A 279,850-nucleotide genomic window follows, 5' to 3' on the forward strand; every position below is an offset into this window, starting at 1 on the left:
TTAAACAGCAAATCCAAAATGAACCAATTGAATCAGGTTTCATAGTAGTGCAGGAGAACCTTGTATCTGTCTGTTGTATTGAAATTTTTATTGATGTAATTACAGATGCAGGCACACAGAGGTCTAAGGAACAGTACGAGATCCCTGTACCGGCCTCCCCCACCCTGTTTCCCCCACCGGTAACATCTGCAAAGTCACAGCACAGGGGGTCCCCGTGTACAATCTGCCCGTCTCACTCCCATTTCCCCTTGCCTGGTGCTCATCAGTGTGCGTGGGGGACAGTTTCGTCCCCTGTGTAGCTTCATGCATCCACACCACAGTCAAAACACAGGATGTCCCCGTCATCACAGCCACCCCATTTTTGCCCTCTTACAGCTCCTACACCTGCGCACCACTTCCTGGTCCCAACTCCCGGCAACCGCTGTTCCCCCTTTCTAAAATTTTGTCATTTAAAAAATGTAACCGGAGTGGAATCACACAGTCTGTAACCTTTTGGAATTGGCTTTTCTCATTTAGTGTAATTCCCTGGACAGACAACCGGTTGTCACGTGCGTCAGTGGTTCATCCGCTGTTGTGGCAGAGCCGTAAATAGTCGGTGAGCCAGAGTGTATTCCACCACTCTCCCGCTGACGGACTGGAGGGCTGTTCTCAGCTTTTGTCTACTGTAGATAAAGCTGGTGTGAACCTTTGCTTTTCTGTGGACATAAACTTTCATTTCTTTGGGTAAATGCCCAAGAGTGCCACTGCTGGGTTGTACAGTAGGTAGTGGCATTAGTTTTACAAGGGACTGCAAGACTGCTTTCCAGAGGGGCTGCACAGTCTCCCCTCCCGCCAGCACTGTGTGAGGGATCCAGTTTCTCCACATCCTCACCAGCATTTGGTGTTGCCACTTTTTTATTTTGGCCATTCTGATAGGTGTGAGGTGCTCTCTCATTGCGTTTGTAATTTGCCTTTTCCTAGTGGCTGGTGATGTTCAACCCTTTCCATGTGCTTGTTTGCTGTTCATGTATCCTTGTTGGTGAAATATCTCCTCATATCTTTTGTCCGTTTTCGAATTGGATTCTGTGTTGTTTTTCCATTGCATTGAGAGTTCTTTATATATTCTAGGACCTAGTCCTTGGTAGGAGGCATGGTCTGTGACATGCCAGTTTTAATATAGAAGAGATAGGTCCCTTGTCAATCCAAACTGCATGGCCGTAGAGATGTGCCTACCTCCACATCACTCCGTTCTCTCTGAGCTGCAGGCGTGTTGCTCCTGGATGACCCAGCACAGGGCCCAGGTTACCACCTGTTACGTTACCACCGAGCCCCCTGTGCTGCTAGACAACCCGAGGTGAGTTCCCGGTGTGCTGTTGGCGGGACGTGTAGATACAAAGCCCCCATCCTGTTCCCTGTTTTTAACTCTGTTAACTTGAGTCACTTTTCTTTTTTTAAGTAATTGGTTTTTATTATAAGAAAATACTTCCTCCTGACAAAAATTTCAAACGGAAGTGAAGGGAGTAGAGTAGAAATGAATGTCTCCTCCCCACTCTGTCCTCCATCCCACCACCTCCGGGCTCCCTGCCAATGCCCAGGCCTATTCCCACTACAACTGTGACGTTTTGGGTGTTCCTTTTAGATCTTTTCTCATCACATAAAAGCATATCCGTGTGTGTAATCCTGCGCTTCTGAGAACTGAGCGACACCAGCTTTGTTTCAGAGGCGCTTCCACACTTGTAGTGACAGGTCCTCGTCATTCTTTACTGCCCAGCTGCCTCCTGGGTCCAATTCTTGATCTGGGTGTGAACCTCTTTCTTTTTCACTTGAAAGCTCTCTTTACATCCTCAGGAAAGTGTCCCTGGGCCTTCTAGGTTGCAGATATTTCCCGCAGTTATTCATTCATTCATTCATTCATTCATTCATTCATGTCAGCATTTATTGAAGTTTGTTGGTGGGTGGAAGGGGGTGGATGCAGCAGACCCTTCGAGAGGGAAGCCCTGCCCTCAGGGTGTGTGCATTGCACCCGGGGGCCTGGTGATGGCTAAGTGTGCCTCCACGCCGTCCGCTCACCCACCACACAGCATCTGAGCCTCTGGCTACCTGTGGGGCCGTGCCCACGTTGACATCTGAGCAGATGTGCCCCTCCTCAGACTCCAGAGCTGCTTGGAGTGTGCCCTGGGCCAGCAGGCAAGGCCTACCCACAGCCCTGGCTTCCAGAAGCTCCCCTTTCTGCTGTGTTTTCCCAGCCCTAGGGCTGGTAGCTGCTGTCTGCAGACGTGAATCCCTTCTTACTCCTTCAGCCATCTAAACCTGTCTGGCCAGTTCCCTGTATCACATCCCTTTGTTTGGAACGCCTGAGGGTATGTCAGCCTTCCTGGCAGTGCCCTGTGCCATGAGAAAAGTCAGTCCGGAGGGGGACAGGGAGTGAGGGGGGGCATGGGAGGTGGCAGTCTTCCACAGGGTGATGGGGAGAGGCCTCCCCCAAAGCGGGTGGGATTTCCAGGAGACCAGCGTTCCAGGAGGAGGGAAGAGCTAACGCAAAGGCTGTGAGACGGGAGTGTGTTTGGTGCTCAAGGTGCCACAACAAAGCTGGGTGAGTGAGCAAGGGAGGAAGCGGGAAGCCTGCAGGTCGCCAGCCACGCCCTCAGTGGTGAGCCCTGGCCGGGGGGCGGGAGGAGCCACAGCCTGCGTCTAGCCAGGCCCCGGGGAGCGGCTTGACCCACTGGACTTGGCATGAGGGGGAAGTGAACCTGTTCCGCATCACTGCAGCGGGAGAGCGGGCTTTGTCACCGCTGCAGAAAGGAGCCCATCCCGGCGAACACGGGGTGAGGTCAGGGTGGGGAGGAGCGGCCGGGTCCCCCAAAGCCATGTGGTCCTGCCGGCCGGCGGCTTGTGCCCGACTCTGAGCAAGGCGTCTGTCTTCTGTGCATCATTTGGCTTTGACTTTTTTGTTTTTGAAAGGAAAGTTTTAATCTTGATGAGATAAAATTATCTTTTCCTTAGCAGCTTCTGGGTGTTTTACCTCCTGCTTAGAAAAGCCTTTTCCTGCATGTTCTTTTGGTAGTTTCATGGATTTTTTTTGCATTTAACACTTTTGTGCCTCTGATGTTGACTTCTGTGTGGTGAGGTAGTGATGTCTGATTAATCCTAAGTGGCTCTCCCGATTGGCTCGTTTCCAGCCCTTAGAACCTCCCTGCGGAATCCTCAGGGGACAGACACTGGGCGGGGCGTGAGCGGGGCTCAAGGGGAGGCGGGCGCAGCAGGTCCCGGGGGCAGGGAGGCAGCTGTAAGCGTTGACGCATTACAGGACCAGGTCCCAGAGCTTCCGTCAGCCCCCTCAGGGTCACAGCTGTGCGGTGCCGCCGAGCGCACCCTGGCGTGGACGCGTGGCTTCCCGGGCGGCCTCCGCGGGCGGGCGTGCAGCCCCCGTGCCACGGCAGCCCTCCCGTGCCAGCACTTGGTAAGCAGAAATGTGGCCAAATAGCCTGCGCTGCCTCCCGAGAACAAGTGACTTATTTTACTGTCCTTTTTGAACACTTGAGGCCTCCCAAGGAGCTGTTTGGTTCGGGAATGCTGCAAGAAAGCCAAAGAACACGTGGGGCGTGCTGGCCGGAGCCCGCAGGAGGCCAGCTGTGCCCCGCTGGGGGCAACCCACCCCGGGCCTGCTCCCGGGCACGCGGGAAGAGGGACACGGTTCGAGTCCAAGAAAACCAAGAGAACTGGTTTCTCTGCCTCTGGAAATAGGTGGGCACGTCAGGCAGCATGAAGGGCCTGCAGTGGTGGCCTCGGGAGTCCGGCCACAGGGCCTGTGAGGGACAGAACACGCAGTCACCGGGGCTGTGCCGCCCAGAGGACGGCCACTTGACCTGCGGGTCCGGTGTTCGCCATCCAGGCCCGGCCACCAGCAACCTGAAGCAGGAGGATTCCTGAGGGAAGCCCACTGGAGGGCCACTGATCCCCTGGAAGGCGGTGGACAACTGGGCAGCGAGCCTTCTCCGCCTCCCAGTGTGAGCCCTGCCCAGCGAGGGCCCCGTCCCGTCTTCGTGGCAACCCCAGCTCGGGGTGCGGGTGGGGAGGCGGTTGTCTACCGTAGGGCCTCCTGCCTCGGCACGCTGGGAGCGTGATTCTTCGCTGCGGGGCTGTCTAGTGCCCAGTAGGAGGTTCGGCAGCATCTCTGGCCTCTCCCCTCTAGTTGGATGTAGGACCCCCAGCCCCCAACCCTACTGGGACAGCCAACATTGTCCCCAGACATCCCCCTGTGCCCTGGCTGAGTAAAACCACCCTTGGTTGAGAATCACCGTTCTAATCCAACACTCCCCTGATGGGGAGGAAGAAACTGAGGCACGGAGAAGTTAAGGCTTTCGCCCAGAGTAACACAGTCCATGGCGGCGTTGCTGGGGCTCCGCCTCTGGTCCTGGGCTCCAGCTGGTGCTCAGCCCATTGCAGATGCGGCAGCAGATGTGCTGAGCATGATTTTAATGAAAGGTGCAACTCAGATTCCCTAAGGCCCAGTTCTCCCGTGGAGGTCACCGAGATCACTCAGGCAGCACAGACATGAGTCTCCTTGGCTGTTTAAAGAGCCGAGTGCTTTTGGACTCCAGGCCCCGGCGTGAACTCTCTCCCACCCAATCATGCCGCTGAGAACACAGCCTTCCAGATCAGGAGCCTGGACATTCTGGCCAGACAGCAAAGGGCTCACCTCCAAATAACGCCAGCATCCGTATTAGCTATTTGCTTAGCTGCATGGTGGTATCTTCTCTATCATCAGCGTCAGTAAATGCTTATCACAAACTCTGAGTGCATGACGCACCCGTGAAACAAGCGGCTGCAGGCTACTCAGTACTTCAGATCACATGTTAAAGTGTGTTCTGGGGAAAGGCCTGGGAAAGGACCCCCAATAAGAATCTTGTAATCCCAGATTTCCCTCATGATCACTTTTCCCAATTTTCTGTTTAATAAATGAAATTAGACAGTGTGGACTTTTCTTCAACACGAACATGTTTATTTGGAGGTAGGGATAGAAGGGGCTGTGTGTGTGTTGGGTGGGGGTTTTTGGGGTAAGATATACCCCAAGGATGGAGCTCATCTGTACTAGAGCAGAGTGCATAAATGTATTCATGCATTGCTTCTAACCCTACAGTCGGCAGCCCTGGGGCACAGTATGAAGGCTGGAGGGAAATGCACATGGATGAGCAGAACAGAACACTGGCTCTATGTTCAGCCATTCTCTTGCCTCCCTGGGACTGTGTCTGGCAGAGCCAGGCCGGGGGTTCTTATTTCATCCCGGCACCCCCCAGAGCCCTGTGACCTGTGTCTTGACTGCAGCATTACTACAAGCTGTGCTGGTGTCTGCAGACCAAGACTCCGGCAGCCTGGTGTGGCCAATTTCCCAGACAGGAGCCAGTGAGGACATGGGGTCCCGGTCCTTCACTCTGCTGTTGACTAATGGCATGCCACTGGGAAGCTGTCAGACCTCTTTAAATCTCAAAAGGGTTATTCTCTGGCTGACATGAACTTGCACACCTGGTATGCTCAGCACTAAGCCTGGCACACGCATAGGAAGTGTCCCATAAATATTAGCTGCTGTGGTGAGCCAGGTAATGATGATGACTCAAGGCTGAGTCAAGGCCCTACCTTGCAGTCATATACTTAGGGGTCAGTTCCTTCCTTGGGGGTCATCACAACTGACCCCAAACTTCCAAGGCTCTTGGCAGCAGCCAGGACTCCAGAGCTACCCCCCTAACCCAGCCCCAGCCCCTCCCGAGCTGGGTGTTGTCAGAGGCTATCAGCCAGGAGGTCTGTTTGGTCTTGGGGGGAGGTCAGAGAGATGGGGAGCCAGACACTGGATGGGGCCCTTACCCTGGCTGTGCCCACCACTGGTCCTGAGGCTGTGATGCTGGACAGGCCACAGGATGCGGAAGCAGCCCCCAACCCCTCACGGCCTGGCAGAGAGGGGCTCCTCAGGCAAGGGGCTCAGGCCACCTTGAGGGGCACCTGGTATTTGAGAGACAAGCTTATGAACACAGTAACAATGTAAAAGTCTGCACTCTCTGGTCTCTACTGCTGAATTACGTTAGATCATTAAAAATATCAACAAACAGACCAGCACTGCTTCCTGCAGACACTGCCCTTGATTTGGGATTTCATACAATGCCTTGGGCATTTCCAAAGGGCCAGCTCCAGACTCCATCCCTCCATCAGGAGAATCCCTGGGAGATGGCCTCCACGTGAAGCCAGTGCTGCTAACTGACGTGATCATGCTACTTCTGTCCTGAAGTCTGGGTTCAGGGATGGCTGGCACAGGGCCAGCTCGCTGTGCCTCCTTTTTGTGGACAAGGACTGCTGGGCACACTGTAGCACAAGGTCCTGGGAGGACCACCAGCCTGGAAGCTTCTAACCCAGGGACCTTTCTTTCTCAGGGGCAACCGTTGTGGGTGCTTTTCCAGCCTTTTGGGAACTAACTTTGAGGGTAAACAAGTACACCTTCAACAAAAGTGGCTCAGAAGGTGCCTGTGGTTCACGTCACTGCCCCAAAAATCCTCCGAGCCCCAAATGATGGCTTCTTTCTAGAAACAGGGCACATCCCTCTGATGAGACAAGAGGTGAGTCAGGGATGACCAGAATCCCCCTGGTAGGGCGGCGGACTGGTCTGTAGGGTCTTGTGGTTCAAGGAATACCTTGAACTTGGCCAGAAGCCTCAGCAGGTGGATGGCAGCCTACCCTTGCGGCGGGGACAGTAAACGGATAGAGGGAGCAGAGGTCTGGGGGCGGGGAGCTTTTGTCCAAGGGGCCTCTCCAGTTCCAGAACCCTCTGGGCTTCTCCAAGGTCTGGGGCCCTCTCTGTGCCATTCCAGGTCATCTGCTCCAGAGCAGCTCTCATGGGGGATGCATGAATCTGGAGAAAGTGCCCCACTGGGGGCCTCAAGGGCTTTTGTCCTCTGACTAGCACATGTCCTCCAACACCCGTGTGGAGTTTCCGACAGTCACTACCCTTACAAAAGAGCCATAAATTGCTCTTTACTGTTGCCACCATAAATTTATCATGTGTGATGTGTACCCTCAAGCCTGCATCCTCCATGTGATCTGTACTTGATTTTTATTAAGTTAAAAAACCTTTATAATGAACAATTTCAAGCATATGGGAAAATACAGAGAGCACATTATGAGTGCCTACATGCCCATCATTTTATTTAATAGTTGCTACCATTTGCCATATTTTCTTTGCCTGTTTTTTTTTTTTAATGAGTTTAAAGTAAATTACCATCTTTGTAACATTTCCACATTAACTATTTGGGTATTCATATCCTCAAACAAAGAACATTTCCCGGCTTAATACAATGCTGTTATCACAGCTAACAAAATTTGCGATGCCATTTGACACCCAGATATTCAAATCTGTCTAGTTATCCCCCACATGTCTTTTACAGCTGACTTGTTCACACCAGGATCCAACTAAGGATGGTGTCTTGCACTGGGTGGTTAAGTCTCTTACGTCACTTGTCGTGTAGAATAAGACCAGCCTTTGCTTTGGTTTTTATGATGTTGACTGTGGCAGAGACCGGGTGGGTGCCTTGCAGAGTGTCCAACCTCCAGGACTTGTCTGATTGCCTCCTTGCTGCCACTTGCTTTGTCACTCCACATGCCTATGAGTTGGAAGTTAGATCTGAACAAGGTGTGATTAGAGGATTGGACTCCTTGGCAGGAGGCAGGACTGTATTAATAGGTGATGTGTAGCATCAGAATGCACGTTGTGCCTGGTGGTTCCACTCTTGGGATCTAAGACTGGTCCCTCGGCTTGGGGGTGAGATCTGGACCTCTCCGCTGTGACTGCCATGTCCCACCTCTTGGGAGCCATCACGTGATCTGTGGGGGACACCTTGGCACAGGGTGAATATCCAGTTCCCTGCCAGTCTGTCACCAGTCTCCACTGATGACCCTTGCTTGAGTTGATTGGGTTCACACTCAAGGTCACAAAATAGTGATCTTCTAATTGATCGCTCCTTCCACAATTATTGCCTGGCATTCTTCTAGAAGAAGGATTTTCCTCATCAGATGGGTCATTTTGTTGTCATTAATACTGTTCCTACTGCAATGGCAATGTTGATACTTAATTTGTCCCCCTTATATCTTATTTTCCGATTAAAGAGTTGGTGATTTTCTTGATTATCTTTATTAGCATTAGTTTTGCCCATGTTTTCAGGATCAGGTTTGTAAGTTCATCTTGAGTAGGTGTTTCTTTCTCTCCAATCTCCCCCTCTAATCCCCCCCTGCCATTTTCTAGCTGCCTCTGCTTGGCCTTCTGGTGGCCTCACTCCAGAACAATTAAGTCATTTGTTGTTGGCTCAAAGTGTCCATCTCCTAGGGGGACAAGGGGGACCCAGTTGCTGAGTCTCTGGGTGTTATGGCTCAGAAGCTATGGTTGCTGCCTCCTATTCCTCCAGACACACATCTGGGAGCCCTGCCCGAGCTCCAGTCCCTGCCTCCTTCAGGATTTGTTACATAGAGATGAGTATCTCATTTCTTATTATGGTTATGTCTTTTAAGTTTTTCTTTTTATAGTTTATCCACCTTTGCTATATGAAATGACTTGAAATATGAACTTAAAGTACCTTTTTTTAAGCTTTAAATATTTTCCTTTTATTGGGATTCCATTAAAAATAGAAAACTAGTATAAATTTTGAGTTTCCTGGAATGCAGTGGGTTTGAAGGTTAATTTTTAAAAATAAAACCTCATCAAGCTGACCCCAGTGTGAGCTCAGCAGAACATATTTTTCTCCATAGTGGTGGCCTCTGCTAGCTGCATGTAGGCAACAACCATAAGCTACTGTTCCCATTTAAAACATTTCCTGGAAGATGAATTGTGTCAGTTTCTCTCTGGGAAGCCTCTTTTCTAATTGAACTTAGTTGTTAATTTTTGATAAACTATTTTATTGGATAATAACATTGACACAGCAAAGTGTACAAATTATAAGCATGCAGCATGACTATCATCTGCATGTGAACATACCTGTATAGCCTCCACCCAATCATGAGCAAACTTGTAGCATGGAGGAGGTCATAATCTCTATTGCACAGGTAATAAAATGAAATATCAGAGAGGTTAAGTGTTTTTTCCTGAGGTTCCCAGCTGGGAAGAGACATAACAGGGAGGGCATAGACAGGGCTCCATGTTCAGGGAACAGCTCTGGGAGGTTGATGAGGCTAGGGGGGTGGGGGGCTGGAAAAGTGGGCAGTGCCAGCAGGGAGCAGAGAAATGACTGAACAAGAAACACTGGAGTCAGAGGGGACCCGGGAAGGGTGGGGGTGGCAGGTTGGGGGGCTCTGAGCCTGAGGCCCTAGTGCCAGTGCCTGACTGCTGTGGGCACAGCCTTTTACTTCCCCAGGCTTTGGGATTTCACAGTCCAGTTTTGTTTGTGTTTTTAGTTGGGAGATTTTAAGTGAGATGAAATGGCTATGTTTTAATTTTGTCAAAAACACTTTAGAAGATACATACTACTTGCTGTTAGCATTGTTTTGTTTTTTTTAAGAATCTTTACATATGTAGGAAGGGAGAATTTCAGAATAAAAACCGGTCCTTTGAACATCTTCAGCTTTACAAGAACATAACACAAAGCAAAACAAAGCTCCCTGCCTTTCTTATCATCCTCAGCTGTTTCATTTCCTTCTGAGGAATGAGTTGTCACAGGCTGGTCCCAGTCCCCAGCCTGGTGTTTGGGAAACTTGAATGGGTGGATGGTCAAAGCTATCTTCCAGGACTACTAGTCTAGGTCGGCTGAGGCCACAGGTGTTCCAGAACTGGCACATAAAAACACAGGGTGCCCATCTTACTCCATGGGGGATGGACAGTGACTGCAATGGGGTGTGGGGGGGACTTGATAATATGGGTGAATGTAGTGGCCACAATGTTGCTCATGTGAAACCTTCATGAGATTGTTTATCAATGATACCTTAAAAAAAAAAAAACACAGGATGCCCAGTTAAATTCTAATTTCACAAAAACAGTAAATATTTTTTTCGGTATATGTCCCAAATACTACATGGGACATACTTACACTACAAAAACCAGCTGTTGCTTATCTGAAGTTCAGATCTACCTGGGCGTCAGTGTTTTATTTGGCAGCGCTGCTGAGAGACACTTTCAGAATACGTGGGGCTGAGCGGAGTGTGCCAAGGGGCTGAGGGGCCTTGACCGCGTGTCTCTGCAACTCCTGCTCTACGCCCCTCAGCCCTGTGCACCTGCAGCCCCCGAGGGCTGCCAGCCAGTTTCCCAACACTTCCACCGGCCTGTCTGGCAGGCTCTATGCTTATTTATGTTTTTAATGAAAGCAAATTAAGATTCACTTACCCCAGAGAACAGTACAGCGGTCGCCCTTGTGATATGTCGAGGAGACACCTAGCTTTCCCTCAGCCGGGCGCATCCTGTGGGGGCTTGGATACCGCAGGCCGGCTCCCACAGGCGGCTTTTCATGCCATCATCAATCTTCACCAGGCCTGCTGTGCAGGGCCAGCCGGAGAGAGGCTCGAGGGGTCCGTGAGGGGAGGCCGGCTCCCTCCCTCATGCATGCGCCATCCTCCTGGGGGGGCGCGGGGGTGCCTCCTTGAGCCAGCAGCTCACTAAACGATCTGCTCCGAACAGCCGCGCAGCCCGGGACGCTTGAGGCCCAGAGGGTTACGACGTGCAGAAGAGAATGGCGCGGATGCCTGGCAGCCCTGGGATTTCAGCCCGGACCCCTGGCTTCCCCCAACAGGCCAATGGTCTCAGCAAAGGGAGAATTTAAAAAGCTTCACCCCCAGATTCTGTTGGATGGAATGGGCCTGGTGGGCAGCCGGGAAGCTCCCTGGGAGATGGCAGCGGACAGAGGCGACTCTAGCTTCTCCTCTGGCTGCTCAGGGGAAATGTCCTGTGGGAGGAGGAGTCCCCCCAGAGGAGGAAGAGGAATCCCCGCTAGTTGCAGAGGCTGCCTTAGAGTCCTTGGGCAGGGGTGCTGGGGGTGGGGATGGCACAGCGAGGGCCCGGAGGTGGGATGTGCTCACTGGGGAGGGAAGGGAGGGCTAAGGGGAAGGGAAGACCCATGGCGGGGTGCCCAGGGCTCTCCTGGTGATGCTTCTGAGGGATCAAAGGCACCGGGAGAACGTCAGCAGGGATGCGTGTCGCTTCCCCCCCAGGCCCCACAGAAGGCTCACTCTGCTCCTCCTCCTGGCGACAGCAGAGGGACAGAGGCGTGGGCCGGCCAGCAGGCAGTGAGGGGGGCAAGGGGGAGCAGGCCCCCGGGCGGTAGAGCTGGGCAGGCACGGAGGGTGTGACCAGCCCTGGCTGAGGTCTGTCCCTACCCCACCTGCCTGAATGCCCTGTACATGGTTTCCCAAAGGACGTCCCGTGGGACTGCTAGGGGCCTTGTGACAGAGAGTTCTGGAGTCAGGTAAGTCTGGAGGTGCTCGCACTTTAACCCTTGTTGGAGACTCTCAGCATCCGCCAGGACAGTCAAGGCTCTGAGAAGTCCCACCACCCAGCAGCCTCGTCAGTTCTGTTTAATGTGAGTGTTGCCGCTGTGTGACCTCAGAGCCCTCTTCCCTGGATGACAATGAAAGCTACGACCCTTACGGATTATGGCCTGGAAACAGGCAGTAGCTACATAAGGATGGTGGCTGCTGGGGGCGAGGGTGGGGCACTGGGTGATTCCCTAAAGAAGTAGGGGAAGTTGGGGTGGGGGTGTCATTAGGCTCTGCGATGCCCCTTCCTCAGGCTGCTGGGGATGGAGGGAAGCACCTTCTCCGAGGAAACACTTCCCGCGAATCCAGGATGTCTCCAGGGAGGCTGAGCCAGTGTTTGAGGCCTGACCTGGGGAAGCGAGGGAGCTCTGATTTCAAGATTTGGGGCCAGCCTGACTTGCGGGGTCTCGAGCGAAGCCCAGGCCTCTGTGGCCCTCAGGTAATGCCAGTCCCAGAGCCCTGCTTCACGGGGAGGGGCATCCTAGTACGTCCCCAGGTAGCCTCGGACTCTGAGTCATATATTCTGTATAATGTGGTCTTACACGAAAACTGCCCATCCGAAGTGACCCATCTGAAGTGAAGGGTTAAAGATGCTTTGACGATTGGCAGGCCACACTGCCCAAATCTAGAAAAAAAAGCTTGCTTTAGGTCCTAATAACGATGAGCTGAGTTATAAAAGATTTCAAGATAAAACAAAAAGGCTTTTAAAATATGCCAACATAGACCTCAAAAAAGGTGTCTGTGGGTAAAAATAATACTCTCCACTGATGTGTTCCTGTCCATATATGTGTACACAGTGTATTTATTTTTTTCAGATTATGAGAGCAATATATGTTTATTATGGAAAACACAGAAAAATGCAATAAAGCAAACGCCCACAGTCCCATGACTAACAGGCAGCCGCTGTTAGCATTTGGTGTGTTACGTTCCTATAGTTTTATGTTGTTCTTTTGTTATATAATTTATGTTTCTGTTTTCTACAGAAGTAAAATCTTTCTGTGCATATAGGCCTTGCAGCCTTCATTTTAAAAATAATAATTTTGTTAGGTGAAATCCACAAAACATTAAATAACCACTTTAAAGCCATTCACTTAGTGCTTTCACCACCACCCCTTCCTGGTTCCAGAACATTCCCGGAAGTCTTCCTTTTGCCCTCCTCACAGTGGAGTGTACTCTTACCCCAATAGGAGAACTCTTATTTATTTAACTCTTAACCTGTGGTTGAGTACTAGCTTGTTTTAGATCCCCTGGCACTGTTGATACTGTTGATAAGGCGGCTGTCTCTCTTCCCCACGGCAGGGTCTGGCTGTCACGTCCCCTCCCACAGCGCGGTTCCCACGCTACCCAGGAGTTCTGTTTACAGCTGAGACCCCGCCTCTGATGCTAAACCGTGTATACCACCACCCACCTGGTCGCTCTCCTTGGATGTTTTGAAGCCTCCTTGACATGACATGCCGGAACCCCAGCCTGTCCCGTTCTTTCCTGTTTCAGCAAGGGTACTACCTGCTGTCCCACTGTGCCTGACAGAATCCCACGCTGTCCCTGACACCTCCTGCCTTCTTGGTCTCCTGTGCAGCCCATCCCCAGGTTCAGGGGATTTTCCCTCTGGAATTGCTCTCAGACACTGGGGATTTCTCTCTTCACATTTCCCCATCACCCCATCATGATCCTGGCCACCATATCCCCTTGCCTGAAATGTTGTTTATTCTCCCAGCTGGACTCTGGTCCCCTCTTGTCACTCCTCAGTTCATCTAGAGCCACATTTTAAAAATGCAGTGGGCACGTCAGCCCCACTCCTCCCCCTCAGAACCTTTCCAGGACTTCCTGTTCCTTTTAGGATAAAGATCTGAGTCCTTGATGTGCCTGTAGGTCTGGTTCCTGTACCATCTCTCCAGCTTCTCTGGCTCCAGACTGCTGGGTTCTTCCCCAGTTCCTTGGAGGGACCATAATTCCTTTCTCCACAGGGTCTTTGCACAAGCTGCTCTCTGCCTGTAACCTCTTTTGCCCTCTGTTTCCTGTGGTTAATCCTTGCTCATCTTCCTAATCTCAGCCCAGTCTCCCCTTCTGTTAGGAAGCCCAGACTGGATGGGAACCTTTCTGTGTACTCTCCCAGTGCAGCCTTCTCACAGGATTATTTGGTTAGTGTCTCTTTTCCCTATCAAACTATACCCTTTAGAAGGCATGAATCATAACGAGTAATCAAGAAATATATGTTGAGTCAGCCAATGAAAAAGAAAATGCAATTACTGGACCAAAGCGTTTGGGCATCAAAAAAAACCTTGATATACATTGCCAAAGTGTTTCTGGAAAGGTGGGAGCAGCGTATACTCCCACACTGCATATGAGAGTGTCAGCGTAGCCACACCTTTACCATAAATTCTACACATGCAGCAAGGTCTCAGTCATCTGGCAAGTTCAAGCCTGGGGACGGCACAAGCCAGAGAACAGTCAGCGGCAGAGGTGCTGAGCCAAGCAGCGGGGTGAGCATCTGTCTGGGCAGAGCTGCAGAGGCAAAGGTGGCCACACACCCAGTGACCAGCCCCGTCTCAGGCTGGAAGTCAGGAGCAATCCCCCCTGGTTGGCCTGTCAAAGCCAAGTCTGACCGTTCAGCCCTGGAAACCACCTGGCACAATGGCCAGAGAACGGACTAGAAAGAAGTTGACAGAAGAGAGAAAAAAAAGGTGAGCAGAGGCTGAAGAGCTCTGAAATGGAGGGAGACGGCAGAGGCAGTGGCTGGAGCAGGAAGCCTCAGGTGTGCCGACGATGTGAGCAGGTGCGGTATGGGGAGCTCGAAGCCTCGTCTGCCCACATTTCCACTGCCTGGACTGGAAAGACTCAAAGACCAGGGCTGCTGACCAGATCCTCACTCTGGGATCCCAAGTGGTAGGATGCTTCTGAGATGCCCCAGCTCTTGCCTTGTGGTGTTCATGGGCTGTCACTTCCATGATCAGGTTATGAGACTGTAATTTCCATTTTGCCAGCAGATTGCCTTCCTTGCTAGCTTCGATGGATGAGTTGCTATATGGGGAGTCCCGTGTGGCAAGGAACTCAGTTTGAACTGGTTAAAACTGGAGCCTTGAGTCTGAGAGCCTTCGAGTTGCTGAATTCTGCCAACAGCCACGTGAGCTTGGACGTGTACCCCTCCCCAGTCAAGCCTTCAGATGAGGTCCAGCCTCAGCCAACACCTCAACTATAGTCTGTGATGCACTCAGAAGCCGAGAACCCTGCTAAGCCACGCCCAGATTCCAGACCCACAGAAACTGTGATGATAGACATGTGTCATTTTAAGTTACTAAGTTTGTAGTAATTTGTTATGCAGCAGCAGAAAGCTATAGCACTCCACATGTGCCTTGGCGTCCTCACAGTATGGAGGTGTGGGATGGTCACTTACTGAGTGGCTCAAGGCTCCATGTTCAAGGGTTACAATCAAACAACAGCCCTCCCAGAGTCAAAGGGAGGGGACACAGGGAAGAATGCCAAGGTCACGCTGTGGAAGGGCACCAGCGATGGGAGATACCGTTGTGGCCATTTCTGGGAAATACTCTCTGACACAACCACCCTCGGGCCACAGTGGCTCACGTCCCTCCCACACGCGGAATGTGCTCACCGTGCTGCCGAGCCCCGGAGCCGCATCCATCACAGGCTGGGCTCAGAGGCAGGTGCAGGTCGTCATCCCCATCACTTCTGCTGCCGATGCGGTTCTCGGGAGGGGCGCCCTGGTCCTGTGCCCCGGGGTTGTTCTCTGGGCCTGTTGGCTCTGTCCTCTGAGTCATACTTCCTTTTTCTTAAGAAAACAGAGTTTCAACTGAGTGGCTTTCTCATCCTGCTTCCTTCTTCTCAAAGGTCGAGAGTCCAAAAGCTTCTTTTTCATTTCATCCCATTTAGTCCAAAACCTAATTCCTTTAAAAACTTGGGGGCCACCTATATGTTAATTCAAAATCCACTCCATGGGAATAAAAACCTTACCCACATAATGTTTTCTTTTTAAATTAACAGACTTTCTTTTTTAGAGCAGTTTTAGGTTTCCAGAGGAATTGAGGCAGAGAGTGCAGAGTTCCCGTAGGCTCCATCACCCCCACCCCATTTCTCCTCTTATTAACAGGATGGGTTAGTGTGGTTCAGTTGTTACACTTGGTGAACCGATATTGATATATCATTATTAACTAAAGCCCAAAGTTTACACCAGAGGTCACTCTTTGTGGTGTACATCCTGGGGGTCTGGACCAATGTGTGTCAGGGATCCACCATTACAATTTCATACAGAGTAGTTCACTGCCCTCAGAATCCCCTGTGCTCTGCCACCCCCTCCCTGGAAGCCACTGACTCACTGTCTCTGCAGTTTCGCCTCTGACAGGATGTCGTGTAGCTGGAATCACAGGGTGGGATTCAGCCTTTCAGGTTAGCTTCTTTCACTGAGCACCCCAGAACCTTCTGAGATGAGCCCTCCTCTACCTCATGGGAAGATGCCGGGGAGAAGCCCCCTGAGATTGCAGCAGGCCTCCTGTCTAACAGAGGGGCTGCAAGGCATGCGCTTGAACCTCAGAGTGCCTTTGTCTGAAAGAGTTCATGAGGCACCTCTGAGTTTTTCTCTGAGGTCTTTACAAAGGGACTGAGGTCCCATCCGGACTTCTTTGTTCTGAAGCCCTTTCTTTGTGAATGCTTTGCTGGCTGAAGATTCTCTCCTGGCCCTTTACATTCCCTCTCAATCCCACTTGAATGTGCAGTAGTTTGCTCGGAGTTCCTCTCTCTCCTTTTTCATCTGATTGCAGGCAGAGCTAGGCACGCCTTTAACATTCTGCTCAGAAAACCCTTCAGCGAAGCCATCAGTTTGCTAGCGACACTTGAAGTCCATTCTCGATGCTACTGCAGGTAACAGTTTTGCCAAACTTTCTGCCACCACGTAACGGAGGTGTCCTTTCTTCCTGCATCCAGTGGCATTTTCTTTACTTTCCTTCAAGCTCTTACCAACTTTCTCCAAGGCTGTCAGGCTCTGTCCACTGCCTGCTACCAAAGCCAGTGCCACATGCTTTAGGTTCTGGTGACAGTTAGGCACTTAATATACATACTTTCCTATCATTACACCCACCCTGCAAGCTATGTGAGGTATTGTAATCCCCATTTATAGGAGTGGAACCTGAGACTCAGAGAAAGTATATGATGTGTCACAAACCACATAGTTAGCAAGGGAGGGAGCTCAGTGTTGAAAGCAGTTTTTAAAAATTGGAGAGCACAGCTGCCTGGAGGCATTCAGGGAAGGATCAAAAGCAGTATATGAATCAATAGCTGCTAAAGATGTCATTTAAGATGATCTTGAGCCATGAGGAAGTTTGGTGTACTCTACTCACTAAGGCAGGTGATTACACCACACATTTTAGAGAGTTGTCCATAAAAAAATTAGAGTAAAAATTTTGTGCTTAAACAATTAACCTTCATGCATCTGGAAAATACACTTGGAGAGAACATCTCATTGCCCCTCTTTTCTGCCCTCTCTCTTATCCTTTCTTCAGAGTTTTGGGGATGCTCAATGTCCAGTATCATTACAACGCTGGTGTTTCTGGCTCCTGAGTGCCCAGGTGTGTGTGAACTGTGACCCACGGGCAGAAATGGGAGCATGAGAGAGGGACTAACCAAACTCAGAGAACACTTAAGGGTTCTCCATGACTCCTTGGGGATGCGTGTGCCCCAGTGCTCTTCTGACTTGAGCTAAGCCAACAGTGTGCCCATTAGACAGATTCTGGAGAGGCAGCTGGGCTTTGGGAACCACAGGCAGGCATCAGCATCAGAGAAGTGTTATCATGCATCCCACCAGAACCAGAACAGAGCTAAGCTTTCCGGCTAGGCCTGAGCAAAATTTGCCCTTGCTAGTGTAGTGGCTAATGGGAGTGAGTGCAGGGATGGTGGCTATCCCAGAATCCAGGGCCAGTTGTTCTCTGTCCTGCCCTTCCCAGGCCTGGGATGCTCCCCTGCGACACTGCCTGTTCTCCCGCAGCCTCCAATCCCCAGAGAAGGAGTGGAGGTTGGCCCACGTGGAGACCCCGAGTCCCCTCTGGCCTATTCAGCTCTAACCAGGGACTGGGGGAAGATCACATGGTTAGGCTGCTCCCTCTGCAGGGCTGCAGCTGGACAGATTTCTTAAGGGGCGCAGTGGGGACAGACAAACCACTGAGCCACATGTGCCCCAAATCTCATTTATACAAGTTTATGGCGGGAAATGAAAATGTTTCTTGGACCAAGGAAGGTAAAGCAGAGGGAAGAGGGAAGCAAGTACCCTAGTGGCGTTAGTTATGCTTCAGCTGTGTGATATTTGGACAGCAGGCCGGCAGCGCGGCGCCTTCCTTCCGGCCTGTGCGGGTCTGGACCCTCAGCTCGCACCCCTGGAAGGGCAGGCGCGGCTCTCCGCGCTCCGCGCTCCATGCGCCTGCGGTTCGGCCACGCCCTTCCCGCTGCCGGGAACGTCCTGCCCGCCCAGGATCTGGGCAACCAGGCCAATTCCTACTCATTCTTTCGCGCCTTGTTTTGGCACCACCTCAATACAATACTGACATCACCCTCTAGATAGAACTCACCGCTGTCTCCTCTGTATGTTAAAATAAAAGTTTTATTATGGAAAATTTTGTAAGGATGCCAAAATAGGGAGAATCCTTCTGCACGATTTTGCTGGGAGTGTACGCTCTCGTTACGGCCTGTGCTACCTGAGTCGGAGAAACGCATGCTCCTGCGTCTGCTCTTCTACCCCGCGACCCTGCGCCGCGCACAGTACCTGGCGCGGAGCAGATATTCAGTGTTTCCCGGGTGGCACGGAAATCGGCTGGCCCACCGCACCCACTTTACAGATGAGGTAGCCGAGCCCCAGCTCATCAGAGGGGTTGATGCGGTCTGCCGTTTGGTTACCAGGAGAGAAGCGGGACGCTGCGTTCACCTCTCCTGCCCTGCTCTACCAGGTGGGCACCGGGCTCCGAGCCTGCGCCTGTGCGCGATGTGCCCCCGCGCGGCCGCGCCCCGCGCCGCCTCCAGCTCCCGCCGCCACCTGGCGCGCCACGCCCCGCCCCGCCCCGCGCGGACTCCGACCCGGAAAGCGGCCGCAACGCCCCGGAGCGAACCATCCGCGCCGCAGGTGGGGCCGCTGGCGCGCGGGGTCTCGACGGCGACCGTCACCCGGATGACCTGCGTCGGAGCGACAGTGCAGGGGCCGCGGGGCCGCGCCAGGGCCGAGGGGGAGCGAGCGCAGCTCGGGGCGCAGGGGCGCGCCCTGCCGGGCCGGGTGTCGCTGTGCGCCGGCCCGCGGGGGCTCCGCCAGGTGTAGCGCGGGGCGGGGCGGGGCGGGGAGGGGCGGGCCGGCGCCCCTCCCCCCGGCCGGGATTAGCGCCCTGGGAGCGCGCGCCCCGCGGCCGCGCCGCACACTCTTCTGGAGCGGCGCCGCGGTGGCACCATGAAGAAGTCGTCCTCAGGTGGGCGCCGCGCCCGGCGCGGGGAGGGGCGGTGTCCCGGGACAAGCGTCTCTTACCTGTGCCGAGGCAGTTGCGGGCGGTGGAGGCTCCCGGGAGCCAAGCGAGTCCCCGAGGGGGACACCCGCTGGCCGCTGGACTCCCCGGGACCGGACTTGGCGCTCCGCTTGGCTCCAAGTCGCCTCTCCGAGGCCTCGGGGCCCGTGCGCCGTCCGGGACCACCGGTGCTCTCTGACCCCTGCACGGCTAGGCCCGCTTCCGACTCTGGCCGAGGACCCCTGCTCCTGTCAGTCACCGCTCGTTTGGGTGTCTTGAAGGGCTGTGGGGTCCGCTGCCCTGGGCTGGCCTTCGTCCGCCCTGTGCGCCCTCCTAGCCCCTTGCACCCTCGCTTGAATCGCGGACTTTGCGGACCAGCCGGTCGGGGTGCTGCCAGTCCTCGAGTGCGTGTGGGTGCGTAGGGGGGCTGGGTGGAGAATGACCCGGGGTTCAGCCTCCAGGGCTGGTGGTCCAGGCCGCAGCATCCGACTTCAGAGGAGCTCCTGTTACTCCTCTGCCAGCGGAGCCCGGGACGTTGCCAAACGGAAGCACCCGGCAGCGCCCGTGCGCGGTCAGAGAGCCCGGCGTGTGCTGGCGCCCCGCCTCCCCCAGCGCGGCCGAGGTGACCCAGGCGCAGGAGGCCTGACCGGCCCCCACCCGAGCTCAGGACCCCGGTAAAAGCGTCCCTCCTCGGCCCTCTGAAGCTCCCCTTCACGGGGGGGCAAACCGGCCACAAGCCTGGAAGGGCAGGTTGCGGGTAATCGCCGTCTCCGTTCTTCTCCTTTGTAGTTGCCCAAGAGGGTCTGGGCTCCTTTGTCCTCCAACGTCCCCCTCTGCTCTCCCCGAAAACCTTCCCTTTAAGTTCTTCCCCTTAATCTACCTAGACGGGAAGTTTTCTGCCAATGACTCATGAATTAATTTTTATTGATAAGAGGACAGAATCGTGGGACTTAGTTGGAGCTGAAGAGGTTTTGTGGGCCCTCTTTGGGCATCCCCCTGCCTTCGGGCCATTGTTCGGTTTCCTCCTGCTGCCCACATTTAGGAGACAAACTGAGTACTAAGGAATGACTTATCTCAAAGAGGGTTACTCAGAATTTCCCCTAAAATAGCCTCCAGGTCCGTGGCTGAGTATTTCAGCTTTCGCCCCCTTCTTGTGAACATGGCTCTCTATCTAGATGCCCTGAACACAGCTCTGCCCAGGAGCGTGGGCGCGTTGATGTAATGGTGGGGGAGGAGGGGGCGTCCAGGTGGCATATGCTGGGGTTTGGCGCTTGGCCTCCCTCCCCCAACATGCTCCAAATACTTGAGATGGTTGTGGGCATGGCCGCCTGTGCAGCCCTCGTGGGGGGATCCTAGCCCAGTGCTGCCCGGGGACAGCTGTTTGCCCTCCTCTCTGGCTCCTTGCACCTCACCTCCACCGGTGGGTCTGCACAGTGGGGGTGACCGGGGTCCTCCCCACTCATAGGTCCTTGTCCTGCGGGGACCTTGTCCTGGGGGATCAAGCCTCTGAAGCAGGCTTGATCTCCCCTCTTCATGTCTTCTGCTTCCACCAGGTAAATTAAAAAAATAAAAGGATGAAGCTTTTTGCAGTAAGTGGAAGTAGAGTTTATGGGGTGTGTAGAGTTTATGGGGTGGGTAGGAACCACGCTTGCAGAGGCAGCCTCCAAGCTCCTGTGTTTACCCCAAGGGGTGGGGCCCTGGAAGACGAGCCCGGAGGGTTTGGACCACTTCCAGTCCGTTGCCCTCCTGGCAGCGGCCCAAGGAGTGCTGGGTCACTGGGCCCTGTTTGGTGCACTCCAGTTCCCTCTGTGCCCCTGTTCTGAGTAGGGGCGCTTTGCAGGAGTCTAACTGACCCCCACTTAGCATCAGTGCCACAGAATTAAGGAAAGCAGTAAACAGTGGTGTTAAAAATTTTGCAGGGTTGGAAGTCCCAGGACAACCAGGAAGGCTTTTATTTTTCACCTGAACTGAGTGGGAGGATTTTGCTTCTGGATCTATTTATGGGCTCAAAACTAAATGGAATGAGTATAATGTCTTCAGTACAGCTGGGCTGAAAACTCGTTAGTCTTTGAAAAGGAGACAATTTTTAAAGTATCTTGTGGGGGATCCGAGTGCCTTGGGTCCCTGCATTCAGTGAACACGGTGTGTGTCGGCATGCGCAGCCAGGGCCAGGGGCACAGAGGTGATTATACGTGGTCCCAGCCTGCAGGAAGCCTGCATTCTCGCTGGGTGCAGCTCCCTAACGCTCCACCTGAGATGCACGGGGCCATGATGAATGAGAAATTTTGAGTAGGCAGAGAATAAAAATGGTCTTTGCAGGTGGGGAGCAAAGCAAAGGCCCAGATGGTGGCTGCAGGGTCCCCGGTGAGTGCTTGGCGGCCGGCTCTGTCTGGCAGCTCCCAGACCACTCCAGGCTTTTCCTGGACCCCTCACCTGTTGCTCCAACAGGACAGAGCTGGTGGTAGTGTGGCCAATGGTGAATGGTGTGGGTTCCTGGAATTAAATCCTAGGCTGGCACCTCTTTGCGGTGGGGCAGGTACTTGATCCCACATGTCTCATTTGCCTCAGTTGTTTAACAGGGATGGTGCTAATTTGTTGTGAAGCTCAAATGAGTTCATACTCAAAAGACTTGAAAATGCCTGATCTGTAATTTGGTTGCTGCTGTCGTCTTTGTTCTTAACAGTAGGAGGGACGGGGTGGCCGTGCATTACTGCCTTTGCCACGATGCCTGGGAGCTGCCGGCATCCTGGTGCCTCCACTGGTTTGGAGGTCAGGAGTGTGGGCCAGGCTTCTCCTCCAGCCCTTGGCCTTGGAGCGGGCTGCACTATGAACCGTCTGACCTCTGGTGTTCAGAATCTGGGGCGTCTCATTGCACAACCAGCTGTATGGAGCTTGCCTTTCAGTGTCCCTGGCTCCCCTGGGAATAACCATCGTGATAGCTTCTTCCTCTGCTCTGCCCCAGCCCCTGCATGCCCTCCCGCGCCCGCTCCTGCTGCCTCTTGTCTCCTCACGTCCAAGCCCGTTTACACTGGCTCATTCAGGGGGCCTGGGTGGGAAGAGCCACCTTGTGCAGTTAGTTTGTGGCTCCGTAGGACTCGTGCGCAGGGTTGTGGGCCTTGTGGACCCCCCAAGGCCCCCTGTCATGAGTGAATTGGCTGAGCCTGAGTCCAGGGGCCAGCCCTCTTCCCGGCCTGTTGCAGAGGTGGGGAGGTGTGCTCAGGCATGGGCAACCTGCCTGCCGGCCCTCCCAGCTCACCCCGGACTAGCCGCCTGCTGTCAGCATCTCCCAGCCTGCCTCCTGGAGGGATTGCAAGAGCCCAGAGCAATGTACCCGAGTCTGAGGCAGCCCACCTTCTTCCTGGAATGCTCGTGTGACTATGTCAAGCGTGGACAGGTGCAAAGGCGACATGGGATCATCATTTGGGAGCAGAGGTCTGGAGTCCATGACCAGGAGGAAGTAGGGACCGATGATGAGCTTGGAGCTCCCAGGTGGCCGCCACCAGAGGTCATTTCTCCGGAAGCCCCTGGGATGCCAATAGCAGGAACTCCTCCTCCCCACACCACTCCTGGGCCAGCCCTCCACTGGGACTCAGCCCTACGTGGGTGGGACCTGGGCTGGGAGCTTGTTTCTGCACAGCGTTTGTCCATGGGCAGTGTTGCGTGGGCTCTGCAGTTTGCTTAAGATGTACTGGATAAGGAAGGCCCAGCACGCAGCAGCACGAGGCCTGGCCCTGGCCGAGGAATGGGTGCCAGTTCCTGGGTGGATCCTGCTGTGGCCTTGGGGGAGGGGGGCTGGGGGAGAGAGGCCCCAGGGAAGTGAGCATTTGTGTGGGGAGGGAGGTGACACACTGGATTCATTCAGCTCTGTTTGTTGAAGTTATCTTGGAACACCCATCTCTAGGCATTGCCAAGGGATTTGGGGGGATCAGTGGGTGTGAATGGCCAGGTTAAGTCTCCTGGGGACCTGCAGGGAGCACAAAGGATCACAGCCCCCACTGTGCTCAGGGGTGCGTTCTCCTGCAGAGACCTGGGCCAGAGAGTCCCAATAGCACCTGCTAGAGGTCACCTGTGCAGAAGCTCTGACAGAAGGGAGCCTGTCCTGGTGGGTGCAGGGCCCTGGTGGGGGTGGGGAGTACTGAGGTCAGGCCCTGGACTGTGGGGCATCCAGGCCTATATGACCCTGAACTTCCCAGGAGGCACTGAAGGGTCCCCTGGGCTGGCAGGCTTTGGCCCCTGCCTCTTCCCTGCTGGGACAGCTGCGTGGGGGGTCTCAGGAGACCTGGTGCTGGCAGGCTTTGCTGCAGCAGCCCGGCTGAGCTGTGGGATGTCTGTGTCCCCAGGTTCCTGGCCTGGTTTGACTTTCCCTGTTGGTTTAGTCATTTGTTCCAGAAGCGTCCGCTGGGTATCGCTGAGTGCGGGGCTCCAAGCATCCTTGCTGTGTCCTGGTGGCTCTCTGCACAGCTGTGGAAGGGCGGCCTGGCCTTGGGGCTGCAAGGCTGAGTGTGGGACTCTGCTCCCAGCCCAGTTTCTCTGCCTTACCTCCCTGTTGCCGCCCTGGGCCCTGCTCTGTTTGCGGCCCATGTGAAGGGGACATTGAGCTGCTGGCAGAGGGTGGCAGCTCCCAGGAGTCCTGCTGTCAGTGGCTTTGTGGAGGCTTTGCAACAACTCAGCTTTGTTCTGGGCCTAATCTGACCTGGTTCTCCAGAGCGTGACTGCTGGCGGGGGGCCTGCAAGACTCCAGGATGGGGGATGGGCAGTGGAGTGGGATGGGGTGGATGGCAGCAGGGTGAGTAAGACATCCGGGTTTTGGAGTGGCCCTGGGCCCAGGCTGCCTGCTGCCTGGCCCAGGCTGTCTGACCCCAGTCAGGAACGCACGTCACCGGGCATCCTGCAAGTGAAGCTGGCCCTGCAGCAGCCCTTTGTGTTGGGGGATAGGAGCCCCGTATGCCACTCTGGCCTGTGTGTGGGGGTGCTAGCTTCCCAAGGGCCCCTTGAAGTGCTGGGTGAGGCATGGAGGGCCAGAAAGCTTCTGTGTCACTGGCTGACTCCCCTGAAGAGTGGTGTCCCCCGGCCTCCCTGGCCTGGGATTTCAGAGGCAGGACCAAGGGGGGATGATGGGTGGGGGTCCATTGCCCTCTTCCTGGCTCCTGGGGAGGCCCTGCTCCTGGGTAGCTGAAGGGACGTGCTGTGAAGCCTAGGCTGTGGTTGGACCCCCCTTATCTCCCAAGGCTGCACCTGAACCAGGAGGCTGGTAAGGGGACCCCCTTAGCTCCCAAGGCTGTATCTAAACCAGGGGGCTGGTCACAGCAGCCATGGGAGTCCCTGATAGCTGTGTCTGGGCCCCTTGTCCCAGCTGGGCCCAGCATGTTGGGGCAGTGGCTGCCCATGCTGGAGATCGCTCCAGTGGGCACGGTTACCAGGAAGGGCTGGGCAGGGGCAAGCTGACATGCTGCCTCCGGGCTAGTCGTGATCTGCATCCTGGGGTTTTCACAGCCTTGCCATGAACTGTGCCTCCAATTTTCCACCCAGGATTGGATCCCAGCAGGAGAATAATGCTCCTGTAACCCAAGCCACTTGCAAGTGGGTTAAATCCACCCTTTGCCATTTATCAGCCTGTTAAGGACTGGGTTCATTCGGCAGGATATGGTGAGTGGCTTGCAAAACTCACTAATAAATATGTGACTTTGGCTCTATAGCCTCTGGGTCAGATGTGTGTGTTGAGGGCAGGTGTTGGGTTATTGCTCAGAGGAGATCCAGTGTAGACACTGGGGACACTGAGTGGGGGGACAACAGTGACTGTGCACCACAGTGGCCTTGTGGGGCCGAGAGGAGGAGGCAGTAGATCTTGTCGATACTGCCGTCTCGCTGCCTCTGGCGTCAGGGGCCCGAGGTGCGGCAGTGCCCCCACCTGGGGCCTGAGCCATTCTCAGCGCAGGGCCTTCCTGGTAGCTGGGGGCTGACACTTCAGCTGTCAGACCTTATATTTTTTACTTAAGGAGAGCTTTCTAGAATACAACGTGAATCTATTCCTCCTCTTATGCTTTTCTTTGGTTATTCACTACTTGTTCCAAACAACGTGAACAGGAAATTAAAGGACACATGCTCCAATCCCTCAGCCACGACGTTGCCTTTGGGCTCCCTGGGCGCCTGCCTGCACATGTACAGGCGTATACAATGTGTTTCATAGAGCCGCATAGTCCTCGCAGAAACCATATTTGAATCTACTCTTTTCACTTGAAATCAGATCTCATGCAGGGAGTCCAGAATTAGAACCATGAGGGTTCTTCAGAGTGGATCTCCCCTTATTTACTTGGCTGTCCTCCTACGGCTGCCAACATTGCCCCCCTCCCTGATGGTGTGGCTCCGTGACCCTGAATGCAGGGTTCCATGCTGAGCTGAAGATGTTAGGGCAGCCATGCTCACAGCTGGGGGACATGGGCTGGTTGGATACTGGAGATTTCCCCAGGTAATAGCTTTAATAGAATATCACCCTTGGTGACTCCGTTTTCCATCATTCCTGGGATTGCCCCTAAACCAGACAAGTGTTCTTGCCACAGCCTTTTATGAAGAAGTTTGATGAACAGAAAATGCCATTTGTCCTGATTATCAGTCTGCTTAGAGCCACTGAGAAGTCTCAGGGTTTACTTGTTGTTTAAAAGATGAGCCCCAGATTCATTTGTTGAAGCTCCCAGGGTGATGTGGGGGCTTTGGGAGCATTAGGTTTAGATAAAGCCATGAGGGTGAGACCCCATAGTGGGATGAGCATCCTTGTCAGGAGAGGAAGAGGCCAGAGTTCTGCCCCTACTCGACACGTGAGGAGGAGAAAGAGAGAAAGACGTCAGCCCCTTGCTTACAGTCCTCGATTCCCCTCGCTGACGGCTGTGGGATTCTGTGACCCTGGGAGGCGCCTGCCTCCTGGGCCCAGGCTGAAGGCCCTCGTCCGGGAGTTGGGCTGGTTGCCCCGGGTGACTAGCTACCTCTTCTGCTGCATGGTTGCCTGAGCAGCTATTTCTCCTGGTCCCCAGGCTCCACAGGGTGGTGGGCCATGCTGTGTGCCTGGCTGGCTGCTGTTTTGCTTCTCTCGCAGCCCCTTTTGTCCACCCTCCTGGGGCCCCTGCACCCCTCGTCCCTGACCCCTGCCACCCTCTGCTGTATTGTGTTACAACCTGACAACCCTCTAAAGGTTGAGTGAAACATGTCTACCTCTTGGGCAACTTGGGGGCCCTTAAGCAGCGGGGCTTAGTGCCAGTGAGGCCTTCCTCTGCATTTTGGGGCATCTTCCCACTACTCCTTTTTGCTGTAGTCAATGCTTTCTGCTTGCTAACCATTCTCCATATTATCTGTGACGTTCCCCCTGGTCCGCTGGCCTTTGTTAATCTGCTCATCTTTCTCGCGTGTGTAGTGGGGTCTAACCAGGAAACCACTTTCAGATTTAGAATAGAATGACTCAGATGGAGGGAATTTGTAGTACAGATTGTCAGAATAGTGGAAAAGCCAAATCAGGAACTGGGAGGCATCAGGGGCAGATCATGTTGTGTGGTGTTTGTACAATTCTGTAAAGGGATGAAGGTGATTCTTTTATTTAGATTGAGAAAAGAAAGAACAACAAATTATACATTTTAAACAGCTGGCAAATACCATAAGCATCATAACATCCAGAAAAATACTGGTGTTTTTTATCAGTCAACTACTTGTCCAATCTCCAAAGTAATTTTTGCCTTACACTTATTTTGACTCCATACTCTGGTTAAGTTTTTCATATGATGACTTTGTGGTATCATTTTCTTTTGGGAGAATAGAAACTTCATCTTCCTGGTTAATTAAAATATACTTTTTACTCTTGATAGTTGGGATGCATAAAAAGATAGGACTTCACAAAGAGGCGCTGCTACACTTTTTGCTCTCCAAAAACAAGAATTCTGATAAATTCTATTTTATGTGATTCCCAAAAAGGAAGGAATAGAAAAGTATGGGGCATTTATAAAGCATGTAAAGTGCAGTCATGTCCAGACTAAAAGGACGGGTCATCACATACTATATGATATGTGATATTGCATGTGTTTCCAACCAGAGATGCTTTCTGTTTGGCCTTGACATTAGGAGAATTGAATTCCCTGCTTATAACTTTATGTCTGGTGGTTGGAAGAATTTTCCATAGACCAGCTTCTGGCTCTGTATGTTTTCAAATCTTGCTTCTCCCCCCACTGCCCACATTTTTCTTGCCTCAGGTTCTGCAAAACATGTTGATATCTTATCCCTTCAGGTTCAGCACAGCAGACAGATTTGGAACAGTAAGTGGAAGGGGCGCAGCGGACTTCTACCTGGGTGGCTAGCAACCACTGAACCGTACGGGGAAATGACCGTGGACTGTGTGAATATAACACAACTCCAGACTGAGTACCTTTCCAGTTCAACTTCTTAGCTGGAGCTCCCAAATGCCTTCTGCAGGAGAAAGTGTGATGGGCAGGAACTGAGAGTGGATACAGAGAGAGATCTTAACTGATTCTGGAGTTAAGATATTTTCCATTTTGCAAATTTTACAAAAAGTTTGACCATGCAAATGTTTGCTGGGGTCCCCCTTGGTACATTGACAGGCACGCACGTGAGCCAAGGGCCCTGAAGCTTGAGGTTCCTTAGCTTTGGGAGACAACCACAAGCAGCAGCAGGAAGCCACCCCCAGCGCCCAGATCAGGTCAGGGGGAGCATGTCGTGTTCCTGGAGTCCAGGGATCAGGGTCACCTGATAGGAGCCATGACAAACATGGGGACAAAGGTGGATGAGCTGTCAGGAGCTCAGCTACAGAAGAGATAGATGAAACCTGCTGCTGGAAAAACCTCCCGCCACAGAGGGGCCACCACCCAGTCCCCCTGCTCCTGCTTTCCAGCTCCTCGCCAGCGCCATTGGCTGACCCAGACAAAAGCCAAACCTGGAGCCCCGGAAACCTCAGCCTGCAGAGGGCAGCTGTTTACCTCTCAGAGGGAGCCTGGGAGGGCTGAGGAATGAAGGGATATACTTATGCTTCAAAGCTATCCAGTGTTTATCTGAAATCAGCATTTATGGAGGGTCTGTTTTTTATAGGGGTGGGACTCAGAGTCCAGACACCCAGCTGGTGAGCCTTCGAGAGAAGGGCTCTGGGTCAGGGCTGGTGCTCCAATGGGCTTGGCCGTTTTGGTGATGAGTAGTGGGGGAGCTGGACAGAGCAGAGCCTTCCTGACCAGTGAGCGCCATTGAGAGAGGCCAGGTCCCTTTTGGGCACACTGTTCCCTGCCTCTTTGAACAGTGCCTGGTGTGAAGCAGATGATGCTGAATAATATTCTCGAATCTGCATTTTTTAGGTGCAGAAATAGGCTCAGAGACGCTAACCATTTGCCCAAAGATGCAGTCTGTACTGTCAGGGGGTTCTCCCCGTCTGCACACAGCACTCTCGCCAGGCCTCGGCACTGCCCAGGGGCCTTCTCTTCCTGCCCTGCAGCTGGACCCCAGCCCTAACCCTGATGGGCAGAAGCCAAGGGAACTGCCCCAGAATAGCAGCTGCCTTTGCGTTGACACTTGGTAGCTGGGCAGACGGTGGGCTGGGAGAGCCCCCACTTGTCAGGGGGATGGCAGGTCAGGTTGGGAGTCAGAGATGGGGTCAGGACCCCTGGCTTCAAGGCCTGAGGCTTGCTGAAAGCATTGCTTTCTGCAGTATTTGGCTTTTTGTAGGAGCACTTTCCCAAAAGCAAAAGTCTCATCACCGTGTGGTCAAACAGGTTGAGGTCTGCTGTAATCCACAGTGCCAGCTGTGAGCCTGGAGGGAGGGGAAAGGCTGCCCTGCGCTGGGGGGCACCTATTCAGTGCATACCCAACTGGCAGCAAAGGCCAAGAGCAGAGTGTAGGAGAAGAGGGGGAGGCTTATCTCCTTATCTCAGGTCCCTCTGAAGATAAGCCTGGAATTTGACTCTTTGCTCCCACCTGAAACCCTTGACTTTGATCCGGCCCCTCACAGCCTTTGTGAGCATCTGAGCAGAGGAAGAAGGGGGTTAAGACGTGTGTCCTGGGGCCCCCCTCCATCCCAGGCTCTCAAGGCGAAGGGGCAATAAAGGGAGGTAGGTGGTGCCGCCAAGGTTGCTGGACTTCCCATGCTTTCCTGAGGGACTTTCTCATGAGTTTGATGAAAAATTTGAGCATTGAGTCTTTTCTGTAGATACGTTCTTGTCACTGTTGAAAATGGCTGTTTGTGCAGGAATTTCACAGTGCCTTTTCCTGCCCAGCTCCCTTTTGAGAAAACAGGGACTTTCTGACTGGAGGAAGGACTGTCTGGGCCTCATTATTGTTGGCACAAGAGCAGCAGGGCTCGTGTGTGTGTGCATGTGCATGTGTGCGTGCACGTGTTTGTGTGTGCATGTCTGTGTGTGTGTGTGGCAGCCGCCGTGACCATGTGTGGGGACAGTGGCTCTGTGCCTCTCTGAGAAAGGGGCGTGCATTTGTTCTAGTCATTAAAATAATGAGAAAGGACAAATGGTTGAAAGGGAAAAATACAAGGCCTTCCGACCGACTGTATCCTTCTGCCTCCTATCCAGGCTCCTTAGATTGTGAGCACAGGGGAACCCCAGGGGACAGGCACCCGGGCTCCTAGTCGGGTGGGCCAGCAAGGCCAGTCTGCAAGGCCGCTGTGCCAAGGGAGCTGCATCTGGCAGGGGCAGGGGTGGAGTTTACCCCAAATAGTTTTTGCCGCCTGGAGGTGGGCTCTGCCACAGGCTGTGCCCGCGGCTCCATGCCCCGGATGCTGGCTGCATAAGGAAAGTGCCTCCCAGGGCCCCCTCCGCATGCCCAGGATGGCCCTCTGTCGCTGAAGCACCAGCAGCCCCGCCTCTCTGGCTGCTCCTTTCCTCTGCGTGTTCCTTGTTCGGGGCCCTGGCCAACAGCAAGGCCCCACCAACTTCCTTCTACTGTCTTTTGACTCATCTAATTTCAAGCATGTTTTTAATCTCACGGCCTTGACATATTCAACTTTACTGGTGTTTGTCACTGGCCTGGACTTCACGAACATTTACAAAACGGCCTTTGCTGTGGCCTAGGAGTTTCTGGGGCAGCCAGGGCTGGGAGAGCACTGCGATTCTGAGCATCCCAAGCTGTATGTTCTCTGGATCTGGGAAACTGCCCTGCTATTTCCGCCACCTGGGGGGCCTGGGATGGGGGGTGATTGACTTCCGTTAATTGGGACGGAGTTAAGTGGAACTCCTGGCAGCCTTTCCTGGGGTAGCAGTGCCCCCACTGAAACATACCAGGTGCCTTAGTTGTAACTTACGTTTTGTTAAAATGCATCAGCATAGGGCAGCCAAACTTTGTTAATTCCTAATTATAGATCTCTGGGTCCTGGCTGGCATCTGTGGCTGGTGAATAATAATAATCAATAATAATAATAATAAATGGGCAAATAATGGGAATATTACCACTATTGCGTGTTTGTTTTGTGCCGTGCGCTGCGCTAAGTGCCAAAATGTGTGACCTCGTTTAATCTCAGTCACATATGAGCAGGCGCCACCCTGTCCTCACCCCACAGGTGCGAAGCTGAGACTCAGAAAGGGGAGGTCATTTCCCGGGGCTGCAGCTGGGAGTCTGGATTCGAACCCTGTTCAGCCCGACCCAGGCTTTGGCCTCTGAGCACTCAAGTAATTCGGTCTGGGATGGCGCCAGACAGCTGGATTTCAAACCATCTCCTCCCTTCCCGAATATGTTTTATTTTAAAATCACATAAAAATAACTCAGTTCTCAACTGGAACGACCGAGCGTTTCGATGTCTGGGAGGTTTTCCGGCTACCTTTTTTCTGGACTCAGACTCGGTAACTAGGTCGGAGGAACCAGACTTTGGGGCTCCTGGCCTGGGGTCCCCCCAGGCCGTGGGGGCGGCACTGCGGGAGCTTGTTGGGGAGCCTCCCACCGGGCCACCTCCCTCCTCAGAAACAGCAAGCCTGGCATCTCTGTGCCAGGGACGGCCTGTTTTGAGAAGTAGGAAAAATAAACAGTGTAAATAAAATAACTCTAGCCGAGAAATCTGGGACAGAGCTCTTTTCTTCGTTACCGTCCCTCCACCCCACCCGCCTTTGGGGAGAAGTGAGCCCAGAACAGTCTTTGGGGACCAGAGCCTGAGGACAGGGGGTGGGTGTGAACTTGAACGGATCCTCCTCATTTTCCCCTTCGCCCTGGGGCACGGGTGGGTGTCCGGTGGGCCCAGGGGGAGTCGCTTCCAGAAGTGACTCAGTCCTCAGGAATGCGTTCCCGGTCCTCGGTGCCTCACCCCACGCTCTTTCCCTCTTGGGGACTTGTGGGATTTACCGGCTCAGCTGTGGCTCACTGGTGCCACTCTCAGCCCAGCAGCTGGGCCTCTAAGTAGCTTCCAGTGTGCGTGTGTGTATTTGGGGAGGGGTCAGGCGATGACAGGTCACATCGTTTGCAGGGCTGCGCCCCGTGTGTGGAGGGGGTCCCAGCCAGCGTGGAGGCGAGGCGGGCTGGCGCCGGGCTGCCCAGACTGACTCCTCTGCCCCCTCAGCAGCCTCGGGATCAGTGCCAGCCTCCCACCCCTCCCCTCCTGGCGCTGGGCCGCCCACCGGAGCCACTTGGGGCCCACCCTCTCCTGGTCTTAAGGGGCCTGTCAGTTCTGGGAGCCAGATGCCACAGGGTGAGGCCGAGGTCCAGCCTCTCTGTCCAGCAGGGCTGGCCCGGAATCCCTGGACCTCTGCGGCAGGCTGGTTTCACTGCTCAGCAGGTGAGCAGACACTTCATCAGAGGCAGGCACTCCCCGCTCTGCCGTGTGAGGTCACCGTACTAGCCAGGGTTCTCCAGAGAAACAGAGCCAGTGGGACAGAGGGGGATTCATCCTGAGGAATCAGCTTATGTAATTATGAGGCTGAGGAATCCTGCTGGCCACCGTCGGGGTGCCGGAGCCCGGGAGCCGGTGCTGAGGCTCAGTCCACGTCCAGAGCCTAAGAGCTGGGAGCCGACGGTGCGAATCCCAGTCCTGGGAGAGCCGATGTTCCAGCCGGGCAGGGCGGGTCCTCGCTCCCGCACCCAGTGATGCGGTCAGGTTGACAGATGGCCAGCCATCGTGGTCACCAGCATGGCTGGGGCGGGGCTGGTGGCTCTGTAGCGAATCTGACTTCCGAGCCTCACTTCTCTCCTCTGAAGCGGGGGCGATGGCATCTGCCTTGTTGACTTGTCAGGTCGGGTGGATGGATTGGGCATAAAGCTCGCGGCTGTTGTGGAGACTCGGTGAGGGGCGTGGCTGTGACTGCACAGCCCCCACCGGCCCCTCAGGGCTCAGCGTGGCCCGCCCTGTCTCCTTGCCACCCAGCCAGCCACTCCTCGGGCGGAGCTCATGCCACACACATCCCTTGCAGTATTGTTCACATGGTGGGTGGGTTCAACTAATTTGGGGACCATCTTGGGGTCCTCCCTGGCCTGGAAAGAAGCCAGGCCTGGTAGCAGGTATCTGTCAATACCAGACCCTCAAGGATGGACTGTGCCCCTTCTGTTGTCATTGCCAAGTCCAGTATAGGAGGCTGCCTGTGTCCCCCAAGGGCTGGATGTGAAGCCAGGTCTGTAAGTCCCCAGCTTGGGATCTGGAACCTTTAGAAGCAGCACTGATGACATTTGCTCCCCGCTGGTCTTAGCGGAGGAGTGGGTTTGTGGAGTGAGTGACTGTTACAGGGGCATCTCTGGAGGACTACAGGAAAGGAGCTGACATCTCTGACCGAGCACTCTGGGTGGGTATTAGAAGTCGGAGGCTGCAGGCAGGTGTCTGCAGGAAGGCCTTTGCTCGCCAACTTGGGGTAGCCCTGCAGTTCTTCAAGGGATGGCCTGGTTGCCCAGGCAGCTCCACCCAGAGCACCGTGATCTGGCAGCGACTGGTGGCCACTTGCAGCTCCCGTGGCTACCCATCCTGCCAGCCTCTTGGGTTTGCTTGGCTTAGCACATCGGCAAATCTCCTCAAGTTGGGACGTGTCTGCCATAAGCCACTCCGAGGAGCACGTGCTGGGCCAAGGGGTGTGTGCAGGGAGGGAGCCCGTGTAGCACGAGGCTGAGTTAGTCCAGGACTCTTCTTATTCCCTCTTGGAGACTGGGGGAGAGAACAGCTCGCACTCCTGCCTTCCAAATCCGGCCTGCTCTGCCCAGCCCCAGGAACAAAGGGGATTGGGTCAGGGATGCCAGTGCAGGGCAACCCTGATTCACTAGACAGGTGGACGTGGTTATGCCAGGGGGCTGGCTGGAGCTTGACTTCATGCCAGGACCTCTCTCCATCCCAAAGAGTCATTCATGGTGGTGTGGCACACTTGAGCCAAGCCCAGATTTTGGAGTTTGATGGACTTGAGTTTATTCTGGGCTCAAGTCCTGGTAGCTCTGTGATCTCAGGCAAATTACACAACCCCACTGGGATTCAGCTCCTTTATCTGCAAAGTGGTGTTACTACCATGAGGTTAGGTGGAAAATGTGTGTATAGGGTTTGACCCAGTGCACAGCCAGCAGCCAGTGGCCAGCAGCCAGATGCCAGTAGCTATCACTGCAGGTGTTACTAGGTGTGACCTGGGAGGATGAGGGCCTCTGGCCCCACAGGGACTGGTTTCTGGTTCTGGAGCCCCTGGAAAGAGCTGAAGTGAGGGTATTAGGCATCCCCCAGCAGCCTTGTGTGACCTTCGCCCTCTGCCTTTGTCTTTAGGAGTCACCCGGACCTCCAGTAGCCGTCTCCGGAGGCTTGGCGACCTTCCTGGCCCAGGTAAGTGACTTGGTCATCCTTGGCCCCTTGCTCTTCTGGTCCAGGCCCTGGATCCCACTGGCCTTCTCAGGTGAGGGGGCCATTTCCCTGTTGTCCAGGGAGACACTGCCTTTGACGGCTCCAGCGCAGGGGACTTTCTGGCCTGCTGCCCACAGCTCTGCCAGAGGCGAGCCTCGGTGGTGGGAAACCCCCCTCTCCAGGGGTGGGCACCCGGCAAAGGAGAGGGCCTGGGAGTGCCAGACAAAGGGGAGTGGGCAGGGCGGTGCTGCAGGGTGGCCCCGGTTGAGGTGCTCACGAGGAGGGTGCCCTGGGGCGGCTCTGCACCCATTCAGTCCATGATCCACATCGCCAGCTCCCTGAGGCCCTGCTCAGGGAGGTGCTTCTGTGACAGCACATTTGGCACATGTTGTCAAGTAGGTGGGTCCCAGAGGTTGTCTGGAGATGGTCTTACTGCTCTTCTGTGGGTGCTTGTCTGGTAGCCGCTTTTTCAAGGACACTGGGGCCCAGAGACGAAGGGGCTCGACGATCCTAGAGCCCACATCCCACCTTCTAGACTGGCCTGTCCAGGAGAACTTCCTGTGACAGTGGAAATGTCCCACGTCTGCTCTGTCCAGTACGGTGGGCCCTAGTCACACGTGCCTGTTAATCGCCTCGTGTATACATTGTTTGGTTTATTTTATTCATTCATTTGCACAGAATTATGTAATTTATTTAAAATTAATTTCTACTTACTATCTACATGTGGGCAGTAGCTATGAAATGAGAGAGTTCTAGATCATGCTGGCTACCTAGGAATCCTGAATTCTGTACCCAAATGTTCCTGTGCCTACTTGTGGGGCCATTAAATCTCTCCTCATGTGTGTCTCCAGAGGTGTCACCCACCAGGGGCTGGGCACCCTCGGGGTCCATGGGGTGGCCGAAGGGTGTTTCTGTGCAGGGAGTGGGACTTGCAGTAGGGGTGATGGGAGATGGCGTGTGGATGTGCAGGTTGTGATGTCCACATGAGTGTGGACGAGGCCCCTTGTGGTGCAGGACGGGCTGGGTATGGGAAAGAAGGGTGGCGCCTGGCTGGAGGCCTGCAGGGTGGCGGAATGATTCACATCTGTGGTTAAGCAGAGCTCCACCCCCACAGCCAAGCAGGCTGCTAACCACTGGACTGCCCAGCTGCCGCTGTGGTTCTGGGGGACGGTCCTGGGGCCCCCTGCCTCTGCAGCTGGCCTGCTGCTCCATCTCCCTCCCTTTCTGCAGTTGGGCTGGGTCTAGGGGCTTTGCCCTGTGCCTTCTTGGACAGAGGCCCCTTTGCTTGGGGGTGAGGTCTCAGGAGGTTGGTGCCCTGGACTGCGTGGACATAGCCTCTCCTGGCCAATGCTTCCCTGAGCTCAGACAGGCCAGTTCTGTGCCGTCAGCACTTGGCAGCTGTGACCATGGCTCAACTTGGAAACCTAAGGCATAATTTGCCAAAGCCCAAAGCTGCAAGCTGGTGTTCTGGGTTTTGCATGAGATGGCCTGCTGACACACGAAATCCTCTCCCTGCGGGTCTCTGTGGGCTCTGGCCTGAGATGCCCTTTCCTTGGCTTCCTGGCTCCAGCTCTTATCCCTGGCTCTGTGCGGCTCGGCCCAGGCAGGGTTCTTTCCTGGACCCAGCCTCTCAGGCCCCATTCCCTCTGACCCTTGCAGAGTCGTCCTCTGGAACTGCCACTCCCCACCCTTGCTGGACCGCCTCGTCCCACACTCTTCTGCCTCATCTCCTGTGTCTACAACCCTGCGCCTCTCCCCCCTGACAGAGGCAATGGGGCCACGTCGCAGGCCCTCTCCTCCTTGGGTTTAGGTTCTTCATGCTGGTCCTCATTTGAGCTTAGGACTGGTCATGCCGGGCACATCTGTGCTGTGTGCTGGGCATCTGCAAGCAGAATGCATCTTGTCCTGTGCAGCCTCGTTGTGCGTCCAAAGGGAGTCGGCTGCTGTCTTTGCTTTTACATGCAATGTGGTGGTTTTGAGATCTATCTACGTAGGGCCACATAGCTTAGCTCATGTATCCTGACGACAGGCAAGGTCACCCGTGTGGAGGCCGAATCATCTACCCCTTGGCCTGCTGCTGCAGGACCATGGAAGGCTTCCTCTGTTGTGAGCATCCTCATGTGTCCTGTTCACACGCATGTTTCCCTAGGCAGGCCGCCTGGGTTCTGGGGGTGCCTATGCTCAGCCCTCCCAAGTGACCTTCTGGTTTGTTCCCACACTTGCCCACTTTCGCAGACCCCTGTCTCTGGCCGACCTTTGCCTGGGTCCCAAGTGCTTCCTTACTGCCTGCAGCCCAGCCCGACCCAGCCTGCTGGTCCTCCCAGCTGGGATCCCTGGAGCCTTCTCCTTCTGCCCTGACATCTAGGTATCCCGCTTCATACCTCAAACTGATAGCCTCATCCCCAGCCCAGCCTCATCCCTTCTGTAGTGGGTTGACCAATGTCCCCCCAAATTCATGCTTGTCCAGAAGCCCAGAAGGTGGCCTGACTTGGAAATAGGCCTTTTACCGCCATGATTGGTTAAGGGCCTCGAGATGCAGACTTACTGGAGTAGGGTGGGCCCTAAACCCAGTGGTGGGGTCCTTACAAGAAGAGGCGAGACAGGGACACACAGGGAGAGGCTACGGGGAGATGGAGCAGACATTGAGTGACACCCCGAGCCCCTGAGCACTGGCAGTGACCTGAGGCTGGAAGGGGCCAGGAGGGATTTTCCCCTGAGCTTCTGAAGGGACCACGGCCCTGCTGACACTGGACTTCTGCCTGGAGAATCGTGGGAGAATGTGTTTCCCTGTCACAGCCGCCCATGTCACACAGCGTGTGGTGAGTTGTGACCGCAGCCCCAGGATGCACTTCCCACCTGGTTGTTGTGGGCCGGTAACCCTCCAGCCACAGAAGAGTCTCCCTAAAATGCTGCTTATCGAGGATGAGTCTCTGCCCTTATGGGGTCACCTGACTAGGGTCCAGCATGAGCCTGGCTGGCTTTCCCGCAGCTCCTGCTGCACCCCACTTCTCTCTGTCCCGCTCGTGCACCCCTTAGGGAAGGCTTCCCTGCTCTAGGCCCAGCCGGGGCCCCGCCCAACAAGTTCTCAGCCCGATGTGGACACTCAGCGGTACTTATTTTCTAACCGTCAACGTTGACAGTAAGCACCGGAAGGGTGGGGCCTGTTGAGCTGGTTCCCCACTATTTCTCCAGGGCACTGCAGCAAGCCGCCTGGCACAGAATAGCTGCTCAGTAAATGTGTTGAATGGCTGTGTGGGCTGAAGGGAGGGCATGGGCCTCTGTGGCAGGAGCTGGTTGAGGAAGGGACCACTAGGTCTCTGCTGCCTCCCGACCGTGCTCCTGAGCTCCCATGGGCGTGCCTAGCTTGGCACTTCCTCTCCCACCCCATGACCCTGCTTCCCTTTGCTCCTCATGCATCTCAGCCTTGCCATTTACCCGCATTCTCCAGCAAGGAGTCTCAGTGTCATCGGTGTCCTCTGCCTCCGCAGCACCCCCAGGTCAGCAGGCTCCCAGGATCTTGTCAACTCACCTTTCCCCCAGATGGCCCTTGTCAGAGCTGCCCCTGGTGCCTCTCCTCATCCCCCCCCCCCACCGGGGGCTCCTCCCTGACCAGCTGACATCCAGTGGGCATTTACTGAGACCTGTGTGTGTGCCAGGATCTGGGCCACAGGCTGCAGCCTCATGATCATTCACAGCAGACCCGGCCGTGGTCTTGGTTCCCTCCACCCTGCAGTGGGAACTGCAAACCCAAGGGCAATGGTCGTCATGCGCCCCAGCCTGGCCCAGGCCTCCCTGCTGCTCCTGGCACTCTGGCCTCAGAGGGTCACAGCCCCAGAGCCCTTCCTCACCTTTGAAGGCAGCTGTGACCCGGCCTGTAAGCCTCCTTTCTCAGGTCAGCCTCGGGGATTTCTGCGTCCTCCCCACCCAGAGGCCTGTGGGCTCTTAGGGCACAGAGAAGGCAGGCAGTAAATGCTGCTGAATTGGAGCTTGATAGGAGAAGCTTAGGGGAATCGACCAAAGCACGTAGAAATACCTGCCTTCTTTTGCCTTGGCCGAAGAGTAACTTTCCTCCCTGTTTGCCTTCCGGGGAAGAAATTTGTGGAGAACGAGCATCTCCAGGAAGGAGGAAAGGGGAAAGCAAGACGCATCTGCCAGGGCAGCTGGCAGGCGCGCGTGGCTGCCCACCTGCTGATTGCTGAACACACTGAGCGCCCAGCTCCCCGGCACCTCCGCGTGCGCTCAGCGGCTGCCCCGACATGGTGAATGTGGCAGATACAGAACACGTGCATCATGGCAGAAAGTTCTTCTGGGCGGTGCTGGCCTGGGTAATCTACACACTGGGTCCTCAAATTCATTGTTCATCCAGCAAGGACGTAATTGGGCCCCCACAGAGCAGGCAGAATGGGGGGCTCCCAGCGGGAAGTGAAAGGTACCGGGTTTTCAGGGCATTTCAGTATTCTGGGGGGGAAATTCAAACCCTGGGGCCCCGGGGAAGACTCCACCAAGGACCTGGGCCTTCTTGCTCTGCACAGGCATCTGGGGGCCTCTGCGTGGAATGAAGCGCCAGCTCCTGGCTCCGGCCGGGCTGCAGCCTGGGACGGACGGCTGAGCGTGAGGGCCGTTAGCGGTGGACTTTGGCCCGGCCTGGGCTGCTTCTCTCCATTGTCTTGGTTTTCTTCCACGCTGACCTGGAAGAACTCCCAAAGCAACAGGCCAGCCCAGGCTGTTAGCACCGGTAAACCCTTCAACAGTCCCAAGGGCAGGGAGTCGCTGGACTGTATTTATTTAGGAACAGTCAAAACTTGAGGCACAATAAAAGTGGAGAGAAGATTCCAGAGAGGAACGCAACCGGCCCCAGGCCCGGAATCTGTCTTGCTCTGGGAGGCTGCAGGCGGCCAGACTGGGGCTGGTCCTGGAGGGTCTCGGCTGGCTGCCCATCTGCTGGCAGGTACAGTAGCAGTGGCTGCAGGAGGGTCAGCCGGAGGGGGTCATGGATGCAGCTCTTTATTTTTAGCTCAGGGAAGCAGACATCAGTGGCTGAGTCTGGGGATGAGCAGGAAATAAATGGAAAAGCCATTTTTAGGGTGAGAGGTGCAGCTCAGAGCTCGTTAGGGAGGTTTCACAGGTGCCCGCGTGAGAAGAGGGGCAGGGAGAGGTGGTGGGAAGCCAAGCCCAGAGCCACGGAGAGGGTCCTTTCAGCCCGATTCCTCTTCCCCCAGGTCCTCAGAGGCTCTGCCAGAGCACGCAGTGGGGGCAAGGCTGCGTCCATCTGTCAGCCTTCCTGAGGCCCCTGCCGCCAAGTCAGAGTCCCCCGGAATGCCTGCTCCCTGTCTTGTTCCCTTTCTGCATGCCTGGGCCAGCCTGGGCCCCTGGCCTGGTGGCAGGAGGCCAGGGCACCCTGGGACCAGTCTCCTCTTACTTTTAAGACGCAGATGCATATTTGAGGGAGGGGACACCGCTGTGCCTTTAAAGTCAAAGCCTGGCCACTTCCTCCTTGCCCTGCACAGAGCTTGTCACTGGCGATGGTGACATGGAGAGGAGGAGGCCGTGTGCAGGCCATGGGTACAGGTCTGTGAGGAGGAAGGGCAGAGGCACCGCCTTGAGAACTGTCTGGAAGGGGCTGCTGAGCAGCAGTGCGCAGCCGGGATGGGGGCAGGCTGGGGGGCCGGGAGCTAGGGCTTGCTGGCTGGCACAGCATTTCCCAGAGCTGTGGTGGGGGGAGCGGGGAATCCTGCCTTCGATGGACAGTGTGCATTGCCCTGGTGTGGGGCATGCTGAGTTGAAGGAAACCAGCCACCTCACTGGGATGGCTCGCTGCGCTGCTATGCTGATGTGCCCAGTGAATCTGAGACAAAGGTAAGGTTTCCTTAGCCGTGGAGCCCTGTTAGGTTCTGGAGGGCAAGCCACACGGGGACTCACTGTGGGGTGTGGGTCTGGCCTGCCCCGGCAAGTCGCCCCCTGAGTGGGGAGTGCTGGCGACGAGGTGGGGCTCCACGAGCAGTGGAGGCCTGGCTGTCCCCTCCCTCCACTGCCTGGCTCCCCCCACCCCGGCGCCTGGCCGCTCAGCCGGCCCATGACTAACTCAGGCCTCCTCAGAGCCAGTCAGGGCTGCCAGGTTTTCGGTTTCAGATTATTCTCTGCTTGGGCCAGAATGCTTGGATTCGTAGGCATGGTGGGGGAACGGACCCCGCGCCAAACTGCTAGGGAAGGTGGGGGGCGGCTGAGGGTCTAAGCTGTGCTCAGCAGATGCACTGGCCGCAGCAGTGACATGCACAGCCTGGGAAGGCGGCACCTGCAGGAGGTGCCCACCTGGCCCCCCTGCATTTCCACCAGCTGGCCTGAGCCTGCCCACTGCAGCCGGAGAGGGTGCTGGGGTCCCACGTGGCTTTAAAGGGGTTTCTTCTTTATACCTTTTCTGTAGTTTCTAAATGAAATAAAATGAATATATATTAACATTTATAATCAGAAAAACCAGTAAGAATTTTTTTTTTAATTTGAAAGGATATTAAACAAATCAAAAGCCTCCATGATTCCCATTGTTCTAACTCAGCAATCATTAGCGGTCGGCTGACTGTGATGTTTTAGGATGAACCATCATTACCAGTGAGCGTTATGCAGTGAATGTTAGCTCTTCAGTCTGTGGTGTCTGTGTGAGTGTCCTGGTGCTGCCGTAACAAATTTCTACAGACTGGGGAGGCTTACAACAACCGAGATTTATTTGCTCACAGTTCTGGAGGCCAGAAGTCTGCGATCGTGGTGTCGGCAGGGCTGTGCTCTCCCCAAAGGATCCAGAGAGAATCTATTCCTTGCCTCTGGCAGCTTCCAGGGGCTGCCAGCAATCCTTGGCTTGTGGCTGCATCACCCCAGTCTTTAGGGGCAGCATCTTCCCATCCCCTTCTCTGTGTGCATGTCGCATCTGCCTGTCTCTTCTGAGAGGACGTGATGGCATTTGGGGCACCCCATAATCTAGGGTAGTTGCTCTATCTCAAGATCCTTCACTTAATCTCCCATCTATATTAACTCTCCACATAAGGTCCCATTTACAGGTTCCAGGGATTAGGATATACCTTTGGGGGCCATTATTCAGCCTGCTACCATGCCTGAAAGTCCCTGGGACTCCCTTTGGTTGAGACACTGTCCCCACTTTTCTTCACCATGCAGAGCCACCTTTGGGGCATCCCTCTAGGCTCTACTGGGAGTGGAGGAGAGGTGGTTGTTATTTGGTGTCTCCCAGAAGGCTGGAAATTGCCCCTGACCCTAGAAGATGCACTTGCTACCTGGGAAACTGTATTTGGGGTCCTGTCCTGGGCAGGAGGGGATGGAGACTTTGACCATGCCATCCAGCAGAGAGCTGTGCACGGGCCTCTGTGGCAACATGTATCTCACGTGGTAGCATGGGACCACAAACTCAGGGGCCACTGGGGGCCCAACAAATAATGAAAATAAATACGGGGGCTGTGAGGACCAGAGTAAACTGGAAAATGCAGTTTCATGTAAAGGGGGCAGTGGCCTCCAGACCAACCCCACGTGGCTGGGTTGGAAGGCTCACCCTGTGTGACCACAGGCCTTTCCTTTTCCAAGAGAAGTGGAAAATCTGGGGTTCTTAGCGGAATAGCCTGAGTGTTCAACGTTGGCATGAACACACATTTTCTTTAAACGGGGCCAGGCAGGCAGAACCCATTTCATCATCTCAGCTTGAGGAACTCCGATTTCAGCCCTTGAGTAGAAAGAAGCTCAAAGAGCAGAGGGATGCCCTCCAGTCCCGGGCTGCCAGCCCAGGCCCTCTAGCCCTGCCTCTGGCCTGGTGCTGGCTGGGGCCCCGTGGGTTACGGGGTGAGCAGCCTCCAGAAACCCCAGGGGGAGGCAGGAAACAGCCCCGAACCCGGAGCCCCGTGGGCCCCATGTCCCCTCCCAGAGAAGCGCCGAGTCCAGGGGAACCAGTGGTAAGGAGCCGGGGCTCCCTCCCTGGGGACAGCTGGGGACTCACTGACTCATGAGTGTGGGGTAGTAATCTTCCAGGAAGCCTCCATCCCGCTCTCCCTCTCGGTTTGGGTGGGGACGGCCAGCTGCCTCTGCCGCCACAGGCTGTCGGGACGCCGGGCGTCTGCAGGGGTGACTTTGCCGGTTCGTCCGGGCAGGTGCTCCTCGGCTGCCTGTCCCCCTTCCAGCCAGGTTGGGGCCGGGGAGCAGGGCTGGGTGCTGGAGGCAGGCAAGGCAGGACCAGGCTTTGCAGACTCTCAAGCCAAAGGAAACTAGCATCGCGGCCGGGGGAAAATGAAAGACTTTGGAAGTCGCCAGGAATTTGACTCTGAGCTGGTTTCCAAGAGGCTAAGTTAAGCGTCTCCAAGTGGATATTACAAAGGAGCAGCCAGCCGGCAGAGGGGCTGGAGGGGGTGGAGAGAAGGCGCCGGAAGCCGCACGCCGCACCTCTGAAGCCACCGCGCACAAAGCCCAGACGGCCTGGGCGCCGGAGGACCAGGCCACGCGCGCCCCCTTGGCCTCTTTTTCCTTCTCTCTGGCTCCCCTTTCCCTCCCGATTCAAAAAGACGATGCTGCTTCAGCTTGGAGCACAAACATATGATCAGCACATGGAAATGTGGTAATTTGGATGCATTCGTGATTGCAACAGATTGAAGAAATTAGACCAGACAAAGAGTGTTTTTGGAGGAGGAGGAAGAGGCAGAGAGGGAGGGCGTCGGGGGTGAGAAAGGGGAGGACGCCTCTGGAGAGGGGGTCGCCAGACTCCCGCCTGCTGCTAAATATCCCGTAGTGATGGAGAGAGACCGGATCACAGGTAGGCCCCCTCCCACTGCTGCCCCCCAACTTAGGCTGTGTTTGTGCCTTGGGAAGTGAGCGGCCAGAGGTCACTTTTACTCATCCTTGTGGACGTACTTCTTTTCCTTTTGACTGTTCTGAGGTGGTGGGACGTAGCGTTCCGAAGCTGGGCTTCTTGAAGTCTGGCTTTTATGCAAACTCTGCCCTCCTGCCCCAACTCTTCCTCTTGCTGTTTGCTGTCCGTTCCCAGTGTACCACTTCTGCATCTTAGGACAACTGTGAATGCTGAGCCTGTTGGCACTGGACACCAGGAAAGGGGGGGACCGTGTCCCGTGCGCGGGTCAGCGGCGGCCCTGGGGATGCTAGTTGGTGGTTTGTTTGTTTGCCGTGTGGTTTGTTTCCTCGTTGCCTTCATCTCCTCGCTGGAACAGCATTTTGGTGCCTTCCCGGGAGTTGATTACAGGGCTGGGAGCTCCTGGTGCTCAGATGAGACATGCAAACGCGTGTGTGCGTGCATGTGTGTGCACACACAGCAGAGAGAGCTTGTCCTGTTCTGCCTGCAGCTTGGGAGATTAACTGGGGCGAATCCCAATTGGGGGTGGGGGTCATTTGGGCCCTGTACTCACCTAGAAGCCCTGCAACCTGGAGGGCGTACTGAGGACCATCCGTGGTTACCAAGGGCTGTTTTAGGACAGAAAGGTGAGCAGATGCAGGCTCTGCTCAGATTCTGGAGCAGAATCACAGTTTAATTCATCTGGCTGTCACGTCAGGGAAGGCATGATGGCAGACACTGGGTCTGGGGCTGGAGGGGCCTTACTACTCTCTGGATCAGTCCACACCCCCTGTGGGGTCCAGCTTCTCAGAGACATTCCAGGGGGCCATTCATGTTGGCAGCCCCGGGAGTGGGCACAGGGCTGCGGGCTGGGCGAGATTCAGCAAAAGAGGAGGAAGGAGGTGCCCTGAAGCCATCCCAGCTGAAGACCCACTTCCCCAGGACAGACTGCCTCTGTCCCTTCAGCTGGGCATGGCCCACTGTGTCCAGGCCAGCGTCTGACGTCGCCTGAGTCATCCCTGTTCAGTGTGGTGCGGGCCACGGACGGCGCGCCCCACATGCCAGGTGCGGGGTTACTGCAGGTCTCAGGCACCCTAGGGCATCAGTCTCTGGGCTTCAAGTGTCCTGAGTGGACCCCAGGGCCTTAGTGAGTCTAAGAATGTCACCCCACAGGTACCATTGGCCCTGGTCTGTTGTTTGCCATTGTGTGTGCTGTGGGGGTGGGGAGCCCCAAGAGACCAGAGAGGAGGAAGGCCGTCTCAGGAGGGAGGCCTTGCTGCTCCAGGGGCCGGTCAGATCCTGGTGTGACAGCCACCAGGAGGGGAGCTGCTGGGCATGGGCCTGTGTGTGTACTCGTGTGCCACTGGGCACGCACCAATGCACCCAGCAGACTGGCCACAGGAGCCTGGTGGGAGGCAAGGCCGCCTGTGCTTGGGCTCAGTGGCCCAGATCCTCTGCAGGTAGATGGGTGCAGTCGGCAAGCCCTGTTCTCAGGCTGGCAGGGGCTGTAGGTCAGGGGGCGCTGAGCAGGCCTGTGTGGGGCCTGTGGGGACGAGGCCTCCACCAGCCTGGCTGGCAGGGCCTTGGGATCCTGGGGTCTGGCCTTCATTTTACAGGTGACCAAGCCAAGGCCAGCTGGGTGGCCACCAGGGGACACAAGCCAGGGAGGGGGATTCTGGGGAAGTGAAGGCAGCATCCTGGAACCTCCTGGGATAACTGAAGCCCAGTTGCTTCTCATGAACTGAACAAAACTGCCTTTGAGAGTCAGCTCTGCACCTTCAGGTCAACTGTGCTAAGTGCCACTGCCCTCAGCTGAGGATGGGACAGTGGCAGATGTTGTGGGGACCTTCTCTCAGGATGTCCTGGAGGAAAACCCCTCCTCAGAGGAAGAACTGGTACTTTCTATGAAATCCTCATTTGGATGCATTTTCATTAAAAATACTTCTTTTCAAAACTCAGAAACTGGTTACAGATGTGAATGAAAATTAAAGTCCCTGAGCGTTTTTCCTGATGCATCTCTCAGACCTGGTCAGATCTTAACGTTGGTCTTTAATTGTGACTCAGCTCTTACTCAGCCCTCGGAGGGCTGAGTTCCATCCTGCCCCTGCTGACTTACACACGTCCCTCTGCGGCCCGGGCCTCAGTGTCCTAACCTATAAGGTGAGGGAGTTGGCCCAGCCTGGCCCAAGGCAGCGTCCCCCACCCCAGTGGACTTCTGAGCCTACTGTGGGGTCCCTCCTTATCGGCAGGCACCCTGTGTCTCCTGTAAGGCCAGGTGGCATGACAACTGCCTCGGTCCCTAGCCGAGCACCAGCAGAGGGGGGGTGGGGGCCAGGATGAGTGTGTGGACCGGGGCCTGCCGGCTGATGCCCAACCTGCCCATTTCCAGACCTGGTGGCTGCTGCACATGCACCACTGGGCTGGCGGGGAGGGAGTGAGGCCTGCCACCCTCAGGGCAGGGGGACTGGGGCAGGTATGGGTGGCCTGAGGGACCCTTAGATCTGCTGTCTCCTTTTTCTGGAGTGCAGCCCCTGCCTGTCTCGTGGGCCTGAGGGCCCCGAGTCCTCCTCGGTGGCCAGGCACCCTCCTGCCCTCCCAGGGGCTGTGGCATTCCCTGGGAAGATGCCGGAGGCTCGTCAGAAGGGCGAGAATGAGTCAGGAGCAGTGACTGGCTGCTGAGACAGAAGGCTGCTCCTTCCAGCCAAGGGTCGGGGTTTTTTTCTTGTTCTGGACTGGCTTTGTGGCTTTTACAAATTAAACAGTTTTATCTTGTTCCAAGTGCTTGTATTTCAGCAGAGGGAGAATCTCCAAGAAGGGACTTTCCACTGGGGAGCTGCTACTCAGCTCAGCGGGGCCGCGGGGAGGGTGGGAACGGCCACGAGGTTACTTGTACGCAGGGAGTGCGGACATCTCCGTGCCTGGTCAGGAACGCTGATGGGGGTCCTAGGGGGCTGGCTGCACGGTCACAGGCTGTCTGCTCTGCCTCTGGGCGTCTGACCGGCGCAGTGAGGTACACAGTGCTCACCCAGGAGAGGGCTGGCACTCTGCTCTTATTAGGGGGGTCCCCTGTCATGGGAGGGCAGGGAGCTGGACACCCCCATGGGGGTAGCTCCTCAGTCCTCACCTGTCCCCATGTGTCTCTGCGTCCCTGGCACCGCTCGCCCATCCTGGACCAGTGCTGCAGGTCTCATGCTTCCTGGGCCTGCTTTGCTCTCTCGGGTTTACTTTCCTGTCTCGCAGCTGAAAGGCAGGGCCCTCATGGCCCTGTAAGAACCCTTCTTCCAAATAGGGCCACATACACATGCATGTTTTTTTGGTGGGGGGAACATTCAACCCTCTCCTGTCCCCACGTGTCCTGCACATGATGATTCCCGTCCCAGGCTCCTCACTGGCCCACTCTGGACCTTGTGGTGTGGGCGTTAGCCTTGTCCACTGGGTCACTTACCCCAGGTGAGGGGTGGAGTTCCAGCAGCTGCCTAGGCGCCTGCCCCTCTCGCCGGCCGAGCACCTTCCCGCTGGGAGCTCTCCCCCACTCCCGATGGTGCCCAGCTGGGGGTGGGGGTGAGGCGGGCAGGCACTGGGGCAGAGGGGACCCAGGACGCAGGTGTGGTACCTGGTCAGTGTGCCTGATTAGGCTTTTGCCTGGTGTGCGTGATGTTTTTGAGCCCAAAATAGGTCTGTCCAAACTTTCTCTGATTAGAGACTAGAGGATTATTTCTATGTAAAGTCCTACTAAGAAATGACATGAACATCACATTGTTATGTATTGAAGAACTTCCTTAAATAACCGCACAGCCTGAAACCGAGACTGTCCTGAGCCGTTTGGGAGTGGTCAGCACAGCCATTCCGTACTGCCAGGGCCTGGGGTGCTCGGGGCTTTGTTCTGGACTCAGGACTCTTTTTTTTAAATGTGGTAAAATATCTACAACATAAAATTTGCCATTTTAACGGTTTTTAGGGGTGCAGTTCAGTGGCGTTAAGTACATTCACATAGCTATGCACCAATCCATCCATCTGCAGAACTCATCTTCCCGAAGTGAAATACTGTCCCTATTAAACACCAAGCCCCCATCCTCCCAGCCCCTAGCAGCCACCAGCCTGCTGTCTGTCTCTATGATGCTGTCACCTCCAGGGACCTTATATAGGTGGACTCATTGCAGGATTTGTCCTTTTGCGTCAGCTTATCTCCTTAGTATAATGACTTCAAAGTTTATCTATGTGTAGCAGGTGTCAGAGATTCCTTCCCACTGAAGGCAGAATGATATTCTGTTATATGGATAGACCACATTTTTTTAATTCATTGTTCTGTGGATAGATATTTGGGTTGTTCCCATCTTTTGGCTATTCTTAACGTTGGTCTTTAATTGTGACTCAGCTCTTAATCAGCCCTGGGAGGGCTGAGTTCCATCCTGCCCCTGCTGACTTATACAAGTTATGGACATGGATGTGCAGGTATCTGCCCGAGACCCTGCTTTCAAATCTTTTTCAAAACTTTTGGGTACATAATCCAGGAGTAGAACTTCTGGATCACATGGAAATTCTATGTTTGATTTTTGGGGAGAACCCTCCATCCTGCTTTCCATAGGAGCTGCACCATTTTACTTTCCCACCAGCAGGGCACAAGTGTTCCAGTTGCCCCACATCCTTGCCAATACACATTATTTCCTGGGCTTTTTTGGGTGGTAGCCATCCTAATGAGTGTGGCATCTCATTTTAGTTTTGATTTGCATTTCTCTTATGATCAGTAGTGTCGAGCATCTTTTCCTGGGCTTGTTGACATCTGAATGTTTTCTCTGGAGGAATGTTTATTCAAGTCCTTTGCCCATTTTTTTATTGGGTTGTTTTTTGCTGTTGAGTGGTAGGAATTCTTTATATACTCTGGATATTAGTCCCCTGTCTGATACATCATTTGTTAATATTTTCTCTCATTTTGTGAGTTGCGTTTTCATACTGTCAGTGGTGTCTTTTGATGCACAGAAGTCTTTAATTTTGATGAAGTCCAATTCATCTGTTCCTCCTTTTACTGCTGGTGCTTTTAGTGTCACACCCAGTCCCAGTGTCTCAAAGCCTTTCCCCTGCGCTGTTTTCTGAGAGCTTTACGGTTTCAGCCCTTGCATTTGGGCCTTTAATCCACTTGGAGTTAGGCTTTGTATATGGTGTGAGGAGAGGCTCCATCTTCATGTCCTGGGCTCTTGATTCAGTCCTTTTCTTTCCCCACACACACCAGGCTTGCTTTGCAGCATGGCGGCGGGTGGGGAAATCCCGGGCTGGGCCGGGCCTTGGTGTTCTCCCTTGGGCCAGCCAGGGAGCCTCAGCTCTGGCCCAGGACACGGGTAGGCGTGTGCTCTGCCAAGAGCAGCCCAGGCCTGGCGCCTTCTGGGCTGTCAGTGGAGGCCAGCGCGGGGTCTCCTGGGGCCTGCTGTGCAGGTGTGCCCCCTGCTCTGGGTGGCCCCCTGCCTGGCCTGCATGTGAGACTGCCTGCATCAGGGCATGGGGCTCAGTGTCTCGGCCTCCTCGGGAAGCCTTCTTCGCCGCCACTCCTTTGCTCCGCCATCTGCCTTCCACTCGGGGCTGGTCACCCATGCTGTCTCCCCTTCTGATGCAGGCGCAAACCTCTGTCCTGAAGCTGTCGCCCAGACCTCTCTGCCCTGAGTTCCTCTGGCACTAGCCCTCCTCTGCCACCCGCACACAGATCCTGCTGGCGGCTGGGCAGTGAATCAGTGCCCCTGGGCTGGGCCTGGAAACACGCAAGCGGTGGGGCGGGACCTAAAGGAGAGTCTGGGAAGATTCCCTCTTACCCAGCAGCCTGAATTTGGAGACCTGTTTGGGCCCCAGGCCCCAGCACAGGACAGAGAGCCACACAGGTTTCGGCTCTGGAGATCCCTCCCTGCCTTTAGACCTTCTGATCCACCCTCCCCCCTTTTTTTTTTTTTACAAAGGAGGAAACTATGACTTGAGCAAAGCTGAATAAACAAGGCAACACACCCTTTGGAAATTAGTGCAGAGGCACCAGCTCTGAGGCTTTGCTGTGAGAACTTAACAGCGCTTCGGGGCTGGGCTGATCTGCGGGAGCAGATGGATGGGCTGGGGCTGCATGACTCCCCGGGGTGGAACCTGCACGCCCGGTGCCCGTTTCTCCGTACTTGCCTAAGTCCTCCTCCCCTAGCTGGTGTGGACATCAGTGACCTCTGCTGTATCCTGTATTTTGAGTCCACCTCCTGTCCTTACATCTCTGGGTTCCAGTTGGAGGACCTTTAGACTCAGGTTGCACCAGTTCATTTAGCAAATACTTGTTCAGGTCCTACTATGTGCAGGCATTTGCCCAGGTTCTTGGCCTGCAGGGAGGAACGAAGAATGTACAGTCCCTGCTCCCTTGGGACTTACAGTCTGAGCTAGATGTCAGCAGCCAGCTGATAAACACAGCAATAGGGGATTTTAGAGGAGGGCTGCCAAGGAACCAAGAGCAAGTGGCCTGGTTGTTACCAGGTGCGTGTGTATACGCGTACATTTTGGAGGGAATTAAGGGATGCCCTCACTCAGGAGGTGATACTGACTGAAACTTCATGACTGGACCAGCGGAAGAGCTGTCAGGCAGAGAGAACAGCAAGTGAAAAGGCTCTGAGGTTGGATCATGGCTGGACTCGTCAGAGAGGGGGCCAAGCCGGAGACCAGTGAGGTGGGCGGGGCCAGGTCGTGCTGGGCTGTGGAGGCCCTGGTGGGGGCTTGTTTTTTCCCTCCCTGTGATGGGTGCCATGTGGAGAGCGGGCAGGACCTGAATGCCCTGTGGCTGCTGGGAGCCGCCTGTGGCAGGTGGGGACGGGAGGCAGGAAGGCCTGGAGAGAAGGGCACTGCGGTTGTCCTTTGCAGTTGGGGCGGGGGGCCTCTGTGGTTGCTGGGTGGGCCTGGGTGGTTGAAGAGGCCGCTGGAGGCACTGACGTGGCGGCCAGCCCTGCCCTGCGGCTGCTGTCTCTAGGAGAGAGCGCTTGTGGCTTCTGGGCCAGGAGACCGCTGGCTGCGGCGTGTTGCATGCTTGGCTGAGGGTGCCGCGGGGGCGAGGGCGAGGCAGCCTGGGTCCTGGGAAGGGGACTCTTGGAGTGGGCAGCCTCCAGGAAGAAAGGCAGGCACTGGGGGAGGAAGCACCACTGTGGGCCTTGTTCCTTCATGTCTCAGGGGTCCCAAGTCCCCGGGCAGGGTCACCGCAGGCCCAGTGTGACACATGTGCTGCGGGGGGCTGACGCCCCTGGTGCTGGTGTGGCCTCAGCCGCTTGCCCCTGGCCCCAGGGTTGCCGGGGGCATTCTTGGAGTCGGCCCTTGGCAGCCGGTCCCGGAATTTCCTTCTGCTCTCCTGGAGGGCTGGGTGGAACATGGGGACAGAAGAGACTTAAGAGCCTCTCTAACAGGACAGTAGTTGCCACCCCACACGGGGGACGTTTTAGTCAAGGCCCTCTTGCTACTTGCAGATGTTCCTTGACCACCCGCAGGGTGCCTGGTGGGTGGCACAGGCATGACGGTGGAGCACAGAAGGCTAACCCCAGGACCTGAGGCCTCACCTGTCCGTGGCTTTGCCTCAGGCCCATGTCCCACCCTGGCCCCTGCTGCCGCTGGTGATTATGCTGGGCGGCCCTCGGTCCAGACTTTGCTCCCCACTGTCCGGCCAGCCCGGCCCTGGCTGGCTTGTCCCTCCATCCTCACAGCGGGTCCTGGCGGGGTCCAGGTGCACTCTCAGGAGGCACATTCCATCCATGGGTGCAGGGCTGTCAGCTGTGCCCACTGTGGGAGATGTCATGGGCTATTGTTATCCCATAATAACGAAAGAAATAGAGCTTTGGAATGATTGATGCCACCATCTTTCCAAGCCCAAGGATCTTCAAAGCGTCCTGCCCCTGATGGCACCGTGTCTGAGGACGAGGGAAGGGGCTGGGGTGAGGGGCGTCTGGGGCTGTGCCTCTGTGAGGTGCGTTGGAGGGTGGGGGTGCGCGGAAGAACGGCCCGCAGAGAGCGTCCGGCGGAAAGGGGGAGGAGTGGATGGGCAGGCCTGGGTTCCGAGACATGCATCTTCCAGGCATGGTGCCCCCAGGTTTTCTGCAGGGAGGGGCTCGCCCAGCCTGAGGAAGGGGCAAGGGCGCCTCCCAGCCTTTGGGAGAGGCGTTCAGGTGCAGAAAGCCTTTCGTCCAGGAGGTGGCGGTGCAAGCCCTCAAAAGCGCAGCCCCTACCAGATGTCCATTTCGCCTGGGTCTATGGGAAGAGGCTTCCCCTGGTGTTACTTCCGGAGGCCACTCGCTGCAGGAGAGGGAGGCAGCAGGTGGAGAGACTGAGCAGTACCGTCATTAGGGAATACACCTTCTCTGGCACTGGGTGGGCAGCGCTGGAGTGGGCACCAAGGCCTCCATGCAAAACCGGGTGACACAAGTCAGGTCTGGGGACTTTGGGCTTCAGGGGAGGGACCTCTTATACTTCTTTCTTCATCCCTGTTTTTGGTTGGTATGTCTCAGTCCCTTTTAATGTTTTCCAACTTTTTACCAAAAAGTTTCAAACACATATCAAAAATGAAAGAACTACAGCACAAACACCCATGCGTCCACCTAGATCTGCCACGTGCATGTCATCCTGTTGCTCCCTCGCACATCCTACCCCTCCATCCACCAACAAGCTGTGTGATTTTTGGATGTATTTCAAAATAAGTTGCTGCTATGGGTACACATTACTCCGTAAACACTTCATCTTACATTTCCTTAACTAGAGTCCAGCATTTGCTTACAATTCTTTTTCTTCCTTTGACGTATGTGCCATGAAAGGCACAGGTCTGAAGTGCGCTGTTCTCTGAATCTGGACACATGGTCCTCAGCTATCTCACTCCTATCAGAATCCAGAACATCGCCATCAACCCCGCATACCCTTTCCCTGTCAATTTCTGCCTCCACCTCTCCAGGAGCAACCAACATGCTGATTTTTTCCAGAATAGATTAATTTTGCCAGCATGAACTCTTTAAGCTTTATCCATGTTGCTGCAGGTACTGGTTTGTTCCATTTTCCTGAGTTGTGTGCATTTCATGAACATTCCGTGTTTTTTTTTTAGCCTCTCTGTTTATGGGCCCCGGCTGTTTCCATATGGGGACTTTTATGAATAAATCCGCTATGAGAATTCTTGCAAAAGTTTTTTGTGGACATATGCTTCCATTTCTCTTCTGTAAATACCACAAAGTAGAATCACTGGGCCAGAGGGTAGGTATGTGTTTAATTTTATAAGAAACTGCCAGATCTTTTCCCAAAGTGGCTGTACCTTACACGCCCACCAGCAATGTAAGAACATTCCTGTTGCTCCACATCCTTGCCAACATTTGGTGCTGTCACTCTTTTACAATTTAGTCATTTTGGTGGGTGTGTAGCTGTATCTCATTATGGCTTCAGTTTTACATTTGCCCGATGACTCATGCTATTGAGCACATTTTCATATGCTTATTGGCTATTCATATATTTTTTTGTGTGAAAAGTCTTTTCAAATCTATGGCCCATTTTAAAATTGGGTTGTTTTACTTTTTCTTATTCTTTCTGGACTCTGGTCTTTTGTGAGATGTATGTATTGCAGTTTTTTTCTTCTGGTCTGTGGTTTGCCTATTCATTTCTTGATGATATCTTTTTATGAGCAAAAGTTTGTGATTTTAACTTTGATGAAATCTAATTTAACAAATTTCTCTCTTTGTGATTATCACTTTCTGTGTTCTTTATTTGAAAGTTTTGCCTATCCCCAAGTGGTAAATATTTTCAGTGTTTTCTTCCAAAAGTATTTTTCAGTGTTTTCTTCTAGAAGCTTTATAGTTATAGCTTTTGTTAAGTTTGAAACCATCCTGAATTAATTTTTTTTTTCTAGGTATCTAGATGTTCTAGCACCATCTGTTGAAAAGACATTCTTACTCCATTGAGTTACTTTGGTGCCTTTGTTGAAAATCAGTTGACTTTGTATGGTGGTTCTATTTCAGGACTCTATCGTTTTATTGATATTTTGTCTATTCTTTTGTTAGTACCACATTGTCTTGTTTAATGTGGCTTTATGATAAGCCTTGAAATATGATCTCCCAATATATCAAAAGCATTGCTCTGGATATTCTCAGTCCTTCAAATTTCTTCATAAATTTTAGAAGCAGAGAGTCAACATGTATAAAAATGCTGTGTGTTTTTTGATTGAGATTGCACTGACTCTATAGGTCAATTTAGGGAGAATTGACATTTTAATAACAATGAGTCTTCTAGTCTTCTAAACATGCTATATGTCTCTATTTGTAAAGGTCTTTTCTTTTTGTGTTTCCCTTATTTCTCTAATCTTACTTCCTTCTCTCTGATCTTGCTATCTTTAATTTCTTTTTCTTGCCTTATTGCACTAGCTAAAACTGCCAGAACAATATTGAATAAAAGTGGTGAGTGAGTGGACATTCTTGCCTTGTGCTAGAACTTATAATGATAACTTTAGATTTTCAACATGTGCACTTTTTCAGACTGAGAGAATTCCCTTCTATCTCTAATTTGCTGGATTTTTTTTTAACATAAATGGGTGTTGACTTTGATAAATACTTTTTCTGTATCTATTGATCATTTTTTTCTCCTTTATTCTATTAATAGGGTGAATTACAATGATTGATTTTTTAAATATTAAACCAAGCCTGCATTCCTGAAATAAGTCCAACTTGGTTATGATATATAATCTTCTTTACATATTGCTAGATTTGATTTGCCTAGTTTTTTGTTAAGGATATTTTATGCAGATTCATGAGGGATATTAGTATAATATTTATATTTTAGTTTGTTTTGAAAATGTCTTTGTCAGGGTTATTTTGGCCTGATTCAGTGCTCCCTCCTCTCCATTTTCTGTAAAACTGTGTGTAAGGTTGATGTTATTTCTTCCTTAAATTCTTGATAGGAGTCACCATGGAAGCCATTTGTCTCTAGAGTTTTCTTCTTAGAAAGTTTTAAAATTATGAATTAAGTATTTGTATTAAATTAATTTAATGTCAAGGTTTTACTTCCTTTTGTGTCAATTTTTGGTAGATTGAATTTTGAAGGAATTTGTTCATTTCATATAAATTGTTGAATTTATTCATATAAAGTTGTTCATAATATTCCTTTATTACACTTTGATGTCTATAGGCTCTTAAGGATAACTCTTCATTCTTGATATTGGTAATTTATGGTTTTTTTCCTCATCAGTCTAGCTATGAGTTTATTGATCTATGATCTTTTTAAAGAACCAACTTTTGACTTTATTTTGTTTCTATTTTCCATTTCCTTGATTTCTGCCCTTATCTTCATTACTTCCTTCCTTCTACTTACTTTGGTGTATCAATTAGGCCCAGACAGGAAGCAGAAACCACACCAGTAATTTGAACAGCAAAGTACAAAATAAAGAATTATTAATTGGTAAAGGTGGTTAACTACCAAGTGGATAAAAGAGAGCTCTGGGGAGCACAGAGACAACAGATACTAGCAGCAGCTACTTTAGAAGGAAACACAGGGAAAAGCTTTGTGACATTGGATTTGGCAATGATTTCTTGGGTATGATATCAAAAGCACAGGCAACAAGAGAAAAAAAACATAATTGGGCTTCATCAAAATTAAAAGCTTTTGTGCATCAAAGGACACTAGCAACAGAGTACAAAGGCAATCCACGGAATGGGAGAAAACGTTTGCAAATTGTATATCAAATAAGGATTAATATCCAAAATATATAAAGAACTCGTACAACTCAGCAACGACAACAAAAACAAGCCAACCCAATTAAAAAATGGGCAAAAGGCTTGCATAGACATTTCTCCAAAGAAGACATACAGCAGGATGCCAACAAGCCCAGGAAAAGATTCTCAACATCACTAATTGTAAGAGAAATGCAAACCAGAATGGTAATGAGATTCCACTTCCCTCCCATTAGGATGGTATCTCCAAAAAAACCGAAAACGTGTTGGTAAGATGTGTGGAGCAACTGGAGCCCTTGTGCCCTGCCGGTGGGAATGTAAAATGGAAAGCAGGATGGCGGGCTGTCAATTAAGCATAGAACTACTATGTGATCCAGCTGTTCCACTTCTATTACATACTCCAAAGAATTGAAAGCAGAGTGTCTTGAGCAGATAGGTGTGCGCATTCACTGAAAACAGTGGTGACCGGGGCCTGGGAGCAGGGGAGGGAAGTTAGTACTCACTGGGGACAGAGGTTCAGTTCAGGACGATGAAAAAGTTCTAGAGACAGACCGTGTTGATAGCTGCACGATGGTGTGAATGTGCTTCAAACCACTGAAATATATGCTTAAAAATTGTTAAAATGGTAAACGTTATGGATATTTTACCACACTCACAAAAGAGGCATCTACTACCTCTGGGGCTGGGCAAAATAATATGAGAAGAAATGAAGGACTTTGAACATCATCCTTGTCTCACTCAGTCTTGGGTTCAGGCCTTGGAGAGTGTGTGGCTGCCACAGAAACCTCGTGGTTCACGGGTGGCAAAAAAGTTCTTGCTGGAGGGTGTGGATGGAGTTGGTCTGTGGGAGCAGCTTCCTGGGTGACAGAGGAACTTCTGGAGGGTGTGGGCAGATTGGCTGTGGTCCACAGGAACTGCCCACCAGGACTCCAAGGAGTGTGCTTGGGGACTGGGAGGCTGGAGCTGGTGCACAGACAGAGGCCTTTTGGGGCGCTGGAGAAGCTCGGTGGGGACAGCTCGTGGAGCCGTGGGAGGAAGCCCTTGTCTGCTGTGCCCAAAGAAGCCTCCCTTCCTTCTGCCCTGCAGCAGTGTGTGTGTGCTTGTGCGTCACAGAGGAAGTGATTCACACCCAAGTGCAAAGGCGGGGGCAGAGCAGGCAGCCCCAGCGTTAAAGGTGCCCAGAGGAGGAACCGGGGCACGGTGGGCACAGGCGCAGTGCATCCTGGGAGAACTGCCTTCTGCACCTAGACGGACTGGCACAGATTAACGGAATGCTCTGGAAGATCTTCATCATATTGCTGAAGTCTGGGCTTGTCCCGTGACGCCTGGGGGTCCTTCAAGGTGAAAGGCAAGATAGGAAATGGCTCCTCCCTGGGACGTGTATGCGCGTGTGTGCATGTGCGCGCACATATCCTCCCCGCTCTCATTTTCCACTTTTCTTTCTTCCTGACCACCAGAAAGAATTTCTGTGAGCCTCTCCACCCTTCCCCAGGCTGCACATGGAGGGACACATGTGCACGTTCACACACCCGTGCATGCTTGTGCGCACACACACACACACTCAGGGGCCAGCAGTCCTACAAATTGTACCTCGGCCTGGCAGGAAACCGGGCTCTGGGAAACCTCAGGCCCCGCCTTTGGCACAGAACCATGTTTTTTGTTGCTGTTCATTCAAGGGAACGAAAGTGGGGGTGGGGACAGTTTATGTTCAGAAGAGCAAATTTTGCCCAAAGTATCCAGTGCATTTGGGGGCCTGTCCTGGTGGCTCAAGTGCCAAGCTCCGGAAAGCTCAGGGGTGCCCCTGGGGGTCTCAAAATCAGGAGCGGCCACACTCCATGTTGGATCTCCGGAGCCCTGGGCAAAGATCAGGAGGTTGCCAGGCAAAGGAGCCTCAGCTGTCGCCTGGCCTAGTGGCCCCTCCAGCCAGCTGAGTGCGGGTAGCTGATTAGTTAACTGGGCAACCTGCTAAAATACAGGTTCCCAGCCTGCCTCACATGCCTGGAATCAGATGAGGTGTGGGTGCATTCTGCTCACAAGTTGCCCTTTCTGGCACTAGCCCACAAAGCAGTGAGCTCCCCATGCCTAGAAGTATTCCAGCAGGGGCTGTGGACGTCCTGCAGGAATGCTGTAGAAGGGACCTCGGGGATTCCAAGCAACACCAGGCAGAGAACTTGAATTTCAAAGGGTAATGTCAGCTACTGGGAATATGCCTGAGACGGGCCTTCCACCACTGGGCAGGCACTCTGTTTTGTCTTCAAGGTGGGGGATCAGGCCAGGTTCAATCCTGCCACCCTTTCTCCTTTGCTCTTTCTCTTTAGCTGCCTGGGCTGACTGAAAAAAACTCGCTGCACCTGGTTCCTATGGAAATGGAGCCTCCGCCGCCTGGCCCACTCGCCTGATCTGAGATATCAGAATTAAGCAGTGTGTGCAATGGGTCTGGGCAGTGTGAGCAAATAGTCACATGCATGTGTTGACCCATGCCTATGTGTGGCACATGTGGGCACAGCCCTGCAAACGTGCACATGGGGACTTGAGGCAGCTGTAAGGAGAGAGGCAGATCCATGTGGGCTGAGACCTGTCCCCCACCCCACCCGTGGTCCCCAGAAAGGGCTCCAGCTGCTCCTCCTGGTTCTAATGGCAGGATTCAGAACACCAGCTACTGATGCTCGTCATATGCTGAGTTCTGTTTTAAACACACGATACCATGTGTCTTATTTTTACTTATTTAGCAAACCTATAGCACTTGCTTTGAGCCAGACACTGTTCTCAGCACTTTACCAGCATTAATGCATTTCCATTTCATGGCCCCATGAGGTAGGCAGTGTTTCCCCATCTACAGACAAGGAAACAGGCACAGGGGGTGCAGGGACTTGCCCAAGGTCTGTCTCTCTTATGCACACACACCCTCACGTGCTCGCTTGATGGTTGCTATTTCTCCTCTGATGTGAAGCAGGCCTCTTGCTGGCCAGGACCCTGGTCAGGGTCCGGGTCTCACCTTGGCCTGTTGTGCTCTGGGCACTGAGGGGCATTCTTGTAGCCTCTGGTCCCTCTGGTCTGGCCTGTCTCCCAGGAACTGGATGTCGCCATTTGCCCCTGCCTGGCCTGGAGCCTTGGTTCCAGTAGGAGTGAGGGCTGAATGAGCCATTATTCCCTGCAGGTCACTGGTCAGGCTCAACCCTTCTCCCGAAGCCCCTCCTGCCACCGCCCGCCGGCTGCCAGGAGCCCAGCAGGCTTGCCTGTGGAGCGGGCACCTGGCAGCTGTCAGGGAAGGAAGTGACACTTGAGCCGATAATTTCTCCTCCCAGGGAATCTCTGGGAGAAGCAGCTGAGGGGACCTGCTGCCATTTCCCTGCCCCTTAGGATGGGCATGGACATATCAGTGCATGAGCATTTCCCCCAGGGGGCAGAGAGTAACACAGGCCCGATGCCTGCTTGTCACACATTTGTCGAGGAGGAATTGGTCCAGGCCTGCATGTCCACTCACCCCAGGCTGGTGCTGGCTGCCTACAGACATCATCCCGCTGAGACCTGGTGCAGCACGCATAAGCACTGCTGTTTTACACGGCAGTGGAGGCTCAGAGATGTTGAGTAACTTGCTCAGACTCCACCAACAAATAATTTAGCCAAGCCAGGATTTTCATCCAGGTCTGTGTGGCTTTGAAAGCCCAAGTTTTTCCTATTAGATCAGACCCAGAAAAGGATCGACATTTTTCTGGGAACTGCATTACTCGATGATCTGTGCTGCTTGGCTCATTGTAGTTGCTCAATAAAGATGCTGAATGAATGAGTCTGTGCCACCCCCTGCCGATCCATGTGACTGAGAGCTGATGACTTTGGCCCAAATGCCTGTCTCCATCCCCTGGTCCAGTGTCAACCTTTGGGGTGTGTGACCTTGAAAACAGTGACCCTCTCCGTCCTGCCTTGGCCAGCGTCTCTGAGTGGCATCAGGAGAGCAGCTGGGGATTACAGCACCCTGTTGCTGGCGTGCTGTGCGCCAGATTCCTGGCACGGATGTGGGTGATTGTCAGCCACATGTGTGCGGAGGGCTGCATACGCAGGTCTTGTGCAAACCCGACCTCCCGCTTCAGCCCCACGAGTGCTGCCGAGATTCCACTCTGGAGCGTTGGCCATCCAGGGGTCTGCTGTTGAAGCCATTCATTTGTGTCACGCGGCTGTGTGTGAGCAGCCTGGACGTGCGTCATGCATGCATCTAATGCTTCTTCCACCAGGTGGGTGGAGACCCTTGCCGCACACACGTGGCTGCCGCATCTGGAAGGCTTTGCCCACAAAGGACTCCAGCGGGGCCCATGCAAACTCTGCAGAGGGTTTGACAGTCCTCCTGGCCTCTTCCTCCAGGGAGGGTTCTGAGTATCACCCTCAGAAGCCAGCATCTGAATCCTTAATGACAGAGGACGGTGTCTGGTGAGGGTGTTCCCACACCTAGAAGTCATACACTCCAAACCGGGACTCCCTCCGGGTGAGCGAGCCAGATGCCCTAGAAAGTTCCCTGTGGGAGGCCGTGCTGCGACCTGGCCTCAGTTAGCCTTCCCCTGCCCGGGTGTTCGCGGGTGCCTGCCATGTGCCTTGCATCTTCTCCTGGACACCACAGGTACCTCATGCTGAGTGTGGCCCCGGTCTGGCCCCCTTGGCCTTTAGAACTCTCTGGGGGACTCAAAGCCACAGTCCCAGCTGCCCTGGATTCTGGATGGATATGGGGTCGGACAGGTTGGGTTCATGTTTCAGCAACTCCACTGATATCTGGGGGCCTTGGCAGGCTCCTGTCTGCCCTTCATCTTGGTGTCCCGAGGAGAAGCTGGCGTCCCCGTGGCTGCCTTTCCAGTTCTCTCAGTGGGGACCCCTGCCTGTGGGCTCCCGCAGGCCAGGCGCTGAGCGGGACTGACGGCTGTGCTGAGCCTGCTTCTCCATTTGCCTTCTGCCTGCTGTGGGCTGGGGGCAGCCTCCAGACACCACCCCAGGGAGGGGCTCTCAGACCACATGGCAGCCGTCAGGACAACACTGGGGGGAGGGAGGAAGGTGCTGCGGGAGAGGAAGCTACTGAGGCATTTGCTAGTGGCTTTTTTGTAAATGCCTTAGGATGTTTCTGGGGCCACCAGGGCACAGCTGAAGAAGCTATTGGCCAGACGTCCTGAAGTGCCAGCCGGGTGGCCAGCTCAGGCTGCTGCGGGCCTCTCTGGGCAGGCAGACGTTCACTCGGCCTCTGTGGTATGCCAAACATTGCACCCAGAAAGGAAGGATGGAGAGCTGGCATCTGGGCTGGCTCACACCACCTGTAGAAGCTTCCAGGCCCAGGTGGGGAGAGGATGGGAAGCTGTAAGTGGGGGCCTTTTAGCCTTTAAGGCACGCATGCTCAATAAGCATCCATTAGTCTTAAGGAGAAAGAGAATGCACACCCACACGTGCAGAGCTGTCATTCTGATGCCTGCTCTATTTCTGGGACTGTCCCTGCTCCAGCAGCTACAATGGCTCCCTATTACTCTCTCCTCCATGCATTATTGTAAAAATTGTTAAACATGCAGCAAAGTTGGAAGCATTTTCCATGCACACCCATATACCTAGCATCTGGATTCTACCATTAACATGAAATTACACTGGTTTATCACTGTTCTGTCCACCCATTCATCCTTCCATCCATTGATGGGTCCACCTGATTTGTATTTTTGGTGCATTTCAAAGTAGGTTGGGATCATGCCGATTACCTACAGAATCATTGTCAGATATTCCAGCCCCACCTGCAGAATTTCTCACTGACTACCCCCTCCCTGTATGGTCGGTCGTCCAGGGCTGCCTCTTACGCAGCAGGAGCACTGCAGGATGGCCTGGGGCCCTTCCTCTGTTGTTACCAGCTGTGCAACTGCCAGAAAATATCTGCCTCTCTAGGTCCAGCTTTCACACCTATAAAATGAGGGAGAAAACTATATGTTATCGATAGTAAGAGCTACCACCTAGCAAGCTCCTGTTTTATGCCAGACACTTTCCACTTACTGTCACTACCCCTGCAATCTATGTATTGTTGTTCCTAATGTGCAGGGTCATCGGTGGGAGCTCGGAAAGGCAAAGTAACTCATTCACCATCCCTCTGCATGGTGGATGGCACACTGGGTTTGCACCCAGCAGTCAGACCTGGTGCTCAGGCCTTAGCACCTAAGCTGGTGCTAGCTGTGTGCTATGTTCCTAAAGGGGCTGATTCTGTTCTTTCCTGTGCACATCTGACCGTGTTGGTGACTCCTCAAGATCTATATCCACACATAACTTCCCAGAGCAGTCCCAGCCTGCTCTGGGTACATATTTATTTGGTGTCCCTTCTGCCTCATAGGGTTTGTCTTCTCTTAAGCTCAGACCTTTATTTTCCAGCTTCAAATGCCAAAACGAGCAAACAGAACAAGCTCTGGGTGAGCTAGATGACTCATTTTGCTTTAACCACATTTACCCCATCAGACTCTGCCAGGGGCTCAGTGCATGAAGCTAACAGCTCTGCCTTGCCCTCAAGGAGCACCCAGACTAGTGGGATGATAGGCACACACTCTGTATCAGTCAGGGAGCCAAATGGCTGTGTAACAAAGACTAAAACAACAGACGCTTATGCAAGAGAGAAGTTAGTCTTTCTTCCACTTCCTAGTCCAAGTGTAAGCAGTCATGGTGGCCCAGGACAGCAGGGACGCTGTTTGTTCCTCCTTTGCTGCTCTGCCATCCTCAACATGCAGCTTCCGTTTCATGAAATAAGATGGTTGCTCCAGATCCTGCCATCAAATCTGTAGTCCAGTTAGCAGGAGAGGCAGGGGTAGGGGCAGGTGGGCCCTGAAAGTTAGACCCTTCAACTCCCCTCCTGCTGGCCAGAACCTAATTACATGGCCACTTCTAGCAGCAAGGGTGGCTGGGAAAATACATTCCTTAGCTAAGCAGCCATATGCCCAACAGAAACTTTTGTTATCATAGAAGAAAGGGAGATCAGATACTGGGGTGGGGTCAACTAAGGCCTGTGCTGCACTCACCAATAGCTCCCTTTGTAAGTACAGAGTGGGGGTGAGTCTGCAGCAAGGATTACTTAGGGGAAAGAGTTTGCCAAGGAGGTGACATTCACCCTGAGCTTAAGGGGCAAGAAAAATGTCTTCAGGCCAGGAATGGCAAATGCTTGGCCTGTGTGCTGCCAATCTCCCGTCCTGAGGCTGGGGCAGGCATCATCAGTTGATTACTGTAGCTGCCTTTCTCCCTGAGCACTGAGGCAGCCTCGGAAACCTGCCCCACATCACACCAGTGGGCACTGATTAAGTTGGCTTGCCAGGGGAACCCTATTTGTCACAGCTGTTTCATGCAGCAAAGGGCATCCTAGACACCTCATCCTCCCCAAAGAAGAGTAAACTATAGTTATCTGAGAGATCTGGCCAGCAGTGTGCATGTCCTTAGCAACTCTGTTCAGTGACGTCAAGTTGGTATCTTGAACTCGGCCATGGTGGGAATATTTACATCACAGAAATAGGCAAACTTTATAAATCAGGCTTCCCACCAGCCCTGGCCACCAGAGCAGGGTGTTAAACATTACCAGCATGCCACTGTTTCAGCCTTGACTTTCATCATTCCTTAAGAAAAACCTTCCTGAAAGATTTGAGTCCTGACCTCTGTTCCAGTTGGGGTTCCTACTGAGCAGGGCTCCCTCTCCTTTGGAGATCTTGCTTTGTCTTGGGGCCACCGTTCCGAATGTCAGTGCCTCCTGCTCAGAACTGCAAGTGCAGTGAGGACTGGACTGCTTTGGGGGGCTGCCGGGTTAACAGTGGCCGCCGCCATGCCCCAGACAGCTGGAGCTTTGCTGGCTGACGTGAGAGGGTGGGCACCAGGAAAGTGACACGGCTCTGCAGGCAGGGACCTATGTTCTGAGACTTTGGGTCCTCAGTTGGACAGCGCTGGACTTTTCTCCTAGATAAGTGACCTGGATCACTCTTAGTCAGGGGGAGACCTCCCCGTGGCTGGGCCTTGCACACCCTGCCGGCCCAGAACACCGTGTGTCCCATGTTAGCTTTCTCAGTTTCCCTCTCTTCCGTGGTCAGGGATGGGCCAGGGGCCTGTCGAGATGTGCTGACATTTGGTGACTCATTGGCTTGGAATGTCCACGTTCGCCTCTTTGAAAACGGTTACCTGGTACCAAAGTCTCCGCTCAGACTGGCGTGCAGTCTGTTCTCCGCGTGCATAGTGGCTCCAGCTGACCGGAGTCCCCGCCCTGCTCCGCCCTGCTCTTCGGGCTGTGTGGCCCCAGACATGTGCTCGCTTGGGCAGAGATAATAGGCTCAGGGCCAGAGCTGTGGCCGTGTGGATGGGATGACCTCAGAAACCCAGGCTGCATGGTCCCTGAGACCAGCGTAGACATGGCCCCATCTGGAATGTCCCCACCCTGTTCCTCAAGGTGAAAATTTCTCTCTGCGGGAGAACAGCTGTGCTGAGAAGGTGACCCATCTGGCCGGCAGCGCTGCTGGTGCCTGGCAGGGTGACTCCCAGTCACCCCCTTCCTCCCCCCGCCAGGCCCTCCCTGTCTGGCTTCCCTGCAGCAGCAGAAGACTGTTATTCTCCGGGTTGACCTCGGCCCCATGAAGCCCACCTCCTGCTGCCTGCTGCCTGCCTCCCCCTCCAGCGAGCCGTCTGGGGTCACAGGCTGCCCTGGCTGCTGGGAGGACTTGTGGAAGGGCCCTGAAGGAAGTCCCCCTACCCAGGGGTTCCAGGGAGGCTTCCTGGAAGAAATGGCACTTGAGCTGAGACCTGGAGAAGGATTGAGAAGGAGATAGGCCACGGAGGGTGGGGGAGGGCCTGCCAGGCAGAGGAGCAGAATGCGAGCGGCACAGCCATGTGGCACTGGTCATCCGGGAACTGGGAGCAGCTGGCTGTGAGCAGAGGCAAAGAGAAGCATGGGGGAGGCACGAGTGGCTGGCAGGGGACAGAGGGCCTGGGGCGGCCCTGTTGGGCCTGCTGGGTACCGCTGTATTCAGCAGGTGACAGGTCATGTTTGCATTTCAGAAAGGAGGGCCCACCAGCAGCTCTGAGTGAGGTCGGGAGGACGCAGAGCCTGGGCCTGGAGGCCAGCGTGGAGCTGCTGCCCTCTCCCCCACCAGGGCCCGGGGCCAGGGAGAGAGCGAGTGTTCAGCATCAATGGAAAACCAACAACCCAGCCCCCTGACGCACGAGTCCCAGAGGCGGGAAGGGTGGCCGTGGCCCTTGGAGGTCTTAGGCTGTCTTCCTGTTTGCTCCCTGTTTGCAGGAGCCTCCCAGAAGATTGTCCCCAAGTGGGCAGAGGCAGGTCCCCAGGAGCCAGAGGGACCCACAGGGAGCCTTCTCCTTGCTTCAGGGGCCCCCAGACTGGCAGCCCAGGGGCAGCCGTGTGGCCCTGGGACCCCCAAGCTCGGCAGCCCTGGTCTTTTGTGCTGGTCTCTCTCCTCCCACCGCCTGGCCGGAGCTGGCCAGACCCTGGCAAGGGCCTCCGGTGGGGCCGAGTCATCTCGGTGAGTGACTCACGCTTGAGGGGAGGGAGGGAAATAGCATGAGGCGGGTGTGCTAATAGCAAACCCATTATGTCCCCCTCCCCGAGGTCACTTCAGATGAGGGACAAGTGGTTCATTGAGGCCGACTTGGCTGCTGGCTGGCCCCAGCCGCGCTCAGGGCTGGGGAGCGACACCAGCTTGCTGGGAGCGGGCCCGCCAGCACAGCCCACTCTTCCTGCCTTCCTCCCACACAGCATTCTGTTCCCCAGGCTGCATCCCAGGTACAGCACGGCACAGCGGCCACTGATCCCCTGGAGGTCACAGTGGGCCAAGGGGTGTGCTAGGTTGCGCAAAACCACCTCTCAGTTCATGCTGGACCCGGAACAGATAGGAAAATCCAGCCCGCAGGGAGCCCCCACCTGCAGTCTGGCTGCTGACACGTGTCATGGGGTCCTGAGTGAGCCGGGCATTGCCCAGTGGCTGCTCTTCTCTGTCCTTCCATGGAGGGGTACAGAAGGCGACTCAAGGCCTAAGACACTCAGTGGAGCCAGGAGGGGGGAGGGAGAGGCTGGGGGCTGGGGGCAAGCCAGCTTCAAATCCCATCCCTCAGTACCTGGGGCTGCCCTGCTGAGGCCATGGACGCCTGGCCAGGGGAGAGCAGAGGGACCTGGCTTTCTCCCTCTCCGACACTGGGGGACATTCCTGAGTACCCAGGGGCCCTGGGGCTTCTGGCAGAAGAGGGGGACAGAGCCCAGGTGTACCTAGATATGTGCCACCATCTTGATCTCATTTCTGGGACCAGTGTCCAGCTCTGCAGCCCCAGGCTTGCAGGCAGGTTTCCAGGGACATTTCCTCGTGGCGACCATGTGACTGAAAACCGGTTCTCCTCTCGGGCCCAGAGCAAGCCTGGCACTTTCCCTCTCAAGTGTCCATGGTGAGAGTTGTAGGGGATGCTTGGGAGGTGATGTCCCTCCAGGAGCCCCTTCCCTACTGCTCCCTGGGGGCCAGAGTTGCAGACTTTCAAAATGGAGAGGCAGATGCCCCCAATTCCAGGCCCCCAGAAAGAGCAGCCAGTCCTCCACACCTGTGCATCTCCTTTCCACCTTTCTGTTCTGGAAAAGAGGAATGTGCCCTCTTCCAGGGCAGATGCTGCCAGCAGGCTGGCTTTAATTCTCTCCCAATCTGTGTCTCTCCCTCTCTCTCTTTCTAGCTCCATCTCTATTGCTCTCTCTTTCTCCAACAGCCAAAACTGGCCAAAGACAGAATAGGCAGCATTGTAGACACTGAGCTCCCTGTCGATGGTGGTGCTCAAGGTTAGGGAAGACGGGTGTTTGGAGTGGGCACTGAAGGGGATCCAGCAGGCTTGGGGATGCAGGAGAAGCCTTGAAGGCCCTTTGGAGAGGGTGCAGGGGAGGAAGGGAGGGTTCCTGCCTCCCTGCCTCCCTGTGTTGACCGCCTGCCACTCCCACCTGCGGGTGTGTCCTGGGCTGTGGGCAGGAGCTCTGCTAGGACATGTGGCCGCACCCCAAGGGGGCCGGAGGGTGGGCGGCTCCCTGGGGACCACGTCACCATGGTCACTGCGGCACACTTTAAAAATAAGTGTAGCAGCAGAGGGCTTGTTGCCTTTCCTTGCTCAGATCCCGTTGTTCTCGCTGACGTGGGACTAGGGCAGGCCGGTGACTCAGCCCCGAGGAGTTCCTCCAGCCTCCGAGCCCACAGAACAGGGTGCCTGCTCAGAAAAGTGTTGAGGAGGCCAAGGGCCCCTGGGGACAGCCTGTTCTCTCGGGCTTGGGGCCCAGCCAAGTGTCCTGGCCGCCCAGGAGTGAGGAGCCTGCAGGCTGGCTTGGTCACTCGCTGCTTTGAAGCTGGGTGTGGGGGTTGGGTGCCAGGCCGGCCACTCCTGCGAGGCCCCTTGTGTGACTTTGTGGAGCCACTGGAAGGGCCAGAGAGCATTTTCCATCAGCTGGGTGTGTGGGAGGCTGAACCGCCCAGCCCATCTCTGGACCTGCAGCCACAGACTGCTGCTAGGAGGTTGGGGACTTCGGCCTATTCCCAAAGCCCTGTTTCGGTGGGGGGTCGAGTAGGAACAGAGGGTCATGGGACTGTGTAAAGAGAGAGTGTTTAGGAGTAAAACATGAGTCATCCAATGAAGAGACTTCCTCCTGCCCTGTCGTCACATCTGGGTGATAACTCACCAAGCCCCTGGGTGGGCGGAGGGGGGGGTCCCAGACATCTGAATTTGTCAGTCAGAAGCCCACTGGGTGCACCAGAGTCGCAAGCCAGGGCTCAGCTGGTGAGGAGTCATCCCGGAGGGTCATGCATGGTCTCTGCCAGCCCTCTGTCCTCCGAGTTAGCAGCTGCTGCTCCCTGCCCTGACTCCAAGGGTCCCCTTGGCTTTAATATCATTGTAGTAAAATGTACAAGTAAACCTGAAAGATGGGAGGGACAGACGGTGCTGTAGCCCCGGTCACGTCATCAGGGCCAGGCATGGGCAACTCCAGGCTGAGTCAGCCCCGAGCATCTGTCAGCTGGGACGGAGGGCTTGGGCGAAGGGCAGGGGGAGGCCAGTGGCTGGGGAGCAGAGAGCTTGCCCAGGTCCTGAAGGCCAGGAGCTTCCTTCCGTGACTTGAAAGAAGAGTAGTCCTCTGTTTAAAAAGCCCCCTGTCTGGGATACAGGCCCAGGCTGCTGTGGTGAGAGCTCGTCGTACATTTTCTGAACAAAGCAGGCCGGGGTGATGGCCGGGAGGTTTGGGGAGTAGATGAATCATGTGCTGTGAGAAGGGCAGTCCCCTGCGAAGTGAGCCTTATGGTAGTGCTTAAGCTGCCAGGCAGATGGTGTCCGCGTGTTCTGCACGCTGGTTACATGTCAGCTGTACCCACAGACAGGTTTCACCAGAAGACTCAAAACCTGGCAGCCTGAGATGCAGCAGGCCCAAGCAGGGTTCTGCCATGTTACGCGGCAATGTAAAGGGACCTGCGGCGCTCATGGCTTGGCCCTGGAGCAGACAGCGGCCTGACTGCCATCCTGGGTGCTGGCACGGAGGCTGGGCTGGGTCAGGCATGAAGGGAGTCCGTGTGAGCTCTGAATGTTCCCTCTGCCCCCATGGGCCCATTCCATCAGGAGCCACTGAGACGCCGCCATCCTGCAAAGGAGACGGAGCTCTGTCATTCCAAATGGTTCTCGGGGAACCCCATCTGCATGCATGGAGGCAAGGAAGCAGCTGTCCCAAGGGGTCTCCTGGGGGACCCTGGGATGATTGCTCTGGTATTTAGGACAGAAATGACAGGGGGCCAGTAGGGAGAAGACAGGGGAAGTTGTCCAGGCAAGGAGAACAGCTAACACAAATTGCCTGAGTCACGAGGCCTATATGAACAGGAAGGAGGCTGGGTGCTGAGGCAGAAGCCCAGGTTGGGAGAACCAGGGTGCTGGGACCTTGGCAGCCAAGGTAGGAGATTCTAGTGTGAAAGAGGCCAAGGTGACATAATCTGATTTAGCCTTTAAAGCCTCACTGTGAGTTCTGGGTGGAGGGAGGCCAGCAGAGCAGTTAGGCCCTGGAGGAAAGCAGGAGAGAGGATGGCAGTAGGGGCAAGGGCCAACTGTTAAATTCTGAGGCATTTTGTGAGTTGATTGTTAAACACAGCCATTATTAAAAATTTAATTATGTGTAATGTAACATATATAATTTATATTTTGTAAAACATATAAAACAAAAATAAATTATATATAAATAATAACTTAAATTATATAGAATTATCATATGATCCATCAATTCTACTTTTTATCAGTTCCACTTCTGGGTAGATACCCAAAAGAATTAAAAGCAGAGACTCAAATACATGCAAAACCATGTTCTTATCAGCATTATTCACAGTAGCCAAAAGGTGGAGGCAACCCAAGTGTCCATTGACAGATGACTGGATAGACAAAAATGTGGCCCAGCCACACAGTGGAATATTAGTCAGCCTCAAAAAAGGAGGAAATGCTGACACAGGCTACAACACAAATGAACCTTGAAGACATTATGCTGAGTGAAGTAAGCCAGGCACAAAAGGACAAATATGATCTGATTCCTTATATGAGGTATCTAGACTAGTCAAATTCACAGAAACAGAGAGTAGAATAGTGGGCGCCAGGGGCTGGCGGGAGGAGAAGGGGAAATAGGTAGCTATTGTTTAATGGAAATACAGGTTCAGTCTGGAATGAGGAAAAACTTCTGGAAATGGATGGAATTGATGGTTGCACAACCATATGAATGTACTTCATATCATTTAACTGTACACTTCAAAATGGATAAAATGAATTCTTTATTAAGTATACTTTATAACAATAAATACATTGCTCTGTTAGAGAAAAATTAAGTTAAAAATTGGGTTTATATAAATTAAGTTACTTATAATTCCATTAAAGACAAAGGTAGTAAGTACACAAAACTCCTATGTCCTAAGTGTTTGACTACACTTACTTCCCGTCTGCTCTCGCTTCTTATCGTTGTCGTGTCTGTGTGGTAGGACACTGCATAATGGTGGCTACCGCACAGCTCTACCCAGCTCTAACTTCAGTGGCGTCACGTCGGTAGCTCAAAACTGGCCTGGGCCAGAGTATTTACACCAAGAAATAGGCAAATGCTACAAATCAGGGGATGTATTTTTTAGACCCCAGGTTGTTGGGTGTTAGGATTATGGGGCATCCCACCGGAAGGGCGGGCTCGGACTGCAGTGGGGCCGCCTGGGCGCAGAAGCAGTTTCCGTAGGTGGAAACCCACTAATGCCATGGAAGTGGGGGAAACACAGGACTCAAGGGCGATGGCGTTGCCTGAGTGGCTAGGTGGGTGGTGGCGCTGCTTGCAAAGATGGTGGGCGGGGGGTTTGGGGGCTGTGGAAGGCCCGGCAGTGGACGGATCCAGGGCCCTGGAGCTCAAGGAAGCCCTACTGTGTGCCAGGCCCTGGCAGAGCTGAGACCCTGTCCTGGAGAAGCCCTGGTCTGGGAGGAAACAGGTGGCCCGCTTAGCAGGGTGTCCTGTCCAAAGCCCCAGAATGGCTGGGCGAAGAGCCACCATGCCCCCTCTGCTCCCCAAACACCACCTGGAGCTTGGGGTCACGGACACCCCTACGCAAGCCAAACGGCTGCTTCCGTCCATCGATTTCCTCCCTCTCTTCTTCCCAAGGTCCATCCCGTCGGGGCTTGACCTGTGGGGTTTCTCTTCCAGCGCACTCCTTCCCATTTCCAGAAGGGCTTGAGCTGAACCTCATATTACACCATCCCTGACTCCGGCTTTTCTTAAAACTTGCTGTCTGAGCGTCCCCACCCCCAAATCCCGTCAGCACTGCCACCTGCCAGACAGCGTTCCTTACCTATAGCAGGCTTTGCAGCTTATTAGACATCTCTGGGAGATGCAGCCTTGACCTAAAGGTACGGCTCAGATGGAGCTTCAGGCCTGGATGAGGAACAGGAGCTGCCGTAGCAGATCCTCAGATCCCGCAGAAAAGCATCTGCCAGTCCTGGAGGCCAGATGTCAGATATCGGTGTTGGCAGGGCCACGCTCCTGCTGAAGGCTTAGGGGAAGAATCCTTCCTTTGCTCTGCCAGCTGCAGGGGTCCCGAGTGGACTTTGATTTGTGACCACATCACTCCAATCTCTGCCTCTGGCTTCACATGTCTCGTTTCTCTGCGTCTCTGAGACTTCTCCTTTTCGGTCTCTTATAAGAAGAACTCTGGCATTGGATTTAGGGCCCACCCTAATCTAGGAGGATCTTATCTGGAGAGCCTTACCTTCATTACATCTGCAAAGATCCAAATCCGGTCACATTCTGAGGCTTGATGGAAACAGCTTTTCCGGGGCCACGGTTCACAGGTCTCATGGTGGGCAGGTGCGGTAGCTGTTCCCTCTGGTGTCTCTCTGATGATGCCTTGCCCCTGGGCCGGGCCTCCAGGCGGTCCTGCCCTCTCCCTTGGCCTTAGGAGAGCACACATCACGCGACGCAGATGCCTCTCGGTTGTATTTTCTTGCCAAATATAAGCTCATGTTCTTACTGCCCCTGCTGCTGTGCATTTCATCTGCCCAGCACCCCTGCCAGGATTCTTTGGCAGCCCCCCAGCCTGCCTACTCATGCCCTGGGAGAGGGGGATGGAGGCCCCATCACACTACAGCAATCAGACCTTATTAAAGTCCTGGAGCCCCAGACTGGACACAGCCATCAGAAGTGATCAAAGGACCAGAGATGATTAAAGGAGCAGGACAGATGGATGATTTAAACTGAGAAAGAGGCCAAGGAGTGGCAGGATTGTCTTCAGGTTTAGAGAAGGTAATTATTACTCGCAGGGTGGTATCCAGCTGTTTCCCATCTCCTCTGAGGACAGGAAAAAAGAGGAAATAAATGAGGTACAATTAGAGCAGTTGGTTAGATACAAGGGTGGACTTCCTGGCTGGGAGTGCTGCCAAGCACTGGGTTGGGTTTCCTGAGGGAGTGTGGGGAACCCACTTACCTGGAGGCCCCAGAGGTTAGAGTGAAGGGGAGCTGAAGGTAGGGGGATGGATTAGATGGGCGCTGGGTCAGGCCAACGTGGGGCATTTTCTGGCCTGGGAGATGGGCTCCCTCCTGCCATTGCCCTTTGGGTTACCAAAGGGGAGCATTTTGAGGGGGCGTCCCTCTGGCTGGGCTCCCCGAGGAGATAAGCATAAGTATGTTTAGCCGTGCTGTGAATGGAAATAAAAGCTGCACAATGAGCTGACCCCTGCTAAGCTGGCAGAACCCCACCCTTGCCCTCTGGGAGAACAATCACAGGGGTGTGTCCGCGCTCACCAGGTGACTTGTATGAAAACACTGGAGGAAAATGCTGTGGCCCAGTCTGGGTGCTGTCCTGGAGCCCTTCCTCGGGGCTGTGTGGGTCGGCTGCTCTTAGAGGCAGCGGACCACCGAATGCTCAAAGACAGGGTGCAGGGGGGTGGCTCGGAGGACAGGACTGCAGGCCAGGCCCAGGTGCTGGTTTTCAGCTGAGTGAACGGGGGCTGGTGTGCAAGCCATCGGGGTGCTCACTGAGAGCGGCAGCTCTGTTTCTGGAATCTGGACACCCTGGCAGAGGAGGGAGGGCGTGTGCAAATCTGCAGTCTGTGGTTTTACAGTTCCATGTCCACAAACTCACTTGGTTGAAAATAGTTCAAAATATCCAAAGCATGAGGGAGGGAGGGACGGCTTTTCTTAAAAAGGAAGGACTTGATTTCATCTACTTAAAAAAGCCCACCAAACCTCGTGCATTCTCACAAGAGGCCTCAGATAACCCGGATGGCAGCCAGGCCTGTGTTCCTGCACGTTTGGGGTCTTTCAGAACTTGGGGTGTGAGGGTGGGGAGGGGAGTGGCAGGGACCAGCCTGTTTCCCAGGATGCGCTCTGAGGCACTCATGTGCCACACTGCGGGGACCATATCACAGAGATGCCCTCCAACTCCGAGGACGGAGCTCCCTGCTGTGAAACCTCACTGGCCCTAACTTTGGCCTGAGGGCCCCTGGCCCCCCACCAAGGTCATGAGTGGAGCATAGGCGGGAATGCCCAGCCGGCTCGGACAACTCCTCAGCTGTGGGTGCCAGGCCTGGAGGGCCCTTCCTGGGGACTTGATCCTGTTAAGTTCCAACCCGTCCTTTTGTCTCCAGTTCTTAGGACCCTGCCTGCCCTGTAGATGGTAAGAGTTTCATCAGTGTCTGGTGAATGGCCGAGCCCAGGTGGAAGGAGGCGCCCCACGGGGCATTCCCCTTTCTCCCCATTCCCCACCTCCTTCCTTCGGATCCTACCCAGAATCTTCACACTTGGGGGAAGCCCGGGTCCACGCTGTCTCCAGGAGCCCCTTGCTGGGGAGGGACGGCACACTGCCCAGGCTGTTCTGACGGGCGCTCCGGCCCTGCCCCACGCCCCTGGGTACCCGCGCCTTTTCTGTCGGCCGCCCCCCGAGGGTGCAGCGAAGTGACCGAGGGGTGCCCCCTCCGCCACGGGCCACGTGACTCGCGCTCGCCGCCTGCTCCTGGCCAACACGCCGGGGTCCTGCCGGCCCGCCAGCGCCGGCGCTTAACCCTTGGAGACTTTAAGCGCGGGAAGGCGGCGGCGGCGGCAGCGAACTTTGTTTGGTTGCGTAAATAAAACCTCCGCTGAAGGGACCCTGCGCCCCAGGGAAGGGGAGGAATCTCTTCCCGCCTCGGCGCCGCCCCCGCGCCGCCGCCCGGCCTCCACATCCGCCCACATCTGGCCGCGGCGGGGCGCCCGGGGGGGAAGGGGCCGGGCCGCGTCCGTCGCCGTCCCCAGGGCGCGGGCCGGGCGGGGAGAAGGGGGGCGGCTCGGGTCGGGCGCGCAGGGCTCGGCGTGTCCCCGTGGCGGCCGCTCGGGCCCCAGCCTCCCGGCCCGGTCTTGACGGGCGGGCGGCGCAGCCAGTGCGAGACGGGGAGGCCGGGCGGCGGTGCGGGAACCTGATCCGCCCGGGGGGCGGGCGCGGGGCGGGGCGGGGGCGCAGTGCGCGGGGCGGGCCGGCGCCCGCCGCCTCCCCCATTCATTCAGCCGAGCCCGGGGGCCGAGGGGCTCGGCGGCCAGCTCTGAGCGGCGCCCCAGCCAGCGCGCAGGGCCCGGGCCCGCCGGGGGCGCTTCCGTGCGGCGCGCTGCCCACCAGCCACAATGTCCGACCCTGCGGTCAACGCGCAGCTGGACGGGATCATTTCGGACTTCGAAGGTGGGTGCCGGCCGGGCCGCGGGCGTCTCGGAAGCCCTTCGGAGCTGGCCCGGCGCGGGACGGTGCGCGGACGGGGAGGCGGACCCCCGATGGGGACGCCTTCCCGCGTGAGACCCCCGGCGTCGACGTGTTAGCACAGAGTTCGGGGGGCCGCGGGGACCGCACGCCCTCCCTGGCCCCCGCGCTCGCCCTGCGCGCTGCCGCCCGGTTTCCTTCCTTTTATTGTTGTTTGTGTTTGCCGAGCGACGACAAGCTCCTCGAGGGCTGGAGGGTTTCCTCGGAACCACAAGGGGTGGCGCAGTCCCCTCTGGGCAGTCGCTTGGGCCCCTCCCTCAGGGCTTCCCGGCGGCCTCCAGGCCGCGGTGGCCCTGCGGCGCGTTGGGGTTCGCCCCCCGCCTCTGCGTCCTGCCCGGAGGGAAGCCCCCTCTCCCACGTCCGTTTCGGGCCAGCCGAGCCGACCCCGGGCTGGGGAGGGCCGCCGAGCGTGCTCGGCCCAGGCCGCGGCGGCGTCCAGAGGGGGGTGTCCCGTGGCCCCCTCCAAGCCTGGGGACATCCTCCTCCGCCTCCCGGAGCCGGGCTGCCGCAGGGAGGGGGGCGGGGGGAGCGGCCTGCGAGCCGGGGGGAGCGCGTTTCGGCCGTCTCCCTCGCCCGGGGTTAAGTGTGGCGAGGCTTGGGGGCTTCTCCCTCCGAGGGCGGTGGGTCATCCCGGCTCTGGGCCTGCGTGTGCACTTTCGTGCGTCCTCGTGACTGCCTGTGGCTCTGCGTCCTGCGTCCTGGGGAGTAAATAAAGCGGCGGGACGGGGAAGCTCACACAATAGTCCTGGGCACTTCGGGGCCGGGTTTCTGAAGGCGGGCCTGACTGAGCTGGGACCTAGAGCCCCCGCCCCTCAGAGGGGCTCCCAGGCATCCTTGGGCAGAGCCCTCTGGTGGGCCCTAAGTCGGGGAGTCTGGGCTGAAGGGCGTTGCAGACGTCCAGGTGCCAGGCCAGCCTGGGAGGTCCTCTACCCACCGTAGGAAGAGCCAGGGCTGGCATCTGGGTGTCCGGAGTCAGCCGCACACATTGCCCACCTGGGAACCGCCCAGTCTGCCGTGGGGGTGGCGTGGGTGGGGCGGGGGCGGCACTTCTGGGGCCCAGAGTCTGGCTGGGTCCCAAGCGGAGCCCTGGCGGCTGTGATTCTCGGTTGGGCCTGGACTGGCTTAAGCAGGGGGTGAAGAGACCGAAGGGGTGAGGGTCCAGTGGCCAGCACACCTTGCCAACTGGCTGGGTGTTAGGAGCACTGGGCAAGGGGAGTTCCAGTTCAGCAGAGCTGTGGTGGCCGTCTGGACATCTTGGGGCACACGTTCATCCTGGGGTCCCCCCATGCCTTCTGTATTCTGTTCTGCCTCTTGCCTGGAGCACGGCACCGCCCCTCACCCCCCCCCCCCCCCGCAGCTGCTCTTTGAGATTCCTGCTGCCAAGCTGCGCTCAGGGCCTCTCATCACCCAGATGTCCAAGTGCGAGCACCATCCGATGTGGGGATGGCTGCCCCCTCAGGTCCCACACTCTGCGGATGGTCTCCTTGTGGCCTGTGGGCCTGGAGTGGCCTGCTGTCCGTGACCTGAGAGCTGCCTGCCGGTGGGGCTTCCGGGGAAGGACAGGATGCAGCCGCAGCCCAGAGGCAGGGTGGGGAGGTGGAGGCTCAGGGGTAGTGTTGGACCCTGGGGCAGTTCACGCCCTGTAGATTCTCGGCACCTGTGCCTCGGGGTCCCCGGGTAACTGCATCCTCACCCTCATGTGCCCCATCTGGAGATGCCAGCGGCTCTGCAGCTCAGTGGCCTCATTGAGACCCTCCTAGTGCAACAGTTGGCAACCCTGTGACTCCAGGGGCAGATTTCTCACTGCCAGGGAGAGGGACCGCTGGCCCTCTGGTTCCCTGTGGGCCTTAGTCTCCTTCTTGTGTGCCCTGAAAACCTGGAAGCGATTTGAGAGCAGGGGAGTCAGGAGTTGGAACCACGGCTTTCCAAGAGGACTTGTGCATGTGGGTTCTGCGCAGCCCACTGGGACCAGAAGGGCAGCCTCCCTAGGGGCCCAGGTGCAGAGTGGAATTAGGCGGTGGGACTGACGTCCTGGGCAGACGGACATGGGGAACGAAGGTCAGAGGAGGAGGAGAACGTGACCCAGGGCAACAGTGGGTGAGCCAGGGCAGGGAAAGGTCGTTTTGGAGGAGGTGGACCTTGTGCCAGTGGGAATTCGATTGCGGAAGGAAGGAGGCGAGCATTCAGGCCAGGGGCAGTGGACAGAAGTGGGGGATACTGGAATGAGCCTGTCCATTATGGGGCTGGGACATAAAGGGACCAGCTTTGAATGTCAGATGGGCCAGGCCTCCCAGTGCCAGGCGTGCCCACCCGCAGTCTGGATGGTCCTGGGGACGCAGCTGGAGTGGCCGGCAGTAGGGCTGGAGAAGCCCTGGTCTGTTAACATGGGGCCAGTGCGGAGCCTCCACCAGGGCTGCCCACGTGATGTCTTGGTTTCTGAAAGGTAGGGCAGGAGGGCTAGGGAGGGGAGTGCCTGCTCCTCAGGGCCCTGAGGCTGGCAGACCTGGCCGGGCAGGAAGCACCTGTAGACTGTGGTAGGAGCGAGGCCCCAGGGGCTACCACCAAAGCAAGGTGAATTCTGAGTTAACTGGGGTGATATTTTCAATCCAAGCAGATTGGAATCCTGCAACAGGGGCCAAAGGGCACCGAAGGGGGTTCCTGGGAGGCTCGGGGCAAGTGGCAGCATCCAGGGCAGACAGGAAGCTGCCCCAGGTGTGTGTGTGGGGTGCAGTGGGTGCCCTGAGGAAAAATTCTATTGGTGCCCTACATCCCGCGCGCCTCCGCCCCCTGCCCTGCAAAGCACCTCTCTCTTTTAGTCATATTACTCCCACTGTGCCCTTTGCCACCTAGACGACTGAAGCACTCAGTTCCTGAGAGCAAGGTCGTTAAGCTCCATCATGTCACCCAGGTGGCGTAGGGATGCATCCTGTCGTATATTTTGGACCTGTCTGTTGAGTTCAGGTCTCCCCCCTGGGACTGAGATGGTGGCATTGTCTTCCACGGTACAAACCTCCACGCTGTTATTTGCTTTCCCTTCACGGATAATCTCAGGGCTCTATGAAGACCCTCTCCCACATTGGGGCAGGAACAGTATTTTGTATTTTGCTCATGTAATTTTTTTAAATTTCCCACTTTTCGCTGTTGAAAATGGGCCTTGAGGTGGCCTTGGTGACCATCACTCCCCGTGTGACAGGGTCAGGAGAGGGGTGACCCTTCCCCCATCTCCTGGTTGGTGGAGGCAGGGGACAGTCGGATGGTGTTCTTGAGCCAGCGCAGGCCAAATCTGTTATCACAAATGCTGTTACAACTCGGGTCTTTGTGGAACAAAAGCCTTCCCCAGTGCCAGCTGTTGGCCTACTTTCCCCAGCAGCGTTCGTTGTAACCAGATTTGCACACGGTGAAAGCATCCTGAAAGTCCGTGATGTTTGTTGAAAAACAATGTGGCCCAGAACCCAGGCTGTGGTCCCAGAACTGTACTCTGACCTAGAGGATGTCTGCCCTTCTAAACCCTCTGCTTTCTCCTCAGAGGACCCTCCCAGCTGGGTCCCGGAGGCTGCTTCGTCTCCCCGGGAACAGGAGAGCAGGGTGGAAATGTGGGGTAGGCAGGGAGGGGGTCCCCTGGGCTGGGATGGGACCGTGCAGATGTGCCTGCTCATCTGGGAGCCCGACACCTCAGGGACGCCTGCCTCTATGGCTGGCTTCTTGTGCTCCTTTTTTCCCAGGACAAGACCTGTTGCTTGGTGATGGGTGCAGACCTGTCCCTAATTAATGCCCATGGGCCTCCAGAGTGATGAATCTTGCTGTTCTGCAAGTCTCAAGGCCTCTTGTGAATACCACCTCCCTGCAGCCTGCACCTCTGTGGCAGTGGGCAGGAGCCAGGGTGGTGACGAGGTCACTCGGGTGGGCTGGAGATGCTGGCCCTCTGGGATTCTGCGGGCGCCTGTTCTGCTGCTGCGGGGGATGGCTCTCTTGCAGGCCTGGCCGCCCCCACAGCACCGGCCTGGTGCTTTTTGCATCCAGAGCTCGGGACCAGGTGCCCACGGTCCTGGCTGTGAGCAGGAGGGCAGCTACACATGCGCCAGGTGGCAGAAGCCTCCGTAATCTGCTTCAGACCTGGGTGGGGAGGTGGGGCGAGCCGGGACACCCCACGTTTGGGGCATCAGTCTGGAAAGGCTGTCTGGAGGACATGGGTTTCCAGGAAGGCTTTGAAAGAGGCAAGCAGGCAGAGTTTGCATCCAGAGAGGGCCTTTGGGGGAAGAGGCTGTCGGGGCTGCCGAGAGCCGGGTATTTAGGGCCAGCTCTCTCTGCCGTCTGAAAGCTGTGTGGCCTAGGGTGAGTGTCGTAGGCCCAGGCCTCAGTCTCCAACTCTGTCAGGTAGGGTTATAAACGTCTCTGGGATTTACATGGATATGGCCAGCTGGTAGCACTGAGGCTGGGCTCTGTTCTGCATCTTGGTGTTGCTGCAAGAGATGGTTGGTGTGGATCCCTAAATGGAGGGGTCTGGGTGGTAAGAGGTGTTCAAAGGCCGCACGTAGGCCCAGTTCTGCCTGACCTCTCGGGGACAAGGCTGGACAGGGTGGTCAGTGCTGCAGAAGGAGCATCCGTGAGGGGCCTACCTGGGGGTCCCTCTGCATCCAACAGATAAACACGCTCCTGGCCAAGGGGGACCTGGCAGACTGTCTGCAGGTGCCGCAGCTCTCTCCCTGTCGGTGGGTCTGGGGTCATGTGGGCTGCACGGTTCCTTCCCTAGGGAGTCTTCCCTGTCCCCTCTGCCATCCCCCACCCCAGGACATTACAGGTGGGTGGGCCATGGGCCTGTCTTGCAGACAGCGACACAGGCATGTGCTGGACGCCAGCATTCCCGACAGGCGGGCATGCAGGGAACCTGTTTCAGGGAGTGGACACTGGCATGGGTATCCTTTTGGTCAGCAGCCCTTTGCAAGCCCTGATGGTGTGTGTGTGGGCTCTGAGCTAGGGAAAGAGCCCTGTGCCTCCCACTTGCCCCAGGAGCCAGTTTACTTGGTATCCCTGCCCTGCTGAAGGCTCTGGGAGCTTGGGCACGGGGTGCAGGCCTCAGGGGCCTCCCAGCCTGGGTAAACAAATCTGCCAGAGTTCAGGCTCCCACGGCCAATGTCAGGCAGGACAGTGCCCAGCATGAGGTGGGCACTTGTTCAGGCCCCGCTTATAGGGAGGCTGCCATGGTGATGGGGAGCAGTGGTGTGCTGGCCCACTTGTGACGTGGCATCACCAAGGGAAGCACAGATGTGCGGATCGTGCCCTGTCCCTTAGGAGCAGGTGACTGCTGAGCCCAGCTGTTAGTATTATTACCCTCCATTGGTTTACTAGCCAAATGCCCTGGGGTGGACTGGCTCAGAACAGTCACCTTGGCAGCAAGGACCTGGCAGTTTCGAGAGACCGGTGGTGGCCCCCAAACCCAGGACAGAGTCCCACCTTTCCTGCCAGTCCAGACCAGGTGCTCCCTGCAGGGCTCAGAGCCCCCAGGGGTGGGGCTGTGTGTCTTTGCTCAGCATTCTGTTGGCTGGAACAGTGGGTGGCATGCAGTAGACCCTCAAAGACTTGGCATGTGTGGAGAGTGGTGGGGAGGGTGGGGGTCAGGGCCACCGGGCAACCCAGGGGGCTCTGGCGGGAGATTTTTCTGAGGTCAGGGCCCTGGGGGATTTCATTGTTGTCTACACTTGTCCCAGAAACCCAGCCAGGAAGTAAGTTCCCCTGCTTTCTCTTGACAAAGCCACTGAGGAAAAATGGTCAACCAGTAGCTTTCTTTCCAAAGCCCTCTTGGTTTTTCCCAAATTTGGAGGCTCTCTGAATTGCTTATGAGGCTGAATGGTCCTGAACTCTGCAGCGTGGTCCCACGAAGCCTCAGGCTTTGTAATCTCTCCAGCCAAACAGACCCAGCAGTTGGCTCCTAGACACCCCTGGCGCCTGGGGCATTTCTGCATTTCTGCAAACAGCCCCAGCATTTGGGCTGTTTAATTTGGTCTGGACAGAGCTGGAAGGCTCTGTTCTGCCTGGACCAGGAGGCGTTCTAGAATGTCAAGTTTACTGTTGTATTTTAAAGGGCTGCCAGTGTCCAGAAATTTAGGTAGAGCTTTGATTTCAGCAGAGAATATCCACAGGGAGCGCCCCACGCCCGACCTGCCACCTGTCAACAGCCAAAGCTGCAGGGGAGGTGGGAGCCGGGAACGAGCAGTTTGATGTCCTCCCTGCCCACCCTCTTTCCTACGTTCCTGCCTGTCTAACAGGATCCCCCTTCCCGTGACTGTGAGCCCCCTTACATTCTCCGGCCTCTGTCCTCTGGTGTCTCTGGGTCAGCTGGGGAAGCTGATGTTACCCCAAGTTGCAAAATCCAGAACATGGAGGGGCCTGGCCTTAATCACATTAGTGTGCCCTCCCCAAAGGTGGCTCGAGCTTCCCGTGTCCCTGTCCCCAAGGCCAGGAGCCTCTGCCTCCGAACACCTGGAATAGCCTCCTGGAAGAGCTGGGTGAGATGGGGGAGGGGAGGCAGGCGAGGTGACCCCCCTGACCCCGTTGTACTTGTTCTCTGGGTACACATGGGGGATGAAGGTACCCCCAGGGCCTCAGGCTGGGTTTTGCAGGCAGTGGGGTGGGGTAGGGAGCTGGGTTTGTCCTGCAGCCCGGGGTTGGTTCAGCCTGAGCGGGGAATTCCTGGGCGCTGGTTTCCCCCAGTCCTCAGCCTCGGGCTGCTTCCTCTCTGTGCCCAGCGTCCTCCCTCCTGCAAAGAGGGGTTGGAGCACCCCTCGGCTCTTTGTAGCACACGTCAGGTCATTTCCAGTGATTCCACATGTGGTTTCCTACCCCACCACAGGAGTGCGGGTCAGTGGCTCTCTTTGCTGGTGGGCTTGTCGCTTCAGTACCCCAGAGCAGGGCCTGGGGGTCCCGGGCACCTCCTTGTGGGAGACTGCACTGAGGCACCTCCCCGGGAACGAGGAAGAGAGCCACCTGGCCCCAGGCAGGAGGTTGGTTCCCTTGGAGACCGGTGGTCCCTCCCATCTTTCTTTTTGGTGGGAAGAGAGAGATGTCCTGGGCAGAGTGAGTCTAGCTTCGTTTGGGCCTCCTGCCCATCTCCCCTCCCCCAGGCACCAGCTGGAAGTTGGAGATGTTTCTGCTTCCAGCCCTCAGGGGCCTGCAGCCTGCTGCATTTCACGACCCTTCCAGGCAGGATCTCACTCTGCACCCGGGCCAGCCCCCTCCCTGGGTGCCGGAAGCAGCTCTGGGCTGGGTATTTGGCCCTCCCTTCCACGTGGGTGGGCAGGTTCCCTGCGGGGTAGGCCAGGCCCCTGCCCGCGTGCCCTGGGGGCTGATATTATCTACAGTAAAAGCCCACAAGTTTTCCTGGCTCCAAACCAGGCCTGGAGGGGTGGCCTTCTCTGCTGTCCCCTTCCTCCTCCATTAAAAGTCAGGGGAAGGAGGACTTTACTCTGTAAAATAGCTGGCTTGGGTTTTTTCCTTCAGAATGAAGTGCTGGAATCCCTCTGTCCCCTGGTGGGCCAGGAGGAGGCTCCCCGGGGTGGGAGAGGCAGTTAGCTCGTTTGTTTGTTTATTCAACAGCTCTCTGTAGGCGCCAGCTAAGTGCCGGCCCTGTGCTAGGTTTTGGAGGTCCAGTCATGAACCCAGAGGATGTTATGTTCAGGAGGGCTTCCTGGAGGAAGGAGCACCTGACCAGAGTCCTGGTAGTTTACCAGGCAGGGGCTCCAGGCAAATGCTTGCGATTTCTGCCACCTTGTAGTTTGTTTGGGGAACCTTGTGTCAGTGCCTGGCTGAGGTGCCCTCAGCACTGAGACAGGGTGGGACGCTGTGCTTACAAGTACAGGCTTTATCTTTCCCTCCTGGTCAGGAGGCTGGGAGGGATTTGGGTGTTGAATAATCCAGGTGGGAGGGGGCACCCGACTGGCTTATTTAGCGAGGTGAGCAGGTGGCAGGTTTGTAAGGGCAAACGAACCCCGGGGGCCTTCATCAGAAAATTGCAGAAAGGGCTGCTTTGCTTTTTGCTAAACTACAAAAGAAACCCTTGGCAGGCCTGGGGCCTCTTGGGGTGAGATGGGGAAGGGATTGTTCATTCACACCTCTGCAGGTCCTGGGCGGAGGGGAGGAGAATGGCGGAGGTGTTGTCCCCTCCCACCTGGGTTGCTGCCTCCCCACTCCAGCTCCTGGCCTTAGGGCAGCTGGGAGCACAGGGACACTGAGGGGGGACCTCCTCCCCCAGCCTCGGCTGCAGCCCCAGCAGGCTGGCCTGGCTGGGGTGGGGGAGGAAGGGGGCACTCAAATATTTACATCTCCTCTAATATTTAAATGATGAAGCCTGGCTCCTGCAAACAGCTGTCCTGAGCCAGCTGTCAGGCCCCGGCCTCTCTCCCTCCCTCCCTCTGCATTCTTTGTCTCTGACCCAACTCCTGGCCCTTCCTCCAACCCTGCTGGTTCTTGTCATTTTTCTTAACCATCTCCTTCATTGAGCACCTACTACGCGCCAGGCACTGGGCTGGGCAATTTTTATGAGGCCTCATAGTCCTGGAGGTGGACAGGCTGCTGGGGTTCGCTCAGGGCACAGCTGGCCTGCGCCCACCCTGGAAGGCAGAGCCAGGTCCTCCTGGGCCCATACCTGCATGTGTCCATAGCTCCCTATTGCTGAAACCTGCCCCCGGGTCCTCCCTGGTGCCACCTTACATGGGCTGACCCTCCCTTGGCTATGATGGAAATCTCAGGCTACTTGTCTGGTAGCTGGGAACAGCTGGCGGTCTAGATGGCATGGGGCTGCCTCTGCCCCAATCCAAGCTTCACTCTCCAGCTTGGTGACTGCATTCGTGAAACGGGAATTGCTGGGCGTCCGGGAGGCTCGGGAGAGGCTGCTCCTGGGCTCGGCGCAGGGCCCTCTGCTTTTAGAGTCCAACTCTCAAGGGGCCGGGGTCGGGTTTGGAGGCAGAGTGCTGTGATGGTTTACCCGGCTGGCTCAGATTCACCTTCACCCTGCCCAGGCTGTGATGCCCAGTGAGTCACGGCCTCTCTCTGCCTCAGTTTCCCACCTTTAAAATGGGACAAGAGCAAAATCATTGTTTTCGGGTGGTCGTGAGCATAGAGTGAGCTAATAAACAGAAGCCCTTATAATTGTGCCCAGCATGTGGAGAGCCCGGTGAATGCTGACTGTCAAAGATCCCCAAACACACTACTCCTTAGATTTAATAGCGCACGCCGGCAGCATCTGAGGCCTGGGGCAGAGGGCGGCTTTCTCAGCGTGTTTGTGCCGTCACACAGAATGGGTGTCTTGAGCAGTAGACATTTATTTCTCAGTTCTGGAGGCTGGAAGTCTAAGATCAAGGCACCGACATACTTGGTGATTCTGACCATCAGTCTGGTGAGGGCTTCCTGGTGCGTAGCCTGCTGTGTTCTGGAAGGAGCTCCTTCCTAAGGGCACTGGTTCCATCCAGAGGGCTCCACCCTCAGGACCTGCTCACCTCCTAATACTGCGCCCTGGGAGCTGGGATACAACATGTGGATTTGGGGATGACAGTCACTGTCTATAGCAGGGACCACAAACTGCCTTGCCCCTGCCCTCAGGAGGGTGACGTTCTATGGGGAGGACTTTGATCACTATTCTAGGGAGGGTGGGGGGATTTGAGTGGAGGCAGGGGGCCAGCCGGGGCCCTGAGTGCAATGCTGCACTTCTGTCCTGCCGTTTTCTTGGCATGTGGATTACACCAGATTTTATCGCCAAGGACCTGGGCTGCCTGGGCCTTGTCTAAGGTAGTAAACTGTGGGCCTTGGGCAGGGATTGGGGCCTTGTGACCAAGCTGCCTGCTTACACTGTGGGCCTCTGGCACCAGCAGTGCCCAGCCATGCCTTTGGGTTTGTGACCAACCTGGGAGCTGAGCAGTGGCAGCTGACACTGGACATTGACCTTGGGTGACTCTTGGGAGGTGGGGACAGGTGCGGCCGCTGAACCTGCAGCACCAAGGCCTCTGGCCAGGGCTACCCCCAGCAGGGTTGGTGCTCAGGGTTTTCCTGTAGGATTCTCAGGATGGGGTAGTGGTGGAGAAGAGGCTTGTGAGAGGGAGACACAGAGGTCTCCACCCACCTGCCCCTCAGACCCAGCCCTCCTGAACCAGAACCTCCAAGAGGTGGGCCCAGCAGCCTGTTTTTGAACAAGCACCAGAAATGATTCTCATCAACAGAGCTGAGAATGATCTGGTCCCAGAACTTTAGGGGACCACAAAGTGACTTAGCCAACTCGTGCAAGAGATTTGAGCTACCTGGAGAAGAGCACAGAGCCGTGGCCCTGCGTGAGCCGGCGTAGGAAATGTTCCTGCATGCACGGTAAAGAAGACTGCCAAAATGTTGATGGTAGTTATCCGGGTCATGAGTTTATAGATGTTTTTCCTTTCGTTTTCTCTGTGTTTTGCAAATCTTGAGCATTGCCCATAAATTGCTTTTATGGTCAGGAAAAAGAGCAGTAGATATTATTATTAGAAGTTCAAGGTCAAAAAGAAAAATAACTCACCCAACTCAGTCTCCCACCCCAATTTGAGAGATGAGTTCCTGGTTGATGGCGGCAGGGCCCGTGGGCCCCTGCTGGCTTTTCCAGGTCATGGTTGGGTTGCTGGGTGGAGTGAAGGCAGTTATGCCAAAGGTGCAGCCCACCGGGAACCCCCCCCAGGCACAGCTGCAGACATGTTTTTTGGCCACAGCCATGGTCCTCAGCCTCAGCCCAGGATGGAGAGAGGCTGGCTCTCCCTGTCACCCCTGGCCAGGCCCCTCCAGCTCTGCCGAGTGTTTGGAATGCTGGACCTGGTTGGCTCAGGAGCAAAGAGAGCTGGTGGCAGACTTCAAAGTGGCCCTCGGGGGTGGGCCTTTTAGTTCACCTCTTCCTGCCTGGCACCAGGACACTGAGGCCAGAGGGGTCACCTGCCAGGGCCAGTCAAGTGTCAGTGGCACTTGGGACAACTCTGTGCCTTAACCCTGGCGGCCCCCCGGCTCTGGCTGAGCTCCTCCGACTCCCTCACTGAGCAGCTACGCTGATAGCTTGATGAAAATGCCTCATTTTATCTAAGAACAGAGTGACTCCTGCCTGCAGCTCCCCTTTCCTGCAGGTTCTCTCATCTGCCCTGTCGGAGGGGCTTTGAGGCTGGATGCATGCCCCTGTTGGTGCAGTGGGCCCTGGGCACTTCCTGGGTGGATGGGAGCTTGGCCCTCTCCCTGCCCCAGGTCCCCTGCAGCTGGTGGCCTGGAAGGGCCTGGGGGATTCATAAGGTGGGAATTGGGAGGTGGTGACTGCCAGCCTGAACCCCAGTGGCCAGCAGGCAGGTTGGGGTTAAGGGGCTGAGTTGGCGGCTCTGGTTGCCGGGGATGGGAGTCAGGACGCAGACATGGATGTATCCTTTGGGGGCCAGCATTCAGCCTGCTGCAGTGGCCTGTCACATGGCAGTAAGTGCTCTGGGTTTGGGGAGAGTGGGGGTGGGTGGGTGGGGGAATCCAGGCTCGGACGGGCCTGTGGTGTGACTTTGAGTGATGTTGGCCTCCCCGGGCCTCGGCCTCCTCATCTGTACCAGAGTGTGGTGCTGCCCCACCTGTGGTCCTCTGGGCAGCTGCCCCGTGGTCCACCCCCTCCTAGAGGCCAAGTCTGGCTCACCTTAGGTTTCCAGGGGCCTTGTCGCGATGGATGTGTGGAGCTGGCCGAGAGCTTGCTGACCCTGGTGAGAGCCCAGGAAAGCCTCGATCGAGCAAGGGCCTGTGAGAAGGCCTCCCTCAGCCCCACCTGGGGCTCTTTGGAATGGCCGGGAGAACCTCTGGTGGGGGGGATTCTGTCCCCAAAATCCCTCTTCCAGAATCTTCTGTGTCCAGCTGTGGCCTCTCCCACACAACAAACCCATCCCCTCCTTTTAGTTTTCTGTGCCCCTTCGTTGCCAAACCCCTCGAGTCCTTGAGGAGAGAACCCCGCCTGCTCCACCCCCAAGGTCCCTGCAAATCCATCGTAGCACGTGCAGGCCACTGAGACCCCGTGCTCCCCTCCAGCCCAGCTTGGCCAGTTTGGGCATGCAGGTGCGAGCCCTTCCCAGCTCCATTCCTCTGGAGGCCTGGGGAGCAGCCGGACCTCTGGGTGCTAATCTGACTGGGGCCTGACCTCTGCTCCCCGGGGTTGCCGTGCCCTGTAATTAGGCTGCCACTCCTCTTGGCCCGGGCAGCGACCGCCTGCTGCCTGCCTCCAGGCCACAGCGAGCGCGCCATCTGCCGCCCTGGCAGGCAGCATGATTAATGGAGGGCTCCACCTGGGCCAAGCGGCCTCTGCTGTTAGACCTTTTTTTTTGCATTTTTAAGTGCTTTCACCCTCTCCCCAAGTAGTGTGGGGTGAGGAGGGAGGGGTGGCTGCCCTGGCCAGAGGCATTGGGAAAGTCACCACTTTGCGTGCAGTGCTAGGCTGACAGCAGAGAGCAGAGGAGCTCCACCAGGACTGTGAAGCTGGCCGCTGGCGGCCTGGCTGCCTGGCCCCGCGCTGTGGAGCTGAGGCTGCCCGACGCGCTCTGGGGTTGCCCAGGCCTGGCTTAGTCACATGGGAAGAGCCAGCAGGGGCCTGGACGCCGAATGCAGGGGGGCTGTGGGTGGTCTTCCATGGAGTAGCACTGCACCTTGCTCCTTGGTGTGGGAATGGGGCTCAGGATAGTGCCCACGGGGCCTGCAGACTGCGGAAAAGGTATGTCTGGGTAAGTGGTGGACGGTGGGAGGGTGGAGGTAAAAAGGAGGAGAGGGGTGGAGAACGGGTCAGGACCCTCTTGGGAGGGGCTGGGCTCTGACCTGGAACCAGCAACTCAGTTTTCTCCCTCAAAGGGCCCCCTTGGGGTGTGGATTACAGGGCTCTGGGCTCAGGTACCTTCCAAGCCCTTGGAGCTGCGGCCTGTCGTTTCCGGTTTTGAAGTGCCCTTCTTGGCTGCCATTTATCAGGGAACCTTTGACCCAAGGAGGCCTGAAAGGTCATCTGTCCCCTCCCACCCTCCAGGCAGGGCTGCACCTAAGCCCTGCCCCTTGGCCTTCATGAGGAGCTCTGCAGGCAGCCTTGTCGCCAGCCTGCCTGGCCTCGGCCCCGGTCAGGAAGTTTCCCCATCAGACCCCACCTTCCCGCGTGCCGCAGTCCATGTTCTGCTGCACTGCAGAGAACCAACAGCTGGTTTAAGCGGGAGGACGAGACCATTTCCCCAGGTCCTCTACATGTGTTCCTGTTCCCATAACTTTGATTTGCCAAGAAAAAAGGAAGTTCACATCTTAGGGCAGCTTTTAAAGTCCGCCTGGAATGACCCCTGCGTCACCAGAGCTGGGGGACTGGCTGCATGGTGGGCGAGCACAGAGAGGCCTTCTTCTGGTGAGGGGTGGGAAGAGGCCCTGCCCGGGCCTGGGGACTCACCTCCTGGAGCGCAGTCGTGGGCCTGCTCTGGGTAGAAGTCACTTTGTGGCTGCCTGGTTGATGCCCCCGGCAGCTCAGCTATGAGGTGGCTTCATGCCCCTGAGAGCTGTTACCCCAAGACTTGCCTCTGGCAGGGGACAGGTGAACACGAGCAATTAACCTGCCATAGGCAAGCGGACCAGATAACTCATTGCCCCTCTTGGGACACTGTTGGGAATGAAAACAGTGCCCTGACAGATGACAGTGACGGCCGTCCCAGGGGGCCTGGACTCACGGGCCCCTGGCCTCAAGGGGGACACTCTGAGGTGGGGGTGGGGGGCCAGCAGCAGGATAGGGCCACCGGGGCAAGGTGCTCGCCAGTGACGAAGGGCGGCATGAGCTGGTGGGCTGCGCGGGCCAAGGCAGAGGCCCCTTCCTACCAGCCCACCCCGCCACCCCCGTCCCAGAGCTGGTGACTCACGGCCGGATGTACGGAGCCGGTAGGGCCAGCTCCTTGCGGAGCGCCGCGGGAGCCCCCGTCCCAGGCCTGTCCCCCGTCTCTGCTCCGTCTTCACGCGGCCTTCTCTGTGCGACTTCCTTTTCTGTCTCTTACGAGGACCTGTCACTGGATTTAGAGCCCACTCTGGTCCAGGCTGATCTCATCTCCAGACCCTTAATTACTTTACATCTGCAAAGATGCTTTTTTCAAATAAGGTCTCTTTCATAGGTTCTGGGGGTCAGGACTCAGACATGATTTGGGGGGCCCCTATTTGACCAATGTCCTCTGGACAGAACAGCATAGCAGGTACTGGAAGCCGTTGTGAAGGGGTCAGTAGGACCTCTTGTCCCATCCTGGTGGGGTAGCCAGTAGGTAGGTGGGGAGGGCTGCCCGGGAGCTCTTGGGATGGTTTTGCCTGCATCCTCGTCCTCACTTAGCAGGTTGCCAGAGAGCTTTATCCAGGGAGAAATTAATATCATGAATTTGGGGAATAAGAGAAGGTCCGGGATCTGGGGCCAGCTGTCCACGCCTCTGTGCTCCCCACCTGCGACGCAAGGTCTTGTTTGTGTCTCCAGTTGAGGGGCAGGGTCACCAGTGCTCCACTTCCAGCCTTTGCACTCTTTCTGTACCGTTAAATGGGCTGGGCTGGGAAGGGCATCTGTGCCCTGCAGGCTGTGTGAAGGGTCCCCTGCAGCTGCAGGAGCCCGGGAAGGGAGGCTGGGGGCTTGTTTTTTCCTCTTGGCCTCAACTGGGAAACCCAACCAGTGGGCAGGGCCAGGCCTCCCAAGTGGAGGCTGTGATGAGCAGGAAGGCCCCCTGAGTGCCTGTGTCTCCCAGGCCCAGCGCATCAGAGCCGAGAGAAAGCAGCTCCTCCTAATACCCAAAGCAAAAGACAGTCATCAAAATAAATCAGTTGGGAGCGTGGCCTCACAGTCTCTACCTGGGGCTGAGTGGCTTTCCCTGGGCCTGAAGACCCTCTGCTGAGTCTGCAGTTCTCATGGACACTTGGCTGTCCCTGCATAACCCCCAGGGCTAAGTGGAAATGGTTAGCGGGTTTCTCCTTGTTCTTCCTCGTCCGGGGGCACAGTCTGGACCCTTGGTAAGAAGTGCAGCTGCGTGTGGTCGGAGGACCAGGGAGCAGGGGCTTTGTGCCCATTGCCCACACACCCCAGGTTGCCTTCAGCCAGCCACGTGTGCAGATAAGCGCAGGGCAGCCAGCGGCCCTCAGCCACCGCACTGGACCGCAGGCCCTGAGCCAGAGCTGGGGGCAGATCGAGCCTGGTATTAGACATGGTTCTTAGGCTGCAGCCCTGACAAGCTGGCCTGGGGGAAGGTTGAGGGCGAGTGGCCGAGGGGAGGACTTGGAGCTGTGGGGGCCGTGCTGACACCTTCTTATCCTTCATATGGACTTGCCTTTTGCCAAGCTGTGCCAGTGTTGTTAAACAAACGTGTTTTTCTTCGGGAAACCCAGGGCTGAGCTCTGCTGACGCTGCAGGCTCCACTCAGCCACAGTGTCTATTTTTAAGCTCTTCCTTTTGGACTGTTTTGCTTCCTGAGGACACGCCCCCTTCCCACTTTCCCCATCTGCATCCTCCTCTCTGTACAGAGCCTGCCTCTCCCATGTGGTCCCTTCGCCATCCCCCTCTTCCACCAAGTCCCCAGAGGCAGCTCCTGAGATAAGGAATCAAGTGGCAGGTGACCCAGGTGGTCCCTGATCTTGGGAGTGAGACAGGGAGGGGCAATGGCCTGTTGGTGCATCACCAAGCATGTGGGCAGCAGGAGCTCAGCCCGAGGAGGGGGTGGCTGGGGGACATTGCCCTATGCATCCCAGGGTTGTCCCACCCCATGGGGGGAGCCCCCTCCTACTTTCTGAGCTTGGGCACAAGGTGGCTACGAGGAGGGCCTTGGGGCAAAGGGACAGGAACTGGCCATGGGTGTGATGGACACTGGCAAAGTGTGTGTGGCCTCAGCTGCTGCTGGGGTGACCACACATGCATGTGGGCACATCTGCCTATGGGGTGCATGTGCACAGGCGGTCATGGTGCCAACAACATGGTAACTGCTGCATGGGCACCTCTGTGTCATCCCGTTAGCGCCCACAGCATGGGGAAGCGGCTCTGAGAGTACTGTGGTCATGGCACTCCGTTTGCGCCCCTGCTGTTGACGCTGAAGTAGCAGCAGAGTCTGTAGGACCCCAGTTTGCAGGACCCACAGTCTGCAGGACCCCCAAGTCTGCAGAACCCCCAGTCTGCAGGCCCCCAGACCTGTCGGCGGCTCTCAGCCTTTGCCCCACACTTCCCTCTGGCTGGAATCACCTCCTGGTGCCGCCCGGCCCCTCTTCCTAGTTAGCAGCTGGGACCAAACCTTGGTGTCTGTGGCCTTTGGGTCACTTTCTCTTAGGGATTTGCTATTTAATGACTGGCCCGCTGGGTCCCACTTCCTCTTCTGTCTTCCCTGCTGCACCACGGGGGGCAGTTTTCACTACCCAGCTGCAGTCCCCCAGCTCCTGTCCACCCAGCCAGGCCCTGCCTGAGTCCTCCCACCTGCGCAGGCCAGGGGCTGTGTTAGCTGACCTGATGGCTGCACACTTACCTTCGGGGTAGTGGGGAGGGGTTGGTTTCCCTGCTCAGGACAGGGAGCAGAAGGGTGCCCTCCACCTGGCTCCATTCTTCTGGGTTCCCTGGGCCCCTGCCCTGGCTCCTGGGGGCAGAACCTGAATTGCTGCTGCCTGGAAGAGACTGAGTTTTCCCGGGCCATCCGGGAGCCTGAGCCCAGGATTGCGCCCCACACTAGGCAGTGGCCACGCTGGCTGCCCCCACCGAGGGAGCTGCACATAGGATGGTTTTGACCTTGGTATCTAGCATTCCTTCACATGACATTTGTCCTGCACTGGAGTAGAGCTTTGTCTCTGGTATCCCCTCCCCAGACCCAGGCCCACTGAGTGCCCAGAGCAAGGAGAGGCTGCCGGCAGCCTGCGGTCGGAGCAGGGCCTTCACAATGGCCCCTTGTGCGCGGCGCATTCCTCCTTAAACAGGCCCAGATCCAGGCCGTTCCTGCGTCGACCCCATGGGCATGGACGACCGGAAGGTCTGCATCTGGTGGCTGGCTCCCACCTCTGCAGCTGCTGAGCCTGTAGGTGTTTAATGTACTGGGGAGGAGTGGGCTACGGGGAGAAGTGGGCCTGGCCCCACTGCCCGCGGGTGCCCACAGCCTCCCCTGTCCTCAGCGAGGCTTGTGTTTTAGAAGCAGGGTTGATGGGTTTTCCCCCTGTAAGTGTTAAGTGACCCCCGTGTAGAGGCGGCATGCTGGGAAACATCTCCAGCTCGTGGTGAGACACCCCCACCCTGAATTCCATCCAGAGACAGTGGTTTCTGGGTGTGCATGCCGCACATGTGTGTGCGAGAGGAAGTCAGGATCTCTGTGTACATCTTGTATCCTGCTATTTTTCCTTAGTATTCGTAGCATTTCTCATCTTCAGAACCATGTTTTTGATGACTGTGCAGGACTGAACATATGGGTTTAGAAAACTCTACGTAAACCTGAATTGTTTCCAGAATTTGCTGTTTTCATGCTGATGCAGATGTGGCCACACATAAGTCTTTCTGTACTTCTGATTATTTCCTTGGGGTAAATTCCCGGCAGTGGGTCACAGCGCGTGAATCTCCTTCAGGCTCTCAGTGCACATTGGAGAAGGGCCAGTGAGGGCTTTTGGGAGCAGGCGAGGTTGGCCAGGCTTTGGCGGGACTTGGATTCAGAGGAGGTTGAAGGGGGCATTCTTGTCTTGGAAGCGGCATAAACAGAAGTGGGCGCCCCCTGCTCTTTGGGAGTTGGCAGTACTTGTCCCTCCGGGTGGCAGTGTGGGGACCCTCCCCGTGCGACCTGGCTCGTATTTGCCAGATGCTCTGTGGCAGTCTGGCTGGCCATGCCCAACTGGGCTCTCTCGTGTGCCCTCTGACTGCACTAACATCCTGCAGATGCTGGAGGAGGCAGCCCAGCACTGCTCCCCTCTGTGCTGGTCCAGTGAAAGGCCACTTTTCTGCCCACTTGGTCATCAAAGCCAACATGTGGTCACTAGGAGTCTCAAATCTGCAACTCGACAAGCCATGAGGGCTCTTAGGCTTCCGTGTCCGCATGTGGACACTCCTTGGCTGCCTCTCTCTCCACGGGTTGGGGGCAGGACGAGGTGAAGGGGAAAGCACCCACCGCGTGGCAGGCTGCACCCGTTCCCCTGTGGGGGTGGCGGAGGGGCCTTCCGAGGAGGGTGGCTGCATGTATGGAGGAGCCGGGTCTTTATTTAAGACTCTGATGGGGGAGGAGATTTTGGAGGACCCTGCCCTGCCAGCTCCGTGACAAGCCGTCTCCTAATTTTTCCCAGCTGGGTGCTGTTCTTGTTCACATCGCCCTCCGCGGGGAGGCAGCTGCACATGGGATGTGCCTTGCACAGCCTGCCGTAAAGAACGATCTTGTTTCCTCGCCAAGCATTCTGGTATAAATGCAGAGCAGTGCTGTCCTCCCTGACCACTAGCCCCCTGCCGTCTGGGGTTTTGCATGATTCCGATTCCAGGAAAGGGGAAAGGAGGCAGCCTTTTCTCCTCTGGGTCCCTGGACACAGCAGCTCTGGATGCTTCCATTGGTCTGTCCGTTGGATCTTAAGAGGGGTCGGGGCTGGAGAGGGGCTGGAGTGCAGAGTGGGTGACGGCTCTGGCAGAAGGGGCCCCCGACAGTCTCATAGCCCAGAGGTGTCCTCCTTCTGATGGTCCCTGCTAACTTCCTGGGGCTTTGCACACTGTGTGGCTTGAACAACAGAGGTTGATTTTCTCATAGTTCTGGAGGCCAGAAGTCCAAAATCAAGGCATCAGCAGGGCCATGCTCTCTCCGGTAGCTCGAGGGGAGACTCCGCCTGGCCTCTTCCAGCTCCCGGGGCCCCAGGTTGTCCTTGCCTTGGGGCCGCGTCACTCAGTCTGCCTCTGTCTTCACGTGGCCGTCGCTGTGTCTCAAATGCCCCTCGTATGAGGACACTTACAGTATTTAGAGCCCATCCTAAATCTAGGATGATGTCCTCTGGAATCCTTACCCTCAGTTCCATCTGCAAAGACCCTTTTCCCAAATGTGGCCCCATTCACAGCCTCGGGGGCGGAGAGGTTAGGGCTGGGGTATATCTTTTTGGGCGTCCCTATTCACCCACCACAGAACCTTAGAGGGAAGTGGCGCTCCTCTCTCAGGCTGACATGGGGTGAAGACCTGGTGCCTCCCTGCTCCTGAGGCCTGTTCTTTGGGGCTCCCCCAGGGCTCTGTGCCCACGGCTACAAACCTGTGGTCCCGCTGGCCTTGCAGAAGCAGCCGCTGAGGCCCCTGCAGGGCTGGAGAGCCGGCTTGCGGTGTAAGGGAGGAGAGGGCGCCCCAGACTCCCTCCTGAGGCTAGCCAGCAGCCTCGAAAGAACATGGGCTACATGACACGGGGCAAGGGTGTGAGCCGTGTAGGGCCAGGGGGCTTTGGGAAGAGGCAAGAGCAGGCCTGGCTTTGGGGTGACCTGAGGTCAGAGGAGGAGGAGGAGGTATGCTTGTTTGGGAGTATGGCGTCAATGATCCAGAACAGTCACTGCCCTGATGTGGGGACAGCCTGTTAGCACGGGACCCACGGGACCCACGGGACCCACGGGGATGGGACGGTGCCTGAGGGTAAAGGCCTAGGTAAGTGGTGCAGCCAGGCGATGCGCATGCAGGTGGTAGAGGGCCCAGGGGGGACGTGCCTAGAAGGAACTCAGTGTGGCTGGAGAGGGGAGGGTGGTGGGTGGGGTGCCCCTCAGGGGTGACGTGGGTGGCCGTGTGGTGCATTCCGGCCACACAGGTGTCCCAGGATGTGGTTCTGGGGCTCCATCAGGGCAGTTCAGCATCAATGCATGCATCACGGATGGCTTAGCTTTGGGGCAGGCCCTTAAATCGTGTACCCGGAGTCGGGATGTCTCTGAATGGGCTCCCCAAATGGGGCGTGGACCGTGCTGGGACTTCCAGGGAGGGGGTGCGTCCCTTGGGGCAGACCTGGGAAAAGGCCCTGCCCACCTGGTTTCTGTTCTCCAGCTTGGCCCCAAGAACTAGCACAAGGACACCTGGAAATGCCTCTGCCACGGTGGGCAGGGGGGCGCCGACCTCTCCTCCAGCAAGGCGCCATTCGGGCACTTTGGACAGCCTTGAGGCAGGGTGATCGAAGCTTTGGGAGGCCCTGGAGCCATGTGAGAACACAGTTCTGGGCATTCAGCTCTGGTCTTTTCTGCCAGTTTAACAGGCACTTGCCCTCTTCCTGGGGCACTTCAAGGGCAGTCTGCCCTCTGCCTTATCTTGGTGGATGGCCACAGGATGGGCAGAGATGCACCAAGTTGGGATCCCTGTGCTGGCACATCCCTGCTGCCCTTGGCCACGTTATCAACCAGAGGTCACAGGCCCTCAGGCCAAATGAGGCCTGAAGGTGTGATTTTCTTTGATTGCAGTGTCTTTAAAAGGATAATTTTACTTTGTGCTGGCCCACAGAAATTGGAGATATAAAAATATCCAGATTATCTCAAGAAGCCTCGAGCTGTGGCCCACTGGGCATGCGCTGCCCCCGCAGAGTTGAGCAGCAGGCTTGTGCCTGAAACAAGGCGCTTGACAGTGACAGCTTCCCAGATCTGTGCAAGTCCCCTCCCTCAGAGCTCATTTCCAGTCCCCAGAGGGTCTCTGGGATGGTTGAGGCTTGTACCCCAGGGTTTTATGCCCTGTACACTGAGAAGGAGTTGTGCGGGGGGCTTAGAGAGGGTCCCACAGCAGTGACACATTTGGGGAACCGGGAGCTCCGACTGCTGGTGTGAGGGCCTCCTTGGCTTCCTGTCATTTCTGGTGCTCGAGAGCACACACTGCCTTGGCCACCCACCCACTTGGCCGCCCCTAGCCCTGGTCCCCTGAAGGGTTAGGGAGAGAAAAGGGCTGTGCTGGGATTTGGGGGAAAGAAGACTGGAGGGCAGGGCTGCTAAGAATGTCCCCTGAGAGCTACTGTTGGGGGCTGGGGAGCAGCTGTGGGCAGGGGAGGGAGAGCACGGTGGGGTCCCATGAGCTCCCGGGCTCCGAGGGGGTGGGGGTGGGCGAGGCGCTGTGGTCACCGAGGGCCTAACCGGGGCCTGGCCGGGAGGGCGCTGGTGAGTGAGTGTTCCCGCCACGTGCGCCCTTTCCTGCTCTGCTCTTTGTAACTGGGAGCAGCTGGTTCTCCGTTTAGAGCCTGGCTGTTGGGACTGTGGAGAGGATGACTTCCCAGGCACTGTCCCCACAGGTTCGCAGGGGGCAGGTTCTGGTGGAGATAGATGGTGGGCAGCTGGGCTGCAGGGTGGGGATCCGGACGCTCAGTGCCCCACTGGCCCTGGACTGGCTGGGCAGGTAGTGAAGGATAGAGGCAGATGCAGCCCAGGGAGAGGACGGAGAGAGCTGGCCCCACGCCAGGGCCCCGCGTTACTCCATCAGGAGCTGAGCAGCCAAGCAGCTAGAACCTTGGGCCTCAGCGTGGGACGGACGTGGCTTCTGGCTCTGCCATTCACTCTCTGTGCTGTTGGCAGTTTGCTTAAGTGCCAGGGCCTCGGGTTCCCTGTCTGTTCCAGGGGATATTGTGAGGAATGAGATTGTGCACAGTAAGCCCAGAACCTTGCTTATATTAAAAGTTCCAGTGTCGGGGTTCAATGAGCTACAATAGGATGCTGTCACTCCCCTGGTGGTTCCTATTGGTTGTGGGTGTGGCTAGTATTGTTGGGGAAGGGTCTTCCCGCCTTCCCACGCTGCCGCCGCCGCGGTGTGTTTGCTGATGGTGTCAGTGGAGATGAGGTGGGATCCAGGGAGTCCTCGATGAGAAAGGAGCCGAGGGTGCACCTTGAAGCATCTTTGCCGACCATGTGACTGGTGGGGCCACACCGCGGCCATGGGAGGACAGAAAGGCCGGCATCTTCCAGGCCCCAGCCTTTTCTCTCTCTCAACGTGTGTGATGGCTGGGGCCTGTGAGACCCCTAGCAGATGCAGGAGTGTCTGGGGGACCCTCGCTGCAGCATGCCTGCCAGCTACCTTCCGATGTTCACAGCACGTTCCTGGGTGTTTCCGAGCTGTCCACTCATCACATCCTCCTCTCTTTGTCTTTCAGCCTTGAAAAGATCATTTGAGGTTGAGGAGGTCGAGACGCCCAACTCCACCCCACCCCGGAGGGTCCAGACCCCCCTGCTCCGGGCCACTGTGGCCAGCTCCACCCAGAAATTCCAGGACCTGGGTGTGAAGAACTCAGAACCCGCAGCCCGCCATGTAGACTCCCTAAGCCAGCGCTCCCCCAAGGCTGCCCTGCGCAGGGTGGAGCTCCCGGGGCCCAAGGCCGAGCCCGTGTCTCGGCGCACCGAGATCTCCATTGACATCTCATCCAAGCAGGTGGAGAGCGCCGGTGCCAGCGGGCCATCCCGGTTCGGGCTCAAGCGGGCCGAGGCGCTGGGCCACAAGACACCAGAGCCCACCCCTCGGAGGACGGAGATCACCATAGTCAAACCCCAGGAGTCAGCCCACCGGAGGATGGAGAACGCCACTTCCAGGATCCCTGAGGGACCCGCCGCCCCCACCACGGACGCAGCCTCCAAGAGGGTGGAGATCCAGGTGCCTAGGCCAGCTGAGGTGCCTGCCGCCCCCATCCTACCCCAGGCCCTGGAGAATTCAGAACCCAGCCCGATGTCTCCACTGCAGAGCAGGCTGGAGCCCAAGCCCCAGGCTCCTGCGGCCGAGGCCCCGCCCAGGAGCCAGGAGGGTGAGTAAAAGCTGGGGGCCTTCTGTGCTGCGGAACTTGGGGGCGGGGAGCATGCTTTGCCAGGGAGTCTTAGAGAAGCGGAATGTGGGCGGGGCAGAGTGGAGGCCTGAGGGTGCACGGGAAGGCGTCCTGAGGCTCCAGGAGGGGACTGGCGGCCCTGTCCACCCAGGGGGAGACCAAGGAGCAGCAGTCTGGGCTTGAGCTGGACTCCGGGAAGCATCTCTGCGTTGCGAGGGACCTCTTTACTGGCCAGCATGGGCCGTGGTGTAGACCCCTTGTTGCGTGAGGCCAGGACGGCCAGGCTCTGGAAGGCTGGGAAACGAGGAGGGCAGGCTCATGTTGGGGCGTGGGGCAGGGACGAGCTCTCACACCCTGGTGGCCACTGGGCCCCAGGAGCAGGCCGCCGCTGGACAGGAAGTGCAGGCTGACCTGCACGGGGGTCCAGAGGCAGACCGTGGGGTGGGAGGGGGGATTCGTGCCCACCTGAGGTTCTGTGCTGAGAAGTGTTCCTCCAGCTCCTCCTCAGGGACAGAGGCAAGAACCAGAACACCTAAGATTCTTGGGGCCGCTGCGCAGGTTGCTCTCTGCACCCCGTACGCAGCTCCACCTGAGGGCGCTCTTCTCGTAAGGGGAGAGAGGCCAGGGGCTCCGCGCTGCCCACAGGGCCCAGGCCCAGAGCTGAGCGCTGTACAGGGGAGAGGGCGTTGACCCCCAGGGCACACGGGTCTGCCGGGGGACACGGGGCCGAGGGGTGCTGTGATCTTGGCTCCACGGGGCTGTGTTCAGTGTCACCTGGGTAGGAAGCCCACAAAAGCTGGGTCCACTTTGAGCAGGACTTAGAGCCCAGCAAGTGTTCAGTAAGTGTTCTTGGGGTTGGGCGGACAGAACGCTCTAAGTTTTCATTTGCTTTTTATAAAGTGGTATTATTTTTAGTTGTGGTAGAATGTACATACCATAAATTGACCATCTGAACCATTTTTAAGAGCACAGCTTAGTGGCATTCACAGTTGTGCCGCCATCACCACCATCCATCTCTAGAACTTTCCCATCCTCCTAAACTGAAATTCTGTGCCCATTAAGCACTAACTCCTCACCCACCTCCCCCAGCCCCTGGCGCCCACTCTCCTACTTTCTGCCTCTATGAAGCTGACTCCTCTAAGTACCCCACGGAAGTGGAATCTTACAGATCCATCCCTTTGTGACTGGCAGATCTCATGAGCATCATGTCCCCGTGGTTCGTGCACGCGTAGCAGGTGTCAGAATCTCCTTCCTTTTTAAAGCTGAGTAGTGTTCCGTTGTGTGGATGGGGACCCCCTTTTGCTTACCCAGCCTCCCTTTGTCCCAGACGCTGCTCAGACCCCCCCTTAAATGGCAGGTGGGATGGATGGACGCCAGGCTGGCTGCGCACATGCCCCATTGAGGCCGTGTTATAGTTCCTTTTTGGTTTTCCTTTTTGAATGAATATTTTCCAGTGATCAGTGGACATGGGGGCTGGGAGGGCTTTTGGCTCCCGGTGGGTGGGGGTGCCAGGTGGCACCAGGGCTCCTCACACTTGGATGGGAGCAGCCGTGTTAGTTTGGCGCATGGATGACTGAGCCTGTTGGGTGGGCATCGGGCCTCAGACCGTACTCCCTCTCAGCTCTCTGCACCTGGCCTGCTGGGCTACCCCCCACCCAAACACCGTCCGTCGTGGTCGTGTGGGCGTGCTGGGGCGAAAGCACGGCCTGTGTTTGGGGAGTGGCCCGGAGGCTGTTTCCTCACAGTCTTCTGTTGGCGCAGAGCCGTCGCCACCGGATATGTCACCCTCCCAGGGTGAGGGGGTTCACGCTTAGCTGAGTCAAGCAGGATGTGACTGGGGATCCAGTCGTCACTGGGCTCGTCCAGAGGTGATGGCAGCTGGCACAGGACAGTGGTCCTGGTTCTGGGGGTCGGGCAGGGGGCTGTCTGCTCAGGGTGGCACTGCCCTGGGTCTTCAGGGTGAGTGGGGCACAGCCTTGGGGATGTGCAAGAATGACTTCTGCCAGCGTGGTTGCTGCTCAGGCCCCGCTTAACGCCAGAGGCTGTGCTGGGAGCTGGGCCACCGGACACCAGGCTCACTCCGCCCCAGGAGCAGGACAGCTGGTAAACAGCCTCTGAGGAGTGGTGCAGGGGTGCCTTGGGAGAGCCTTGACTTAACTTCAGCTACATTCTGCAGAGGGTGGGATTTAACCAGGCAAAGAGGAGGAGAAAAGAGCGGTCCCAGCTGAGGCAGCCGTGCACACAGGTGTCTGGGACCTCCTGGACTCAGGCACTGCGGGATTTCTCCGTGAGAGTTTAAGTGTCTGAGCTGGTGCCATCAGAGAGCAGGTGGGAGTCCAGCCCCATGAGGCTGTCCCCACCCCTGGAGTGTGAGCTGGGGGTCGGGGTGGGTGCCCGTCGTGTGTGTACATGCATGTGAACTCGCACCCGTTCCTGTGCCCCTTCCCCCCCCCGAGTCTCATCGGCTGGGTGGGGAGGGGCTCTGTCACCAGCACTCATTAGTTGAGAATCTTGAGGCTGGACAGATGCAACTGGACTGGGGGTCGGTGGCAGGGGCTGGAGGAGGTGGGGGCTCAGGTGACTCACTGTGGGAGGATTCTTTTCACCTAAATATCGCACTACAGAGTCACTGCAGAGGGAGCCCAACCTTGGGCCTGGAAGGATGCAGGGCAAGAAGCCGGCTGGCAGGAGGGAGCAAGGCCAGCTGTGGGCTGGTGGCCCTGACACAGCCTTGAAGTCCTGGGCAAGTCCGGGTGCAGGGCAGGGCCTTCCCAGTCAGGGGTGTTCCTGGAGTGCATCATAGTGGTGTGGGAGGGCCCCAGGTCCAGGCTCCCACCCAGCCCTGCTCTGAGGTGCTGTGCACTCAGCCCTGCCCTCCTCTGCTTGCGGCCTGGCTGGTCCATCCAGGCACAGGTCTGGCTCTCCTGTGGCCCTGCTTCCTGTCCTGACTTCCTGCAGACCCGGATCTCCTGTCCCCTTCTGACCCTCTGGGGGCTGAATCGGAAGCCGCCAACCCTGCACGTCCTGCTCTGACTGCCCTCTGTGGGCACACTGGCCTTATACCTGAGGGCCAGCTGGCCCTGAAGGGGCAAAACCTCAGGAAGGGGAGGACCCTGCGTGCTCCGATCAGACGCTCAGCCTCGGCCTCTGTCTCCGGGAAACCATTTAGACTGTGGCTTCGGGTGCAGGGTAGGCTCCTCTGGGGCCCCAGCTGAGTTGTCCCCAGATTGACCCACCTGAAGCATAGCACAGATGAGATCCATGCCCACTCTGAGCCTTGGCTGGTTCGCCCACCATCCATTCTCCATCTCGGCCCGCTCACACCTCCCCCCTCCCTGCTCTGGGCCTTTCATCATCTCCCATGGGCCACTTTTCCTCACAAGGGCTCTGCCTCGACCTCCTGGCTCCCTGATGCCCGACCTTACTCCTCTTCACATCACTGCTTTCTGAACTCCTATGCATCCTTCAAAGCCCAGCTCAAATGGTACCTCTTCCGTGAAGCCCTCTCAGTCACTGGAAGTGGCCTAACTTCTCTGACTCTTGGACCTTTTTGCATCTTTCTCATGTATAATATCTCATGTTTGTCTTGGAATGTAAATTGTTTCTTTCCTCTCCTAGGCTTTTTAATGTAAAAATAGTTTTCAGAGAATTTTATTTTTAATTCAGAAAACATAGGAACTAGAAAGAAATTAAAATTCACCTGTAATCCAGCAGTATCCGCTCTTAATGCCTGCTGTGTATTCTTCAGAACCCCCTCTGTGCCCTCACTAGATTCTAGGTCACCATGGGCGGGGCTGTGGGCTTTGTTCTTCCTAAAGGATCCCGTGATACGGAGGAAGTGACTCGGACACGGTCATGCTGCATGAGCTTGAGCATGCTTGCTGGAGGAGAGAGGAGGACAGGGCTTTTTTGTGGCTCTTGCAGGCAGACGCAGGGACCCCACGGGTGCCTTGGGGGATCAAGCGGATGGTTTCCTGATCAAGAGCCCACGGGTCTGACTCTGGCATGTTGGGTTCTTTGTTTCTGAGGCTGCTGACCCCTGGCCCCAGCCCCGGCCCTCCTTGCCGCTCTTCGGGGTCAACCCTGCTCTTCTCTCATTCTCTCAGGCCCTGGGAGGGAACGGCCTTGTGCCCTCCAGGCCTCTGCTCTTCCCCTGCCCCTGCATGGTGGCTCTGGGCAGGAGGCTGCTGGCTCCGCCCTTCCCCAGGAGCCACCGCCTCTGGCTCCGAGGCCCACACCAGCCAAGTTTCCCTGGGGCTGCCTTATAAGGCGGCACTGGCCGCTCACTGTGGTCTGGTTCTCTGCCATCTCCGGATCTCACTAGAGGCCATGGGGAGGCTAAGGCTGGCTGGGCAGGGTGGTGAATGGGGAGCCCTGGGCTGGCACTCACCTAAGTTCTTGGGGGTGTTCCTGTTCCATCCATGGTAGGACCCAAAACTAGGGTCTACTGTGGGCCTGACCTGGGCTGTGAACTCCCCAAGGTCAGGTTCTGCACCTTGTCCACCATGTCATCACAGCACCTGGCATACAGTAGGAGCTTGATAAATGCTGAGGGACTCATTTGCATCTGACAAAGCCAGCAGAGGAGTGAGCTCTCATGTGGCTTGTTGCATGTGGTGTGTTGCATGTTGCATGTTGCCATGCCTTGGGCCTTAGCCTGTAGTTTCTTCTGTGTGGGGCCGTTCTGGCGGGACAGCAGAGGTGTTCCCACCGGGCTGCCGCTTCTGGGAGAGCGCCCTGCTTCAGCTCCTCCTGTGTTCCCGACCTGGGCCCAGAGGACGTCCACACACCCTCTTACCTCTGGGGGTTGGGTCTCTTTCTCTTTCCTGCTTTTGAGAACAGGCACACTGCTTCTCTGAGCTGTCCCTGTGAATGACACCCAGGTCTGAAGCAGGAAGTACCTGTGCATGGAGGGACAGGAGGACAGTGGCCAGGCCGAGGTGTGTCCCTTAAGGGGGCGCAGAGTAGGGGGCATGAGGACAGAGCTGGGCTCCAGGGCCCAGGAGAAAGAACGCGTCTCCCTCGGTGGCCCGCCCAGCTGTCTGCCCAGCCGTCTGCCCAGCCTAGCCCAGTGGTAGCAGGAGCCTGGGCCTGGCTACAGAATGCCAGCCAGCAGCTGTGGATCCTTAAATAGAGCCGGGTGCAGCTGCTGGGAGGGCCGGGCAGGGAGGCAGGCGCTGGAGGCGGCTCTCCGCTCTGCCCCCTGCAGCATTAGAGGCCGTGGCCCTGACCACCCAGCCTGGTCCCCAGACACATGGCGCTGGGCGAGGCTTCAGGGTGCTGATCCCAGGGAGCTGGGGCCGCTGCCAGCAGAGGAGCCGAGTCCGCATGCTCAGCCTCGCAGGCCCAGGACAGCTGCTGCGAGCCAGGGTCTGCACGGTGAGGCCGCTGTCGGGGGCATGTGCCTGGGCCAGACAGCCACGCTCTGCGGCCTGGACAGAGGGCACACTCAGCCCTGGAGGAGCAGCACAGACCCCCACCCACTGCCCTGAAGTTAGGGCAGCCCTGCCCAGACCCCAGGTTCTGGCAGCCAGCCTGGAGGATGCCACGTGGTTCACACTGGCCTGATGTGGCCGAATGTGGACCTGTGGCCCTGAATTGGAGAGCTGTGTGTTGGGGGGTGGGCAGGATATACTTCTTCTCTTGTGTCTTCTCTGATTTGGCTTTCTCCAACACTCCAAGCTTTCTGTGGGTGTCACTAGTGCCCCCATGGGGTCCCAGGGACACCCGGACCTGTGGGTTGAAGCTGTCATGAGCAAAGGCAGCTGGTTCCTGGGCCCGAGTTCCAGTTCTCTGGGGGGTTGGGAGCTGCGCAAGAATGAACATGCTCTGATTGGAGGGGGGCTGGACGTCAGCCCCCCCTCCCCCTCCCCACTGCTGCCATCTCCCTCCTTCCAAAATGATGCACAGAGGTCACAACCTTGAAGCACAGACTCTCAGCGCCAGGAGCCTCCGGGATGGCCTTGCCCTGCGGGGGGAGATGGCCAAGCAGCATGGGCCTCCCCCTCAGACCTGCTTGGCTCTTGTTTCTGCCCTGCACAGGCCTTGTGATCTCTGCTGAGTCCGTTTTCTCGTCGTGTTGGGCATAATCCCTCAGGCACAGTGTCATTAGAAGGAAGTGGTAGTGTGAAGGCTGCCAGCGTGGGCCGGGCACCCAGGAGTTTTTGATCAACAAGTACATCCCCTTGTTTAATGACGGGAGGGCTTGCTCAGGGCACTGTCCTCCACAAGCTTGTGTTTAAATGCTCCTTTTTCTCTTCTACTTTTAAAGAGCAGTGCATGGTCAGTGTTAGAAGAGAAGAAATAAAGGTCATGTGAAACTTGAAAAGGAAGTGTGGGTCCCCCGACCCCCTGCCCTTTCCCCAGGGCAGCCTGTGTCAACAGCTGGGCGCCTTTGTGTGCTTCGGATTTTGCCTGTGGGACAGTCATTCAGGGCATGTGTGAAGAAGGCTGTGTGTAAATATCATAGAGGCTTTTTGAGAACACAAATGAGATCAGACGTCTGCAACTACTTACTTTTCCTGTTTAATGACACCGGACGGTGTCTTTGTGTCGGCATTGTGGCTTTGGTGATGCCCTTTGATGGCTGAGCTGATACCGTTACATGGTCCTACTATTCTTGTCCAGCTTTTCACTGATAAACGCTGAGCATCCTTACATTTACGTTTGTGCACACGTGACAGTCGGGTAGACTTTTTGGAATGGGGTTTGTGCATTTAAACTTTGGGTCCATGTTGCCAAATTGGCCTCTAAAATGGTTTCACCGATTTCTAACCCTAATGGCAGAGAGGTCTCAGGGCGTTCGTTCGCCCTGGACTGGGAGGTTGGTGTTTTAGTTTGTACAGTCTTTCATTATGTGAGGGGGGTTATCTTCTCCTATATTCATAGGCCAGCGGCCCTGGGTTTCCTGTGAACTGCCCATTCCTGTCCCTGGTTCATTTTTTTCCAGTTGGGCTGTTACTCCTTTTCTTGTTCAATTTTTTTTAATTTCTAAAGAGTTCTTTGTCCACGTCTGTTGTAGCTGGCACAAGGGCTTTTCCCCAGTTGCTTACTTTCAATTCTGTTTTGAGTGTGTTCTTCCAAACTAAAGGGTTAAAGATTTTGAACCCTTTGGTTGCCAAGTGCCTTCTCTTGCCTTCCTCTTCTGGGGCTCACGTCTTGTTCAGAAGCCTTCTGTATCCCAACAAAGGGAAAAATTCACACGTTTTCTTTTAGTATTTTCATGGTTCCATTTTTATGATCTGAAATCATTAATCCATTGCAGTTTGGGTTTAAACAGTGAGGTAGGGGAAAACGTTTTTTGCACAGATGTGCACAGTGAGCTCGGTCTGTAGCATGTGGGGCATGTGTGTGTCATTTTTATTGGTTTGGGTGTCAGTGTCGTGCTGGCTTGGCAAAAATAATTTGGATGCGTTTCTTTTTTCCTCTGTATTTTGGAACTGTTTAAACAGCAGTACAGTCATCTCTATGTTCAAACTTTTAAAGAATTCACCATCTGACCCGAGTACTTGCGTGGGCGCCTAGTACTTTAAAGACTTAAAAAAACCTTTCTTTTCCTATGTTTCTTTAAGCTTTTGTTTTTTCCGTCTTTTATTTTACACCTTTTTTTCTAGAAAATAATCCTTTAAGCTATTTAAAATCCCTTAGGTAATCCAGAAATGGGAGTGTGTAGAGAGGATAGTGGGGGTCCCCGCCCCCCATGATTAGCACTGTCTATCTGGGCACCCCAGTGGGTGCCCATGGCTGGGTGTGTCCGCAGAGGAGATCGTGCAGGGACAGACTGCCTGAGGCTGATGTCCTGGTGATGCTCCCTCTGAAAGACACATGTGTGGTGACGTGTTCCAGGAGGGATGTGTCCAGACAGCCCAGCACCCCAAGGAGAGAGCCCCCCAACCCTGCTGGTGGGGCCCTCTTGGAGGCAGTGTGGGGACCTGGGTCTTGAAGGGGGCAGAGTGCTGGTGGGTTTTGGGTCTCGTGGGCTTGGTGTTACCCAGAGAGCAGCTTTCAAACTGATTTTGGAGTGCAGCCCTGGTAAGAAATACATTCTACACCACAGGTCAGGACACATGTACCTGTAGGTGGGGGTGTGTGTGCACAAGTGAACCTCTCTCTGGAGTCATTCTTACTGTTGCTCTGCCTGCTGCCCACTGGTGTTCTCCACTCTTTTCTGTTTGGGATAGAGAGCTTTTCTCCTTTTTTAGAAAAGAGCTTTTTTGAGACACAGTTCGCAAACGGCGCGTTCATTGACGTGTGTAGTCAGTAGTTTTAGTTCCTTCGCAGGCAGTACAATGGAGAGCACATCTGATGTCAGACCCCTTGCATTCCCTCTGGAAGCATCCCCCTCTCTTCAGCAGTCACCCCCCTGTTACCCGTTTCCCTCAGCCCTAAGCAGTGGTAGGCTTTCTGTCTGTAGATTTGCCGGCTATGAACATTTCTTAGAAATGGGATCATACAACATGTGGTCTTCCATGAGTGGCTTCTTTCACATTGTGTAATGTTTTCAAGGCCTGTCCCTGCTGTTGCATGTCTCAGCCCTTCATTCCTATTTCCAGCCAAGTTATATGGCATGTATGGATGGAGCACATTTTACCAGCCGATGGACATTTAGGTTGTTTTCAACTTTTTTCTATTATGAATGTATTCTTCTAAGTGTAAAAAATAAAAAATGCTGGTTGTGACCCACTAAATAGTTTTCAGGACCCATTAATGAGTCAGGACCCATAGTTTGGGACATGCTGGCCTGGACAATGGGATGGGGGCGGGCCATGCCAGAGGTGGCTTGAGCATGCTGTGTTACAGGGCTGACCCACCAGTGGTGTTCCAGCAGGGCTTGATCAGATTTGCATGCCAGGCATGTTTGTTTATTCAAGAAATATGAAGAGCTGCTGTGTGCCAGGCACTGAGGAATCTGCCGTGATGTACATACAAACAGACGGGAATCCTGTCTTCCTGGGTGTATGTGCTGATGGGAGGGGACAAAGGATAAACATATCAGTCAGTAAAACAAAGCATGACAGATGAGGTGACAACTAAAGAGAATATTCAAGCCGGAGAGGTGGCTGGGAAATGACTGGTGGCATTGGGTAGAAGTGGAGATTAGGACAAGCCAAGTGGGGCACTCACAAAATATAAGGTGTGGGGGGCTGTGCATTCAAAAGCTCAGGGATCAAAATACATAGTGTTGTAATGCAGTACTTCAAAAAAATCAAAATTATGCAGAGAAGTTCATGATGAACAAATACCTATATATTGAATGAAGAACACGGGCCTGGCCTCAACCTCCTCACCCTAATCCCCACCCTGTTGGATTTTGCTCATTGTGGAATTTTTTGCAAAATTCTGAATTTTAGAAAATATTGCACTGAAATACCATTTATCTTGGTCGCTGAGTTTTTTGGCACCCCTTGCAGTTTTGCACCTGGGCGATGCCTCACTTATCTCTGCCCAGACTCGGCAGTGACACGGTTGAGGTCTGAGGGGTGCATGAGTTTGGCTTTTAACTTGGAGACAGCAGCAGCACCTGGCTGGTTGGTTGGGGAGGTGAGAACGCAGCTGGAGCACCATGGGGAGGGCCTGCGGGGGAGGGAGCGGCAGGTGGCGCAGGGACAGGCTGGAGCAGCCCAGTGGCCCTCCCAGCCTGGCATTTTGCTGCTGGATGTTTGGCATCTATGTTGAGGCATCTGCCCCCCTTAATGGAGGTGGCGGGAGAGAAACGCCCCTGCACACCCAGACATCCAGGCGGAGCAGGAAGAGTAGTAGGGTCCTTAGGCCCCTCCTGAAGCAGTGACAGGGACCACGGCTAGGATGAAGGACAGTTACACGTACCAAGGGTGCTGTCCGGAGCCAGCTGCCCTGCCCAGGAACCGGGTGAGCCCAGGGTCTCCTTGGCCATGGTGGGGGCTGGGAGGAGCCAGGGAGACCCCTCCAGTCCTGAGTGAAGCATAATTGAGTGTCCTTGAGGCTGTGGCCCAAGGGCAGTCCTGTCCCTGCTCCTGTGGCTTTGAAGAGCTCCCAGGTTGGGGACTGCAGCCCTGAGGGCACCCTCCGCCCACTGGGCGACCACCCCTCCACTCTACCCTGGCTTCTGGGGCTCCTGTGCTTCACATGGCAACCACAAGCAGAACACCCAGATTTGGAGCCCGGAAGTCACTTGGCACCGCTGACAACCCTTGTCACCTCATTTGTAAGGCCAGGATAAGATGGGGGGCCCCACCCTTGAGCTGTCTTCCGTGTACTCTGATAACCACCAGATTCCTGTTCTGGCTCTGGGCCTGACTGACCACTTGGTGCCTCTGCCACTTACAGGACTGACTCAGTCGGGAGCTGCTGGGAGGGTGAAGTCAGGCCTGCCTGGAGCGTCGTGACCATCCACGAATGTTGTCTCACCGTTATTGAGCTGGGCACACAGTAAATGCTGAATAGATGCTAGGTGGTGGTGTTATTAATGATTTCTGTGCAGCCCCAGCAACCGTGCTGTCCGGGTAGAAAAGCCCTTGAGGGTTTGCAGGAGATAATTAGGAGGAGGGGTGTGGAGCTTGAGCACTGAGCAGGAGGAGGGGAGGCAGGGAGGCTCCCAGAACTGGACCCCCTGGGACAGGGCAGAACGTCCTCGACAAATCAGTTTCCTCCGAGTTCTGGGACGGCGGCGGCAGGGGTCTGCGGGTTAAATCATGACGTTAGGAAGGCATTGAACATTGGTACAGGACCTGATACAGAAACGTACTGTATCTCAGCGTGTATAGAACTCTCCACAGAGCCAGACAAGTGTGCGCAGTTCTCACTGAAGCTCTCGGGAGATCCCGGACTGTCTGTCAGACAAGGGGCGGTATAAATGGAAGTTAATTGTACAGAAGCCGTTATTTTAATTTGCAAATGTTTACTATCTTAAAAAAAGGTGCATATATACATACATATATGCACGCACACACAGAACTTGGGCCTGTGGGCCCCGCTCCTGCTGATGGTGGGAAGGCAGCCCTGCCCATGGAGCCGCCTGCTGGCTTCCTTTGCCCACTGGCTTCCCGCTCTGCTTGCTCTGTGCCCCCAGCGAGGTCTCTAGATGCTCCGCCGAAAGCACAGCCCTTCCGGGGACTCCCTGGGCTGGCAGAGGAGCACGTCCTCTTCCCAGGTCTTAGCTCCCAGCTGGGCCGAAGCGGGGCCCGTGGGAACCTCCGAGGGGCACGCGGAGGCTGCTGTTGGAACACAGGGGCTTGGTGTCTCCCTGCCCCTCCCCCCTGGGGGGGTCACACTTGTAGATGCAGCCTCCTGGTCTGGAGACCCTGGGGTGTCAGCGACCTCCTGTGCACAGGGATGGGAGCAGAGGGGGAGCACACTATGGACCAGGAGCTAAGCTAGAGGGGAGGTCACACCCAAGGGCGTCGTTACTCACTGGGACCCCAGAGCACGCCCGAGTCTGCCTGCTCCCTTGGGGACAGTGTCTGCCTCCCTACACAGTCCGGCAGCAGCTCACCCAGCAGGGAGAAGAGGGCTCTGTTTCCACCCGCAGAATGATCACCCCTTATTTCTGGTCTAAGTCGGGCCTTCCTTCACCGGCCGCTGACTAATGCGTATCTGGTGCCTGATAGGGAGAGCAGGCAGGATGAGGTGGCAACCCCTGCCACACAGGGCTCAGGTTACAGAGGGTTGAGGCACTCCTGAAACAAGGCTGGCAGCCACTGACCCTCCCTGCCCGCCTGGATTTCAGGCCCTTGGCCCCCAGGTAGGTGTGGGCTGGGCGTGCCGCATCAAGGGTGCAGGGGCTTCGGGGTCGGGGCGTGGCTGTGGTGGACGAGCCAGGCCTGCGGTTGGGGGAGGAGGCCGGACCCAGCCTGTCCCTGTCTGTCCCCCGGGCAGGAGCCTAGCCCCACACCTAGGCCAGTACCTGGGCCACCAAGGAGTGTCACAGCCCCACCTTCTTGCAGCAGCCGGTTGCAGGGTGGGGGCGGGGCTTGGCCATTCCCGTGTCTCTAGGGAGGGTGACCGGCAGTTTGCACAGGGCAGCCGTGAGCTAAGCTGGTGCATGAACAGCGGGAGACCTCGAACCAAACCCTGGCTTTGTTGATGGTTTCCGGGCTGCGCTGTAAAAGGACATGCTGTTCAGGCGGGATAGCCCAGCTAAGCCCTTGGAAGCCGAGTCCCTGACATTTCCCGTGGCAGCAAGTTGGTGCCGGGTCTCACTGATCACTCATGCTTGTTCTTGGTGGGTATGTGCGATGTGCGCTGTGCCCTCTGTGGGCAGCATGGGGTCCTGGCCACCCTGGCCTTGGTGCCTTCCCCATCCTGAACAAAGCCTGGGTGCTCCCCCGCGCCTTCAAGCCCATGAGATGTGTGGCTCCAGCTGGGTGATCCTGTTTGGACCCCAAAGGTTGGGGCATGTTGAGCCTCAGTGTCCATAGGCGGCTCTGCAGGGGTGGGGCGCATTCTGAGAGGTTTCCTGTGGCTTGGCCGCTGAGCTGTGGATGGGCCCCCCCATGGGCTGGTCCTCCCCCCTCCCGCACATTATGGCTCCTCGCTTGAGGAGTCATCCCCTTCCAGATGGGATTCAGAATTGGGAGACTTTCCTGGGCCTTCCAGTCCAGATCCCCGTGGCACCAGTTACAGAAGTCTTTGTGTCAGCTGGTGGAGAGGGCTGAGCAGTTGGTACCAACGACCAGCCTAACAACTCTGGCAGGATAAGGTTGGCCACTGGGAGCAATAGTTACTCTCATTGTCCCATTTTCCAGATTAGGAAATCAAGGCCCAGAGAGCTCCAGCATCTTGCCCAAAGGCCCCCAGCTGTTAACAGTCTGGATTTGAGCCTTGGGGGAGCCTGTGCTGAGCTGGTGGCAGTGGGGGAGGCGGTCTCTGCCTTTGCAGCCATCCAGGGACAGAGCCAGTGCACGGCGGGCCCTGCCCTGGGCTTTGGATGGGACGCACTGCTGCCAGGCTGGCACCCTCCTTCTGCTGCTTTCTCTTGCAAGGCACCGTGAGATGATGGAGTGAGGAGGGACTCTGGTATTCCCCATCTTCCTCTAGGCCCTCAGCTGCCCTGGATTTTGAAATAAGGTACTGCTTGTCAAGGGGGTGAGTGGGAACAGATTGGAAGTCCCATTTCTCTCCCCTGAATCACAGCTGCAGGGACCCCAGCCAGCCCCCGCCCTGCTGGGCTCGACCTTCTCTTCCTCCTCAACAACCCCCGCATCCCCCCCAACCAAGCCCAGCCTGAGTGTCTGTGAGAACCAGCAGGAGATGTTTGGGTGGGGGTAGGGGGCCTGGGGGGTGCCTTCTTGGTTGCAAAGGGGGCTGAATTCAAACCTCCTGCATCATGGGCTGCAGGCTGGCCCTGGGAACAGTGGGAGACCCTGGGCTGGCACAGCATCCTAGCCTGCTGGTGTTTGCTCCCCTGGCTCAGGAGCAGGTCCCTACAGGTCCTGGAGCAGTTCGCCCCTGTGTACAGTGAGGGCTTTGCAGGCACACCTGTGTTATCGATCTTCCTGGAACTTGGAGTGGTTCCTTCACTCTCCTGATTGGGCTGAGCTAGGCTCTGAGGTGGGTGAGGAAGGGGGTGGGGTCTGCAGGCTTCTCTCCCTAGGAACTTCTCACCCCACTGGGGTGAAGGTCAGAAGAGCAGAGGGCCTGGTGGGCCCTAGGGTTTTTCTTCTGATGCTTCCTGGGTGCTTCCTGCATACTGGGCCCCGGGCTCTTACAGCCCAGGGCCAGGTCCATGCTTCCACGGCCAGGCCCCCTGGTGCATCAGACTGTCAGGAGAGAGACAGTGGGAAACACAGTTCTCTATTGTTGTCAACGCCCTGCTTTGGGGCCAGGCAGTGGGGAGGTGAGCCCGCTAGCATGGCCTAGGGAGCAGGCGGGGAGTTTCCATTGTAGGGTCCCCTATTTCTGGCCAAGGGGTGTGAGGTGGGGGGAAGCTGGAATGAGAGCAGGGGACCGGGGGTGCAGGGTACCCGGGGTGCAGGGGACCCGGGAAGCCCGTCTGTCCTCACCCTCAGGGCCCTTCCCTCCCCGGGGAGTGCTCCGCGGGGCCACAGGGAGGCAGAAGGCACTCACCCACAGAGCGCCGCACTCCTCCCTGCCCTTGGCCATGGTTAGAGTTGTACCTTCCGGGCTCGTGTTTCTACTGGGCAGTTCCAGATAGTTCTGGATCTGAGATGCAGCTTCCCGGGCCTGAGCCCAGCCCTTCAGAACCAGGGTCGGGTGGTGGGGTGGGTGGAACTTTGCAAAAGGAAGTTCCCCAAACACTGCGCTACACTCCTCCCTAGGCCTTCCACCTCCTGTCCTTGTCCTCTGGTCTGACTCCACTCTGGGGTTGGCACCAGGTGAGAATGTCTGGGCTCTGAGGTCACAGCAGCAGCATGACCAGGCGACTGCATGTGGGGTGTGTCACTGTGTGACTGTGTGTGTGTGTGTGTGTGTGTGTGTGTGTGTGTGTGTGTGTAAAGTCTTGCCCGAGAAACTTCAGGGATGTGGCCCCAGGCTGGATCCTAATTGGGGTGGAGGCCGGGCTGCCCCTGCTCGCTGCCCGCTGACCCAGTCTCAGCACCCCCTTCACTGTGTCCTGCAATGGTGGCTCCATGGTGAGCAAACCTGTGTAGTGCCGCTGCCCCTGCTGTGTGACCACCACATGTTCCTGCTGCAGAGAAGCTTTTCCAGAGAGCCAGCTGACACATTTGGCCTGGGTTATTTGTTTTTGAACAGGAATGAAAGGAGAGAGTGAGTAAGAAGGGATGGGGGGGTGCCAGTAACCGAGCAGGGGAAGGTCAGAGAGAGGGGAGGAAAGATCTGGAAAGTCCAACCATGTGCTTTGGAAGCAGGTGCCAGCTATGAGATAATCCAGAGGGTGGCGGCCTGCCCTGCGCCCTGCCTGTGGAGGCCAGGAGGGAATGTTCTGCGAGGGAATGGCCCTGCACGCTGGAAGCAAGACCTGGGAGCCTGCCCTTGGCTTGCTTTCTGTGGCTTTGAGTGCTGTGCAGATTTGTTTCCATTTTAGGGACACCGTGGGGAGGCTGTCATTCCCTCCTAGTCTTTATTAATATTTCATTAATCACAGTGACCACTCACTGCTCACTCACAGGTTTCAAGGGCTGGGCTCCAGGCAATGTGTGCTTTATGCGCTTTATGCGCACTGTGAGACAGTTACTGTTACTGCTTCAGAGAAGGGATGGAGGCACAGAGAGGTTGAGTAACCTGCCCCAAGCCACACAGTTGGAAATGGTCAACCTGTGCTTGAACAGGAGCTGTTTGACTTCAGAGCCCCAGCTGGTTTATAAATTAGGTGCATGGTTTCTCTGCCACTGTGACAGCCTTTGGTCTGCCAGCTTGGCTGGGGTTCCCTCCATATATGGGTAGCCCCAAAGCAGCATCCCCACAGCTAAAACGGGGCCAGGACAGGCAGGGGGCACAGCCAGAGTCGCCCTCGGGGTGGGCAGCCAGCCTGGGGATAAGGCCACATCCCCCTTCTTGGACCTATGGAGCCCATAGGTGGGGGTCAGAGGCTCTTGGCAACAGGCAGGAGAGGGCCCCACAGCAAGAGACACTGGGAGCCTGGCCTGCAAAGCCTGGAGGCTTCCGGAGACTGCTGGCCCGGCTTCCTGTGCAGCTGGGTTCTCCTGCACACGCAGTCCCCAGTCCGCACAACCTCCCACAACTGGGTCCATCTTCCCAGGCCCAGGTCACGTGGTGTAGGTCAGTGCCGCTCTGGGAGAGGGCAGGGTGCCAAGAACAGCCTGGGGGAGGTCACACTCCCCGGGAGTGGAGTGAGAGCTCCTTGGCTGAGTGCCCACTCTGCACAGGGGTGGGCTGGACCTCCACATGTGGTCATTCAGCCTCACCCACTCTGCACAGGCCCTACGAGTTACCCACCCACCTGGCTGGCTGGCCGTCCACCCACTCACCTCCTTACCTGCCCAGCCGATAGACATTCACACATGTGCTTAGGGTCTGTGTTGGAGCAAAGCTGATGTCTGGCTTGGAGCCAGCAGTCTCAGGGTTAGCCCAGCTCTGCCCCACACCGGCCATACGATCCTGGACAGACGTGCCTTCCTGTGTGCTGGTCCTAATCTGTAGAAGGAGGCATGTCATGAGGGTCACTTGGGGCTCTGTGTGATGTGCTGAGGAGGTGCGCACCTCTGTGAGCAGGTGAGGTACGTGCACTCAGGTGTGTGTGGGGCCCAGGACAGGTGATCAGGAGGAGCAGCGGGTTCTGAGGGGGGAGTGACTTCCAAGTCCCCTTCTCCCGCCCAGCCCTCCCCGGAGCTATACTGGGTGCCTCCTGCCCTGCCCAGCCCAGCCCAGCCCAGCCCAGCTCAGGTTTCTTCCCGAGTCCATGCCCCGGGCCTCTTTCGCCAGGAAACAGTGCCCTCCACCCACCCTCTTGCCTGGGCCTGAGGAACTGGGGCATCATTTGCCCCACACAGCTGCCGCCAGAGCATCCTGGATCTGAGCGCTCCTGCCCGCCCCAGGCTGCCCCCAACAGTCCACCCCACAAGGCCCCTGCACCCTCCCCGGGGCACCCGCATGTGTAATGTGTGTGAAGGGCGCCCCCTGGAGGTGTGTGGTGGCTGGACGCCAAGAGCCTGGCGTTGTGATTTCCTGAGAATGGGCTCCAGTCTGCATCTTAAACCTCCCCGTGGGTGCCCCCGTGCTGGGAGTCCAGCCCCCGGGCCTGGCTGCTCCTGGGGCGCACGGGCTCGTTCCCACTGAGGGCCCTCAGTCTGCCTCTTCCTTCCTAGGACGTGTCCTCCTGGATTCTTCTGCCGCCTCATTTGGGTCCCTGCCTAAATGCCACCACTTGGAGAAGCTCCCCCATAAACCCAGGTAAAGCAGCCCTCCTGCACCTGTGGGTTGCTTTCTGTGAGGCGTGGATGGGTCTGTAAGAGCCTTACCACCCGCTTGTTCACATGGAGTGCAAGCTCCGCGAGGGCAGGGGGAGCTGGCCTGGTGTCCCCAGGATTTGGCATGTCGTAGGTGCTCAGTCAATGCCTGTTGAATACTGAGCACAGGAAGAAGCTTCCTCTAGCTGGAGCAACCAGGGAAGGCTTCCCGGAGGAAGTGGCATCTAGTGGGCCATGGAAAGTGAGATGTTTGTCTGGTGCAAAGATTAGGAGAGAGTGTAAAGGGGCATTGTCATACCACAACAGAGCAGCGAAACCAGTGCTAGTAAGTGGATTGCTGATGGCTGGTGCCAAGCAGGAGTCAGAAATACCTCTGCACTGGAGCCCCCAGGGAGGCTGCGCTCCTGGCCTGAGCGAGGGCCTGAATCTGAGCATTCCCAGAGCAGGGAGCAATACCCAGTGGGTGCAGCTTAGCACGTCGGGGGCTGTCTGGCTGGGCTGCTGGAGCCAAATCAGATACTGGGAAGCCCTGAGCCCACCAACAGGCTTTGGTGCCCTGGGCATGGTGAGGGAGCAGGAGGACCAGTCCAGAGCGGGTGGCCGGGTGGAGTGGAAGGGAGGGCACAGAGCGGGCCTTCAAGCCTGCCCAGCCTGAGGCTCCAGGAGGCCGAGTTAGGGCAGTGCCATGGCAGCATGAGTTGAAGCCCCAGATGAAGAAACGGCCGGGGCCAGGTGTCCCATTCTTGGTAGGGGGTACCCCACCTTGCCCCCAGCCTGGCCTGGCTTGCGCTCTGCGAATGTGTTGGAGGTGCAGGGCGGACTCCAGTCCCTTGGTTGTGGCAGCCGGAGGCACTGGGTTGCGCTGGAAGCCTCTGAGCACAGGGTGGGAGGGCCGTGGGAGTCAGTGGGGGGAGGGAGTGCTCCCCAGCTGGTGGGGTGCAGGCGGGAAAGAGTATTTAATAAGCACGTACTCTGTGCCCACACCTGGTTTGCACAAGGAAGACAGGGAGGTGGGAGCTGGGCCTGGGTTCAAAGTCTGGTCCTGCCGCTTACTCTTCTAGGCAGGTTTACTCTGAATTTGTCTCATCATTCACAAGCTGGGGACAAACGTGGGGATTCAGTGAGATGCTGTAAGAAACGGACAGGCGCAGCCCTGGACATATAGTGTGTTTGATAAATGCTAAGTGCTGCTTCTATGACAGCAGCAACCATGCTTCACGGACCAGGTGGCTCGGCAGCCCCCTGTCGTGGTTCCTGAGGACAAGCGTGTGGGTGGTGGCAGGTTCCTGTGCCCACCTTGCGCGTGTGGCTGGGAGCCCTGGTGTGGGCGGGCCCTGTCCAGTCCTCCCGCCGGTCGTCCGGCTGGCGCCTGCAGCCAGCCTGGCGGAGCGCTGGCACCCAGCACAGGCAGAGGGATGTGGGAGTCTCTGTGGCCTGGGCTGCAGTTGCTACACTGGTGGGAGGCGCTGGTCTCCTGGTGGGGAGGTGGCAGAGAATCTGAGGGGACTGAGAAAAGCCTGTGGCTTTGCAGACAGGCCCTGCTGGGTGTCGGCACCCAGCTGACTTCTGTCCTCACAGCAGAGGAGACCGGAAGCTGTGCTTCAGTTTTCTGTGATCAGAACAGGGTGTGTGCTTAGGGGACACGTTTGGGGACAGTCTACTTCCTGGAGGAGATGGAGCTAGAAGATGCCAGCGTGGAGGAGGAGGAGGCAGGAGTAAAGGGCTGAAAACGTGCTGGAGTAGCTGTTGGGTCCCAGGCAGCCTCCTTCTGTGGCCAGAGGAAGGGTTGTGGCCTCCACCCTGGGCCACCACCTCTTTTGGAGACAGGAGCTGGAGTGGCAGAGAGGCTGCCCCCCTTCCCGTGTACCCCAGCTCCACTCCTGGCGTCGGTGGTGCCTGCCGCCCCCCAGCCTTGGCCCCGCGGGGGCCTCGGCCCGTCTTCCTCTCTGGGCTGCTGGGCAGTAGGGGGCGCTGGAGTTCCCAAGTCCTCGCAGAGGACTGGCTGCAGCAGTTTTTACACATCTGTCCCAGGGAAGTCTCTGCTATCACACCCCAGCGGCCTTCTCCCTGCTAACCTGTTTCCTGGGGTCGTCATGCCGGGCAGGGTGAGGGGCCACCACCAGGCTGCGTGTGAAGCAGAGCTGTGTTGACACAAACTCTGGTTAAACCCACATCCTCCCGGCCACCCCACGGGAAGTGACTTCATGGCGGAGCTCGTGGAGCGCCCAACGCACGTCCCGTCGGTGGGCCCTGGCCTGGCTCTGCACATGGAGGAGAAGGGGCCTGGCCCCTCAGAGCTGCCGGAGACTGTGCCTGACGGCTCATGCGGTCGGTCTGTTTGGCCAGGCGTTGCCAGTGCCTGGAGGTTAAGCTAAGAAGCAATTGTTTGTCTTCCTGATTGAAAACAAGTGATTTTAAAAATAATGCCTACTCATGACAAATTTTTTTTTAATTGGAAAACTAAAGAAAATGGTCAGAAATGCATCCGATGGAAACAAGCAGTTAACATTTTGGGTGTTTTTCCCTGCACATATGCTTAATACAGATGATTTTTTTTAAAAACATAAATGCAATCTGTTCCTTCTCCCTGCTGCACAAGGGGCAGGGAAGGGGTGTAGGGGGGTGTCCTTACTCTTTGCCTGAGTCTCGCCTTATAAAAGGATTGGGCCAAATTGCCCTAGGAGGGTACAGGAAGCTGCAGACCCACACCATGGCCCAGGGGACCTGGAAACAGGCTGGGGCATTTTCAGTAGTGAGTGGACCCTGGCTGGGGGCAGGGAGTGGACACCTTGGTCCACTTTTTATTCCATGAGCCAGAGGGAGGCCACAGTGCCTGGCCTCCACCCTTGGCCACAGCCTTTCCTGGCAATAAGACCTTGGCCAGTGTACTTTGTTCCTGTCTATGAAGTAGGCTAATAGAAACACCCACTCAAAACCATGGTGAGGGTTAGCCAGAGACGGGTAAGATTCCTCAAGGGAGGAACAACCTAAGACAGGCACAGTCACAGGGGGGCCATCAGGTGAGAAATTGGGGATCAACAGCGGTGAGGCTTAGAACCTCACCCCCCCCCCCCCGTTTTGAGAGAAATCTTCTGCATCCGTGGATATTTTGTTGCCCTTGTCTAGCTTGGATTAATACTTAGTCTATAGGCACACACCTGATCATCTACATTTGCCCTCTTACAGCACTAAACAGTGTTTTCTACCTTTGTCTTGCATCTACCTACCACTTCAGCATTTTATTAAAAATAATAATAATAAAGAGAGAAATGTGGTATCCACATATAAATCAAGTATAAAAATCAAATGAATAATCGTATCTGACTTGATTGTTTATAGTTCATGATGCGTGATCAAAACCGAAAGTTTCTGTGATGACTGCCCTTGCACTGTTCACCATGTCAGAACTTACTCACTATGTAAGACCTTGTTCACCATGTAAAAACTTGTTCGTTATGCTTCAGAAGATTGGAGACTTGAGAATTAGGCTTGGGATTGATTAATGACTGTGCATTGAGTCCCCTATACAGAATTTTATTGTTAACAACCATTTGATCAATAAATATGAGAGATGCCCTCTCAAAAAAAAAAACAAAAAACCACCACGGTGAGGAATGCGTTCATGCAAGCAGAGGGCCTAGGGCAGGCCTGCGGTCCCCACCTCCACCACCACTCTTGTCGTGGCCAATGTGCTTTCATTGTGTCCTGCTGTCACGCCTGTGGCAGCCTCTCGTTCATTCATTCACCTGTAGAGGCCTCCTGCGCGTCAGGCCTGGTGCCGAGGACAACACCCTCCTCCCTGACCCCTGGGTTTCCAAGTAGAACAAGAGTTTCTTGGAGACTGGCCCACTGGGCCGCCCTGCCTCTCCTCGGGGGGACACAAGGAGGCCCTGGAGGGAGCCAGCTCCTGCCCCTTCTCTCTGTGTGACCTGGAGCAAGTTGCTTAGCCTCTCTGTGTCCTGTTTCTTTGAGAGCGGCAGAAAGGCTCAGATGGGGTTGCTGCGTGGACTGCGTGTGAAGCCCTGGGAGCAGTGCCTGCACTGAGGAAGCACCCAGTGTCAGCTTTCCCTGGAGTTGCTGGTCTGAGAACATTTTTGGATCTCAGGACACTGATGACTGTAGATGGAATGCTTTTTCTGGAAGCATCAAGAGGGGACTGCAGCGTCTGTGGGAAGGGCTCCTGGCTGGTGAGCCGGTGCGCAGAGCACAGTCACTGTTCCCAAGGGGGGGCGGGCTCCCTAGTCCCCTCTCCAGAAGCTCCTGTCCCCCTTGGCTCTGAGCAGGGGACAGTGGGGACTGGTGGGAGTGTCTCTGGACGGGCCTTTGCAGGGGTCAGAGTCTTCACATATAGGTCATCTCTGGCTCCAGTGTGGAGGTCCTTCCTCGTCCCCTGTGGTCTGGCCCGCTGTTCTCTCTGCTGCTCTAAAAGGACACTTTTTCAGTAACAGAAACCCCGACGCAGAAGGGCCCAAGCTCCAAGGACAGTCTCCTGTCGCACCAAGTGCAGCTCAGGGATGCTGTGGTCCACTCTCTGTTCGGCTGTCCTCGGGAGCGGCTTTGGTCCGCGCTAGTCCCCATGGTCTCAGATGCTGCAGCATTCACCGAAACAGCCACATTCAGAGGCAGGGGAGTGCCCTTGCCGGGAGCCTCCTCTGTGAGCCGGGAGCCTTTTCCTGCAAGCCCCTCGGTGCCCTCCCATGGGCTCAGTTCACCCAGCAGCCCCTGGCCATCGCCTGAACCCTGACCTGGCGCCTCCTGCCTTGAAGCACAAGGTGGTGCTGGGCCAAGCAGGGAGGAGAATGCCTGAGCCAATTCGGGTTGGCTGGGGAAGGTGGGGCTGGCGGGGGGAAGCCATTACCGGTCTGGCCGCCCTCCTTTGGGAGGGGAAGCAGGGAGGAGGTCCCCCTGACTCAGGTTGGTGTCTGAGCAGAGACAGGGCCAACCCAGGGCCAGTTCTTCCAACAGGGAGTGCCAGGTGGCCACTGTGAGTCCAGGAGACAAACCCGCGTCTGCCATCCAGGCTGAAACTGCTGCGGGGCCCGACCATCCCCGCGGGAAACAGCAGCTGTGTCCCACGGCACTGACCGGGCTGGCTTTCTAGGGGCGGAGGGGCTCGGCTGCAGTGGAGCCTGACCTCCGAGTGGAATCCGGCTGTCCCAGGGGCAGGCTGTGGGTAACCAGTGCTGGGATAAATCTGCAGAGGAAGTGGGGGCTGGGCCGCCCCTCTGCACCCCCTTCCCTGCAGCGTTGGTCAGGAGTGCACCCCGCTCTTTTCCTGGTCCGCCTCCTGCCCTCCCCCAGCCCTTCATGCTCTGTGTCGGTTTCCTTTCCTGCCTCCCCCCTCAGGCGCAGCTCTCGGCACTGCGGCGTATGGTACTAATTAAGGCCTTCCGCCTGCTGCTCAGTGGATGGCTGAGAGCAGAGCGTGCTCGGGGCCTCCTCTGATTGGGGGGCTCTCCAGCACAGAGCCCTCATCTTCTAGCCTTCAAGCCCCAGTCATTTTGTGTGTTTGTGATGCAGTAGAAACACCAAGCTGGGGCCGATTTGCATGTGTTGAAGTTTCTCTTCCCGCCTGTGCGAGGCCCTTGGCTTGGTGTTTGCAGGATGTGCTCCTGAGACCCCCTGAGAGAGGAGGGCCTCTGCCCCCTCCGTCCAGGCAGGCAGCCCCTCTTTGGCCTGCGTTCTGTGGAAGGTTCCCTAGAACCAGGGCCACACGGTGAGGTGGCAAGACTGGCCTGGGCTCTGGATGTCAGGCCTGCCCGGCTCCAGCCTGTTGGCTGTGTGGTCGGGCCCTGCACTGCACCGTCCTGGCCCCAGTCACTCTGTGCTCCTGGCAGGGCCACCGGGAGCATTGCTGGACGGAGGGCCAGGAAAGGAACAGGAGCACATGATACGGTGGGGACAGTGTGAGGGGCGGCCTGCAGGCAGCCCTGTGCAGCCCCAGGGACATGACCTCCTGGTTCCATCAGGCCTCAAGTCCCAGGCATCCCCTAAGCATGGACTTGAGGGTTGATACTTGCTGTTGTAGATGAAGCAAAGACCTATTTCGAGGTGAGAATGGAAAGCATGGGTTTGATGTAGATGAGGAGACGGTTTGCCCTTGTGTGGACCCAGGGTGGTGGTCCGGGGCCTCTGATCACTAATTCAGGAGGGCGGCTGGGCACTGAGAACGCTGGCTGGGCTCCGCTGTGGCCACTATCTCCACTGGGGAAAGAGGAAAGGAGAGCGGGTGCCCCTGGCTGCCAGGGCTGGACAGGGTCCCCGATACCTGGTGCTGCTTGGTGTCTGGTCATGGTAACTGGGCTTGCTGTCGGCCCCGCATGGTTGTAGGGCTTTTTACCTGGAGCACCTCCTTTAAAGTCCCCAACAACTCTGTGAGTCGATTCTGTTATTCCCATTTCACAGATGAGGAACCTGGGGCACAGAGAGGTTCAGGCCAAGGCCACACAGCAGGTGCGCAGAGGGAGGGTTGGAATTCCGGAGGCCTGACTCCAGAGCCCCCGTCATTAACCACTGACTGACTTGGTGGCACCTCTGAGCCCCCTCTTGTTGTGGCAGAGAACCAGCAGCCCAGCATGGGGCAGGGCCTCGGCCAGGGTCAGTGCGTTTGCGGCAGAGCTGGGGTCACGGCTCCCGGGCCCGGGTTCTGTGGCCTGTCTTTGAGCGGGTGTGTGTTTGGAGGCAGATGGCCCAGCGTGGTCAGCACAGCTCGATCTCCCACACCTCATTCCGGAAAGATGTCCACACAGGGTGGGCGGCTGGGAAGACAGGCGCCCGTTATGCTCATGACCAGATGGGACCTTTACAGTTTTGTGGGTGCCTTGCGGTCTCCCTGCTCTCTTGCCTCTTACCTGGCATCTTACATGCCCGCAGTGGGCAGCCTCCACCGCAGGCACGCCGTGTGTGTCAAGAGCTGTACGAGTTCTCCAGAGCAGCCCGTGGGTCCGTCCCCTGAGCACGCCTGCTTCTGAGCCCTGCGTCTGTGTCCTCGGTGCGGTGCAGATGCGCGGGCTTTCCTCCTGCAGGAGCCGGATACCGTTCACCTCATGCAAGGCTAGAGCTTGGAAGCACCGCTAAGAAACGCATGTTACCACCTGCGTGTGTGTGCGTGTGCTCTCCCAGCCTTGGCTGTGTGTTTATGCGTGAGGGCTCAGTGGCTGGCCTCTGCCATCCACGCTCACTTCCTCAGCTTGGCGGGAGGGAGTCAGTGAAGGGTGCCCAACCCCCCTGCCTTTCTCACCCTGCAGGCCTGGAGGGTGAGGTGCCTGCAGGAAGCTGACAGGCGTGGAAGGGTTAATGGTGGGTCCTGTTTTCCTGGCTCCTTCTCCAGCTTTCCCAGGGAAGGGCGGGTGGAGAGGCCTCCTCTTCAGAGGAAGGGGTGGGCGGGGATGAGCCAGAGCCGGCTCTTCTGCACGGGCACCTCCAGCCACTCTGCTTGGTTAGTTCTGCGACTTCTGCAGGCCAGCTGTTCAGAGGGAACCCGGAAGGTGGAGGGAGGGTTTCCAATAAGCAAAGAAGTTGGAATGTATGTGGGATTCATTACTGGAATTTGGCAACGCAAAGAGCCTCACTTTCTCCCCCGGGATGGGACGGGGGTGGGGTCCTTCTGGAGTTGGTCTGGAGGCCCTGGGCTGGAGCCATGGGTGGGGGTGTCAGCAAGAACCCCTTCCCATCCCCCATGGCCGAGCTCCTGGGGCCCTGCTTCCCTTGCTTGCAGCCCGTCCTTCCCCTGAGAACTGCAGGCGGGAATCACGTGCCTGGCCTTCCTCTGCCCCCTCACTCCCCTGCTGGGGAGAGTGACCTGGCCTCTTTGGCCCCTGCCACCTACGGCCTCCTGTTTTGCTGCAGTGGCCTCGAAGTGGCAGCTGGGGCGTGAACGAAAGCCGCTTTCCTGCAAGCCGCCTGGTCCTGGCAGTGACTGAAAGGTGCCCATGTCCCTGCAGGGTGGGCCGACTGTCCCTGCTTTGGGAGGAAACCAGAGAGAAGGCCAGGGTGCCACTACATGGTACAGAGCATAGGGAACCTGGGTTCCAGAACCTTTGTCTCCAGCCCTTCTCTGTGGGTGCAGGAGGCAGTGGGCCCTGCTGTGATTCACGGAGTCCCCTGGTGCCTCAGTTTACAGAGGAGGAAAGAAGGGGCCCCGAGAGGCAGAGTGTTGGACCGCCCTCCAGAACTACAAGGTGACACATTTGTGTTGTTTTAAGTCACCGAGTTTGTGGTAATTTGTTATAGCAGCAACAGGAGGCTGATACAGTTAGGAAGTGGTGATCTTGTTCTTGAAGAGTTCAGGAGGAATTCTGCATCCTGAGCCCCAGAAGATTCTGGGCTCCCCTAGACTCTCCCAGCTCAGAGTCCATAGGAAGGCTCCCCCAGGCAGGGTATGGAAGAAACCAGTCCTGAAAGTCGTCCCCTTTTCCCACGTGAAGGCAAGGGTGCGGGCTGGTGTACATATCCCCTTTTTGTGGCTTTTTAACTTTCACATTAGAATTCTGCAGCTGAAAGAGGCTCTAGGATTCATCTGCTTGATGTGCAAGTGAGGATACTGAGGCCCAGGGAGGGTGAGGGACCAGCCCAGGGAGTTCCAGCCAGAGTACCAGCCCCGTCTCTGGAGCCTGTTCTTCCCTGGTGGTGGAGGAAGGCTAGCGGGTGTGGACTTCTAGAGAGCAAACTGGATTGGCTGGGGGAGCTGGAAGAGCCTCTGGTCACACCTCCTACCACTCCTGGGTGACCCCAGGCCTGCACAGGCTGCTGGCCTCTACTTGCAGCCCTGGGAGTCCCAGGAACCAGATGTTACCCTGGCTTGAGGGCTGGGGCCTGAGATAGGAGGTGGGGAAATGGCTGCCCTGGGCACGGGGCCTCCTGTGGGTGCCTGCAGGCTGCCTAGGGCCCCTTTCCCCAGGGCACCCTGCCCTTGCCTAAGGCCATAAAACAGTCATTTTCTGAGCTTGAGTCTGGATAGGTGAGCAAGTCCCTGCCCCCCTAACCCCTGCGATCATCTCATCTCTTCCTGGGGTCCGGAAGAACAACCTAGAGTGCCGCTTTGTGATATTTCGGACCTCCAGTCCCATCACGTAGCCCCCCACCTCTGCTGCTGTCCTGAGCTGCCTCTAGACCTTTGCCTGCAGGCCCTCTGCCTGGAACGCCTGATGCCTGCAGGAGCCGGGATTCCTGAAGCAAGCCTCAGTGGGCTGTTCTCAGGTGCCACGCCCTTGCTAAATGTAGCCAAATTGGCGTGGGTTCCACTCACACCACATTCAAACCTTGTGTCTCCTTTCCAACTCAGAGCCGAGCAGGCAGGGCCTACATCTGCGAGGCTCAGCCTGGCCTGAGCCTGACACGGTGGCCACAGGCAGGGGACCACCGCACGCATGGGTTGGATGTACAGACAAGTTGTGAAATCAGCCAGTTTCCACATCTGACTTGTATATTGTCTTAAAATATTCATGGCATTTGACATTTTTAACGTACTTCTAAGAAACTTTTTATTTTGAAATCATCTCAGACTCACAGGAAATTGCAAAAGTAATAGTATAGGGTCCCCGTGTGCCCTTGAGTCTGGATAGGGGAACAAGTCCCCGCTCCCCTGACCTCTTCGTCCCGTGGATGTGGTGTAGAACCTGTAGCCTGTTATCAAATCCAGGAAATTGACGGTGGTACGATAATATTGATGTAGCTACAGACCTCGCTCGGCTTTCACCTGTTTTACAGGCGCTTGGCTCCCTGTTTTTTCGATGCAGTTCTGTGGAATTTTATCATGCCCATGGATTTATGTAGTCACCACCTCGATGGGGATTCAGAAATGTCCCTTCACCACAAAGAGTTCTGCCTGGTTTTGAACTTTATCTAAATGGTACCATACCATATACTTTGATTTTTTTACTTCTTTCCCTGAATAGTATATATTTATTACTTTTTTTAAGATGTACTTTTAAAAGAGAAATTTCCCAGAAAATCTCCAGGGCCGCATTCAGGTTTTAAAGCACAGATGCATGGAACTCATCAGTGATCGGAACTCTTCGCATCCCACCAACAGCCCCTGCTCACTCCTTTCACTTCCCCCTCGGAGCATCCCCACAGCTTGAAGCTGGCAGACGCTTCCTCCTCCGCTGTCCCCCCTGTCTCCCCACGTGCATGCAAGTCCTGGGAAGACTCCGGAAGGTGACATGGTGGAGCATCTGCCTGGGTGCCAGGCGTAGCGCCCATCTGCACATATGCCGTCTCTCTCCTTTCCGTTCTCGAATTCCGGTGATGGAAGACTTCCTTTCCCCTTTTGGCAGATGAGAAAATTGCTTCCAAGAGGTTTAGAAATTTGCCCAAAGTCGCTCAGCTGATAAGTGGTGGAGTGTGAAATGGAAAGCCAGGGGGTGTGGCTGAGACCCAAGGCCTCTGGAGAGGCTCACGAATGGGGTCTGTGGCCCCTGGGCAGGGCAAGCCTGCACAGGGGACGCTCAAGCTTGTGGAGTGAGCCAGGAAGGGTCAGGGTCCTGTCCGGATGAAACAGCCAGAAGCGATGTTCCAGAATCTCGACTTGGTGGAGGTCTTGGTTCTAGGAGGAGAGGAAGAAGAGGAAAATGCTGGGCTGGGCTGGGCTGGGTCTAGTTTGCACAAGCTTCTTAGTTCCCCATGAGTGGTGTCTTTGCTAAAGGGATGAGGGGTTTCAGGCACCCCCAAAAGGCAGGGCTGGGGCTGACAAAGCCTCACATCAGATATCCTGAGCAGCTGCAAAAGCTGTCAGGCTTCAGGCCCGACAGCGAGGCCGCCGCCCTGGGGGAAAACACAGGGCTTCCTTTGCGCGGGCGTTTTCTGCCAGGTCATGAAAACAGCACTGCTGTTGCTGGCTGCCCTTCCTTAGGCACTTCATGTGGTTTTCAAGGCACCTTGGCATCGCTAGCTTCTCGGCCGCCTCCTCGCAAGCAGACACATAGCGGGTGGGCTCGCCTCCCCTCACAGGTGTGCACCCTGAGCTCACAGAGGTTTTGGCTTGTCCCCTGGGTCACCTAGCCAGCGAGCCACAGGAAAGCTCTTGGCTTGTTTTTCTCCAGGGCCTCTGAAGATTAATTTGTTTTTAAAAACTCATGCACCGTCTCAGAGCATGGACGCCTCGGTGCTCCTGTCTGGCTTGAGCAGCAGACCCTCGTCAGTGCCACCTCCTTCCCCCACCAGAGGGGGCCGGAACCTACGTTCGTATTTACCGTTCTCATGCCTGCCTTCAAACTTCTGCTACAGTGCTGTGTTTCTCTCAGTAACGTTACAGTATTGTCTTGCATGTTGCAAAACTACATAACTAGGAACATATTATGTGTTAGCATCCTTTGCAGTTTGCTTTTTATGTTTGTGAATGGAGGTCATGCACACCTGTAGTTCTGGTCTGTATGTTTTCCTTGCCAAATGGTATTCAGCGGGCGGATAAACCACAGCTTTCTGTTCTCTCCTTGATGGTAATATAGGTAATTTGGATTTAAAAATAATATACCAAGTCCCTGTGCTGCCCAAGTAAACCATCCTACCTGGGGGCCCTTACTTTCGCCTCCCGTCATACCCTGTGTCCAGAGAGGCTGGATTGATGTCTGGCCTAGAGCACGGGCAGAGAGCTGATGGGCTGATAAGTCTAAACCAGTGTTTCCCAAACTAGCTTCTCTGTGGGACCATTAATAGGCATTATAGAGGCAGAGGGGTTCTGTGTTAATTTTGGAAAATAGTTAAAGAATTTAAACTTAAAAAAAGAAATCACACCTCACATTGTAGAATTTAATGAATCTAGTAGATTGATATGTATTTCTAAATATCCAAAAGAGGCACTGTTGAGGGTAGCAGTTGCCAAATTTAGTTGATTGTGGAAACTTTTGGGATGGGAACGTCCTGTAGGGCAGGTTGTCCTGCTTTAATAGACTTTGAGAAACGGGAATCTAAATTGATGGCCAAAGATGGGAGAGGTGCAGATCTGCAATGAAGAGAAGGATTTCTTTTTGTAGGTGCTGGGGAGGAAAAACTTCTGCTCTACCCTCATAGAGTAGAAGTTGGGGGCCTGCAAATTAAACTGACAAGCACCACATCAGCAAGAGGAGAAGACAGATTTAATCACATATGCATGGGAGTTCACAGAAAAATATGACTCAAAGGGCAGTGAGAATTTGGGGCTTGTATGCCATCCTAGTAGGGGAAGGGGAAGAAGGGAAGAGCACCTACTGGGAAAACAAATGACTTTGGAAAGATGAACGGGCCCCTGGGAGAACAGGCGGGAGCCGCCCTACTTTTGTGATGGTGTCTGTGGAGGTGTGGCCTAGAGACCTCACCTCTTCTGTGACAAGAGTCAGTCTTCCCATCGTTCAGAGTTGGGGGTCAGTGACGACGGAGTTCTTTTGGGAGGCTCTGCTTTTAGGCAGATGAGATTCCAGGAACTCCAGTGCCTTCTGCTCAAAATACTGTTTATGCCACCGTGGCGTGTTTTGGACCCCTCTTGGGGTCCTTTTCCTTGTTTTCTCCCAAGTCCTAGACAGGCGGAGGGCAGTGTGGAGACCCTTAGTAAGCCCGAGCTTGGCCCAGTGAATTGCCAGGGCCCCTCTGCTGTTCAGGGAGTGAGACCTGCACGGACCTCCTGCCTGTAAGTCATACCCAGTTCTCCACTGGAGGCGAGGATTGATTCTGTGCTGGGTTCCCGCCTATGCCTGGATGAAACCCGGGTTCAGACAGTGGAGGGAGTGCTTGCCTCCCAGCCCCACTGACCCCAAGTGTGTCTTGGGCACATGCAGCTCTAAAATGTTACCAAGGGGTGTGTGTCTACCTGGCATAGTTCTCAATCCTGACTGCACATTAGCGTCTCCCGAGAGATTTAAAAAAAATACCAGGCCTTAAGATTAGTTCATGGGAATGCCGGGTGGGGCCCAGGCTCCCCTCAGAGTGGTCAGCGTGCTGCTGAGATGGACAGTCTCTCGCTAGAAGCAAACAGAAAACCTGCCCTTTCTGCATTAACCTCCGCCACCCCCGGGTCTCAGAGTCTCAGGCCCCTTCTAAATACCACACCGGTCACTGTTTGACTCAGAATCCAACCACATTAGCCGATGAACTTTGTTTTGGTCCCTGTTTCAAGGAAGGGCGGGAGGGTGGAGCCTCGTACATAAAGCCAACCTGGAGCGCCCCCACCTGGCAGTCCTCCCTTCCATCCCGGGGGCCTGGCTCAGGGCCAACCCCTCCCAGCGCAGCGCTGTGTGCTGGCGGAAAGCGAAGGTGGGGGCTCCTTGTGTTGCTTACGTTTAGGGTTCTCAGTGTGTACTGCTTCCGGGCACCCCGGCTACAGAGGAGGGGTGAGGTGGGCGGGATTAAAGGTGCCAGGAGGGGGAGATGCGACCTGATGGGGATGGGAGGCGGCTTCTTAGAAAGGAGGAAATGGGCCTTCCTGCCTTCAGGTCCACACGCAGTATGGGGCCTGCTACCTAGGCGACCGGCAGGGAGGTGAGTAGGGCACCCAGCAAGTGCTCAGATCAGGGTGTGACTCAGGAAACAGGAAAGGAGGAGGTGGGGGTCATGTCTGGAGGGCTTCCTGGAGGTGGTGACTTTTAACGGGATTTCAGGTGGGGTTTGGGAGACTATAGGGCCTGGAGGAAGGGCAGAGGGTCCTTAAAGCAGCCTACTGTAGAGCTGTGGCTGAGCTGGGAAGGCGGTCAGGACCTGAGGCGTCAGTCTGGGGGTGCTGGCTGAGTCTAGGGACAGAGGTGAAGCTCCTCTCTTCTCCCTGCTGGAGACCGAGATGAGGGGAGAGGTCTGAACCCCTACCTTGGGGGATGAGGAGCAGAAAGCAGCCGGGAGAAGCCTTCCCAGAGGGAGGGGTGGTTAGTGCACATGCTGCCCCCCGAGGTCAGGTGGGACGGAACTGGGTGTTGGCCCTGAGGATTTTTTTCAGGAGGTTGGTTTTAATGGTGAGACGGTAGTAGACAGACAGCAAAGGTTAAGAGGTGGGTGGTTGGTAGGCAGATAGAAGCCACAGTGTAGACCAACTGTTAAGATGCTGGGTTGTTGAGAGGCGGAGAAAGTCAGAGTCAACAGTCGGAGGAGGTAGCTGGGCCAGAGGAAGGGGCTTTGCTTGTCTTGAGATCTGGGGCAGCCAGATCGCTCTCCTCTGTCAGTCTGAAAAAGAACCAGCAGAAAGATGTCTACCGAATGTGACAGCACAGCCAGCTCACTGCCGGCGTTAGAGAGACTCCGCAGGGCCCTCCCTCCCCCCTGCCTGCCCCGGGCCTCCACTCTGGGGCTGCTGGGGCCCCCTCCGGGCACGGGGCTTGTGCGCGCTCCAGCACCTTTCTGCCTGCCTGGAGGCAAGGGGGCTCCCTTCCCCTGGGGGTGTGCAGCTCATATGCTCACCGCCCACAATAGCTGGCAGACCCGCACCTCTGATCCGCCCGGCCCTTCCCTGTTCTCCTGTGTGGGGAGCCCAGTGTGGCCCACAAAGGAGAGGGAAGGATGTTTTTCTTGGCATTTGATGGGAAGCATCTGCTGCATCCCATGGGGGTTTGCCCAGGGTGGGTTGGAAGAGAGTCGGCTGAAGGGCCGAGCTTTATGCTCATAGTCAGGCTTTGGGCTTGGCAGGAGAAAATTGTGGGGACTGGGGAGTGTGTGTGGGCGTGTGTGCGTGTGTGCGTGTGTGAGAGAGACGGAGGGAGGAAGGATGCCGTGTGACCACTTCTCTTCTCTCCAGCTGACGGTGCTGTGTGCAGCGCACGGTGTCCCTGCACTGCGGGGCATGAGACCTTGCTGTGCTCTTGGCCTGGTTGGAGGTGGCACTGTCCCCCTGTGGCTTCCAGAGTAGGACCCTGCTGCAGGACAGCCAACCAGTGCTGTCACCACCCCCTGGTGATCGTTCTGTTGGGGGTTCTGAGGAAGGACTGTGGGGGCTGCTCATGGGTAGTGCAAATGGCCTGCGGCATCCTTTTCAGGACACTGTGGGATGCGCCCCCCCCCCCCCCAACTTTCCACTGCGCGTCAACCTGGTGCCCATCGAGGGGCACTTCCTCAGCTGTGGAAGATTTGACTCACACCCCTGTCAGGGCTGGAGGGGCTCACCTTCTATCCTGGCTCCCAGACCACATGACCCGCAGCAAGCGTCCTTCCAGCTCTGGGTGTTGTTTCTTCATCTGTACAATGAGGCTTTGGAAAGACACACCTTACTGTGTGTCAGGGCTGGGATCGGGGGGGCTTCAGGAGAGTCCTGTGGCTGTTGTGACAAATCACCACAGACACCGTGGCTTAAAACAACAGAAACTTTTTCTCTTAATGGTCCTGGAGGTCAGAAGTCTGAGATCAGGGTTACTGGGCTAAGTCAGGGTGTCAGTGGGGCTGGCCTTCCGGAAGCTCCAGGGGAGGATCCAGCCAGGCCTCCTCCAGCCTCCGGTGGCTGCTGGCAGTCCTTGGCTTGCGGCCACGTCGCTCCAGTCTCTGTCTTCATCACGCTGTGGCCATCTTCTCTCTCTTCTTCAATCTCCCTCTGCAGCCCTCTCGTAGGACATGTGTGAATACATCTGGGACCCACCCGGATAAGCCAGGGGCTCTGCATCTACAATCCTTAATCACTGCTGCCGAGTCCCTCCTGCCATAGAAGGTGATGTGCACAGGTTCTAGGAAGGGACAGGCATGATTCAGTCTCCCCCACGACTCCTAATTTGTCTTAGGGCCCTTCTGGTTTTATGGTGTAAAACAAACAAGCTCAAGGGAAAAAGGGATACAGTGAATTATTTTTTCTTCGAGTGTATTTGTTTATATTTTATAAAACACACGAAACATAAAACTTACCAGTAGTGACATTAAGCACATTCACATTGTTGTGCAACCGTCACCATTGCTAGTTCCAGAACGATTTCTTCACCTCCAAAGGACACCCCATATCCATTAGGCTGCCACTCCCCATTCCTCCCCACCCACCTTTGGCAGTCACCAATCTGCTTTCTGTCTCTGTAGATCCTTCTTAACCAGTGAGATTCTGTGTGACTTTGAAGTAAATAAACAAAGGCACGGTGAGTTAGTTACTAAAGGACACAGGCGCAGGGCAGCCAGTGTGCAAATACCCGGGCTTAGAAAGGGCAGGGGTCATGGTAGCTTGGCCACCCCTGTCTTTCTTTCTCCTTTCTTGGAGTCTCTGCCTCTGCTTCCCCCCATTCTTTCCTCTCTCCCTTTGCAAATATCCCCAAATAGCTTTTGAGCCCCCAGTCTGCATGACTTCTAAGCTTCTGGGCCCTCCACAGAAAGGTTCGTGGCTCCACGCTGCTGGGGTAAACGGCAGTGGCACAGCCCATCACTCTCGAGCCCGGTCTCACAAGGCAGGTGGCTGTTCAGCCTGTGGCCGGCTGGCTCGGAGTCAGGGCTTCGTCCTGGCAGGTAGGACAGGGAACCCCAGAAAGGGGTGGGTTGGCAGTTGTAATAACTGACATCCTGGGAGCGGCCTGATGTGGACGGAGCACAAGTCTAACAGATGAATTTCTTAAGAGGAGCTCTGTTCTTTCTGGTAGGGGAATCTGAGCAAGATCCCCAAAAAGAGGACATTGGGATGTAGGGATCAATGGCCTCAACAGTAGATGCTCCTTTGGGTTCCGCTGAACTGTCCTGTGCCACCACTAAATGGCTGCACACGCGGTGCTGAAATTGATGTGTGTGGCTAAAGTAATGTGGTCCAAAAGACGCTCTCTAAGGATATGGGGTAATCCCAGCATAAAATCAAGAATGTCAAGAGATACACTGTCCTGTACAGTAGCCACTGGTCACATGTGGCGACCAACCACTTGAAATGTGGCCAGACCAGATCAAGAAGATGCTGTAAGAATAAATGCACACTGCATTTCAAAGAGTTGGCATGGAAGGAAACAAGAATGTAAACTACTCTCTCAAAAATTTTTATATTATTACACGTTGCATTGATAATATTACGGCTCTCTCAGGTTAAGTAGAATACCTTGAAATTAACATTACCTGTATTTTCTTAGATTTTTAAATGTGGCTACTAGAAACTTTAAGGTTACACCCGTGTCTTGCATAGGTGTGCCTCGCCCTCTGTTTGTGCTGGAGGATTGCTGGGCACCTGCACAGGCTTCAGGCCAGTCCCTGCAGATGTCCAGGGTGTGCTGAGTGGTGGGGAACCCTGGGCAGTACTGGGGCGCGGTGCACTCCCTGGCTGCATCCCTGGACTGGTGAGGATTCGCTCTCCTGTGCTTTTGAGCCCCATCGGGTGACAGGGAACACAGCCAGAGGAGCCTGTCCCAGGCGTAGAGCACCCAGGGGGCCCCGGGAGAGGTCTGGAAGGGAAGAGGGGCAGGGCAGGGGGTGGGCTTGGAAAGCCGGCAGTTTGCTGCACGGGCCCCAGGAAGGGGTGGTGGACCCTGGCGGTGATTTGTGGGGCCAGAAAGCTGGGGGACAAAGCGAGGCCAGAGGCAGAGGAGAATGTGCCGAGGGGAGTGCTGTGCTAGGAAGGAAGGCCTCTGCAGGGAGGCAGGGATGCTGTGGCTGGACGTGGAGTGGCGCCCAGGTGCCTGAGGCTTCTGTTAACCCAGCCCCGGGCCTGATGGGAGTCCTTTCGTGGAGGGCCGTCGGGGGTGGGGTGGGGGCAGGGTGGCCCTCCCTGTTCTTGGCCCCAGGAAATCACCTCTTGGAGGAGAGGGGGGCCTGCGTCTTGAGGGACTACTCTTCTTGGTTCTGGACCTACATGACTCGGCGCCGGTATTGCCTGTGCCCATTTCACAGATGGGGAAGGTCAGACCCCACCGCACAGGTGTTGAGTAATGGGCCAAAGCTCCCCAGAGGGAAGGGGCCTCAGTTCCAGCGCTTGACTCTGAAACCCACATCCCAGATCCACCCCAGCCTCCCCTCCCTCTCAGATGGGAAGGAGATCTCTGGATTCGCAGTCCCTCCCCTGGATGCTCCCTAACTTTGGCCGGGTGCCCCAGGACCTAGTGGCAGCAGCTGTACACAGCCTCTTTGCATGGGGGTGTGGAGGGACCTGGGCCTGCAGTCCCCTAAATCCTTTTGGTAAACCCTTAGACCTCGGAGGCCACTGGGGGGACGTGGGCTGTCAGGAGTGGGGAGCGACGGGGTTGGGCCGGCCGGTGGCCACTGCTGGGGAGGGGTCACTTCTGAGGGTCGGCCAGATATGGCCAGCCTGCCCATGTGGCCAGTGGGGCGGGTGCCCGGAGCTTCACCCACCAGCCACGTGGGGTATCGGCATGGGCAAGCAAGATGAGAGCGCGAGCCTGGGGAGGGCACCTGGGGAGTCCGCAAGGGGCGTGGTGTGGCCGGGGTGGGGGGCGGGGCCGGGCCTGGGTTACCACTCCTGGAGGTGGGAGGGCGGAGCTGAGTTACTTCCAGAAACCGGCCCTAAAACGGCTTTCCTAGGTGTCACTCGGAGCTGCTTTGCACTTGAACTAACGGCTCCTTGCCCCAGGCAAACCCCCGAGGCAGCCCCCGGGAACTCTCTCCTAGTGCTGGAGCTGGCCCCCCGGCGCCTTGGCCACGCCTGTACTTGGGAGTGACTCACTGGCTTGGGGTCAGAGGTCGGGGCATGGGATGGGTCTGGCCGATCCCAGCGCCCAGGCCCGCCCCGGCCGCTGCAGAAGGCTCTCCCAAGCTCCCTCCTCTGGGGACCACCTAGCCCTTCCCCAGAGGGGTCTCCGTGCATCACGGGCCTGCGGGGAGGGGAGAGGAGGAGACTCCGTGACTCACTGCCCAGACCCTTGGGGGCGGGAGAAGCGGGAGCCAGATCCCAGTCGGCGTCGGGAGGCTCCTGGAAGAAGCGAGAGCTCAGGGTGAGCCTGCCCGGCGCCCCCCGCCCCGGTTCCTTGCCTGCTGCTTCCCGTCCGCGGCCATTTCCACCCCCCCACACTTAGGCAGTAAGGGGCGAACAGGCTGGCTGACTCTGACCCCTGGCTGCCAGGAAGTCCGGAACAACCTGGGGCTTTGGGTCTGGCCTGCATGCCTGGGGAGGCCCACCTGATGGCCTAGGTTCGTCCCCTGAGCTGGTAGGGGTCCAGCACCTGGCGAAGGGGCAGCGCGGGGCGGGGCACAGGCAGAGAGAGAGGGCACCCGCGGGCAGCGTCAGATTCCTGGCACCACCTTGTACTCCGTCCCGCCTCAGCCGGGCAGGAGGGCGTCTGGGAGGAGGGGAACTGTGGCTCTGCGAGGCTTCTGGCCAGGGCAGCCTGGCTGGACGTCCAGGTGAGCCACCCGCCCTCCCTGCTTCCCCAACCCTTCCTCAGAGCCCGTGTCCTTGCTTTTGGGTGACGGGCTCGGCTCCTCGGTGTTTCTCATGCACAGAGCACACTGCGCCCTGGTCAGCTGCTGGGCCACAGCGGGTGCCCTGCTCCCCACCGGCCCCCGCCTCGCTCCCCCTGCCCGGCCCCTCGGAAGCGGTCCCCCGCCGAGCTTCCCCTCGCTGGCAGCCGAAGCCCCTCCCCACCTCTGCCCGCGCTCTGGGAGGCCCCTTGTTCCGCGACCACAAAGCCGCTTTGATCCTCTGCTCGGCGCCGAGCCACGTGACCCGGGGGGCGGGCCGCGCGCTCCGGCGGCCAGCGCAGCCCTTCGCCGCTGCTGGGGTGAGTGCTCCGCGCCCTTTGTTCCCCCCAGCCTCGCACCGGTGGCAGGGGGGCCCCTCAGGTGGCGCGGCCGCCCGGCAGCCCCCAGTGGCCCGGAGGCAGGGCCGGGAGCAGCAGCTCCCTGGCGCCCCTGGGCCCAGCGCCCCGGCCGGCGGGACAGCGCCCAGTCCCCGGGAGAGGGGCGGCAGGAGCTTGGTCTCCACGCGGGGCCCAGATTTTCGGCTGCGGAGTAGAAGAAAAGGGCTTTGTGCGGCCACAGCTATCTCTTTGTAAATATTTGGCTAGCAAGCCGAGTGGTGAGGTCCTCCCCAGGCAGGGAGTTTCTCGAGACTGTTTCCCTTTCGCAAGGGGCTTCCCTCACTTCCAGGAGGGCCCGGAGGACCACCGCTGCCTCTTAAAATCAGTCCGCACCGATTGCCAGCCATTAGGGCAGGCGGCTCGAAGGAGCGGTGGGAGAGCAGTTTCAACAGATGCTAGAAATGCGGGGACCAGAGACCCTGGTGGCCGGCACTGCTGTCGGGGGCGGACTGCTGCAGCCTGGTTGTGGACTCCCGGGAGGTGTTTGGGGTGCAGCTGTGGCTGGGATCGTGGTGGGGGTCTGTGGCGGGGCTGGAATCCAGGTGCTGCGCTAGGGCTGGCCGGTGGAGTGGGAGGGTGTCTGCCGCTCTGTGTCCGGAGAGGGGCGAGGAGGCAGCTCCTTGGGGACCTGCCTTCCAAGGGGCCATCCGGCCGAGCCGCGACATTGCGAGAGCCCCCAGACTCGGGTCCCACAGTCAGCCCCGCGCATCACCCAGAGCACCAAAGCTGGAGGGCCAACGTGCTGCAGAGGCCATGCCGTCTGCTGAAACTGCACCCTCGTGTCCCCCGGGGGTCAGCTCAGCTTCCAGGCTGCTGTGCTTCCTCCCCGGCAGATCTGCCTGCATGGTTCTCAGGTTTGAGGGAGCATCTCTGCTCACCAAAGGGAAGTTTGAAATTCCTTTCCTGGAGAAAAATGTGCCACCCAGCAGCAGGCCTCTCTGGCCACAGGGACAGAACTTGGTTGGAATTCAGGTTGGATCCCACATAGAAAATCCTTTTTGAGGAGGAGGCAGAAAAAGCCCCATTCAGTTCATCCCCGTGCAGTTGTGTGCGTGCAGTTTCCCCCTTCCCTCGATGTTGCTCCGTGGGGCCTCTGTGGGTGTTTACATCAGTGCCATTTCTCTGTGGTCTGTTCCCCTCCCGTGGCAGTCCAGGGGGCTCCTTTTCAGGAAACAGGAAAGGGAACGAGTCTGTTTAACCATTTGGGGGTGTGGAACCCGTGTCCATGTGAGTCCTCTTTGGAAAGGTGGGCTTCTCGCTTCTCTCCCCTTGGGCCCCTTAGGCTTGAGGGTAGCCACGGAGGGAGCCACGTGGCTGCCTCTCAGGACCTACGTTGTCACTGGCCCCGCCTTGCCCACCCCTCCTGGATGTCCCCACTACCCCGATCATTTTCATGTTGCGGCATCTACAACACCGCTGCGTCTGCAGGTTTGTGTTTTATGTTTCCACCAGCCTCTGCTCCTTGTGGCTGACACTACAGTGGGCGTGGCGGCCAGTTCAGCTGGAGCATGGGGGTGCTGGTGTGTGCAGGGTCACTGGGCATCCCAGATGGAGGAGATGGACTGGGTCCTGATGGGAAGGGGGCAGTCACAAGGCAGAACGTGGCCAACGCTGTTGTCGGCCTCACCAGCCCCAAGCAGAGATGGCTCTTGTTGGGGCCCATGAGGTCACTCCCCTGCTGCCCGGTCTGCTGCCCCAGCCTCGAGGACGGGTTCACAAGGGCTTTCAAGCCAGAAGCCCTATACCCATTTGGGCACCCTGAGACTCCAGGCTGATTTGCCTCCCCTCCCCCTCCCTGCCACCATACCCTCCCTACTTCCTGTTGCGTCACCACAGGCCTGAACTGCCCTTGTCAGATAGGGTGGCTTTGCAGGAGCCAGGCGCGTTCCCTGTGGGCTGGGAGGCCTACTACCGAAGGAAAGACCCTGTTGTCCTCAGGAGAGCCCCTGCCCATCTGGAGCTGCACCCGGCAACCTGCAGTGTCAAAGTTCTCTAAGCGTTTTTAGGAAGCGCACACCACTTTCACCCCTCTGGCTGAGCTTCTCCTAGCCTATTCTCCCTTAACACTGAAATCTTGGGCCACCTTGCCCATACCATCCAACGTTTCTGAGCCCCCTCCTTGCACCGGCTGCACGTGTGCAGGAAGAGTGGCTATTTTAGTGCATGAGGGTCAGGACAAATGTTTGCTGTCCAACCCCACGTCCCAGGCTGGGGTCATCTGCAGCGGCAGTCAGTTTTCCACACCTGTTGCTCCCACCGCCCTCCCATACCCCCCACTGCTGACGCCACTACTGAGACATGGGGTTTGCATATGCCCAGGGTTGGGTATGCTCAGGACTAAAGCGGGGGGCCTTGGAGAAGGTTCTTCCAGCAGAAATCATAGCCCTTGGCTGGGACTCCATTCCCAGAATTCCCTGCCTTCCAGCACCAAGCTCTGGTTTGTTTATTTGCACGCCAGCCTGGTTCCTCGTGCAGGTAGGGACCTGTTCTCGGACTCAGCGGAGCCTCACGGGGCCTTCCCAGGAAGGCTCCCAGGGGCGGCGGGCTGTGCAGTCAGCTCTGCAGTCAGCTCTGCGGGCAAGCCGGTTCTGTGAAGAGCAGTCTGGGAACCCCTAATTACAGGCCTGCGAGGTGCTTGCCACACCTGGGAAGACCTCCAGTCGGCCTGCCTCCCAGCCTGCTCCCAGGAGCCTGGTTTGGGGGCTGGCAGAACGGTGGGTGGGAACTACTGCCTTGGCCCGTCCCTGGTCTGTGGGTGGGTGGGTGGAGTTCAAACCCGCCACTGATTCTTTCTCTTCCCTTCTTTCACCACTGGGGCATGCCGGGCTTGTTAAGGCCCTTGTTAAGGCCCGGGGAGTTCGGCCTCTGATTCTGTAGGGCCTGAGCTGCCGCGTTTGCGCCTTCAGAGGAGAGCTAATGATCCACCCGTGGCTGGGGGTTTGGGGGCTGGGCCTTGGCTCGGTGGGGGGGCAGCTCAGTGCAGGGGGCCTGAAAGATGATGTTCAGCCTAAATACCATTGGTAAACACTAACTGGGGTTCAGTAGCTGGATCATGCCTGAAGTGCCCCCACATTTCTTGTCTCTCCTGGAGCTGGGGTTGGGGGGACACCCTCTGAGACGTGGGCTTCCACCCAAGGCTGCACTTGGAACTGGTTGGGGTTGAGTCACCAACAGTGACCCTACGTGGCTCTTGGGAAGGAGGTGCGCCAGCTGCCGCAGTCCCCTTCTGGGACCCCCAGATGGCCTGCCAGCCCTTGCCCTGCACTGCGTGTGCCAGGCACTGGGTGCCCAGTGAGTCGGCTGTCCGAGCAGGCATTGACGGGGCTCCCTTGATGGTGTGGAATGAGCCCAGACCTCCCCCTCCCTCCCAGATCCTTATCTCTTATCTTCAGGCCTCCTTCCAGGTGCCTGTCACCAGGCCTCTGACAGGACAGCAGATAAGGTTTTCCTCACCCTGGAGCTGGAAAGTGGATTCAGCTTCCCGTAGGAGCACATCCCCACCGGGTGGGCATGCCTGTGTCCTGTGTAGTCCTGTCCGTCTTTCACTGGACTCTGGACCTGTGGATGGACTGTGATGAACTGATCTCTGTTTCTGCGTCCTGGACACCCCCGAGTGCTTGCCCAGCATGTTTGAATGAGTGCAGGGTCAGCATCGCCTGACTGCAACTTTTCATCTTCTATCCAAATACTTTGTGGTGTCTCTCTTTGAAGATCTTTTTAAGAAGGACCAGGGAGCAGCATTTCTTGGTGATTTGAATATGCTCTCCCCAGGGCAGGGGACTGGACCAGATGACACAGGTCCGTGACCATGGCCGCATGCCCTGTGGGGATGTGTAGAGGAACGAAGATAGAAGGAAAAGCTGCCCATGCCGGTGTCAGTTGTGGCCCCAAAGCCTGACAGGGTGGACAGTGGCCCCATTGAAATGGGGGGAGAATCACCATTGCTGTAGTGGGAGGGGGGGTACCAGGCAGGCAGAGAGTGGTGGTGGGGGTCTCACATTTGTACCTGGGGGAACCAGGCGGGCAGAGCAATACGGAGCGGTGGAGGGGGTCTCCCATCCACCCACCTGCAGGGGCAGGTGGGGGCCTGTGCATCCTCCCAGGACCCTTGCCTCCGGCCCTGTGGTGAGAGGGCCCAGCAGGGGAGGTGCTGCGGGCAGCATGCAGAACACACAGGCCTTATGCGTTGCCCTTCGCATGGTGCCTTTGAGGCCAGACTGCCAGGGCCAGGCCCCCATGATCAACCACGGGGTACTCAGCCTGATGCCAGGGAGCTTCAAGGCTTCATCTTGGGGAATTTCATTTAAGTGACCTTCGGCTGACCACATGGCCCCGCCCAGGTCCCTGCCCACCTCTGTTGATTTGGTGTATGTCCATGAAATGAACCAGCTCTCTATGGGCCTCAGTTTCCATATCCGACTTAGCAGCCCACACCGTCTGCTGCCAGTTCCGAGGTGGTGGAGATGTGTGAGTTGGGGATGCAGGTTGGGCCTGAGGGCCCTGGACATTTTGGGGGCTGAGGGAAGCCCCTCTGTGTACTGCCCCATTCAGTGTGGGACTTCCAAGGATGGCTGGGGAGTGAAGAGCTAATCGGCACCCAAGTGCTAATTATATTAACCCAGAGGCCCCTTGCCCTCTGGGCCTGTGCCACCCTGTGAGAGTGCGCTTACCTGAATTCCTTCCTGCGTGGCTTGTTGTCATGGAGGCTGCACCCACCTGGCATCCTCAGGGTTTGGGATGGGGTGAGGGAGAGGACATGGGCCAGTAACAGATTAGGGGTGGGTCCTGCTAGAGATGGCCTGGGAGGTTGGGCAGCCGCCCCCTGGCACCTGCCAGCACCCTGTCTTTAAAGAGGGCCTGCCCCTGGGTTGCTGCGACTTCGGTTCCAGCCTGTGGCGCCGAGGCTCCTTGTTTAAGGTAAGTGGTGAGTCCGCATCACCCTCTTCCCCACTGGGCTGCAGAACTGAGCGGAGCACAGGACGACAGATGCTGGACAGGCGCTGGGGGCCAGCTGCGCATGAGGAGGGCACGGTGCCCGCGATCGTTCACCAGGGAGCACTCCCAGATCCCGGCATTTGTGCTGTTTGGTTAATAACAGCTTTATTGAGCTATTATTCATGTACCCTAGAATTCACTCTTAGAGTGTACTGTTTGGTGGTTTTCAGTATATTCACAAAGTCCTGCAGCTGTCGCTACTGACCCCAGAATGTTTTCATTGAGAGACCCTGGACCCATAGGCAGCCCCTCTCCATCCCCAGCGCCTGCAGACGTGAAGTTGCTCTCTGTCCCTATGAATTTGCCTGTCTTAGATACTTTATACAGGTGGAGTCATGCAGTAGGTGGCCTTTGTGACTGGCTTCTTTCACTTAGCGTGGTGTTTTCAAGGTTCAGCCACACACCATTCCTTTTTACGGCTGAGTAGTATTCCATTTCATAGCTCTATCCTATTTTGTTTATCCTTTCATTGGTTGACGGGCATTTGGGCCGTTCCCACTTTGTAACTAATGTGAGGTGTGCCGCAGTGGGCACTGTCCAGGTTTGGCATGGACATATGTGTTCATTTCTCTCGAGGAGTTGGCCAGGTCATGGGGGTCGAGCTTGACTCTTGGGCATCAGGTGGGGATTCGTTGCTGGTCCACGCCGGGCCCCCCCCAGCCCCCCGTGGTGGCTGTGAGCCCCTTGCGTCTTCCTCCAGAGCACGTCTCAAACTGTGTCTCTGCAATTTGCAGGGGTCCTTCTGTTTCACTGTGAGCCCGGGGCCAAGCTCCGTGGAGTGGATGAATCAATGTGGATCAGTCAGTTTGGGGTGAGAAGTAGTCATTTTGGTCTGCAGCAGGGTCCTGGCTGACTGGGACCCAGAGCAAGGCGGGGGGGGGAAACGGAAGGTTATGTGTCCTCTGGGAGATGGGGAAGCAGCAGAGCTGGTTGCCCCGGGAGAGAGGAGGTCGTTGGGCTGGTGTGCCCCACCCCAGGAGGAAGGCTGGAGAGAGGCTGGGAGTGTGGGGAGCTGCTTTTCTTTTTCTGAGGAGGCACCCCCTTACCCACCAGCCTTGGCCCCAGGGGAGATGTTTGCCTCTGGGATCCAGGGAGGGGCACAGGCCGCCAAGGGTCTCCCCTGTACACCGTGTCTAGGCTGTTTGGTGCATAGCACGTGGAAAAGTCAAACTAAAATAAGTGCATGTCTGTTGTCATTGCAAACACCACCCAGGCTTATGAAGCCGGCCCCTCCCTGCCCACGTCTGGGCTCCCGGCCCCCCAGCCCCGTGTCTGGCCTCATGGACTCTCTCCATGTCACTCTACGGTGTCCCAGCCCAAGAGCCCACCGGAAGGGCCCACTTGGCGCAGTCTTGGGAAGGCGCCCAGCGGTCAGGCCCTGGCCAGGCCCCATCCCTCCCCTGCCCTCTCCAGTTCCAGTTGGGGCAGAAATTACCATATGAATGTGGCTTCTTCCCGGAGCCGGGCCGGAGGGGCCGGGGAGGGGACCGGCTCTCACCCGCAGGGGCCTCCAGGTTCCCAGCTGGCCGCAGCGAGGCAACTGAGAGGGAGTCATTCCCAGTACCGCGGTAGGTCACTGGAGGTGGGTAGGGGTCTGCCCGTGGGCAGGGGAGGGCATGCTGGGTCCCAGCAAGTGTGGGAGGCCCCAAGGACTGGCATGCGCCCTCAACTCAGTTTCTCTCGTTGGCAGCTTGTGTAAGAACTTGTAACTGTAGTTATGTTGGTCTGATTTCAAAAGTCGCAGCTCATTACCGCAGGAAGCGTGGATTCTAAGGAAGGACACGAAGATGAGGATCATATGCAATAAAGCAAATCTGAGCTCTTTGTAAACTGTTGAGGGCCTGAGTGCAGGCCAGCCCGGGGTCAGCACCCCTCCGGTGGCCCCGCCTGAGGCTTTGTGTCCTTAGTTCCTGGCGGCGATCCTGGGACCAGGACGAGGCACTTTCTGGGCCCTAACCAGAGCCCTTAGTTCTGTCTCAGTAGATTCTCTTGGTCAGTTGCCCGAATCACTCTGAAGTTAGGGCTGGTGCTCCGCCACATGAATGTCCAGGTAGCAAATTGACAGATGCCAGGAAAGTCACTCCTGGACTGTGAAACTCTCACTCACTCCTGGTGGCATTTCCTCCAGGGGAGTGCCTCGTGACCAGTGGCCTGGTCCCTATGTGGAGGGCCCACTTGTCTCTGAAGCCCTGGCCAGGCCAGCTGCAGCGTCGGAGCGCCTTGGCAGAAGTTGCAGAGGTGGGACAGAGCCTGGGGTCGGCCCAGCTGCTCTGATACGAGCCCCTGCCCACTGGCCCTGCATGCCCTGCCTGCCCCAGACTTGACAATGTGCTGTGATCCTGGGAGAGACCCAAGGGCCCTGAGCCAGGTGCAGGGAGGTGGGTCTCGGAGGCCCGCCTCCCCACCCCCCAGGCCCTTTTCTGAGCATCCTTTCCTGTATGGGCAGGAGCTGTCCCAGGAAGTCCATCCAGCCTTCCTCCTCTGGCCTGGTGGCTCCTGAAGGACGCTGGAGACTGGACACTGTTAACACCCCATTCACATGCTGCCACTCTCCGAATGCCCCTGGGAGCCCCGTGGGAAAGGATGCAGGCCAGCACAACAGGAAGTGTGCCGAGCACCAGGGCCACCTGGGTTGACTAGGGAGCAGTGGCCGGCCCCCCACGATGCTCTGGAAGGAGAGGAAGGTGGGAGGAAAGGGCAGGGAGCTTTTCATTCATTGTATTCAACCAAGTAGGAGCTACTGGGTACTCAGATGTGTGGGGTTTTGTGAGCAGTGAATGAGACAGACCCCGGGAGCTTGCCCACCCGATGGTGCTGTGTTGACAAGTTGTGGGCAGGGCTGTGTGGGAACGAACAGAAACTTGGTGCAGAGTGTAGCCCTGGGAAGAGGGGGCAGTACCCCCGGAGCAGCACCCAGAGAGCCTCGATGAGGAGCCTTGTGCGGAGAGCATGCACCCAGCAGGGGAGCTGGGCCTGGGCCTGTATCGTAGTAACTCAGAGCATTTTCTGTCCAGGCTCTATTCTGCGTGCTGTATAAATACCTCGTTCGATCCTAATGGCTCTCTTACAAGGCAAACATTTTCACATTTTACATACAAGAAAATTGAGGCACAGAGAGGTTAAGTTACTTGCTGAGGGTCGTAGGCCTTGTGTGTTGTCTCAGGTTCAGTGGCCTCGGCACCCCTGGGCGGTGTTTCAGGGGTGATGGAAGTATCTGCCTTGAGGGGCGACCAGGCAGCTGCCTGTGCCCACTGCTTTGCCTGGGGATCGCCTTGGGCAGAGGGTTTGCGTGTGTTTTGAGGCCCCTTGGGAAGGCGGGCTGCCCATCCCATGCTCGACTCAGAGCATTTGAGTTCTGGCTCGTGCACTTGGAAGGGGCCTCAGGTGTGCCGTAAGGGCCTGTCTGGCGCATGCACTCAGTCGAGTGGCTGCCGTGAGAGAGTAGGGGTGGACCTGCAGGGTTCTGAGCAGCCGGGGAGGCCGGCAGGCTCGTTCACACAGTCCAGGCGGGCTGCCCATAAAGCCACATTGAGAGCTGAGTCAGGGGCATGTGGGTCCCGGGGCCATGAGCCTCATGAGCCTACTGCTTCCAGACCCCTGCCCTCCTGAGCAGGAAGGGCCTGGAGGTGAAGAGAGAAAACGACTTAGGCTTTTCCAGCTTAAACGTCTGCAGTGGATGGGTGGCCTCACTCGGATGGCCTAGAGCCGTCGAGCCCCCTCCCCTCCTTTCCCTGCAGCCCTTGCGAGTCAGTTGTGGGAAGTGGCCTTCTGTCTCTGGTCAGGCTTCTGCTTCTGACCCAGGAGCAGGCCCTCCTGCTTGGCCCTCTCCCAGGCCCTGCCTCCCTCTCTACCTTTCTGAAGCGACTTGGGCACAAGGGAGCCTAAGCCATCCTGGGGCCTGAGTGGGTTTGTGCCGAAGGAGGGAATGGCTTGATACTGCTGGAGGAAAGGCCGTTTGCACCCGGCCCTGGGACGGTGAAGGCCCTGCTGCACCTCAGAGACCCCGTCTCCTTTTTGTTTTTTCAGATGATTTTATCTCCTGGGAGAGGCAGAGCCCCCAGCCTCCGTCCGTGTCTCCACAAGCTCTGGTGTGCATCTGCTGACAGTCCTGCTGATAGGAGATGGGCAGGGGAGGGGAGGCCTTACCCTGCCCGACTTAGGGGGACATCCCCGATAAGAGGAAATTCCACCCTGTGACAAATGGCCAGTTCCTACCCATCCATGAGGGAGGATCTTTTCTTTTCTCTTTTTAACTTTGCAAATATTTGCCAGGAACTAACGGAATCTCTGTGGTCGGCTGGCCAGTTCAGACGCCGTGGAAGGGCTGGCGGGGGCTAGATGCCGGTTTGCTCTGGGGCAGGAGCCATCATGCTGGAAGGTTCCTTGGGGAGGGAGGAGGCTCTGGGGGCACGTCCTTGATCCTGTGGGGCAAGTGGATGGTGGAAAATGAAATAAAGCTTTGACAAGGGAAGCCATAGGGCCTTCGCTGTGGCATGAATTCTGCAAGAAGGCGGCTTGCAGGTCGGAGCCTGCTCTGACCAAAGACGGGTGTCTCAACAGGGCCGCCTAGCTGGGCAGGAACTTAGCCGGAGGAGGAGGTGGCTACGAATGAAAGAACCGAGGGGCCCCTTCCAGAAATGGGGGGGGGGTGTGATGGGGTGTTGGACGGTGTCCAAATTGGACCTTCCTGATGGGGGCCAGTGAAACCGTGTTGGCAGAAATGAAGAGCTTCTTGAGATTCTGTTTCTGTCTTGGACAGTAGGGGAGAGGTTTGCTTTAATAGGTTTGGCAGGCAGTGAATGTGGGGAATCCCCCCTCCTTTGGGGCACCAAGGCCCCTGCATGAGTGGGGGGGGTCGGGTGGGCACCGTTCCTGCTGGGTCCCCTCCTGGGTCCTGCAGAGGCCACAGTGTCGTGGGAGATCCTCATTCGGGTGTCCTTCCGCCAAGCCTCCTCCTGCACTGAAACCAGAGAACTGCAGAGTCCCTGGGGTTCCCATGTGCACGGGGAGGAGCTCCAGGGGAGACCGCGCAGCCCTGTGCTGGTGCGCACCCCCCTCCCTCCCGAGGGCTGCCTTTGTGCTCGTTTCCAAGCTAAGTTTCAGGCCAGAGGGCAAAGGCTCCCATTTCTGGCTTCCTGGTCCCTGCCCCGTGCAAAGTGTGAAGTGTAATTCGGTTTGGAATTACTTAGTGGTAGATGAGCTGTGAGGGCTTTTAAAATTCAGCCCTTGATCTCCTCCTGCACAAATTTGCAAAATGCCGTCATTAATATTCAGTGTTTCCGTCTTTAGAAGGGCCAGGAAGTTTCCCGCGGCATTCATGGCGGTTTGCGGTGGCTTGGGCAGGTCGGGGGGGTCCAGGGGAAAGCGCAGTTGAGTAAGTGGGAAAAAACCTGTTTCTGAAGCCCCCTGCACCCGCGCCCGCCCACAGCCTGCTCCCTGGGGTCGCTCCCCCAAGTGGCCCGGGCTGCTCTCTCCTTGGGTGCAGGGAGGGGCACCGCTGGCCGGAACCTCTGCTCTTTTCTTCTTTTCCCCTTTGCCTCTTGGCTGTATTTTTTTTTTTTTTTACTTTCCCTCGCCTGTTCCTGGCCATCCAGGACTTCTTTCTTTGTATTGTGGATCAAAAGTTCAGTTCAGAGAGAATGCAATTAGAGGCAGAGTTCCCATCAGGCCAAGTTAGTTTCTGAATTAAGACCCAAGTCCTAGAGGTTTCTTGCTGAACCCCCAGAATTGTCCATTATTTGTGTGTGTCTGTCTTCATGTGCTTTTTTCTTTTCAAGAGGAACATTCTTACCTTATATTAGCTTATAAAACAGGTTTGTGATACACACACACAAATCCTGGACTCCTGTGCCAGATTGGGTTCCTTACATGTAAGGGACACTAAGGGGCTGTCTGGAAGTTATGGCTAATAAACATTTGAATAAATGAACTTCATGTTCCTATGTACCGTCACTGTTTCATTCAGACTGATCTCAAACCTGTAGAGTCTTCTTTTTGTTTATTACTATATAGTAGGTATTAAATAAATATTTGTTGAATGAATTGATGTTGTGGTCCTGGTCCACTAAGACATGGGATCTTCTTCTACAAATACTGTTTATAGCCATTTCTTTAACATCATCTTCAAGGGCCATTCCTTCTCCCAGGTCTACTCACATCTGTGTGTGTGTGACTGGTTTCCAGCCCCATTGCCTACCCGTTCTCTTGCCTTCACCTGCATTTCCCAAGTTGGTTGACGACAGCTTCTCTCTCCATGCAGTCACTTACACCAGCAGTGGGGTGTCCTTCCTGGGGCCCCTGTGGGTTCTGTCAGCTCAGCCTGGGGCGGTCTCCTGGAGGTGGAGCTGCATGATGAGGATGGGCATCTTGATAACCTGCTCGGGGTGGATCCGCCTGGGAGCTTTGCTGGGATGTTAGGGGTGTGGGGCCTCTGGTGCTCAGGGCTTACACAGAGTATCCTGGGGGAGCTGGAGTCACCCCTGAGACGGTGCCTGGAATCTGGGACCCCCACACTGGGCTCTCCTGCTGGTATCGAAGAGCTTGGCCAGCCAGGCCTTCGGGTGCTTTTTCTCCCAAGTTTTAAATGCTGATGCCCCCTGCTAGGCCATAACCGTCACTGACCTGAAGCCGGGCGGGACCTCCTGGTGGCAACTAGGGAGGGAAGGGCTGGGGCCTGGGGCCTCGGATTCCTGTCCCAGCATCAGGCACCTTCACTTTCCTCAGCCCTTCCTTGGTGGTCAAGGACCTGCCTGTGGAGTCACCCTGCCTGGGTTTGAATCCTGGCTCTGCTCTTCACCAGCTCTGTGACTGTAATAAGCAACAGAAGGACCAGAGCCTCTGTTTCCCCATTGGTGAAATGGGGGTAACAGTGTCTAATTGAACTGGGTTGTGACATTCCTCCATGAGATTGTGCATGTACAGTGTTTAGAAATGTAACCGGGGGCAACACTGGCTTTTGTGATTGGCATCATTTCTTCATTCATTCATTCAGCAAACAGTCATGGACTTGCCATGTGCCAGGCACTGCCCCAAACGGGACAGCAGAGGAGTGATCGTGATGGGTGGAGGGTCTGGTTTTGTGAATCTTACGTGGTGGAGACAAATAGTAAGAAAAACCAGACACGGCACTTTTCAGCTATCACCGTGAACTCTGTCCGAAGTCTCCGGGCTGTGAGGGCCAGCTGACTGGGCTGCCGGGCCAGGCCTGCAGTGTTGTGCAGACCTCCAGGGGGGTAGGAGTGAGGGAGGGGGCAGCCGCGGTCACTCTGTCTCCTGGCACTCCCTGCAGCCGGGACCTGCCCACCTCCAAGAAGCCCCTTTACAGGGACAGAGAGCATCCGCTGTCTGTCCTGGCTGTGGGGTCTGCAGGTGCCCCCTCAGCCTGCAGCTCAACCTTCCCCGTGGTCCCGGGCAGTGGGCTTCCGGCCTCCGTCCTGTGTGCACTGCTGCACAGTGAAGTCAGTTCTCTGACCACTGGGACCACCCGGGCTGGGGGGGACACGGGGAGAGGGAAGCCTTCACCGAGGGGGAGGACGCTGGCTGGAGGTGCAGGGTTCTCCAGGAGAGACGCCTGGAGGCCGCGGCAGGTGGCGGGTGCCTGGGGCAGCCCACAGCTGGCCACCAAGTGGGTCCACCCGGATCTGCTTGGTGACCCCGGCTCCCATGAGGGGCCTTACAGGTGCTCATGGACAGGTTAGCCTTGCTTTCTGCCTGGCCACTGTGGGTGGTGAGTGAACAAGGCGTGTGTGGACAGTGACATCAGTGTCCCAAGGCTTTATGAGCTGGGCAAGAGGAGTGAGGGGAGGTAAGGGGAATGGCACTGATTTTACCCCAAGAGCTTTGTCCCAGGGTGTGGCCTGGCAGCAGATCCCGTGCCACGTGGCCTCCATGGCTTCCCCTTGGGGAGTGAGTCAGGATTGCCCCCCGGGGCCGTTGCCCCGCCAGAGCTGCCTCTGCATTCAGGCTGGTGCTCAAGGAGAGTGGACCTTGGGGGGCATTTCTGGGATACAGGACAGCTAGCAAGACAAACAGGGAGAGGCAGGGAGCGGAGCCCTGGGGTGGCTCCGAGTCGCACCGTGCCCGCCTGCTGGGCGAGCCCCTCCCATGCTGTCCCGCGCCTAGAATGAAGTGTGAGTGCCCTGGGAGGCGTCCAACCCGTTAGCTGGCGCCTCCCTGGGGCTGCCTTCAGTCTGATGGGCACCCCACGGCCCTGGTGCCCAGAGCTAGGGGCAGTTACCCGATCCCGTCCTCCTTGGCCGGCCAGAGGGTGCTGTCTGGGTGCAGGGAAGTGCAGCCCCCTCTGCAGGCACCCAGAAAGAGCGAGGTCCTGGTTGGTATGGGTGGGACTCTGCCCTTCCCTCCTTGCTTGAGGGCCTCCCCACCCCGCTGCCCCCCATAAGCTCTTGAGAAAAGGCCAGACCTGCACCTGCAGGTGCTTGTGGGGAAGAGGGGGCAGCCCTCCTAGACGGGCACGGATAGGGCAGCCCCCATCACAAGCCAGGCCAGCTATACCACCAGCCTGCAAGGGGTGAGAGCTGTCCCACAGGGCAGTGCCAAATGGGCCACTCAAACAGGGACAAAACGGGCTCAAAGCGGGAACCTGCAGAGAGAAATTGTCCAGGTCTCCTCCAGCTGGCATGCCGTCCTCAGAGCCACCCCTGCCGGGGGTTGTGCAGGCCACAGCACTGCCTGGCATACTGGGGCCTCAGCTGTCCTCTGAGCTGTAAAGCCAGCTGGTGGGCACTTGTGGGCACAGTGGGGCTCTTTTCAATCCAAGCTCACTGGCAGTATCTTCCTTTTTTCTTAATATAACAGCTTTATTGAAACATAATTGCCACACTATGCAGTTCACCCATTTAGGGCGTACAGTTCAGTACCGTACAGCCGTCATCTCTGTAGTTCCAGAACATTGTATCTCCCCAGGAGACCCTTGTGCATTAAGCAGCCCCTTGCCCTCTGCCAGCCCCTGGCAACTGCTGCTCCACTTTCTGTGGCTGTGGATCTGCCAGTTCTGGAAATTTCGTTTAAATGGAATCATAGACTGTGTGGCCTTTGTGTCTGACAGCTTTCACTTAGCATTGTGTTCTCAAGGTTCACCTATGTTATAAAATGTGTCAGAGCTTTACGGTTGTTCATGGCTGAGTAATGTTCCATCATGTGGAGGCTCCACGTGTTGTTCATCCACCTGCTGGTGGAGGTTTTAGGTGTTTCTTGGAGCTGCCGTGCCCCTCTCTGGGCTAGGAGGCAGGGGTGTACCGAGCAAACCAGTCTCGAGTCCAAGGGGCTTGCAGAGCAGGGGCGCAGGGCACGAGTTGGGTCGCTGTTTTTCCAGGTGGGCTGTGTAGGCGTGGCAGGGGGGAGGGACCTGCCAAGAGCCACGTGGAGCCACAGCAAGAACCCAAGGCCCCTTGTTCCCAGCCCCAGGTTGGCCAAGGAAGTACCACATCTTGCTTTGACTGTAGGGTGTTCATGTCAGTTACTGTCCAAACCACAGCCTTCTGAGGGTCAGCTGGGTTATATTAATGATTAGTCTGGATACCCAGAAGAGTTGAAAGCAGGGACTCAAACAGATACTTGTACACCCATGTTCATGGCTGTGTTAGTCACAGTGGCCAAACAGGTGCAAACAACTCGTGTCCTTTGATGGGTGAGTGGGTAAATCCTGGGATATTGTTCAGCCATGAGAAGGAAGGAGATTCCGACACCTGCTGCAACATGATGAGCCTTGGGGACATGGTGCTGAGGGAAAGGAGCCCCCCTACGAAATGGTGACACTGTACTCTTCCCCTCGATGAGGCTCCCGGAGTGGCCTGCGTCCGAGCCGGAGGGTAGGGCTTGCCGGCGGCTGGGGGCGCGTCCATGTGCGCAGTCTCTGTCAGGGGCCATGAAAAAGTTCCGGAGCTGGTGGTGGGGATGGTCGCAGTAATGCTGTGAATGTACCTAATGCCTCTGAATCAAGCAGTTAAACATAGTTTAAATGGTCAAAATATTATGTTATGTACGTGCTACCACAATAAAGAAAACAATTAGGCTGGAAGGTTGTGGCAGGTGCAGGAAGCAGTGTGGATCCTTGGGGACCTCTAGTTTTTATATGCATTATGTTTGCTCATGCCCCAGTTCAGGAAGGCATAAAGCAGCAGGTAAGGTGCCCCCAAGCCTGGGCGGTCATGCAGGCCGGCCTTCCGTGGAAGAGGGTGGAGGCGTGGTGGGCAGTGATGCTGCCCCGGGGCCACACCCCCAGGGCAAACCTGTCACCCCCTCCAGGAGGGGGACTGAGGGGGCACGGCAGGTCGCCCCCTCTCCAGATGGTGTTTCCCATGGGCATTCCCACAGGATTCATGGCAGCCAGGAGTGGGGCAAAAAGGTGGGCAGTAACACGTGATCTTAGATGAGTCACTTAACTTCTCTGAGCATGAATTTCCTACTTCTGAGAAAACAGAGCTCCGTCTTGCTTTATCTGCCTGACCAAGGTGTAGTAAGAGTCATTTTGGACATAAATGTGACACCTCATGTTTGTCTTTTAAGAACTTCCCTTTCCTATTAATAGCATTTGATGAAGTTTGGGTGTGAAACAAAAACTCAGGTGACAGGGCCATAGAAAAGACTAGAGTGAGGCCCTGGCCGCAGGCAGAGGTCACTGGCCGAGGCGGACTGGACACAGTCCTGGTGGGCCTTCAGGAGGAAGCAGCTGTGGACGTGGGTCTGATCACGACCGCGGAGGGGCTGTGCACCCAGGAGACTCCCGTGACCCCATTCGTTCATGAGTATTGACTGCGTGACCCCTCCCTGTCCAGATCTACGGGTACAGGGGGAGCACCAGGTCAGTTGCTGTCCTCACTGGAGCCCATGGTCTGTGGGGGGGACACAGACATTTACCAAAATCACAGAAGTGAATGTGAAGTTACAGGGTTGATTAATTTTAGTGACGGTCTCATGTTGGCCTGACTCCAATGGCATTCCAGAAAAAATCACTCTGGGGACCTCAGCTTCCCCATTGGTTGGCCTAGAATCTTGTGTTGTCTGGTCTAGGTGCCGTTCACCACAGGCAGTGATTTAAATTTAAATCAATTAAAATCAAGTACAAAATTCATTTCCGTAATTGGACTAGCTGCTCAAAGTCGCATGTGAAAACAGCTGGCGGTTCCTCAAAAAAAGTAAAATGACTACTGTACCTAAGACCTAGCAATCCCATTTCAGGCCATGTACCCAAAAGAAGTGAAAGCAGGGTCTTGCTGCTGTATTTGTGGCAGCATTATTCACAAGATCTAAAATGCAGAAGCAGACCGGGTGCCCAGTGACAGATGATTGGGTGAGCAAAAATATGGTCCACGTACACAATGGACCGTTACTCAGCCTTCAAAAGGAAGGCAGTTGTGACACCTGCCACGGCATGGTGAGCCAGAGGGCAGCACACTGAGTGAAATGGGCAGCCATGAAAGGGCACGGATTCTTATCTGAGGCACCTGAGCCCCAAGTGCACCCAGGTGGAAGTGCGAGGGGCCGCCGGAGGGGGAGCGGGTGTTCACTGCAGACAGAGTTTCAGTTTTGTAAGGATGAAAAAGTTCTGGAGAGGTTGCACAACAGTGTGAATATATTTAACACTACTGAACCATCTACTTGAAAATGGTTAAGATAGTAAATTTTGCATTATGTGTATTTTACAAAAAAAAAAAAAAATATGTAGCTGCCATATTGAACAGGACAGGATAGAACTTTCCATCGGAGAAGAAATCCTATTGGGTGGTGTGGGTGGGAGTACATGGTCCCTACCGTCCCTTCCTGCAAGCAAGCCCCTGGTGGCTCTGGGGAAACTAAGGGTCCCAAGGCAGTGTCTCTGGGTGGGTTGGCCTCACAGGGCCTCTGCTTTTCCCACGTAGGGCCCAGAAAGCAGACCTCAAGGCTTACTACCCCCTGGCTGGGTAGAGGGAGGGCCTGTGCCTGCAGCTGGCCAGGTGGGCAGAGTCGGGGTGGCCTACAAGCGGCCTCCCAGAGGAGGGGCTGCAGGAACGGACCCTCACCTGCGCAGAAGGCCGCCCCAGCGCTCCCTCATTCCGTGGGAAATGTGGGGCGTGTCGTGTCTCACTGTTATTTCTCAAGCAGTCCTGGTGGCAGGATGTTTGCTTGGGCCCGAGTTTTTGTTGTGGGGGCCAGCGGGAGCCCCCCCGCTCAGGATGGGATGAGGGGTGGCGAGTGGGTGTGGTGACAGGATAGGGCCCCCGTCCTGGGCATTTTGGCTCCCCGACCTGCAGACAGATGGAAGCAGTTTTTGGTCACGTGGGACAGGGCTGAGCTGCTGCCCCGGAAGACAAGGCCCCATGTCTGTCTCCAGGAAGTGGCCCCAAAGCCACATGTTCAGGGCCAGATGCAGCGCCTGTCTTTGTTTATTTAAAGATGCTGGCGCCCAGGGAGAGTATTTCTGCAGAGGGGGCAGAGCCAGACACCTCCTGGGTCCTCTGCCTTCCCTGGCCTGAGGTGGGGGTAGGCAGCGTGGACCCCGTGGTCTCAAGTACCTGCCTTTTGTTGTCTGAGAAGCAGTGTGGACCCTTGGGGATCCCTGGTTTTTATGTGCTTTATGTTTGCTGGTGCCCCCAATTCCATGAAGTAGGAATTCCTGTGCTTTGTCAAGGCCAAGGAATCGGAGAAGTTAGTGACTGATGTGTGAGGATAGGCTGCCCGCACCCCAGTTTCTGGAATTTGTAAACCAGTCATCCTTGTCGTGGGGGGAAATGGCGCTGGCCCTCTGGTGAAAGCTGGCTGGAGCCCTGGGGGCTGGGGGGCAGCCAGGAAGGGGAAATGTAGTTCATCTGAAACCTTCGCGGTGACCTTCCAGTGGGGGTCCATGTCCTGTGTTTCCTCGGCAGGGTCCGGAGGGCATGTTTGGGGAGGCTACTTGCCCACCCTGGTGCACCCCCTGCCTCCCAGGCCACATCTGGGAGCCTGGGGCCCAGGCAGCCAGCCAGTCCCCCTGTCCGGGGGATGATGAGGGGTCCACGGGACCAGGGGCTGCATCAGGACGCACTGTGCGGTCCTTCCCATGAGACCAGGACACCAGCAGAAACTGGTGCTCCTCCCCGAGGGGCAGAAGGGAGCTGAAGCCCTTAGTGGTCAGAATGGTGGGAAGAGGCCGGGCCCCTGGGGCAGGACGAGGCAACCCAGAGCAGCCGCCGGGGTGACCATGCCGAGGAGAGGTGGCCAGGGTGAGTGTGCTGTGTCTGGGGCATGCTGGGACCTGGTTGATTTGCTGACCAGACCTGGTGGGGAACCCGCACAGGGCGAGCACACCTCAGGTCCCTGCTGGGTGCATTCCGGATGCCCCCGCCTAGGCCTCTGACCTGGGCGTGTGGACTCCTGTGGGCAGCCACGGGAAGAAAGAAGAAAGAAGGGGGGTTCCAACCCGCAAGCCACAGCTCAGCCCATCGGTGCATCTGCAGACACGGAAGCCAAACCGCACCCTGGGCAGAGAGGGTGGGTGGGAGGCAGGGAGGGTCCCCAGAGCTGCGCACAGGCCTGGGAACAGCTGGGCCCCGAGGAGCCCTGAGCACTGCCACTGCCCCAGGGCTGTTGGTGGGTCCTGGCATTGAACCCACCAGGCCCAGGAGTGGCAGGTGTCTCCATTCTTCACGAGCATGTCCTCTCCATCCTGGCTCCTGGGGTTGGCCCAGACATTCGGCTGGTGGGTCCCAAGGGCCACAAGGCCTTCAGGCTGCAGCAGGTGTTGGGGCCCATTTGAGTCAGGCGAAGGAGATGGGGCGGACCCACCTGGGTGCCCTGGGGCAAGGTGGAGGCTGGCACAAAGAGGCTGGCGCTTCTCTGGGAAGAGGGGCGGTCAAGTGTGAGCCCTGCCCTGGAACCAAGGGAGGGGCACCGGCCAGGGGAGGTTGGCGGAGCGGGAGATTAAAAAGCAGAAAAGATTTGAGTCTGGGGTGCGGGTGGGGTCCAGCTGCACGGCAGCAGGACAGCGCCTTACACATGACTCCTTGGCCGGGGCTTCAGCTCCGGGACATTCCACAGGGTCCTCTTAGGCAACCAAGTCTCTATTTCCCCATCTGAGAAATGGGGGTGGTGGTCCCCCGAGGAGGTAGGTGCTGGGAAGATGCCTGCCCATGACGTCTCTCACCGCTAAAGCCCTGCTCTTTCCGCAGCTACTGAGGCAGCTCCTGGCTGTGCTGGTGACATGGCCGACACCCCCAGAGATGTCGGGCTCAAGCAGGCGCCCTTGCCTCGGAACGAGAAGGCCCCTGTCGACTTCGGCTACGTGGGGATCGACTCCATCCTGGAGCAGATGCGCAGGAAGGCCATGAAGCAGGGCTTCGAGTTCAACATCATGGTGGTCGGTGAGTCCCCACCCCCCGCTGCCACCCAGAGCCCCTGCAGGGAACCTGCCCTGTGCGCCAGCCCCTCAAGCTCTGGGGCTCAGTCTCCTCTTCTGTAAAATGGGGGTGACAGCCTGCTCTGCAGGATGGATTGCTAGTGGCATTGTGTGTGCATACTTGTGCCTGCCAGGAGGGCCCCAGCTTCTAGCGCCCCTGTGGCAGGAGCCCCTGAGATGACTCAGGCAAGCCTGGTGCTGGCTGGACATGTGCTCAGTACGTGGCAGTCACTGACCAGGGGCCTCCACCGTCTGCTCTTAGCTTCTGTGGAAGCGTCCCCCTCACTGTGGCTTGAGCCCTGGACCTCTAGCCCTGGGTGGAGCTGAGCCCGTGCCCAGCAGGCCTGGTGGAGGCTTCCTGGTAGCCCCACGGGAGCTGGGTGATCACCAGGGGGAGGTCATTGATCAGCCTACCATTCAGTCCTCACAGTAACCCTGTGAAAGGTCGCCCCACTTTACAGGTGGAAAGAAGGCCCTGAAGGGGTGTGACAAGGCCCCTGGGCTCACAAGGGCAGAGGGAACCCGAGCCTGTGCCCTCCCTGCCTCCTGCACATCGGCCCCAGTGCAGACACGCGGCTGGGCAGAATCCCAACTCTGCCCCCACTGAGCCTCAGGGTTCTACTAGCCGCAGTTTCCTCATCCACGAATGGGGTAATCCTGACCCCACAGGGCCAGGAGGGGCAAGTGGGACGTGTTCAGCCCCTGGCGTGGTCACGGGCATTAGTGATAATGGTGGTGATGTGATGATAATACAAATTAAAATAGTAATAATGGGATGAACTTTAATAATACCCATTGGCATCTCCCAGAGGTAAGGAGAGGTGGTGGGAACGTTAGACAGCTCCTGGCCTGAGCTTGGGCAGGACACAGGCGTGGCGCTGGGGAGATGCACAGGGGGCCAGTCCCCCGGCCGCTGAGCAGCTGGAGCCGGGGATTCCTGTCGCCGGCCCCTGACGCCAGGGGCCCATGCTTTTCCCTGAAAGGTTATCCGAGTTGGGACATCAGTACAGTTTAATTTTTGAAAGTTATGTTGGTTAGCATAGCTTAAGGCTCAGTGCAGGGGCGGGGTGACCGGGCCCGAGCCTGGAGTCGTGCGTGTGGGAGTGAAGAGCACACGAGCAGGTGCGCATCTGCCTAGTGCTTAGGTGAGCCTGGTGCACAGAGGCACCCCGTACGCATCGTTCCCACTGCTAACCCCGAGGCAGAGGTCATGGAGCTGGGCCGCTGGGCTCCAGCCCCTCTGTCTGGGCTCCATGCCTCAGTTTCCTCGCCTGTCAAATGGGCTGATGGCAGCCCCTAGTTTGGGGGGTTAAGTGCTGCCCATGGGATGGTGCCTGGCAGGAGCAGAACCTATGGGTGGAGGCAGCAGCAGGGCAGACCCTGTACCCGCGGCCGTTCCGAGCGGCTAGGGCCTGAGTCCACATCCCCTCCCCGGCTGTAGGAGGGAACTTGGGGTGAGAGGAGTTTTGGGTGCACAGCCGGGCCAGGAGCACTTCTGGGGCTCAGGGTGCCTGGCAGTCAAGTAGGACCGGGAGTCCAGCCCTCTGATGACATGATTGTTCCTGCTGGCGACACCCCCCGCCCCTGAGTGGGCCCAGAAGCCACCTTCATTAATACCAGGACTCCCTTTCATCTTTCTGGCTCAAGCATTTTAAAGAGCCGTGGATGAAGATCAAATATATCTGAGAAATATATTTTGGTCATCTGAACGAATCATACTGTACCCCAAGAGACTGGGAGCCTGGCCCCCAGGCCTTTGGACTGGAGCCCTGCGAGTCTGGGTGGCCTGCCCTGGTTAGACCAACGCAGTCTGCAGACCTTCCCTTCTGGCGCCCCAGGTTGGGGGGGGGCCTCTGTAGGGCGCTTTCTTCAAACCTCATGTGGACCCCAGTGTGTCCAACAGCTGAGACCTGCACTGGAGGGGCCAACCCCCCAGCCCGCTGCCCCCATGCTGTTCTGGATCTGGGCTCCTCCCAGGGCCCTGCACGGGGTGGTCGGAAGGCGTGGGGCCTGGGGTCTGCTCTGCCACTATGCTCCCCGAGAGCTGGGCCACTGCCTGGCATCCTGACCTCCCTCTGACCCGGAGCCCCGCCTACTGAGTGCCAGGGGTCGCAGGGCCCATGAACCACCCTCTCTGGTCAGCCCTACCAACCAGCCCCTGTGCTGCCCCCAGGGCAGAGCGGCTTGGGGAAGTCCACCTTGATCAACACCCTCTTCAAATCCAAAATCAGCCGAAAGTCGGTGCAGCCCACCTCAGAGGAGCGCATCCCCAAGACGATTGAGATCAAGTCCATCACGCATGGTGAGCGTGGGGGCGGGCCAGGGTGTGGACGCTGCCTGAAGCTGGGTGTGGGGGTGCTGAGTCGGATACCACAGGTCCCTGACTTGGGGACTCATCACACCTCTGAGTACATTGAAACTCTGGGTCAGCGATGGGGGGGTCAGGGATGCTCCCAGGACCCCTGCAGGCCGTGGGACTGAGTGCCCCATAGATAACTGAGTTTTCCATCAAACACCCAGGGTAGGGTTTTTGGAGTAATCGTCACCAGCCCCTGCTGGACTTCCCTGCCAGAGGCTGTCATCTCCCATGTGTCACCTGGGGGGGCCATCTCTGGTGACCCCTGAGTGGGTGGGGGAGAGGTTGGTCAGGCAGCCTGGGTGTGCATCCCACCAGGTGGGTCCAACCCTCCGTGGGTGTGTGTCTTGGGCCTCACCTGAGTTAGGCTGCTGTGATTCTGTGCAGATATCGAGGAGAAAGGTGTCCGCATGAAGCTGACGGTCATCGACACGCCAGGGTTTGGTGACCACATCAACAATGAGAACTGGTGAGGCTCTGGGGGCTCCTTCTCCAGATGGAAGGTCACCGGCCGGGCTGCTGGGGCCTGTCTCCTGGCCTCAGCCTCTTGGGAGGCCACAGATAAGGCTCAGCTGAGAAAGCCATACATCCCCAGCACACAGCCTGGGAGATGGGGAGTCAGGCTGGGGCTGGGGGCGGGCTGTGGGCAGCTGCCCGTGAGCCGGGGGTGGCAGCAGGGCCGTGCGGGCTGACGGGGCCTCTCCCACAGCTGGCAGCCCATTATGAAGTTCATCAATGACCAATACGAGAAGTACCTACAGGAGGAGGTCAACATCAACCGGAAGAAGCGCATCCCGGACACGCGCGTCCACTGCTGCTTGTACTTCATTCCTGCCACTGGCCACTCGTATGTGCCCGCGCGGCTTGTCCCAGGCTGGGCTGCTGAGGGCTTGGAGCCGTCCTTGTCTCTGCCCCTGCTGCCGGCTCGGTGGCACTTGTATCTGGGGAATGTCCTTTGCCTTGTCCTGGTCCCCTACTCATGGCTTGGCTGGCACTCAGCCCCTAGCCTTGGCCTCGCCAGCACGGGCACCACCAGGGACTCCCGGACACCCAGGGGCCCTCCCTCATTCCCATCTTGCCCCATCCCCCGGCCACACTCTTGTCCTGGCCATTCTGTTCTAGCCTCAGGCCCCTGGACATCGAGTTCATGAAACGCCTGAGCAAAGTGGTTAACATTGTTCCGGTCATTGCCAAGGCTGACACGCTGACCCTGGAGGAGAGGGTCTACTTCAAGCAGCGGGTATGGCTCTCACCTCTGCTGTTCCCCTGCCCACTCAGTCCCCCACCCCGGAGGGAGTGAGGCCAGTGGGGGGCTGTTGGACACAACGTGCCAGGTTTTTATTTGATGGAAGAGAATGTCTGAAAGGGGCAGTCTCTACCAAGGGACAGGTAGCCACGCCTTCCTTTTCTGCCGCAGCCCCACCTTGAGCTGCTCTCCCAGGAGAGCGAGCCTTGGGGTGCTTCCTTCTACCAGAGCCGCATGGTAGAGCCACCTGGGGAACCTGAAACACCGAGGTGCCCAGGCCCCAGCAGGCACGAGCAAGGAGGCCCTTCATTTTAAACTCAAAGCCCTCCTGTACCACCTGGGCCTCCACCCGTGGGCCCAGATGCTGGGGATTTTCCCAGCATGCTTAGGGGAGGGCAGTCCCCTTGCACCGGCTGTCTTCCAGAGGCAAGGGGAACAAGAAGGCCCCTGGAGCTGCATGTGGATATGTCACCTGTGTTGGGTAGCTGTCACTGCAAAAGATGGTGACGGTTTTGGTGTAAGTGGGCGCACGCCAGCAGCAGGGGGCACCTGTGCAGGCATACAGGGCCTGCAACGAATCATATCCTCAACCAGAGGAAGATTCTAGGCAGAGCTCAGGAAGAGGGAGGACTCAGCCACCCAGAGTCATTTTCTTGGGAGTATGATGAGCTGGGAGATCGAGGAGACACTTGGGACCGTGACCCTTGGCTCTCCGGCACCTGCAGGTCTCTACTGGCAGTGGGGCCACCGCCACCCCTCTACACAGTGGCACGAGAGCTGGAGGGTATCAGGGTCACAGTTCCCCCAGAGTGGACCTTGGCCCCAAGGCCATTGTGGGCGGGGACTGGCAGGCGGGTCTGGCTTGCTCTGTGGGCCATGCGGGCATCTCCCCCTCTGGGTCCCCAGATCACTGCGGACCTGCTGTCCAACGGCATCGATGTGTACCCCCAGAAGGAGTTTGACGAGGACTTGGAGGACAGGCTGGTGAACGAGAAATTCCGGGTGAGTGTGCTGGCCAGGATTTGGTTCCCAGGAGCCCCTCAGTTCCTGCTAGAGGACATGGGTAGGTCTTCCTGCCCCATCCAGAGGGCCTCAGTGTTCCTCAGCCATGACAATGTATTCTCTGGGCTGGGAGGGGTCAGAGCCCCAGTGCCCACACGTGCCCTCTCCAGCTAAAGGTCTCAGTTCTGGGGGGCCCTGGGCTCAGGGCAGTTCTTCCCAGGGGCCTGGGGAGCTGACTAGCCTTTCCACATGTGTGACCAACATCACCTCCCCACTGCCCCCACTGCCTCCAGGAGATGATCCCTTTCGCGGTGGTGGGCAGTGATCACGAGTACCAAGTGAATGGGAAGAGGATCCTTGGGAGGAAAACCAAATGGGGTACCATTGAAGGTAACCACCGAGCATGCTGGGGGCCTCCACCCCGATCTCCCCTGGGCAGGGAAATACCCTGGGAGGGAGGGCCCTGCCAAGCTCTTCTGGGTCCCCGTGTCCCACAGGCATGCATGCAGCTCATTTCTCTGGGTCTAGGAAAGGGCTGGGCTGTAGCTGTTCAGCCGAGAACCAGACTCCCCCCATGCCCCACATCTTACTGTCCTGGGGCTGCCCTAAAAAACCAGCACAGGCTGAGGGCTTAAAACAGAAATTGATGCTCTCACGGCTCTGGAGGCCAGGAGTCCAAAATAAAAGTGCCAGCAGGGCTGTTTCCTTCCAGAGCCCTGGGGGAGCACCTATCCCGGGCTCTCCTGGGGGCTGCCAGCAGTTCTTGTGTCCTGGCTTGCAGACACATCACTCCAGTCTCTGCTCTGCCTTTAGCCTTCTGTGTGTCCGTCATCCCCTCTTATAAGGACATTTGTCATTGGCTTTGGGCCACCCTGAGTCCAGAATGATCCCCTCTGGGGTTCCATTACCTTAGAACAGAGGAGAGAAACGGGGCACTTTGTTCCTTGTTCACTTGGCAGAAGGGCCCAGTGCAGAGAAGGAAGCAGGACATATTCGACACCAGCTGCAGCCCCCAGCGCCCACCCCCCTGTGGAACTGGGCAAGTCCCTCAATGCCTCAGAGCTTCCATTTTCACCATCCGTGAAGTGGGTACTAGGTGCCAAGATTTGAGTAAAGGGAGAGAAGCTATCAAAGATGGTGGAGACTTGGGGGCAGCCAGTGCTCCAGGGAACTGGTGGTGATGGGGGCTGCCTGGCTCTGAGCATGGCATGTAGCATGGAGCCCTCAGAGCTGCCTGTAGCTGGATACCCCCTTGCAGAGAGGCCCAGCTGTGGATCTGTGGGTCCACCCCGACACTGGACTCAGGCCTGGTGGAGGGGTAGAGAGGCTCTTTGACCTTGCTGGGGTGCCCCACCGGTGCTGGTGGGCTGTGTGCCAGGCAGGTGTTTTCTAAACCGGCCTCTGTCTGGGTGTTGTCCAGTGTCTGGTACAGGCTGGGTCACCCTGGCCAGCGGTGTTGACCCGAGGTGTCCCTTTGGGGTTTACCCACCTCCCTGTCCACCTAGGCTGTCTCAGCCAGGCCTTACCTGGGATCGCCAACCGTGGCCCTCTTCTGAAAGCTTGCTGTAAACTGTTCATGGAAAGCATGATTTGTGGGGTGGAGAGGGGTTAGGGATAAGACGGGGCTGGTGGAGACGTGGGAGGGGCCGCCTTGTGCTTGACATGCCGCTGCTGCCCCCTGGTGGCCGCGGCCCGCGGGCCCCTGATGCGGGGATGAGCAATCTCGTTTTCTGGAGCAGCAGCCCTGTGGAATTTGTAAGGACAGTTGTCTTCATGAGGACCCTGGAGGAACTTCCCACCCGATAGTATGAATAGTCGAACTAACGCTGGCGACCTGGTGAGCTGACAGCTGACCCCAGAGCGGCCGCCGTGTTTCCTCCCTGGCAGGCGCCGCAGTGACTAAGAGCTTTCGTCTTGTTCTTGCCCACCCACCCCCTAGGCCTGATTCTTTGTTCTCTCCTCCCACTTGGCTTAACCCATCCTTGGAAATCTGAAGTGTTCTTGAGAGGAAGGTGGGGTGTAAAAGCACACAGTTAACCCATTCGCTCCTCTCATGTCCCTGAGGTGGGTGGCATTATTGTCTGTTTCACAGCTGAGGGAACAGAGGGTCAGAGAGGCTGGAGTGATGGCTCAAGCTGGGGAGCCAGCCTCTCGCCTGCTGCGCCGGTGCTTCCCACCAGCTCTCACGGCCTCTCCAAGTTAGATGAAGCGCTGTGTGAGGGTCAGCTGGCAGAAGGTTCCAGTTGAGCACTGCCGTGTGGGTTGGGGAACAGGGCGAGGGCTGAGCCATCCCTAGTCAATGTAGGGTCCTCCCTAGGCAGTGTAGGGTTCCTTAGCTTGAGGTAAATGGTAAGCCCTGCGCATGGTCTCGGTACACGTGTCCTGTGCCCCAGTGGGATTTGCTTTAAAATCCAGCTCTGCTTCCTGCTTTGTTCCATTCCCAGCCCTGCGTCTTCCGTCTCCCCAGCAGACTTCCTGGGTCCCCCAGTGGCATAGTGGCCCACCATCCCGCCCTCCTCACTGTGCACACTCTGCCCTGCTGCTGTCTTGGCCGGGTTACTGTGACCTCCCCACTAGGCCAGAGTCCTCAGCAGCAGCCAAGCCAGTCCTGTCACCGTGCGTCCGTAGCCCCAGGTGCCTGTGAGGTGCCCAGTGCTCCCCTAGGGAGTGGTGACTCCCAGCTTCCCCTCCTGCCCAGGGCTCCTCTTAGTGCCAGGACTACTGGGGGAGGGGAGAGGCAGGCCAGGGAGGGGCTCTGAGTGACATTAAAGCCCTCTGTCTCCTCAGTTGAGAATACCACACACTGTGAGTTTGCCTACCTGCGGGACCTGCTCATCAGGTGAGATGCCATTGTGGGGCTGATGGCCTTGGCCCAAGAGGTCCTGGGTGGTGGGTGAGTGGGCGGGGGTCCCAGACGACATCTGGCCTGGCCTGCCCATTGCCTGCCTCTCCTGGAGGACACGGGAAGCCCATTCTCTAAGACACTTGCTTGGAAACGAAGCAAGAAGTGAAAACCCTTAACATGGGTCACCTGCATGGGAAGGACCATGTTCTGATCACTGTGGCTTGAGACTGTTAGATTCAGAGCCCCAGGGGGTCTCCCGTGTAAGGCATGGGGGCAGTGTCCCCAGCTTCCATCCCGGTGTCCTCTGACCCCACCCCTTTGACCTGGCTGCAGCATCTCCTTGATTTCCCTGAGTCCAGGCAATGAGTGGGCCATCCTCAACCCATTAGAGAGGGCGCTGGGAAGGTGGGGCTAGGTCTGGGTAGGTGGAGAGGGTGGGGGAGCATCAGGGCTCCCAGCTTCTCAGCCAATAGGCAGATAGATGTTGGGATAAAGTCAAGAGGAGGCACAGGGCCATCTCTTGGGCCTTCCAGGTTGGGTGGGGGATGTGGCTTCCAGATGACCCCCACTATATTGGAGAGCTGGATTGCAGACGCACCATAGGCCTTTCTGGCCCCACTTGCAAATCTCCTGTTGAGCTGCAGAGGGAGAACTGGAACCCTGGACTAGCAGGGTCAACCGGCACTGCAGCCCTGCCCACCTGCCCACCCCTGCAGGCCACAGCCCCGGGGCCGTGGTCATCCACCCTGACTCGCCGGCAGCCCTGGCTGCTGGCCTGTACTCTGGATCACAGCAAGGCCTCTCCAGCCCTGTCCCTTCTGAGCCTGCACCTAGCTCTTGTCCCTGGACAGGCCTTAAGCTTGGCCCAGAGAAAAGGGGACACACGCTTTAGAATACCGGTTCTGAGAGGGGCTGGGGTTGTCACAGAAACTGACAACTCCCCTCCCCCCATGCCCAGGCTTGGTCAGACTTGGGCCTAAAGAGCCCCAGTGGGGGGACCCCTCACAGGGGAGGTCAAGCAGTTGGTCCTGGGGGTGGGAGGCCTGGGCCAGGCTGAGCACTCAGCGCCAGGCCCCATGGCCCGCCTGGACCCCGTGTCCCACAGGACGCACATGCAGAACATCAAGGACATCACCAGTAGCATCCACTTCGAGGCCTACCGGGTGAAGCGCCTGAACGAGGGCAACAGCGCCATGTCCAACGGGGTCGAGGAGAAGGAGCCAGAAGCCCAGGAGATGTAGGCTCTGCCCTGCCCCTAGGACCCTGCACCCGGTCTTTTCCGTCCCCCCAGGCCTGCCCACTTCCCCTTTTTATTTTATATAATTTCCTCCATTTGTCCTCGTGACCTGCCCCTACACGCTGCCCTTAACAAGATAATGTGTACCCTCCTGAGTATGTTCGGCATTAGCCCTCTGATGGGGCCTGGACTGGGGGTGGCTTGGAGTAGAGGCAGCTCTGGCCATCCCTGAGGTCTGGGGGAGGCCAGAGCATGGCTAGGAGCAGTGGGGGAGGGCCTGCCAACCCCCAGCCCCAGGCCTGGCTCCTGGGGCCCAGAAGGCAGTCTTGCTCCCCCTCCACCACAGCCTCTCGTGCATGTTGTGGTTGTGCCCGGGAGCCAGCCTGGTGGACCTGAAGCCCTCCCCCACCCCCACCTCCCTACATGGCGTGGGCCATAACTCAAACCGTGAAACTCAGAGCCCCCTGCTCTTGGCCCACCCCTGAGGGGAGAGTAATAAGTCCCATGAATGCAAGTTGCCGATTGCTTAGACACAGCAAAGCCCATTGGCTGCTGCCCACCTGCCCCCCTGCAAGCCCATCCTGGGGCAGAAAGTGCCTTTATCTCAGTTGTCCATGCAAGCCAGCAGACTCTCCCCAGATGTCCCCGCAGATGGAAAATCAGGACAGTCGGAGAGGGGGAGGTGTGTCTCATCTCTCCATTGTGTCCCTGCAACCACCCCCCAGCCTCGTGATTTTGGAAAGTCAAGCAAGTGAATCTGGTGGAGGAGCTGTGGGAGGAGGTGATGGATGGCAGGTGCTGGAAGGAAGGGGGCTTGGGATGCTCAGAGCGGCCTTGGGGACCTTGATGCCTGCTGCCCCACACTGCCCTGTGTGGCCGGGTGGGGGGTGTACCTCTTCGTGTGTTTGGACATCCCTTTGGCCCAAGATGCTCTGGTTAAATTAATGTTCAGTCGACCACCCAGGTACACATTGAGCCCTCCTGGCCCAGACCTTGCTGACACTGTGACCCTGGGATGTGGGAGACCAGGCTGACTTTTTGTTCCATAATTGTTCCTGGGCTCCTGCAACTCAGAGCCCATTGTAAAGACCCTCAAAGGAAGATACTGGGAATCGTGGTGGCCCTCCGCCGACTGCAGAGTGGGCGTTCATGTCAGCATGGCCTGGCTGGTCTCTCTGCTCCCACACCTCTGTGTTGGCATCAGCAGGGACCATCCGAGCTGTGCAGAGTAGACTGACTGCAGGTGCTTCTTCCTGCCTCTTTACAAGAGTGAGGGGACTGGTGCCTGGCTCAGGCCAAGATGAAACACAGGTGGGGTGACATCTGTCCACAGGCCCCAGGCTGGCTGCTTGTAGCTGATGAGAAGAGTGGAGGCAGCATGGGGCATGGGTAGACCTGGGGGCGGGGGGGGGGGCTGCACACGTGTGCATGCAGGTGTGGGTGTCCTTTCTCTGTTGAGCCCCGCCCACCCAGAGAGGAAGGGCCCTTCAGTGAAACAGTTTACTTGCCGACTTGCCATGTTTTTGCCAAAACCAAGATCCTGAAGGAAATGTCCATCTCCAGCAGGGTCCAGGATGCGGGCAGACTGGAGGTGGAGTTCTGCCCTGGGAGGGCTTCACTTTCCTCTGTAGCCAAATTTTGAAAGAATTGTTCGTTTCGCTGGGATGTGTTCCACAGTGGCCTTTAGCTATGTGCCTCCTGAGAAATTTTTTTTTGTATAAATAACAAAGCGTTGAAAAGGTATTTCCTGAAATAAATGTTCCAAATGCAAACCTGGAAGCCTCCGGAGTGGGGATTTCTCTTTCCGGACCCAGGTGGGTCTCCTTGGATGAGAGTAAAGACAGCATCAGAGATCGTTTGCTGGGAAGTTGTTTAATCTCCTTTGGGGAGAAACAGGCCTGGGGACTTCGGAAGCCCTCATTTAGGGGGACGATTGAAAAGCAGATGGCATTTTACTCATTGAAAGAGGCTCTGAACAGAGGTGCTGTAAGTGGTTTCTATTAGCTTATACTTGGAAGTAAGTTTTTCTTCTTAGAACCGTTCTATTAGATTGAACGTTACGAACTGGTCAGTATTTGACAATAACTTCAACACCACTTAAGCTTATTCCAAGAGAACTTGGCCCCAGGTGGACTAGAATTGAGGCTGTCGGGGGTCCCGGTCTGCACGCCCTTCGCTAGCCTTACCAGTCAGGAGCCGGGCAGCCCCCAGAACCCCAAGTTCAAAGTGAGCAGGCTGCAGTGGCCCTGGCAGTGCTGGCAGGGACCCCTTATGCCTCTTCTCCATCTCCTTTTTGTCCTCATCTGTCCGTAGGATTCCAGGCCCACCCTAATCCAGGGTGATTTCATCTCAAGCCTGACCTTAATTAGGAATTAAGACCCTATTTCCAAATAAGGTCACATTCTGAGGTTATGGTAGGGGGCACTGTTCAACCCATGGGCCCAACCCCTGTGTCCAGACCTCAGGGACAAGGCAGCAGCCAAGGTGGTGAGCAGACAAGCCCTGAACTGGGACTCAAATGATCACTAGGTTCACGGCTTGCTCTGCCAACAAGCCCTGTGGTCTCAGGATTGTCTCCACCCTGTGAGCCTCCAGAACTTTCTGTGGGGCAGGTTAGAACATTTTGCCAAAGGCAAATGGATTTGACCCCAGGTGAAACTGTGAGCAGTGGCCACATGGACCACTTCAGGATTCCGAGGTGCAGCTGTGAGGGTCTGCTGTGGGCCTGGGAGGAGGGAGGTTGGCCCATGTGCAGGCTGCTAGCGCTAGGGCCACTCTTCTTGAGGCCCGCCGGCTCTGACAGCCTTGCTATGGGCTCTGGGCAGATCCTCCGCCTTCAAGCCCTGCTCCCTCTTCCAGACTAAATTTCCGCATTTTCTGCCTTGCCAGCCATCCCTGCCCACAACTGCTTTCCCTGGGCCTGACCCTCCTCTCCTGGGCCCACCACCCTCTCCAGGATGGGTCTCAGCTTAGAAAGGTGGCTCTTAACACCCCTCAGGGTCCACTCACCATGCCCAGCTGGCCCCGGGGCCTTTAAGCTGCTGTCACCTCGCTAGCCGCCCTGACGCCAGGACTGGGGAGAGTTCCCCAGCCCACCTGCCTCTCTCCAAGAGCAGCTTATGAATGCCAGGGACAGGGGCTCCTTGCCCACACAGACCCCACAACAAAGCAAATGCACTGCTGTAGAATCAAGTGACCAAGTGTCCCAGTGAGGATAAAATGAAAGTTCCTGTGGCCAGGGTTCTCACCTGGCCCGGAGTGGCTAGCTCACTACATAAGTGTGAGAAATACGATGCTGTTGACTCTATATAATAAAGCTCTTCCCAGGGCTCTAGGTGACATGGCGGCACAGCTGCAAGGCTGCACGAGAGCACAGGCTGGACGGGTGACAGCACCGAGGACAGAGGCCCAGAGGACAGCTGTGCGGGCAGAGACCGGCTTGCTGCAGGCAGACTTGCTCTGAGTGGATGGAATTTTAGTGACTGACCTGCCACTGTGGAAATAAAGTTGGGTATAACCCTTTCAACCCAAGAAGGTTCTTGTGTCATTTTTTGGTCACACTGAATCCATACTTAACTTTCCTGGGACTGAAACCCAACAGCAAGACACCCAGTTTCCCTAGAAATGTGAGGATTCCAGGGACCCAAGACTTCAGTTCTAAAACCAGGAGGTCCTGGGCGAACTGGGTGTGTTCGTTACCCTAGTAGACCCTGAAGCACGCTGCGACCTGTCCTGCCCCTTGGAGTCCGGTCCCCAGACACGCTAGGCCAAGGGGCACTAGAGGAGCTAAGGTGCAGCAGGGAGGTGAGAAGGATGACCGGAGATGAGAGGGAGGCCCTGAGGGTCAGCCGTATGAGGACTGACCACATGCACACGGGCAAGATGAGCACAGGAACCGCAGAGATAAGGCACCCTGTGCTTACTCCTTCCCTGCTCTGTGCTGCAGCGTTTAAGCCAGAAACAATCAACAGGCAGTCTTGGGGTCCTTCCAGAGTAGCTCCTGGATTGTAGACAATGTAAAATACCAGAATAAAACCACATTGGAAATATCTGAAAACGACACAGGAGTAGAGTCCTGAAGCTACCTGTACTCAGACAGCTCTAACAACAGAACAGAGGCCCAGGGCCCTGTGGGGGCTTCCTAGTTTAGGCCTCGGGGCTTACCGTGATCTGAGGCGATCCCAAGGACACGGAGACAGTGGAACGAGAAGCGGGCAGAAGATCTCTGTGGGGGCCCGAAGGAGGCTCATCCGAAAACGGAAGCTGGGAGAGAGAAAACGTTGGGCAGCCAAAAAAATCCTACCCGAGACGCGGCCAGGGGTCGGACGTGGGTGTGATCTACGGTACGCCTACTCGTGCAGATGTTGTCTTGTGGGTGGCGGGGAGGCCTAGCTAGTGCTTCTGTCCCCGATCTGCAACCACTCTATCCTGTCATGGGAGTCTAGTAGCGGCGGCCTGCCCTAGCGGCATTTTAGTGTGGCCGGCCCGTGCCCGCTTCGGCCAGGGTGGCTGGCTGCGCAACGCGACAGGAAAGTAAGAGTAACCTACCACCACGCTACGTGAGTCGCGGCTCCAAGATATGTTGGGAAGGCAGGAACTCGGCTCCGTGTGGCAAAGGACTCGGAGCGACAGGTGGAAGCAAAGGCAAGAAGGAGGGCAAAGTAAGTAGGAGTACACTCTGTAAAGAGAGCCTGAACACACGGGATCTCGGCCCACTTACTCGGCTGTCTGCAGAAGAGGTGAAGCCGCACGCGTGAGGGTGTCGGGGTGCAGAGTTCCATCAAGCGGCCACTGCTCCCGGTCCCCTCGTTGGCATGGGGGCCGAGACGTGTTGCAGAAGAATCAGTATTTTCTTGTGGGGTGTCTCCGGATCTACCTAGGACCAATGAGAGAGGATACAGCCCCAAGGCATGGTAGCTGGAACAGACTGCTTGTGGCCCCTGTGGGAAGAAACGAATGGGTTAGGGAGCCTAGCATCTAGCATCCCAGGGTCCATCCCAGAGGTCCGAGTGTCCCAAGACCTGGAAATCGACTCCTGTTTCTGGACATCTCTGATAACAGGACACAGGACTAGAGTCCTGAGGCTCCCTGTCCTCGCACGGCGCTGACAACAGGACAGAGGCCCAGGGCCCTGTGGCCGCTTCCTAGTTCAGGCCTCAGGGGGCTTACCGTGATCTGAGGCGATCCCAAGGACACGGAGACAGTGGAACGAGAAGCGGGCAGAAGATCTCTGTGGGGGCCCGAAGGAGGCTCATCCGAAAACGGAAGCTGGGAGAGGGAAAACGTTGGGCAGCCAAAAAAGTCCTACCCGAGACGCGGCCAGGGGTCGGACGTGGGTGTGATCTACGGTACGCCTACTCGTGCAGATGTTGTCTTGTGGGTGGCGGGGAGGCCTAGCTAGTGCTTCTGTCCCCGATCTGCAACCACTCTATCCTGTCATGGGAGTCTAGTAGCGGCGGCCTGCCCTAGCGGCATTTTAGTGTGGCCGGCCCGTGCCCGCTTCGGCCAGGGTGGCTGGCTGCGCAACGCGACAGGAAAGTAAGAGTAACCTACCACCACGCTACGTGAGTCGCGGCTCCAAGATATGTTGGGAAGGCAGGAACTCGGCTCCGTGTGGCAAAGGACTCGGAGCGACAGGTGGAAGCAAAGGCAAGAAGGAGGGCAAAGTAAGTAGGAGTACACTCTGTAAAGAGAGCCTCAACACACGGGATCTCGGCCCACTTACTCGGCTGTCTGCAGAAGAGGTGAAGCCGCACGCGTGAGGGTGTCAGGGTGCAGAGTTCCATCAAGCGGCCACTGCTCCCGGTCCCCTCGTTGGCATGGGGGCCGAGACGTGTTGCAGAAGAATCAGTATTTTCTTGTGGGGTGTCTCCGGATCTACCTAGGACCGATGAGAGAGGATACAGCCCCAAGGCATGGTAGCTGGAACAGACTGCTGGTGGCCCCTGTGGGAAGAAACGAATGGGTTAGGGAGCCTAGCATCTAGCATCCCAGGGTCCATCCCAGAGGTCCGAGTGTCCCAAGACCTGGAAATCGACTCCTGTTTCTGGACATCTCTGATAACAGGACACAGGACTAGAGTCCTGAGGCTCCCTGTCCTCGCACGGCGCTGACAACAGGACAGAGGCCCAGGGCCCTGTGGCCGCTTCCTAGTTCAGGCCTCAGGGGGCTTACCGTGATCTGAGGCGATCCCAAGGACACGGAGACAGTGGAACGAGAAGCGGGCAGAAGATCTCTGTGGGGGCCCGAAGGAGGCTCATCCGAAAACGGAAGCTGGGAGAGGGAAAACGTTGGGCAGCCAAAAAAGTCCTACCCGAGACGCGGCCAGGGGTCGGACGTGGGTGTGATCTACGGTACGCCTACTCGTGCAGATGTTGTCTTGTGGGTGGCGGGGAGGCCTAGCTAGTGCTTCTGTCCCCGATCTGCAACCACTCTATCCTGTCATGGGAGTCTAGTAGCGGCGGCCTGCCCTAGCGGCATTTTAGTGTGGCCGGCCCGTGCCCGCTTCGGCCAGGGTGGCTGGCTGCGCAACGCGACAGGAAAGTAAGAGTAACCTACCACCACGCTACGTGAGTCGCGGCTCCAAGATATGTTGGGAAGGCAGGAACTCGGCTCCGTGTGGCAAAGGACTCGGAGCGACAGGTGGAAGCAAAGGCAAGAAGGAGGGCAAAGTAAGTAGGAGTACACTCTGTAAAGAGAGCCTGAACACACGGGATCTCGGCCCACTTACTCGGCTGTCTGCAGAAGAGGTGAAGCCGCACGCGTGAGGGTGTCAGGGTGCAGAGTTCCATCAAGCGGCCACTGCTCCCGGTCCCCTCGTTGGCATGGGGGCCGAGACGTGTTGCAGAAGAATCAGTATTTTCTTGTGGGGTGTCTCCGGATCTACCTAGGACCGATGAGAGAGGATACAGCCCCAAGGCATGGTAGCTGGAACAGACTGCTGGTGGCCCCTGTGGGAAGAAACGAATGGGTTAGGGAGCCTAGCATCTAGCATCCCAGGGTCCATCCCAGAGGTCCGAGTGTCCCAAGACCTGGAAATCGACTCCTGTTTCTGGACATCTCTGATAACAGGACACAGGACTAGAGTCCTGAGGCTCCCTGTCCTCGCACGGCGCTGACAACAGGACAGAGGCCCAGGGCCCTGTGGCCGCTTCCTAGTTCAGGCCTCAGGGGGCTTACCGTGATCTGAGGCGATCCCAAGGACACGGAGACAGTGGAACGAGAAGCGGGCAGAAGATCTCTGTGGGGGCCCGAAGGAGGCTCATCCGAAAACGGAAGCTGGGAGAGGGAAAACGTTGGGCAGCCAAAAAAGTCCTACCCGAGACGCGGCCAGGGGTCGGACGTGGGTGTGATCTACGGTACGCCTACTCGTGCAGATGTTGTCTTGTGGGTGGCGGGGAGGCCTAGCTAGTGCTTCTGTCCCCGATCTGCAACCACTCTATCCTGTCATGGGAGTCTAGTAGCGGCGGCCTGCCCTAGCGGCATTTTAGTGTGGCCGGCCCGTGCCCGCTTCGGCCAGGGTGGCTGGCTGCGCAACGCGACAGGAAAGTAAGAGTAACCTACCACCACGCTACGTGAGTCGCGGCTCCAAGATATGTTGGGAAGGCAGGAACTCGGCTCCGTGTGGCAAAGGACTCGGAGCGACAGGTGGAAGCAAAGGCAAGAAGGAGGGCAAAGTAAGTAGGAGTACACTCTGTAAAGAGAGCCTGAACACACGGGATCTCGGCCCACTTACTCGGCTGTCTGCAGAAGAGGTGAAGCCGCACGCGTGAGGGTGTCAGGGTGCAGAGTTCCATCAAGCGGCCACTGCTCCCGGTCCCCTCGTTGGCATGGGGGCCGAGACGTGTTGCAGAAGAATCAGTATTTTCTTGTGGGGTGTCTCCGGATCTACCTAGGACCGATGAGAGAGGATACAGCCCCAAGGCATGGTAGCTGGAACAGACTGCTGGTGGCCCCTGTGGGAAGAAACGAATGGGTTAGGGAGCCTAGCATCTAGCATCCCAGGGTCCATCCCAGAGGTCCGAGTGTCCCAAGACCTGGAAATCGACTCCTGTTTCTGGACATCTCTGATAACAGGACACAGGACTAGAGTCCTGAGGCTCCCTGTCCTCGCACGGCGCTGACAACAGGACAGAGGCCCAGGGCCCTGTGGCCGCTTCCTAGTTCAGGCCTCAGGGGGCTTACCGTGATCTGAGGCGATCCCAAGGACACGGAGACAGTGGAACGAGAAGCGGGCAGAAGATCTCTGTGGGGGCCCGAAGGAGGCTCATCCGAAAACGGAAGCTGGGAGAGGGAAAACGTTGGGCAGCCAAAAAAGTCCTACCCGAGACGCGGCCAGGGGTCGGACGTGGGTGTGATCTACGGTACGCCTACTCGTGCAGATGTTGTCTTGTGGGTGGCGGGGAGGCCTAGCTAGTGCTTCTGTCCCCGATCTGCAACCACTCTATCCTGTCATGGGAGTCTAGTAGCGGCGGCCTGCCCTAGCGGCATTTTAGTGTGGCCGGCCCGTGCCCGCTTCGGCCAGGGTGGCTGGCTGCGCAACGCGACAGGAAAGTAAGAGTAACCTACCACCACGCTACGTGAGTCGCGGCTCCAAGATATGTTGGGAAGGCAGGAACTCGGCTCCGTGTGGCAAAGGACTCGGAGCGACAGGTGGAAGCAAAGGCAAGAAGGAGGGCAAAGTAAGTAGGAGTACACTCTGTAAAGAGAGCCTGAACACACGGGATCTCGGCCCACTTACTCGGCTGTCTGCAGAAGAGGTGAAGCCGCACGCGTGAGGGTGTCAGGGTGCAGAGTTCCATCAAGCGGCCACTGCTCCCGGTCCCCTCGTTGGCATGGGGGCCGAGACGTGTTGCAGAAGAATCAGTATTTTCTTGTGGGGTGTCTCCGGATCTACCTAGGACCGATGAGAGAGGATACAGCCCCAAGGCATGGTAGCTGGAACAGACTGCTGGTGGCCCCTGTGGGAAGAAACGAATGGGTTAGGGAGCCTAGCATCTAGCATCCCAGGGTCCATCCCAGAGGTCCGAGTGTCCCAAGACCTGGAAATCGACTCCTGTTTCTGGACATCTCTGATAACAGGACACAGGACTAGAGTCCTGAGGCTCCCTGTCCTCGCACGGCGCTGACAACAGGACAGAGGCCCAGGGCCCTGTGGCCGCTTCCTAGTTCAGGCCTCAGGGGGCTTACCGTGATCTGAGGCGATCCCAAGGACACGGAGACAGTGGAACGAGAAGCGGGCAGAAGATCTCTGTGGGGGCCCGAAGGAGGCTCATCCGAAAACGGAAGCTGGGAGAGGGAAAACGTTGGGCAGCCAAAAAAGTCCTACCCGAGACGCGGCCAGGGGTCGGACGTGGGTGTGATCTACGGTACGCCTACTCGTGCAGATGTTGTCTTGTGGGTGGCGGGGAGGCCTAGCTAGTGCTTCTGTCCCCGATCTGCAACCACTCTATCCTGTCATGGGAGTCTAGTAGCGGCGGCCTGCCCTAGCGGCATTTTAGTGTGGCCGGCCCGTGCCCGCTTCGGCCAGGGTGGCTGGCTGCGCAACGCGACAGGAAAGTAAGAGTAACCTACCACCACGCTACGTGAGTCGCAGCTCCAAGATATGTTGGGAAGGCAGGAACTCGGCTCCGTGTGGCAAAGGACTCGGAGCGACAGGTGGAAGCAAAGGCAAGAAGGAGGGCAACGTAAGTAGGAGTACACTCTGTAAAGAGAGCCTGAACACACGGGATCTCGGCCCACTTACTCGGCTGTCTGCAGAAGAGGTGAAGCCGCACGCGTGAGGGTGTCAGGGTGCAGAGTTCCATCAAGCGGCCACTGCTCCCGGTCCCCTCGTTGGCATGGGGGCCGAGACGTGTTGCAGAAGAATCAGTATTTTCTTGTGGGGTGTCTCCGGATCTACCTAGGACCGATGAGAGAGGATACAGCCCCAAGGCATGGTAGCTGGAACAGACTGCTGGTGGCCCCTGTGGGAAGAAACGAATGGGTTAGGGAGCCTAGCATCTAGCATCCCAGGGTCCATCCCAGAGGTCCGAGTGTCCCAAGACCTGGAAATCGACTCCTGTTTCTGGACATCTCTGATAACAGGACACAGGACTAGAGTCCTGAGGCTCCCTGTCCTCGCACGGCGCTGACAACAGGACAGAGGCCCAGGGCCCTGTGGCCGCTTCCTAGTTCAGGCCTCAGGGGGCTTACCGTGATCTGAGGCGATCCCAAGGACACGGAGACAGTGGAACGAGAAGCGGGCAGAAGATCTCTGTGGGGGCCCGAAGGAGGCTCATCCGAAAACGGAAGCTGGGAGAGGGAAAACGTTGGGCAGCCAAAAAAGTCCTACCCGAGACGCGGCCAGGGGTCGGACGTGGGTGTGATCTACGGTACGCCTACTCGTGCAGATGTTGTCTTGTGGGTGGCGGGGAGGCCTAGCTAGTGCTTCTGTCCCCGATCTGCAACCACTCTATCCTGTCATGGGAGTCTAGTAGCGGCGGCCTGCCCTAGCGGCATTTTAGTGTGGCCGGCCCGTGCCCGCTTCGGCCAGGGTGGCTGGCTGCGCAACGCGACAGGAAAGTAAGAGTAACCTACCACCACGCTACGTGAGTCGCGGCTCCAAGATATGTTGGGAAGGCAGGAACTCGGCTCCGTGTGGCAAAGGACTCGGAGCGACAGGTGGAAGCAAAGGCAAGAAGGAGGGCAAAGTAAGTAGGAGTACACTCTGTAAAGAGAGCCTGAACACACGGGATCTCGGCCCACTTACTCGGCTGTCTGCAGAAGAGGTGAAGCCGCACGCGTGAGGGTGTCAGGGTGCAGAGTTCCATCAAGCGGCCACTGCTCCCGGTCCCCTCGTTGGCATGGGGGCCGAGACGTGTTGCAGAAGAATCAGTATTTTCTTGTGGGGTGTCTCCGGATCTACCTAGGACCGATGAGAGAGGATACAGCCCCAAGGCATGGTAGCTGGAACAGACTGCTGGTGGCCCCTGTGGGAAGAAACGAATGGGTTAGGGAGCCTAGCATCTAGCATCCCAGGGTCCATCCCAGAGGTCCGAGTGTCCCAAGACCTGGAAATCGACTCCTGTTTCTGGACATCTCTGATAACAGGACACAGGACTAGAGTCCTGAGGCTCCCTGTCCTCGCACGGCGCTGACAACAGGACAGAGGCCCAGGGCCCTGTGGCCGCTTCCTAGTTCAGGCCTCAGGGGGCTTACCGTGATCTGAGGCGATCCCAAGGACACGGAGACAGTGGAACGAGAAGCGGGCAGAAGATCTCTGTGGGGGCCCGAAGGAGGCTCATCCGAAAACGGAAGCTGGGAGAGGGAAAACGTTGGGCAGCCAAAAAAGTCCTACCCGAGACGCGGCCAGGGGTCGGACATGGGTGTGATCTACGGTACGCCTACTCGTGCAGATGTTGTCTTGTGGGTGGCGGGGAGGCCTAGCTAGTGCTTCTGTCCCCGATCTGCAACCACTCTATCCTGTCATGGGAGTCTAGTAGCGGCGGCCTGCCCTAGCGGCATTTTAGTGTGGCCGGCCCGTGCCCGCTTCGGCCAGGGTGGCTGGCTGCGCAACGCGACAGGAAAGTAAGAGTAACCTACCACCACGCTACGTGAGTCGCGGCTCCAAGATATGTTGGGAAGGCAGGAACTCGGCTCCGTGTGGCAAAGGACTCGGAGCGACAGGTGGAAGCAAAGGCAAGAAGGAGGGCAAAGTAAGTAGGAGTACACTCTGTAAAGAGAGCCTGAACACACGGGATCTCGGCCCACTTACTCGGCTGTCTGCAGAAGAGGTGAAGCCGCACGCGTGAGGGTGTCAGGGTGCAGAGTTCCATCAAGCGGCCACTGCTCCCGGTCCCCTCGTTGGCATGGGGGCCGAGACGTGTTGCAGAAGAATCAGTATTTTCTTGTGGGGTGTCTCCGGATCTACCTAGGACCGATGAGAGAGGATACAGCCCCAAGGCATGGTAGCTGGAACAGACTGCTGGTGGCCCCTGTGGGAAGAAACGAATGGGTTAGGGAGCCTAGCATCTAGCATCCCAGGGTCCATCCCAGAGGTCCGAGTGTCCCAAGACCTGGAAATCGACTCCTGTTTCTGGACATCTCTGATAACAGGACACAGGACTAGAGTCCTGAGGCTCCCTGTCCTCGCACGGCGCTGACAACAGGACAGAGGCCCAGGGCCCTGTGGCCGCTTCCTAGTTCAGGCCTCAGGGGGCTTACCGTGATCTGAGGCGATCCCAAGGACACGGAGACAGTGGAACGAGAAGCGGGCAGAAGATCTCTGTGGGGGCCCGAAGGAGGCTCATCCGAAAACGGAAGCTGGGAGAGGGAAAACGTTGGGCAGCCAAAAAAGTCCTACCCGAGACGCGGCCAGGGGTCGGACGTGGGTGTGATCTACGGTACGCCTACTCGTGCAGATGTTGTCTTGTGGGTGGCGGGGAGGCCTAGCTAGTGCTTCTGTCCCCGATCTGCAACCACTCTATCCTGTCATGGGAGTCTAGTAGCGGCGGCCTGCCCTAGCGGCATTTTAGTGTGGCCGGCCCGTGCCCGCTTCGGCCAGGGTGGCTGGCTGCGCAACGCGACAGGAAAGTAAGAGTAACCTACCACCACGCTACGTGAGTCGCGGCTCCAAGATATGTTGGGAAGGCAGGAACTCGGCTCCGTGTGGCAAAGGACTTGGAGCGACAGGTGGAAGCAAAGGCAAGAAGGAGGGCAAAGTAAGTAGGAGTACACTCTGTAAAGAGAGCCTGAACACACGGGATCTCGGCCCACTTACTCGGCTGTCTGCAGAAGAGGTGAAGCCGCACGCGTGAGGGTGTCAGGGTGCAGAGTTCCATCAAGCGGCCACTGCTCCCGGTCCCCTCGTTGGCATGGGGGCCGAGACGTGTTGCAGAAGAATCAGTATTTTCTTGTGGGGTGTCTCCGGATCTACCTAGGACCGATGAGAGAGGATACAGCCCCAAGGCATGGTAGCTGGAACAGACTGCTGGTGGCCCCTGTGGGAAGAAACGAATGGGTTAGGGAGCCTAGCATCTAGCATCCCAGGGTCCATCCCAGAGGTCCGAGTGTCCCAAGACCTGGAAATCGACTCCTGTTTCTGGACATCTCTGATAACAGGACACAGGACTAGAGTCCTGAGGCTCCCTGTCCTCGCACGGCGCTGACAACAGGACAGAGGCCCAGGGCCCTGTGGCCGCTTCCTAGTTCAGGCCTCAGGGGGCTTACCGTGATCTGAGGCGATCCCAAGGACACGGAGACAGTGGAACGAGAAGCGGGCAGAAGATCTCTGTGGGGGCCCGAAGAAGGCTCATCCGAATACGGAAGCTGGAAGAGGGAAAACGTTGGGCAGCCAAAAAAGTCCTACCCGAGACGCGGCCAGGGGTCGGACGTGGGTGTGATCTACGGTACGCCTACTCGTGCAGATGTTGTCTTGTGGGTGGCGGGGAGGCCTAGCTAGTGCTTCTGTCCCCGATCTGCAACCACTCTATCCTGTCATGGGAGTCTAGTAGCGGCGGCCTGCCCTAGCGGCATTTTAGTGTGGCCGGCCCGTGCCCGCTTCGGCCAGGGTGGCTGGCTGCGCAACGCGACAGGAAAGTAAGTGTAACCTACCACCACGCTACGTGAGTCGCGGCTCCAAGATATGTTGGGAAGGCAGGAACTCGGCTCCGTGTGGCAAAGGACTCGGAGCGACAGGTGGAAGCAAAGGCAAGAAGGAGGGCAAAGTAAGTAGGAGTACACTCTGTAAAGAGAGCCTGAACACACGGGATCTCGGCCCACTTACTCGGCTGTCTGCAGAAGAGGTGAAGCCGCACGCGTGAGGGTGTCGGGGTGCAGAGTTCCATCAAGCGGCCACTGCTCCCGGTCCCCTCGTTGGCATGGGGGCCGAGACGTGTTGCAGAAGAATCAGTATTTTCTTGTGGGGTGTCTCCGGATCTACCTAGGACCAATGAGAGAGGATACAGCCCCAAGGCATGGTAGCTGGAACAGACTGCTTGTGGCCCCTGTGGGAAGAAACGAATGGGTTAGGGAGCCTAGCATCTAGCATCCCAGGGTCCATCCCAGAGGTCCGAGTGTCCCAAGACCTGGAAATCGACTCCTGTTTCTGGACATCTCTGATAACAGGACACAGGACTAGAGTCCTGAGGCTCCCTGTCCTCGCACGGCGCTGACAACAGGACAGAGGCCCAGGGCCCTGTGGCCGCTTCCTAGTTCAGGCCTCAGGGGGCTTACCGTGATCTGAGGCGATCCCAAGGACACGGAGACAGTGGAACGAGAAGCGGGCAGAAGATCTCTGTGGGGGCCCGAAGGAGGCTCATCCGAAAACGGAAGCTGGGAGAGGGAAAACGTTGGGCAGCCAAAAAAGTCCTACCCGAGACGCGGCCAGGGGTCGGACGTGGGTGTGATCTACGGTACGCCTACTCGTGCAGATGTTGTCTTGTGGGTGGCGGGGAGGCCTAGCTAGTGCTTCTGTCCCCGATCTGCAACCACTCTATCCTGTCATGGGAGTCTAGTAGCGGCGGCCTGCCCTAGCGGCATTTTAGTGTGGCCGGCCCGTGCCCGCTTCGGCCAGGGTGGCTGGCTGCGCAACGCGACAGGAAAGTAAGAGTAACCTACCACCACGCTACGTGAGTCGCGGCTCCAAGATATGTTGGGAAGGCAGGAACTCGGCTCCGTGTGGCAAAGGACTCGGAGCGACAGGTGGAAGCAAAGGCAAGAAGGAGGGCAAAGTAAGTAGGAGTACACTCTGTAAAGAGAGCCTGAACACACGGGATCTCGGCCCACTTACTCGGCTGTCTGCAGAAGAGGTGAAGCCGCACGCGTGAGGGTGTCAGGGTGCAGAGTTCCATCAAGCGGCCACTGCTCCCGGTCCCCTCGTTGGCATGGGGGCCGAGACGTGTTGCAGAAGAATCAGTATTTTCTTGTGGGGTGTCTCCGGATCTACCTAGGACCGATGAGAGAGGATACAGCCCCAAGGCATGGTAGCTGGAACAGACTGCTGGTGGCCCCTGTGGGAAGAAACGAATGGGTTAGGGAGCCTAGCATCTAGCATCCCAGGGTCCATCCCAGAGGTCCGAGTGTCCCAAGACCTGGAAATCGACTCCTGTTTCTGGACATCTCTGATAACAGGACACAGGACTAGAGTCCTGAGGCTCCCTGTCCTCGCACGGCGCTGACAACAGGACAGAGGCCCAGGGCCCTGTGGCCGCTTCCTAGTTCAGGCCTCAGGGGGCTTACCGTGATCTGAGGCGATCCCAAGGACACGGAGACAGTGGAACGAGAAGCGGGCAGAAGATCTCTGTGGGGGCCCGAAGGAGGCTCATCCGAAAACGGAAGCTGGGAGAGGGAAAACGTTGGGCAGCCAAAAAAGTCCTACCCGAGACGCGGCCAGGGGTCGGACGTGGGTGTGATCTACGGTACGCCTACTCGTGCAGATGTTGTCTTGTGGGTGGCGGGGAGGCCTAGCTAGTGCTTCTGTCCCCGATCTGCAACCACTCTATCCTGTCATGGGAGTCTAGTAGCGGCGGCCTGCCCTAGCGGCATTTTAGTGTGGCCGGCCCGTGCCCGCTTCGGCCAGGGTGGCTGGCTGCGCAACGCGACAGGAAAGTAAGAGTAACCTACCACCACGCTACGTGAGTCGCGGCTCCAAGATATGTTGGGAAGGCAGGAACTCGGCTCCGTGTGGCAAAGGACTCGGAGCGACAGGTGGAAGCAAAGGCAAGAAGGAGGGCAAAGTAAGTAGGAGTACACTCTGTAAAGAGAGCCTGAACACACGGGATCTCGGCCCACTTACTCGGCTGTCTGCAGAAGAGGTGAAGCCGCACGCGTGAGGGTGTCAGGGTGCAGAGTTCCATCAAGCGGCCACTGCTCCCGGTCCCCTCGTTGGCATGGGGGCCGAGACGTGTTGCAGAAGAATCAGTATTTTCTTGTGGGGTGTCTCCGGATCTACCTAGGACCGATGAGAGAGGATACAGCCCCAAGGCATGGTAGCTGGAACAGACTGCTGGTGGCCCCTGTGGGAAGAAACGAATGGGTTAGGGAGCCTAGCATCTAGCATCCCAGGGTCCATCCCAGAGGTCCGAGTGTCCCAAGACCTGGAAATCGACTCCTGTTTCTGGACATCTCTGATAACAGGACACAGGACTAGAGTCCTGAGGCTCCCTGTCCTCGCACGGCGCTGACAACAGGACAGAGGCCCAGGGCCCTGTGGCCGCTTCCTAGTTCAGGCCTCAGGGGGCTTACCGTGATCTGAGGCGATCCCAAGGACACGGAGACAGTGGAACGAGAAGCGGGCAGAAGATCTCTGTGGGGGCCCGAAGGAGGCTCATCCGAAAACGGAAGCTGGGAGAGGGAAAACGTTGGGCAGCCAAAAAAGTCCTACCCGAGACGCGGCCAGGGGTCGGACGTGGGTGTGATCTACGGTACGCCTACTCGTGCAGATGTTGTCTTGTGGGTGGCGGGGAGGCCTAGCTAGTGCTTCTGTCCCCGATCTGCAACCACTCTATCCTGTCATGGGAGTCTAGTAGCGGCGGCCTGCCCTAGCGGCATTTTAGTGTGGCCGGCCCGTGCCCGCTTCGGCCAGGGTGGCTGGCTGCGCAACGCGACAGGAAAGTAAGAGTAACCTACCACCACGCTACGTGAGTCGCAGCTCCAAGATATGTTGGGAAGGCAGGAACTCGGCTCCGTGTGGCAAAGGACTCGGAGCGACAGGTGGAAGCAAAGGCAAGAAGGAGGGCAACGTAAGTAGGAGTACACTCTGTAAAGAGAGCCTGAACACACGGGATCTCGGCCCACTTACTCGGCTGTCTGCAGAAGAGGTGAAGCCGCACGCGTGAGGGTGTCAGGGTGCAGAGTTCCATCAAGCGGCCACTGCTCCCGGTCCCCTCGTTGGCATGGGGGCCGAGACGTGTTGCAGAAGAATCAGTATTTTCTTGTGGGGTGTCTCCGGATCTACCTAGGACCGATGAGAGAGGATACAGCCCCAAGGCATGGTAGCTGGAACAGACTGCTGGTGGCCCCTGTGGGAAGAAACGAATGGGTTAGGGAGCCTAGCATCTAGCATCCCAGGGTCCATCCCAGAGGTCCGAGTGTCCCAAGACCTGGAAATCGACTCCTGTTTCTGGACATCTCTGATAACAGGACACAGGACTAGAGTCCTGAGGCTCCCTGTCCTCGCACGGCGCTGACAACAGGACAGAGGCCCAGGGCCCTGTGGCCGCTTCCTAGTTCAGGCCTCAGGGGGCTTACCGTGATCTGAGGCGATCCCAAGGACACGGAGACAGTGGAACGAGAAGCGGGCAGAAGATCTCTGTGGGGGCCCGAAGGAGGCTCATCCGAAAACGGAAGCTGGGAGAGGGAAAACGTTGGGCAGCCAAAAAAGTCCTACCCGAGACGCGGCCAGGGGTCGGACGTGGGTGTGATCTACGGTACGCCTACTCGTGCAGATGTTGTCTTGTGGGTGGCGGGGAGGCCTAGCTAGTGCTTCTGTCCCCGATCTGCAACCACTCTATCCTGTCATGGGAGTCTAGTAGCGGCGGCCTGCCCTAGCGGCATTTTAGTGTGGCCGGCCCGTGCCCGCTTCGGCCAGGGTGGCTGGCTGCGCAACGCGACAGGAAAGTAAGAGTAACCTACCACCACGCTACGTGAGTCGCGGCTCCAAGATATGTTGGGAAGGCAGGAACTCGGCTCCGTGTGGCAAAGGACTCGGAGCGACAGGTGGAAGCAAAGGCAAGAAGGAGGGCAAAGTAAGTAGGAGTACACTCTGTAAAGAGAGCCTGAACACACGGGATCTCGGCCCACTTACTCGGCTGTCTGCAGAAGAGGTGAAGCCGCACGCGTGAGGGTGTCAGGGTGCAGAGTTCCATCAAGCGGCCACTGCTCCCGGTCCCCTCGTTGGCATGGGGGCCGAGACGTGTTGCAGAAGAATCAGTATTTTCTTGTGGGGTGTCTCCGGATCTACCTAGGACCGATGAGAGAGGATACAGCCCCAAGGCATGGTAGCTGGAACAGACTGCTGGTGGCCCCTGTGGGAAGAAACGAATGGGTTAGGGAGCCTAGCATCTAGCATCCCAGGGTCCATCCCAGAGGTCCGAGTGTCCCAAGACCTGGAAATCGACTCCTGTTTCTGGACATCTCTGATAACAGGACACAGGACTAGAGTCCTGAGGCTCCCTGTCCTCGCACGGCGCTGACAACAGGACAGAGGCCCAGGGCCCTGTGGCCGCTTCCTAGTTCAGGCCTCAGGGGGCTTACCGTGATCTGAGGCGATCCCAAGGACACGGAGACAGTGGAACGAGAAGCGGGCAGAAGATCTCTGTGGGGGCCCGAAGGAGGCTCATCCGAAAACGGAAGCTGGGAGAGGGAAAACGTTGGGCAGCCAAAAAAGTCCTACCCGAGACGCGGCCAGGGGTCGGACATGGGTGTGATCTACGGTACGCCTACTCGTGCAGATGTTGTCTTGTGGGTGGCGGGGAGGCCTAGCTAGTGCTTCTGTCCCCGATCTGCAACCACTCTATCCTGTCATGGGAGTCTAGTAGCGGCGGCCTGCCCTAGCGGCATTTTAGTGTGGCCGGCCCGTGCCCGCTTCGGCCAGGGTGGCTGGCTGCGCAACGCGACAGGAAAGTAAGAGTAACCTACCACCACGCTACGTGAGTCGCGGCTCCAAGATATGTTGGGAAGGCAGGAACTCGGCTCCGTGTGGCAAAGGACTCGGAGCGACAGGTGGAAGCAAAGGCAAGAAGGAGGGCAAAGTAAGTAGGAGTACACTCTGTAAAGAGAGCCTGAACACACGGGATCTCGGCCCACTTACTCGGCTGTCTGCAGAAGAGGTGAAGCCGCACGCGTGAGGGTGTCAGGGTGCAGAGTTCCATCAAGCGGCCACTGCTCCCGGTCCCCTCGTTGGCATGGGGGCCGAGACGTGTTGCAGAAGAATCAGTATTTTCTTGTGGGGTGTCTCCGGATCTACCTAGGACCGATGAGAGAGGATACAGCCCCAAGGCATGGTAGCTGGAACAGACTGCTGGTGGCCCCTGTGGGAAGAAACGAATGGGTTAGGGAGCCTAGCATCTAGCATCCCAGGGTCCATCCCAGAGGTCCGAGTGTCCCAAGACCTGGAAATCGACTCCTGTTTCTGGACATCTCTGATAACAGGACACAGGACTAGAGTCCTGAGGCTCCCTGTCCTCGCACGGCGCTGACAACAGGACAGAGGCCCAGGGCCCTGTGGCCGCTTCCTAGTTCAGGCCTCAGGGGGCTTACCGTGATCTGAGGCGATCCCAAGGACACGGAGACAGTGGAACGAGAAGCGGGCAGAAGATCTCTGTGGGGGCCCGAAGGAGGCTCATCCGAAAACGGAAGCTGGGAGAGGGAAAACGTTGGGCAGCCAAAAAAGTCCTACCCGAGACGCGGCCAGGGGTCGGACGTGGGTGTGATCTACGGTACGCCTACTCGTGCAGATGTTGTCTTGTGGGTGGCGGGGAGGCCTAGCTAGTGCTTCTGTCCCCGATCTGCAACCACTCTATCCTGTCATGGGAGTCTAGTAGCGGCGGCCTGCCCTAGCGGCATTTTAGTGTGGCCGGCCCGTGCCCGCTTCGGCCAGGGTGGCTGGCTGCGCAACGCGACAGGAAAGTAAGAGTAACCTACCACCACGCTACGTGAGTCGCGGCTCCAAGATATGTTGGGAAGGCAGGAACTCGGCTCCGTGTGGCAAAGGACTTGGAGCGACAGGTGGAAGCAAAGGCAAGAAGGAGGGCAAAGTAAGTAGGAGTACACTCTGTAAAGAGAGCCTGAACACACGGGATCTCGGCCCACTTACTCGGCTGTCTGCAGAAGAGGTGAAGCCGCACGCGTGAGGGTGTCAGGGTGCAGAGTTCCATCAAGCGGCCACTGCTCCCGGTCCCCTCGTTGGCATGGGGGCCGAGACGTGTTGCAGAAGAATCAGTATTTTCTTGTGGGGTGTCTCCGGATCTACCTAGGACCGATGAGAGAGGATACAGCCCCAAGGCATGGTAGCTGGAACAGACTGCTGGTGGCCCCTGTGGGAAGAAACGAATGGGTTAGGGAGCCTAGCATCTAGCATCCCAGGGTCCATCCCAGAGGTCCGAGTGTCCCAAGACCTGGAAATCGACTCCTGTTTCTGGACATCTCTGATAACAGGACACAGGACTAGAGTCCTGAGGCTCCCTGTCCTCGCACGGCGCTGACAACAGGACAGAGGCCCAGGGCCCTGTGGCCGCTTCCTAGTTCAGGCCTCAGGGGGCTTACCGTGATCTGAGGCGATCCCAAGGACACGGAGACAGTGGAACGAGAAGCGGGCAGAAGATCTCTGTGGGGGCCCGAAGAAGGCTCATCCGAATACGGAAGCTGGAAGAGGGAAAACGTTGGGCAGCCAAAAAAGTCCTACCCGAGACGCGGCCAGGGGTCGGACGTGGGTGTGATCTACGGTACGCCTACTCGTGCAGATGTTGTCTTGTGGGTGGCGGGGAGGCCTAGCTAGTGCTTCTGTCCCCGATCTGCAACCACTCTATCCTGTCATGGGAGTCTAGTAGCGGCGGCCTGCCCTAGCGGCATTTTAGTGTGGCCGGCCCGTGCCCGCTTCGGCCAGGGTGGCTGGCTGCGCAACGCGACAGGAAAGTAAGTGTAACCTACCACCACGCTACGTGAGTCGCGGCTCCAAGATATGTTGGGAAGGCAGGAACTCGGCTCCGTGTGGCAAAGGACTCGGAGCGACAGGTGGAAGCAAAGGCAAGAAGGAGGGCAAAGTAAGTAGGAGTACACTCTGTAAAGAGAGCCTGAACACACGGGATCTCGGCCCACTTACTCGGCTGTCTGCAGAAGAGGTGAAGCCGCACGCGTGAGGGTGTCGGGGTGCAGAGTTCCATCAAGCGGCCACTGCTCCCGGTCCCCTCGTTGGCATGGGGGCCGAGACGTGTTGCAGAAGAATCAGTATTTTCTTGTGGGGTGTCTCCGGATCTACCTAGGACCAATGAGAGAGGATACAGCCCCAAGGCATGGTAGCTGGAACAGACTGCTTGTGGCCCCTGTGGGAAGAAACGAATGGGTTAGGGAGCCTAGCATCTAGCATCCCAGGGTCCATCCCAGAGGTCCGAGTGTCCCAAGACCTGGAAATCGACTCCTGTTTCTGGACATCTCTGATAACAGGACACAGGACTAGAGTCCTGAGGCTCCCTGTCCTCGCACGGCGCTGACAACAGGACAGAGGCCCAGGGCCCTGTGGCCGCTTCCTAGTTCAGGCCTCAGGGGGCTTACCGTGATCTGAGGCGATCCCAAGGACACGGAGACAGTGGAACGAGAAGCGGGCAGAAGATCTCTGTGGGGGCCCGAAGGAGGCTCATCCGAAAACGGAAGCTGGGAGAGGGAAAACGTTGGGCAGCCAAAAAAGTCCTACCCGAGACGCGGCCAGGGGTCGGACGTGGGTGTGATCTACGGTACGCCTACTCGTGCAGATGTTGTCTTGTGGGTGGCGGGGAGGCCTAGCTAGTGCTTCTGTCCCCGATCTGCAACCACTCTATCCTGTCATGGGAGTCTAGTAGCGGCGGCCTGCCCTAGCGGCATTTTAGTGTGGCCGGCCCGTGCCCGCTTCGGCCAGGGTGGCTGGCTGCGCAACGCGACAGGAAAGTAAGAGTAACCTACCACCACGCTACGTGAGTCGCGGCTCCAAGATATGTTGGGAAGGCAGGAACTCGGCTCCGTGTGGCAAAGGACTCGGAGCGACAGGTGGAAGCAAAGGCAAGAAGGAGGGCAAAGTAAGTAGGAGTACACTCTGTAAAGAGAGCCTGAACACACGGGATCTCGGCCCACTTACTCGGCTGTCTGCAGAAGAGGTGAAGCCGCACGCGTGAGGGTGTCAGGGTGCAGAGTTCCATCAAGCGGCCACTGCTCCCGGTCCCCTCGTTGGCATGGGGGCCGAGACGTGTTGCAGAAGAATCAGTATTTTCTTGTGGGGTGTCTCCGGATCTACCTAGGACCGATGAGAGAGGATACAGCCCCAAGGCATGGTAGCTGGAACAGACTGCTGGTGGCCCCTGTGGGAAGAAACGAATGGGTTAGGGAGCCTAGCATCTAGCATCCCAGGGTCCATCCCAGAGGTCCGAGTGTCCCAAGACCTGGAAATCGACTCCTGTTTCTGGACATCTCTGATAACAGGACACAGGACTAGAGTCCTGAGGCTCCCTGTCCTCGCACGGCGCTGACAACAGGACAGAGGCCCAGGGCCCTGTGGCCGCTTCCTAGTTCAGGCCTCAGGGGGCTTACCGTGATCTGAGGCGATCCCAAGGACACGGAGACAGTGGAACGAGAAGCGGGCAGAAGATCTCTGTGGGGGCCCGAAGGAGGCTCATCCGAAAACGGAAGCTGGGAGAGGGAAAACGTTGGGCAGCCAAAAAAGTCCTACCCGAGACGCGGCCAGGGGTCGGACGTGGGTGTGATCTACGGTACGCCTACTCGTGCAGATGTTGTCTTGTGGGTGGCGGGGAGGCCTAGCTAGTGCTTCTGTCCCCGATCTGCAACCACTCTATCCTGTCATGGGAGTCTAGTAGCGGCGGCCTGCCCTAGCGGCATTTTAGTGTGGCCGGCCCGTGCCCGCTTCGGCCAGGGTGGCTGGCTGCGCAACGCGACAGGAAAGTAAGAGTAACCTACCACCACGCTACGTGAGTCGCGGCTCCAAGATATGTTGGGAAGGCAGGAACTCGGCTCCGTGTGGCAAAGGACTCGGAGCGACAGGTGGAAGCAAAGGCAAGAAGGAGGGCAAAGTAAGTAGGAGTACACTCTGTAAAGAGAGCCTGAACACACGGGATCTCGGCCCACTTACTCGGCTGTCTGCAGAAGAGGTGAAGCCGCACGCGTGAGGGTGTCAGGGTGCAGAGTTCCATCAAGCGGCCACTGCTCCCGGTCCCCTCGTTGGCATGGGGGCCGAGACGTGTTGCAGAAGAATCAGTATTTTCTTGTGGGGTGTCTCCGGATCTACCTAGGACCGATGAGAGAGGATACAGCCCCAAGGCATGGTAGCTGGAACAGACTGCTGGTGGCCCCTGTGGGAAGAAACGAATGGGTTAGGGAGCCTAGCATCTAGCATCCCAGGGTCCATCCCAGAGGTCCGAGTGTCCCAAGACCTGGAAATCGACTCCTGTTTCTGGACATCTCTGATAACAGGACACAGGACTAGAGTCCTGAGGCTCCCTGTCCTCGCACGGCGCTGACAACAGGACAGAGGCCCAGGGCCCTGTGGCCGCTTCCTAGTTCAGGCCTCAGGGGGCTTACCGTGATCTGAGGCGATCCCAAGGACACGGAGACAGTGGAACGAGAAGCGGGCAGAAGATCTCTGTGGGGGCCCGAAGGAGGCTCATCCGAAAACGGAAGCTGGGAGAGGGAAAACGTTGGGCAGCCAAAAAAGTCCTACCCGAGACGCGGCCAGGGGTCGGACGTGGGTGTGATCTACGGTACGCCTACTCGTGCAGATGTTGTCTTGTGGGTGGCGGGGAGGCCTAGCTAGTGCTTCTGTCCCCGATCTGCAACCACTCTATCCTGTCATGGGAGTCTAGTAGCGGCGGCCTGCCCTAGCGGCATTTTAGTGTGGCCGGCCCGTGCCCGCTTCGGCCAGGGTGGCTGGCTGCGCAACGCGACAGGAAAGTAAGAGTAACCTACCACCACGCTACGTGAGTCGCGGCTCCAAGATATGTTGGGAAGGCAGGAACTCGGCTCCGTGTGGCAAAGGACTCGGAGCGACAGGTGGAAGCAAAGGCAAGAAGGAGGGCAAAGTAAGTAGGAGTACACTCTGTAAAGAGAGCCTGAACACACGGGATCTCGGCCCACTTACTCGGCTGTCTGCAGAAGAGGTGAAGCCGCACGCGTGAGGGTGTCAGGGTGCAGAGTTCCATCAAGCGGCCACTGCTCCCGGTCCCCTCGTTGGCATGGGGGCCGAGACGTGTTGCAGAAGAATCAGTATTTTCTTGTGGGGTGTCTCCGGATCTACCTAGGACCGATGAGAGAGGATACAGCCCCAAGGCATGGTAGCTGGAACAGACTGCTGGTGGCCCCTGTGGGAAGAAACGAATGGGTTAGGGAGCCTAGCATCTAGCATCCCAGGGTCCATCCCAGAGGTCCGAGTGTCCCAAGACCTGGAAATCGACTCCTGTTTCTGGACATCTCTGATAACAGGACACAGGACTAGAGTCCTGAGGCTCCCTGTCCTCGCACGGCGCTGACAACAGGACAGAGGCCCAGGGCCCTGTGGCCGCTTCCTAGTTCAGGCCTCAGGGGGCTTACCGTGATCTGAGGCGATCCCAAGGACACGGAGACAGTGGAACGAGAAGCGGGCAGAAGATCTCTGTGGGGGCCCGAAGGAGGCTCATCCGAAAACGGAAGCTGGGAGAGGGAAAACGTTGGGCAGCCAAAAAAGTCCTACCCGAGACGCGGCCAGGGGTCGGACGTGGGTGTGATCTACGGTACGCCTACTCGTGCAGATGTTGTCTTGTGGGTGGCGGGGAGGCCTAGCTAGTGCTTCTGTCCCCGATCTGCAACCACTCTATCCTGTCATGGGAGTCTAGTAGCGGCGGCCTGCCCTAGCGGCATTTTAGTGTGGCCGGCCCGTGCCCGCTTCGGCCAGGGTGGCTGGCTGCGCAACGCGACAGGAAAGTAAGAGTAACCTACCACCACGCTACGTGAGTCGCAGCTCCAAGATATGTTGGGAAGGCAGGAACTCGGCTCCGTGTGGCAAAGGACTCGGAGCGACAGGTGGAAGCAAAGGCAAGAAGGAGGGCAACGTAAGTAGGAGTACACTCTGTAAAGAGAGCCTGAACACACGGGATCTCGGCCCACTTACTCGGCTGTCTGCAGAAGAGGTGAAGCCGCACGCGTGAGGGTGTCAGGGTGCAGAGTTCCATCAAGCGGCCACTGCTCCCGGTCCCCTCGTTGGCATGGGGGCCGAGACGTGTTGCAGAAGAATCAGTATTTTCTTGTGGGGTGTCTCCGGATCTACCTAGGACCGATGAGAGAGGATACAGCCCCAAGGCATGGTAGCTGGAACAGACTGCTGGTGGCCCCTGTGGGAAGAAACGAATGGGTTAGGGAGCCTAGCATCTAGCATCCCAGGGTCCATCCCAGAGGTCCGAGTGTCCCAAGACCTGGAAATCGACTCCTGTTTCTGGACATCTCTGATAACAGGACACAGGACTAGAGTCCTGAGGCTCCCTGTCCTCGCACGGCGCTGACAACAGGACAGAGGCCCAGGGCCCTGTGGCCGCTTCCTAGTTCAGGCCTCAGGGGGCTTACCGTGATCTGAGGCGATCCCAAGGACACGGAGACAGTGGAACGAGAAGCGGGCAGAAGATCTCTGTGGGGGCCCGAAGGAGGCTCATCCGAAAACGGAAGCTGGGAGAGGGAAAACGTTGGGCAGCCAAAAAAGTCCTACCCGAGACGCGGCCAGGGGTCGGACGTGGGTGTGATCTACGGTACGCCTACTCGTGCAGATGTTGTCTTGTGGGTGGCGGGGAGGCCTAGCTAGTGCTTCTGTCCCCGATCTGCAACCACTCTATCCTGTCATGGGAGTCTAGTAGCGGCGGCCTGCCCTAGCGGCATTTTAGTGTGGCCGGCCCGTGCCCGCTTCGGCCAGGGTGGCTGGCTGCGCAACGCGACAGGAAAGTAAGAGTAACCTACCACCACGCTACGTGAGTCGCGGCTCCAAGATATGTTGGGAAGGCAGGAACTCGGCTCCGTGTGGCAAAGGACTCGGAGCGACAGGTGGAAGCAAAGGCAAGAAGGAGGGCAAAGTAAGTAGGAGTACACTCTGTAAAGAGAGCCTGAACACACGGGATCTCGGCCCACTTACTCGGCTGTCTGCAGAAGAGGTGAAGCCGCACGCGTGAGGGTGTCAGGGTGCAGAGTTCCATCAAGCGGCCACTGCTCCCGGTCCCCTCGTTGGCATGGGGGCCGAGACGTGTTGCAGAAGAATCAGTATTTTCTTGTGGGGTGTCTCCGGATCTACCTAGGACCGATGAGAGAGGATACAGCCCCAAGGCATGGTAGCTGGAACAGACTGCTGGTGGCCCCTGTGGGAAGAAACGAATGGGTTAGGGAGCCTAGCATCTAGCATCCCAGGGTCCATCCCAGAGGTCCGAGTGTCCCAAGACCTGGAAATCGACTCCTGTTTCTGGACATCTCTGATAACAGGACACAGGACTAGAGTCCTGAGGCTCCCTGTCCTCGCACGGCGCTGACAACAGGACAGAGGCCCAGGGCCCTGTGGCCGCTTCCTAGTTCAGGCCTCAGGGGGCTTACCGTGATCTGAGGCGATCCCAAGGACACGGAGACAGTGGAACGAGAAGCGGGCAGAAGATCTCTGTGGGGGCCCGAAGGAGGCTCATCCGAAAACGGAAGCTGGGAGAGGGAAAACGTTGGGCAGCCAAAAAAGTCCTACCCGAGACGCGGCCAGGGGTCGGACATGGGTGTGATCTACGGTACGCCTACTCGTGCAGATGTTGTCTTGTGGGTGGCGGGGAGGCCTAGCTAGTGCTTCTGTCCCCGATCTGCAACCACTCTATCCTGTCATGGGAGTCTAGTAGCGGCGGCCTGCCCTAGCGGCATTTTAGTGTGGCCGGCCCGTGCCCGCTTCGGCCAGGGTGGCTGGCTGCGCAACGCGACAGGAAAGTAAGAGTAACCTACCACCACGCTACGTGAGTCGCGGCTCCAAGATATGTTGGGAAGGCAGGAACTCGGCTCCGTGTGGCAAAGGACTCGGAGCGACAGGTGGAAGCAAAGGCAAGAAGGAGGGCAAAGTAAGTAGGAGTACACTCTGTAAAGAGAGCCTGAACACACGGGATCTCGGCCCACTTACTCGGCTGTCTGCAGAAGAGGTGAAGCCGCACGCGTGAGGGTGTCAGGGTGCAGAGTTCCATCAAGCGGCCACTGCTCCCGGTCCCCTCGTTGGCATGGGGGCCGAGACGTGTTGCAGAAGAATCAGTATTTTCTTGTGGGGTGTCTCCGGATCTACCTAGGACCGATGAGAGAGGATACAGCCCCAAGGCATGGTAGCTGGAACAGACTGCTGGTGGCCCCTGTGGGAAGAAACGAATGGGTTAGGGAGCCTAGCATCTAGCATCCCAGGGTCCATCCCAGAGGTCCGAGTGTCCCAAGACCTGGAAATCGACTCCTGTTTCTGGACATCTCTGATAACAGGACACAGGACTAGAGTCCTGAGGCTCCCTGTCCTCGCACGGCGCTGACAACAGGACAGAGGCCCAGGGCCCTGTGGCCGCTTCCTAGTTCAGGCCTCAGGGGGCTTACCGTGATCTGAGGCGATCCCAAGGACACGGAGACAGTGGAACGAGAAGCGGGCAGAAGATCTCTGTGGGGGCCCGAAGGAGGCTCATCCGAAAACGGAAGCTGGGAGAGGGAAAACGTTGGGCAGCCAAAAAAGTCCTACCCGAGACGCGGCCAGGGGTCGGACGTGGGTGTGATCTACGGTACGCCTACTCGTGCAGATGTTGTCTTGTGGGTGGCGGGGAGGCCTAGCTAGTGCTTCTGTCCCCGATCTGCAACCACTCTATCCTGTCATGGGAGTCTAGTAGCGGCGGCCTGCCCTAGCGGCATTTTAGTGTGGCCGGCCCGTGCCCGCTTCGGCCAGGGTGGCTGGCTGCGCAACGCGACAGGAAAGTAAGAGTAACCTACCACCACGCTACGTGAGTCGCGGCTCCAAGATATGTTGGGAAGGCAGGAACTCGGCTCCGTGTGGCAAAGGACTTGGAGCGACAGGTGGAAGCAAAGGCAAGAAGGAGGGCAAAGTAAGTAGGAGTACACTCTGTAAAGAGAGCCTGAACACACGGGATCTCGGCCCACTTACTCGGCTGTCTGCAGAAGAGGTGAAGCCGCACGCGTGAGGGTGTCAGGGTGCAGAGTTCCATCAAGCGGCCACTGCTCCCGGTCCCCTCGTTGGCATGGGGGCCGAGACGTGTTGCAGAAGAATCAGTATTTTCTTGTGGGGTGTCTCCGGATCTACCTAGGACCGATGAGAGAGGATACAGCCCCAAGGCATGGTAGCTGGAACAGACTGCTGGTGGCCCCTGTGGGAAGAAACGAATGGGTTAGGGAGCCTAGCATCTAGCATCCCAGGGTCCATCCCAGAGGTCCGAGTGTCCCAAGACCTGGAAATCGACTCCTGTTTCTGGACATCTCTGATAACAGGACACAGGACTAGAGTCCTGAGGCTCCCTGTCCTCGCACGGCGCTGACAACAGGACAGAGGCCCAGGGCCCTGTGGCCGCTTCCTAGTTCAGGCCTCAGGGGGCTTACCGTGATCTGAGGCGATCCCAAGGACACGGAGACAGTGGAACGAGAAGCGGGCAGAAGATCTCTGTGGGGGCCCGAAGAAGGCTCATCCGAATACGGAAGCTGGAAGAGGGAAAACGTTGGGCAGCCAAAAAAGTCCTACCCGAGACGCGGCCAGGGGTCGGACGTGGGTGTGATCTACGGTACGCCTACTCGTGCAGATGTTGTCTTGTGGGTGGCGGGGAGGCCTAGCTAGTGCTTCTGTCCCCGATCTGCAACCACTCTATCCTGTCATGGGAGTCTAGTAGCGGCGGCCTGCCCTAGCGGCATTTTAGTGTGGCCGGCCCGTGCCCGCTTCGGCCAGGGTGGCTGGCTGCGCAACGCGACAGGAAAGTAAGTGTAACCTACCACCACGCTACGTGAGTCGCGGCTCCAAGATATGTTGGGAAGGCAGGAACTCGGCTCCGTGTGGCAAAGGACTCGGAGCGACAGGTGGAAGCAAAGGCAAGAAGGAGGGCAAAGTAAGTAGGAGTACACTCTGTAAAGAGAGCCTGAACACACGGGATCTCGGCCCACTTACTCGGCTGTCTGCAGAAGAGGTGAAGCCGCACGCGTGAGGGTGTCAGGGTGCAGAGTTCCATCAAGCGGCCACTGCTCCCGGTCCCCTCGTTGGCATGGGGGCCGAGACGTGTTGCAGAAGAATCAGTATTTTCTTGTGGGGTGTCTCCGGATCTACCTAGGACCGATGAGAGAGGATACAGCCCCAAGGCATGGTAGCTGGAACAGACTGCTGGTGGCCCCTGTGGGAAGAAACGAATGGGTTAGGGAGCCTAGCATCTAGCATCCCAGGGTCCATCCCAGAGGTCCGAGTGTCCCAAGACCTGGAAATCGACTCCTGTTTCTGGACATCTCTGATAACAGGACACAGGACTAGAGTCCTGAGGCTCCCTGTCCTCGCACGGCGCTGACAACAGGACAGAGGCCCAGGGCCCTGTGGCCGCTTCCTAGTTCAGGCCTCAGGGGGCTTACCGTGATCTGAGGCGATCCCAAGGACACGGAGACAGTGGAACGAGAAGCGGGCAGAAGATCTCTGTGGGGGCCCGAAGGAGGCTCATCCGAAAACGGAAGCTGGGAGAGGGAAAACGTTGGGCAGCCAAAAAAGTCCTACCCGAGACGCGGCCAGGGGTCGGACGTGGGTGTGATCTACGGTACGCCTACTCGTGCAGATGTTGTCTTGTGGGTGGCGGGGAGGCCTAGCTAGTGCTTCGGTCCCCGATCTGCAACCACTCTATCCTGTCATGGGAGTCTAGTAGCGGCGGCCTGCCCTAGCGGCATTTTAGTGTGGCCGGCCCGTGCCCACTTCGGCCAGGGTGGCTGGCTGCGCAACGCGACAGGAAAGTAAGTGTAACCTATCACCACGCTACGTGAGTCGCGGCTCCAAGATATGTTGGGAAGGCAGGAACTCGGCTCCGTGTGGCAAAGGACTCGGAGCGACAGGTGGAAGCAAAGGCAAGAAGGAGGGCAAAGTAAGTAGGAGTACACTCTGTAAAGAGAGCCTGAACACACGGGATCTCGGCCCACTTACTCGGCTGTCTGCAGAAGAGGTGAAGCCGCACGCGTGAGGGTGTCAGGGTGCAGAGTTCCATCAAGCGGCCACTGCTCCCGGTCCCCTCGTTGGCATGGGGGCCGAGACGTGTTGCAGAAGAATCAGTATTTTCTTGTGGGGTGTCTCCGGATCTACCTAGGACCAATGAGAGAGGATACAGCCCCAAGGCATGGTAGCTGGAACAGACTGCTGGTGGCCCCTGTGGGAAGAAACGAATGGGTTAGGGAGCCTAGCATCTAGCATCCCAGGGTCCATCCCAGAGGTCCGAGTGTCCCAAGACCTGGAAATCGACTCCTGTTTCTGGACATCTCTGATAACAGGACACAGGACTAGAGTCCTGAGGCTCCCTGTCCTCGCACGGCGCTGACAACAGGACAGAGGCCCAGGGCCCTGTGGCCGCTTCCTAGTTCAGGCCTCAGGGGGCTTACCGTGATCTGAGGCGATCCCAAGGACACGGAGACAGTGGAACGAGAAGCGGGCAGAAGATCTCTGTGGGGGCCCGAAGGAGGCTCATCCGAAAACGGAAGCTGGGAGAGGGAAAACGTTGGGCAGCCAAAAAAGTCCTACCCGAGACGCGGCCAGGGGTCGGACGTGGGTGTGATCTACGGTACGCCTACTCGTGCAGATGTTGTCTTGTGGGTGGCGGGGAGGCCTAGCTAGTGCTTCTGTCCCCGATCTGCAACCACTCTATCCTGTCATGGGAGTCTAGTAGCGGCGGCCTGCCCTAGCGGCATTTTAGTGTGGCCGGCCCGTGCCCGCTTCGGCCAGGGTGGCTGGCTGCGCAACGCGACAGGAAAGTAAGAGTAACCTACCACCACGCTACGTGAGTCGCGGCTCCAAGATATGTTGGGAAGGCAGGAACTCGGCTCCGTGTGGCAAAGGACTCGGAGCGACAGGTGGAAGCAAAGGCAAGAAGGAGGGCAAAGTAAGTAGGAGTACACTCTGTAAAGAGAGCCTGAACACACGGGATCTCGGCCCACTTACTCGGCTGTCTGCAGAAGAGGTGAAGCCGCACGCGTGAGGGTGTCAGGGTGCAGAGTTCCATCAAGCGGCCACTGCTCCCGGTCCCCTCGTTGGCATGGGGGCCGAGACGTGTTGCAGAAGAATCAGTATTTTCTTGTGGGGTGTCTCCGGATCTACCTAGGACCGATGAGAGAGGATACAGCCCCAAGGCATGGTAGCTGGAACAGACTGCTGGTGGCCCCTGTGGGAAGAAACGAATGGGTTAGGGAGCCTAGCATCTAGCATCCCAGGGTCCATCCCAGAGGTCCGAGTGTCCCAAGACCTGGAAATCGACTCCTGTTTCTGGACATCTCTGATAACAGGACACAGGACTAGAGTCCTGAGGCTCCCTGTCCTCGCACGGCGCTGACAACAGGACAGAGGCCCAGGGCCCTGTGGCCGCTTCCTAGTTCAGGCCTCAGGGGGCTTACCGTGATCTGAGGCGATCCCAAGGACACGGAGACAGTGGAACGAGAAGCGGGCAGAAGATCTCTGTGGGGGCCCGAAGGAGGCTCATCCGAAAACGGAAGCTGGGAGAGGGAAAACGTTGGGCAGCCAAAAAAGTCCTACCCGAGACGCGGCCAGGGGTCAGACGTGGGTGTGATCTACGGTACGCCTACTCGTGCAGATGTTGTCTTGTGGGTGGCGGGGAGGCCTAGCTAGTGCTTCTGTCCCCGATCTGCAACCACTCTATCCTGTCATGGGAGTCTAGTAGCGGCGGCCTGCCCTAGCGGCATTTTAGTGTGGCCGGCCCGTGCCCGCTTCGGCCAGGGTGGCTGGCTGCGCAACGCGACAGGAAAGTAAGAGTAACCTACCACCACGCTACGTGAGTCGCGGCTCCAAGATATGTTGGGAAGGCAGGAACTCGGCTCCGTGTGGCAAAGGACTCGGAGCGACAGGTGGAAGCAAAGGCAAGAAGGAGGGCAAAGTAAGTAGGAGTACACTCTGTAAAGAGAGCCTGAACACACGGGATCTCGGCCCACTTACTCGGCTGTCTGCAGAAGAGGTGAAGCCGCACGCGTGAGGGTGTCAGGGTGCAGAGTTCCATCAAGCGGCCACTGCTCCCGGTCCCCTCGTTGGCATGGGGGCCGAGACGTGTTGCAGAAGAATCAGTATTTTCTTGTGGGGTGTCTCCGGATCTACCTAGGACCGATGAGAGAGGATACAGCCCCAAGGCATGGTAGCTGGAACAGACTGCTGGTGGCCCCTGTGGGAAGAAACGAATGGGTTAGGGAGCCTAGCATCTAGCATCCCAGGGTCCATCCCAGAGGTCCGAGTGTCCCAAGACCTGGAAATCGACTCCTGTTTCTGGACATCTCTGATAACAGGACACAGGACTAGAGTCCTGAGGCTCCCTGTCCTCGCACGGCGCTGACAACAGGACAGAGGCCCAGGGCCCTGTGGCCGCTTCCTAGTTCAGGCCTCAGGGGGCTTACCGTGATCTGAGGCGATCCCAAGGACACGGAGACAGTGGAACGAGAAGCGGGCAGAAGATCTCTGTGGGGGCCCGAAGGAGGCTCATCCGAAAACGGAAGCTGGGAGAGGGAAAACGTTGGGCAGCCAAAAAAGTCCTACCCGAGACGCGGCCAGGGGTCGGACGTGGGTGTGATCTACGGTACGCCTACTCGTGCAGATGTTGTCTTGTGGGTGGCGGGGAGGCCTAGCTAGTGCTTCTGTCCCCGATCTGCAACCACTCTATCCTGTCATGGGAGTCTAGTAGCGGCGGCCTGCCCTAGCGGCATTTTAGTGTGGCCGGCCCGTGCCCGCTTCGGCCAGGGTGGCTGGCTGCGCAACGCGACAGGAAAGTAAGAGTAACCTACCACCACGCTACGTGAGTCGCGGCTCCAAGATATGTTGGGAAGGCAGGAACTCGGCTCCGTGTGGCAAAGGACTCGGAGCGACAGGTGGAAGCAAAGGCAAGAAGGAGGGCAAAGTAAGTAGGAGTACACTCTGTAAAGAGAGCCTGAACACACGGGATCTCGGCCCACTTACTCGGCTGTCTGCAGAAGAGGTGAAGCCGCACGCGTGAGGGTGTCAGGGTGCAGAGTTCCATCAAGCGGCCACTGCTCCCGGTCCCCTCGTTGGCATGGGGGCCGAGACGTGTTGCAGAAGAATCAGTATTTTCTTGTGGGGTGTCTCCGGATCTACCTAGGACCGATGAGAGAGGATACAGCCCCAAGGCATGGTAGCTGGAACAGACTGCTGGTGGCCCCTGTGGGAAGAAACGAATGGGTTAGGGAGCCTAGCATCTAGCATCCCAGGGTCCATCCCAGAGGTCCGAGTGTCCCAAGACCTGGAAATCGACTCCTGTTTCTGGACATCTCTGATAACAGGACACAGGACTAGAGTCCTGAGGCTCCCTGTCCTCGCACGGCGCTGACAACAGGACAGAGGCCCAGGGCCCTGTGGCCGCTTCCTAGTTCAGGCCTCAGGGGGCTTACCGTGATCTGAGGCGATCCCAAGGACACGGAGACAGTGGAACGAGAAGCGGGCAGAAGATCTCTGTGGGGGCCCGAAGGAGGCTCATCCGAAAACGGAAGCTGGGAGAGGGAAAACGTTGGGCAGCCAAAAAAGTCCTACCCGAGACGCGGCCAGGGGTCGGACGTGGGTGTGATCTACGGTACGCCTACTCGTGCAGATGTTGTCTTGTGGGTGGCGGGGAGGCCTAGCTAGTGCTTCTGTCCCCGATCTGCAACCACTCTATCCTGTCATGGGAGTCTAGTAGCGGCGGCCTGCCCTAGCGGCATTTTAGTGTGGCCGGCCCGTGCCCGCTTCGGCCAGGGTGGCTGGCTGCGCAACGCGACAGGAAAGTAAGAGTAACCTACCACCACGCTACGTGAGTCGCGGCTCCAAGATATGTTGGGAAGGCAGGAACTCGGCTCCGTGTGGCAAAGGACTCGGAGCGACAGGTGGAAGCAAAGGCAAGAAGGAGGGCAAAGTAAGTAGGAGTACACTCTGTAAAGAGAGCCTGAACACACGGGATCTCGGCCCACTTACTCGGCTGTCTGCAGAAGAGGTGAAGCCGCACGCGTGAGGGTGTCAGGGTGCAGAGTTCCATCAAGCGGCCACTGCTCCCGGTCCCCTCGTTGGCATGGGGGCCGAGACGTGTTGCAGAAGAATCAGTATTTTCTTGTGGGGTGTCTCCGGATCTACCTAGGACCGATGAGAGAGGATACAGCCCCAAGGCATGGTAGCTGGAACAGACTGCTGGTGGCCCCTGTGGGAAGAAACGAATGGGTTAGGGAGCCTAGCATCTAGCATCCCAGGGTCCATCCCAGAGGTCCGAGTGTCCCAAGACCTGGAAATCGACTCCTGTTTCTGGACATCTCTGATAACAGGACACAGGACTAGAGTCCTGAGGCTCCCTGTCCTCGCATGGCGCTGACAACAGGACAGAGGCCCAGGGCCCTGTGGCCGCTTCCTAGTTCAGGCCTCAGGGGGCTTACCGTGATCTGAGGCGATCCCAAGGACACGGAGACAGTGGAACGAGAAGCGGGCAGAAGATCTCTGTGGGGGCCCGAAGGAGGCTCATCCGAAAACGGAAGCTGGGAGAGGGAAAACGTTGGGCAGCCAAAAAAGTCCTACCCGAGACGCGGCCAGGGGTCGGACGTGGGTGTGATCTACGGTACGCCTACTCGTGCAGATGTTGTCTTGTGGGTGGCGGGGAGGCCTAGCTAGTGCTTCTGTCCCCGATCTGCAACCACTCTATCCTGTCATGGGAGTCTAGTAGCGGCGGCCTGCCCTAGCGGCATTTTAGTGTGGCCGGCCCGTGCCCGCTTCGGCCAGGGTGGCTGGCTGCGCAACGCGACAGGAAAGTAAGAGTAACCTACCACCACGCTACGTGAGTCGCGGCTCCAAGATATGTTGGGAAGGCAGGAACTCGGCTCCGTGTGGCAAAGGACTCGGAGCGACAGGTGGAAGCAAAGGCAAGAAGGAGGGCAAAGTAAGTAGGAGTACACTCTGTAAAGAGAGCCTGAACACACGGGATCTCGGCCCACTTACTCGGCTGTCTGCAGAAGAGGTGAAGCCGCACGCGTGAGGGTGTCAGGGTGCAGAGTTCCATCAAGCGGCCACTGCTCCCGGTCCCCTCGTTGGCATGGGGGCCGAGACGTGTTGCAGAAGAATCAGTATTTTCTTGTGGGGTGTCTCCGGATCTACCTAGGACCGATGAGAGAGGATACAGCCCCAAGGCATGGTAGCTGGAACAGACTGCTGGTGGCCCCTGTGGGAAGAAACGAATGGGTTAGGGAGCCTAGCATCTAGCATCCCAGGGTCCATCCCAGAGGTCCGAGTGTCCCAAGACCTGGAAATCGACTCCTGTTTCTGGACATCTCTGATAACAGGACACAGGACTAGAGTCCTGAGGCTCCCTGTCCTCGCACGGCGCTGACAACAGGACAGAGGCCCAGGGCCCTGTGGCCGCTTCCTAGTTCAGGCCTCAGGGGGCTTACCGTGATCTGAGGCGATCCCAAGGACACGGAGACAGTGGAACGAGAAGCGGGCAGAAGATCTCTGTGGGGGCCCGAAGGAGGCTCATCCGAAAACGGAAGCTGGGAGAGGGAAAACGTTGGGCAGCCAAAAAAGTCCTACCCGAGACGCGGCCAGGGGTCGGACGTGGGTGTGATCTACGGTACGCCTACTCGTGCAGATGTTGTCTTGTGGGTGGCGGGGAGGCCTAGCTAGTGCTTCTGTCCCCGATCTGCAACCACTCTATCCTGTCATGGGAGTCTAGTAGCGGCGGCCTGCCCTAGCGGCATTTTAGTGTGGCCGGCCCGTGCCCGCTTCGGCCAGGGTGGCTGGCTGCGCAACGCGACAGGAAAGTAAGAGTAACCTACCACCACGCTACGTGAGTCGCGGCTCCAAGATATGTTGGGAAGGCAGGAACTCGGCTCCGTGTGGCAAAGGACTCGGAGCGACAGGTGGAAGCAAAGGCAAGAAGGAGGGCAAAGTAAGTAGGAGTACACTCTGTAAAGAGAGCCTGAACACACGGGATCTCGGCCCACTTACTCGGCTGTCTGCAGAAGAGGTGAAGCCGCACGCGTGAGGGTGTCAGGGTGCAGAGTTCCATCAAGCGGCCACTGCTCCCGGTCCCCTCGTTGGCATGGGGGCCGAGACGTGTTGCAGAAGAATCAGTATTTTCTTGTGGGGTGTCTCCGGATCTACCTAGGACCGATGAGAGAGGATACAGCCCCAAGGCATGGTAGCTGGAACAGACTGCTGGTGGCCCCTGTGGGAAGAAACGAATGGGTTAGGGAGCCTAGCATCTAGCATCCCAGGGTCCATCCCAGAGGTCCGAGTGTCCCAAGACCTGGAAATCGACTCCTGTTTCTGGACATCTCTGATAACAGGACACAGGACTAGAGTCCTGAGGCTCCCTGTCCTCGCACGGCGCTGACAACAGGACAGAGGCCCAGGGCCCTGTGGCCGCTTCCTAGTTCAGGCCTCAGGGGGCTTACCGTGATCTGAGGCGATCCCAAGGACACGGAGACAGTGGAACGAGAAGCGGGCAGAAGATCTCTGTGGGGGCCCGAAGGAGGCTCATCCGAAAACGGAAGCTGGGAGAGGGAAAACGTTGGGCAGCCAAAAAAGTCCTACCCGAGACGCGGCCAGGGGTCGGACGTGGGTGTGATCTACGGTACGCCTACTCGTGCAGATGTTGTCTTGTGGGTGGCGGGGAGGCCTAGCTAGTGCTTCTGTCCCCGATCTGCAACCACTCTATCCTGTCATGGGAGTCTAGTAGCGGCGGCCTGCCCTAGCGGCATTTTAGTGTGGCCGGCCCGTGCCCGCTTCGGCCAGGGTGGCTGGCTGCGCAACGCGACAGGAAAGTAAGAGTAACCTACCACCACGCTACGTGAGTCGCAGCTCCAAGATATGTTGGGAAGGCAGGAACTCGGCTCCGTGTGGCAAAGGACTCGGAGCGACAGGTGGAAGCAAAGGCAAGAAGGAGGGCAACGTAAGTAGGAGTACACTCTGTAAAGAGAGCCTGAACACACGGGATCTCGGCCCACTTACTCGGCTGTCTGCAGAAGAGGTGAAGCCGCACGCGTGAGGGTGTCAGGGTGCAGAGTTCCATCAAGCGGCCACTGCTCCCGGTCCCCTCGTTGGCATGGGGGCCGAGACGTGTTGCAGAAGAATCAGTATTTTCTTGTGGGGTGTCTCCGGATCTACCTAGGACCGATGAGAGAGGATACAGCCCCAAGGCATGGTAGCTGGAACAGACTGCTGGTGGCCCCTGTGGGAAGAAACGAATGGGTTAGGGAGCCTAGCATCTAGCATCCCAGGGTCCATCCCAGAGGTCCGAGTGTCCCAAGACCTGGAAATCGACTCCTGTTTCTGGACATCTCTGATAACAGGACACAGGACTAGAGTCCTGAGGCTCCCTGTCCTCGCACGGCGCTGACAACAGGACAGAGGCCCAGGGCCCTGTGGCCGCTTCCTAGTTCAGGCCTCAGGGGGCTTACCGTGATCTGAGGCGATCCCAAGGACACGGAGACAGTGGAACGAGAAGCGGGCAGAAGATCTCTGTGGGGGCCCGAAGGAGGCTCATCCGAAAACGGAAGCTGGGAGAGGGAAAACGTTGGGCAGCCAAAAAAGTCCTACCCGAGACGCGGCCAGGGGTCGGACGTGGGTGTGATCTACGGTACGCCTACTCGTGCAGATGTTGTCTTGTGGGTGGCGGGGAGGCCTAGCTAGTGCTTCTGTCCCCGATCTGCAACCACTCTATCCTGTCATGGGAGTCTAGTAGCGGCGGCCTGCCCTAGCGGCATTTTAGTGTGGCCGGCCCGTGCCCGCTTCGGCCAGGGTGGCTGGCTGCGCAACGCGACAGGAAAGTAAGAGTAACCTACCACCACGCTACGTGAGTCGCGGCTCCAAGATATGTTGGGAAGGCAGGAACTCGGCTCCGTGTGGCAAAGGACTCGGAGCGACAGGTGGAAGCAAAGGCAAGAAGGAGGGCAAAGTAAGTAGGAGTACACTCTGTAAAGAGAGCCTGAACACACGGGATCTCGGCCCACTTACTCGGCTGTCTGCAGAAGAGGTGAAGCCGCACGCGTGAGGGTGTCAGGGTGCAGAGTTCCATCAAGCGGCCACTGCTCCCGGTCCCCTCGTTGGCATGGGGGCCGAGACGTGTTGCAGAAGAATCAGTATTTTCTTGTGGGGTGTCTCCGGATCTACCTAGGACCGATGAGAGAGGATACAGCCCCAAGGCATGGTAGCTGGAACAGACTGCTGGTGGCCCCTGTGGGAAGAAACGAATGGGTTAGGGAGCCTAGCATCTAGCATCCCAGGGTCCATCCCAGAGGTCCGAGTGTCCCAAGACCTGGAAATCGACTCCTGTTTCTGGACATCTCTGATAACAGGACACAGGACTAGAGTCCTGAGGCTCCCTGTCCTCGCACGGCGCTGACAACAGGACAGAGGCCCAGGGCCCTGTGGCCGCTTCCTAGTTCAGGCCTCAGGGGGCTTACCGTGATCTGAGGCGATCCCAAGGACACGGAGACAGTGGAACGAGAAGCGGGCAGAAGATCTCTGTGGGGGCCCGAAGGAGGCTCATCCGAAAACGGAAGCTGGGAGAGGGAAAACGTTGGGCAGCCAAAAAAGTCCTACCCGAGACGCGGCCAGGGGTCGGACATGGGTGTGATCTACGGTACGCCTACTCGTGCAGATGTTGTCTTGTGGGTGGCGGGGAGGCCTAGCTAGTGCTTCTGTCCCCGATCTGCAACCACTCTATCCTGTCATGGGAGTCTAGTAGCGGCGGCCTGCCCTAGCGGCATTTTAGTGTGGCCGGCCCGTGCCCGCTTCGGCCAGGGTGGCTGGCTGCGCAACGCGACAGGAAAGTAAGAGTAACCTACCACCACGCTACGTGAGTCGCGGCTCCAAGATATGTTGGGAAGGCAGGAACTCGGCTCCGTGTGGCAAAGGACTCGGAGCGACAGGTGGAAGCAAAGGCAAGAAGGAGGGCAACGTAAGTAGGAGTACACTCTGTAAAGAGAGCCTGAACACACGGGATCTCGGCCCACTTACTCGGCTGTCTGCAGAAGAGGTGAAGCCGCACGCGTGAGGGTGTCAGGGTGCAGAGTTCCATCAAGCGGCCACTGCTCCCGGTCCCCTCGTTGGCATGGGGGCCGAGACGTGTTGCAGAAGAATCAGTATTTTCTTGTGGGGTGTCTCCGGATCTACCTAGGACCGATGAGAGAGGATACAGCCCCAAGGCATGGTAGCTGGAACAGACTGCTGGTGGCCCCTGTGGGAAGAAACGAATGGGTTAGGGAGCCTAGCATCTAGCATCCCAGGGTCCATCCCAGAGGTCCGAGTGTCCCAAGACCTGGAAATCGACTCCTGTTTCTGGACATCTCTGATAACAGGACACAGGACTAGAGTCCTGAGGCTCCCTGTCCTCGCACGGCGCTGACAACAGGACAGAGGCCCAGGGCCCTGTGGCCGCTTCCTAGTTCAGGCCTCAGGGGGCTTACCGTGATCTGAGGCGATCCCAAGGACACGGAGACAGTGGAACGAGAAGCGGGCAGAAGATCTCTGTGGGGGCCCGAAGGAGGCTCATCCGAAAACGGAAGCTGGGAGAGGGAAAACGTTGGGCAGCCAAAAAAGTCCTACCCGAGACGCGGCCAGGGGTCGGACGTGGGTGTGATCTACGGTACGCCTACTCGTGCAGATGTTGTCTTGTGGGTGGCGGGGAGGCCTAGCTAGTGCTTCTGTCCCCGATCTGCAACCACTCTATCCTGTCATGGGAGTCTAGTAGCGGCGGCCTGCCCTAGCGGCATTTTAGTGTGGCCGGCCCGTGCCCGCTTCGGCCAGGGTGGCTGGCTGCGCAACGCGACAGGAAAGTAAGAGTAACCTACCACCACGCTACGTGAGTCGCGGCTCCAAGATATGTTGGGAAGGCAGGAACTCGGCTCCGTGTGGCAAAGGACTCGGAGCGACAGGTGGAAGCAAAGGCAAGAAGGAGGGCAAAGTAAGTAGGAGTACACTCTGTAAAGAGAGCCTGAACACACGGGATCTCGGCCCACTTACTCGGCTGTCTGCAGAAGAGGTGAAGCCGCACGCGTGAGGGTGTCAGGGTGCAGAGTTCCATCAAGCGGCCACTGCTCCCGGTCCCCTCGTTGGCATGGGGGCCGAGACGTGTTGCAGAAGAATCAGTATTTTCTTGTGGGGTGTCTCCGGATCTACCTAGGACCGATGAGAGAGGATACAGCCCCAAGGCATGGTAGCTGGAACAGACTGCTGGTGGCCCCTGTGGGAAGAAACGAATGGGTTAGGGAGCCTAGCATCTAGCATCCCAGGGTCCATCCCAGAGGTCCGAGTGTCCCAAGACCTGGAAATCGACTCCTGTTTCTGGACATCTCTGATAACAGGACACAGGACTAGAGTCCTGAGGCTCCCTGTCCTCGCACGGCGCTGACAACAGGACAGAGGCCCAGGGCCCTGTGGCCGCTTCCTAGTTCAGGCCTCAGGGGGCTTACCGTGATCTGAGGCGATCCCAAGGACACGGAGACAGTGGAACGAGAAGCGGGCAGAAGATCTCTGTGGGGGCCCGAAGGAGGCTCATCCGAAAACGGAAGCTGGGAGAGGGAAAACGTTGGGCAGCCAAAAAAGTCCTACCCGAGACGCGGCCAGGGGTCGGACGTGGGTGTGATCTACGGTACGCCTACTCGTGCAGATGTTGTCTTGTGGGTGGCGGGGAGGCCTAGCTAGTGCTTCTGTCCCCGATCTGCAACCACTCTATCCTGTCATGGGAGTCTAGTAGCGGCGGCCTGCCCTAGCGGCATTTTAGTGTGGCCGGCCCGTGCCCGCTTCGGCCAGGGTGGCTGGCTGCGCAACGCGACAGGAAAGTAAGAGTAACCTACCACCACGCTACGTGAGTCGCGGCTCCAAGATATGTTGGGAAGGCAGGAACTCGGCTCCGTGTGGCAAAGGACTCGGAGCGACAGGTGGAAGCAAAGGCAAGAAGGAGGGCAAAGTAAGTAGGAGTACACTCTGTAAAGAGAGCCTGAACACACGGGATCTCGGCCCACTTACTCGGCTGTCTGCAGAAGAGGTGAAGCCGCACGCGTGAGGGTGTCAGGGTGCAGAGTTCCATCAAGCGGCCACTGCTCCCGGTCCCCTCGTTGGCATGGGGGCCGAGACGTGTTGCAGAAGAATCAGTATTTTCTTGTGGGGTGTCTCCGGATCTACCTAGGACCGATGAGAGAGGATACAGCCCCAAGGCATGGTAGCTGGAACAGACTGCTGGTGGCCCCTGTGGGAAGAAACGAATGGGTTAGGGAGCCTAGCATCTAGCATCCCAGGGTCCATCCCAGAGGTCCGAGTGTCCCAAGACCTGGAAATCGACTCCTGTTTCTGGACATCTCTGATAACAGGACACAGGACTAGAGTCCTGAGGCTCCCTGTCCTCGCACGGCGCTGACAACAGGACAGAGGCCCAGGGCCCTGTGGCCGCTTCCTAGTTCAGGCCTCAGGGGGCTTACCGTGATCTGAGGCGATCCCAAGGACACGGAGACAGTGGAACGAGAAGCGGGCAGAAGATCTCTGTGGGGGCCCGAAGGAGGCTCATCCGAAAACGGAAGCTGGGAGAGGGAAAACGTTGGGCAGCCAAAAAAGTCCTACCCGAGACGCGGCCAGGGGTCGGACGTGGGTGTGATCTACGGTACGCCTACTCGTGCAGATGTTGTCTTGTGGGTGGCGGGGAGGCCTAGCTAGTGCTTCTGTCCCCGATCTGCAACCACTCTATCCTGTCATGGGAGTCTAGTAGCGGCGGCCTGCCCTAGCGGCATTTTAGTGTGGCCGGCCCGTGCCCGCTTCGGCCAGGGTGGCTGGCTGCGCAACGCGACAGGAAAGTAAGAGTAACCTACCACCACGCTACGTGAGTCGCGGCTCCAAGATATGTTGGGAAGGCAGGAACTCGGCTCCGTGTGGCAAAGGACTTGGAGCGACAGGTGGAAGCAAAGGCAAGAAGGAGGGCAAAGTAAGTAGGAGTACACTCTGTAAAGAGAGCCTGAACACACGGGATCTCGGCCCACTTACTCGGCTGTCTGCAGAAGAGGTGAAGCCGCACGCGTGAGGGTGTCAGGGTGCAGAGTTCCATCAAGCGGCCACTGCTCCCGGTCCCCTCGTTGGCATGGGGGCCGAGACGTGTTGCAGAAGAATCAGTATTTTCTTGTGGGGTGTCTCCGGATCTACCTAGGACCGATGAGAGAGGATACAGCCCCAAGGCATGGTAGCTGGAACAGACTGCTGGTGGCCCCTGTGGGAAGAAACGAATGGGTTAGGGAGCCTAGCATCTAGCATCCCAGGGTCCATCCCAGAGGTCCGAGTGTCCCAAGACCTGGAAATCGACTCCTGTTTCTGGACATCTCTGATAACAGGACACAGGACTAGAGTCCTGAGGCTCCCTGTCCTCGCACGGCGCTGACAACAGGACAGAGGCCCAGGGCCCTGTGGCCGCTTCCTAGTTCAGGCCTCAGGGGGCTTACCGTGATCTGAGGCGATCCCAAGGACACGGAGACAGTGGAACGAGAAGCGGGCAGAAGATCTCTGTGGGGGCCCGAAGAAGGCTCATCCGAATACGGAAGCTGGAAGAGGGAAAACGTTGGGCAGCCAAAAAAGTCCTACCCGAGACGCGGCCAGGGGTCGGACGTGGGTGTGATCTACGGTACGCCTACTCGTGCAGATGTTGTCTTGTGGGTGGCGGGGAGGCCTAGCTAGTGCTTCTGTCCCCGATCTGCAACCACTCTATCCTGTCATGGGAGTCTAGTAGCGGCGGCCTGCCCTAGCGGCATTTTAGTGTGGCCGGCCCGTGCCCGCTTCGGCCAGGGTGGCTGGCTGCGCAACGCGACAGGAAAGTAAGTGTAACCTACCACCACGCTACGTGAGTCGCGGCTCCAAGATATGTTGGGAAGGCAGGAACTCGGCTCCGTGTGGCAAAGGACTCGGAGCGACAGGTGGAAGCAAAGGCAAGAAGGAGGGCAAAGTAAGTAGGAGTACACTCTGTAAAGAGAGCCTGAACACACGGGATCTCGGCCCACTTACTCGGCTGTCTGCAGAAGAGGTGAAGCCGCACGCGTGAGGGTGTCAGGGTGCAGAGTTCCATCAAGCGGCCACTGCTCCCGGTCCCCTCGTTGGCATGGGGGCCGAGACGTGTTGCAGAAGAATCAGTATTTTCTTGTGGGGTGTCTCCGGATCTACCTAGGACCGATGAGAGAGGATACAGCCCCAAGGCATGGTAGCTGGAACAGACTGCTGGTGGCCCCTGTGGGAAGAAACGAATGGGTTAGGGAGCCTAGCATCTAGCATCCCAGGGTCCATCCCAGAGGTCCGAGTGTCCCAAGACCTGGAAATCGACTCCTGTTTCTGGACATCTCTGATAACAGGACACAGGACTAGAGTCCTGAGGCTCCCTGTCCTCGCACGGCGCTGACAACAGGACAGAGGCCCAGGGCCCTGTGGCCGCTTCCTAGTTCAGGCCTCAGGGGGCTTACCGTGATCTGAGGCGATCCCAAGGACACGGAGACAGTGGAACGAGAAGCGGGCAGAAGATCTCTGTGGGGGCCCGAAGGAGGCTCATCCGAAAACGGAAGCTGGGAGAGGGAAAACGTTGGGCAGCCAAAAAAGTCCTACCCGAGACGCGGCCAGGGGTCGGACGTGGGTGTGATCTACGGTACGCCTACTCGTGCAGATGTTGTCTTGTGGGTGGCGGGGAGGCCTAGCTAGTGCTTCTGTCCCCGATCTGCAACCACTCTATCCTGTCATGGGAGTCTAGTAGCGGCGGCCTGCCCTAGCGGCATTTTAGTGTGGCCGGCCCGTGCCCACTTCGGCCAGGGTGGCTGGCTGCGCAACGCGACAGGAAAGTAAGTGTAACCTATCACCACGCTACGTGAGTCGCGGCTCCAAGATATGTTGGGAAGGCAGGAACTCGGCTCCGTGTGGCAAAGGACTCGGAGCGACAGGTGGAAGCAAAGGCAAGAAGGAGGGCAAAGTAAGTAGGAGTACACTCTGTAAAGAGAGCCTGAACACACGGGATCTCGGCCCACTTACTCGGCTGTCTGCAGAAGAGGTGAAGCCGCACGCGTGAGGGTGTCAGGGTGCAGAGTTCCATCAAGCGGCCACTGCTCCCGGTCCCCTCGTTGGCATGGGGGCCGAGACGTGTTGCAGAAGAATCAGTATTTTCTTGTGGGGTGTCTCCGGATCTACCTAGGACCAATGAGAGAGGATACAGCCCCAAGGCATGGTAGCTGGAACAGACTGCTGGTGGCCCCTGTGGGAAGAAACGAATGGGTTAGGGAGCCTAGCATCTAGCATCCCAGGGTCCATCCCAGAGGTCCGAGTGTCCCAAGACCTGGAAATCGACTCCTGTTTCTGGACATCTCTGATAACAGGACACAGGACTAGAGTCCTGAGGCTCCCTGTCCTCGCACGGCGCTGACAACAGGACAGAGGCCCAGGGCCCTGTGGCCGCTTCCTAGTTCAGGCCTCAGGGGGCTTACCGTGATCTGAGGCGATCCCAAGGACACGGAGACAGTGGAACGAGAAGCGGGCAGAAGATCTCTGTGGGGGCCCGAAGGAGGCTCATCCGAAAACGGAAGCTGGGAGAGGGAAAACGTTGGGCAGCCAAAAAAGTCCTACCCGAGACGCGGCCAGGGGTCGGACGTGGGTGTGATCTACGGTACGCCTACTCGTGCAGATGTTGTCTTGTGGGTGGCGGGGAGGCCTAGCTAGTGCTTCTGTCCCCGATCTGCAACCACTCTATCCTGTCATGGGAGTCTAGTAGCGGCGGCCTGCCCTAGCGGCATTTTAGTGTGGCCGGCCCGTGCCCGCTTCGGCCAGGGTGGCTGGCTGCGCAACGCGACAGGAAAGTAAGAGTAACCTACCACCACGCTACGTGAGTCGCGGCTCCAAGATATGTTGGGAAGGCAGGAACTCGGCTCCGTGTGGCAAAGGACTCGGAGCGACAGGTGGAAGCAAAGGCAAGAAGGAGGGCAAAGTAAGTAGGAGTACACTCTGTAAAGAGAGCCTGAACACACGGGATCTCGGCCCACTTACTCGGCTGTCTGCAGAAGAGGTGAAGCCGCACGCGTGAGGGTGTCAGGGTGCAGAGTTCCATCAAGCGGCCACTGCTCCCGGTCCCCTCGTTGGCATGGGGGCCGAGACGTGTTGCAGAAGAATCAGTATTTTCTTGTGGGGTGTCTCCGGATCTACCTAGGACCGATGAGAGAGGATACAGCCCCAAGGCATGGTAGCTGGAACAGACTGCTGGTGGCCCCTGTGGGAAGAAACGAATGGGTTAGGGAGCCTAGCATCTAGCATCCCAGGGTCCATCCCAGAGGTCCGAGTGTCCCAAGACCTGGAAATCGACTCCTGTTTCTGGACATCTCTGATAACAGGACACAGGACTAGAGTCCTGAGGCTCCCTGTCCTCGCACGGCGCTGACAACAGGACAGAGGCCCAGGGCCCTGTGGCCGCTTCCTAGTTCAGGCCTCAGGGGGCTTACCGTGATCTGAGGCGATCCCAAGGACACGGAGACAGTGGAACGAGAAGCGGGCAGAAGATCTCTGTGGGGGCCCGAAGGAGGCTCATCCGAAAACGGAAGCTGGGAGAGGGAAAACGTTGGGCAGCCAAAAAAGTCCTACCCGAGACGCGGCCAGGGGTCAGACGTGGGTGTGATCTACGGTACGCCTACTCGTGCAGATGTTGTCTTGTGGGTGGCGGGGAGGCCTAGCTAGTGCTTCTGTCCCCGATCTGCAACCACTCTATCCTGTCATGGGAGTCTAGTAGCGGCGGCCTGCCCTAGCGGCATTTTAGTGTGGCCGGCCCGTGCCCGCTTCGGCCAGGGTGGCTGGCTGCGCAACGCGACAGGAAAGTAAGAGTAACCTACCACCACGCTACGTGAGTCGCGGCTCCAAGATATGTTGGGAAGGCAGGAACTCGGCTCCGTGTGGCAAAGGACTCGGAGCGACAGGTGGAAGCAAAGGCAAGAAGGAGGGCAAAGTAAGTAGGAGTACACTCTGTAAAGAGAGCCTGAACACACGGGATCTCGGCCCACTTACTCGGCTGTCTGCAGAAGAGGTGAAGCCGCACGCGTGAGGGTGTCAGGGTGCAGAGTTCCATCAAGCGGCCACTGCTCCCGGTCCCCTCGTTGGCATGGGGGCCGAGACGTGTTGCAGAAGAATCAGTATTTTCTTGTGGGGTGTCTCCGGATCTACCTAGGACCGATGAGAGAGGATACAGCCCCAAGGCATGGTAGCTGGAACAGACTGCTGGTGGCCCCTGTGGGAAGAAACGAATGGGTTAGGGAGCCTAGCATCTAGCATCCCAGGGTCCATCCCAGAGGTCCGAGTGTCCCAAGACCTGGAAATCGACTCCTGTTTCTGGACATCTCTGATAACAGGACACAGGACTAGAGTCCTGAGGCTCCCTGTCCTCGCACGGCGCTGACAACAGGACAGAGGCCCAGGGCCCTGTGGCCGCTTCCTAGTTCAGGCCTCAGGGGGCTTACCGTGATCTGAGGCGATCCCAAGGACACGGAGACAGTGGAACGAGAAGCGGGCAGAAGATCTCTGTGGGGGCCCGAAGGAGGCTCATCCGAAAACGGAAGCTGGGAGAGGGAAAACGTTGGGCAGCCAAAAAAGTCCTACCCGAGACGCGGCCAGGGGTCGGACGTGGGTGTGATCTACGGTACGCCTACTCGTGCAGATGTTGTCTTGTGGGTGGCGGGGAGGCCTAGCTAGTGCTTCTGTCCCCGATCTGCAACCACTCTATCCTGTCATGGGAGTCTAGTAGCGGCGGCCTGCCCTAGCGGCATTTTAGTGTGGCCGGCCCGTGCCCGCTTCGGCCAGGGTGGCTGGCTGCGCAACGCGACAGGAAAGTAAGAGTAACCTACCACCACGCTACGTGAGTCGCGGCTCCAAGATATGTTGGGAAGGCAGGAACTCGGCTCCGTGTGGCAAAGGACTCGGAGCGACAGGTGGAAGCAAAGGCAAGAAGGAGGGCAAAGTAAGTAGGAGTACACTCTGTAAAGAGAGCCTGAACACACGGGATCTCGGCCCACTTACTCGGCTGTCTGCAGAAGAGGTGAAGCCGCACGCGTGAGGGTGTCAGGGTGCAGAGTTCCATCAAGCGGCCACTGCTCCCGGTCCCCTCGTTGGCATGGGGGCCGAGACGTGTTGCAGAAGAATCAGTATTTTCTTGTGGGGTGTCTCCGGATCTACCTAGGACCGATGAGAGAGGATACAGCCCCAAGGCATGGTAGCTGGAACAGACTGCTGGTGGCCCCTGTGGGAAGAAACGAATGGGTTAGGGAGCCTAGCATCTAGCATCCCAGGGTCCATCCCAGAGGTCCGAGTGTCCCAAGACCTGGAAATCGACTCCTGTTTCTGGACATCTCTGATAACAGGACACAGGACTAGAGTCCTGAGGCTCCCTGTCCTCGCACGGCGCTGACAACAGGACAGAGGCCCAGGGCCCTGTGGCCGCTTCCTAGTTCAGGCCTCAGGGGGCTTACCGTGATCTGAGGCGATCCCAAGGACACGGAGACAGTGGAACGAGAAGCGGGCAGAAGATCTCTGTGGGGGCCCGAAGGAGGCTCATCCGAAAACGGAAGCTGGGAGAGGGAAAACGTTGGGCAGCCAAAAAAGTCCTACCCGAGACGCGGCCAGGGGTCGGACGTGGGTGTGATCTACGGTACGCCTACTCGTGCAGATGTTGTCTTGTGGGTGGCGGGGAGGCCTAGCTAGTGCTTCTGTCCCCGATCTGCAACCACTCTATCCTGTCATGGGAGTCTAGTAGCGGCGGCCTGCCCTAGCGGCATTTTAGTGTGGCCGGCCCGTGCCCGCTTCGGCCAGGGTGGCTGGCTGCGCAACGCGACAGGAAAGTAAGAGTAACCTACCACCACGCTACGTGAGTCGCGGCTCCAAGATATGTTGGGAAGGCAGGAACTCGGCTCCGTGTGGCAAAGGACTCGGAGCGACAGGTGGAAGCAAAGGCAAGAAGGAGGGCAAAGTAAGTAGGAGTACACTCTGTAAAGAGAGCCTGAACACACGGGATCTCGGCCCACTTACTCGGCTGTCTGCAGAAGAGGTGAAGCCGCACGCGTGAGGGTGTCAGGGTGCAGAGTTCCATCAAGCGGCCACTGCTCCCGGTCCCCTCGTTGGCATGGGGGCCGAGACGTGTTGCAGAAGAATCAGTATTTTCTTGTGGGGTGTCTCCGGATCTACCTAGGACCGATGAGAGAGGATACAGCCCCAAGGCATGGTAGCTGGAACAGACTGCTGGTGGCCCCTGTGGGAAGAAACGAATGGGTTAGGGAGCCTAGCATCTAGCATCCCAGGGTCCATCCCAGAGGTCCGAGTGTCCCAAGACCTGGAAATCGACTCCTGTTTCTGGACATCTCTGATAACAGGACACAGGACTAGAGTCCTGAGGCTCCCTGTCCTCGCACGGCGCTGACAACAGGACAGAGGCCCAGGGCCCTGTGGCCGCTTCCTAGTTCAGGCCTCAGGGGGCTTACCGTGATCTGAGGCGATCCCAAGGACACGGAGACAGTGGAACGAGAAGCGGGCAGAAGATCTCTGTGGGGGCCCGAAGGAGGCTCATCCGAAAACGGAAGCTGGGAGAGGGAAAACGTTGGGCAGCCAAAAAAGTCCTACCCGAGACGCGGCCAGGGGTCGGACGTGGGTGTGATCTACGGTACGCCTACTCGTGCAGATGTTGTCTTGTGGGTGGCGGGGAGGCCTAGCTAGTGCTTCTGTCCCCGATCTGCAACCACTCTATCCTGTCATGGGAGTCTAGTAGCGGCGGCCTGCCCTAGCGGCATTTTAGTGTGGCCGGCCCGTGCCCGCTTCGGCCAGGGTGGCTGGCTGCGCAACGCGACAGGAAAGTAAGAGTAACCTACCACCACGCTACGTGAGTCGCGGCTCCAAGATATGTTGGGAAGGCAGGAACTCGGCTCCGTGTGGCAAAGGACTCGGAGCGACAGGTGGAAGCAAAGGCAAGAAGGAGGGCAAAGTAAGTAGGAGTACACTCTGTAAAGAGAGCCTGAACACACGGGATCTCGGCCCACTTACTCGGCTGTCTGCAGAAGAGGTGAAGCCGCACGCGTGAGGGTGTCAGGGTGCAGAGTTCCATCAAGCGGCCACTGCTCCCGGTCCCCTCGTTGGCATGGGGGCCGAGACGTGTTGCAGAAGAATCAGTATTTTCTTGTGGGGTGTCTCCGGATCTACCTAGGACCGATGAGAGAGGATACAGCCCCAAGGCATGGTAGCTGGAACAGACTGCTGGTGGCCCCTGTGGGAAGAAACGAATGGGTTAGGGAGCCTAGCATCTAGCATCCCAGGGTCCATCCCAGAGGTCCGAGTGTCCCAAGACCTGGAAATCGACTCCTGTTTCTGGACATCTCTGATAACAGGACACAGGACTAGAGTCCTGAGGCTCCCTGTCCTCGCACGGCGCTGACAACAGGACAGAGGCCCAGGGCCCTGTGGCCGCTTCCTAGTTCAGGCCTCAGGGGGCTTACCGTGATCTGAGGCGATCCCAAGGACACGGAGACAGTGGAACGAGAAGCGGGCAGAAGATCTCTGTGGGGGCCCGAAGGAGGCTCATCCGAAAACGGAAGCTGGGAGAGGGAAAACGTTGGGCAGCCAAAAAAGTCCTACCCGAGACGCGGCCAGGGGTCGGACGTGGGTGTGATCTACGGTACGCCTACTCGTGCAGATGTTGTCTTGTGGGTGGCGGGGAGGCCTAGCTAGTGCTTCTGTCCCCGATCTGCAACCACTCTATCCTGTCATGGGAGTCTAGTAGCGGCGGCCTGCCCTAGCGGCATTTTAGTGTGGCCGGCCCGTGCCCGCTTCGGCCAGGGTGGCTGGCTGCGCAACGCGACAGGAAAGTAAGAGTAACCTACCACCACGCTACGTGAGTCGCGGCTCCAAGATATGTTGGGAAGGCAGGAACTCGGCTCCGTGTGGCAAAGGACTCGGAGCGACAGGTGGAAGCAAAGGCAAGAAGGAGGGCAACGTAAGTAGGAGTACACTCTGTAAAGAGAGCCTGAACACACGGGATCTCGGCCCACTTACTCGGCTGTCTGCAGAAGAGGTGAAGCCGCACGCGTGAGGGTGTCAGGGTGCAGAGTTCCATCAAGCGGCCACTGCTCCCGGTCCCCTCGTTGGCATGGGGGCCGAGACGTGTTGCAGAAGAATCAGTATTTTCTTGTGGGGTGTCTCCGGATCTACCTAGGACCGATGAGAGAGGATACAGCCCCAAGGCATGGTAGCTGGAACAGACTGCTGGTGGCCCCTGTGGGAAGAAACGAATGGGTTAGGGAGCCTAGCATCTAGCATCCCAGGGTCCATCCCAGAGGTCCGAGTGTCCCAAGACCTGGAAATCGACTCCTGTTTCTGGACATCTCTGATAACAGGACACAGGACTAGAGTCCTGAGGCTCCCTGTCCTCGCACGGCGCTGACAACAGGACAGAGGCCCAGGGCCCTGTGGCCGCTTCCTAGTTCAGGCCTCAGGGGGCTTACCGTGATCTGAGGCGATCCCAAGGACACGGAGACAGTGGAACGAGAAGCGGGCAGAAGATCTCTGTGGGGGCCCGAAGGAGGCTCATCCGAAAACGGAAGCTGGGAGAGGGAAAACGTTGGGCAGCCAAAAAAGTCCTACCCGAGACGCGGCCAGGGGTCGGACGTGGGTGTGATCTACGGTACGCCTACTCGTGCAGATGTTGTCTTGTGGGTGGCGGGGAGGCCTAGCTAGTGCTTCTGTCCCCGATCTGCAACCACTCTATCCTGTCATGGGAGTCTAGTAGCGGCGGCCTGCCCTAGCGGCATTTTAGTGTGGCCGGCCCGTGCCCGCTTCGGCCAGGGTGGCTGGCTGCGCAACGCGACAGGAAAGTAAGAGTAACCTACCACCACGCTACGTGAGTCGCGGCTCCAAGATATGTTGGGAAGGCAGGAACTCGGCTCCGTGTGGCAAAGGACTCGGAGCGACAGGTGGAAGCAAAGGCAAGAAGGAGGGCAAAGTAAGTAGGAGTACACTCTGTAAAGAGAGCCTCAACACACGGGATCTCGGCCCACTTACTCGGCTGTCTGCAGAAGAGGTGAAGCCGCACGCGTGAGGGTGTCAGGGTGCAGAGTTCCATCAAGCGGCCACTGCTCCCGGTCCCCTCGTTGGCATGGGGGCCAAGACGTGTTGCAGAAGAATCAGTATTTTCTTGTGGGGTGTCTCCGGATCTACCTAGGACCGATGAGAGAGGATACAGCCCCAAGGCATGGTAGCTGGAACAGACTGCTGGTGGCCCCTGTGGGAAGAAACGAATGGGTTAGGGAGCCTAGCATCTAGCATCCCAGGGTCCATCCCAGAGGTCCGAGTGTCCCAAGACCTGGAAATCGACTCCTGTTTCTGGACATCTCTGATAACAGGACACAGGACTAGAGTCCTGAGGCTCCCTGTCCTCGCACGGCGCTGACAACAGGACAGAGGCCCAGGGCCCTGTGGCCGCTTCCTAGTTCAGGCCTCAGGGGGCTTACCGTGATCTGAGGCGATCCCAAGGACACGGAGACAGTGGAACGAGAAGCGGGCAGAAGATCTCTGTGGGGGCCCGAAGGAGGCTCATCCGAAAACGGAAGCTGGGAGAGGGAAAACGTTGGGCAGCCAAAAAAGTCCTACCCGAGACGCGGCCAGGGGTCGGACGTGGGTGTGATCTACGGTACGCCTACTCGTGCAGATGTTGTCTTGTGGGTGGCGGGGAGGCCTAGCTAGTGCTTCTGTCCCCGATCTGCAACCACTCTATCCTGTCATGGGAGTCTAGTAGCGGCGGCCTGCCCTAGCGGCATTTTAGTGTGGCCGGCCCGTGCCCGCTTCGGCCAGGGTGGCTGGCTGCGCAACGCGACAGGAAAGTAAGAGTAACCTACCACCACGCTACGTGAGTCGCGGCTCCAAGATATGTTGGGAAGGCAGGAACTCGGCTCCGTGTGGCAAAGGACTCGGAGCGACAGGTGGAAGCAAAGGCAAGAAGGAGGGCAACGTAAGTAGGAGTACACTCTGTAAAGAGAGCCTGAACACACGGGATCTCGGCCCACTTACTCGGCTGTCTGCAGAAGAGGTGAAGCCGCACGCGTGAGGGTGTCAGGGTGCAGAGTTCCATCAAGCGGCCACTGCTCCCGGTCCCCTCGTTGGCATGGGGGCCGAGACGTGTTGCAGAAGAATCAGTATTTTCTTGTGGGGTGTCTCCGGATCTACCTAGGACCGATGAGAGAGGATACAGCCCCAAGGCATGGTAGCTGGAACAGACTGCTGGTGGCCCCTGTGGGAAGAAACGAATGGGTTAGGGAGCCTAGCATCTAGCATCCCAGGGTCCATCCCAGAGGTCCGAGTGTCCCAAGACCTGGAAATCGACTCCTGTTTCTGGACATCTCTGATAACAGGACACAGGACTAGAGTCCTGAGGCTCCCTGTCCTCGCACGGCGCTGACAACAGGACAGAGGCCCAGGGCCCTGTGGCCGCTTCCTAGTTCAGGCCTCAGGGGGCTTACCGTGATCTGAGGCGATCCCAAGGACACGGAGACAGTGGAACGAGAAGCGGGCAGAAGATCTCTGTGGGGGCCCGAAGGAGGCTCATCCGAAAACGGAAGCTGGGAGAGGGAAAACGTTGGGCAGCCAAAAAAGTCCTACCCGAGACGCGGCCAGGGGTCGGACGTGGGTGTGATCTACGGTACGCCTACTCGTGCAGATGTTGTCTTGTGGGTGGCGGGGAGGCCTAGCTAGTGCTTCTGTCCCCGATCTGCAACCACTCTATCCTGTCATGGGAGTCTAGTAGCGGCGGCCTGCCCTAGCGGCATTTTAGTGTGGCCGGCCCGTGCCCGCTTCGGCCAGGGTGGCTGGCTGCGCAACGCGACAGGAAAGTAAGAGTAACCTACCACCACGCTACGTGAGTCGCGGCTCCAAGATATGTTGGGAAGGCAGGAACTCGGCTCCGTGTGGCAAAGGACTCGGAGCGACAGGTGGAAGCAAAGGCAAGAAGGAGGGCAACGTAAGTAGGAGTACACTCTGTAAAGAGAGCCTGAACACACGGGATCTCGGCCCACTTACTCGGCTGTCTGCAGAAGAGGTGAAGCCGCACGCGTGAGGGTGTCAGGGTGCAGAGTTCCATCAAGCGGCCACTGCTCCCGGTCCCCTCGTTGGCATGGGGGCCGAGACGTGTTGCAGAAGAATCAGTATTTTCTTGTGGGGTGTCTCCGGATCTACCTAGGACCGATGAGAGAGGATACAGCCCCAAGGCATGGTAGCTGGAACAGACTGCTGGTGGCCCCTGTGGGAAGAAACGAATGGGTTAGGGAGCCTAGCATCTAGCATCCCAGGGTCCATCCCAGAGGTCCGAGTGTCCCAAGACCTGGAAATCGACTCCTGTTTCTGGACATCTCTGATAACAGGACACAGGACTAGAGTCCTGAGGCTCCCTGTCCTCGCACGGCGCTGACAACAGGACAGAGGCCCAGGGCCCTGTGGCCGCTTCCTAGTTCAGGCCTCAGGGGGCTTACCGTGATCTGAGGCGATCCCAAGGACACGGAGACAGTGGAACGAGAAGCGGGCAGAAGATCTCTGTGGGGGCCCGAAGGAGGCTCATCCGAAAACGGAAGCTGGGAGAGGGAAAACGTTGGGCAGCCAAAAAAGTCCTACCCGAGACGCGGCCAGGGGTCGGACGTGGGTGTGATCTACGGTACGCCTACTCGTGCAGATGTTGTCTTGTGGGTGGCGGGGAGGCCTAGCTAGTGCTTCTGTCCCCGATCTGCAACCACTCTATCCTGTCATGGGAGTCTAGTAGCGGCGGCCTGCCCTAGCGGCATTTTAGTGTGGCCGGCCCGTGCCCGCTTCGGCCAGGGTGGCTGGCTGCGCAACGCGACAGGAAAGTAAGAGTAACCTACCACCACGCTACGTGAGTCGCGGCTCCAAGATATGTTGGGAAGGCAGGAACTCGGCTCCGTGTGGCAAAGGACTCGGAGCGACAGGTGGAAGCAAAGGCAAGAAGGAGGGCAAAGTAAGTAGGAGTACACTCTGTAAAGAGAGCCTGAACACACGGGATCTCGGCCCACTTACTCGGCTGTCTGCAGAAGAGGTGAAGCCGCACGCGTGAGGGTGTCAGGGTGCAGAGTTCCATCAAGCGGCCACTGCTCCCGGTCCCCTCGTTGGCATGGGGGCCGAGACGTGTTGCAGAAGAATCAGTATTTTCTTGTGGGGTGTCTCCGGATCTACCTAGGACCGATGAGAGAGGATACAGCCCCAAGGCATGGTAGCTGGAACAGACTGCTGGTGGCCCCTGTGGGAAGAAACGAATGGGTTAGGGAGCCTAGCATCTAGCATCCCAGGGTCCATCCCAGAGGTCCGAGTGTCCCAAGACCTGGAAATCGACTCCTGTTTCTGGACATCTCTGATAACAGGACACAGGACTAGAGTCCTGAGGCTCCCTGTCCTCGCACGGCGCTGACAACAGGACAGAGGCCCAGGGCCCTGTGGCCGCTTCCTAGTTCAGGCCTCAGGGGGCTTACCGTGATCTGAGGCGATCCCAAGGACACGGAGACAGTGGAACGAGAAGCGGGCAGAAGATCTCTGTGGGGGCCCGAAGGAGGCTCATCCGAAAACGGAAGCTGGGAGAGGGAAAACGTTGGGCAGCCAAAAAAGTCCTACCCGAGACGCGGCCAGGGGTCGGACGTGGGTGTGATCTACGGTACGCCTACTCGTGCAGATGTTGTCTTGTGGGTGGCGGGGAGGCCTAGCTAGTGCTTCTGTCCCCGATCTGCAACCACTCTATCCTGTCATGGGAGTCTAGTAGCGGCGGCCTGCCCTAGCGGCATTTTAGTGTGGCCGGCCCGTGCCCGCTTCGGCCAGGGTGGCTGGCTGCGCAACGCGACAGGAAAGTAAGAGTAACCTACCACCACGCTACGTGAGTCGCGGCTCCAAGATATGTTGGGAAGGCAGGAACTCGGCTCCGTGTGGCAAAGGACTCGGAGCGACAGGTGGAAGCAAAGGCAAGAAGGAGGGCAAAGTAAGTAGGAGTACACTCTGTAAAGAGAGCCTGAACACACGGGATCTCGGCCCACTTACTCGGCTGTCTGCAGAAGAGGTGAAGCCGCACGCGTGAGGGTGTCAGGGTGCAGAGTTCCATCAAGCGGCCACTGCTCCCGGTCCCCTCGTTGGCATGGGGGCCGAGACGTGTTGCAGAAGAATCAGTATTTTCTTGTGGGGTGTCTCCGGATCTACCTAGGACCGATGAGAGAGGATACAGCCCCAAGGCATGGTAGCTGGAACAGACTGCTGGTGGCCCCTGTGGGAAGAAACGAATGGGTTAGGGAGCCTAGCATCTAGCATCCCAGGGTCCATCCCAGAGGTCCGAGTGTCCCAAGACCTGGAAATCGACTCCTGTTTCTGGACATCTCTGATAACAGGACACAGGACTAGAGTCCTGAGGCTCCCTGTCCTCGCACGGCGCTGACAACAGGACAGAGGCCCAGGGCCCTGTGGCCGCTTCCTAGTTCAGGCCTCAGGGGGCTTACCGTGATCTGAGGCGATCCCAAGGACACGGAGACAGTGGAACGAGAAGCGGGCAGAAGATCTCTGTGGGGGCCCGAAGGAGGCTCATCCGAAAACGGAAGCTGGGAGAGGGAAAACGTTGGGCAGCCAAAAAAGTCCTACCCGAGACGCGGCCAGGGGTCGGACGTGGGTGTGATCTACGGTACGCCTACTCGTGCAGATGTTGTCTTGTGGGTGGCGGGGAGGCCTAGCTAGTGCTTCGGTCCCCGATCTGCAACCACTCTATCCTGTCATGGGAGTCTAGTAGCGGCGGCCTGCCCTAGCGGCATTTTAGTGTGGCCGGCCCGTGCCCGCTTCGGCCAGGGTGGCTGGCTGCGCAACGCGACAGGAAAGTAAGAGTAACCTACCACCACGCTACGTGAGTCGCGGCTCCAAGATATGTTGGGAAGGCAGGAACTCGGCTCCGTGTGGCAAAGGACTCGGAGCGACAGGTGGAAGCAAAGGCAAGAAGGAGGGCAAAGTAAGTAGGAGTACACTCTGTAAAGAGAGCCTGAACACACGGGATCTCGGCCCACTTACTCGGCTGTCTGCAGAAGAGGTGAAGCCGCACGCGTGAGGGTGTCAGGGTGCAGAGTTCCATCAAGCGGCCACTGCTCCCGGTCCCCTCGTTGGCATGGGGGCCGAGACGTGTTGCAGAAGAATCAGTATTTTCTTGTGGGGTGTCTCCGGATCTACCTAGGACCGATGAGAGAGGATACAGCCCCAAGGCATGGTAGCTGGAACAGACTGCTGGTGGCCCCTGTGGGAAGAAACGAATGGGTTAGGGAGCCTAGCATCTAGCATCCCAGGGTCCATCCCAGAGGTCCGAGTGTCCCAAGACCTGGAAATCGACTCCTGTTTCTGGACATCTCTGATAACAGGACACAGGACTAGAGTCCTGAGGCTCCCTGTCCTCGCACGGCGCTGACAACAGGACAGAGGCCCAGGGCCCTGTGGCCGCTTCCTAGTTCAGGCCTCAGGGGGCTTACCGTGATCTGAGGCGATCCCAAGGACACGGAGACAGTGGAACGAGAAGCGGGCAGAAGATCTCTGTGGGGGCCCGAAGGAGGCTCATCCGAAAACGGAAGCTGGGAGAGGGAAAACGTTGGGCAGCCAAAAAAGTCCTACCCGAGACGCGGCCAGGGGTCGGACGTGGGTGTGATCTACGGTACGCCTACTCGTGCAGATGTTGTCTTGTGGGTGGCGGGGAGGCCTAGCTAGTGCTTCGGTCCCCCGATCTGCAACCACTCTATCCTGTCATGGGAGTCTAGTAGCGGCGGCCTGCCCTAGCGGCATTTTAGTGTGGCCGGCCCGTGCCCGCTTCGGCCAGGGTGGCTGGCTGCGCAACGCGACAGGAAAGTAAGAGTAACCTACCACCACGCTACGTGAGTCGCGGCTCCAAGATATGTTGGGAAGGCAGGAACTCGGCTCCGTGTGGCAAAGGACTCGGAGCGACAGGTGGAAGCAAAGGCAAGAAGGAGGGCAAAGTAAGTAGGAGTACACTCTGTAAAGAGAGCCTGAACACACGGGATCTCGGCCCACTTACTCGGCTGTCTGCAGAAGAGGTGAAGCCGCACGCGTGAGGGTGTCAGGGTGCAGAGTTCCATCAAGCGGCCACTGCTCCCGGTCCCCTCGTTGGCATGGGGGCCGAGACGTGTTGCAGAAGAATCAGTATTTTCTTGTGGGGTGTCTCCGGATCTACCTAGGACCGATGAGAGAGGATACAGCCCCAAGGCATGGTAGCTGGAACAGACTGCTGGTGGCCCCTGTGGGAAGAAACGAATGGGTTAGGGAGCCTAGCATCTAGCATCCCAGGGTCCATCCCAGAGGTCCGAGTGTCCCAAGACCTGGAAATCGACTCCTGTTTCTGGACATCTCTGATAACAGGACACAGGACTAGAGTCCTGAGGCTCCCTGTCCTCGCACGGCGCTGACAACAGGACAGAGGCCCAGGGCCCTGTGGCCGCTTCCTAGTTCAGGCCTCAGGGGGCTTACCGTGATCTGAGGCGATCCCAAGGACACGGAGACAGTGGAACGAGAAGCGGGCAGAAGATCTCTGTGGGGGCCCGAAGGAGGCTCATCCGAAAACGGAAGCTGGGAGAGGGAAAACGTTGGGCAGCCAAAAAAGTCCTACCCGAGACGCGGCCAGGGGTCGGACGTGGGTGTGATCTACGGTACGCCTACTCGTGCAGATGTTGTCTTGTGGGTGGCGGGGAGGCCTAGCTAGTGCTTCTGTCCCCGATCTGCAACCACTCTATCCTGTCATGGGAGTCTAGTAGCGGCGGCCTGCCCTAGCGGCATTTTAGTGTGGCCGGCCCGTGCCCGCTTCGGCCAGGGTGGCTGGCTGCGCAACGCGACAGGAAAGTAAGAGTAACCTACCACCACGCTACGTGAGTCGCGGCTCCAAGATATGTTGGGAAGGCAGGAACTCGGCTCCGTGTGGCAAAGGACTCGGAGCGACAGGTGGAAGCAAAGGCAAGAAGGAGGGCAAAGTAAGTAGGAGTACACTCTGTAAAGAGAGCCTGAACACACGGGATCTCGGCCCACTTACTCGGCTGTCTGCAGAAGAGGTGAAGCCGCACGCGTGAGGGTGTCAGGGTGCAGAGTTCCATCAAGCGGCCACTGCTCCCGGTCCCCTCGTTGGCATGGGGGCCGAGACGTGTTGCAGAAGAATCAGTATTTTCTTGTGGGGTGTCTCCGGATCTACCTAGGACCGATGAGAGAGGATACAGCCCCAAGGCATGGTAGCTGGAACAGACTGCTGGTGGCCCCTGTGGGAAGAAACGAATGGGTTAGGGAGCCTAGCATCTAGCATCCCAGGGTCCATCCCAGAGGTCCGAGTGTCCCAAGACCTGGAAATCGACTCCTGTTTCTGGACATCTCTGATAACAGGACACAGGACTAGAGTCCTGAGGCTCCCTGTCCTCGCACGGCGCTGACAACAGGACAGAGGCCCAGGGCCCTGTGGCCGCTTCCTAGTTCAGGCCTCAGGGGGCTTACCGTGATCTGAGGCGATCCCAAGGACACGGAGACAGTGGAACGAGAAGCGGGCAGAAGATCTCTGTGGGGGCCCGAAGGAGGCTCATCCGAAAACGGAAGCTGGGAGAGGGAAAACGTTGGGCAGCCAAAAAAGTCCTACCCGAGACGCGGCCAGGGGTCGGACGTGGGTGTGATCTACGGTACGCCTACTCGTGCAGATGTTGTCTTGTGGGTGGCGGGGAGGCCTAGCTAGTGCTTCTGTCCCCGATCTGCAACCACTCTATCCTGTCATGGGAGTCTAGTAGCGGCGGCCTGCCCTAGCGGCATTTTAGTGTGGCCGGCCCGTGCCCGCTTCGGCCAGGGTGGCTGGCTGCGCAACGCGACAGGAAAGTAAGAGTAACCTACCACCACGCTACGTGAGTCGCGGCTCCAAGATATGTTGGGAAGGCAGGAACTCGGCTCCGTGTGGCAAAGGACTCGGAGCGACAGGTGGAAGCAAAGGCAAGAAGGAGGGCAACGTAAGTAGGAGTACACTCTGTAAAGAGAGCCTGAACACACGGGATCTCGGCCCACTTACTCGGCTGTCTGCAGAAGAGGTGAAGCCGCACGCGTGAGGGTGTCAGGGTGCAGAGTTCCATCAAGCGGCCACTGCTCCCGGTCCCCTCGTTGGCATGGGGGCCGAGACGTGTTGCAGAAGAATCAGTATTTTCTTGTGGGGTGTCTCCGGATCTACCTAGGACCGATGAGAGAGGATACAGCCCCAAGGCATGGTAGCTGGAACAGACTGCTGGTGGCCCCTGTGGGAAGAAACGAATGGGTTAGGGAGCCTAGCATCTAGCATCCCAGGGTCCATCCCAGAGGTCCGAGTGTCCCAAGACCTGGAAATCGACTCCTGTTTCTGGACATCTCTGATAACAGGACACAGGACTAGAGTCCTGAGGCTCCCTGTCCTCGCACGGCGCTGACAACAGGACAGAGGCCCAGGGCCCTGTGGCCGCTTCCTAGTTCAGGCCTCAGGGGGCTTACCGTGATCTGAGGCGATCCCAAGGACACGGAGACAGTGGAACGAGAAGCGGGCAGAAGATCTCTGTGGGGGCCCGAAGGAGGCTCATCCGAAAACGGAAGCTGGGAGAGGGAAAACGTTGGGCAGCCAAAAAAGTCCTACCCGAGACGCGGCCAGGGGTCGGACGTGGGTGTGATCTACGGTACGCCTACTCGTGCAGATGTTGTCTTGTGGGTGGCGGGGAGGCCTAGCTAGTGCTTCTGTCCCCGATCTGCAACCACTCTATCCTGTCATGGGAGTCTAGTAGCGGCGGCCTGCCCTAGCGGCATTTTAGTGTGGCCGGCCCGTGCCCGCTTCGGCCAGGGTGGCTGGCTGCGCAACGCGACAGGAAAGTAAGAGTAACCTACCACCACGCTACGTGAGTCGCGGCTCCAAGATATGTTGGGAAGGCAGGAACTCGGCTCCGTGTGGCAAAGGACTCGGAGCGACAGGTGGAAGCAAAGGCAAGAAGGAGGGCAAAGTAAGTAGGAGTACACTCTGTAAAGAGAGCCTGAACACACGGGATCTCGGCCCACTTACTCGGCTGTCTGCAGAAGAGGTGAAGCCGCACGCGTGAGGGTGTCAGGGTGCAGAGTTCCATCAAGCGGCCACTGCTCCCGGTCCCCTCGTTGGCATGGGGGCCGAGACGTGTTGCAGAAGAATCAGTATTTTCTTGTGGGGTGTCTCCGGATCTACCTAGGACCGATGAGAGAGGATACAGCCCCAAGGCATGGTAGCTGGAACAGACTGCTGGTGGCCCCTGTGGGAAGAAACGAATGGGTTAGGGAGCCTAGCATCTAGCATCCCAGGGTCCATCCCAGAGGTCCGAGTGTCCCAAGACCTGGAAATCGACTCCTGTTTCTGGACATCTCTGATAACAGGACACAGGACTAGAGTCCTGAGGCTCCCTGTCCTCGCACGGCGCTGACAACAGGACAGAGGCCCAGGGCCCTGTGGCCGCTTCCTAGTTCAGGCCTCAGGGGGCTTACCGTGATCTGAGGCGATCCCAAGGACACGGAGACAGTGGAACGAGAAGCGGGCAGAAGATCTCTGTGGGGGCCCGAAGGAGGCTCATCCGAAAACGGAAGCTGGGAGAGGGAAAACGTTGGGCAGCCAAAAAAGTCCTACCCGAGACGCGGCCAGGGGTCGGACGTGGGTGTGATCTACGGTACGCCTACTCGTGCAGATGTTGTCTTGTGGGTGGCGGGGAGGCCTAGCTAGTGCTTCTGTCCCCGATCTGCAACCACTCTATCCTGTCATGGGAGTCTAGTAGCGGCGGCCTGCCCTAGCGGCATTTTAGTGTGGCCGGCCCGTGCCCGCTTCGGCCAGGGTGGCTGGCTGCGCAACGCGACAGGAAAGTAAGAGTAACCTACCACCACGCTACGTGAGTCGCGGCTCCAAGATATGTTGGGAAGGCAGGAACTCGGCTCCGTGTGGCAAAGGACTCGGAGCGACAGGTGGAAGCAAAGGCAAGAAGGAGGGCAACGTAAGTAGGAGTACACTCTGTAAAGAGAGCCTGAACACACGGGATCTCGGCCCACTTACTCGGCTGTCTGCAGAAGAGGTGAAGCCGCACGCGTGAGGGTGTCAGGGTGCAGAGTTCCATCAAGCGGCCACTGCTCCCGGTCCCCTCGTTGGCATGGGGGCCGAGACGTGTTGCAGAAGAATCAGTATTTTCTTGTGGGGTGTCTCCGGATCTACCTAGGACCGATGAGAGAGGATACAGCCCCAAGGCATGGTAGCTGGAACAGACTGCTGGTGGCCCCTGTGGGAAGAAACGAATGGGTTAGGGAGCCTAGCATCTAGCATCCCAGGGTCCATCCCAGAGGTCCGAGTGTCCCAAGACCTGGAAATCGACTCCTGTTTCTGGACATCTCTGATAACAGGACACAGGACTAGAGTCCTGAGGCTCCCTGTCCTCGCACGGCGCTGACAACAGGACAGAGGCCCAGGGCCCTGTGGCCGCTTCCTAGTTCAGGCCTCAGGGGGCTTACCGTGATCTGAGGCGATCCCAAGGACACGGAGACAGTGGAACGAGAAGCGGGCAGAAGATCTCTGTGGGGGCCCGAAGGAGGCTCATCCGAAAACGGAAGCTGGGAGAGGGAAAACGTTGGGCAGCCAAAAAAGTCCTACCCGAGACGCGGCCAGGGGTCGGACGTGGGTGTGATCTACGGTACGCCTACTCGTGCAGATGTTGTCTTGTGGGTGGCGGGGAGGCCTAGCTAGTGCTTCTGTCCCCGATCTGCAACCACTCTATCCTGTCATGGGAGTCTAGTAGCGGCGGCCTGCCCTAGCGGCATTTTAGTGTGGCCGGCCCGTGCCCGCTTCGGCCAGGGTGGCTGGCTGCGCAACGCGACAGGAAAGTAAGAGTAACCTACCACCACGCTACGTGAGTCGCGGCTCCAAGATATGTTGGGAAGGCAGGAACTCGGCTCCGTGTGGCAAAGGACTCGGAGCGACAGGTGGAAGCAAAGGCAAGAAGGAGGGCAACGTAAGTAGGAGTACACTCTGTAAAGAGAGCCTGAACACACGGGATCTCGGCCCACTTACTCGGCTGTCTGCAGAAGAGGTGAAGCCGCACGCGTGAGGGTGTCAGGGTGCAGAGTTCCATCAAGCGGCCACTGCTCCCGGTCCCCTCGTTGGCATGGGGGCCGAGACGTGTTGCAGAAGAATCAGTATTTTCTTGTGGGGTGTCTCCGGATCTACCTAGGACCGATGAGAGAGGATACAGCCCCAAGGCATGGTAGCTGGAACAGACTGCTGGTGGCCCCTGTGGGAAGAAACGAATGGGTTAGGGAGCCTAGCATCTAGCATCCCAGGGTCCATCCCAGAGGTCCGAGTGTCCCAAGACCTGGAAATCGACTCCTGTTTCTGGACATCTCTGATAACAGGACACAGGACTAGAGTCCTGAGGCTCCCTGTCCTCGCACGGCGCTGACAACAGGACAGAGGCCCAGGGCCCTGTGGCCGCTTCCTAGTTCAGGCCTCAGGGGGCTTACCGTGATCTGAGGCGATCCCAAGGACACGGAGACAGTGGAACGAGAAGCGGGCAGAAGATCTCTGTGGGGGCCCGAAGGAGGCTCATCCGAAAACGGAAGCTGGGAGAGGGAAAACGTTGGGCAGCCAAAAAAGTCCTACCCGAGACGCGGCCAGGGGTCGGACGTGGGTGTGATCTACGGTACGCCTACTCGTGCAGATGTTGTCTTGTGGGTGGCGGGGAGGCCTAGCTAGTGCTTCTGTCCCCGATCTGCAACCACTCTATCCTGTCATGGGAGTCTAGTAGCGGCGGCCTGCCCTAGCGGCATTTTAGTGTGGCCGGCCCGTGCCCGCTTCGGCCAGGGTGGCTGGCTGCGCAACGCGACAGGAAAGTAAGAGTAACCTACCACCACGCTACGTGAGTCGCGGCTCCAAGATATGTTGGGAAGGCAGGAACTCGGCTCCGTGTGGCAAAGGACTCGGAGCGACAGGTGGAAGCAAAGGCAAGAAGGAGGGCAAAGTAAGTAGGAGTACACTCTGTAAAGAGAGCCTGAACACACGGGATCTCGGCCCACTTACTCGGCTGTCTGCAGAAGAGGTGAAGCCGCACGCGTGAGGGTGTCAGGGTGCAGAGTTCCATCAAGCGGCCACTGCTCCCGGTCCCCTCGTTGGCATGGGGGCCGAGACGTGTTGCAGAAGAATCAGTATTTTCTTGTGGGGTGTCTCCGGATCTACCTAGGACCGATGAGAGAGGATACAGCCCCAAGGCATGGTAGCTGGAACAGACTGCTGGTGGCCCCTGTGGGAAGAAACGAATGGGTTAGGGAGCCTAGCATCTAGCATCCCAGGGTCCATCCCAGAGGTCCGAGTGTCCCAAGACCTGGAAATCGACTCCTGTTTCTGGACATCTCTGATAACAGGACACAGGACTAGAGTCCTGAGGCTCCCTGTCCTCGCACGGCGCTGACAACAGGACAGAGGCCCAGGGCCCTGTGGCCGCTTCCTAGTTCAGGCCTCAGGGGGCTTACCGTGATCTGAGGCGATCCCAAGGACACGGAGACAGTGGAACGAGAAGCGGGCAGAAGATCTCTGTGGGGGCCCGAAGGAGGCTCATCCGAAAACGGAAGCTGGGAGAGGGAAAACGTTGGGCAGCCAAAAAAGTCCTACCCGAGACGCGGCCAGGGGTCGGACGTGGGTGTGATCTACGGTACGCCTACTCGTGCAGATGTTGTCTTGTGGGTGGCGGGGAGGCCTAGCTAGTGCTTCGGTCCCCGATCTGCAACCACTCTATCCTGTCATGGGAGTCTAGTAGCGGCGGCCTGCCCTAGCGGCATTTTAGTGTGGCCGGCCCGTGCCCGCTTCGGCCAGGGTGGCTGGCTGCGCAACGCGACAGGAAAGTAAGTGTAACCTACCACCACGCTACGTGAGTCGCGGCTCCAAGATATGTTGGGAAGGCAGGAACTCGGCTCCGTGTGGCAAAGGACTCGGAGCGACAGGTGGAAGCAAAGGCAAGAAGGAGGGCAAAGTAAGTAGGAGTACACTCTGTAAAGAGAGCCTGAACACACGGGATCTCGGCCCACTTACTCGGCTGTCTGCAGAAGAGGTGAAGCCGCACGCGTGAGGGTGTCAGGGTGCAGAGTTCCATCAAGCGGCCACTGCTCCCGGTCCCCTCGTTGGCATGGGGGCCGAGACGTGTTGCAGAAGAATCAGTATTTTCTTGTGGGGTGTCTCCGGATCTACCTAGGACCGATGAGAGAGGATACAGCCCCAAGGCATGGTAGCTGGAACAGACTGCTGGTGGCCCCTGTGGGAAGAAACGAATGGGTTAGGGAGCCTAGCATCTAGCATCCCAGGGTCCATCCCAGAGGTCCGAGTGTCCCAAGACCTGGAAATCGACTCCTGTTTCTGGACATCTCTGATAACAGGACACAGGACTAGAGTCCTGAGGCTCCCTGTCCTCGCACGGCGCTGACAACAGGACAGAGGCCCAGGGCCCTGTGGCCGCTTCCTAGTTCAGGCCTCAGGGGGCTTACCGTGATCTGAGGCGATCCCAAGGACACGGAGACAGTGGAACGAGAAGCGGGCAGAAGATCTCTGTGGGGGCCCGAAGGAGGCTCATCCGAAAACGGAAGCTGGGAGAGGGAAAACGTTGGGCAGCCAAAAAAGTCCTACCCGAGACGCGGCCAGGGGTCGGACGTGGGTGTGATCTACGGTACGCCTACTCGTGCAGATGTTGTCTTGTGGGTGGCGGGGAGGCCTAGCTAGTGCTTCGGTCCCCGATCTGCAACCACTCTATCCTGTCATGGGAGTCTAGTAGCGGCGGCCTGCCCTAGCGGCATTTTAGTGTGGCCGGCCCGTGCCCGCTTCGGCCAGGGTGGCTGGCTGCGCAACGCGACAGGAAAGTAAGTGTAACCTATCACCACGCTACGTGAGTCGCGGCTCCAAGATATGTTGGGAAGGCAGGAACTCGGCTCCGTGTGGCAAAGGACTCGGAGCGACAGGTGGAAGCAAAGGCAAGAAGGAGGGCAAAGTAAGTAGGAGTACACTCTGTAAAGAGAGCCTGAACACACGGGATCTCGGCCCACTTACTCGGCTGTCTGCAGAAGAGGTGAAGCCGCACGCGTGAGGGTGTCAGGGTGCAGAGTTCCATCAAGCGGCCACTGCTCCCGGTCCCCTCGTTGGCATGGGGGCCGAGACGTGTTGCAGAAGAATCAGTATTTTCTTGTGGGGTGTCTCCGGATCTACCTAGGACCGATGAGAGAGGATACAGCCCCAAGGCATGGTAGCTGGAACAGACTGCTGGTGGCCCCTGTGGGAAGAAACGAATGGGTTAGGGAGCCTAGCATCTAGCATCCCAGGGTCCATCCCAGAGGTCCGAGTGTCCCAAGACCTGGAAATCGACTCCTGTTTCTGGACATCTCTGATAACAGGACACAGGACTAGAGTCCTGAGGCTCCCTGTCCTCGCACGGCGCTGACAACAGGACAGAGGCCCAGGGCCCTGTGGCCGCTTCCTAGTTCAGGCCTCAGGGGGCTTACCGTGATCTGAGGCGATCCCAAGGACACGGAGACAGTGGAACGAGAAGCGGGCAGAAGATCTCTGTGGGGGCCCGAAGGAGGCTCATCCGAAAACGGAAGCTGGGAGAGGGAAAACGTTGGGCAGCCAAAAAAGTCCTACCCGAGACGCGGCCAGGGGTCGGACGTGGGTGTGATCTACGGTACGCCTACTCGTGCAGATGTTGTCTTGTGGGTGGCGGGGAGGCCTAGCTAGTGCTTCGGTCCCCGATCTGCAACCACTCTATCCTGTCATGGGAGTCTAGTAGCGGCGGCCTGCCCTAGCGGCATTTTAGTGTGGCCGGCCCGTGCCCGCTTCGGCCAGGGTGGCTGGCTGCGCAACGCGACAGGAAAGTAAGAGTAACCTACCACCACGCTACGTGAGTCGCGGCTCCAAGATATGTTGGGAAGGCAGGAACTCGGCTCCGTGTGGCAAAGGACTCGGAGCGACAGGTGGAAGCAAAGGCAAGAAGGAGGGCAAAGTAAGTAGGAGTACACTCTGTAAAGAGAGCCTGAACACACGGGATCTCGGCCCACTTACTCGGCTGTCTGCAGAAGAGGTGAAGCCGCACGCGTGAGGGTGTCAGGGTGCAGAGTTCCATCAAGCGGCCACTGCTCCCGGTCCCCTCGTTGGCATGGGGGCCGAGACGTGTTGCAGAAGAATCAGTATTTTCTTGTGGGGTGTCTCCGGATCTACCTAGGACCGATGAGAGAGGATACAGCCCCAAGGCATGGTAGCTGGAACAGACTGCTGGTGGCCCCTGTGGGAAGAAACGAATGGGTTAGGGAGCCTAGCATCTAGCATCCCAGGGTCCATCCCAGAGGTCCGAGTGTCCCAAGACCTGGAAATCGACTCCTGTTTCTGGACATCTCTGATAACAGGACACAGGACTAGAGTCCTGAGGCTCCCTGTCCTCGCACGGCGCTGACAACAGGACAGAGGCCCAGGGCCCTGTGGCCGCTTCCTAGTTCAGGCCTCAGGGGGCTTACCGTGATCTGAGGCGATCCCAAGGACACGGAGACAGTGGAACGAGAAGCGGGCAGAAGATCTCTGTGGGGGCCCGAAGGAGGCTCATCCGAAAACGGAAGCTGGGAGAGGGAAAACGTTGGGCAGCCAAAAAAGTCCTACCCGAGACGCGGCCAGGGGTCGGACGTGGGTGTGATCTACGGTACGCCTACTCGTGCAGATGTTGTCTTGTGGGTGGCGGGGAGGCCTAGCTAGTGCTTCTGTCCCCGATCTGCAACCACTCTATCCTGTCATGGGAGTCTAGTAGCGGCGGCCTGCCCTAGCGGCATTTTAGTGTGGCCGGCCCGTGCCCGCTTCGGCCAGGGTGGCTGGCTGCGCAACGCGACAGGAAAGTAAGAGTAACCTACCACCACGCTACGTGAGTCGCGGCTCCAAGATATGTTGGGAAGGCAGGAACTCGGCTCCGTGTGGCAAAGGACTCGGAGCGACAGGTGGAAGCAAAGGCAAGAAGGAGGGCAAAGTAAGTAGGAGTACACTCTGTAAAGAGAGCCTGAACACACGGGATCTCGGCCCACTTACTCGGCTGTCTGCAGAAGAGGTGAAGCCGCACGCGTGAGGGTGTCAGGGTGCAGAGTTCCATCAAGCGGCCACTGCTCCCGGTCCCCTCGTTGGCATGGGGGCCGAGACGTGTTGCAGAAGAATCAGTATTTTCTTGTGGGGTGTCTCCGGATCTACCTAGGACCGATGAGAGAGGATACAGCCCCAAGGCATGGTAGCTGGAACAGACTGCTGGTGGCCCCTGTGGGAAGAAACGAATGGGTTAGGGAGCCTAGCATCTAGCATCCCAGGGTCCATCCCAGAGGTCCGAGTGTCCCAAGACCTGGAAATCGACTCCTGTTTCTGGACATCTCTGATAACAGGACACAGGACTAGAGTCCTGAGGCTCCCTGTCCTCGCACGGCGCTGACAACAGGACAGAGGCCCAGGGCCCTGTGGCCGCTTCCTAGTTCAGGCCTCAGGGGGCTTACCGTGATCTGAGGCGATCCCAAGGACACGGAGACAGTGGAACGAGAAGCGGGCAGAAGATCTCTGTGGGGGCCCGAAGGAGGCTCATCCGAAAACGGAAGCTGGGAGAGGGAAAACGTTGGGCAGCCAAAAAAGTCCTACCCGAGACGCGGCCAGGGGTCGGACGTGGGTGTGATCTACGGTACGCCTACTCGTGCAGATGTTGTCTTGTGGGTGGCGGGGAGGCCTAGCTAGTGCTTCGGTCCCCGATCTGCAACCACTCTATCCTGTCATGGGAGTCTAGTAGCGGCGGCCTGCCCTAGCGGCATTTTAGTGTGGCCGGCCCGTGCCCGCTTCGGCCAGGGTGGCTGGCTGCGCAACGCGACAGGAAAGTAAGTGTAACCTACCACCACGCTACGTGAGTCGCGGCTCCAAGATATGTTGGGAAGGCAGGAACTCGGCTCCGTGTGGCAAAGGACTCGGAGCGACAGGTGGAAGCAAAGGCAAGAAGGAGGGCAAAGTAAGTAGGAGTACACTCTGTAAAGAGAGCCTGAACACACGGGATCTCGGCCCACTTACTCGGCTGTCTGCAGAAGAGGTGAAGCCGCACGCGTGAGGGTGTCAGGGTGCAGAGTTCCATCAAGCGGCCACTGCTCCCGGTCCCCTCGTTGGCATGGGGGCCGAGACGTGTTGCAGAAGAATCAGTATTTTCTTGTGGGGTGTCTCCGGATCTACCTAGGACCGATGAGAGAGGATACAGCCCCAAGGCATGGTAGCTGGAACAGACTGCTGGTGGCCCCTGTGGGAAGAAACGAATGGGTTAGGGAGCCTAGCATCTAGCATCCCAGGGTCCATCCCAGAGGTCCGAGTGTCCCAAGACCTGGAAATCGACTCCTGTTTCTGGACATCTCTGATAACAGGACACAGGACTAGAGTCCTGAGGCTCCCTGTCCTCGCACGGCGCTGACAACAGGACAGAGGCCCAGGGCCCTGTGGCCGCTTCCTAGTTCAGGCCTCAGGGGGCTTACCGTGATCTGAGGCGATCCCAAGGACACGGAGACAGTGGAACGAGAAGCGGGCAGAAGATCTCTGTGGGGGCCCGAAGGAGGCTCATCCGAAAACGGAAGCTGGGAGAGGGAAAACGTTGGGCAGCCAAAAAAGTCCTACCCGAGACGCGGCCAGGGGTCGGACGTGGGTGTGATCTACGGTACGCCTACTCGTGCAGATGTTGTCTTGTGGGTGGCGGGGAGGCCTAGCTAGTGCTTCGGTCCCCGATCTGCAACCACTCTATCCTGTCATGGGAGTCTAGTAGCGGCGGCCTGCCCTAGCGGCATTTTAGTGTGGCCGGCCCGTGCCCGCTTCGGCCAGGGTGGCTGGCTGCGCAACGCGACAGGAAAGTAAGTGTAACCTATCACCACGCTACGTGAGTCGCGGCTCCAAGATATGTTGGGAAGGCAGGAACTCGGCTCCGTGTGGCAAAGGACTCGGAGCGACAGGTGGAAGCAAAGGCAAGAAGGAGGGCAAAGTAAGTAGGAGTACACTCTGTAAAGAGAGCCTGAACACACGGGATCTCGGCCCACTTACTCGGCTGTCTGCAGAAGAGGTGAAGCCGCACGCGTGAGGGTGTCAGGGTGCAGAGTTCCATCAAGCGGCCACTGCTCCCGGTCCCCTCGTTGGCATGGGGGCCGAGACGTGTTGCAGAAGAATCAGTATTTTCTTGTGGGGTGTCTCCGGATCTACCTAGGACCGATGAGAGAGGATACAGCCCCAAGGCATGGTAGCTGGAACAGACTGCTGGTGGCCCCTGTGGGAAGAAACGAATGGGTTAGGGAGCCTAGCATCTAGCATCCCAGGGTCCATCCCAGAGGTCCGAGTGTCCCAAGACCTGGAAATCGACTCCTGTTTCTGGACATCTCTGATAACAGGACACAGGACTAGAGTCCTGAGGCTCCCTGTCCTCGCACGGCGCTGACAACAGGACAGAGGCCCAGGGCCCTGTGGCCGCTTCCTAGTTCAGGCCTCAGGGGGCTTACCGTGATCTGAGGCGATCCCAAGGACACGGAGACAGTGGAACGAGAAGCGGGCAGAAGATCTCTGTGGGGGCCCGAAGGAGGCTCATCCGAAAACGGAAGCTGGGAGAGGGAAAACGTTGGGCAGCCAAAAAAGTCCTACCCGAGACGCGGCCAGGGGTCGGACGTGGGTGTGATCTACGGTACGCCTACTCGTGCAGATGTTGTCTTGTGGGTGGCGGGGAGGCCTAGCTAGTGCTTCGGTCCCCGATCTGCAACCACTCTATCCTGTCATGGGAGTCTAGTAGCGGCGGCCTGCCCTAGCGGCATTTTAGTGTGGCCGGCCCGTGCCCGCTTCGGCCAGGGTGGCTGGCTGCGCAACGCGACAGGAAAGTAAGAGTAACCTACCACCACGCTACGTGAGTCGCGGCTCCAAGATATGTTGGGAAGGCAGGAACTCGGCTCCGTGTGGCAAAGGACTCGGAGCGACAGGTGGAAGCAAAGGCAAGAAGGAGGGCAAAGTAAGTAGGAGTACACTCTGTAAAGAGAGCCTGAACACACGGGATCTCGGCCCACTTACTCGGCTGTCTGCAGAAGAGGTGAAGCCGCACGCGTGAGGGTGTCAGGGTGCAGAGTTCCATCAAGCGGCCACTGCTCCCGGTCCCCTCGTTGGCATGGGGGCCGAGACGTGTTGCAGAAGAATCAGTATTTTCTTGTGGGGTGTCTCCGGATCTACCTAGGACCGATGAGAGAGGATACAGCCCCAAGGCATGGTAGCTGGAACAGACTGCTGGTGGCCCCTGTGGGAAGAAACGAATGGGTTAGGGAGCCTAGCATCTAGCATCCCAGGGTCCATCCCAGAGGTCCGAGTGTCCCAAGACCTGGAAATCGACTCCTGTTTCTGGACATCTCTGATAACAGGACACAGGACTAGAGTCCTGAGGCTCCCTGTCCTCGCACGGCGCTGACAACAGGACAGAGGCCCAGGGCCCTGTGGCCGCTTCCTAGTTCAGGCCTCAGGGGGCTTACCGTGATCTGAGGCGATCCCAAGGACACGGAGACAGTGGAACGAGAAGCGGGCAGAAGATCTCTGTGGGGGCCCGAAGGAGGCTCATCCGAAAACGGAAGCTGGGAGAGGGAAAACGTTGGGCAGCCAAAAAAGTCCTACCCGAGACGCGGCCAGGGGTCGGACGTGGGTGTGATCTACGGTACGCCTACTCGTGCAGATGTTGTCTTGTGGGTGGCGGGGAGGCCTAGCTAGTGCTTCTGTCCCCGATCTGCAACCACTCTATCCTGTCATGGGAGTCTAGTAGCGGCGGCCTGCCCTAGCGGCATTTTAGTGTGGCCGGCCCGTGCCCGCTTCGGCCAGGGTGGCTGGCTGCGCAACGCGACAGGAAAGTAAGAGTAACCTACCACCACGCTACGTGAGTCGCGGCTCCAAGATATGTTGGGAAGGCAGGAACTCGGCTCCGTGTGGCAAAGGACTCGGAGCGACAGGTGGAAGCAAAGGCAAGAAGGAGGGCAAAGTAAGTAGGAGTACACTCTGTAAAGAGAGCCTGAACACACGGGATCTCGGCCCACTTACTCGGCTGTCTGCAGAAGAGGTGAAGCCGCACGCGTGAGGGTGTCAGGGTGCAGAGTTCCATCAAGCGGCCACTGCTCCCGGTCCCCTCGTTGGCATGGGGGCCGAGACGTGTTGCAGAAGAATCAGTATTTTCTTGTGGGGTGTCTCCGGATCTACCTAGGACCGATGAGAGAGGATACAGCCCCAAGGCATGGTAGCTGGAACAGACTGCTGGTGGCCCCTGTGGGAAGAAACGAATGGGTTAGGGAGCCTAGCATCTAGCATCCCAGGGTCCATCCCAGAGGTCCGAGTGTCCCAAGACCTGGAAATCGACTCCTGTTTCTGGACATCTCTGATAACAGGACACAGGACTAGAGTCCTGAGGCTCCCTGTCCTCGCACGGCGCTGACAACAGGACAGAGGCCCAGGGCCCTGTGGCCGCTTCCTAGTTCAGGCCTCAGGGGGCTTACCGTGATCTGAGGCGATCCCAAGGACACGGAGACAGTGGAACGAGAAGCGGGCAGAAGATCTCTGTGGGGGCCCGAAGGAGGCTCATCCGAAAACGGAAGCTGGGAGAGGGAAAACGTTGGGCAGCCAAAAAAGTCCTACCCGAGACGCGGCCAGGGGTCGGACGTGGGTGTGATCTACGGTACGCCTACTCGTGCAGATGTTGTCTTGTGGGTGGCGGGGAGGCCTAGCTAGTGCTTCTGTCCCCGATCTGCAACCACTCTATCCTGTCATGGGAGTCTAGTAGCGGCGGCCTGCCCTAGCGGCATTTTAGTGTGGCCGGCCCGTGCCCGCTTCGGCCAGGGTGGCTGGCTGCGCAACGCGACAGGAAAGTAAGAGTAACCTACCACCACGCTACGTGAGTCGCGGCTCCAAGATATGTTGGGAAGGCAGGAACTCGGCTCCGTGTGGCAAAGGACTCGGAGCGACAGGTGGAAGCAAAGGCAAGAAGGAGGGCAAAGTAAGTAGGAGTACACTCTGTAAAGAGAGCCTGAACACACGGGATCTCGGCCCACTTACTCGGCTGTCTGCAGAAGAGGTGAAGCCGCACGCGTGAGGGTGTCAGGGTGCAGAGTTCCATCAAGCGGCCACTGCTCCCGGTCCCCTCGTTGGCATGGGGGCCGAGACGTGTTGCAGAAGAATCAGTATTTTCTTGTGGGGTGTCTCCGGATCTACCTAGGACCGATGAGAGAGGATACAGCCCCAAGGCATGGTAGCTGGAACAGACTGCTGGTGGCCCCTGTGGGAAGAAACGAATGGGTTAGGGAGCCTAGCATCTAGCATCCCAGGGTCCATCCCAGAGGTCCGAGTGTCCCAAGACCTGGAAATCGACTCCTGTTTCTGGACATCTCTGATAACAGGACACAGGACTAGAGTCCTGAGGCTCCCTGTCCTCGCACGGCGCTGACAACAGGACAGAGGCCCAGGGCCCTGTGGCCGCTTCCTAGTTCAGGCCTCAGGGGGCTTACCGTGATCTGAGGCGATCCCAAGGACACGGAGACAGTGGAACGAGAAGCGGGCAGAAGATCTCTGTGGGGGCCCGAAGGAGGCTCATCCGAAAACGGAAGCTGGGAGAGGGAAAACGTTGGGCAGCCAAAAAAGTCCTACCCGAGACGCGGCCAGGGGTCGGACGTGGGTGTGATCTACGGTACGCCTACTCGTGCAGATGTTGTCTTGTGGGTGGCGGGGAGGCCTAGCTAGTGCTTCTGTCCCCGATCTGCAACCACTCTATCCTGTCATGGGAGTCTAGTAGCGGCGGCCTGCCCTAGCGGCATTTTAGTGTGGCCGGCCCGTGCCCGCTTCGGCCAGGGTGGCTGGCTGCGCAACGCGACAGGAAAGTAAGAGTAACCTACCACCACGCTACGTGAGTCGCGGCTCCAAGATATGTTGGGAAGGCAGGAACTCGGCTCCGTGTGGCAAAGGACTCGGAGCGACAGGTGGAAGCAAAGGCAAGAAGGAGGGCAAAGTAAGTAGGAGTACACTCTGTAAAGAGAGCCTGAACACACGGGATCTCGGCCCACTTACTCGGCTGTCTGCAGAAGAGGTGAAGCCGCACGCGTGAGGGTGTCAGGGTGCAGAGTTCCATCAAGCGGCCACTGCTCCCGGTCCCCTCGTTGGCATGGGGGCCGAGACGTGTTGCAGAAGAATCAGTATTTTCTTGTGGGGTGTCTCCGGATCTACCTAGGACCGATGAGAGAGGATACAGCCCCAAGGCATGGTAGCTGGAACAGACTGCTGGTGGCCCCTGTGGGAAGAAACGAATGGGTTAGGGAGCCTAGCATCTAGCATCCCAGGGTCCATCCCAGAGGTCCGAGTGTCCCAAGACCTGGAAATCGACTCCTGTTTCTGGACATCTCTGATAACAGGACACAGGACTAGAGTCCTGAGGCTCCCTGTCCTCGCACGGCGCTGACAACAGGACAGAGGCCCAGGGCCCTGTGGCCGCTTCCTAGTTCAGGCCTCAGGGGGCTTACCGTGATCTGAGGCGATCCCAAGGACACGGAGACAGTGGAACGAGAAGCGGGCAGAAGATCTCTGTGGGGGCCCGAAGGAGGCTCATCCGAAAACGGAAGCTGGGAGAGGGAAAACGTTGGGCAGCCAAAAAAGTCCTACCCGAGACGCGGCCAGGGGTCGGACGTGGGTGTGATCTACGGTACGCCTACTCGTGCAGATGTTGTCTTGTGGGTGGCGGGGAGGCCTAGCTAGTGCTTCTGTCCCCGATCTGCAACCACTCTATCCTGTCATGGGAGTCTAGTAGCGGCGGCCTGCCCTAGCGGCATTTTAGTGTGGCCGGCCCGTGCCCGCTTCGGCCAGGGTGGCTGGCTGCGCAACGCGACAGGAAAGTAAGAGTAACCTACCACCACGCTACGTGAGTCGCGGCTCCAAGATATGTTGGGAAGGCAGGAACTCGGCTCCGTGTGGCAAAGGACTCGGAGCGACAGGTGGAAGCAAAGGCAAGAAGGAGGGCAACGTAAGTAGGAGTACACTCTGTAAAGAGAGCCTGAACACACGGGATCTCGGCCCACTTACTCGGCTGTCTGCAGAAGAGGTGAAGCCGCACGCGTGAGGGTGTCAGGGTGCAGAGTTCCATCAAGCGGCCACTGCTCCCGGTCCCCTCGTTGGCATGGGGGCCGAGACGTGTTGCAGAAGAATCAGTATTTTCTTGTGGGGTGTCTCCGGATCTACCTAGGACCGATGAGAGAGGATACAGCCCCAAGGCATGGTAGCTGGAACAGACTGCTGGTGGCCCCTGTGGGAAGAAACGAATGGGTTAGGGAGCCTAGCATCTAGCATCCCAGGGTCCATCCCAGAGGTCCGAGTGTCCCAAGACCTGGAAATCGACTCCTGTTTCTGGACATCTCTGATAACAGGACACAGGACTAGAGTCCTGAGGCTCCCTGTCCTCGCACGGCGCTGACAACAGGACAGAGGCCCAGGGCCCTGTGGCCGCTTCCTAGTTCAGGCCTCAGGGGGCTTACCGTGATCTGAGGCGATCCCAAGGACACGGAGACAGTGGAACGAGAAGCGGGCAGAAGATCTCTGTGGGGGCCCGAAGGAGGCTCATCCGAAAACGGAAGCTGGGAGAGGGAAAACGTTGGGCAGCCAAAAAAGTCCTACCCGAGACGCGGCCAGGGGTCGGACGTGGGTGTGATCTACGGTACGCCTACTCGTGCAGATGTTGTCTTGTGGGTGGCGGGGAGGCCTAGCTAGTGCTTCTGTCCCCGATCTGCAACCACTCTATCCTGTCATGGGAGTCTAGTAGCGGCGGCCTGCCCTAGCGGCATTTTAGTGTGGCCGGCCCGTGCCCGCTTCGGCCAGGGTGGCTGGCTGCGCAACGCGACAGGAAAGTAAGAGTAACCTACCACCACGCTACGTGAGTCGCGGCTCCAAGATATGTTGGGAAGGCAGGAACTCGGCTCCGTGTGGCAAAGGACTCGGAGCGACAGGTGGAAGCAAAGGCAAGAAGGAGGGCAAAGTAAGTAGGAGTACACTCTGTAAAGAGAGCCTGAACACACGGGATCTCGGCCCACTTACTCGGCTGTCTGCAGAAGAGGTGAAGCCGCACGTGTGAGGGTGTCAGGGTGCAGAGTTCCATCAAGCGGCCACTGCTCCCGGTCCCCTCGTTGGCATGGGGGCCGAGACGTGTTGCAGAAGAATCAGTATTTTCTTGTGGGGTGTCTCCGGATCTACCTAGGACCGATGAGAGAGGATACAGCCCCAAGGCATGGTAGCTGGAACAGACTGCTGGTGGCCCCTGTGGGAAGAAACGAATGGGTTAGGGAGCCTAGCATCTAGCATCCCAGGGTCCATCCCAGAGGTCCGAGTGTCCCAAGACCTGGAAATCGACTCCTGTTTCTGGACATCTCTGATAACAGGACACAGGACTAGAGTCCTGAGGCTCCCTGTCCTCGCACGGCGCTGACAACAGGACAGAGGCCCAGGGCCCTGTGGCCGCTTCCTAGTTCAGGCCTCAGGGGGCTTACCGTGATCTGAGGCGATCCCAAGGACACGGAGACAGTGGAACGAGAAGCGGGCAGAAGATCTCTGTGGGGGCCCGAAGGAGGCTCATCCGAAAACGGAAGCTGGGAGAGGGAAAACGTTGGGCAGCCAAAAAAGTCCTACCCGAGACGCGGCCAGGGGTCGGACGTGGGTGTGATCTACGGTACGCCTACTCGTGCAGATGTTGTCTTGTGGGTGGCGGGGAGGCCTAGCTAGTGCTTCTGTCCCCGATCTGCAACCACTCTATCCTGTCATGGGAGTCTAGTAGCGGCGGCCTGCCCTAGCGGCATTTTAGTGTGGCCGGCCCGTGCCCGCTTCGGCCAGGGTGGCTGGCTGCGCAACGCGACAGGAAAGTAAGAGTAACCTACCACCACGCTACGTGAGTCGCGGCTCCAAGATATGTTGGGAAGGCAGGAACTCGGCTCCGTGTGGCAAAGGACTCGGAGCGACAGGTGGAAGCAAAGGCAAGAAGGAGGGCAACGTAAGTAGGAGTACACTCTGTAAAGAGAGCCTGAACACACGGGATCTCGGCCCACTTACTCGGCTGTCTGCAGAAGAGGTGAAGCCGCACGCGTGAGGGTGTCAGGGTGCAGAGTTCCATCAAGCGGCCACTGCTCCCGGTCCCCTCGTTGGCATGGGGGCCGAGACGTGTTGCAGAAGAATCAGTATTTTCTTGTGGGGTGTCTCCGGATCTACCTAGGACCGATGAGAGAGGATACAGCCCCAAGGCATGGTAGCTGGAACAGACTGCTGGTGGCCCCTGTGGGAAGAAACGAATGGGTTAGGGAGCCTAGCATCTAGCATCCCAGGGTCCATCCCAGAGGTCCGAGTGTCCCAAGACCTGGAAATCGACTCCTGTTTCTGGACATCTCTGATAACAGGACACAGGACTAGAGTCCTGAGGCTCCCTGTCCTCGCACGGCGCTGACAACAGGACAGAGGCCCAGGGCCCTGTGGCCGCTTCCTAGTTCAGGCCTCAGGGGGCTTACCGTGATCTGAGGCGATCCCAAGGACACGGAGACAGTGGAACGAGAAGCGGGCAGAAGATCTCTGTGGGGGCCCGAAGGAGGCTCATCCGAAAACGGAAGCTGGGAGAGGGAAAACGTTGGGCAGCCAAAAAAGTCCTACCCGAGACGCGGCCAGGGGTCGGACGTGGGTGTGATCTACGGTACGCCTACTCGTGCAGATGTTGTCTTGTGGGTGGCGGGGAGGCCTAGCTAGTGCTTCTGTCCCCGATCTGCAACCACTCTATCCTGTCATGGGAGTCTAGTAGCGGCGGCCTGCCCTAGCGGCATTTTAGTGTGGCCGGCCCGTGCCCGCTTCGGCCAGGGTGGCTGGCTGCGCAACGCGACAGGAAAGTAAGAGTAACCTACCACCACGCTACGTGAGTCGCGGCTCCAAGATATGTTGGGAAGGCAGGAACTCGGCTCCGTGTGGCAAAGGACTCGGAGCGACAGGTGGAAGCAAAGGCAAGAAGGAGGGCAAAGTAAGTAGGAGTACACTCTGTAAAGAGAGCCTGAACACACGGGATCTCGGCCCACTTACTCGGCTGTCTGCAGAAGAGGTGAAGCCGCACGCGTGAGGGTGTCAGGGTGCAGAGTTCCATCAAGCGGCCACTGCTCCCGGTCCCCTCGTTGGCATGGGGGCCGAGACGTGTTGCAGAAGAATCAGTATTTTCTTGTGGGGTGTCTCCGGATCTACCTAGGACCGATGAGAGAGGATACAGCCCCAAGGCATGGTAGCTGGAACAGACTGCTGGTGGCCCCTGTGGGAAGAAACGAATGGGTTAGGGAGCCTAGCATCTAGCATCCCAGGGTCCATCCCAGAGGTCCGAGTGTCCCAAGACCTGGAAATCGACTCCTGTTTCTGGACATCTCTGATAACAGGACACAGGACTAGAGTCCTGAGGCTCCCTGTCCTCGCACGGCGCTGACAACAGGACAGAGGCCCAGGGCCCTGTGGCCGCTTCCTAGTTCAGGCCTCAGGGGGCTTACCGTGATCTGAGGCGATCCCAAGGACACGGAGACAGTGGAACGAGAAGCGGGCAGAAGATCTCTGTGGGGGCCCGAAGGAGGCTCATCCGAAAACGGAAGCTGGGAGAGGGAAAACGTTGGGCAGCCAAAAAAGTCCTACCCGAGACGCGGCCAGGGGTCGGACGTGGGTGTGATCTACGGTACGCCTACTCGTGCAGATGTTGTCTTGTGGGTGGCGGGGAGGCCTAGCTAGTGCTTCTGTCCCCGATCTGCAACCACTCTATCCTGTCATGGGAGTCTAGTAGCGGCGGCCTGCCCTAGCGGCATTTTAGTGTGGCCGGCCCGTGCCCGCTTCGGCCAGGGTGGCTGGCTGCGCAACGCGACAGGAAAGTAAGAGTAACCTACCACCACGCTACGTGAGTCGCGGCTCCAAGATATGTTGGGAAGGCAGGAACTCGGCTCCGTGTGGCAAAGGACTCGGAGCGACAGGTGGAAGCAAAGGCAAGAAGGAGGGCAAAGTAAGTAGGAGTACACTCTGTAAAGAGAGCCTGAACACACGGGATCTCGGCCCACTTACTCGGCTGTCTGCAGAAGAGGTGAAGCCGCACGCGTGAGGGTGTCAGGGTGCAGAGTTCCATCAAGCGGCCACTGCTCCCGGTCCCCTCGTTGGCATGGGGGCCGAGACGTGTTGCAGAAGAATCAGTATTTTCTTGTGGGGTGTCTCCGGATCTACCTAGGACCGATGAGAGAGGATACAGCCCCAAGGCATGGTAGCTGGAACAGACTGCTGGTGGCCCCTGTGGGAAGAAACGAATGGGTTAGGGAGCCTAGCATCTAGCATCCCAGGGTCCATCCCAGAGGTCCGAGTGTCCCAAGACCTGGAAATCGACTCCTGTTTCTGGACATCTCTGATAACAGGACACAGGACTAGAGTCCTGAGGCTCCCTGTCCTCGCACGGCGCTGACAACAGGACAGAGGCCCAGGGCCCTGTGGCCGCTTCCTAGTTCAGGCCTCAGGGGGCTTACCGTGATCTGAGGCGATCCCAAGGACACGGAGACAGTGGAACGAGAAGCGGGCAGAAGATCTCTGTGGGGGCCCGAAGGAGGCTCATCCGAAAACGGAAGCTGGGAGAGGGAAAACGTTGGGCAGCCAAAAAAGTCCTACCCGAGACGCGGCCAGGGGTCGGACGTGGGTGTGATCTACGGTACGCCTACTCGTGCAGATGTTGTCTTGTGGGTGGCGGGGAGGCCTAGCTAGTGCTTCTGTCCCCGATCTGCAACCACTCTATCCTGTCATGGGAGTCTAGTAGCGGCGGCCTGCCCTAGCGGCATTTTAGTGTGGCCGGCCCGTGCCCGCTTCGGCCAGGGTGGCTGGCTGCGCAACGCGACAGGAAAGTAAGAGTAACCTACCACCACGCTACGTGAGTCGCGGCTCCAAGATATGTTGGGAAGGCAGGAACTCGGCTCCGTGTGGCAAAGGACTCGGAGCGACAGGTGGAAGCAAAGGCAAGAAGGAGGGCAAAGTAAGTAGGAGTACACTCTGTAAAGAGAGCCTGAACACACGGGATCTCGGCCCACTTACTCGGCTGTCTGCAGAAGAGGTGAAGCCGCACGCGTGAGGGTGTCAGGGTGCAGAGTTCCATCAAGCGGCCACTGCTCCCGGTCCCCTCGTTGGCATGGGGGCCGAGACGTGTTGCAGAAGAATCAGTATTTTCTTGTGGGGTGTCTCCGGATCTACCTAGGACCGATGAGAGAGGATACAGCCCCAAGGCATGGTAGCTGGAACAGACTGCTGGTGGCCCCTGTGGGAAGAAACGAATGGGTTAGGGAGCCTAGCATCTAGCATCCCAGGGTCCATCCCAGAGGTCCGAGTGTCCCAAGACCTGGAAATCGACTCCTGTTTCTGGACATCTCTGATAACAGGACACAGGACTAGAGTCCTGAGGCTCCCTGTCCTCGCACGGCGCTGACAACAGGACAGAGGCCCAGGGCCCTGTGGCCGCTTCCTAGTTCAGGCCTCAGGGGGCTTACCGTGATCTGAGGCGATCCCAAGGACACGGAGACAGTGGAACGAGAAGCGGGCAGAAGATCTCTGTGGGGGCCCGAAGGAGGCTCATCCGAAAACGGAAGCTGGGAGAGGGAAAACGTTGGGCAGCCAAAAAAGTCCTACCCGAGACGCGGCCAGGGGTCGGACGTGGGTGTGATCTACGGTACGCCTACTCGTGCAGATGTTGTCTTGTGGGTGGCGGGGAGGCCTAGCTAGTGCTTCTGTCCCCGATCTGCAACCACTCTATCCTGTCATGGGAGTCTAGTAGCGGCGGCCTGCCCTAGCGGCATTTTAGTGTGGCCGGCCCGTGCCCGCTTCGGCCAGGGTGGCTGGCTGCGCAACGCGACAGGAAAGTAAGAGTAACCTACCACCACGCTACGTGAGTCGCGGCTCCAAGATATGTTGGGAAGGCAGGAACTCGGCTCCGTGTGGCAAAGGACTCGGAGCGACAGGTGGAAGCAAAGGCAAGAAGGAGGGCAAAGTAAGTAGGAGTACACTCTGTAAAGAGAGCCTGAACACACGGGATCTCGGCCCACTTACTCGGCTGTCTGCAGAAGAGGTGAAGCCGCACGCGTGAGGGTGTCAGGGTGCAGAGTTCCATCAAGCGGCCACTGCTCCCGGTCCCCTCGTTGGCATGGGGGCCGAGACGTGTTGCAGAAGAATCAGTATTTTCTTGTGGGGTGTCTCCGGATCTACCTAGGACCGATGAGAGAGGATACAGCCCCAAGGCATGGTAGCTGGAACAGACTGCTGGTGGCCCCTGTGGGAAGAAACGAATGGGTTAGGGAGCCTAGCATCTAGCATCCCAGGGTCCATCCCAGAGGTCCGAGTGTCCCAAGACCTGGAAATCGACTCCTGTTTCTGGACATCTCTGATAACAGGACACAGGACTAGAGTCCTGAGGCTCCCTGTCCTCGCACGGCGCTGACAACAGGACAGAGGCCCAGGGCCCTGTGGCCGCTTCCTAGTTCAGGCCTCAGGGGGCTTACCGTGATCTGAGGCGATCCCAAGGACACGGAGACAGTGGAACGAGAAGCGGGCAGAAGATCTCTGTGGGGGCCCGAAGGAGGCTCATCCGAAAACGGAAGCTGGGAGAGGGAAAACGTTGGGCAGCCAAAAAAGTCCTACCCGAGACGCGGCCAGGGGTCGGACGTGGGTGTGATCTACGGTACGCCTACTCGTGCAGATGTTGTCTTGTGGGTGGCGGGGAGGCCTAGCTAGTGCTTCTGTCCCCGATCTGCAACCACTCTATCCTGTCATGGGAGTCTAGTAGCGGCGGCCTGCCCTAGCGGCATTTTAGTGTGGCCGGCCCGTGCCCGCTTCGGCCAGGGTGGCTGGCTGCGCAACGCGACAGGAAAGTAAGAGTAACCTACCACCACGCTACGTGAGTCGCGGCTCCAAGATATGTTGGGAAGGCAGGAACTCGGCTCCGTGTGGCAAAGGACTCGGAGCGACAGGTGGAAGCAAAGGCAAGAAGGAGGGCAAAGTAAGTAGGAGTACACTCTGTAAAGAGAGCCTGAACACACGGGATCTCGGCCCACTTACTCGGCTGTCTGCAGAAGAGGTGAAGCCGCACGCGTGAGGGTGTCAGGGTGCAGAGTTCCATCAAGCGGCCACTGCTCCCGGTCCCCTCGTTGGCATGGGGGCCGAGACGTGTTGCAGAAGAATCAGTATTTTCTTGTGGGGTGTCTCCGGATCTACCTAGGACCGATGAGAGAGGATACAGCCCCAAGGCATGGTAGCTGGAACAGACTGCTGGTGGCCCCTGTGGGAAGAAACGAATGGGTTAGGGAGCCTAGCATCTAGCATCCCAGGGTCCATCCCAGAGGTCCGAGTGTCCCAAGACCTGGAAATCGACTCCTGTTTCTGGACATCTCTGATAACAGGACACAGGACTAGAGTCCTGAGGCTCCCTGTCCTCGCACGGCGCTGACAACAGGACAGAGGCCCAGGGCCCTGTGGCCGCTTCCTAGTTCAGGCCTCAGGGGGCTTACCGTGATCTGAGGCGATCCCAAGGACACGGAGACAGTGGAACGAGAAGCGGGCAGAAGATCTCTGTGGGGGCCCGAAGGAGGCTCATCCGAAAACGGAAGCTGGGAGAGGGAAAACGTTGGGCAGCCAAAAAAGTCCTACCCGAGACGCGGCCAGGGGTCGGACGTGGGTGTGATCTATGGTACGCCTACTCGTGCAGATGTTGTCTTGTGGGTGGCGGGGAGGCCTAGCTAGTGCTTCGGTCCCCGATCTGCAACCACTCTATCCTGTCATGGGAGTCTAGTAGCGGCGGCCTGCCCTAGCGGCATTTTAGTGTGGCCGGCCCGTGCCCGCTTCGGCCAGGGTGGCTGGCTGCGCAACGCGACAGGAAAGTAAGAGTAACCTACCACCACGCTACGTGAGTCGCGGCTCCAAGATATGTTGGGAAGGCAGGAACTCGGCTCCGTGTGGCAAAGGACTCGGAGCGACAGGTGGAAGCAAAGGCAAGAAGGAGGGCAAAGTAAGTAGGAGTACACTCTGTAAAGAGAGCCTGAACACACGGGATCTCGGCCCACTTACTCGGCTGTCTGCAGAAGAGGTGAAGCCGCACGCGTGAGGGTGTCAGGGTGCAGAGTTCCATCAAGCGGCCACTGCTCCCGGTCCCCTCGTTGGCATGGGGGCCGAGACGTGTTGCAGAAGAATCAGTATTTTCTTGTGGGGTGTCTCCGGATCTACCTAGGACCGATGAGAGAGGATACAGCCCCAAGGCATGGTAGCTGGAACAGACTGCTGGTGGCCCCTGTGGGAAGAAACGAATGGGTTAGGGAGCCTAGCATCTAGCATCCCAGGGTCCATCCCAGAGGTCCGAGTGTCCCAAGACCTGGAAATCGACTCCTGTTTCTGGACATCTCTGATAACAGGACACAGGACTAGAGTCCTGAGGCTCCCTGTCCTCGCACGGCGCTGACAACAGGACAGAGGCCCAGGGCCCTGTGGCCGCTTCCTAGTTCAGGCCTCAGGGGGCTTACCGTGATCTGAGGCGATCCCAAGGACACGGAGACAGTGGAACGAGAAGCGGGCAGAAGATCTCTGTGGGGGCCCGAAGGAGGCTCATCCGAAAACGGAAGCTGGGAGAGGGAAAACGTTGGGCAGCCAAAAAAGTCCTACCCGAGACGCGGCCAGGGGTCGGACGTGGGTGTGATCTACGGTACGCCTACTCGTGCAGATGTTGTCTTGTGGGTGGCGGGGAGGCCTAGCTAGTGCTTCTGTCCCCGATCTGCAACCACTCTATCCTGTCATGGGAGTCTAGTAGCGGCGGCCTGCCCTAGCGGCATTTTAGTGTGGCCGGCCCGTGCCCGCTTCGGCCAGGGTGGCTGGCTGCGCAACGCGACAGGAAAGTAAGAGTAACCTACCACCACGCTACGTGAGTCGCGGCTCCAAGATATGTTGGGAAGGCAGGAACTCGGCTCCGTGTGGCAAAGGACTCGGAGCGACAGGTGGAAGCAAAGGCAAGAAGGAGGGCAAAGTAAGTAGGAGTACACTCTGTAAAGAGAGCCTGAACACACGGGATCTCGGCCCACTTACTCGGCTGTCTGCAGAAGAGGTGAAGCCGCACGCGTGAGGGTGTCAGGGTGCAGAGTTCCATCAAGCGGCCACTGCTCCCGGTCCCCTCGTTGGCATGGGGGCCGAGACGTGTTGCAGAAGAATCAGTATTTTCTTGTGGGGTGTCTCCGGATCTACCTAGGACCGATGAGAGAGGATACAGCCCCAAGGCATGGTAGCTGGAACAGACTGCTGGTGGCCCCTGTGGGAAGAAACGAATGGGTTAGGGAGCCTAGCATCTAGCATCCCAGGGTCCATCCCAGAGGTCCGAGTGTCCCAAGACCTGGAAATCGACTCCTGTTTCTGGACATCTCTGATAACAGGACACAGGACTAGAGTCCTGAGGCTCCCTGTCCTCGCACGGCGCTGACAACAGGACAGAGGCCCAGGGCCCTGTGGCCGCTTCCTAGTTCAGGCCTCAGGGGGCTTACCGTGATCTGAGGCGATCCCAAGGACACGGAGACAGTGGAACGAGAAGCGGGCAGAAGATCTCTGTGGGGGCCCGAAGGAGGCTCATCCGAAAACGGAAGCTGGGAGAGGGAAAACGTTGGGCAGCCAAAAAAGTCCTACCCGAGACGCGGCCAGGGGTCGGACGTGGGTGTGATCTACGGTACGCCTACTCGTGCAGATGTTGTCTTGTGGGTGGCGGGGAGGCCTAGCTAGTGCTTCTGTCCCCGATCTGCAACCACTCTATCCTGTCATGGGAGTCTAGTAGCGGCAGCCTGCCCTAGCGGCATTTTAGTGTGGCCGGCCCGTGCCCGCTTCGGCCAGGGTGGCTGGCTGCGCAACGCGACAGGAAAGTAAGAGTAACCTACCACCACGCTACGTGAGTCGCGGCTCCAAGATATGTTGGGAAGGCAGGAACTCGGCTCCGTGTGGCAAAGGACTCGGAGCGACAGGTGGAAGCAAAGGCAAGAAGGAGGGCAAAGTAAGTAGGAGTACACTCTGTAAAGAGAGCCTGAACACACGGGATCTCGGCCCACTTACTCGGCTGTCTGCAGAAGAGGTGAAGCCGCACGCGTGAGGGTGTCAGGGTGCAGAGTTCCATCAAGCGGCCACTGCTCCCGGTCCCCTCGTTGGCATGGGGGCCGAGACGTGTTGCAGAAGAATCAGTATTTTCTTGTGGGGTGTCTCCGGATCTACCTAGGACCGATGAGAGAGGATACAGCCCCAAGGCATGGTAGCTGGAACAGACTGCTGGTGGCCCCTGTGGGAAGAAACGAATGGGTTAGGGAGCCTAGCATCTAGCATCCCAGGGTCCATCCCAGAGGTCCGAGTGTCCCAAGACCTGGAAATCGACTCCTGTTTCTGGACATCTCTGATAACAGGACACAGGACTAGAGTCCTGAGGCTCCCTGTCCTCGCACGGCGCTGACAACAGGACAGAGGCCCAGGGCCCTGTGGCCGCTTCCTAGTTCAGGCCTCAGGGGGCTTACCGTGATCTGAGGCGATCCCAAGGACACGGAGACAGTGGAACGAGAAGCGGGCAGAAGATCTCTGTGGGGGCCCGAAGGAGGCTCATCCGAAAACGGAAGCTGGGAGAGGGAAAACGTTGGGCAGCCAAAAAAGTCCTACCCGAGACGCGGCCAGGGGTCGGACGTGGGTGTGATCTACGGTACGCCTACTCGTGCAGATGTTGTCTTGTGGGTGGCGGGGAGGCCTAGCTAGTGCTTCTGTCCCCGATCTGCAACCACTCTATCCTGTCATGGGAGTCTAGTAGCGGCGGCCTGCCCTAGCGGCATTTTAGTGTGGCCGGCCCGTGCCCGCTTCGGCCAGGGTGGCTGGCTGCGCAACGCGACAGGAAAGTAAGAGTAACCTACCACCACGCTACGTGAGTCGCGGCTCCAAGATATGTTGGGAAGGCAGGAACTCGGCTCCGTGTGGCAAAGGACTCGGAGCGACAGGTGGAAGCAAAGGCAAGAAGGAGGGCAAAGTAAGTAGGAGTACACTCTGTAAAGAGAGCCTGAACACACGGGATCTCGGCCCACTTACTCGGCTGTCTGCAGAAGAGGTGAAGCCGCACGCGTGAGGGTGTCAGGGTGCAGAGTTCCATCAAGCGGCCACTGCTCCCGGTCCCCTCGTTGGCATGGGGGCCGAGACGTGTTGCAGAAGAATCAGTATTTTCTTGTGGGGTGTCTCCGGATCTACCTAGGACCGATGAGAGAGGATACAGCCCCAAGGCATGGTAGCTGGAACAGACTGCTGGTGGCCCCTGTGGGAAGAAACGAATGGGTTAGGGAGCCTAGCATCTAGCATCCCAGGGTCCATCCCAGAGGTCCGAGTGTCCCAAGACCTGGAAATCGACTCCTGTTTCTGGACATCTCTGATAACAGGACACAGGACTAGAGTCCTGAGGCTCCCTGTCCTCGCACGGCGCTGACAACAGGACAGAGGCCCAGGGCCCTGTGGCCGCTTCCTAGTTCAGGCCTCAGGGGGCTTACCGTGATCTGAGGCGATCCCAAGGACACGGAGACAGTGGAACGAGAAGCGGGCAGAAGATCTCTGTGGGGGCCCGAAGGAGGCTCATCCGAAAACGGAAGCTGGGAGAGGGAAAACGTTGGGCAGCCAAAAAAGTCCTACCCGAGACGCGGCCAGGGGTCGGACGTGGGTGTGATCTACGGTACGCCTACTCGTGCAGATGTTGTCTTGTGGGTGGCGGGGAGGCCTAGCTAGTGCTTCTGTCCCCGATCTGCAACCACTCTATCCTGTCATGGGAGTCTAGTAGCGGCGGCCTGCCCTAGCGGCATTTTAGTGTGGCCGGCCCGTGCCCGCTTCGGCCAGGGTGGCTGGCTGCGCAACGCGACAGGAAAGTAAGAGTAACCTACCACCACGCTACGTGAGTCGCGGCTCCAAGATATGTTGGGAAGGCAGGAACTCGGCTCCGTGTGGCAAAGGACTCGGAGCGACAGGTGGAAGCAAAGGCAAGAAGGAGGGCAAAGTAAGTAGGAGTACACTCTGTAAAGAGAGCCTGAACACACGGGATCTCGGCCCACTTACTCGGCTGTCTGCAGAAGAGGTGAAGCCGCACGCGTGAGGGTGTCAGGGTGCAGAGTTCCATCAAGCGGCCACTGCTCCCGGTCCCCTCGTTGGCATGGGGGCCGAGACGTGTTGCAGAAGAATCAGTATTTTCTTGTGGGGTGTCTCCGGATCTACCTAGGACCGATGAGAGAGGATACAGCCCCAAGGCATGGTAGCTGGAACAGACTGCTGGTGGCCCCTGTGGGAAGAAACGAATGGGTTAGGGAGCCTAGCATCTAGCATCCCAGGGTCCATCCCAGAGGTCCGAGTGTCCCAAGACCTGGAAATCGACTCCTGTTTCTGGACATCTCTGATAACAGGACACAGGACTAGAGTCCTGAGGCTCCCTGTCCTCGCACGGCGCTGACAACAGGACAGAGGCCCAGGGCCCTGTGGCCGCTTCCTAGTTCAGGCCTCAGGGGGCTTACCGTGATCTGAGGCGATCCCAAGGACACGGAGACAGTGGAACGAGAAGCGGGCAGAAGATCTCTGTGGGGGCCCGAAGGAGGCTCATCCGAAAACGGAAGCTGGGAGAGGGAAAACGTTGGGCAGCCAAAAAAGTCCTACCCGAGACGCGGCCAGGGGTCGGACGTGGGTGTGATCTACGGTACGCCTACTCGTGCAGATGTTGTCTTGTGGGTGGCGGGGAGGCCTAGCTAGTGCTTCTGTCCCCGATCTGCAACCACTCTATCCTGTCATGGGAGTCTAGTAGCGGCAGCCTGCCCTAGCGGCATTTTAGTGTGGCCGGCCCGTGCCCGCTTCGGCCAGGGTGGCTGGCTGCGCAACGCGACAGGAAAGTAAGAGTAACCTACCACCACGCTACGTGAGTCGCGGCTCCAAGATATGTTGGGAAGGCAGGAACTCGGCTCCGTGTGGCAAAGGACTCGGAGCGACAGGTGGAAGCAAAGGCAAGAAGGAGGGCAAAGTAAGTAGGAGTACACTCTGTAAAGAGAGCCTGAACACACGGGATCTCGGCCCACTTACTCGGCTGTCTGCAGAAGAGGTGAAGCCGCACGCGTGAGGGTGTCAGGGTGCAGAGTTCCATCAAGCGGCCACTGCTCCCGGTCCCCTCGTTGGCATGGGGGCCGAGACGTGTTGCAGAAGAATCAGTATTTTCTTGTGGGGTGTCTCCGGATCTACCTAGGACCGATGAGAGAGGATACAGCCCCAAGGCATGGTAGCTGGAACAGACTGCTGGTGGCCCCTGTGGGAAGAAACGAATGGGTTAGGGAGCCTAGCATCTAGCATCCCAGGGTCCATCCCAGAGGTCCGAGTGTCCCAAGACCTGGAAATCGACTCCTGTTTCTGGACATCTCTGATAACAGGACACAGGACTAGAGTCCTGAGGCTCCCTGTCCTCGCACGGCGCTGACAACAGGACAGAGGCCCAGGGCCCTGTGGCCGCTTCCTAGTTCAGGCCTCAGGGGGCTTACCGTGATCTGAGGCGATCCCAAGGACACGGAGACAGTGGAACGAGAAGCGGGCAGAAGATCTCTGTGGGGGCCCGAAGGAGGCTCATCCGAAAACGGAAGCTGGGAGAGGGAAAACGTTGGGCAGCCAAAAAAGTCCTACCCGAGACGCGGCCAGGGGTCGGACGTGGGTGTGATCTACGGTACGCCTACTCGTGCAGATGTTGTCTTGTGGGTGGCGGGGAGGCCTAGCTAGTGCTTCTGTCCCCGATCTGCAACCACTCTATCCTGTCATGGGAGTCTAGTAGCGGCGGCCTGCCCTAGCGGCATTTTAGTGTGGCCGGCCCGTGCCCGCTTCGGCCAGGGTGGCTGGCTGCGCAACGCGACAGGAAAGTAAGAGTAACCTACCACCACGCTACGTGAGTCGCGGCTCCAAGATATGTTGGGAAGGCAGGAACTCGGCTCCGTGTGGCAAAGGACTCGGAGCGACAGGTGGAAGCAAAGGCAAGAAGGAGGGCAAAGTAAGTAGGAGTACACTCTGTAAAGAGAGCCTCAACACACGGGATCTCGGCCCACTTACTCGGCTGTCTGCAGAAGAGGTGAAGCCGCACGCGTGAGGGTGTCAGGGTGCAGAGTTCCATCAAGCGGCCACTGCTCCCGGTCCCCTCGTTGGCATGGGGGCCGAGACGTGTTGCAGAAGAATCAGTATTTTCTTGTGGGGTGTCTCCGGATCTACCTAGGACCGATGAGAGAGGATACAGCCCCAAGGCATGGTAGCTGGAACAGACTGCTGGTGGCCCCTGTGGGAAGAAACGAATGGGTTAGGGAGCCTAGCATCTAGCATCCCAGGGTCCATCCCAGAGGTCCGAGTGTCCCAAGACCTGGAAATCGACTCCTGTTTCTGGACATCTCTGATAACAGGACACAGGACTAGAGTCCTGAGGCTCCCTGTCCTCGCACGGCGCTGACAACAGGACAGAGGCCCAGGGCCCTGTGGCCGCTTCCTAGTTCAGGCCTCAGGGGGCTTACCGTGATCTGAGGCGATCCCAAGGACACGGAGACAGTGGAACGAGAAGCGGGCAGAAGATCTCTGTGGGGGCCCGAAGGAGGCTCATCCGAAAACGGAAGCTGGGAGAGGGAAAACGTTGGGCAGCCAAAAAAGTCCTACCCGAGACGCGGCCAGGGGTCGGACGTGGGTGTGATCTACGGTACGCCTACTCGTGCAGATGTTGTCTTGTGGGTGGCGGGGAGGCCTAGCTAGTGCTTCTGTCCCCGATCTGCAACCACTCTATCCTGTCATGGGAGTCTAGTAGCGGCGGCCTGCCCTAGCGGCATTTTAGTGTGGCCGGCCCGTGCCCGCTTCGGCCAGGGTGGCTGGCTGCGCAACGCGACAGGAAAGTAAGAGTAACCTACCACCACGCTACGTGAGTCGCGGCTCCAAGATATGTTGGGAAGGCAGGAACTCGGCTCCGTGTGGCAAAGGACTCGGAGCGACAGGTGGAAGCAAAGGCAAGAAGGAGGGCAAAGTAAGTAGGAGTACACTCTGTAAAGAGAGCCTGAACACACGGGATCTCGGCCCACTTACTCGGCTGTCTGCAGAAGAGGTGAAGCCGCACGCGTGAGGGTGTCAGGGTGCAGAGTTCCATCAAGCGGCCACTGCTCCCGGTCCCCTCGTTGGCATGGGGGCCGAGACGTGTTGCAGAAGAATCAGTATTTTCTTGTGGGGTGTCTCCGGATCTACCTAGGACCGATGAGAGAGGATACAGCCCCAAGGCATGGTAGCTGGAACAGACTGCTGGTGGCCCCTGTGGGAAGAAACGAATGGGTTAGGGAGCCTAGCATCTAGCATCCCAGGGTCCATCCCAGAGGTCCGAGTGTCCCAAGACCTGGAAATCGACTCCTGTTTCTGGACATCTCTGATAACAGGACACAGGACTAGAGTCCTGAGGCTCCCTGTCCTCGCACGGCGCTGACAACAGGACAGAGGCCCAGGGCCCTGTGGCCGCTTCCTAGTTCAGGCCTCAGGGGGCTTACCGTGATCTGAGGCGATCCCAAGGACACGGAGACAGTGGAACGAGAAGCGGGCAGAAGATCTCTGTGGGGGCCCGAAGGAGGCTCATCCGAAAACGGAAGCTGGGAGAGGGAAAACGTTGGGCAGCCAAAAAAGTCCTACCCGAGACGCGGCCAGGGGTCGGACGTGGGTGTGATCTACGGTACGCCTACTCGTGCAGATGTTGTCTTGTGGGTGGCGGGGAGGCCTAGCTAGTGCTTCTGTCCCCGATCTGCAACCACTCTATCCTGTCATGGGAGTCTAGTAGCGGCGGCCTGCCCTAGCGGCATTTTAGTGTGGCCGGCCCGTGCCCGCTTCGGCCAGGGTGGCTGGCTGCGCAACGCGACAGGAAAGTAAGAGTAACCTACCACCACGCTACGTGAGTCGCGGCTCCAAGATATGTTGGGAAGGCAGGAACTCGGCTCCGTGTGGCAAAGGACTCGGAGCGACAGGTGGAAGCAAAGGCAAGAAGGAGGGCAAAGTAAGTAGGAGTACACTCTGTAAAGAGAGCCTGAACACACGGGATCTCGGCCCACTTACTCGGCTGTCTGCAGAAGAGGTGAAGCCGCACGCGTGAGGGTGTCAGGGTGCAGAGTTCCATCAAGCGGCCACTGCTCCCGGTCCCCTCGTTGGCATGGGGGCCGAGACGTGTTGCAGAAGAATCAGTATTTTCTTGTGGGGTGTCTCCGGATCTACCTAGGACCGATGAGAGAGGATACAGCCCCAAGGCATGGTAGCTGGAACAGACTGCTGGTGGCCCCTGTGGGAAGAAACGAATGGGTTAGGGAGCCTAGCATCTAGCATCCCAGGGTCCATCCCAGAGGTCCGAGTGTCCCAAGACCTGGAAATCGACTCCTGTTTCTGGACATCTCTGATAACAGGACACAGGACTAGAGTCCTGAGGCTCCCTGTCCTCGCACGGCGCTGACAACAGGACAGAGGCCCAGGGCCCTGTGGCCGCTTCCTAGTTCAGGCCTCAGGGGGCTTACCGTGATCTGAGGCGATCCCAAGGACACGGAGACAGTGGAACGAGAAGCGGGCAGAAGATCTCTGTGGGGGCCCGAAGGAGGCTCATCCGAAAACGGAAGCTGGGAGAGGGAAAACGTTGGGCAGCCAAAAAAGTCCTACCCGAGACGCGGCCAGGGGTCGGACGTGGGTGTGATCTACGGTACGCCTACTCGTGCAGATGTTGTCTTGTGGGTGGCGGGGAGGCCTAGCTAGTGCTTCTGTCTCCGATCTGCAACCACTCTATCCTGTCATGGGAGTCTAGTAGCGGCGGCCTGCCCTAGCGGCATTTTAGTGTGGCCGGCCCGTGCCCGCTTCGGCCAGGGTGGCTGGCTGCGCAACGCGACAGGAAAGTAAGAGTAACCTACCACCACGCTACGTGAGTCGCGGCTCCAAGATATGTTGGGAAGGCAGGAACTCGGCTCCGTGTGGCAAAGGACTCGGAGCGACAGGTGGAAGCAAAGGCAAGAAGGAGGGCAAAGTAAGTAGGAGTACACTCTGTAAAGAGAGCCTGAACACACGGGATCTCGGCCCACTTACTCGGCTGTCTGCAGAAGAGGTGAAGCCGCACGCGTGAGGGTGTCAGGGTGCAGAGTTCCATCAAGCGGCCACTGCTCCCGGTCCCCTCGTTGGCATGGGGGCCGAGACGTGTTGCAGAAGAATCAGTATTTTCTTGTGGGGTGTCTCCGGATCTACCTAGGACCGATGAGAGAGGATACAGCCCCAAGGCATGGTAGCTGGAACAGACTGCTGGTGGCCCCTGTGGGAAGAAACGAATGGGTTAGGGAGCCTAGCATCTAGCATCCCAGGGTCCATCCCAGAGGTCCGAGTGTCCCAAGACCTGGAAATCGACTCCTGTTTCTGGACATCTCTGATAACAGGACACAGGACTAGAGTCCTGAGGCTCCCTGTCCTCGCACGGCGCTGACAACAGGACAGAGGCCCAGGGCCCTGTGGCCGCTTCCTAGTTCAGGCCTCAGGGGGCTTACCGTGATCTGAGGCGATCCCAAGGACACGGAGACAGTGGAACGAGAAGCGGGTAGAAGATCTCTGTGGGGGCCCGAAGGAGGCTCATCCGAAAACGGAAGCTGGGAGAGGGAAAACGTTGGGCAGCCAAAAAAGTCCTACCCGAGACGCGGCCAGGGGTCGGACGTGGGTGTGATCTACGGTACGCCTACTCGTGCAGATGTTGTCTTGTGGGTGGCGGGGAGGCCTAGCTAGTGCTTCTGTCCCCGATCTGCAACCACTCTATCCTGTCATGGGAGTCTAGTAGCGGCGGCCTGCCCTAGCGGCATTTTAGTGTGGCCGGCCCGTGCCCGCTTCGGCCAGGGTGGCTGGCTGCGCAACGCGACAGGAAAGTAAGAGTAACCTACCACCACGCTACGTGAGTCGCGGCTCCAAGATATGTTGGGAAGGCAGGAACTCGGCTCCGTGTGGCAAAGGACTCGGAGCGACAGGTGGAAGCAAAGGCAAGAAGGAGGGCAAAGTAAGTAGGAGTACACTCTGTAAAGAGAGCCTGAACACACGGGATCTCGGCCCACTTACTCGGCTGTCTGCAGAAGAGGTGAAGCCGCACGCGTGAGGGTGTCAGGGTGCAGAGTTCCATCAAGCGGCCACTGCTCCCGGTCCCCTCGTTGGCATGGGGGCCGAGACGTGTTGCAGAAGAATCAGTATTTTCTTGTGGGGTGTCTCCGGATCTACCTAGGACCGATGAGAGAGGATACAGCCCCAAGGCATGGTAGCTGGAACAGACTGCTGGTGGCCCCTGTGGGAAGAAACGAATGGGTTAGGGAGCCTAGCATCTAGCATCCCAGGGTCCATCCCAGAGGTCCGAGTGTCCCAAGACCTGGAAATCGACTCCTGTTTCTGGACATCTCTGATAACAGGACACAGGACTAGAGTCCTGAGGCTCCCTGTCCTCGCACGGCGCTGACAACAGGACAGAGGCCCAGGGCCCTGTGGCCGCTTCCTAGTTCAGGCCTCAGGGGGCTTACCGTGATCTGAGGCGATCCCAAGGACACGGAGACAGTGGAACGAGAAGCGGGCAGAAGATCTCTGTGGGGGCCCGAAGGAGGCTCATCCGAAAACGGAAGCTGGGAGAGGGAAAACGTTGGGCAGCCAAAAAAGTCCTACCCGAGACGCGGCCAGGGGTCGGACGTGGGTGTGATCTACGGTACGCCTACTCGTGCAGATGTTGTCTTGTGGGTGGCGGGGAGGCCTAGCTAGTGCTTCGGTCCCCGATCTGCAACCACTCTATCCTGTCATGGGAGTCTAGTAGCGGCGGCCTGCCCTAGCGGCATTTTAGTGTGGCCGGCCCGTGCCCGCTTCGGCCAGGGTGGCTGGCTGCGCAACGCGACAGGAAAGTAAGAGTAACCTACCACCACGCTACGTGAGTCGCGGCTCCAAGATATGTTGGGAAGGCAGGAACTCGGCTCCGTGTGGCAAAGGACTCGGAGCGACAGGTGGAAGCAAAGGCAAGAAGGAGGGCAAAGTAAGTAGGAGTACACTCTGTAAAGAGAGCCTGAACACACGGGATCTCGGCCCACTTACTCGGCTGTCTGCAGAAGAGGTGAAGCCGCACGCGTGAGGGTGTCAGGGTGCAGAGTTCCATCAAGCGGCCACTGCTCCCGGTCCCCTCGTTGGCATGGGGGCCGAGACGTGTTGCAGAAGAATCAGTATTTTCTTGTGGGGTGTCTCCGGATCTACCTAGGACCGATGAGAGAGGATACAGCCCCAAGGCATGGTAGCTGGAACAGACTGCTGGTGGCCCCTGTGGGAAGAAACGAATGGGTTAGGGAGCCTAGCATCTAGCATCCCAGGGTCCATCCCAGAGGTCCGAGTGTCCCAAGACCTGGAAATCGACTCCTGTTTCTGGACATCTCTGATAACAGGACACAGGACTAGAGTCCTGAGGCTCCCTGTCCTCGCACGGCGCTGACAACAGGACAGAGGCCCAGGGCCCTGTGGCCGCTTCCTAGTTCAGGCCTCAGGGGGCTTACCGTGATCTGAGGCGATCCCAAGGACACGGAGACAGTGGAACGAGAAGCGGGCAGAAGATCTCTGTGGGGGCCCGAAGGAGGCTCATCCGAAAACGGAAGCTGGGAGAGGGAAAACGTTGGGCAGCCAAAAAAGTCCTACCCGAGACGCGGCCAGGGGTCGGACGTGGGTGTGATCTACGGTACGCCTACTCGTGCAGATGTTGTCTTGTGGGTGGCGGGGAGGCCTAGCTAGTGCTTCTGTCCCCGATCTGCAACCACTCTATCCTGTCATGGGAGTCTAGTAGCGGCGGCCTGCCCTAGCGGCATTTTAGTGTGGCCGGCCCGTGCCCGCTTCGGCCAGGGTGGCTGGCTGCGCAACGCGACAGGAAAGTAAGAGTAACCTACCACCACGCTACGTGAGTCGCGGCTCCAAGATATGTTGGGAAGGCAGGAACTCGGCTCCGTGTGGCAAAGGACTCGGAGCGACAGGTGGAAGCAAAGGCAAGAAGGAGGGCAAAGTAAGTAGGAGTACACTCTGTAAAGAGAGCCTGAACACACGGGATCTCGGCCCACTTACTCGGCTGTCTGCAGAAGAGGTGAAGCCGCACGCGTGAGGGTGTCAGGGTGCAGAGTTCCATCAAGCGGCCACTGCTCCCGGTCCCCTCGTTGGCATGGGGGCCGAGACGTGTTGCAGAAGAATCAGTATTTTCTTGTGGGGTGTCTCCGGATCTACCTAGGACCGATGAGAGAGGATACAGCCCCAAGGCATGGTAGCTGGAACAGACTGCTGGTGGCCCCTGTGGGAAGAAACGAATGGGTTAGGGAGCCTAGCATCTAGCATCCCAGGGTCCATCCCAGAGGTCCGAGTGTCCCAAGACCTGGAAATCGACTCCTGTTTCTGGACATCTCTGATAACAGGACACAGGACTAGAGTCCTGAGGCTCCCTGTCCTCGCACGGCGCTGACAACAGGACAGAGGCCCAGGGCCCTGTGGCCGCTTCCTAGTTCAGGCCTCAGGGGGCTTACCGTGATCTGAGGCGATCCCAAGGACACGGAGACAGTGGAACGAGAAGCGGGCAGAAGATCTCTGTGGGGGCCCGAAGGAGGCTCATCCGAAAACGGAAGCTGGGAGAGGGAAAACGTTGGGCAGCCAAAAAAGTCCTACCCGAGACGCGGCCAGGGGTCGGACGTGGGTGTGATCTACGGTACGCCTACTCGTGCAGATGTTGTCTTGTGGGTGGCGGGGAGGCCTAGCTAGTGCTTCGGTCCCCGATCTGCAACCACTCTATCCTGTCATGGGAGTCTAGTAGCGGCGGCCTGCCCTAGCGGCATTTTAGTGTGGCCGGCCCGTGCCCGCTTCGGCCAGGGTGGCTGGCTGCGCAACGCGACAGGAAAGTAAGAGTAACCTACCACCACGCTACGTGAGTCGCGGCTCCAAGATATGTTGGGAAGGCAGGAACTCGGCTCCGTGTGGCAAAGGACTCGGAGCGACAGGTGGAAGCAAAGGCAAGAAGGAGGGCAAAGTAAGTAGGAGTACACTCTGTAAAGAGAGCCTGAACACACGGGATCTCGGCCCACTTACTCGGCTGTCTGCAGAAGAGGTGAAGCCGCACGCGTGAGGGTGTCAGGGTGCAGAGTTCCATCAAGCGGCCACTGCTCCCGGTCCCCTCGTTGGCATGGGGGCCGAGACGTGTTGCAGAAGAATCAGTATTTTCTTGTGGGGTGTCTCCGGATCTACCTAGGACCGATGAGAGAGGATACAGCCCCAAGGCATGGTAGCTGGAACAGACTGCTGGTGGCCCCTGTGGGAAGAAACGAATGGGTTAGGGAGCCTAGCATCTAGCATCCCAGGGTCCATCCCAGAGGTCCGAGTGTCCCAAGACCTGGAAATCGACTCCTGTTTCTGGACATCTCTGATAACAGGACACAGGACTAGAGTCCTGAGGCTCCCTGTCCTCGCACGGCGCTGACAACAGGACAGAGGCCCAGGGCCCTGTGGCCGCTTCCTAGTTCAGGCCTCAGGGGCTTACCGTGATCTGAGGCGATCCCAAGGACACGGAGACAGTGGAACGAGAAGCGGGCAGAAGATCTCTGTGGGGGCCCGAAGGAGGCTCATCCGAAAACGGAAGCTGGGAGAGGGAAAACGTTGGGCAGCCAAAAAAGTCCTACCCGAGACGCGGCCAGGGGTCGGACGTGGGTGTGATCTACGGTACGCCTACTCGTGCAGATGTTGTCTTGTGGGTGGCGGGGAGGCCTAGCTAGTGCTTCGGTCCCCGATCTGCAACCACTCTATCCTGTCATGGGAGTCTAGTAGCGGCGGCCTGCCCTAGCGGCATTTTAGTGTGGCCGGCCCGTGCCCGCTTCGGCCAGGGTGGCTGGCTGCGCAACGCGACAGGAAAGTAAGAGTAACCTACCACCACGCTACGTGAGTCGCGGCTCCAAGATATGTTGGGAAGGCAGGAACTCGGCTCCGTGTGGCAAAGGACTCGGAGCGACAGGTGGAAGCAAAGGCAAGAAGGAGGGCAAAGTAAGTAGGAGTACACTCTGTAAAGAGAGCCTGAACACACGGGATCTCGGCCCACTTACTCGGCTGTCTGCAGAAGAGGTGAAGCCGCACGCGTGAGGGTGTCAGGGTGCAGAGTTCCATCAAGCGGCCACTGCTCCCGGTCCCCTCGTTGGCATGGGGGCCGAGACGTGTTGCAGAAGAATCAGTATTTTCTTGTGGGGTGTCTCCGGATCTACCTAGGACCGATGAGAGAGGATACAGCCCCAAGGCATGGTAGCTGGAACAGACTGCTGGTGGCCCCTGTGGGAAGAAACGAATGGGTTAGGGAGCCTAGCATCTAGCATCCCAGGGTCCATCCCAGAGGTCCGAGTGTCCCAAGACCTGGAAATCGACTCCTGTTTCTGGACATCTCTGATAACAGGACACAGGACTAGAGTCCTGAGGCTCCCTGTCCTCGCACGGCGCTGACAACAGGACAGAGGCCCAGGGCCCTGTGGCCGCTTCCTAGTTCAGGCCTCAGGGGGCTTACCGTGATCTGAGGCGATCCCAAGGACACGGAGACAGTGGAACGAGAAGCGGGCAGAAGATCTCTGTGGGGGCCCGAAGGAGGCTCATCCGAAAACGGAAGCTGGGAGAGGGAAAACGTTGGGCAGCCAAAAAAGTCCTACCCGAGACGCGGCCAGGGGTCGGACGTGGGTGTGATCTACGGTACGCCTACTCGTGCAGATGTTGTCTTGTGGGTGGCGGGGAGGCCTAGCTAGTGCTTCGGTCCCCGATCTGCAACCACTCTATCCTGTCATGGGAGTCTAGTAGCGGCGGCCTGCCCTAGCGGCATTTTAGTGTGGCCGGCCCGTGCCCGCTTCGGCCAGGGTGGCTGGCTGCGCAACGCGACAGGAAAGTAAGAGTAACCTACCACCACGCTACGTGAGTCGCGGCTCCAAGATATGTTGGGAAGGCAGGAACTCGGCTCCGTGTGGCAAAGGACTCGGAGCGACAGGTGGAAGCAAAGGCAAGAAGGAGGGCAAAGTAAGTAGGAGTACACTCTGTAAAGAGAGCCTGAACACACGGGATCTCGGCCCACTTACTCGGCTGTCTGCAGAAGAGGTGAAGCCGCACGCGTGAGGGTGTCAGGGTGCAGAGTTCCATCAAGCGGCCACTGCTCCCGGTCCCCTCGTTGGCATGGGGGCCGAGACGTGTTGCAGAAGAATCAGTATTTTCTTGTGGGGTGTCTCCGGATCTACCTAGGACCGATGAGAGAGGATACAGCCCCAAGGCATGGTAGCTGGAACAGACTGCTGGTGGCCCCTGTGGGAAGAAACGAATGGGTTAGGGAGCCTAGCATCTAGCATCCCAGGGTCCATCCCAGAGGTCCGAGTGTCCCAAGACCTGGAAATCGACTCCTGTTTCTGGACATCTCTGATAACAGGACACAGGACTAGAGTCCTGAGGCTCCCTGTCCTCGCACGGCGCTGACAACAGGACAGAGGCCCAGGGCCCTGTGGCCGCTTCCTAGTTCAGGCCTCAGGGGGCTTACCGTGATCTGAGGCGATCCCAAGGACACGGAGACAGTGGAACGAGAAGCGGGCAGAAGATCTCTGTGGGGGCCCGAAGGAGGCTCATCCGAAAACGGAAGCTGGGAGAGGGAAAACGTTGGGCAGCCAAAAAAGTCCTACCCGAGACGCGGCCAGGGGTCGGACGTGGGTGTGATCTACGGTACGCCTACTCGTGCAGATGTTGTCTTGTGGGTGGCGGGGAGGCCTAGCTAGTGCTTCGGTCCCCGATCTGCAACCACTCTATCCTGTCATGGGAGTCTAGTAGCGGCGGCCTGCCCTAGCGGCATTTTAGTGTGGCCGGCCCGTGCCCGCTTCGGCCAGGGTGGCTGGCTGCGCAACGCGACAGGAAAGTAAGAGTAACCTACCACCACGCTACGTGAGTCGCGGCTCCAAGATATGTTGGGAAGGCAGGAACTCGGCTCCGTGTGGCAAAGGACTCGGAGCGACAGGTGGAAGCAAAGGCAAGAAGGAGGGCAAAGTAAGTAGGAGTACACTCTGTAAAGAGAGCCTGAACACACGGGATCTCGGCCCACTTACTCGGCTGTCTGCAGAAGAGGTGAAGCCGCACGCGTGAGGGTGTCAGGGTGCAGAGTTCCATCAAGCGGCCACTGCTCCCGGTCCCCTCGTTGGCATGGGGGCCGAGACGTGTTGCAGAAGAATCAGTATTTTCTTGTGGGGTGTCTCCGGATCTACCTAGGACCGATGAGAGAGGATACAGCCCCAAGGCATGGTAGCTGGAACAGACTGCTGGTGGCCCCTGTGGGAAGAAACGAATGGGTTAGGGAGCCTAGCATCTAGCATCCCAGGGTCCATCCCAGAGGTCCGAGTGTCCCAAGACCTGGAAATCGACTCCTGTTTCTGGACATCTCTGATAACAGGACACAGGACTAGAGTCCTGAGGCTCCCTGTCCTCGCACGGCGCTGACAACAGGACAGAGGCCCAGGGCCCTGTGGCCGCTTCCTAGTTCAGGCCTCAGGGGGCTTACCGTGATCTGAGGCGATCCCAAGGACACGGAGACAGTGGAACGAGAAGCGGGCAGAAGATCTCTGTGGGGGCCCGAAGGAGGCTCATCCGAAAACGGAAGCTGGGAGAGGGAAAACGTTGGGCAGCCAAAAAAGTCCTACCCGAGACGCGGCCAGGGGTCGGACGTGGGTGTGATCTACGGTACGCCTACTCGTGCAGATGTTGTCTTGTGGGTGGCGGGGAGGCCTAGCTAGTGCTTCGGTCCCCGATCTGCAACCACTCTATCCTGTCATGGGAGTCTAGTAGCGGCGGCCTGCCCTAGCGGCATTTTAGTGTGGCCGGCCCGTGCCCGCTTCGGCCAGGGTGGCTGGCTGCGCAACGCGACAGGAAAGTAAGAGTAACCTACCACCACGCTACGTGAGTCGCGGCTCCAAGATATGTTGGGAAGGCAGGAACTCGGCTCCGTGTGGCAAAGGACTCGGAGCGACAGGTGGAAGCAAAGGCAAGAAGGAGGGCAAAGTAAGTAGGAGTACACTCTGTAAAGAGAGCCTGAACACACGGGATCTCGGCCCACTTACTCGGCTGTCTGCAGAAGAGGTGAAGCCGCACGCGTGAGGGTGTCAGGGTGCAGAGTTCCATCAAGCGGCCACTGCTCCCGGTCCCCTCGTTGGCATGGGGGCCGAGACGTGTTGCAGAAGAATCAGTATTTTCTTGTGGGGTGTCTCCGGATCTACCTAGGACCGATGAGAGAGGATACAGCCCCAAGGCATGGTAGCTGGAACAGACTGCTGGTGGCCCCTGTGGGAAGAAACGAATGGGTTAGGGAGCCTAGCATCTAGCATCCCAGGGTCCATCCCAGAGGTCCGAGTGTCCCAAGACCTGGAAATCGACTCCTGTTTCTGGACATCTCTGATAACAGGACACAGGACTAGAGTCCTGAGGCTCCCTGTCCTCGCACGGCGCTGACAACAGGACAGAGGCCCAGGGCCCTGTGGCCGCTTCCTAGTTCAGGCCTCAGGGGGCTTACCGTGATCTGAGGCGATCCCAAGGACACGGAGACAGTGGAACGAGAAGCGGGCAGAAGATCTCTGTGGGGGCCCGAAGGAGGCTCATCCGAAAACGGAAGCTGGGAGAGGGAAAACGTTGGGCAGCCAAAAAAGTCCTACCCGAGACGCGGCCAGGGGTCGGACGTGGGTGTGATCTACGGTACGCCTACTCGTGCAGATGTTGTCTTGTGGGTGGCGGGGAGGCCTAGCTAGTGCTTCGGTCCCCGATCTGCAACCACTCTATCCTGTCATGGGAGTCTAGTAGCGGCGGCCTGCCCTAGCGGCATTTTAGTGTGGCCGGCCCGTGCCCGCTTCGGCCAGGGTGGCTGGCTGCGCAACGCGACAGGAAAGTAAGAGTAACCTACCACCACGCTACGTGAGTCGCGGCTCCAAGATATGTTGGGAAGGCAGGAACTCGGCTCCGTGTGGCAAAGGACTCGGAGCGACAGGTGGAAGCAAAGGCAAGAAGGAGGGCAAAGTAAGTAGGAGTACACTCTGTAAAGAGAGCCTGAACACACGGGATCTCGGCCCACTTACTCGGCTGTCTGCAGAAGAGGTGAAGCCGCACGCGTGAGGGTGTCAGGGTGCAGAGTTCCATCAAGCGGCCACTGCTCCCGGTCCCCTCGTTGGCATGGGGGCCGAGACGTGTTGCAGAAGAATCAGTATTTTCTTGTGGGGTGTCTCCGGATCTACCTAGGACCGATGAGAGAGGATACAGCCCCAAGGCATGGTAGCTGGAACAGACTGCTGGTGGCCCCTGTGGGAAGAAACGAATGGGTTAGGGAGCCTAGCATCTAGCATCCCAGGGTCCATCCCAGAGGTCCGAGTGTCCCAAGACCTGGAAATCGACTCCTGTTTCTGGACATCTCTGATAACAGGACACAGGACTAGAGTCCTGAGGCTCCCTGTCCTCGCACGGCGCTGACAACAGGACAGAGGCCCAGGGCCCTGTGGCCGCTTCCTAGTTCAGGCCTCAGGGGGCTTACCGTGATCTGAGGCGATCCCAAGGACACGGAGACAGTGGAACGAGAAGCGGGCAGAAGATCTCTGTGGGGGCCCGAAGGAGGCTCATCCGAAAACGGAAGCTGGGAGAGGGAAAACGTTGGGCAGCCAAAAAAGTCCTACCCGAGACGCGGCCAGGGGTCGGACGTGGGTGTGATCTACGGTACGCCTACTCGTGCAGATGTTGTCTTGTGGGTGGCGGGGAGGCCTAGCTAGTGCTTCTGTCCCCGATCTGCAACCACTCTATCCTGTCATGGGAGTCTAGTAGCGGCGGCCTGCCCTAGCGGCATTTTAGTGTGGCCGGCCCGTGCCCGCTTCGGCCAGGGTGGCTGGCTGCGCAACGCGACAGGAAAGTAAGAGTAACCTACCACCACGCTACGTGAGTCGCGGCTCCAAGATATGTTGGGAAGGCAGGAACTCGGCTCCGTGTGGCAAAGGACTCGGAGCGACAGGTGGAAGCAAAGGCAAGAAGGAGGGCAAAGTAAGTAGGAGTACACTCTGTAAAGAGAGCCTGAACACACGGGATCTCGGCCCACTTACTCGGCTGTCTGCAGAAGAGGTGAAGCCGCACGCGTGAGGGTGTCAGGGTGCAGAGTTCCATCAAGCGGCCACTGCTCCCGGTCCCCTCGTTGGCATGGGGGCCGAGACGTGTTGCAGAAGAATCAGTATTTTCTTGTGGGGTGTCTCCGGATCTACCTAGGACCGATGAGAGAGGATACAGCCCCAAGGCATGGTAGCTGGAACAGACTGCTGGTGGCCCCTGTGGGAAGAAACGAATGGGTTAGGGAGCCTAGCATCTAGCATCCCAGGGTCCATCCCAGAGGTCCGAGTGTCCCAAGACCTGGAAATCGACTCCTGTTTCTGGACATCTCTGATAACAGGACACAGGACTAGAGTCCTGAGGCTCCCTGTCCTCGCACGGCGCTGACAACAGGACAGAGGCCCAGGGCCCTGTGGCCGCTTCCTAGTTCAGGCCTCAGGGGGCTTACCGTGATCTGAGGCGATCCCAAGGACACGGAGACAGTGGAACGAGAAGCGGGCAGAAGATCTCTGTGGGGGCCCGAAGGAGGCTCATCCGAAAACGGAAGCTGGGAGAGGGAAAACGTTGGGCAGCCAAAAAAGTCCTACCCGAGACGCGGCCAGGGGTCGGACGTGGGTGTGATCTACGGTACGCCTACTCGTGCAGATGTTGTCTTGTGGGTGGCGGGGAGGCCTAGCTAGTGCTTCGGTCCCCGATCTGCAACCACTCTATCCTGTCATGGGAGTCTAGTAGCGGCGGCCTGCCCTAGCGGCATTTTAGTGTGGCCGGCCCGTGCCCGCTTCGGCCAGGGTGGCTGGCTGCGCAACGCGACAGGAAAGTAAGAGTAACCTACCACCACGCTACGTGAGTCGCGGCTCCAAGATATGTTGGGAAGGCAGGAACTCGGCTCCGTGTGGCAAAGGACTCGGAGCGACAGGTGGAAGCAAAGGCAAGAAGGAGGGCAAAGTAAGTAGGAGTACACTCTGTAAAGAGAGCCTGAACACACGGGATCTCGGCCCACTTACTCGGCTGTCTGCAGAAGAGGTGAAGCCGCACGCGTGAGGGTGTCAGGGTGCAGAGTTCCATCAAGCGGCCACTGCTCCCGGTCCCCTCGTTGGCATGGGGGCCGAGACGTGTTGCAGAAGAATCAGTATTTTCTTGTGGGGTGTCTCCGGATCTACCTAGGACCGATGAGAGAGGATACAGCCCCAAGGCATGGTAGCTGGAACAGACTGCTGGTGGCCCCTGTGGGAAGAAACGAATGGGTTAGGGAGCCTAGCATCTAGCATCCCAGGGTCCATCCCAGAGGTCCGAGTGTCCCAAGACCTGGAAATCGACTCCTGTTTCTGGACATCTCTGATAACAGGACACAGGACTAGAGTCCTGAGGCTCCCTGTCCTCGCACGGCGCTGACAACAGGACAGAGGCCCAGGGCCCTGTGGCCGCTTCCTAGTTCAGGCCTCAGGGGGCTTACCGTGATCTGAGGCGATCCCAAGGACACGGAGACAGTGGAACGAGAAGCGGGCAGAAGATCTCTGTGGGGGCCCGAAGAAGGCTCATCCGAAAACGGAAGCTGGGAGAGGGAAAACGTTGGGCAGCCAAAAAAGTCCTACCCGAGACGCGGCCAGGGGTCGGACGTGGGTGTGATCTACGGTACGCCTACTCGTGCAGATGTTGTCTTGTGGGTGGCGGGGAGGCCTAGCTAGTGCTTCGGTCCCCGATCTGCAACCACTCTATCCTGTCATGGGAGTCTAGTAGCGGCGGCCTGCCCTAGCGGCATTTTAGTGTGGCCGGCCCGTGCCCGCTTCGGCCAGGGTGGCTGGCTGCGCAACGCGACAGGAAAGTAAGAGTAACCTACCACCACGCTACGTGAGTCGCGGCTCCAAGATATGTTGGGAAGGCAGGAACTCGGCTCCGTGTGGCAAAGGACTCGGAGCGACAGGTGGAAGCAAAGGCAAGAAGGAGGGCAAAGTAAGTAGGAGTACACTCTGTAAAGAGAGCCTGAACACACGGGATCTCGGCCCACTTACTCGGCTGTCTGCAGAAGAGGTGAAGCCGCACGCGTGAGGGTGTCAGGGTGCAGAGTTCCATCAAGCGGCCACTGCTCCCGGTCCCCTCGTTGGCATGGGGGCCGAGACGTGTTGCAGAAGAATCAGTATTTTCTTGTGGGGTGTCTCCGGATCTACCTAGGACCGATGAGAGAGGATACAGCCCCAAGGCATGGTAGCTGGAACAGACTGCTGGTGGCCCCTGTGGGAAGAAACGAATGGGTTAGGGAGCCTAGCATCTAGCATCCCAGGGTCCATCCCAGAGGTCCGAGTGTCCCAAGACCTGGAAATCGACTCCTGTTTCTGGACATCTCTGATAACAGGACACAGGACTAGAGTCCTGAGGCTCCCTGTCCTCGCACGGCGCTGACAACAGGACAGAGGCCCAGGGCCCTGTGGCCGCTTCCTAGTTCAGGCCTCAGGGGGCTTACCGTGATCTGAGGCGATCCCAAGGACACGGAGACAGTGGAACGAGAAGCGGGCAGAAGATCTCTGTGGGGGCCCGAAGGAGGCTCATCCGAAAACGGAAGCTGGGAGAGGGAAAACGTTGGGCAGCCAAAAAAGTCCTACCCGAGACGCGGCCAGGGGTCGGACGTGGGTGTGATCTACGGTACGCCTACTCGTGCAGATGTTGTCTTGTGGGTGGCGGGGAGGCCTAGCTAGTGCTTCGGTCCCCGATCTGCAACCACTCTATCCTGTCATGGGAGTCTAGTAGCGGCGGCCTGCCCTAGCGGCATTTTAGTGTGGCCGGCCCGTGCCCGCTTCGGCCAGGGTGGCTGGCTGCGCAACGCGACAGGAAAGTAAGAGTAACCTACCACCACGCTACGTGAGTCGCGGCTCCAAGATATGTTGGGAAGGCAGGAACTCGGCTCCGTGTGGCAAAGGACTCGGAGCGACAGGTGGAAGCAAAGGCAAGAAGGAGGGCAAAGTAAGTAGGAGTACACTCTGTAAAGAGAGCCTGAACACACGGGATCTCGGCCCACTTACTCGGCTGTCTGCAGAAGAGGTGAAGCCGCACGCGTGAGGGTGTCAGGGTGCAGAGTTCCATCAAGCGGCCACTGCTCCCGGTCCCCTCGTTGGCATGGGGGCCGAGACGTGTTGCAGAAGAATCAGTATTTTCTTGTGGGGTGTCTCCGGATCTACCTAGGACCGATGAGAGAGGATACAGCCCCAAGGCATGGTAGCTGGAACAGACTGCTGGTGGCCCCTGTGGGAAGAAACGAATGGGTTAGGGAGCCTAGCATCTAGCATCCCAGGGTCCATCCCAGAGGTCCGAGTGTCCCAAGACCTGGAAATCGACTCCTGTTTCTGGACATCTCTGATAACAGGACACAGGACTAGAGTCCTGAGGCTCCCTGTCCTCGCACGGCGCTGACAACAGGACAGAGGCCCAGGGCCCTGTGGCCGCTTCCTAGTTCAGGCCTCAGGGGGCTTACCGTGATCTGAGGCGATCCCAAGGACACGGAGACAGTGGCACGAGAAGCGGGCAGAAGATCTCTGTGGGGGCCCGAAGGAGGCTCATCCGAAAACGGAAGCTGGGAGAGGGAAAACGTTGGGCAGCCAAAAAAGTCCTACCCGAGACGCGGCCAGGGGTCGGACGTGGGTGTGATCTACGGTACGCCTACTCGTGCAGATGTTGTCTTGTGGGTGGCGGGGAGGCCTAGCTAGTGCTTCGGTCCCCGATCTGCAACCACTCTATCCTGTCATGGGAGTCTAGTAGCGGCGGCCTGCCCTAGCGGCATTTTAGTGTGGCCGGCCCGTGCCCGCTTCGGCCAGGGTGGCTGGCTGCGCAACGCGACAGGAAAGTAAGAGTAACCTACCACCACGCTACGTGAGTCGCGGCTCCAAGATATGTTGGGAAGGCAGGAACTCGGCTCCGTGTGGCAAAGGACTCGGAGCGACAGGTGGAAGCAAAGGCAAGAAGGAGGGCAAAGTAAGTAGGAGTACACTCTGTAAAGAGAGCCTGAACACACGGGATCTCGGCCCACTTACTCGGCTGTCTGCAGAAGAGGTGAAGCCGCACGCGTGAGGGTGTCAGGGTGCAGAGTTCCATCAAGCGGCCACTGCTCCCGGTCCCCTCGTTGGCATGGGGGCCGAGACGTGTTGCAGAAGAATCAGTATTTTCTTGTGGGGTGTCTCCGGATCTACCTAGGACCGATGAGAGAGGATACAGCCCCAAGGCATGGTAGCTGGAACAGACTGCTGGTGGCCCCTGTGGGAAGAAACGAATGGGTTAGGGAGCCTAGCATCTAGCATCCCAGGGTCCATCCCAGAGGTCCGAGTGTCCCAAGACCTGGAAATCGACTCCTGTTTCTGGACATCTCTGATAACAGGACACAGGACTAGAGTCCTGAGGCTCCCTGTCCTCGCACGGCGCTGACAACAGGACAGAGGCCCAGGGCCCTGTGGCCGCTTCCTAGTTCAGGCCTCAGGGGGCTTACCGTGATCTGAGGCGATCCCAAGGACACGGAGACAGTGGCACGAGAAGCGGGCAGAAGATCTCTGTGGGGGCCCGAAGGAGGCTCATCCGAAAACGGAAGCTGGGAGAGGGAAAACGTTGGGCAGCCAAAAAAGTCCTACCCGAGACGCGGCCAGGGGTCGGACGTGGGTGTGATCTACGGTACGCCTACTCGTGCAGATGTTGTCTTGTGGGTGGCGGGGAGGCCTAGCTAGTGCTTCTGTCCCCGATCTGCAACCACTCTATCCTGTCATGGGAGTCTAGTAGCGGCGGCCTGCCCTAGCGGCATTTTAGTGTGGCCGGCCCGTGCCCGCTTCGGCCAGGGTGGCTGGCTGCGCAACGCGACAGGAAAGTAAGAGTAACCTACCACCACGCTACGTGAGTCGCGGCTCCAAGATATGTTGGGAAGGCAGGAACTCGGCTCCGTGTGGCAAAGGACTCGGAGCGACAGGTGGAAGCAAAGGCAAGAAGGAGGGCAAAGTAAGTAGGAGTACACTCTGTAAAGAGAGCCTGAACACACGGGATCTCGGCCCACTTACTCGGCTGTCTGCAGAAGAGGTGAAGCCGCACGCGTGAGGGTGTCAGGGTGCAGAGTTCCATCAAGCGGCCACTGCTCCCGGTCCCCTCGTTGGCATGGGGGCCGAGACGTGTTGCAGAAGAATCAGTATTTTCTTGTGGGGTGTCTCCGGATCTACCTAGGACCGATGAGAGAGGATACAGCCCCAAGGCATGGTAGCTGGAACAGACTGCTGGTGGCCCCTGTGGGAAGAAACGAATGGGTTAGGGAGCCTAGCATCTAGCATCCCAGGGTCCATCCCAGAGGTCCGAGTGTCCCAAGACCTGGAAATCGACTCCTGTTTCTGGACATCTCTGATAACAGGACACAGGACTAGAGTCCTGAGGCTCCCTGTCCTCGCACGGCGCTGACAACAGGACAGAGGCCCAGGGCCCTGTGGCCGCTTCCTAGTTCAGGCCTCAGGGGGCTTACCGTGATCTGAGGCGATCCCAAGGACACGGAGACAGTGGCACGAGAAGCGGGCAGAAGATCTCTGTGGGGGCCCGAAGGAGGCTCATCCGAAAACGGAAGCTGGGAGAGGGAAAACGTTGGGCAGCCAAAAAAGTCCTACCCGAGACGCGGCCAGGGGTCGGACGTGGGTGTGATCTACGGTACGCCTACTCGTGCAGATGTTGTCTTGTGGGTGGCGGGGAGGCCTAGCTAGTGCTTCTGTCCCCGATCTGCAACCACTCTATCCTGTCATGGGAGTCTAGTAGCGGCGGCCTGCCCTAGCGGCATTTTAGTGTGGCCGGCCCGTGCCCGCTTCGGCCAGGGTGGCTGGCTGCGCAACGCGACAGGAAAGTAAGAGTAACCTACCACCACGCTACGTGAGTCGCGGCTCCAAGATATGTTGGGAAGGCAGGAACTCGGCTCCGTGTGGCAAAGGACTCGGAGCGACAGGTGGAAGCAAAGGCAAGAAGGAGGGCAAAGTAAGTAGGAGTACACTCTGTAAAGAGAGCCTGAACACACGGGATCTCGGCCCACTTACTCGGCTGTCTGCAGAAGAGGTGAAGCCGCACGCGTGAGGGTGTCAGGGTGCAGAGTTCCATCAAGCGGCCACTGCTCCCGGTCCCCTCGTTGGCATGGGGGCCGAGACGTGTTGCAGAAGAATCAGTATTTTCTTGTGGGGTGTCTCCGGATCTACCTAGGACCGATGAGAGAGGATACAGCCCCAAGGCATGGTAGCTGGAACAGACTGCTGGTGGCCCCTGTGGGAAGAAACGAATGGGTTAGGGAGCCTAGCATCTAGCATCCCAGGGTCCATCCCAGAGGTCCGAGTGTCCCAAGACCTGGAAATCGACTCCTGTTTCTGGACATCTCTGATAACAGGACACAGGACTAGAGTCCTGAGGCTCCCTGTCCTCGCACGGCGCTGACAACAGGACAGAGGCCCAGGGCCCTGTGGCCGCTTCCTAGTTCAGGCCTCAGGGGGCTTACCGTGATCTGAGGCGATCCCAAGGACACGGAGACAGTGGAACGAGAAGCGGGCAGAAGATCTCTGTGGGGGCCCGAAGGAGGCTCATCCGAAAACGGAAGCTGGGAGAGGGAAAACGTTGGGCAGCCAAAAAAGTCCTACCCGAGACGCGGCCAGGGGTCGGACGTGGGTGTGATCTACGGTACGCCTACTCGTGCAGATGTTGTCTTGTGGGTGGCGGGGAGGCCTAGCTAGTGCTTCTGTCCCCGATCTGCAACCACTCTATCCTGTCATGGGAGTCTAGTAGCGGCGGCCTGCCCTAGCGGCATTTTAGTGTGGCCGGCCCGTGCCCGCTTCGGCCAGGGTGGCTGGCTGCGCAACGCGACAGGAAAGTAAGAGTAACCTACCACCACGCTACGTGAGTCGCGGCTCCAAGATATGTTGGGAAGGCAGGAACTCGGCTCCGTGTGGCAAAGGACTCGGAGCGACAGGTGGAAGCAAAGGCAAGAAGGAGGGCAAAGTAAGTAGGAGTACACTCTGTAAAGAGAGCCTGAACACACGGGATCTCGGCCCACTTACTCGGCTGTCTGCAGAAGAGGTGAAGCCGCACGCGTGAGGGTGTCAGGGTGCAGAGTTCCATCAAGCGGCCACTGCTCCCGGTCCCCTCGTTGGCATGGGGGCCGAGACGTGTTGCAGAAGAATCAGTATTTTCTTGTGGGGTGTCTCCGGATCTACCTAGGACCGATGAGAGAGGATACAGCCCCAAGGCATGGTAGCTGGAACAGACTGCTGGTGGCCCCTGTGGGAAGAAACGAATGGGTTAGGGAGCCTAGCATCTAGCATCCCAGGGTCCATCCCAGAGGTCCGAGTGTCCCAAGACCTGGAAATCGACTCCTGTTTCTGGACATCTCTGATAACAGGACACAGGACTAGAGTCCTGAGGCTCCCTGTCCTCGCACGGCGCTGACAACAGGACAGAGGCCCAGGGCCCTGTGGCCGCTTCCTAGTTCAGGCCTCAGGGGGCTTACCGTGATCTGAGGCGATCCCAAGGACACGGAGACAGTGGAACGAGAAGCGGGCAGAAGATCTCTGTGGGGGCCCGAAGGAGGCTCATCCGAAAACGGAAGCTGGGAGAGGGAAAACGTTGGGCAGCCAAAAAAGTCCTACCCGAGACGCGGCCAGGGGTCGGACGTGGGTGTGATCTACGGTACGCCTACTCGTGCAGATGTTGTCTTGTGGGTGGCGGGGAGGCCTAGCTAGTGCTTCGGTCCCCGATCTGCAACCACTCTATCCTGTCATGGGAGTCTAGTAGCGGCGGCCTGCCCTAGCGGCATTTTAGTGTGGCCGGCCCGTGCCCGCTTCGGCCAGGGTGGCTGGCTGCGCAACGCGACAGGAAAGTAAGAGTAACCTACCACCACGCTACGTGAGTCGCGGCTCCAAGATATGTTGGGAAGGCAGGAACTCGGCTCCGTGTGGCAAAGGACTCGGAGCGACAGGTGGAAGCAAAGGCAAGAAGGAGGGCAAAGTAAGTAGGAGTACACTCTGTAAAGAGAGCCTGAACACACGGGATCTCGGCCCACTTACTCGGCTGTCTGCAGAAGAGGTGAAGCCGCACGCGTGAGGGTGTCAGGGTGCAGAGTTCCATCAAGCGGCCACTGCTCCCGGTCCCCTCGTTGGCATGGGGGCCGAGACGTGTTGCAGAAGAATCAGTATTTTCTTGTGGGGTGTCTCCGGATCTACCTAGGACCAATGAGAGAGGATACAGCCCCAAGGCATGGTAGCTGGAACAGACTGCTGGTGGCCCCTGTGGGAAGAAACGAATGGGTTAGGGAGCCTAGCATCTAGCATCCCAGGGTCCATCCCAGAGGTCCGAGTGTCCCAAGACCTGGAAATCGACTCCTGTTTCTGGACATCTCTGATAACAGGACACAGGACTAGAGTCCTGAGGCTCCCTGTCCTCGCACGGCGCTGACAACAGGACAGAGGCCCAGGGCCCTGTGGCCGCTTCCTAGTTCAGGCCTCAGGGGGCTTACCGTGATCTGAGGCGATCCCAAGGACACGGAGACAGTGGAACGAGAAGCGGGCAGAAGATCTCTGTGGGGGCCCGAAGGAGGCTCATCCGAAAACGGAAGCTGGGAGAGGGAAAACGTTGGTCAGCCAAAAAAGTCCTACCCGAGACGCGGCCAGGGGTCGGACGTGGGTGTGATCTACGGTACGCCTACTCGTGCAGATGTTGTCTTGTGGGTGGCGGGGAGGCCTAGCTAGTGCTTCTGTCCCCGATCTGCAACCACTCTATCCTGTCATGGGAGTCTAGTAGCGGCGGCCTGCCCTAGCGGCATTTTAGTGTGGCCGGCCCGTGCCCGCTTCGGCCAGGGTGGCTGGCTGCGCAACGCGACAGGAAAGTAAGAGTAACCTACCACCACGCTACGTGAGTCGCGGCTCCAAGATATGTTGGGAAGGCAGGAACTCGGCTCCGTGTGGCAAAGGACTCGGAGCGACAGGTGGAAGCAAAGGCAAGAAGGAGGGCAAAGTAAGTAGGAGTACACTCTGTAAAGAGAGCCTGAACACACGGGATCTCGGCCCACTTACTCGGCTGTCTGCAGAAGAGGTGAAGCCGCACGCGTGAGGGTGTCAGGGTGCAGAGTTCCATCAAGCGGCCACTGCTCCCGGTCCCCTCGTTGGCATGGGGGCCGAGACGTGTTGCAGAAGTATCAGTATTTTCTTGTGGGGTGTCTCCGGATCTACCTAGGACCGATGAGAGAGGATACAGCCCCAAGGCATGGTAGCTGGAACAGACTGCTGGTGGCCCCTGTGGGAAGAAACGAATGGGTTAGGGAGCCTAGCATCTAGCATCCCAGGGTCCATCCCAGAGGTCCGAGTGTCCCAAGACCTGGAAATCGACTCCTGTTTCTGGACATCTCTGATAACAGGACACAGGACTAGAGTCCTGAGGCTCCCTGTCCTCGCACGGCGCTGACAACAGGACAGAGGCCCAGGGCCCTGTGGCCGCTTCCTAGTTCAGGCCTCAGGGGGCTTACCGTGATCTGAGGCGATCCCAAGGACACGGAGACAGTGGAACGAGAAGCGGGCAGAAGATCTCTGTGGGGGCCCGAAGGAGGCTCATCCGAAAACGGAAGCTGGGAGAGGGAAAACGTTGGGCAGCCAAAAAAGTCCTACCCGAGACGCGGCCAGGGGTCGGACGTGGGTGTGATCTACGGTACGCCTACTCGTGCAGATGTTGTCTTGTGGGTGGCGGGGAGGCCTAGCTAGTGCTTCTGTCCCCGATCTGCAACCACTCTATCCTGTCATGGGAGTCTAGTAGCGGCGGCCTGCCCTAGCGGCATTTTAGTGTGGCCGGCCCGTGCCCGCTTCGGCCAGGGTGGCTGGCTGCGCAACGCGACAGGAAAGTAAGAGTAACCTACCACCACGCTACGTGAGTCGCGGCTCCAAGATATGTTGGGAAGGCAGGAACTCGGCTCCGTGTGGCAAAGGACTCGGAGCGACAGGTGGAAGCAAAGGCAAGAAGGAGGGCAAAGTAAGTAGGAGTACACTCTGTAAAGAGAGCCTGAACACACGGGATCTCGGCCCACTTACTCGGCTGTCTGCAGAAGAGGTGAAGCCGCACGCGTGAGGGTGTCAGGGTGCAGAGTTCCATCAAGCGGCCACTGCTCCCGGTCCCCTCGTTGGCATGGGGGCCGAGACGTGTTGCAGAAGAATCAGTATTTTCTTGTGGGGTGTCTCCGGATCTACCTAGGACCGATGAGAGAGGATACAGCCCCAAGGCATGGTAGCTGGAACAGACTGCTGGTGGCCCCTGTGGGAAGAAACGAATGGGTTAGGGAGCCTAGCATCTAGCATCCCAGGGTCCATCCCAGAGGTCCGAGTGTCCCAAGACCTGGAAATCGACTCCTGTTTCTGGACATCTCTGATAACAGGACACAGGACTAGAGTCCTGAGGCTCCCTGTCCTCGCACGGCGCTGACAACAGGACAGAGGCCCAGGGCCCTGTGGCCGCTTCCTAGTTCAGGCCTCAGGGGGCTTACCGTGATCTGAGGCGATCCCAAGGACACGGAGACAGTGGAACGAGAAGCGGGCAGAAGATCTCTGTGGGGGCCCGAAGGAGGCTCATCCGAAAACGGAAGCTGGGAGAGGGAAAACGTTGGGCAGCCAAAAAAGTCCTACCCGAGACGCGGCCAGGGGTCGGACGTGGGTGTGATCTACGGTACGCCTACTCGTGCAGATGTTGTCTTGTGGGTGGCGGGGAGGCCTAGCTAGTGCTTCTGTCCCCGATCTGCAACCACTCTATCCTGTCATGGGAGTCTAGTAGCGGCGGCCTGCCCTAGCGGCATTTTAGTGTGGCCGGCCCGTGCCCGCTTCGGCCAGGGTGGCTGGCTGCGCAACGCGACAGGAAAGTAAGAGTAACCTACCACCACGCTACGTGAGTCGCGGCTCCAAGATATGTTGGGAAGGCAGGAACTCGGCTCCGTGTGGCAAAGGACTCGGAGCGACAGGTGGAAGCAAAGGCAAGAAGGAGGGCAAAGTAAGTAGGAGTACACTCTGTAAAGAGAGCCTGAACACACGGGATCTCGGCCCACTTACTCGGCTGTCTGCAGAAGAGGTGAAGCCGCACGCGTGAGGGTGTCAGGGTGCAGAGTTCCATCAAGCGGCCACTGCTCCCGGTCCCCTCGTTGGCATGGGGGCCGAGACGTGTTGCAGAAGAATCAGTATTTTCTTGTGGGGTGTCTCCGGATCTACCTAGGACCAATGAGAGAGGATACAGCCCCAAGGCATGGTAGCTGGAACAGACTGCTGGTGGCCCCTGTGGGAAGAAACGAATGGGTTAGGGAGCCTAGCATCTAGCATCCCAGGGTCCATCCCAGAGGTCCGAGTGTCCCAAGACCTGGAAATCGACTCCTGTTTCTGGACATCTCTGATAACAGGACACAGGACTAGAGTCCTGAGGCTCCCTGTCCTCGCACGGCGCTGACAACAGGACAGAGGCCCAGGGCCCTGTGGCCGCTTCCTAGTTCAGGCCTCAGGGGGCTTACCGTGATCTGAGGCGATCCCAAGGACACGGAGACAGTGGAACGAGAAGCGGGCAGAAGATCTCTGTGGGGGCCCGAAGGAGGCTCATCCGAAAACGGAAGCTGGGAGAGGGAAAACGTTGGGCAGCCAAAAAAGTCCTACCCGAGACGTGGCCAGGGGTCGGACGTGGGTGTGATCTACGGTACGCCTACTCGTGCAGATGTTGTCTTGTGGGTGGCGGGGAGGCCTAGCTAGTGCTTCTGTCCCCGATCTGCAACCACTCTATCCTGTCATGGGAGTCTAGTAGCGGCGGCCTGCCCTAGCGGCATTTTAGTGTGGCCGGCCCGTGCCCGCTTCGGCCAGGGTGGCTGGCTGCGCAACGCGACAGGAAAGTAAGAGTAACCTATCACCACGCTACGTGAGTCGCGGCTCCAAGATATGTTGGGAAGGCAGGAACTCGGCTCCGTGTGGCAAAGGACTCGGAGCGACAGGTGGAAGCAAAGGCAAGAAGGAGGGCAAAGTAAGTAGGAGTACACTCTGTAAAGAGAGCCTGAACACACGGGATCTCGGCCCACTTACTCGGCTGTCTGCAGAAGAGGTGAAGCCGCACGCGTGAGGGTGTCAGGGTGCAGAGTTCCATCAAGCGGCCACTGCTCCCGGTCCCCTCGTTGGCATGGGGGCCGAGACGTGTTGCAGAAGAATCAGTATTTTCTTGTGGGGTGTCTCCGGATCTACCTAGGACCGATGAGAGAGGATACAGCCCCAAGGCATGGTAGCTGGAACAGACTGCTGGTGGCCCCTGTGGGAAGAAATGAATGGGTTAGGGAGCCTAGCATCTAGCATCCCAGGGTCCATCCCAGAGGTCCGAGTGTCCCAAGACCTGGAAATCGACTCCTGTTTCTGGACATCTCTGATAACAGGACACAGGACTAGAGTCCTGAGGCTCCCTGTCCTCGCACGGCGCTGACAACAGGACAGAGGCCCAGGGCCCTGTGGCCGCTTCCTAGTTCAGGCCTCAGGGGGCTTACCGTGATCTGAGGCGATCCCAAGGACACGGAGACAGTGGAACGAGAAGCGGGCAGAAGATCTCTGTGGGGGCCCGAAGGAGGCTCATCCGAAAACGGAAGCTGGGAGAGGGAAAACGTTGGGCAGCCAAAAAAGTCCTACCCGAGACGCGGCCAGGGGTCGGACGTGGGTGTGATCTACGGTACGCCTACTCGTGCAGATGTTGTCTTGTGGGTGGCGGGGAGGCCTAGCTAGTGCTTCTGTCCCCGATCTGCAACCACTCTATCCTGTCATGGGAGTCTAGTAGCGGCGGCCTGCCCTAGCGGCATTTTAGTGTGGCCGGCCCGTGCCCGCTTCGGCCAGGGTGGCTGGCTGCGCAACGCGACAGGAAAGTAAGAGTAACCTACCACCACGCTACGTGAGTCGCGGCTCCAAGATATGTTGGGAAGGCAGGAACTCGGCTCCGTGTGGCAAAGGACTCGGAGCGACAGGTGGAAGCAAAGGCAAGAAGGAGGGCAAAGTAAGTAGGAGTACACTCTGTAAAGAGAGCCTGAACACACGGGATCTCGGCCCACTTACTCGGCTGTCTGCAGAAGAGGTGAAGCCGCACGCGTGAGGGTGTCAGGGTGCAGAGTTCCATCAAGCGGCCACTGCTCCCGGTCCCCTCGTTGGCATGGGGGCCGAGACGTGTTGCAGAAGAATCAGTATTTTCTTGTGGGGTGTCTCCGGATCTACCTAGGACCGATGAGAGAGGATACAGCCCCAAGGCATGGTAGCTGGAACAGACTGCTGGTGGCCCCTGTGGGAAGAAACGAATGGGTTAGGGAGCCTAGCATCTAGCATCCCAGGGTCCATCCCAGAGGTCCGAGTGTCCCAAGACCTGGAAATCGACTCCTGTTTCTGGACATCTCTGATAACAGGACACAGGACTAGAGTCCTGAGGCTCCCTGTCCTCGCACGGCGCTGACAACAGGACAGAGGCCCAGGGCCCTGTGGCCGCTTCCTAGTTCAGGCCTCAGGGGGCTTACCGTGATCTGAGGCGATCCCAAGGACACGGAGACAGTGGAACGAGAAGCGGGCAGAAGATCTCTGTGGGGGCCCGAAGGAGGCTCATCCGAAAACGGAAGCTGGGAGAGGGAAAACGTTGGGCAGCCAAAAAAGTCCTACCCGAGACGCGGCCAGGGGTCGGACGTGGGTGTGATCTACGGTACGCCTACTCGTGCAGATGTTGTCTTGTGGGTGGCGGGGAGGCCTAGCTAGTGCTTCTGTCCCCGATCTGCAACCACTCTATCCTGTCATGGGAGTCTAGTAGCGGCGGCCTGCCCTAGCGGCATTTTAGTGTGGCCGGCCCGTGCCCGCTTCGGCCAGGGTGGCTGGCTGCGCAACGCGACAGGAAAGTAAGAGTAACCTACCACCACGCTACGTGAGTCGCGGCTCCAAGATATGTTGGGAAGGCAGGAACTCGGCTCCGTGTGGCAAAGGACTCGGAGCGACAGGTGGAAGCAAAGGCAAGAAGGAGGGCAAAGTAAGTAGGAGTACACTCTGTAAAGAGAGCCTGAACACACGGGATCTCGGCCCACTTACTCGGCTGTCTGCAGAAGAGGTGAAGCCGCACGCGTGAGGGTGTCAGGGTGCAGAGTTCCATCAAGCGGCCACTGCTCCCGGTCCCCTCGTTGGCATGGGGGCCGAGACGTGTTGCAGAAGAATCAGTATTTTCTTGTGGGGTGTCTCCGGATCTACCTAGGACCAATGAGAGAGGATACAGCCCCAAGGCATGGTAGCTGGAACAGACTGCTGGTGGCCCCTGTGGGAAGAAACGAATGGGTTAGGGAGCCTAGCATCTAGCATCCCAGGGTCCATCCCAGAGGTCCGAGTGTCCCAAGACCTGGAAATCGACTCCTGTTTCTGGACATCTCTGATAACAGGACACAGGACTAGAGTCCTGAGGCTCCCTGTCCTCGCACGGCGCTGACAACAGGACAGAGGCCCAGGGCCCTGTGGCCGCTTCCTAGTTCAGGCCTCAGGGGGCTTACCGTGATCTGAGGCGATCCCAAGGACACGGAGACAGTGGAACGAGAAGCGGGCAGAAGATCTCTGTGGGGGCCCGAAGGAGGCTCATCCGAAAACGGAAGCTGGGAGAGGGAAAACGTTGGGCAGCCAAAAAAGTCCTACCCGAGACGCGGCCAGGGGTCGGACGTGGGTGTGATCTACGGTACGCCTACTCGTGCAGATGTTGTCTTGTGGGTGGCGGGGAGGCCTAGCTAGTGCTTCGGTCCCCGATCTGCAACCACTCTATCCTGTCATGGGAGTCTAGTAGCGGCGGCCTGCCCTAGCGGCATTTTAGTGTGGCCGGCCCGTGCCCGCTTCGGCCAGGGTGGCTGGCTGCGCAACGCGACAGGAAAGTAAGAGTAACCTATCACCACGCTACGTGAGTCGCGGCTCCAAGATATGTTGGGAAGGCAGGAACTCGGCTCCGTGTGGCAAAGGACTCGGAGCGACAGGTGGAAGCAAAGGCAAGAAGGAGGGCAAAGTAAGTAGGAGTACACTCTGTAAAGAGAGCCTGAACACACGGGATCTCGGCCCACTTACTCGGCTGTCTGCAGAAGAGGTGAAGCCGCACGCGTGAGGGTGTCAGGGTGCAGAGTTCCATCAAGCGGCCACTGCTCCCGGTCCCCTCGTTGGCATGGGGGCCGAGACGTGTTGCAGAAGAATCAGTATTTTCTTGTGGGGTGTCTCCGGATCTACCTAGGACCGATGAGAGAGGATACAGCCCCAAGGCATGGTAGCTGGAACAGACTGCTGGTGGCCCCTGTGGGAAGAAACGAATGGGTTAGGGAGCCTAGCATCTAGCATCCCAGGGTCCATCCCAGAGGTCCGAGTGTCCCAAGACCTGGAAATCGACTCCTGTTTCTGGACATCTCTGATAACAGGACACAGGACTAGAGTCCTGAGGCTCCCTGTCCTCGCACGGCGCTGACAACAGGACAGAGGCCCAGGGCCCTGTGGCCGCTTCCTAGTTCAGGCCTCAGGGGGCTTACCGTGATCTGAGGCGATCCCAAGGACACGGAGACAGTGGAACGAGAAGCGGGCAGAAGATCTCTGTGGGGGCCCGAAGGAGGCTCATCCGAAAACGGAAGCTGGGAGAGGGAAAACGTTGGGCAGCCAAAAAAGTCCTACCCGAGACGCGGCCAGGGGTCGGACGTGGGTGTGATCTACGGTACGCCTACTCGTGCAGATGTTGTCTTGTGGGTGGCGGGGAGGCCTAGCTAGTGCTTCGGTCCCCGATCTGCAACCACTCTATCCTGTCATGGGAGTCTAGTAGCGGCGGCCTGCCCTAGCGGCATTTTAGTGTGGCCGGCCCGTGCCCGCTTCGGCCAGGGTGGCTGGCTGCGCAACGCGACAGGAAAGTAAGAGTAACCTATCACCACGCTACGTGAGTCGCGGCTCCAAGATATGTTGGGAAGGCAGGAACTCGGCTCCGTGTGGCAAAGGACTCGGAGCGACAGGTGGAAGCAAAGGCAAGAAGGAGGGCAAAGTAAGTAGGAGTACACTCTGTAAAGAGAGCCTGAACACACGGGATCTCGGCCCACTTACTCGGCTGTCTGCAGAAGAGGTGAAGCCGCACGCGTGAGGGTGTCAGGGTGCAGAGTTCCATCAAGCGGCCACTGCTCCCGGTCCCCTCGTTGGCATGGGGGCCGAGACGTGTTGCAGAAGAATCAGTATTTTCTTGTGGGGTGTCTCCGGATCTACCTAGGACCGATGAGAGAGGATACAGCCCCAAGGCATGGTAGCTGGAACAGACTGCTGGTGGCCCCTGTGGGAAGAAACGAATGGGTTAGGGAGCCTAGCATCTAGCATCCCAGGGTCCATCCCAGAGGTCCGAGTGTCCCAAGACCTGGAAATCGACTCCTGTTTCTGGACATCTCTGATAACAGGACACAGGACTAGAGTCCTGAGGCTCCCTGTCCTCGCACGGCGCTGACAACAGGACAGAGGCCCAGGGCCCTGTGGCCGCTTCCTAGTTCAGGCCTCAGGGGGCTTACCGTGATCTGAGGCGATCCCAAGGACACGGAGACAGTGGAACGAGAAGCGGGCAGAAGATCTCTGTGGGGGCCCGAAGGAGGCTCATCCGAAAACGGAAGCTGGGAGAGAGAAAACGTTGGGCAGCCAAAAAAGTCCTACCCGAGACGCGGCCAGGGGTCGGACGTGGGTGTGATCTACGGTACGCCTACTCGTGCAGATGTTGTCTTGTGGGTGGCGGGGAGGCCTAGCTAGTGCTTCTGTCCCCGATCTGCAACCACTCTATCCTGTCATGGGAGTCTAGTAGCGGCGGCCTGCCCTAGCGGCATTTTAGTGTGGCCGGCCCGTGCCCGCTTCGGCCAGGGTGGCTGGCTGCGCAACGCGACAGGAAAGTAAGAGTAACCTATCACCACGCTACGTGAGTCGCGGCTCCAAGATATGTTGGGAAGGCAGGAACTCGGCTCCGTGTGGCAAAGGACTCGGAGCGACAGGTGGAAGCAAAGGCAAGAAGGAGGGCAAAGTAAGTAGGAGTACACTCTGTAAAGAGAGCCTGAACACACGGGATCTCGGCCCACTTACTCGGCTGTCTGCAGAAGAGGTGAAGCCGCACGCGTGAGGGTGTCAGGGTGCAGAGTTCCATCAAGCGGCCACTGCTCCCGGTCCCCTCGTTGGCATGGGGGCCGAGACGTGTTGCAGAAGAATCAGTATTTTCTTGTGGGGTGTCTCCGGATCTACCTAGGACCGATGAGAGAGGATACAGCCCCAAGGCATGGTAGCTGGAACAGACTGCTGGTGGCCCCTGTGGGAAGAAACGAATGGGTTAGGGAGCCTAGCATCTAGCATCCCAGGGTCCATCCCAGAGGTCCGAGTGTCCCAAGACCTGGAAATCGACTCCTGTTTCTGGACATCTCTGATAACAGGACACAGGACTAGAGTCCTGAGGCTCCCTGTCCTCGCACGGCGCTGACAACAGGACAGAGGCCCAGGGCCCTGTGGCCGCTTCCTAGTTCAGGCCTCAGGGGGCTTACCGTGATCTGAGGCGATCCCAAGGACACGGAGACAGTGGAACGAGAAGCGGGCAGAAGATCTCTGTGGGGGCCCGAAGGAGGCTCATCCGAAAACGGAAGCTGGGAGAGGGAAAACGTTGGGCAGCCAAAAAAGTCCTACCCGAGACGCGGCCAGGGGTCGGACGTGGGTGTGATCTACGGTACGCCTACTCGTGCAGATGTTGTCTTGTGGGTGGCGGGGAGGCCTAGCTAGTGCTTCTGTCCCCGATCTGCAACCACTCTATCCTGTCATGGGAGTCTAGTAGCGGCGGCCTGCCCTAGCGGCATTTTAGTGTGGCCGGCCCGTGCCCGCTTCGGCCAGGGTGGCTGGCTGCGCAACGCGACAGGAAAGTAAGAGTAACCTACCACCACGCTACGTGAGTCGCGGCTCCAAGATATGTTGGGAAGGCAGGAACTCGGCTCCGTGTGGCAAAGGACTCGGAGCGACAGGTGGAAGCAAAGGCAAGAAGGAGGGCAAAGTAAGTAGGAGTACACTCTGTAAAGAGAGCCTGAACACACGGGATCTCGGCCCACTTACTCGGCTGTCTGCAGAAGAGGTGAAGCCGCACGCGTGAGGGTGTCAGGGTGCAGAGTTCCATCAAGCGGCCACTGCTCCCGGTCCCCTCGTTGGCATGGGGGCCGAGACGTGTTGCAGAAGAATCAGTATTTTCTTGTGGGGTGTCTCCGGATCTACCTAGGACCAATGAGAGAGGATACAGCCCCAAGGCATGGTAGCTGGAACAGACTGCTGGTGGCCCCTGTGGGAAGAAACGAATGGGTTAGGGAGCCTAGCATCTAGCATCCCAGGGTCCATCCCAGAGGTCCGAGTGTCCCAAGACCTGGAAATCGACTCCTGTTTCTGGACATCTCTGATAACAGGACACAGGACTAGAGTCCTGAGGCTCCCTGTCCTCGCACGGCGCTGACAACAGGACAGAGGCCCAGGGCCCTGTGGCCGCTTCCTAGTTCAGGCCTCAGGGGGCTTACCGTGATCTGAGGCGATCCCAAGGACACGGAGACAGTGGAACGAGAAGCGGGCAGAAGATCTCTGTGGGGGCCCGAAGGAGGCTCATCCGAAAACGGAAGCTGGGAGAGGGAAAACGTTGGGCAGCCAAAAAAGTCCTACCCGAGACGCGGCCAGGGGTCGGACGTGGGTGTGATCTACGGTACGCCTACTCGTGCAGATGTTGTCTTGTGGGTGGCGGGGAGGCCTAGCTAGTGCTTCTGTCCCCGATCTGCAACCACTCTATCCTGTCATGGGAGTCTAGTAGCGGCGGCCTGCCCTAGCGGCATTTTAGTGTGGCCGGCCCGTGCCCGCTTCGGCCAGGGTGGCTGGCTGCGCAACGCGACAGGAAAGTAAGAGTAACCTACCACCACGCTACGTGAGT

General features: G+C 57.7%; 1 protein-coding gene and 1 long non-coding RNA gene across 13 annotated transcripts; both read left to right on the forward strand.

Moving 5' to 3' along the window:
• The first annotated feature begins 2,465 nt into the window (after positions 1-2,465).
• On the forward strand, positions 2,466-5,239 carry LOC130683715 (uncharacterized). The gene is made up of 3 exons (XR_008997589.1): positions 2,466-2,572; positions 3,287-3,986; positions 5,120-5,239. It is a non-coding gene; the product is annotated as an uncharacterized LOC130683715 (long non-coding RNA).
• A 13,568-nt stretch (positions 5,240-18,807) lies between these two features.
• On the forward strand, positions 18,808-163,241 carry SEPTIN9 (septin 9). 12 transcript variants are annotated; one of them, XR_008997476.1, is made up of 13 exons: positions 18,819-18,917; positions 33,643-33,699; positions 94,536-95,177; positions 150,798-150,989; positions 153,198-153,326; positions 153,768-153,849; positions 154,090-154,227; positions 154,503-154,620; positions 155,533-155,628; positions 155,922-156,018; positions 158,416-158,467; positions 159,579-159,943; positions 159,985-161,489. XR_008997476.1 is itself a non-coding variant. In XM_057501735.1 (12 exons), the coding sequence occupies exons 1-12, from the start codon at positions 18,899-18,901 to the stop codon at positions 163,171-163,173; spliced, it is 1,758 nt and encodes a 585-aa protein (XP_057357718.1). In that variant the 5' UTR covers positions 18,809-18,898; the 3' UTR covers positions 163,174-163,241. The 12 variants fall into 12 exon arrangements, 4 of the variants coding, with proteins under 4 accessions (XP_036756019.2, XP_057357718.1, XP_057357719.1 ...); XM_057501735.1 differs by lacking the exons at positions 159,579-159,943; positions 159,985-161,489 and adding an exon at positions 163,038-163,241 and having other exon boundaries at positions 18,809-18,917; XM_057501734.1 differs by having other exon boundaries at positions 159,579-161,489.
• The last annotated feature ends 116,609 nt before the right edge of the window (positions 163,242-279,850 follow it).

Source organism: Manis pentadactyla, chromosome 4 (genome assembly GCF_030020395.1).
Source record: "Manis pentadactyla isolate mManPen7 chromosome 4, mManPen7.hap1, whole genome shotgun sequence".
Classification (NCBI taxonomy): Eukaryota; Metazoa; Chordata; class Mammalia; order Pholidota; family Manidae; genus Manis; species Manis pentadactyla.

What these genes read in the sequence shown, in the direction of transcription:
- SEPTIN9 (XM_057501735.1), top strand. An exon ending in TGGCGACCTTCCTGGCCCAG is followed by an intron (nt 33,700 to 94,535) that starts GTAAGTGACTTG and finishes TTTGTCTTTCAG; the next exon opens with CCTTGAAAAGATCATTTGAG. An exon ending in GATCAAGTCCATCACGCATG is followed by an intron (nt 153,327 to 153,767) that starts GTGAGCGTGGGG and finishes GATTCTGTGCAG; the next exon opens with ATATCGAGGAGAAAGGTGTC.